This window comes from Pelodiscus sinensis, chromosome 32 (assembly GCF_052426305.1).
Source record: "Pelodiscus sinensis isolate ZL-2025 chromosome 32, ASM5242630v1, whole genome shotgun sequence".
In the NCBI taxonomy this organism is placed as follows: Eukaryota; Metazoa; Chordata; order Testudines; family Trionychidae; genus Pelodiscus; species Pelodiscus sinensis.
Genome location: NC_143083.1, coordinates 3,741,796 through 4,022,425, shown reverse-complemented (window position 1 = coordinate 4,022,425; position 280,630 = coordinate 3,741,796). Strand labels below are relative to the sequence as shown.

Sequence of the window (280,630 nt, the reverse complement as noted above, 5' to 3'; positions counted from 1 at the left end):
AATTAATCAGCCCGGCTCCCTCCAGGCCGCCTTGTGCTCCAGGGCCTGCTCAGGGCTCCCTGTGCGTGGGCTGGAATCGCTGACGTACTGCTTCCCCCGGCTCTGACGTCTGGGGGGTCATGCAGCAAATGCTGCACCCACCAAATTCATCTCAATATCCCACTGCTGGGGGTCACACAGCCCCCCACCTCACCCCACATCCCACTGCTGGGGGGTCACTTTGAGCCCCCCCACCTCACCCCATATCCCACTGCTGGGGGGTCACTCTGAGCCCCCCTCCTCACCCCACATTCCACTGCTGGGGTCACACTGAGAGCCCCCCACCTCACCCCACATCCCCCAAGGTGCTGCAGTCAGGGTGCAGGGCGCTGCTGTTTCCGCCACGTGCGCTGGTCCCTGCCCCGCTCCAGAGACCGGCGTGTCCTGCTGGGCTGTGGGAAGGGGTCGCTGCTCTGGCCTTATGGCCATTAGCTGTTGCTGTGGCTCAGCTGCCCGGCACTGCCTGCTTGCTCCCCATGGCGGCCTGCCCTCCTCTCGCCCCCCGGCTTTCCAGTCAGGCACCTTTCTCACATTCTCAGGTCGGGCTCCTGCACAAGATCTCGGCCTGGGGCCGCCCCTCGGGCCTGGTGGAGACCGTGGGCAGGCGGGACCGTCATGCCTCTTCCCCGGCCAGGCCCGTGCAGCAGGCCAAGAAGCGTCTCAGCAGACTGGCACGGCTCCTGTTCGCCGTCGTCCCCTCTGGGTTCCAGCAGGCCCTCAGCTACGTGCCGGCAGCCCGCATGGCTCAGGGCGGCATCCCCGAGGGTGAGGCTTGTCGCTATGCAGCGGGCTCCGCAGAGCGTCCGGGGTGGCCGTCCAGCAGGCCTGCCTGAGCGTCCGGCAGAACGGCCCCGGGTGTGAGACCTGAGCGGAGCTGGACTCTCAGAGGGGCACTTGCATTGAGCGCCCACGGGAGGCCTGGTTGGCCTTGACCTCCCTGGGGCGGAGGGTGCTTGGCTGCATCTCCCTGGCAAGGGGAAGGTGGGACTTGAACTGGCACAGGTCAGAGGCTAGTTCCTTAAATCTGGGGACCTGGCCCAGTTCACTTCTGTCAGCCCCTCTGGTCTCCTGGGCAAGGGGGGCGGGGCCTCAGGCAGAAGGGGTGGGGCTGGAGCAGCCAGCCCTTAGTGCTGCCAGGAGCGTGCTGCGCAGTGCTCCGGCGGTGATTCAAAAGGGCCTGGGGCAACTGGCACCGCCCCCTGCCCTGTCGGCAGGCCGGCTCCCAAATCCCCACTGCTTCCCGTGGGCCGCCTGTGCTGGAGGAATGGCCAGGCTAAGCGGATGAGGCCAGCGGCTCTCCTCGCCTCTGTCTGTAAGCGCCGAGTGCAGGTAGCCTCCCTGGCTGGAACATACTTGGCATAAGGGTTCTACATCGTCCCGACAAAGGGGGTGAGGTGGGGGGATGTGCACTGTGACTATTTTCCCCCCAGGCACCATAGGACTTCAGGGAAACACAGCATGAGCTAGAGCTGAATCAAGGCTGCTCTGACTCAAACCCGAGTCGGGCAAGACCCGGCTGTCTTTCCAATACGTGCTGTACAAGATGTCTAAAAGACACCTTTCATTCTTCTGTCCCAAATGCAGGAATAAAGCAAGTGGGAATTGGGTCCTAGAAGTGAGGCAGTGGAACTTCAGTCACAAACATGTAGCTTCTTTTGTAAGCAGAAAGCAGCATGTGGTACACTTTCACAAGACGTTTCCTGCTAGTGCTGCTGTTTGGGAGAGGAAGGGGGATTCATGTCAAACTATGCGGTAGGAAGTTTTCTGATAAGGATCTCTCAGACTTCGCAGCTGTGAAGATCTGTCCATAAGCGGAGTGGATTTGATTTAAATTGCTAGTCAGGAAGACTTGATTTAATCATGGTTTTCTACAGTACAAAAATTCTAGTGAGAGAATGGTATGGTAGATCTCGAATCAATGAAGGCTACACTCAGACCTCAAGATTTCTGGAATATGCGCTGCTCAAACAGTTTCACTTTTGTTTCTTCTGCTTGTTTTTCTCTTCTCACACTTACCTCCACACTTCTTTTCCTTGGCCAGATCTATTCCTCCCCCTACAATCTTCTATTGAAACTTTGCGCTTTCCGAGCGAGGTAAGGGATTGACTCTGTGTACGCACATTTGCAGAGGGACAATAGGGATAAGGTCTGTTATTTCTCACTTCTATAGACTTATTTATTTAAAAATATTTTTGCTGTTAACAGGCATGTTATCCCTGAAGACACAAATCCATAGTTTGAGAACTGCAGAACTAAACATCTCTGATGGTATCTTCTACTGAGCACGGAGTCCCATTGGGTAGATAGAAAGGTTAATCTAAATCCATAAAATCAGGACCCTAATCCGTGAACTATTGGAATTCATTTACAAAACTTTTCGTAAACATTACGGCTGTGTTTACACTGGCATGAATTTCCGGAAATGCTTAAAACGGAATACTATTCCGTTTTCAGTTTTTCCGGAAAAGGAGCGTCTACATTGGCAGGCTGCTTTTCCGGAAAAGCCCTTTTCCGGAAAAGCATCTGTGGCCAATGTAGATGCGCTTTTCCGGAAAAGAGCCCCGATCGCCATTTTTGCGATTGGGGCTTTTTTCCGGAAAAGACTACTGGGCTGTCTACACTGGCCCTTTTCCGGAACACTGTTCCGGAATAAGGACTTATGCCCGAGCGGGAGCAGAATAGTTTTTCCGGAATAGCGGCTGATTTTGTACAGTAGAGCATTGTTGCTTTTCCGGAAATTCAAGGGCCAGTGTAGACAGCTCGCAGCTTATTCCGGAAAAGCGGCTGATTTTACGGAATAAGTGGCCCAGTGTAGACACAGCCCCCATGAATATATTGTTCTATAGTATAGAAGTTATAATCCATACTTCATGATGAGAGATCTTTGATTTAAAAAATAATTCATTTTTATGCACCCTGCCCTTAGGACCTGTGGCAGGCAGATAAAAAAGGCTAATGCCGTGGTTTCCAACCTTTTTTCATTTGCAGGCCCCTAAAATGTTCAAAAGGAGGTGTGGATCCCTTTGGAAATCTTGGATATAGACTAGGTCTACACTGGCACTTCACAGCACTATAAATTTCTGTCTCGGGTGTGAAAAAACACCCCCCCAGCACAGCATGTCACAGCGCGGTAAAGCACCAGTGTGAACCAGGCTGCTGTCCCTCATGGAGGTGGCTTACCTAGAGCACTATGGTGAGGTCACATCAGGAGTACTACATCCAGTTTTGGATGTAGTCTGCAGACGAGAAGCGTGAGGGGGGATTTGAGAGCAGCCTTCATCTACCCAAAGGGGGGTTCCAAAGAGGCTGGCGAGAGGCTGATCACAGTGGTGACAGATGGCAAAACGAGGGGCAATGGTCTCAAGTTGCAGTGGGGGAGGTCTAGGTTGGATATTAGGGGTAACTATTTCACTAGAAGGATGGTGAAGCTCTAGAACGGGTTACCTAGGGAGATGGTAACCCGTAGAGGTTGTTAGGTCCCAGATTGACAAAGCCCTGGCTGGGATGCTTTCGTTGGGATTGGTCCTGCTTTGAGCAGGGGGTTGGACTTAATGACCTTCTGAAATCTCTTCAAACTGTAATGTTCTGTGACTCTGATTCTAAGGAAACTCTTGCAAAATTTCCCATAATCCTGTTTCCACTCCACTGCCAATCACACTGTTTGAATTTGTAATAGTCTGGCTCTCAACATAATCTGAAGCATTGTGTTGATTAGACCAGCTTAATATGAGAATTTTACACTGGCAAAGCGTTAGCCAAGTACACTTTATTTTTTGAAGATGTAAAGAAATTAGGTAGATACTCCTTTGCTGTTTCCCTGAAGTACTGTTTTCCACCTATAGCAAGGACAGTGCTGAGTGATTCCCATTGCCAAGAATAAATGGGCTGTTCACAGCGTGGACTTGTCAGAGTTTAAAACCTAGTGTTGCCTCTTCCACCCCTTCAGTCAGGAGCTAGGCCAGGCTGACAGTGAAGGAGAGGCAGCGTTGCTGCACAGACGTTTTTAAAAAGTGGTGTCATCATGTCTTGAAGGGAAGACAATCATTCTTTTTGTACAGGAAGCCACCTGCCTGCTGCAGCTTGCCCTAGACTTGCATGTCTACGCAGTGAACCTCGAATAGCTTCTGGAGTCAGAAACCAGCTTGTCAGTTTTATTCAGTATCTATGAAGCCAGAAGCCAGTCAGCTCTGCCCTCACATGCAGTCGAGCCCCAGTCGTCGCATTACTGCTCCCAGAGTGTTTGTGGCATAAAAGGAGTTATACCCCCAAAGCCTCAGCAAGGGACTTCTGTGTATATGTAAAGGAAGCAAAGGCCACTTTAGACAGCCACTGTCTATTTGGCCCTAAATAAATAACAATGGCAGCGCTGTTACAACGGTGTTAACTTTTTTGATTTTAGGGGGAGACTCTCAAAGGTACAAGTGGAAGTCTAGCATCCAACTCCTTTTGTGCCTTTTTGAAAAAATCTTCTCACGAGGCTCGTTTTGTGGCACCTAGATCATTATGGGTCACCAAATTGAACTAGGGGTGTTAAATTTAGTTTAATCAACTAATCGACTAGTTGATGGATTTTCCATTGACTAGTCAATTGTCGATAAGCAGGGGGCCGCAGCGGGATTAGCTCCCAGCCCCGGGTGCTAAACCCATAGTCTAATGCATAAGGCTTATATCTCCAGAGCCGGGGTGATGGGTTCTAGAGCCTACTGGCTCTTAACACGTTTAAAAGGCTGAAGCACAGTGAGGGGGTGGACCCGGTGTGAGCTGGACCAGCTGATTCCCAGCTTGCACCGGTAGGCTCTTAATACATTTAAAAAGCAGAGGCACAGCATCTGGGGCTAGGCATGAGCCAGGAATCAGCTGATTTCCTGCCTCACGCCTGGTGCCCTCTACCCTCCTGCTTCCCCCACCCCCTGCAGAGACCGTGCTGGGGTGAGCCAGCTTTTAAGCTGGCTACCCTCAGCAATTGCTCCTGCCCCCCCATTGCTGCCTCTGATAGTGGTAGCAAGGGGAGGGGAAGCAACTAGTCGACTATCCAATAAGCTTTTTCTCATTGGGTAGTCGACTAGTCACTTACATCCCTAAATTGAACACCAGGAGGCTGAATTACTTTCTCAACCCACCACTGGATGGGACACAGCCTGAGTGCAGGAAGTGCAAAACTTCCCCAGTCCTGCCTACACACTTTCATGCAGTCCCGTCCTCCGTGGCCTGCTCAGTCTTTAACTGCTCTTCTGAGGGTTTCAGTTAGTGGTCTGAACCTTGTTGTGCTAATACAGAGTCTCAGACTCCCTACCCGTGGGTCATCCCCATCCAGTGCAATTGCACAATTCGGTCTGGGACTCCTGGGCAGCTGGGAGGGGCCTGTCTGCTGCTGGCCCCCATAAACTCCTCTTCCCACAGCTCCTGCTGCCACAGAGAATGTGTGTACGTGGGGGTGCGACTTGCCACTGTGCAGGTCCAGGCTCCCCCTCCGATGATCCCCAAAGCAGCATTATCATGGATGGGGTGTTGGGGAGGAGAAGGCGAGGCAATGACAGGAAAGGGCAGGGCTTGGGGGCTGGTATGGACAGGCCCTCTCCCCCCGTCAGGAGTTCGGGGCCAGATTGCACAATTGCTCTGGCTCAGGGTGGCCAGGAGTTTGAGACCCCTGAACTAATTACTGAGCTGAGACCTCACCCCAGCTTGTTTCACACAGACTACTCAACACACCTCAGGTTGTAATTGCTTTGATTACTGTCAGCCTGGTCTGGAGTCAAGCCTCCTTCTCCGCCCACACTGGGAGCAGCAGGAGCGCTGCCCCAGGGATGGAGCAGCGGAGCCAAGGCAGGTTTATTCCTGCCCTGGTCCTGAACCACCCCTGAAAGCAGCTGGCATGTACAGCAGTGGCTCCATGTGCTGCCCCTCATCTACAGAATTGATTGGCTGTGCTGTTTCATTTCCATTCCATGACCTCTGTCTCTTCTCCCCACGCGTGACAGCTTGCCATTATTATTTGTTGGGATTCCTGTTGTCCATTCACGCTAGGTCTAAATGCTGGCGCAGTGCATTTATTCTGCTGATATGGGTTTGCTGATGCTGTTGCTCTTTGCTACAGTGTGTGGCTATGAAGTCCTGCCTCTGGGCATGTCCGTTCTGAGAAGTTCCCCTAGCTCCTCTGTGGGTTAATTTGCCAGGTCTGACATTTTTCCTTCCCCTTGCTATTACCAAAACTAAGTAGATTAAAAAAACTAGTTTGAACACATTCCTCTTTGGCAGGGATGGGGAACGTCAGGCCCAGGGGACGGATGCAGCCCCCAGCTTGCCTGGATCCAGCCCCCGAGACTCAGTCCTCCCCCCAGAATTGGGGAGCCTGTGCTGGTGGTCCAGCCTCCCTGCCACCCCACTGTCGTACCTTGGTGTTTTCGTACCTCGGTACCTTCGGTGGTCTGGACTGTCAGTGTCAGCGTCGTCTGGTCAGGGTCGTCCTGGCACGCTCCTGACAGGACCTCTACTCCGTCGGTGATGATAAACTCTCGGCTGCATGCGTAACAATCGGTGCTCCCTTTATCTAGAGTGTTAGACCCTGTGCTCTTGGGTCAACACGAGATCTGAGAGGCCCCGGAAACGACAGATGCAGGCAAGGTTTGAAATCAGTCGAGCAGGTTTATTGTCAAATGCGAAGCTCTACCAGTTGGTAACAGAGATCAGTACAATGTTACACCACTGGGCACTATGGCCCGCGTTGACAAGGTACCAACACCGGGCAGGCCTATTGCCATATATCAGATATTAACAGCAGTTAGTCAAAGTTAAGCTACTGTGCATTCTGTAAGTTTAGGCAATGACACCTGCCGTTCAGGCGCCTAGTGCGCCCCCCCAAGGTCGGCCGGAGAGCACCCTCTGCCGTGTCCTTTTATAGACAGGTACAAACAACTTACATCATTTCTTTACGTACCAGGTTACCACCCTCTGTTGCCTAGTTACCACCCCTCATCTTACGGAAGGGGGGCTCACTTGCTATCCTTCATGCTGTCAATCTCGACCTGGTCCTGAACCTAGGTCGGTCTGTGCATTAGTTTTTAGGGAGTTTTTGTACCAAGACATTTCTTATTAAGATGTTTCATTACTCCCCTTTGGCTCACAGTCTGGACCCAGTGCCTCCCTGTGTCCTTCCATGCTCGACCTAACTTACACAATCACACAGTTATCAATAGGGCCTCTTTCTTGGCTCCTGTTACTGAACCAAAGTCTTGCTCACTAGATTGCAGGCCTGTTGCTGTTTTCATGTTACAGGCCTCTATTTAGGCCTGCTGACTCCATGTTACTGACCCTCAACTTACTACACCCACCATGGGGCTGGAGCACACAACATGGGGCTGGAGCCTGGTCTTCCCTAGGTTCTGATGTGCGAGGGGAATGTGGGGAGAGTCTTTCTCCTCATTCGGGGGCCATATCAGGGAGGGTTTTTTTCTTTTTGCTTCTCACTTGTGTTCAGCCCCCCACTGATTTTTTTTCTGTGGGTCAGTGGCCCCTGGCCCAAAAAGGGTTCCCCATCCCTGCTGTGTGGTAACCTGTCATGAGGGAAGAAAAATACAAGTGATCGTTCAGTGTGACTATCTTACACAGTATGGTACTACTTCCTCTTTCTTGTGTCTGGCTGGATCGGTTCTGTTTTCTTGTGGTTTAAAGACCTGAAACTGGACTGCCTCCATCCTGACCAAGGCTCTTCCTTGGAAATCCCAGAGTAAGCATGTGGCTTGCATGAGTTCTTGCTTAGAAATGCCCAAGATAACATTGCTCAGATTTAAATCACTGTATTCACATTGCAAAGAGAGGGAGGGAGACCAATAAGTAGTACATTCCTGAAACTTGTTGTGGACTATTATGAAAGGGCTATTTGTTTACCTCTCAGGACTGGTGATTAGAGATCTGCCAATCAAAATGGCTTCATTATATTTGTCATTAATGCCTCTCAGAAAACAGATTGATGTAAGGAAAACCTAGGAAGCTGTCCTATTGAGCGAAGGCATACATACTCTATTTGCTAGACATATGCATCCTGTCTGGGATCAGAAGGTAGAAATTCTGCTCTTGTATTTACAAGATCATTCTTTCAAGAGCTCTCCAGAACTTTTCTAAAAATGTACCTAGTGCCCTTTTGCCCTCTAGATCAGATATTTTGGATGTGTCTCCAGCAAGATAGAAGAGAAAAATAATGTTTGGGCCAATACAAAGTTGCGGGTGAGACTCTCTGTAGCTCTACAGACACTTTGCTAATACAGTAAAACTCCATTAGTCCGGCATCCAATGCTCCGGCACGCCTGATGGTCCGGCACCATCAGGAACCCGGAAGTGCTGGGGCAGCCGGACAATTGGAGCTGCTCTGCGCCCAGCTTCCCCGATTCAGCCGCTGCTTAAACTGACCAGCAGCTGAATCACGGAAGCTGGGGGCAGAGCAGCTGGGGTGCTGTCGGGTTGGTTCTGTAGTGCTGCCTCTCGGGGCTGCGGGACCAACCTGGCAGCACCCCAGCTGCTCTTGGGGACGCCTGGAGCAGAGCAGCCGGAGTGCTGCCGGGTTGGTCCCATAGCGCCGACCAACCCAGCAGCACCCCAGCTGCTCTGTCCCAGGCGTCCCAGATTCAGCTGCTGCTGAAACTGACCAGCAGCAGCTGAATCGGGGACGCCTGGGGCAGAGCCGGACTATCGGAAGGGGGGGCTATGAAGGGTCTGGGGTGGCATCCACCCCACCCCAGACTCCCTCATAGCCCCCCCTTCTGATAGTCTGGCATATTTGATAATCCAGCACCCCCTGGGTCCTAAAGGTGCCAGATTATCGGAAGTTTACTGTACATGTAAAACTGCTGTTAATATCTTGATGTTGTCTTGGAAAGGAAAGACATGGCTTGTGTTAATGTCATAAAGATTACTGCCAACATAATATTAGGACAGTCTTTTTCAAAAGAATTTGGATATCCCATATGGATGTTTTTACTAAAATAAAAACAAAAGCAGAATGAGCAGTTTTATAGGGAAATGCTGGAGATTTCCAGTTAAAAGTAGATGAATCTTTGCCAGACAGGAAATAAATCCAGCCAAAGATGTCAATAAGAGCTATGCATGGTTAGACTTCACAAATTCTACTCTTCTTCTATCTAGCAATTGTGACACTCCCACTGATCTGGTGTGGACTTCGTTTTGTGAACGTCTAATCTTTGGTTTTTCTTTCAGGGGCATGATTATGGTTATGTAATTTTGACATAACCTCTGGCAGAACTGTGACAAATCTGGTCTTTGCCTGAGTGGCTGGCCATTTGATTTTACCACAATGCTGCAGAAAGATCACAAGCCTATAACCTAGTCTGTGTATGGGTTATAAATGTTAAAATAAATCCTGCAATCTCACTGTAGCTTCTGTAGAAGGAAGCATGTACCGTAAATGTATTACTCACGAGGATTTACTTGCGGGCTGTTCACATGAGTAAGGCAGCAGGATGTGAGCTATCAAGTCATTTGGTAAGGAAGTGGCTGCATATGTTTGTGACCCCTCCCTATCTGCAGCACACAGCCTAGGTCACACAACAGAGACCACATGAAATACTTCTTTTAAAGGAAGAAGCGTTAAACATTGGCCTTTTAGAAACACTGTCTTAAGGCTGCACAGCAGGCATAACAAACGATTCCAGGCAGTGTAATTCGAGGAGCCAGAAAGTGCAGGTAGGAACTTGCTGGTTTTAATCTGTTGATTGTGTTTAAAGCCCTAAAGTGAATTGTGTGTGGGGATGTGTGAGGGTTGGAAGATGGCACTGCATTAGCGCTGGGTGGTGTTTCAGGAACTGCAGGAAATAAAGAATCTCTCAAAGAAATAATCTGTGAGAATGCCTGGGTTTCCTGAAAAAGGATTGTGGGGGAGAAGGAAGAACTTCCTAAGTTTTCTTAATGGTGGAGAGAGGTTGGCTGCAGATACCCCATTCCCTTGTTTAAATGGAAGAGATACTTTCATCTGTGTGTTCAGGAGTGGGATGAATGTTTGCGATTGGCAAGTTATGGTAACAGTCCACGAAGGTTTTTAAATCAACAGAAAATGGTGACGGTTGACTCCACAAATACACTCTGCCCAGCTCGGAGAAGTGGCAGGGAAAAGCGGGAATGGAAAGCTTGTGAAATGTGCTTCGTGTGTGCTCTTTGTTGGCAATATATTTTAGAGTAAAGCAGGACTGCAAGTTTTCCTCTCATACCAATTTTACCCCCATGTGACTCTACTGATTTAAATGAAGTGACTCTGGACTTCCACCCGCACAATTGGGAAGAGAATTGGTCCTACAAGTTTTTAACAAGTGCTTTTCCTCATCTCTGTGCCATTGACCCTTTTAAATCTTTCCCCGCGCCTCCCTTTTCCCCATAGATATCTGGCTCTGGGGAAAACGAAGTAACATCTGACATTGGTTGAAGATCATGTAATGGCAATCGAAGTTTTGGGAGATTTAATTTTCACCATTGCTCACTTGTTTGAGTTTGTTTTATAGCAACCCACCATCTGCATGGAGCTTATCTCATTCTTTTGTGGTATGGAGGCAACACTGTTCCTCCCGAGAGAGAAGTTAGAGCTTTGTTTTGCCTCTGCACTCTATGGTGCAGAAAGTTGCTGTGTTGCTGACATGCTTTTACCATACTAGTGCGGGTTTCCTACTTGATAGCCAATGGTGTGGACTTCTGGGTGAGTGTAACCTTTAATGAAAAAGAAGCTGGGAAGAAAAGCAACAAGGGCTTCAAAGCATACTATCCAATCACAGGTTCAGCTGAATTTTAAGTCCCCTTTGCACAGGGGTGGGCAATAATTTTTGATTGGGGGCCACTTCAGAAATTTTTGAAGTGATCCCGGGCTGCCCCGGAAGGGGCGGGGCCTCGGGCGGAAGGGGCGGGGTCAGCACTCTTCTGTGCTTCCCCACTTCCAGACCCTGATTGGTCTGGGGTGGGGGAGCGCACAAAGTCTTTACCCCCACCAGAGAGAACAGCCAGCTGTTCTGAACAGCTGGCAGTTCCGCCTAGGTGCCCTTGCCCCTGGCGGTGGGAGGAGACTTTGCTTGCTGCCACTGCTGCCTCCAGGTCAATCAAGGCCTGAGGAGGGGGAGCACGTGAAGTCTTTTGCTCCCTGCCCCCGTCCTGCAAGGGAGCGCCTCAGCTGGCGGTTGACTTTAAGTGCTGAGCCCCTTGAAGTGTGAGAGGAGACTTCACACGCTTCCCCCGCCCCCAAGCCATGATTGGCCTGGGGGTGACAGGTGGGGAGCATGTGAGGTCTCCTCCCACCCTGCGCCCGTCTTGCAAGGAGCTTGCGGTGCTTAGACCCTGCCAGGAGCCATGGCGCTTCTAAGCACTGCGCACCCCTCAGGGCAGGAGGAGACTTTCTGTGCTGCCCCCAGGGCCTGATTGGCCTGAAGGTGGGGCTGGGGGGAGAGTTTCCTCCCATTCTGCGAGGGTTGTAGCGCTTGGCTGGCTGGATCTGGCCCACCCCTGCCCTAACGCAAACCCTAACTCCTAGGGATCTTTCTGTTCTTTCTCAGAGGAGTGGCCACGTTAGTCTGTATCTGCAAAAACAACGAGTCCTTAGAGACTAACAATTTTACTAGGGCATGAGTAAAACCCCCTTCATAAGTATTACCCATGAAAGCTTATGCCCTAATACATTGGTTAGTCTGTAAGATGCCACAGGACTCCTTGTTATTTCTGTTCTTTGTATTGTATTGCTCTTTGAGCTAGGACTTGTGCAGGGTTGCTGGAAGGAGAAAGAACTCGTGAGAGAACCATTTTACATCATCTTTCAACACAGGTCAGATGCTGCTTGGGTCAGCCACAGGAGCTGTATGTCTTTTCCCAGAGCCAGATATTGCCTGTAGCTTTATTTTTCTTAACCAAGTTACACATCAAAACCATCCTGTTGTATGTCAGCTGAAGTGTCCATTTTGCTAGTATCTTCATCTCTTAAGGCTGCTGCTTATTTTACTTGGTGTGCAGCTGATCACAGCAACAAGTGTGTCATGTAGTCTTCCGAATCATGCAATCGGAAGAGGAAACTGTTTGTGGAAATAAAACTGCATTCCAACATCCTTGAATGCTGTTCACCCTGTTGTTTTGCAAGCCTTGGGAATTATAGGGCCAAGTCTTTGGCTGGTGTTAGCTGGCAGATAGTCACTGGAGCTGTGCTGATTTACCCCAGCTGAAACGTTGACTGGTAGACAACTTGTTAAGCATGCTAATGCTTCCACAATGCAAGGAGGCTCTTCTTCAAACTCTGGACCCAGGAGAAGAGAGAGTTAAAACTTTGGTTATAAATAAAAATATAAATCAGGCACACAGATGTCTAAAGAGATAGGAGGAAACCAAACTTTACTTTCCAGTCACTTGCTGTCATCCAGCCCAGGTTAGATTGATCTAAAAGTCATTGTCCTCTCTAGGGATGTTAAATATCGGTTAATTGAATAGTCGAGTAACCTCATAAATTCTTGTCGGTTAGTCGACTATTCCTTGAAGGAGGAATAACTAGGTAATTCGAACTACCGGGTCCCTGCCGCGTGTAGACACGGGCCGTTAGTCCGGACTTGTAAATTTCAAAAATGGCGACCGGCTGGGACGATGCAAATCAAGTGTGGGATATTTAAATCCTGGGCTTGGTTTGCAACTTTGAATGCCTACATTAGCCTCCCTAGTTCGAACTAGGGGGCTAGTGTAGACCTACCCTTACAAAGCCTATACCCTGAACCACCACCTGCACCTCAACTCTGTGCCCCAGGCTCAGCTCCGAGCCCCCTTGCACTCCAAATCCCTTAGCCCAAGGCCAGAGCCTTAGCCCAGCCCTCTGCCCTGCCCGGACAGGGAGGGAGAAAGGGGGAGAGAGCCACAGCAGGGGTAGGTCCAGGATCCAGTGCAAGCCAGGACTGAGCTGGGCTGCTGGCCAGCCTGCTAAAAAATTACTGGCAAGGGGTGGGAGGGAAATGTGTGTCGTCTCTAGTATTAACCTAATCGCCTACGCTATTACATCCCTAATGTCTACACTACCATGTTATTTTAGGGATGTAAATAACACGCTTGGCCATGTGGATGTTCACTTTGTTGTTTCGAAATAACTCCCCAGTGTAGACACGCCCTAAGGTTTTGGGAGTCATTTCAATCTTTGCATGCCATTCCCTCTGGTAATGAGCAGATACCTATGACTGTAGCCCTTAACTACTTGCCAGCAAAAACCTTATGGGATGTCAATAAAATGGCCCATTACCCATTCCAGCATAACTGAGTGACTTGACTGGCATGGAGGCATGGTAAATGAGAGCAGAGTCAGAACAGTTAAAGGCCCCTTTCCTGTGTTTGGCAGGAGCCCGGAACCAAAGGACTGTGCAGTCGATACTCACACAGGACTACACCATTCCTTTGAGACTCCAGGGTAGGAAATAGTGCGTGCGATTATTTCTCTGGAGCTGATTTCCTTCTGGAAGTGGCTGCAGAACATGAACCTGCCCTCTGCATTGTTATAGGGTTTTTTGCCTTTTTTGTATGTTACAGGAGAATGATGTGAACGCAATAGTGCATCTAAGTTGACTGGACACAGCCTCTTGTGTTTCCGCTTCATAGAAGTGAAGCATTTTGTTGCAGGATGTGGTGAGGGTATGACTCGGCTCTTGCTAACCTTAGCTACTGTCTCTCAGCATTTTGCTGTCCACGTCCCCTCTTGTTCTGACTTTCGGTATTTTTCTCTGTGTGATCAAATGCATCTGAAGCTCCTTTATTCCCCACGTCCTTAGACCTTCACTGTCTGTCTTAAACTCCTCAAGCAGATATCCGTAGCTTCAGAGGTTCATGCAAACACCTCTCCGTATTGGTTTGTGCAGGAAACACACAGGCAAAAGTGGTCAAAAACGCAGACTTGCACTTGGTTTCATCTCGAAAGTGGGCCAATAAGAGCAAGGGCCACCAAATTTGGTAGACAGCTTCCTCTTCTTACAGCAAGGTCAGGGGTTTGATTGTGCCAAGAGAACTGGAAGCCCTGGGATAAGTTTTTCATAACATGCAAATATGGCTTGAGCAAGTTGATAAGCAGCACACAAATCCTTTTTTAAATTAGCCACATACTGAAGGTAAGACTGGTGAGACGACCCATCCGTGGAGACCCTGAAGCAGAAGTTCACTGGTAATCGGGCTTCATGTCCAAACTTTAGGAAATATGGAGACTACCCAGTGGCCACCTGGTGCATGCTCAGTTGTAAGCGTAGCTTAGCTTGTACTACAGTGATGGAGTAATAATGGTGGTAATAGTAACGGCTACAACAAAGAACAGAAGCCCTCTGCTTCTTTGCCGCAGTAACTTGGCAAACGGGTATAAACCATATCTCACTTAGTGTTTTGAATACCTAGATCTGCAACACTTCATTCAGTGTCTGAGGCCGAATGAGGAGCTTCTGTGAGAACTTGACCCTCGCTCTTCTCCCTTTTACACTTCTCTTAAAGAAACCTAGGCCTAAGAGGAAAGGGTAAGAGAAACTAGGCATATTTGTCCTTCATTTCAGTTCTGTGAGTTAGAGGGGCATGCCCAGTCCTTCCCAGTAAGGAATCGAGATCAATATGCTCCTTCAGAACAAGGCTTCTTGATGAAAAAGCTGCCTATCTAATCACTGTAAATTTTTACTGTTGCAGATCAGAAGGTACTTGGCCAGCCAGAGGAACTCGGAGATACTTCTGTGAAGAGCAGAGGCCATTACAGCCCTGCTGTTGGAATCCGTCTAGCAGCTGCGTGTTGTCACTGAGGACTTGCGAGAGAGAAAGGGGAAAAAGAAGAAAAATGTCCAACCCTTTAATGCAAGTGTTCAATAAGGACAAAACCTTTCGGCCCAAACGCAAGTTTGAGCCTGGGACTCAGCGATTTGAGCTGCACAAGAAGGCTCAGGCCTCTCTCAATGCAGGGCTGGACTTGAAAGTGGCTGTTCAGCTGCCCTCTGGTGAGGAACAGAATGACTGGGTGGCGGTGCACGTGGTGGACTTCTTCAACCGCATCAATCTGATCTACGGCACCATCAGTGACTACTGCACAGAACAGTCCTGCCCCATCATGTCTGGGGGGCCCAAGTACGAGTACAGGTGGCAGGACGAGCACAAGTACCGGAAACCCACTGCCCTCTCTGCGCCCAAGTACATGAACCTCTTGATGGACTGGATTGAAGTGCAGATCAACAATGAGGACATCTTTCCCACCAACATTGGTACGTTCAGTTCTGATCTGTGGGGAAATTAATGGGACTGACACAAGATAGACTGAATTAAATCCAGGCAAAGGTGCATATTCATTGGTTGACGTAATCCATTAAAACAACTAATTAGAGCCCTTACACTGCATTTAGAACATCTTTTTGCTTTGTGGGCGGGTATGCTGTAATTGAGGCTCTACGAAATCCACGGTCCATTTTGGTCAGTTTCACAGTCGTAGGATTTTTAAAATGATAAACGTCATGATTGTAGCTATTAAATCTGAAATGTCGTGGTGGTGTAATTGCAGGGTATTGCTGCCGTTATTTCTGTGCAGCTGCTGGCAGCAGCGTTGCCTTCAAAGCGGGGCAGCGGGAGAGCAGCGGCCGCTGGGCAGGAATGCAGCTCTGAAGGCTGAGCCGCCACCAGCAACAGCAGCACAGAAGGAAGGATGGCCTGGTATGGAATTGCCACCCTTACTTCTGCCTGCAGCGCTCAGCTCTTAGCCAGCTGCTGCAACTCTGATCACCCAGCTCTGAAAGCAGCAGTACAGAAATAAGGGTGACATAAGAATGTCCAGACTGTATCAGACCAAAGGTCTATCTAGCCCAGTTCCCTGTCTTGTAACAGTGTCCAATGCCAGGTACGCCAGAGGGAATCAACAGAACAGGTAGTCATTAAGTGATCCCTCTCCTGTCGCCCGTTCCCAGCTTCTGACAAACAGAGGCTAGGGACACCATCCCTGCCCTAACAGCCATTGATGGATTTATCCTCCACGAATTTATCTAGCTCTTTTTGAACCCTGTTTTAGTGTTGTTCTTCACAACATCTTCTAGCAAGGAGTTCCACAGGTTGGCTGTGCGCTGTGTGAAGAAATACTTCCTTTTGTTTGTTTTAAACCTGCTGCCTATTCATTTCACGTGATGGCTCATGGTTCTTGTGTTATGGGAAAGAGTTAATAACTCTTCTTTCGTCCCTTTTTCCACACCAGTCCTGATTTTATAGACCTCTATTCTATTCCACTTTAGTCATTTATTTTCCAAGCTGAAAAGTCCCAGTCTTATTAATCTCTCCTCATATGGCAGCCATTCCATACCCTGAATCATTTTTGTTGCCCTTTTCTGAACTTTTTCCAATGCCAAGATATTTTTTTTAGATGAGGTGACCACATCTTTACGCGATATTCAAGATATGGGAGTACCATGGATTTATACAGAAGCAATACGATATTATCTATCGTTTTCAATAAGATATACTCTATCCTGATTAAATGCATCCTAGAATACTCAAGGAACTGATAAAGGAGATATCTGAGCCTTTAGCTATCATCTTTGAAAAATCATGGCAGTCGGGAGAGATTCCAGAAGACCGGAAAAGGGCAAATATAGTGCCCATCTATAAAAAGGCAAATAAGAACAACCAGGAAAGATAATGGAGCAAGTAGTTAAGGAATTCATCTGCAAACATCTGGAAGAGAATAAGGTGATTTGTAAAGAACAAATCACACCAAACCAATCCAATAGCTTTCTTTGATAGGATAACAAGTCTTGTGGATAAGGGAGAAGTTTAGGTCTACCTAGACTTTAGTAAGGCATTTGATACAGTCGCGCATGATCTTCTTATCAATAAACTAGGCAAATACAACTTAGATGGGTTTACTATGAGGTGGCTACATAACTGGCTGGATAACCGTTCTCAGAGAGTCGTTATTAACGGTTGACTGTCATGCTGGAAAGGCATAACAAGTAGGGTTCCTCAGGGGTCTGTTTTAGGACCGGTTCTGTTCAATATCTTCATCAGCGATTCAGATGATGGCATAGAGAGGATGCTTATTAAGTTTGCAGGTGATACCAAGCTGGGAGGGGTCGTAGCTGCCTTGGAGGATAGGATCATCATTCAAAATGATCTGGACAAATTGGAGAAATGGTCTGAGGTAAATAGGATGAAGTTTAATAAGGACAAATGCAAAGTGCTCCACTTAGGAAGGAACAATCGGTTTCACACATACAGAATGGGAAGTGACCATCTAGGAAGGAGTCCTGCAGAAAGGAGTCTAGGGGTCAAAGTGGACCACAAGCTGAATATGAGTCAACAGTGTGACACTGTTGCAAAAAAAAAAAAAGCAAACGTGATTCTGGGATGCAGTAACATGAGTCTTGTGAGCAAGACACGAGAAGTCATTCTTCCGCTCTACTCTGCGCTGGTTAGGCCTCAGTTGGAGTATTGTGTCCCGTTCTGGGCATAACATTTCAGGAAAGATGTGGAGAAATTGGAGAAGGTCCAGAGAAGAGCAATAAAAATAATTCAAGGTCTAGAAAACATGAGCTATGAGGCAAGACTGAAGGAATTGGGCATGGTTAGTTTGGAAAAGAGAAGACTGAAAGGGGACATGAGAGCGGTTTTCAGGTATCTAAAAGGGTGTCACAGGGAGGAGGGGGAAAATTGTTCTCCTTGGCCTCTGAGGACAGGACAAGAAGCAATGGGCCTAACCTGCAGCAAGGGAAGTTTAGGTTGGACATTAGGAAAAATTTCCTTCCTGTCAGAGTGGTTAAACACTGGAATAAATTGCCCAGGGAGGTTGTGAAATCTCCATCAATGGAGATTTTTAAGAGCAGGCTGGACAGACATATGTCAGGGATGATCTAGATGGTGCTTGGTCCTGTTGTGAAGGCAGGGGACTGGACTTGATGATCTCTTCCAGTGCTAGTGTTCTATGATTCTATGCTTCTTTTTTAATGATTCCTAACATTCTGTTTGCTTTTTTGACTGCTGCTGCCCACTGAGTGGATTTGTCAGAGAATTATCCAGTGACTCCAAGATCTGTCTCTTGAGTGGTAAAAGCTACTTTAGTCTCCATTTTATATGTATAATTGAGATTGTTTTCCAATATGCATTACTTTGCATTATCAACATTAACATTCATCTGCCATTTTGTTGTTCTGTTACCTAGTTTGTGAGATCCTTTTGAAGCTCTTCACAATCTGCTTTGGATGTAACTATCTTGAGCAGTTTTGTATTATCTGCAGATTTTGCTACCCTACTGTTTATCCCTCTCTCTAGATTATTTATAAATATATTGACTAGAATTGGTCCCAGAATGGATCCCTGTGCGACAATGCTAGTTATTTCGCTCCATTCTGAAAACTGTCCATTTATTCCTACCCTTTGTTTCCTAATAAGAAGCAATGGGCTTAAACTGCAGCGAGGGAGGTTTAGGTTGGACATTAGGAAAAACTTCCTAACTGTCAGGGTGATTAAACACTGGAATAAATTGCCTCAGGAGGTTGTGGAATCTCCATCTCTGGAGATATTTAAGAGCGGGTTAGATAGACATATATAAGGGATGGTCTAGACTGGGGCTACTCAACTTTGGAAGCCCCAGGGGCCACAATGATACTCATAGCACATGCCAAGGGCCGCAACTTGAGTATGATTGCATATATATGAATATGAAAATATATTCAAATAGCTTATTTCACACTGACAGGCATGAATATAAAGATTAAGGCAAGACTACACAACATGCAGGCGCCACATAAGTCAGTTCTGCTGTTATTAATAAAATGCAACATTTTCCTGATTTCCACCCATGTGACAGCACTTTTAATGAGCAATAACAGTCCAGGAATTTAGCTAATAAAATGCATCTCAACAGAAGACCGCTATATTGACTGCTTTTTTGTTTTGGTTTCACAGCAGTCCGGGAACTTTACTAAAACACATATCAATCCAAACTGCACCGTGGGCTGCAAACAAATGGGCCGCATGTGGCCCACAGGCTGCGTGTTGAGTAGCCCTGGTTTAGACGATGCTTAGTCCTGTCGTGAGGGCTGGGGACTTACTGGGTTCGATGACCTCTCAAGGTCTCTTCCAGTTCTAGTACAGGCAGTCCCCGGGTTACGTACAAGATAGGGACTGTAGGTTTGTTCTTGAGTTGAATTTGTATGTAAGTCGGAACTGGTACATATTGTAGGGGAAACTCTAGCCAAACATTTCTCCAGAGCTCAGTTTTATTCTCCCACACCTCACTTCCCTCAGTCCTTTATTCTCAAGCTGAGGTGTCTGCTGAGAGAAGCCGCTCCACGTCTCCCTGGTCTGCTGGGGGGGGAGGGCGCTAGCTTCGCGTCTCCCTGGTCTGCTGGGGGGAAGCAGCTAGTGCGGGGTTACCTCATCCCGTTTGTAAGTAGGGATCCGATGTAAGTCGGATCCATGTAACCCGGGGACTGCCTGTATTCTGTAATTCCATGATCTTTTAACTAGTTATCAGTCCACGACGGATCTTCCCTCTTATCCCCTGACAGCTTACGTTACTTAAGGCTTTTATGGGGGACCTTGTCAAAGGCTTTCTGGAAATCTAAGTGCACTCTGTCCACTGAATCACCCTGTCCACATGCTTGTTGACCCCCCTCAAAGAATAATAGTCGTTTAGTGAGGTATGATTTCCCTTTACAGAAACCATGTTGACTTTCTCCAGCAAATTATAGTCATCTCTGTCTGAAAATTCTCTTCTTTACTACAGTTTCAGCCAATTTACCCGGTACTGAAGTCAGACTTACCACCACCCTTTTTAAAAATTGGCATCACGTTACTTATCTTCCAGTCGTTTGGTACAGAAGCTGATTTAAAGGGTAGGTTACAAACCACAGTTAATAGTTCTGCAGTTTCACATTTGAGTTCTTTCAGAACTCTTGGGTGACCTCTGTCTGGTCCTGGCTACTTGTTACTGTATAGTTTATCAATTTGTTCCAAAACCTCTCTTAATGAGACCTCAGCCTGGGACAGTTCCTCAGATTTCTCACCTAAAAAGAATGGCTCAGGTTTGGGAATGTCCCTCACCTCCTCAACTGTGAAAACTGATGCAAAGATTTCATTTAGTTTCTCTGCAATGACTTTATTGTCCGTGAGAGTCCTTTACCACAGGGGTGGGGAACCTATGGCCCGGGGGCCGATGCAGCTTTCAGCTTGTCTGGATCCAGCCCCTGAGGCTCAGCCCTTCCCTGCTCCCCCCCCCAGGGGCACATTAGTGAGAGTTTGGTTGCTTCTCACTTATGCATGTCCCCCAACTGTTTTTTCTGTGGGTCAGCAGCTCCCCACCAGCATGATCTGTCCTGTCCTGCTGACATATTTTGTACCCTCGTATAACTGTATCCCATCGATTAACCTCATTCCACCAAGTTTCTGTGATGCCTGTTATATCAACATCGTCCTTTAATACGAGGCACTCTAGTTCACCCATGTATTATTTAGACTTAGCATGCGTATGTCAGCACGTTAAACACTTATTTCTAGTTAGCTGTCTGCCATTACATGATGTGACTGAATAGGACTCTTTTTCTTTGGCTGTTTCTCATCAGAGCTTATCTGTATTTTATCATCTTCCATCTTCTCTTTACTAGGACATAGAACAGGGCTGGGCGAAATAGGTCCCTAGGGGTAAATTAGAGCCAAATAACAGCACAGAACACTGAGAGCCAGGCCTGGTGGCTGCAAACAGACTTTATGGACCCCCGGGAAACTTGGCCACACCCATGGCAAATAGACACCCAGCTAATTAAATCCTGCAGGACCAGGGATATTGCTCGACTAGAGAGGTTCAACATGCAACTTATTGCTAAAAGCTTATTCTGCGGCTTGTGTAGTAGGGGCTTGGATGAAGGTTCTTGGTTTGCTCCCTCGAGATCAACGTCCGTGAATGGGACTTATTGCTCTTGGCTAATCTTACTCGTGAGTGCTCTTGGATACCTTACTAGCTTATAGCTTCTCCTCCTCTGTCCTCCACGTCGTGACCTTCCCCTCTCCTGTCCCCCGTGCTGCAGTGATCCAGGCTTGCCTGCCACACTTCAGGGCTGTGTAGAAGCACAGAATGTGGTGTAGCATCGCCCGAGTGGAGCAGACCAGGCTGATGAGCATGCCTTGACCATGGTCTGTGAATGACACTTGCTTCTGGCTGCAGCTCAGGGTGTTGAGTCCAATCCAAGCCAGGCCTGGGGCTTGCTCACCTGCGGGATTCTTCTCTCTTCTCCTGGACAGTGCAGCAGCTGAGATGGTTTTGACACCAGACCCAGAGCTCTGGGATTGGTCATGCAGGGAGTGGTCAGCACAGGGCCTCCAGCCTGGTGGCCAGGGGAGGGCTGGCCTGCACCCGATGTCTCCCCCACCTGGAAGACTCCCACCTGCTGCAATCATGGCAGGCTGGACCCTCACCTGCTGTGGCTGAGGTAGCCCAGACCCTCCCTCGACTCCCTTCCCTCTCCCCCCGCCATGATCTAAGCACCCACCCCACTGCTGCAGCCAGGTCCAGGAGACCCCCCCCCTGCATCCCACCTCAGATGCCACACACCCCCAGACAGGTCCCTTGCACCCCAACCCCCACCCTAGCCCAGAGTCCCTCATCCCCAGCCCCGGTGCTACAGTGGAGACTTGCTCAGCGTGTGATGCGGGGTCAGCCTGCTGCCGCTCTGAGTGACCCCGGTGATCTTTCAGGCAAACCCTTACAGCAGCTCCGTTCGGCGCGGGGACCGTCTGGGCGCTGCGAGGTCTGTGTTGGGGGGAGTGAGCGGCGGAGGTCTGAGAAAGGGGATGTTGCACAAGGAGGGAGAAATCCGAGTTCCATGCTCCTTTGTCTCGGAGCCTGATTTCATAAGGCAGCCTGTGCCCCCTGCCCAGGCACACTGGAGACGGTCACAGCTCTGCCAAATGAAATAGAACCGGGTGACAACTGCTGGGGTGTTTGGGGGAGGGGAGAAGGAGCTGATTGTCCACTTGAGATCCCCCAGGATCCCAGCCACTCCTGCCCCACTGCTTGGCGTGTATCAAGAATGCCAAGATCTTCATGCTCACCCACACCCTGGTGAACAGGCGCATTCTGATTGTGTCCACCATTCCCAGAGCCCGTCTGCACACACACAAAGCACTGCGCTCTGGTGACACGGGGGGAGAGAATAAGGCAGTAAATCGCCCCTTCTATGGGAACCTGCAGCAGGGTATGGATCCGTTGCACAAATCCTCTTTGTGTCTTCATCTGGGTAACCAGAAGACGTTCTGGGGTGTGGCCCCTTTATTCGGGGTTCTCCAGCAAGAGCCTCTGATGTGATTGAGTGATTCATTTGGGGTCAGAGGGAAACTTGTGTAATCAAAGGAGTTTTCTCTCTCGTTTTAAGCTTGTCATACCAGCTTCGCTAACTTAACACTGACCGAAAATTATTTTCATGCAGAGCCTTTGCAGGCAGGGGAGAAAGGGTATTCAACGAATACCCTTCACCTTTTCCCTTCTCCTCGTATGTAGAGAAGCAATTTCTGTAGCCTTTATCTCAAGTCTTCTTGTAATTACTGGAAAGACCAAACTCTGCTGCATTGCAGATTGCAAATGTAGCAGTTCTAATGAAAAACACAAACAAAATGTTGAATGTGAAAAGGAGCCAAGAAATGACTGTGTGGTAGTATCTTTAATTTTAACTCCCTTAACCAAAGGATTCCTCAGATTGAATACAGGATATGTGGAAAGCACTCCTCCCACAAGGCAAGCACTTCGAGAGGAACATGGCAGTGTAGGCTCTTGCATAATTTTTTGTAGAAATGTCTAAACAGGAAGTGAAAGAAACCATCAAATTGAAAGTGGTTCTAGTAATCTCTAGGCACTGCTCCTGTTCGTATTTGGGTCTCTCACACAATAGCACCAGTGCCCAGTAGCTCCAGAAATATTAACTCTGGAAAAACTGGTCCAAAATCTAGAGAGGAGGGAATGCAGTCCGGGAATTGCAGGAGGAACGTTCTTGCATCACTTCAGTGTACACTGGGCTGTGTCTTTGCCCAACCCAGCAGTGACCTGCTGTCTTCCTCATGCAGAGAAAGTGCTTTTCAGCTGATAGCGTCAGTAAATGGTGACGTTTGTGTGTCTCCTTGCAGGTACTCCGTTCCCCAAGAACTTCCTTCAGGTCGTGAAGAAGATTCTGTCCAGGCTCTTCCGAGTCTTTGTTCACGTCTACATCCACCACTTCGACAGGATCACCCATATGGGGTCCGAGGCCCACGTGAACACCTGCTACAAGCACTTCTACTACTTTGTCAAAGAGTTCAACCTAATAGACACCAAGGAGTTGGAACCTCTGGTGAGTGAGCTTGGCTGGATTGTAGCTATGAATGGCCACAGGCTGGTGGGTCTCAGACAGGACTCCGGGATCTGAGAGTCGCAAAATTAAACACTGGCCTCTGAGAGGTTCGAGCACTGACGACGGTGATGTCCCTATTCCATCCCCCTCCCTTTACAGCAGGGGAGGGGAACCTAAGGCCCGGGGGCTGAATGTGGCATCTGACTTGCCTAGATCTGGCCCCCCAACACTCAGGGCTCCCCTCCAGCATTGGGGAGCCTGCGCTGGCGCTCCAGCCCCCCCCCTTCTCCTGCCACTCCACCGCAGGGCTGGAGCACAGAAAAATCTACTAACCCTGCCCCCCCCAAGCTCTGGCATGGGAGGGAAATATGGGGAGGGTCTTTCTGCTTCAGTCAGAGGCCACATCAGTGATGCCCCCGACTGATTTTTCTGTGGGTCAGCAGCCCTGACCCAGATAAGGTTCCCAGCCCTGTTCCACAGCTCAGAAACCTGTTCTGACCCTGCCCTCTTTCATTCTGGCCCTGATCCCATGGAGCCCCTGGCAGCCGAGCAGGGCCATAACATGGGGAGACAAGCTGCTGCATTCATAGACTCTGCCTGGTAGCTTCCTTGTGCTTCAGGCTGCCATCGTATCCCTCCCCCTCTCCCCTCCTGCCCCCACTGCTCCTGCTGTCTGCTCAGTGGCTGAGTGACACGCATCTGCCGTTCCTCCCCTGCGTGCTGCACACCCCTGCTGGCAAAATTTCCATTGAGGTTCCAGGCTCTCTGCTGCTTTATCACCGTACAGCCAGCACATTGCTGCATGTGGCACAGAAAGGCAGTGAGGCAGGACGCGGGTCACGGAGTCAAGGGCCCTTCCCAGTGGTCACTGACTTGAGGTGTGGTCCCTCCTCCTCTGTCACCTCCCTGTCGTGTATTTCCCCTTCTGTAAACATGAGCCCAGCATGGCTCACCCACCTCCTAGAGAGCACGGAGATACAAAGTGCCACAGAAGTGCTAGTCTTTGCATTAGTATGGCATGGGGATGTTAAGTTTTGATTAATCAGCAATCGATGGAATTTCCATCAACTACTCGATTCGTCGATAAGGGGGGCGCTCGCTATCCCGCTGTACCCCGGCCTTTGGCGGCTCTTGTACATTTCAAAGGGAGAGGCGCAGCGAGCGGGGACTGCTTTGGTCCACACTCACGCCGTTTCCTCAGCTGCACCTCTGCCTCCCCTACCCCCCCAGCACCAGCTCCTGCTCCTCCTCCCATGGTGCCCTGATACAGAGGCAGCAAGGGGGGGGAGCAGCTAGTCGAGCAGTGACTCGACTACCCGATAAGCCTAGGCCTATCAGGTACATCAACTAGTTGCCTACATCCCTGGTTGGAATGGTGGGTGCTGGTTATTCCCTAGCTGTCAGCAGCCAAACACCGTTCAGTCTGATGGAGCAGGTGGTGAGGTCTCCTGCCTGTCCGTGAACATGGGGCAGCGGGTAAAGGTGACACAGAATTTCTGCCCGATGTGGGTGTTCAGACTGGAGCCTGTTTTTTTAAATGAATGATGCTCTGGAATCAACGTTCCCAACTTTGAGACTTTCCTACTGAAACGTGTCTTGCCTGGGAATTGTCCTTATCACTCACGTTCCTTTCCTGTGTGTGTCCTTTGACAGAAGGAAATGACCTCCCGGATGTGCCACTGAGTCCCGACCCTGCTGCCCTCTCCCGGACCATGGACTGCTGAACGCCACCCCTGCAGCAGAGATGCCGCTCACGGGACGATCAAAGACATTTCATAGGAAGATATTTTTATGGAGCTTTCCATTGAACATGGAGACTGCCGAAATATTTTTTTACAAGTGCCTTAGATAACTAGTTTTATGGTAATGTCTGTAACTGCTTGCCGGTAGAGGGAAATGTATCGTTCTTAGTCGGGTTCTTTTAGAGGGCAAACGAAATCATTATGACCCAAACCACCTGATGATTCATCTCACTCGCCGCCTTCTCTGGTGGCCCTAACTAAGCCGAGTCAGGCAGTAGACTTTGCTGCTTCGAGTGTTTAAGACGGACTTGCTTTCAGCATAGCTGGGGGGGAGTTGGTCTTGGCTGTGCTGTGCTCTGAGGGCCCAGGACTGCGGGGAAGTAACACCCCCCTGCCAGAAGGTAGGATAGGAAGTGGCTTGTTAGGGCCTCATGGCGGGACATTGCAGATTGTGCAGCTCTTCCACTAGCCGAGAATTAACTCTCACTGAAATGTGCACGTAGCCTCGGCTCCTCGCACATCTCTGGCTCTGGCTCTGGCTCTGGCTCTGGCTCTGGCTCTGGCTCTGGCTCTGGCTCTGGCTCTGGCTCTGGCTCTGGCTCTGGCTCTGGCTGTCTTTCACCCCCGGCTTAGGCCTGTCCTTCTAAAAGTGCCTTCGGTTCCTTTCTCCTTTCGCTGGTGGGGAAATGGGCGCCGAGCTCCCTTTCGTTCCTCTGCTAATCTGAGGGCTTTGCTCACAGCCACTGGCTCCTAGGAGAATACTGCAGGCTCCACCTTTCAGAGCACATCGAGTCGGAGCAGCAGTGCTGAAGCAGGCTGCTTTCTATGGTGGGGCACTAACAGAGCGGGACAGATTTCACCTGCCTTTCCTCTGACCTCCACTTCCAGCTGTAGCTTCTGTTGGGCGAAGGCTGAGGGGGAAGAGGAAGTTGAAATACTTCCGCTTCTCCTGCTGAAAGGAGATGTGAGGAGCAGGGAAGGCAGCTGGGCAGAAGTTTGCTGCGTCTTTTCCAGGGACACCAACATTTGCTGCTTAGGCAACTTTCTTGGAGTCCAAAGTCTAGACTTAATCTGATTGGAGTGGGACAAATGGAGGCCACCTTTTCCTGTAACGAGGCCTTGGGACCCAAAGTGCACTTCTCCATCTTGATCCCAGCAAAGGCGGCCATAGGGTCAGTACTGGAGAGGCCTCGTCTTGGAGGAGTGACTGCAAAACGCCTCTCCCTTGTCTGCTGCAGAGCTGCAGGGCATGTGTTTCCGGCCTGCGCAGGTGGCCTCTGTCCGTTTCAGTTTGAGTATGGGAGAAGAGCTGAATTCAGCCACTCCAGAGATCAGATCACTTGTTTAGCACCCACACACCCTGTCCCCAGACAAACCTTCATGCCAGTGAAGTCGTGCTGCCCTCGCTGGCCTGCTTGGCGCTTGCTTTAATGCCCATGTCCTGTGCCTGCTGCCTTCTCTTCCTGAGCACCAGTTCCCATCCCTTTCCTTCCTACCACCTACCTTCGTAGACAGCCGTCCGCTGGCCTGCGTCCGTCCTGGGGCGTTTCACTTGAGCCTGGACCGTCCCACTGCAGAGGCTGAAGAACATTGACTTCTCTGTGTGATGGGGGAGGGACATGGCTTTGAGGGGAAGGCGGGAGGGGGTGCGAAAATAAATGTTTTTGTGAGCAGTAACCGAGCTGCCCCCACTGGCCACTTTCCTCTCCGGACGCAGTCCTGTGGTCTGAGTCTCTGTACGTCCGGGAGTCTCTGCTCTGCCTGGTTACAGATACCGCTGTCAGTCTTTGAAACGGCCAATAAATGATGGTGTATTTATGTGCTGTGCTGATTGCCAACAGCTTCCCCCCAGTAGCCGTTCTTTGTACAGACCATCCCAAAAGTTTTGTATGAAGAAATAATCTTGAAAGGTCGCCACAGCGAGCGCACTGCAGCTGGGGGCCACTTGCCAACGCCTCAGTCTCTTCTTGGCCCTGTGTCCTCGTTCATGTATTTCCTCTCCCGGCCTCCCCTGTGCTATTATCCCTGTTACATCGATGGGCAAATGAGGTTAAATGACTTGCCCACGGTCACATAAGAAATTCTGTGTTGGAGGTGGGAATCAAGCACAGGTCTTGAAAGTACTGCCTAATGCCCTAACCACTGAGCCATCCTTCCTGTGGTACGAGAGTCCTGCAAAAATGTGTGGCCCAAACTAACACCCAGGGCTGCCTTGTCAACCTGCCAGGAGCCTGAGGGGCCACACCCAACCCGTACTGCTGTCTGTCACACGCTCCTGGCGTACATGGATGCCTAGAGACCACACCGGGTCAGCATTGTGATCCTGCAGCAGTCAAAGAAAAAAGTCAACACAACTCAGGCAGGCCTTTGGATTGTCCCTAGCACCTGCTCCCACCCACTCCCAGCTTCTGGCATTTGGGGCCTGGCTTTTCAGAGGACCCACAAGGCCAGTTAGTCAGTCGGAGCTGTGAAAAATCAGGGATTTGATTCCCATACCGGCCTGAGTGCCTTCGTCAGCGCGCATGGGCGTTGGCCTCCGTGGAGGTGGCCGACCCGAGGCAGCGGGGCTGCAGGAGTCTGGTGGAGGCAGGCACGCTGGGAGTGGGGCGAGCGGGATCCTGGTCCCTGCACAGGCGGCCAGAGACGGCTGCTCGGCAGTTAAGACAGGCGGGCACCTGGGACTCATTAAGAGCCGGCCTGCAGTAGCAGGCTAATGGGACCCCTGCAGCCAGTTCAGGCAGGCTGGGCCACTCTGAAAGGCTTCCCCTCAGACGGGGAGGGGGACGGAGAGGAGGGGAGGAAGTGCGGAGTGGAAGGGCACTGAAGGCTGGAGCCTGGGAGCGGTGGGGGAAGTGGCCCAGGGAGAGGCTGCTGTTCTGTGGGGAAGCCCACTTCCCTAGGCCGGGGGGCACCACTGGGGAAAAGGGGAGTCTAGGACCCCAGAAGGGTTTTTCCCCTAGTGAAGGTGGCTCGTTAGGCGGGGCCCTCACCCCGGGAGAAGCGAGAGGTGGGGGGGGAGGGGAGTCCCTGTGAGCCTCTGAGGGGCACACACACTCCACCAGGAAGCGCAGGCCCTGGGGCATGACCGGAGCCCGGCCACATTCAATATTTAGTCAGCTGGCGGGGTGGTGCTGGAGGAAGAGGCTGGCTCTGTCACCGGGCTCTGACCACATCCTGCGGGCCCCCGCCCAGGCCTGGCTCTTGGAAATTGAAATTGGGCTGTAGAGAGGAGTTGCCCTGCGGGGGGGAGAAGGGGGGCACAGAGATGCTCTTGGGGCTGAACTGGATGTTCCGCTGGAGTCACATGTCGTCTCTACGCGACCTTTCCCCGAAGGTCTCCCAAGCCTAACGCCTGCTTGGATGGCGTGGATTGCGGATGCTTGTGGCTGTGGGTTGCCACTAGAGGGTGCTGCTTTCCCGCAGTGGGACGTGAGCTGTCTAAGCTCAGCAGGCCCACGGACCGGGACATGCCTGGGTCAGTGCGGCTCAAGACACACAGCGATGGCTGTAAAGGCGACCTGGCGCTGCCCCCCGCGTGATCCGTTTTCTGCATACGCTGAATGCCCGTTAGCGGACGTGAGATGCGTTCAGCAGAGGCCAGACTCTGCACTAACGTAGCCGTTCCCGTTCCCTGCATGTTTACACTCCCACAGATGCCGACTGCTCCGATTCCCCCTCGCTCTCCTCCCCAGCTGTCTTCGGTGGATCTTTACTACAGTCGTTGCAAAGCACAGTCAGCAGAACTCCGTCCTATGGGGCCGGCCGGCCAAGCTGTGCCTATGAAAACAGCTTTATAAGCCTCCGAGCCTCCTCGCTCACACATTTAGGAGAATTATAGCTGGCGTCTGTCAGCCAGGTATTTGCGGTCGGTGAGGTTACTTGCTGGGTAGGCCCAGTGCCCTGCCAAGCGTAGCCCGTCGCAGGGTTTGACTGCGTCACAGCCAGGCCTTACGTTCAAAGGGAGACGGTTTTGTAAAGTCACTTGGCTGAGGGTGATGGCACATGGCAGGGCGAGGGCAGGTATTGCAGCTCATCATCTGTAACGTTGGTCCCCATGAGACACGTGGTCCTGCTGCTGAGGACTGAGCCGTGCACGGTGCTAAAAGTGGGGACCGAGGAAACCGGCCACCAGCGCAGCACCAGCGGCTGTAGTATCCGAGCACTGTGGATCTGTTTCGCAACCCCTTCTCCAGACGGGTGCCTTCTAGCCCTGCTGCTGGAGGCTCTCAGAGCTGCTGAGTGTCTGTAGCCCCTGAACTTCAGCTAGACTCGTGTGTCTGAACGCCAAGTCCTGAGTGGCTGACTACAGTAGGCCCAGAGTCAAAGCCCTCCAGCACTCACTGCGCTTGGGGTAATTTGTAATGGTCCCCTCCCTTAGCACGAGGTTTCAAAGCTCCTAGGTGCTAAGCGCCACTGGAAAAGCTATTTGGAATGACAGAGGCTTATCAGCAACTGGCTGGCGCTGGAGAATCTGTAACGTAGTTTTTAGCCCAGCATACAAAGGGGGACCCAGTCTCAGAATGGATCTAGCGGAGCCGGATGGCTGGGCCCTGCTGTGGTTTTTTGCATGACTTGGATCATGAACTTGTAAGGACACGGTCTCTCTTTGGCCTGTGTTTGTACAGCATCTGGCCCGTAGGGTCCTGGTCTGGGATGGAGCAGTGTAAGCGGTATGATAATACAAATCACTAATAATAATGCTTAGGGCCCTGCCAAATTCATGCTCCGTTTTGGTCAATTTCACTGTCCTAGGATTTTAAAAATGATAAACGTCGCGATTGTAGATTTAACTCTGAAGTGGCGTGGTGGCGTAATTGCAGGGTATTGCGGCTGCCTTCAGAGCTGGAGAGCAGCGGCTGCTGGACAGGAATGGAGCTGTGAAGGCGGAGCTGCCGCTGGCCTGGGATGGCCACCCTGACTTCTGCACTGCTCCTGGCGGGCGGGGCGCTGCCTTCCGGGCGGGGCACCCAGCCGGCATAACGGTCGCTGCTCTCCAGTTGCCCAGCTTGGAAGCCAGCACAGAAGTAGAGGTGGCAATACTGTGACCCCCTCCCCAATAACCTTGTGATCCCCCTGCAGCTCCCGTTTGGGTCAGGGCCCCAGTGCGAGAAATGCTGCTCTCTCGTGAAATCTGTAGGGTCCAAGCACACCCACGGCCAGATTTCACGGGAGGATGCACCCTGGTCTGTGGTGCGTTTTGCACGGCTGTGACTATGGTAGGGCCTTACTAATGCTGCTGCGGGGTGAGGCGGAGGCTGCTTCCTGGCAGCGGGGTAAAGCCGAGGAGAAGCGCAGCGGATACAGGAGTGAGAGGCCCTGAGTCCTCCCGGGGGCGGGGGAGGGACTGGCTGTTTCTATCAAGCAAATAAAAATAAGCCAGCTCCCAGGGTTCCTCTGTTGCTGGGGCAGGGGCAGTGGTGGGACTCAGTGAGCATGTAGGTCCATTAACAGTTGTTGGAAGGAAACCTTGACCCCCCCCAGCAAGGTCTCCTGGTGGCGGCGCCCACAGACATGGGACCCCCAGCGCGGAGTCTCGCGTTGCCCTGTTGTGGCCAGGGGCGGAGGGGGGGGGGAACGGATCCACACAGAGCTTCCCTCCAGCCGGGCGTAGAAATCCTCCTCTAGGGCAGCCCGGCCCCACCCTCTGAGCAGCCACCAGCCGCCTCGCTCGCTGTTCTTGCAAGCCCAGCAGCAGCTCGTTTCACATTTACGGCGCGTCCTGTGGGCAGTTCCTAGAGTCCGGCCCAGCTCCTCATCCCACTGACGTGCAAGAGAAAGCAGGTCGCGGCGAGGCCTGTCGTTATTAGTCATTGCGATAGCTCCCGCGAGGCCCAGCCCCCTTCGTGCTAGGCTCGGAACAGACCCAGAACGAACCCTTCTGCCCACAGACCCTGTCTCTCCGTACGAGGCCTTGCAGGCTCGCAGCCTGCTTTACAGCGGAGATGGCAGCTTCCTTGCAGATACAGAAACTGAAGTAGTGGGGAAGCTCAGGTGATTCACCCAAGGCCACAAAGTGAATCAGTGGCAGATACAGGAACAGCCCCTTTCCCTCCCCCCAAGGTCCTGGCTCTGAATTCGGCTTCCTTGCCTACTGGCACCGGGGGTGGCATTGAAGGGCTGTGCGAGGCAGCACTCCAGGGTGGAGAGGGTTTGCGCCACATCCCCTTTCTGGAGCAGCGTCAGCAACCCGCTGGTCACTGCGATGCTGACCTGAAACAGCAAGTAGCCAGCTGGCTTGGGGGTTGATTTATTGAGGGGCTTACCTGTCCCTCTATTTCAGGGGCCTCTGGCAGGCGAGGTGCGGTGGGGGCTGGCCTGGCCACTTGGCATGCTCCCTCCGCTCCCATGTATGGCGAGTCCAGGCTGCCAGCCTGTGACTCCAGCCAATCGGAGCCTTCGTCCCCGGCTCTGGTTCTGAGAAACGGCGAGGGAGCGTAGCGAGTTCTGCGAAAGAAATGGAGCAGGATGGGCTGCGCTTTGGCCAGTTGGGAGAGGTCACACGGGGTGAGCGTTTCACCGGCTGATCGCTGTCAGGCGGGGGCTGTGCTCTGCAAGCGGGAGTGGGGGACGCCTATTCCCAGCACAGCCACTGACTCACTAGCAGCTCTGTGCCTCAGTTTCCCCACCTGTAAAATCGAGCTAACAGCAGCACCAGTGGTCCCCCATATTCTTTCCACCCATGTGCGGAATACATTTTATTTACACCAAGGCATGTGCAGGTGTGCACCACCGGTAGAAACGCAAGCTATGGGGGCCACTGCTTGGCAGAGGTGCTAAGGTTTGAGGAGAAGTGAGCAGCCCCCCACCCTGTGTGCAGCTACTATTTCCCACGTGGCAGCGCTCCGGATGGAAGGGGCAGACGGCTGGAACAAGCGGCTGAGTGTGAACCCGTGTCCCAGAAAGGGTGTTGGCAGCAGAACTTTTGCCAGTGTCACCTGGAGGCAGGTAAAGGGGCAGGCACCCAAAGGAATCTCCAGGCACTTGGGGCTGATTTCCCCCATTACACGTTAACTTCCCCCTGCGCTGCCGCCTCCCGAGCTGAGCAAACGGACCCCAGCCCCTCCGTCCCTGCCGCCTTTTCCCTCCTTCGCCTCCCTCCTCAGCCTGCGCTGCTCCGGGCCGGGGATTTCACCTGTTTCTTCCAAGAGAACATTGCCAAAATGTGACGGGCCCTTCCCCCTCCCACAGCTCTCGCCTGTGCCCTGAGCCAGCCACAGGAGTCCTGGGGAGTCGGCTCCTTTCACCCCTCCTCGCGCCCCACAGATCCCATCTCCTCGCGCCCCGCAGATCCCATCTCCTCGCGCCCCGCAGATCCCATCTCCTCGCGCCCCGCAGATCCCGTCTCCTCACGCCCCGCAGATCCCATCTCCTCGCGCCCCGCAGATCCCGTCTCCTCGCGCCCCGCAGATCCCGTCTCCTCACGCCCCGCAGATCCCGTCTCCTCGCGCCCCACAGATCCCATCTCCTCGCGCCCCGCAGATCCCGTCTCCTCGCGCCCCGCAGATCCCATCTCCTCGCGCCCCACAGATCCCATCTCCTCGCGCCCCACAGATCCCGTCTCCTCGCGTCCCGCAGATCCCATCTCCTCGCGCCCCACAGATCCCATCTCCTCGCGCCCCGCAGATCCCGTCTCCTTGCGCCCCGCAGATCCCATCTCCTTGCGCCCCGCAGATCCCGTCTCCTCGCGTCCCGCAGATCCCGTCTCCTCGCGCCCCACAGATCCCGTCTCCTCGTGCCCCGCAGATCCCGTCTCCTCGCGCCCCGCAGATCCCGTCTCCTCGCGCCCCGCAGATCCCGTCTCCTCACGCCCCGCAGATCCCATCTCCTCGTGCCCCGCAGATCCCATCTCCTCGCGCCCCGCAGATCCCATCTCTTCATGCCCCGCAGATCCCATCTCCTTGTGCCCCGCAGATCCCATCTCCTCGTGCCCCGCAGATCCCGTCTCCTCGCGCCCCACAGATCCCATCTCCTCGCGCCCCGCAGATCCCGTCTCCTCGCGCCCCGCAGATCCCGTCTCCTCGTGCCCCGCAGATCCCATCTCCTCGCGCCCCGCAGATCCCATCTCCTCGCGCCCCGCAGATCCCGTCTCCTCGCGCCCTGCAGATCCCGTCTCCTCGTGCCCCGCAGATCCCATCTCCTCGCGCCCCACAGATCCCGTCTCCTCGTGCCCCGCAGATCCCATCTCCTCTTGCCCCCAGATCCCATCTCCTCTTGCCCCCAGATCCCATCTCCTCGCGCCCTGCAGATCCCGTCTCCTCGCGCCCTGCAGATCCCATCTCCTCGTGCCCCGCAGATCCCGTCTCCTCGCGCCCCGCAGATCCCATCTCCTCGCGCCCCACAGATCCCGTCTCCTTGTGCCCCGCAGATCCCGTCTCCTCGCGCCCCGCAGATCCCATCTCCTCGTGCCCCGCAGATCCCGTCTCCTCATGCCCCGCAGATCCCATCTCTTCATGCCCCGCAGATCCCATCTCCTCGCGCCCCACAGATCCCATCTCCTTGTGCCCCGCCTGCCCAGCCCTCCCCGTCTTGTTCTTCCCCTTTGGCTCTTCTCTCCCCTCTGGCTCTTCCCCCTCACAGCACAACCGGGGGGTCGTCACTCCTGTCTGAAATCCAGCCCCCTCTCCCCACGCGTGTGTGTGTGGAGCCGGGATGGGCAACGCACTCAGTTCCTGCCCCTGGAGTTTCTCTCCTCCCCTCCTGCCCCTGCAACCAGTCGTCTCTTTCCTGGCAGCTCTCAAAAGCCGCCTGCCATCCTGCGCCCCCTGCACCCGGCGGCCACGTGGGCCACGGTCGGCCCTGTGCTTCCCTCCCCTCCCCTCCGTGTCCGCCTCCTCCTGCCTCCCACTGCTTCACTGTCCTTGGAGGCTCCTCTTCCACCGCCTCCCCCTGCCGTGGGGTTTCCCGGGCGGTGTCCCTTCCCCCGGCTCGCCCCCTCTCCGCCTTGTCTTGGGGTAACCGCATCCACAGGCCGTTCCAGGCCCCAACTCACAGACCTACCTCTCACCAGACAGCCCCTCCTCCCTCTTGGTCAGACAGGGCCCCCCTGAAAACCTCCTGCAGGCTTCGGCGGACCCCTTGAAACCTGCTTGCAGGCCTTTGCGGGGGCACCCCTGCCTGAGACCCGCCGGTTCAGACCCCCTCCCAGGTGCACCTCAGCCTCTGGTCGTCTTGCTCGGTGCCCTGTCCATAGGGTGGCCAGGTGTCTGGTTTTGAACCGAACGGTCCAGTATCTGAGCAGACAGAAAGTCTGGGAAACAAATGGAGAAACTAGAATTGTCCGGGATTTTCTAGCTCCGACGGAATGTCGATTGTGATGTCGTGTCAAGGTGTCCGGTATCTTTGCTGAAACCCTCTGGCAGCCCTCCCCATCCACCGCGCTGCCCTGGCCAGACGCTTGCCTGCCCCACGCGGATCCAGCCAACAGTTCTCAGACGGGGGGCAGGACCCCCACGTGGGTCGCGACCCTGTTGGAACGGGCATTTAGACTTGTGGGGACCCAGGCCTAAAGCTGAAGTCTGAGCTTCAGCCACAAGCTCCCCTGTGTGGCTAATCCCCAGCCACCCACCCCCCCGTGCCGGCGACCTACCTGCTCCTGCCTCCGCCAGCCCACCTGGCTGCTTGTTCCACCTGCAACCAGGCCCCTTTGCACGTTCCCCCAGGCGGCTCCTCGGGCGGGGAGGTGCGAGCTCTCCCCATAAGCAGCCACCGAACTGCCCCAGCGCCCCCCCTCACGCTCCCTGGCCACGCTCCCCCCGGGGCCCCTGCCAGCGTCTGCATCCGGGGGGCCCAGACCACTGCCCGCCCTGCTGACTGTCTCGTTATTCCCTTGGCCTCCTCATCCAGCCCTTGCCTCCTGTTTCGACCGGCAGCTGCTGCCTTTGCGTGCTGCGTGTGTGCAGCACCTTGCACGCCGGCCCACGATTGCAAAGTGCTGTTTTTCCTGGCTCTCGGGGCCCAGTTCCAGCCGCTCGCCCAGCTCCTCCCCCCGGAGCTTGACGCAGAAGAAGGGAGTTTTGGCTCTTTTTAAAGCTAAATTTACCTCCCATTGTACGGGGCCCGTCACATGAAGCAAACGCGTCTTTCCCAGCACGTTTCCATTGGCCAAGCTGTAATTATCCCCCCCCCTCCTCCCGCCTTCCTTCCCTCCTGCCCTTTGTTTCCTGTTCATGGAACATGGGGGAGAGATGTCAGCAATTGTTTAAATGCTGCTTAAATCATCGGGGCTGGCAGCCCAGCTCTGAGAACAGAGTTCCCGCGTTCCCGCTGGCCCGGGGTTGGCGGCCTTTCTGCTCCAGCCCCCAGCAAACCACAGGAGCCTCGTGCAGCAGAGGTGAGCAGCAATGGAAGCCAGCAGCCAGCGGCAGGGCCCGGGATGTCTTTTATGCTGCTTTATGATGCAAACAGGGGTGGGGGAAAGCCAAGGTTTGGCCCGTATGCGTCTGTTAGAACTTCAGCTCTCGTCTACGCTCCTTTTCTCAGAGTGACTCTAGAGCTAATGGAGAGCTGGGCTCTAGGCCCAGCTCCGCCAGTGCCTCACCAGATAACCTTGAGCAAGTCACTTCCTTACCCCGGGCCTCAGTTTCCCCACCTGTAAAATGGAGTGAATGATTCTTAATAGAGTTCTGACATCTAGCCCCAGACCTGTGAGAGCTGCTGAATTGCGAAGGGTGAGGATTTTTCCTTCACCACTTATTGGGTTTGGTGGGTGTAGTAAGATAAAGGCCTAAAACATTAGCCCATGAAGCACAGGCCTGCTCTGAGACCTGAGGCCTAGCTAGCAATGGACAAAACATGGCTAACATAAAGCAAAGCTAAGCTGTGAGCAAGAGGAAGGCCCCAGCTCACAGAGCGTGGCATGAACAGGGCTGAGAGTGCAAAACACTAAGTGGTGCTAGGTACTGACTGCAGAACAAGAATTGGTACCGGTCAGGAGTTGAAATTCCATGGTACCACTAGCTCATTAGAAAAGACCTGGGTACCCACGGCTCATAGATACAGACCCAGCTTCAGGACAGGGTCTAAAAGGACAGTGTGATGGATAGAGAGGTGCAGGGTGATGGGTGGTACCTGACAGCGTCAGAGGGTGGTAACCTGACACGTCAGCAGTGAGGTGTGATCTGTTTGTACCTGTATATAAAGTGGTGTGTTGGGGGAAGAGTCTTTGGATGACCTAGGGGGCAGTGGAAATTTCCCACTGACTGAGTCATTCCGTTGTGGCGAATCCATATGCGTAGTGGTTCAGTAGAGTCTACCGACAACTCTGACTGTACTTGGCTTTACAGTAAACCTGGCCTGGCCCCTCCGATCCTTATCTGGTTTGTGGTCTTTGGGTTCGCTGTGCAGACGGCACACATCACTGCGCGCGCACAAGCATCCTTCTGGTTACCGTCATCCATGGAGCTAAAGACCTGCGAGGCCCTTGGCCGTAAATCCCCACCACTCTCCTGAAGAACTACAGTGCAGAGGGTGCTTAGTACGCACATTTAATTCAAGTGGCCAATGAACCCTGGGGAGAAAACAAATTGCTGCGAAGGGTTTGACATGCCTCCCCTTGCCCACGCCCTGTCACTGTGGGCTCCCATGGGCGATGCCCTGACCCCAACAAGAACCAGCACGTGAGCTTCTGGATTGGTCAAGCTGCCCATCCTGGCCAAAAACTCTTTGGGTCGTAAGGTGGCCACAGAGCCACGGCAGTGAGAACCGTTGTCGAAGGCAGCCGAGTGCCACGCCTTTTACGAGAATTGTCTGTAGCCAAGACCCAGCTGTGCACTTTCTGATGGGCCTTCTACAGCGCCCGCGGGGGGCGTGGCTAGCGCCCAGGAGAGACATGGCGCGGCGCAAGGGTGTTTCTAAATGGCATGAGGCTACGACGAAGGGAAACTTTTCTCCCACCCTCGAAGAAACCAAACGCGCTTGGGGCGAGAGAGCAGCGCTCAGCCGATCCACAACTCTGCCAGCAGCCTCGCCTCTGCCACGGGGACGGACGCGCCCTCCAGGGAGACGACGCCAGCCCCCTGCCTCGATTTACATAAGTTAAACCAAAGCATTCAGAGCCCTCCAGCAAATTGTGTAACTAACACACACACACACACACACACACACACACACACACACACACACACACACACACACACACACACACACACACACACACACACCCTGCCTGGCCATGTGGGCTCAGAGTCACCTCATAATTATCCTGCTGGGAAATCAAGTTCCCAGGCTGGGGACTGAGGTCTGGAGCTGTCATGGGGCCGGAGGCGGCAATGAGGGTTGGGGTGGGTGGAGGAAAGGGGATGTTACAGGGTCATTTTAAACCAGAGGAAGGGAACCTCAGGCCCCCAGCTGCCCCCCACCCGCATTGGGGTCCAGCCCTCCCTCCCCCGCCACCCCACTGCAGGGCTGGAGCACACAAATCTCCTAGGCTGGGCCCCCAGGCTCTGTTCGGGAGCGGAATGTGGGGCTCAGTCGGGGCCCACGTCCGGGAGGGTTTGAGGGTTTTTTTACGTCTCACTTGTGCGTGTCCCCCAACTGATTTTTCTGGGGGGCAGCAGCCTCCGACCCAAAAAAGGTTCTGCACCCCCCCCCGTTTTACACCATTTGTGCAATTGGGGGGGCATCAAACCTGCCCCAGGCCCCCTCCCTCCACTCTCTTGGGGGGGAGACGCAGACCCTGGGCTGGGGTTGCTTTTCGCCGCCGTGGCCGCAAGGAGCATCGGACGAGATACCAGCTGGCCGGTCCCGCAGCCCCCGGTTTCCCCAGCCAGGCCTGTCTCTGTCCCCGCCGCCGAAGGCTCTGGCAGAATCGGCGCTTCCACAAGGGACTCTGCCGTCTGCTGTTATTCGTACAAGGCTCTAGGGCAGCCGTGGGAGGGTGGGGTGGCGGGGGAGGCTCTTTCTCAGTCGGGCGCTGGGGGCGGGGGGGGGGGTTGTTGCTTTCTTTGCTTGTTTTTTACTGTTTTTTGCTTCTCGCTTGTGTGTGGCCCTCAGCTGTTGGGTCAGCGCCCCCCCCCCCCCCCAAAACCCACGTTCCCTGACCCTGCTTTCCAGACGTGCTCGACTATCCCCGCGCCCGGGGCTGGCGCCTGTCGGAAGCGCCTGTGCCCAGTTGCACAGAGGAGGCGGTCGCCGGCCCAAAGGGGTGAAAATCCAGGCGCCGTCTGCCCGCCAGCTGAGTCCAGCACACGGCGGCGCTGGGGACGGTGCTTTTCTGGGCATTTCTGGCCCTAGTCCCACCCCTCCACCGAAAGTTCCTTCTGCAGCGAGTTTCCGTTTCGCTTCCCCAGCTGCAGGGAGGCCCCCTCCCGTTGAAACTTCCCCGTTTCCTCGCTTACCCGCCCCCCGCCAAGGAGCTAACCTGCTCTGGGGGGGGCGTCTGCCGCCAGCCTGTGGGTGGTGCCCAGGGCCGAGCGGCGGGCGAAAGCGCCAACGTCCCTCGACGGGCGGCTGCCCAGCTGGCGCTCACCAAGGCGGCTGCTCCGTCCGCAGGCAGGGCTGGAGGAGAGACCCCTTTGGCAGAGCGGCAGGGCCGAGAGGCCAGCGTCTGGCCGGCGCCCACCCGTCTTTCTCCAGCACCCTTGGGCAGCTCTGGCCTGGGAGCAGATGCTGAGCAAGGGGAAGGAGGATCAATACCCCCCCCAATATCCCCCCCGCGCCTGGCGTCCACTGAGATTAGAAGGTCGGGGGGCGGGACAGCCTTTGAGTCCTGCGTTGTCCCAGCTGGCACGGGGGGGGGGGCTGCTCCCTGTGGGGGCTCTAGCTCCGTTCGGACACTTGCTGGCCGCTCCGGAGGGATGCGCCCGCGCTGGGGAGGGGCCGGAAGGTTTCAGGGCCCAGTGGCTGAGGCAGGAAGCCCGGGGGAGCAGAGTTGCCTTGGGAGTCCGCTCCTGAGTGGGGAAAGCAGCAGCCGGGAGAGAGGCGGGCCCCTGTGGTAGAGGGATCCGGGGGAAGCCCCGAGCGCTGCTCCCTGCCAGAGCTGGGAAGGCCTGAGCAGAGCCGGGCAAGGGCCCAGGCAGGCCAGGGTAGGAAGACGTCCAGGCAAGCAGCCAGTCCGAGGCAGCAGCCCGTCTGCCCACAGCATGGGCCCTAGGGTGTCTGCAAGCCCCAGGAAAGGGAGGGCCAGGCTGCCCTCCTCTCCCCAGCAAGGGGGTGGAGACCAGGGTGCCCCAGCATCCAGGCCTGAGGATCCGACTCCAGCGCCTCAGCAGATTGGTTGGTGGATTTTCGGAACAAGGGGACGTCCCCGTGGCAAAGCAAACCCCACCGGGGGGGGGCTGCCTCTCCGAGCCTGGCCCACCGCACGGAACGGAGCAGGGTCGCCATTCGGGCTCCGAAACCCGGCGAGAGGGCTGGGGCTTGGAGTCCAGGCTGCGGCCCGAGCAGGATCCAGCTCCGCCGGGGGGTTGCCATGTAGACGTACCCGGCGGAGTCATGAGAAGGCTCCTGCAGGGGTGGAGGGGCCAGCCCCAGAGCGGGGGCCTGTTAATGCTAAACCCCCCCACCCGGGCCTGCAGAGACGCACCAGCCGGTGGCTCGCTCGGCTCCCCGCAGGCCGCAGGGCTGGGCGGTGGGGGGCTGCTTAGCCCTGGCCTACCCGCCCACCTCCCAGCAGAGACAGCGCCCTGCTGAGGGCAGAGCCCCCGGGCGTCCGCGGGGGCAGCGGGTTCCCGATGCTCCAGCCCTGCGCCTTGGCGGGGAGCCGCTACTTCCTTCTGCGCCTGCACAAAGCTCTCAGCGTTGGGCGGGAGGGAACGGCCCCGGCTGCCCCAGCTCAGGCGCCCCGAGCCACAGGGGCCGGGGAAGTACCTGCCCTGGGCCACAGGAGGAAGCTGGGTTTGCCAAGTTTCTGATCTGAGGGACTCAGCCTCCTGGAGAGTCCCAGGCAGGGAGCTTCTCGGAGCAGAAAAGCCAAGTCCCGCTTGGCTTCCTAGTGCCCGGGCGGCTCTGGGCAGCATGTTGCTGGGGACCCTCTAATCCCGCGGCGTCCAGCCCGCCGGCCCCGAGCCACAGGTGGCGATTTGGCTGGTTGCGTGTGGCTAGCTCGCGATAGCGGCTACTGCTTCAGAACTCGGACGCCACGGCTCTCATCGCTGGCCAGGGGGCGTGCATATAATGCCCAGACGCTCTGCCTGGCTGCAGCCCATCAACTGAGGCCTGGAGCCTGCAGTCTTAGGAGCAGCCCCAGGGGTGTGGAGCACTGTTCCCCCACTGTCAGAGCAGAGCTCCCTGGCAGCTGAGCACTTGGGCGTCCTCCTACGAGAGATTCAAATGCCGCCCAGCTGATTAGCAGAGTGCCCACAGCCGCCAGCAGGTGTTTCTCCCGGTGGTGCACCCCTGCACATGTCTTGGTGCACACAACAAAATTTATTCCACGCACGGGTGGTAAAAATTAGAGAGAACATTGACCCAGCAATTCTGGAGCAGGCTGACCCCGACCCCACTCTGGGTGTATGTTGCACAAGCGCAGGCTCCAAAAAGCTCTCACTCCGGGCGCACCGGACAGCTCCTGCTCGCAGCCAATGTGTGGAAACCATCCCCTGGCTCCCGGAGGTTGCCCACACAAGTGGACGGGGGGTTACGTGCTCTGGAAAGGAGCCCTGGTCTCCCTTAGCTGCACCTCCCGGCCAAGGGGAACGCCAGATTTCCTGGCTTCCCCGGGCTTTGGAGAGACTGTTCCCCGGGGCTCCGGTCCCGCCCGGCCGTGGGTGTCAGGTTTCCAGGAGGTAAGTGAGTGTCTGGGGGAAGTTGGGCCCTCGCTGTCCAGGGATAACGCCCAGGCCCCGTTTTTTACAGCCGTTGGGGGCAGAGGGTGGTGAGGAGATGGGGGGGTTGTTGCTTCCAGAGCAGATGGGCCCGGCAGGGCAGGAGGGGGGATTCCAGGGTGGGAGGGGGGACCCCAGGGCAGGTGTCGTCCAGAGGCAAAACCAAACAAGCCCAGAAGCTGATGTAACCCAAGTGCAAACCTTCCTCCTCCCGGTCTGACTCAGCGGCGTCACCGCAGGCCAGAATTCCCCAGCGCGCCAGGGGACAGAATGGGCCCTGTGCTGGAATCCCTGCTCAGCTGCTGCACCCTGGCCCTGGGGCCGGGTTGTACTGGGGCAGGTCCACGGGCACATCAGAGACCCACAGGCCGGCCGGGGGAATGTTCCAAAGAGACTAAGGAAGTCGGGAACGTCTGTGCCACTTCCTTTCAAAGGGAGCTGTGCTCCCAATCAGTGGTCCCGCCATTTTCCCCCCCCCTGACCACGTGTGGAATAAATTTTGTTGTACGCACCAAATGATGTGCGGATGTGCACCACCCATAGCAACATGCTGCTGGCTGTGGGTGCTCTGCTAAGCCACTGGGCAGTGTTTGACTCTTTCCTGGGCACCCATGCAAGTGCTCATCTTAGAGGGAACATTGCTCCCGACTCCCTTAGGCACGTTGGAAAATCCCACCCACAATAGTGGGGTGAATCTGACTTGTATCCCATCTTGCCCTGGGGGGCTGCCCAGCGGAAGAATCCCCCAACGGCTCACGGGAGGGAGGAGGCCTTTAACTGCTGGCGCAGCGTTATCTACAGGGGAGTGGGATGGTGAGGGGAGCCCAGGGGTGGGATGCGGGAACATGGGGGAGACACGGCCTGCTTCGATGGTGGGTCTAAGCTGCTTTCGGAGTCTCTGAGAAGGGCTGTAATGAATTCCCCAGGCCGAGTGCAGAGGCCAAGGCCGAGGGCTGAGCCAACTGCTGCACACCCCGTGGCTGGTGAGTCACGGCCCTTGGGCCCCCCAGGCTCCTCCAGGTAGCAGCTCTGCAGAGAACCCCTCCGCCCAGCAGTGGGGCGGGGAGGTGGCTCAGCCCCAGATGCTGCTCTTGTCCCTTGGCTCCACATCTTACAGCCGTTGGTTAACCCCCGTGGTACCCCATGGGGGCAGGCAATGCCGTCACCGTGTCCCAGCTGGAGAAACTGAGGCACAAATAAGTTTTCAGTCTGTGACTTACAGCAGGGCCTCAGTGTCCTGGGCACCCCACAGACAGTGTGGGAGACAATCCCTGCCCCACGGTTCTCACAATCCTAATGGGCCCTGGATGGGAGGGGGAAACTGAGGCACAGTGGAGCAGGGTGACTTGCCCAAGGACAGGCAGCAGGTCGGGGGCACAGACAGGAGGTTTGGTCTCTGAGCTCCCTGGGAGGAGGGCACGATCCATTCATCTAGCTGACACCGGGGTTCAGCGTGGGGTGGTCCCTAGTTCAAGTCTTGGTGAACACACAGGAGCTGCAGGGTCACTCCCCCTCCCCCGAGGCTGGGGGTGTCATTCCCAGTGTGGGGGCGTTCCCAGATGAACAGGGAAGGGGAGCCTGGCTGCCCCCCCTGCGTTTCCGCCGGCCCCACAAGGCACGGGCATGGGGCTGTCCCAGCCACACCTCTGCAGGGCACGCTCGCTGGGTCAGGGCTCCGTGCCTGTGTGCCCCTCTCCTGCACACTCCGTTCCAGGCCCACAGAGGGGCTCCCACCCGGGGATTCAAAGCCCCTGGTCACCAGGCCGACCCAGCTGGGGCTGGTGCCCTACGCAGCCCAGCAGCAGCACCCGGGAGGGGCAACTCCCCCGTCCCAGACATCGCTGCAGCAAACGGCGTCCGGCCCATCGGCTCGGGGAGAGTCGGCCGGTTCCCGGAGCAGAGCCGGGCCAGCGGACGCCGCCCACCCCCCTTGGGTTCAGACAGTGCCTGCCGCGCGGCCGTCGGAGCCCTCAGCCCCAGGCGGGGCGCTGAGCCCTGGGGGGCAGCCGGGAGATGGAGCAGGGGCAGCCGGCCTGGCGCTGAATCGGGGGGTGACCGGGGAATGTGGCAGGGGGCAGCGGGACCAGCACTGAGCCAGGGTGGGCGGCTGGGGGGGGGCCAGCGCTCCTACGTAGCTACCTAGGAAATGTGAGGCCCCAACTCGCGGTGGCGGGTTTTGAGGGGTGGTAGGGGCGGCCCCGTGTTTACCACCCCGGAGCAGGGCGGGAGGGAGGCGCGGCCCTCGTTCCCTGGGGCTGGGCACCCAAAAACTTCCCCCCGCAGCGCTGTCCACGTTTCTCCCCGGCCCGCCGGGTGCTGCCTCATCAGCCCCGGGACCTGCCGGCGGATGCACCAGGTTTGCCGCCTGCTGCAGGCGGGAGAAGCAGGATGGAAAATTCCGGGCCCTGCCCACACATTTGCTCCGCAGGGCTTGGCTTTCGTGCTAGCCCCGCCGGGCTTGTGACAGCGCAGTAGGAGGCGGGTTCTCTGGGCCCCCTCGATGCCTGGGAGAGCCACCCATCTCCTGGGGACCCCGAGGCCCCGCTGCTGCCCGGGCCCCCCGTGCGAGAAAGCAAGGAGTGGGCCAAAGGGGCGGATTTGATGGGGGAGGAAGCACGAAGGCCGCTAACCTCGTTCTGTCCCTGCGTCCCCTACTCAAGCGGAGCTGGGGGGCTCCGGAGAAGGGAGCCGAGGATAACGGAGCCTCCTGCTAGAACTGAGCCCCAGTCCCACCCCGAGCCGGGTGAGGCCCATGGGCCCCTCTCGCCAGCCCCAGCCCTTTGGTCGGGTGGCACTGACAGACGGGGGGCAGGGCCGGGCCAGAGCCGGCTGCTGTGGGGTTAAAGCAGGGCCAGGCCGGGCCAAAGGGCAATAACTGCTTTCGGTGAGAAGTGGGGGAGGGAAATGACCTTGGGGGGGGGTAATGAGACCCTTAACGCCCTGGGGGGGGTGGCTGCTTGGCTCATCAGATGCTTCCCCCTCGGCGTGGGCGGAGGGGAACGAGGCGCGACAGGCGTGTGCCCTGGCAGGGCCTTTTCTTTTTCAGGGACGGCCGTCATCTGAGCCTCTCCGAGCACCGAGCCAGCCTTTGGGACGCAGCTCCTCAGAGCCGGAAGCTCAGTATCCCTGAGACAGTGAGGTCATACACAGGAATGGGACCAAGGAGTCCTGACTGTGTGTCATATGCCCTGTAGTGCTAATGGGGATTTTCCTTTAGCACAAGGGATCAGGGACTGGGCTATTGGACAAGGAGGGTGTCAGTGAGAGGATGACTGAGCTGGTGCTGAACCCAGAAAGGTCCTGCCTCCTGGCCCCTCTTGCTCTAACCATTAGGCAACATGCCCTCCCAGAACCCAGGAGACCTGCCACCCAGCTCCATCAGTTCTGACCTCGCTCCTACAGCAAAGGCGTGAGAAGATGGTGAAGGCTGTGGGGTATATTGACAGCGCTGTCTAGCAGAGACAGATGCTCTAGCTGGGGAGGAGGGGCCGCTGCACAGGCACATGGTTCTGCTGCGTGGGCAGAAACCGCCCGTTTCCTCCTTCTCGTTCGGTCAGTTGGGGGGTGGGTCTGAGTGAAGCACAGCAGAGACTTGGGGCCCCCTCAGGGCTCCCCAGGATCTTTCACACCCCCTGCACTCAGCACCCCTCCCCCATGCGGAGCGGGGGGGGCATTTGCAGCTGGGGATGGTGCGGGGCGGCGGTCTTGGCTAGAATAACGGCAAAGCTCTGCAGGGTGCTGCTGTGCGGCTTCCGCGCTCTGCCCCAGAGGTGGCTGCATTTCCGTGCTGGGAGCTGCACGGCGCTCGGGGACCCTACGATGCTGCAGGACTCTGACCAGCCGCAGTAATCCGTCCGGGAGCCAGGGTGTCCTGCAGCCCTCCTCCTCCTAAATCCCTTCTCCTGAGGCTCCAGCCAGCTGGGCTTCTCCAGGCCCTTCCCCTCCCCTGGGCAGGGCCGTTTGTGTATCGCAGCTTCCCCTCCCCCTCTGCCCTCTCCCCTAACCTCCCCCGCCCAGGGAGACAAGGATCTGCGGCGTGCGGGACGTGCCTGAGCGGCCCTCTGTGCCAGCCGGGGCTTCTGCACCCTCCACGGCCCCTCCCTCCTCTAGGAACAGCCCCCCGCCCTGGCTCAGAGCCACACAACCCTGCAGGGCCGGGGGGGGTACCCCCTCTGCACCCCAGGCCTCCTCCTCCATGCGCCTTCCTTGCCTCCTCTGCCCCCACCAGGTTTAATGCCAAGAAGGGGTGTCCGCCCTCCATGCCCCGGCCTTTGGACTCGTCCCTTGGGGAACCCACTGGGGGTGGGAGGCTCTGCTTTGGCCCCAGTGCGACTTGGTGACTTCAGCCGAGCCAGCAAGCCCTGGGCGTGAGACCGGCCCCGTGCAGATCCCCGAGCGAGGGCGCGGCTTGGGGTGGGGCCACGCCAGGTGGGGGAGCAGCTGCATAGTGAGCCCCCCCCTGCACAAGGCCCAGTGTCCCCCAGGCTGCAGCATGAGCCCCCCCCCGCCCTCCCACACTTGCACATGGCCCTGTGTTCACCCCCTCCTCCGGGAATTAGCACTGGGGTGTGCAGGGCTGCCCTGCGGGAGACTCTGGGGTTTTTTTCTCACGGATCAGACTAACGGGAAAAGCGGTTCCCTTTGGAGCGTTCTATTGTCCTACTGGCAGCTGGGGGGGAGCTGAAGTAATTAATTACCCCCTTTCCTGATTGGTAATAACATTGGTAATCCCCAATATTACCCCCCCCCCCCGTGCCTCTTTCATCCCCCCTCCCACGTACAGGGGCTGGGGGTGCCCGGCTTGCAGAGTGCACCTTGGACATTCGGGATTCTAAATGCTTCGGTGCAGCGTAGGGGCTGGATAGACCCAGAGAGCCATGCAGGGATGGGGCGGGTGGGGGCGGGTGGATAAAGGGTGTGTGAGGAGGAGATCGATTAGATAGAGGGGGTGTTTGGGGTGTGATGAGGCCAGGTCAAGAGGCAGCCCCCAATGGGTAAGAGGCCTGCTCATTAGAGGTGGGTGGTTCCAGGCCCAGGTGGATTGGGGCCAGCTGACTCCACTTCAGGCCTGGGGAGGGGAGGAAGCCTTTAAAAGCCTCCCCAGTGAGTAGCTGGAAAGCCAGCCGGAGAGCAAGGGGTTGGGGCTAGGAGGAGGGGGTGCCTGGGGAAAGACAGAGATGGGCCCTTGGGGGCTGCTCTCTTGGAGGATACAGTGGCGCCCATCTGAGGTTGTCCCCCACTGCGCAAGGTGCTGTACGTGCCACTCCACATCTGCACCAGGGCCCCCACTCTTGGCTGTATCAAATCAGCCGCATCTCGGTGCAAGTGGCGTCCCTGGTGTGTTTTCCTCTCCCTGGACCCGGCGAGAGCCTGCTGGAAACAGACCCCCAGCCTGGGGCACTCAGGGTCCCTCCTGCACCGTGAGGGTAAGCGAGAGAGTTGGCTGGTTCCCCCACCCTGCTGTGGGGTCTGAGAACCTCCCCTGGGTGGGGGGGAGCACAGCTGGGGACGGAGGGAGCCGAGTGCCAGACACACCGATACCCTCCCCCCAGCCCAGCTGATATTGGGGCATTTGCTACCTGACTCCGGGGAGCTGGGAGAACGCCAGGGCGGGTGTGGCTGGGGCACAGCAGAGACCAGGCTAGGCCGGATCCTGGTGGTGTCAGCCAGGCAGGAGGCAAACAGGGCTCTGACTTACACTGTTTGGCCTGGGGTGGGGTGATCTTCCTGAGAGCAGGTTGGAGGATGAGGGGTGTGCAGCAGACGTGGGGGTGGGGAGGTGCAGCAGGCCGGGGGGTGGGAGTGGAGGTTGTGCAGTGGGCTGGGGAGCAGGGGTGAGGTTGTGCAGCCGGCGGGTGCGTGGGGGTGGGGTTGCGCAGTGGGCCGGGACGGGGGTGCCGGCCAGGACGGGGGTGCCAGCCATGGCCAGATCATGAGCCGTGAATGTTTGTTTCCTGCCTGTGACTTTTACTAGAAATACCCAGGGCTAACGCCTGGCCTTAGTTATGGGAAGGCTGGGCGGTGAGAACACAGTGGTGCAAGCCGGTGTGTGATTGTAGGGTGGGGTCGTGTTGCTGGTGTGTTGTTGCAGGGTTGCATGGTGGGAATAGGGTGGAGCATGGTGGCTGGTTTGTTATTGCAGGGTGGGAATAGGGCAGGGCTGTGCATGGTGACTGGTATGTTGTTGTAGGGTTGCATGGTGGGAATAGGGCAGAGCATGGTAGCTGGTATGTTGTTGCAGGGTAGGAATGGGGCAGGGCCGTGCATGGCGGGGCATGGAGGCTGGTGTGTTATTATAGGGTTGCAGGGTGGGAATAGAGCAGGGCCGTTCATGGTGGCTAGTGTGTTATTGTAGGGTTGCAGGGTGGGAATAGGGCGGGGCATGGCAGCTGGTGTGTTGTTGTAGGGTTACATAGTGGGAATAGAGCAGGGCCGTTCATGGTGGCTGGTGTGTTATTATAGGGTTACATGGTGGGAATAGAGCAGGGCCGTTCATGGTGGCTGGTGTGTTATTATAGGGTTACATGGTGGGAATAGAGCAGGGCCGTTCATGGCGGCTGGTGTGTTATTGTAGGGTTGCAGGGTGGGAATAGGGCGGGGCATGGCAGCTGGTGTGTTGTTGTAGGGTTACATAGTGGGAATAGGGCAGGGCCGTTCATGGCGGCTGGTGTGTTGTTGTAGGGTTGCAGGGTGGTGAGTGGGGGGGGGGGTGTATTGGGGGGAGCGTCACAAGTTGCGGAAAAGCGAGCGCAATCTCAGCCCGGTCTCGAGAGTTGGTTTTTTCCCCTCTGTAAATCCTTCGGGTCACTCTGTGTATTTTATAGGCGTCTCTTACAGCCTTGCACCAGAGCTGTTGAAGAACCCCCCTTCTCCCCGCGCAGCGGCCGTAGTTACCCTGCCCGCTTGCTGCTCGTCACAACGGACTCGGCTTTCGCTATGTGCTCGTTAGCGCTAACTTGCGGGGGTGGGGGGGTTGCAACCCAGGTGGCTTATTTAAAGCGTGGCAGCTGGCAACTCCCTGTCCCCTGTTCCCGGCGCACCGGGGAGCCTGTTCTCTGCCCCCGTGTCTTGTGACTCGCCCGCTCCTGGCCCAGGCCTGCTTTGCGAGGCAAACACTCGGGCGTTGGCACCGGGCCCAGCTGCGCCCAGCGCCCGTGACGCAACGGCTCCCTTCGCGGCAGAAACAGAACGTCCAGCCGGGGACGGCGGAGCCGCTCGGAACCACGTCCCCTTCCGGCAGCAGGAAAGGGGCTGGCGGCCTCGGCGACCCACGGCGTGCGGCTTCCCTCACCTGCACCCGGTGGGGGGAGGGCTGCCGGGCTCTGCGACGTGCAAACTGTCCGGCTTCAGCCACTTACAGAAGCCAGAGTAGGCCTGCGATGGACAGAGCCTCCTCTGGCCCCTAAAAGGGGCGTCTCCGGTGCGCGCGGTTCAGGGAGGCTGCAGCCCCGCGGTCAGGAAAAGTGCGACCGGAACAAAGCGGGGTGCAGCAAGGTACCTGGAAGAGCCACGCTGGCCCCTGTGGGTGACAGCTAAGTGAGGGGTCACCGGTGCACAACCCCCGTTCTCCCACCAAGCAACCCCCCAGTAACACACCCGCCTGCTCTGCCCGTTCCCAGCCAAGCGACCCTCCCAGTCCCGGACCACAGCTGTCCGGAGACAAAGGAGCTCCTTAGACTAGCAGGCAGGTGCAGTTTGGGGGAGACCCAGCGGGGGAAGGGCACTGGAGCCGGTCGCCGAGGCCCTAGCATGCCCCTGGGATAAAGCAAGATCCCTGGTGTGTGTGTGGGGGGGGGGGGAGGCGGGGATCTCTGGCCACACTGGTATGCTGTAGGTGATCTGTGGGGCCAGGGCGAGCAATTTTGGCTCCTTGAGCTCCGGGCTGTGTCCCTGGGACTGCGGTTGGGTCTCCGTGGGGTGTGACACGCGCTGGTTTGTTATTTGTAGGGCTGCTCCTGAGCACTGTGCCCCCCCACCCCAGCCCCCATGCAATACGGACCCTGAGTCACTTCACATCTGAGGCAAATGCAGTTTCAGGTCCAGCTGCGGGAACCCAACCCCGCAACGGGATCAGAACCCCGTAAATCATTCAGGCACGCCCCCCGTGTACACCCTGATGGCTCCCCCAGGTAGGGTCGCTTGGGGTCTGGTTTTGAACTGGACAATCCAGTATCGGAGCTTTCTGTTCGGGAAACAAATTGAGAAAATAGAAATGTCCGGAATTTTCTAAATAAGACGGAATGTCGGTTGTGACGTCATGTCAAGTGTGTCCGGTATTTTTGTTGAAACCATCTGGCAACCCTACCCCCAGGTAACAACTATTTACGCAGAAAATACCAGTGATTTTATTAAGTACAAACAGTAGGATTTGAGTGAAAACAGGCCGAGCAAAGCGGATTACAAATTTAAAATAACAGAAAATGCAGAACTAAAACTTATTACAAACTTACCCTAAAACTGTTCTTATTTCAGCTAAACATCCTAGCAGGGAAGATCTTTTCTCTATGGGCTCCCTGGCTGTATCCTTGGGTATCTCTCGCCACACAAAGAGCCGGAAAACTTTGAATCTTCAGTAGATTTCCTTTTGGGCTGGAATTTGATTTCTACATTCCCCCCTTGGTGGGAAATTCCCTGGTCACTCTATTAGCTGGGGGGGGACGTGTCACATGTCTTCCTAAGACTAACCGCTGCTTAGACTCCAAGGAGGCTGTTTACAGGTGATCACCCAGATTCTGAGTTGGCAGAGAACTGGCAACCTCCTTGCATGCTTCAAACCATAAATCCCCTGCCCCACCCACAGCTCTAACTTCAGATCCGAGAGTGATACATGCACCAAAATCGGACACACCAAGCTGGCAGGTTGTGACGTTTCAGGGGCTAGGTGACATGAGGGGTTCTGTCCACAGCGTCTTGGAAATATGCAGATTTGTGTCCATACGTCAATTTCAAAGAAGAATGTGTGTGCTGGCGCGCTGCCGTGAAATCCCTGGAGAGAGATGTTGGGAGCAAAAGTTCAGACCCTTTCTGGGCCTCCCGAGTTTCCCAGAATTCCACGCTGCTTGTGTAAAACCAGAAAGAAAACATGTTGTGCTGTGGGCAGGGACGGGACGGGGCAAGGCCGTGGCACACGGTGAATGCAGCCCTTGCCTTTCTGCCCTTCCCGTCTCCCCCTCCCCCCAGCTCTGAGCTGAGCCTGCCGGGCGGCAGCCGCCGAGGGAGGAAGGCAAATGTTGCTACCAAATGGCCCGGCCTCACCACGAGACAGCAGGGGCAGACTCTACAGCCTCCTGCTTTCAAAGGATGGGGTCCCATGGGCCAAGTGCTTCCTGAGCTGCAGAGGCCCTGACACGTCCAGGTGAGACCAGCCCTGGTTCCTTCCAGTAGGGGGCAGTCGTGCTGATACCGACTCGCCAGTTCGTGCCATTGTTACCCCTGCTGACGGGTGGGGGAAACTGAGGCACGGCACGTGAGTGGTTTGCTGAGGTCTGGCGCTGAGCCAGCCAGTACCAGAACACAGCGCTCACCCCTCCTTCCTTATGATAAAGCTCTGCCTGTGCTGTATAAATGGGTAAACAAATGCCTCTGTTGAAACAAAGCTCGTCTCCGGCTCGGCTGTTCCCTAATGGTTGGCAGCTGGCTTGGGTGCGACACCACGTGGGCAGGGAGGTGCTCCACCCTCCCCACCCATGGCCTGACTTATTTTTGCTGTGGCTGCTGGATCAGCAGCAGGGGTGGAGACATCCCCTTGGCCGGGCGCTGCTGGGGGGGAGATGCACCTGGTGTCCCCACTAAAGTACTTTGGGCTCTTTGGTGGAAGATGCAGGCATGGGGGGGGGGGGGGGAGTGCTGCATATGCAAAGCAGCGGGGCTGAGATGGATCCGGGCTCTGCCATGACCCCCCCCCCCCGGGGGCTCCCCCTGCGCTCTGAAGGAGCGTTACCGGGCTGGGCCCCTGGCAGTGCGCTGGGACTCCACCAGGCCTGCCTTCTGGGGGAGGAGGTAGTGGGAAGGGGCTGCGGAGCTCGTGGGGCTGGGGGAGACCCCTGGCTGAGCTGGGCGCTGTCTGATGGCAGAGGGGCTGGGACGCTGCAGGGAGCCGGGAAGGGGGGTAAGATTTCGCGGGGTGCCCCACGCAGGGGCTGTTGGTTCTTTGGGGGGAGGAGAATGGCTAACTGGTGGGCATGAGGAGTTGCCGGCTGGCGCTCTGTGAAGGGGCGGGGTGGGAAGTGACGGGGGTTTCCCTGAGCCCGCTGCCGGGCGCGGAGGCGCTGCAGAGACGTGTGGCCGACCCCTGGGGTGACTGATTTGCACCGGCCCTGGGCCTAGCGCAGCCATAACCGGGCCCAGTGGCTGGCCAATGGTCCCAGATCACAAGGGCAGCCCAGAGGCCGTGCAGACTGGCAGACGTGGGCCCTGGGACATTTTAGGCCCTTGCCCTAAATAAACCAGCTGCTTCTGTCGGCCCCAGGCCAGAGCTGCTACGACTCCGTGACCTGCCTTCCCTACAGCCCGGAGCTCTCCCAGCTGTGCCCAAAGCAGGTTTCCTGGCTGGCCGGACAGAGGTCTTGGTTTCCTGTTTTGCCCCAAGCGTTTATCGCGGTGCGTGGAGCAGACCGCCAACGCCGACGGCATCTCTGCTGGGTCCAGCCCGGCCTTTGGCCAGGGCAGCTGGGCAGAGCTCAGAGCGGCTGAAGCCTCGGAAACGCCTTCTGCAACCAGTAAAGGGCTCGTGGGGGGTGGACCAGGGCAGCCCTGGACGGGCGGGGGGAGCGCGCAGAGGCGACCCCAGGCAGCTCTTTCACCTGCCTTGATTCTGTCTCTTTTCTGTTTGGTTTTCTGAGCCGCAATCCCATTCCAGGCACGTCCCCTTGTCCCGGCCCATCCAACCCCGCCCTGGCTTTGTCACAAGAAATGGAAGCTGTGTGCCGAACGTGGCGGTCCTCGCGCTTACGGATTAGGAGGCGTTCTGCAACGGACAGACAGACAGACTCTCTAAAATGTACGCGAGCCCCGTCCTGCTTCGTCTCCGCCAGCCTTTGTCTGCTTTGCTTGGACTGTGCACGCCTTGGAGCAGGGACTGTCTCGGTCTGTACAGCGCCTAGCACAGCGTGGCCCGGCGAAGGAGACACTGGGTCAGGACTCAGGAAACTCGGCTTCTGTTCCTTGCTCTGTCATGGGCCTTCTGGGTATTCTTGGCCTAGTCTCTTGGGCCCAGATCGGTGGGCGTTATCTGGGGAGCCTACAGCTTGGGTTGGCCCCAACGGGGGGAGGGGAACAGCACCACGCTCCCAGAAGGGGAGGGACCTCTGGCAGAAGAGGCCGGGCTAAATGCAGCCAGCCCCCTGTGCTATCTGGAGCCCCCCTGTAGCCCTCAGACTCGTACAAGGCACGATGCTCCAGCGGCGATTTAAAGGGCCCGGGGCCTCTTTGACTCCCCAGGAACTCCCGTTGGCAGACCTGGGCATTGGGGGCTCACAAAGGGTGTGTCTACACTACAGGGTTTTTTTGAAAAAACTTCCCCTGCGTCTAGACTGCTGCGGCGTTCTTTTGAAAGTTAAATCGAAAGAACGTGGCAGTTTTTTCGATGGCGGAAAACCTCGTTTTACGAGGAAGAACGCCTTTTCCCGAAAGTGCTGTTCTGAAAAAAGGCGTTGTGTAACGCAAACTGGGCTTTTGGCAAGAGAGAGCATCCGGACTGCCCGGCTGCTCTCTTTCGAGAAAGCGGCTTGCTTCTTTGAAAGTACTGGTTGCAGTCTGGACGCTCTTTTTCGAAAGAGGCTTGTGGTCTAGACATAGCCAGAGTGCCTTGCCAAAGGGGGCAGTGACTGGCCGGGTGGTGAGAAGAGCTAGGGACTAGCGTGATTTCAGGGGAGATGTCAATCGAACCAACAGGGACCCCTGCCCGCGCCTGCTACGTGCCTTCCAACCAGGTCTTGGCAGAAGAGGTTCGATGCACTCGCTGGGCTGGGGGGGGGGTGTTTTCCTTTCCTCGAGGTCACACTGTGTTCCAGGCAGGAGCTCAGCTCTGCTTCTTCTTCCAAGCTCCCCCGCCCTGGCCCGTCCGGCTGAGGAAGGGTGGTGAGGGGGGCTCTTTTGGAGCACAGGACGTTACGGTGCGCTCTGCTCTCCACCCCCCGGCTGCGTCAGCAGCGGGTCAGAGCCCCTGGAGTAAACAGGCAGCTGGAGCGCGGGCGGGCGGCTGGGGAAACCCGACTGCCCCGCGCTGCCTGCCAAGATCCAGGCGTTGTGCGAGTTTCCAGCCCTCACATGGATCGCTGGCAGCCAGGGAGGGGGGCGGATTCGCTCGAGTCATGGACCTGCCCTGTGCACTGACACATGCTTGGATGCCATCGCCTGGCCCGGGGCGGGGGGGGTGACCGTGAGGTTGTCTCTGGGGTGAATGTTTTTCTGCTGCCCTCTCCTCCCCATCTGTCACGGCGGCAACAAAGTCCTCGTGCCCAGCGGGGTTCGCCCTGGCTGCCGGCCCCTGGGCCACGGGCGCGCGGCTCCTGACGAACGGGGTTCCTGAGCCCCTGTTGCACCAGCTGTTCCTCTGGGATCAGATGGCCCAGCCGCTATCTTTCCCGGCTCCTTGGCTGGGGGGCCCTGCATGTTGGAGGCTGACGGGCCCAGGTTCAGTCGGTCTGTAGCTGGGGTCAGTTACATGCCCAATGGGGCGTCTGTGCTGAGGCAGAAATTTAGACCAAACCTGACCCGTGTTTGTCCAACATTAAACCTCCCGGACGGAGGTTCCTGGGCTGCCTGTTACCTCTCCTTGTAGTTCACGTTGTTCCCACCCTCTAAGCTAAGTCTCTCTTGCTGCAGCCCGGCCCTGCTTGTCCTGTGGTCAGTGGACACGGGCAGCCACCCTCTCTAGCAGCCCCGAACTGATCTGCACCCGGCTGGCACAGCACGCCCGTTTGTGGGGTCTGAACCGTCCCGCGAGGGCCAGGCTTTCGAAATCTTTCCTTGCTCTTCTCCGGACTCTCCACATTGGCCGCCTCTTTCCCAGGGTGCCCAGAGCTGGCCCCAGGGCCCCGCCCGAGGGGTCAGCTCTGAGACGGGCGGAGGTTTTCTCAGCACAAGGGGCTGTGGCTGTTTCCAGGGGGAAGGCGGCAGCTGGAGCGGGGGCGGGTGGCTACTGGTGGCTGGAGGCAGGGCAGGTGGGGCAGAAGAAGGCTGGGAGAGTTGCAGGGTAACTTTGTGGGAGGGGGCCCTGTGGCTCCGCACTGCAGCTCCCTGGGAGGAACCCGGCTCGCCAGCGGCTCCAGGCTCACTCCCCGAGGACACCGCGTTATTTTAGGACCAGCAGCAATGGGCGTAAATTGCAGCGAGGGAGGTTTAGGTTGGACATTAGGAAAAACTTCCCACCCATCAGGGTGGTGAAACACTGGAATCAATTGCCCAGGGAGGTTGTGGAAGCTCCATCGCTGGAGACATTGAAGAGCAGGTTGGACAGATCCTTGTCGGGAATGATCTAGACGGTGCTTGGTCCTGCCGTGAGGGCAGGGGCTGGACTTGATGCCTCTCGCGGTCCCTTCCAGCTCTGCTGTTCTCGAATTCTATGAAATATCGCCCCGGTGCCTGGCATACAAATATGACTGTCCCTTCGCCCCAGAACGATACTTTCTCACAATGGCGTCGCATTGTTGGCCTGGACTCAGTGCCTGATCCGCTGTCGCCTGCAGATCGTTGTCAGCCGTGGGCCCCCCCCGTCCTTGTGCATTCGATGCATGTTGCCCATTTCCTGAGCATAGGACTTTGCACCCGTCTCTACTGAATTTCATCTTGCTGCTTTCAAGCCAGTTCCCCACTTTGTCCCGGGCCGGTGCCATCCACCGATTTCCTCAGCGCCCCCCCCCCCCACTCCATTGTCCAAATTATTAATGAAAATGCGGGATGGTGCCGAATGCGGGGCCACCCCCGCTAGCTGCATCCCGCCAGTGTGACAGCAAACCATCCATCGCAGCGCTCTGAGTCCACCGCTGGGCACCTGCCCCTCAGCCAGCCCGCATCTCCCTGCTGCACGACTCCAGAGCATTCGCACGGCCGCCGCCATCACCAGGAACGCGAGGGGAGGTAGCCAGAGGTCCCGCTAACTTTTTCCGTCCATGAGCGGAATAAATTTTGTTCTGTGTGCCGAGGCATGTGCGGATGTGCACCACGGAGAGAGCCAGGTGCTGCCAGTGCTCTGCTGATCAGCTGGGTGGCATCTGAATCTCTCCTGGGTGGCCAGCCGAGTGCTCAGCTTACAGGGAACGCTGGCAGTAGCCAAGAGCAGCCAGGCAATTTTGTGTGTCCCCCCCGCCCATCAGAGAGCTGTGCGCATGCCTAGCATGGCCTGGGAGACACCAGCTAGGCCTCTGGCTCTGCGTGAGCTTTGCCCCTCACCTTAGCTGGCCCTGGCACTGGTCCTAGACAGGTTATCCAAAGAGGAACCCACCTCCCAGCTGAACCAATGGGAGCCCAGCGGGAGTGGCCTCTGTCCCAGGTGCCTCTGCCGCCTTGCCCGCCCACCTGCCCTCTGAACTGTGCCCTGCCGCTGTGGTTACCCCAGGTCACGAAGACGCCGGCTCCCTCGTGGAGGTTGAGTTGCACTTGAGTCAAGGAGCAGAGGAGGGGGGGTGTACAGGACTCAGGCCCCCGGGGAGCTGGGCCCTGGGGGGCCCCTCGGTGCTACGGGGATACAACCGATGAGTAAATACGAATTCGTTCGTAACGTGCGGCCCTGCAGCACCTTCTGGCTGAGGCTCACAAAGCGCTTCCCAGCACACGAAGGGATTTCGTCGCACCCTAGCGCAGGGGTTCTCAAAGTGTGAGCTGTGGCCATGGCCTTGGCCGTGGGCTCAGCTCCCCTCCCCTGCAGCAAGGAGCCTGGGCTGGTGCTCCAGCCTTGTGGCTCCCCATGAGGTTGGAGCGCCAGCGCCGGCTTCCTGCTGCGGGGCTGGGGAGAGCCTCAGGGGCTGGATCCGGCTTGCGGGGGAAGGAAGAGGCTCCGTGCTGGGGGAACGGCGGTGAAGTAAATTGCTCGGCTGGAGGCTTTCCCTGCTGCTCCCATTGGCTGGATTCATGGCCAATGGGAGCAGCAGGGGGCGGTGCCTGGGAGCAGCAGGGGGCATGGAGCCAGGTGAGTGCCCCCAGCCGCTCATGGTTCAAGAGCCCTGTTGTGTTTTGCTCTGTGTTCCTGGTGACTTCTGTGCTGTCAAAAGGCCCCAGCTTTTGTCGTAGTATTTGTATCCCAGCATTGCCTGGCCCCATTGGGCTGTACATACGATGGTCCAGTCCACCCAGGAAGGTCAAGGGTGGGAGGCATCCCTGTTTCATAGGTGGGAAACTGAGGCCCGGCTATGTCTCCACTGCCGCTGTAAGGCAGTGGTGGGCAACCTCTGGCCGAATGTGGCCAGTCAGCATTCTGTGTGTGGCACACGAGACATTTTCTTTGCTGTTCGCAGGGTTCCCAGGTTTCACTGGTTTTCATCTGCATCGGTTTTCTCCTGCTGATGTTATTAACAGCTGCCCCAAGGAGCTTTGTCAGCCGAAGCGCGTCCCCCACCCACGAGGCCTTGTCCACGCCAAAACTTTCGTGGGTCAGGGCTCCGCCCCACACTGCAGGCATTGCCCCAGCCCACCCCTGCCCCAAGCCCCTCCCACCCCTTCTCCAAGCCCCTCCCACCGCTTCTCCAAGCCCCTCCCACGGCTTCCCCAAGCCCCGCTTCTGCTCCACCCCTTTGCTCCCTGCCCCGAGCAGTGTGGCGTGAGGAATTATGAGGCTTGGCTAGGGCCAGAGGGTTCACCCCCCCGCCCTGGCACTTACTAGACGGGAGCTGGGGGGGGGGCCCAGGAGCTTGCTCCGCTTCATCGTGCCCCCCTCCCAGCCCGCTGGGCCCCGTTTTCCTGGAGATGCCGAGAAGCCGAGCGCAGCCGGCAGGGAGAGGGTGACGCAGTGGGGCAGAGCGGAGCCAGCCGCCCAGCCCCTCCGAATCCCATCACCCAGGTGCTGTGTGTGGGGGGAGGAAAGGGGGAGCAACCCCGGCTGCCATCCCACGCCAGGCCCCCGTAATCCTTTGGGTCCCACCCATCCATAGGGCGGTTGGGGCGGCTGCCGCAGGGCCCCCAAAAGTGCAGGGCTGGGGCAGCTGCCCCGAACCATCCCATGGACAGAACCGCGCTGTCTGAGCAGCAGACGTTTTGCAGACTGAAGCGTTTTGTGCAGACGTGTCCAAGCCCCTAAGGGACCTTCCCCCCCAACTCCTTCCCAGGCATCACCCCCCCGCCCGTGCTGTCCAAGCCCCTAAGGGACCTCCCCCCCCCAACTCCTTCCCAGGCATCACCCCCCCCGCCCGTGCTGTCCAAGCCCCTAAGGGACCTCCCCCCCCCAACTCCTTCCCAGGCATCACCCCCCCCGCCCGTGCTGTCCAAGCCCCTAAGGGACCTTCCCCCCCAACTCCTTCCCAGGCATCACCCCCCCCGCCCGTGCTGTCCAAGCCCCTAAGGGACCTTCCCCCCCAACTCCTTCCCAGGCATCACCCCCCCCGCCCGTGCTGTCCAAGCCCCTAAGGGACCTTCCCCCCCAACTCCTTCCCAGGCATCACCCCCCCCCCCCGCCGCTCGTGCCCTCTGTCGGCAGGCGATGGACGGGAGAGCGTTCCTTAGTTCCTTCACAAGCGTTGGATGCTTAACTGTCTCTGCAACTCCCACTTGGTAAAACAAGCGAAAGCCCCCTAACCCTAACCCCCCCCCCCCCGCCGAGGAGTGAACGAGGCCTGAATGAGCCGCCCCTCCCCCTGGGCAGCACCCATTAGCCTGATGCTGCATCGTTAACGGAGCACCCCTCTGTGGCCAACCCCCTGCAGGCAAAGCTCATGCATCACCCCATAACTGTGCTGGCTGGCTTAGCACTCAGGCGTGCGGGTATCTTTTAGTTGCCTTTAGGCTGACACAGTCAAGCGGTTTTCTGCCGCCCGGCAGCCTAGAGTCCAGCGCATGGGGTGTGAACCGAGTGTCTCGTCTGGGGCCAGGATTCCAGGGGCCGGGGCAACTAGCCGGAGCCTCGGTGGTACCAACGCGAGAGCTGACAGCACGGCCGCTCCGTGGACCCTGCAGCTGTCACCACACCGAAAGCCACGGCTGCTCCACTGCCCAGCCACGGCGGGGGCGCAAAAGCACAGGCCCGCTGCTGCTTGGCCTCCAGGAGAATCTCCATTAGCAGTGCAGGGGCTTTGATGTGCAGCTGAGCAACGCTTTTCACCTGCAGGGAGTGCGCAGCGGTTTATTTCTGTGCAGACAAAAGCACCCGAGGAAGACTGACTGCTTCTCAGCACGGCCCTATTCCTCAGCCGCCTGCTGCACCCGCAGACGGGGAGCCCCGCCGTGCCGTGGGAGCCCCACACGGGCGCTCCCCCGCCCTTCCTTGTAAACAAGAGCAGAGAGGAAAACTACAGGAATGCTGTGCTGTTTTGGATGCCTGCCCGGTTGCTTGGCGGCCGGCCAAGGCAGCAACGCGCTGCAGAGGGCGGTGCGGAGGCGGCGGCGTGGGACAGCCGGCTCCGTGGTTCCATTGTTCCACGCGTGTGCCTCCGCCTGTGCTACCTCCCATCCCCCGCTTGTGTCTCTCCATGTGCCCACAATTGTCGGGTACTTGGGCCCTGCACCCCAACCCCTGCCTGGGCGATTATTACACATGTCGAGTGCGTACCTGCGTTAGATGCAGGGTGCACACCCCTCCTCCATACGCACAGCGACAAACGCACTCGTGGGAACCTCTGGGCATTCATACCTGCATGTGCACACGTCAGACAGACTGATGGGGAAGTGCAGCTGTGTGGGTATACCTGTACGTGCATGGACACAGAGCACACCCGGGCGTCTGCATGCACACACATGCCCCTCATGCACTACCATCGCACACACCCTTCGCCACTGAGACACCCTCTCTGCAACCTTCCCCTGTGCCTCGAGGTGTGTGCAGATGTGTCAGGCATGTGCACGCACATTGATGCATTAATGTTACATACACACACACACACACACACACCCTGGTGCCTGAATACATGTGTACAGCCCGATGGCCATGTGGACATAAGAGCAGCCAGACTGGGTCAGACCAAAGGTCCATCTAGCCCGGTGTCCTGTCTGCCCACCGTGGCCAATGCCAGATGCCCCAGAGGCAGGGAACACAACAGATAATCATCACGTGATCCCTCCAATGTCATCCATTTCCAGACAAACAGAGGCTAGGGACACCTTTCCTACCCATCCTGGCTAATAGCCATTGATGGACCTAACCTCCATGAATCTATCTCTTTTCTGAACCCAATTAAAGTCCTGGTCTTCACAGCCTCCTCTGGCAAGGAGTTCCACAGGTTGACTGTGAGCTGTGTGAAGAAAAACTTCTTGTTGTTTGTTTTAAATCTGCTGCTTGTTAAGTTCATTTGCTGACCCCTAATTCTTACGGGTCGGTGACGCACATGCTGACACAGACTCACACCACTGCACGCCTGGACAGGTCTCACATACACAGCTGCAGCCGACTGCACGCTGCTTGCACCCACACCCCTGCGGCTCACATCGATATTGTTGCCCATGACGGGGTTGGGTCTGCCCTTGGAATAGAAGTGCGGAGAAGCCTGGCTCCTTGGGCATGCTGCTGCAGGTCAGAGCAACCTGGCGCATTCACGGCCTTGGAAGCAAGGCCAGGCAGCCCCCGCTCGGCGCTGGCGGAAGAGGGAAACTCTGAAGGAAATGCGCCCGCAGCCCAGAAACAGCCAGGAGCCAATGGCTGGCAGCTGTGAAGCAGAAAGTGAAAGAGAAGTGAAACTGCTGTGCATGATTCCTCAGGGGTGCCGGGCCTCAGCCTCCGTCGCCGCGGGGAAAGCACACTCGGGGTACGAAGAACAGGTGCAGCAGCAGCAGCGCGACCTCCCCCACTGCTGCCACCAACGCGTCTGAGGCTCCTCCTGGAGGCCACTTCTAGGGGCGTTGGGAGTTGTCCCCATCGCCCCGCTGCTGAGGCGCCCCCTGGTGGTGCTGCCTTTTTGCCACGTCCCAGGCCCTGGCTACTGCTTGATGTTTCCAGAGGTGGCCGCACTAAAGGGGGTATTCAGCCGGTGAGTGCAGGGGCTGCCTGTGGGGCCGAGTCCGCAGCCAGCGCCCCGCTGGTGCCACAGTAGCGTTAGGGAACGAGATGTGGAGCCACCAGCCCCAGGGCCTGCTGCGGAAACGCACGCCCAGAACCCCGAGTCCTTCCTCAGGGAGGCGGCTAACCAGCTGAGGGGCTCGGCGCTCCTGACGCAGGCTGCTGTTGGCGTCTGGGAGTCGATGGGCGAGGGCGCCGAAATGCTGGTGGGGCCTTGGTGCCGTCACTTTAAGAAGCTGGGGCACAAGAAAAAAATCCCTTTGGCGTTTCTTTTCTCTTGGCGAAAGAAGCAAAAGCTGCTCAGCCCTGCCCGCTGCTTTTCCTGGGCCGGCGGCTTTAGGGCCCCGTGTGCCCTGTTGAATGTGGCCGGGGCTCGGCTGCAGGGAAACCTCTGTGTAAGTGGAGAAAAGCTGAAGACGTCTGGAATGCCAGTGCCTGTCCCAGCTCATGCATGCAAGTAACTGAGGGCCATGTCCTCATCCCACTGTTCGGGGGTGGGCTGGGGGGCTGCACCCCTGCATGGTAAGAGACAGCCGCTGCCCTGTAAATCTGGGATTTAAATAGGCAAGTCTGCCAAAGGGCGGGAGGGGGACAGAGGTGGGCCATGAATAACCCACGCTGGGATAGAGCCGGTGCTCTGTGTCCCCGCACAGGGCCCTGGCCGCTTGGCCAGGCTTCCATGGAATTCAGCGCAACTCGGATCTGACCCTCATGCTGGCTTTTCAGTTTGGGCCAGCCCGCCTGGCCATCCCATTCGGGGAGACCGCTGCTCCATGCAGCAGATCCTGGCCAGCAGCAGCCCGCTTGTGGCTGGGGCCGGCCCGGCAGCAAGGGACCTGGTCAGTCTCATCATACGGCGACGCCCATTCCTGCCGGAGTCCCTTTGCCCCGCCCGTGTTCCTCCCCCTTTTAAAAACCACCGGGAAGCTTCTGGCTCGCGAGGGTCTTAGGCGGCACCGGATGGGCCGGGCCTGCCCCGTGGCCGGGAGTAACCGAGGCAGCCTGTGCTCCGGCGCCCGGATAGTCAGTCGACCCGTCGATTCCCCTCCCCCCTTGCTGCCTTTACCTTGCCGCACCGCTGGGCTCTGGCCTATCTCCTGGGCTCCAGGCTTTGTGCTCAACCCCAGACGCAGGCGGCCTGGTACAAGCCAGGCCCAGCCCTGCCTGGTCTGGGGGCAGCCGCAGTGGAGCTAAGGCAGGCGTGAGGAACCTTTGCCGGGGCGGGGGCTGCTGACCCACAGAAAAATCAGTCGGGGGCCACATACGAACGGGGAGGGAAAGAAAGACCCTCCCCACATTCCCCTCGCACACCAGAGCCTGGGGGGCCAGGCTAGTAGATTTTGTGTGCTCCAGCCCCATAGCGGGATAGTGGGGGGGATGAAGCACCAGCACGGGCTCCCCACTGCTGGGGGAGGCCCTGAGCCTCGGAGGTTGGTTCCAGACAAGCCGGGGGCTGCATCTGGCCTGAGGTCCCTCCCCCCCACTGTGCTCCCTGTAACGTCTGCTGCTCCCTGATGTGTAATTGCCATCTCGGGTGCTCTGCTAAAGGCTTGCTCAGTTCATTTCCCATGCCTGGTTGCGCTCTGCACTGCGGACGCCCGAAGGGGTGGAGTGGAATGGGCAAGCCCCATATTGCTTACATAGTTCCTGGGTGTCTCCATGCCACAACAATAATGAGGCCAGAACTGAGACTCCTCTGCTTAAGAATCCCAGGCCACTACCACGTAACTGAAGGAAAATCTTCATTTGCAATACAGGGCTCATGGCTCACAGTTGAGCAGTTCTGAGTCTATCCAATAGAAGGCAGACATGCCTAGGCACCGCTAGTCCTCTACTGCAAGATGGGTGGGTGTAAAGAAAACACAACAGCTATGTAATTTTCAGGAACCGCTTCATAAACTCATCTCAGCCCAGTGAGGGGCAGCAACGTGACGAGGGCAATTAGGGCAATCAGAATAGCTTTGTTTATTTCGATGGTGAGCTTTTGGGGCAGGTGTCCTGGTTCAGCGGCTGGGGCAGTAGCGGGTCTCTCGATGTGTTGCCGAAATACAAATCCTAATAATGGTGCTTCGTCTAAGAAAACCTGGGGACTTTTTTTGTGTTCACGCATTTTATTACCCAAAAGATTCATGGATTCCCCAGCCAGAAGGGACCATAGTGATCATCTCCTCCCGTCTCCTGTCTCACCCTGGCCAAAGAACGTCCCCAACGGAATTCCTAGAGCAGATCCTTTAGAAAAACATCCAGGGTTGATTTAAAAATGATCAGTGATGGACAAGCCACTGTGCCCCCTGGTAGATTGTTCCAATGGTGAATTACGCTCACTGGCAACAATTCACACCTTATTTCCAGTTAGCATGTGTCCAGCGTCAGCTTCCAGCCACGGGATGGCGTTTCTCTGCTCCCTCGAAGAGCCTGCTGTCAAATGTGTGTTCCCCTGTGGATACTCACCGGCTGTGTATAGCTGCTTTTGCGGAAAAACTTGCCAGCTGTCTACACTGGCCGCTTTAATTTCCACAAGAACACTGACTTCCTACTGTCTGAAATCAGTGCTTCTTGCGGAAATACTATGCTGCTCCCGTTTGGGCAAAAGTCCTTTTGCACAAAAAAGCCCCGATCGCGAAAATGGCAATCGGGGCTTTTTTGCGCAAAAGAGCGTCTAGATTGGCACAGACGCTTTTCCGCAAAAAGTGCTTTTCATAGAATCATAGAATAATAGGACTGGAAGGGACCTCGAGAGGTCATCGAGTCCAGCCCCCCGCCCTCAAGGCAGGACCAAGCTCCGTCTACACCATCCCTGACTTTTTGCGGAAAAGTGTCTGTGCCAATCTAGACGCTCTTTTCCGCAAATGCTTTTAACGGAAAACTTTTCCGTTAAAAGCATTTGCGGAAAATCATGCCAGTCTAGACGTAGCCACAGACTTTAATCCGGTCACTCCTTAACTTTCTCTCGAAGCTCGGAGCTTCTTGGGTCTGTCACTGTAAGGCATGGATGAATTATTTTCTTGGCTCTGCTCTGAGCCCTCCCTACTATATCAACTACACCCAGGGGCTCAGTCAAGATAGGTGTTAGGACAAGAGTCTAGCCTCACAGAAGTCACAGTTCGAATAATAAAAGATCAATACACTTTAGCCAAGGTTGGTAGAGGACAGAGCCTCCGATCTCATCCTTTACAACTCCCCAAGCTCTCAAGCAAATACACAAATAAAGATCCTAGCTGTAGCCCTTTGCTATTGGTCTGAACAGCTGGTTACACCGGGCTGGCCTTTTCTCATTGTTTCCAGCTGCTGGCCTGCATTAAAGAGAGCTTAGTACGCACTAAATGCGGTCCATCATATTTCTTTTCCATCTATGCAGTAGCTGCCAGCAGTGTTCCCGCTAATCTTTTCTGTCCACGGGTGGATTTTTCCAGCCAGGTGCGGGATAAAATGTTACATGCGCTGAGGCATGTGGGAATGTGCACCACCAATAGGAACACCAACCCAGCTGTGGGTGCTGTGCTACGCAGCCGGGCGGCACTGGAGTCTCGGCTGCACGAGCGTCCGGCTTACAGGAAACATACAGGCTGCCAGGGGGCTCTTTCACGTTTTATTTCACGCCAATTGTTCTTCGGCTGGGAATTTTGAAAGATTTTCAGGGTTGGTTGGTTTGGTTTTTTCTGTCAAACTCTTGTGAACATTTTTCAGGTGAAAAAATGAAAAACAAACACTTGTGGTAAGGCATGGGGCTGTGTCCAGACCTGGTCTCTCCCTTGCACCCTTATTTCCGGGGGGGAGAAAGGGGGGTGGCAAGAGAGAGAGGGGGGGGGTCACCAAAGCCCAGGTTTTGGACAGGTAACATTTCCATGTGAAAAATTTCCAACCAAGCCATAGGGTCAGGGGAGCCGACAGCATCTGGGGTGGGCCCCTGGGAGGGAGGTTGTGTGGAGGGCTGGTTCCATGTTCCCAGAAGGGGCGGGGCCTTAAGTGGAAGGGGCGGGGCTGGGCCAGCCAGCTCCCAGTGCTGCCTGGACTGCGGTTGCCCCCTCCCCCCCCCAGAGCCAAGTGGCCCTCTAGTAGCAATCAGCCAGGAATCTCAAGCCACTTTGAATCTCCAAGCCCTGGAGCATCCCTCCCCCCCCAATTGGCAGGCCTGCCTGGGGTCGTTGCCAGTGGGACGTTTTTTGGCCAGCTGTTCGCGTGGTCCGAACGAGAAGAAGCGCCCGGTTCAGAGCCGGCCCGCACTATGGAAATATGGGAGGGCCCGGACTAAGAATACCCTCCACTTCACACCACCCACTTCATACCCCCACGCACCTTCCCCCGATCGGTACTAACAACACGTGTGGTTTCCCCCTTCTCACCCGGCCTGGCCCCTGCGACATCCTCCCTCCGCCTCTCGCTTCCTCCTGAGCGCCCCCAGCCCCACCTCGCTGCCTTCTGCGGGGGCGCTCGGAACCCGAAATCCGTATTTGGCACGGAACCGAGATCGCTGGCCCAGGGGGGAGATGCAAAAGTGAGGCCCAGATGGGTTCTGGGCGTTCCCCACCCCATCCGCAAGTGGCATCCCAACGGCAAAGGGAGAGGGGTGCAAACCAGACCCACCCCAGGAAGAAAGACTCAAAGGCTGCCTTTTCAGTGAGAGGGAGGGGCCTCTCCTAGGAGCACAGGGCATCTCCAGCTGCCAGCAGCAATAGGACTCTTACACTGCCTATGAGCTTAGCTATGTGGGCAATCATTTTTGATGGGGGCCACTCCAAGATGTTGGTAAGGGTTCAAGGGCTGCACTTTTCTGTGGAGAGGCTGCGGGGTCTGGGAGGGAGGCTGGGTGCAGAATGGAGGTTGGGGTAGGAGACTGGGGTGCAGGAGGGGCTGTGGGTCTGGGAGGGAGGTTGGGTGCAGAATGGAGGTTGGGGTAGGAGACTGGGGTGCAGGAGGGGCTGTGGGTCTGGGAGGGAGGTTGGGTGCAGAAGGGAGGTTGGGGTAGGGGACTGGGGTGCAGGAGGGGCTGTGGGTCTCGGAGGGAGGCTGGGTGCAGAGGTCGGGGTAGGGGACTGGGGTGCAGGAGGGGCTGTGGGTCTGGGAGGGAGGTTGGGTGCAGAAGGGAGGTTGGAGTAGGGGACTGGGGTGCAGGAGGGGCTGTGGGTCTGGGAGGGAGGTTGGGTGCAGAAGGGAGGTTGGAGTAGGGGACTGGGGTGCAGGAGGGGGCGTGGGGTCTGGGAGGGAGATTGGGTGAAGGAGGGGTGGTGACCTGGGGTAGGAGATTGGGGTGCAGGGTCCAGGCATGGATTGGTTTCACTGCTGTGGGCACCTAGTTTAGCGCTAGCTTGAGTCTGTCTATGCATGCTGCAACCACACCTCCCGATTGCATCACAGACACACCTGAGCAGTAGCATGTGCAGGAACTTACCATGGGAATGCCCGAAAAATGAATTTAGGCCCCATGATGCTGAGTTAGCCACGCAGCAAATGTAAGTGTCCTCTAAGGGATGTTACCTTTGTCTTAGTTCTGATTGGCTGAAACGGCCTGCGCCCGGAAACAAGTTTTGAAGACTATTCGATAGGGGCATTTGATCAATTTTAAATCTTGGGGTCCCATCATTAATGGAGTCATAAATAGGTGTCAGGGGGTCAGGTCCTCTCATAGTGGCTACACGAGAGGGGTATCCCAGTGTGGAACAGACTGAGAACGGTTTATTTAAATGCCTTGAGAGCGAGAGATTAAAACAGCTGTTGTACAAATGCCATAAAGTCACAAAACTATCCCAGGGCAAAAGGGATCTTTTTTGGGGAGAAAAGCTCACATTTTTGTAATTCCATCAAATTGGTTCTTTACCTGTGAAACTTTTCAGCCAGGCCTGTTCTTAGCGGCAGTTGCCTTTGCATTAGTAATGCAGCACTCCAGAGAAGCAGCCAAACCATAGGAGAGAATGGGAGGTTTTATCATAGTTATATCTTGGGCGAGTGGCAAGGAGAGCAGGAGCGGTTTAAATTGCTCTGTGAGCGTCTCTGGCATGCTTTCCGGTCGGATCGGAGTGGAGGGAAAGCTGTAAACTGACGTCTTGAAATATTGTCATGCAGAAAAATACGGGAGAGAAATCACTGGAGTACCCAGAGTTGGGGGAAAGTGTTGAACTGGGTCATTGAGAAGGTGTTTATCAACGCGTGTTGTGCCTGCTGCACCTTTAGGGTACGTCTACACTGCGGAGCTATTTCGAGATAGCGGAAGTATCCTGAAATAGCTATTCCGCACGTATTGAACCAGATTTCGAAATAACGGGCGGCTTAGTCCGACATCCATGAGGGTGAAGAGGAATTTCGGAATAGTGTTTTATTTCAAAGTTTGGCGCCAAATTACAAAATGAGCTATTTTGAAATACACTCGAAATAAGTGACGCAATTTGGGTTGGTTATTTTGAGCTAAGGGAGCTGTATAGACGCACCCGGAAAGATTTAAGAGCCCCATGAAGTGTTCATTTTGGCCTCAGAGCTGTGTTCTCACGGCAGATTCTCACACGCTACTCTCCCCTGGGGACTTGTCTTTTGAGACTCTGTGAACTATACAAACACGCAGACACCACGGGGCTAGTTTCCCTTTTCCTCCGTGCTACTGACACTAGTGCAAAGTGCGTGTGAAACGCTGCCATTCTGTTTTGCTAGCACTTTGCACACACCTTGCACTGGTGCTCTTTTTGGGGGGGGGGAAACTGAACTTACAATCACAAAGCAAAACAGGAGAGCAACACAAATAGGTTTGCCAATCAGCCAATGAGGATTGGTGCTGATGATGTAATGTTCCCCTCTCGTGGTTAATTGGCTGAGTGTGTTGTCACTCTTTATCCTGCAGCATGAGCAATGTGTTGGAACAAGCCCGAATCTGGTTCTAGCCTGCTTCTGTAGTTGAAGTCATAGGAAAGCAGTTATGTGCTTTGCAGGCCTCCAACCAGCCCAGCGTTCCTTTAGGAACAGGCAGGCGAGACCTTGGCTAACTTGAGCACCTGAAGGAATACAGGAAGAGATTTTAGGAAGGCAGGAGATGGCTGGACATTGACACTAGCCAAATTCAGATGGGAAATAAGGGTATATTTTTAACAGTGAAAGTAATTAACCCTCGGAGCAGTTTACCAAGGGTCACGGTGGATTCCTCACCATGGGCAATTTCTTTACAAGAGCTGCCCTAGGAATGATTTTGGGACAGTTCTGTAGCCTCTCTTGTGAAGAAGGTCATCATCACAATTGTCCCTTCTGGTGGTGGAATCTATTAAATGCCACCCCAGTTCAGTTAGTATCCTGTTCTCCCCCACGTTGCACCTAAGGAGAAAAAATTCTTCCTGACCCCAACTGGCGACACATGTGCCTTGAAGCATGAAGATTGCAACTTTTATCCTACCTAGTTTGACAGCCAACATCTTTTTTCTTCTTCCCCTTCATTTTTCCCCTTCTCCCCGCCTCCCTCCCTCCCTCCGTCCCTTATTTATTCTTGGATCTGGACTTCCTACACTCCAGTCATCTGAAGAAGTGGGTCGTGCCCATGAAAGCTCCATGTTTTGTTAGTCTTTAAGATGCTGCTAGATTTGCTGTTTTTTAAATATTATTCTTATTGCTCTACAGTCAAGATCCAATCTGAGTAAATTAGTTGTCTCAGTCAGTATCTAGTGGTGCTGAGTTCCACAGGCTGGTTGCATGTTGTGAAAAAGAAAAGGCAGTCCCCTTTATCAGTTCTAAAGGGGCCTCTTCCCTTCTCTGCGCACTAGATAGCCTCCCCCCCCCCCCGACTCCTCTATGTGAGCATCACAATCAGCAGTTCAGCCGTAAACCCTAAACACTCCTCCCCCCACCTCACACCCCCCCAGCGCTGTCCTGGGACTTTTCATGTCTTATTCCTGCTAAGATAATGGGCAAACAAATCCCACGTTTCAAAGCGAGAGTCAATCACCCCAGAGCTGAAGAAAAAATTTGCTCTGCAGCTGCAATCTAGAGCCCTGAGCAATTAGCCGCATCTAGAGTGTCAGTGGGGCAAATGAGACACTAGCTAGCTCCGCACAGGGATCTGATACGGTGTAAACCCTCTGCCCCCCGAAACTCTGCGCCTTGCAAAGTAAAAGCGGAGCCGACGTCCTGATGAAGGGATAAAAGGAAAACGATAATAAGGAGCAAATGCATGTTATGCAACCACGGTTGCTATCGAAGTGGGTGGTGCCCGCAGGCATAAAAAGGACGCTAAGACATAGGTTAGTTGGGGGGAGGGGGAAGAATTCATGGTGCAAAGTCTTCTAGCTTTCTGAAAGGGCCTAGGAAAGTGGTTGTACTGGCTTCAAAACAACCACCAGGCAGCAAAGCGCCCAGAACAGGAAAGGCCTGTGCAGAAGGGACCCTGTGTGTTCGCTGCGCCGGAGGGGGTGTGAACATTTGGCGTCTTGTGCTGTAGAACAATAAATCTCCACATTGCAGGGGGAGGAGGCAGGGAGAGGGAACGGGGCTCTTTGCAGTGGGGGGGGGGTGTTTCTGGAGTAGCCTGTGTGCTAGGAAGGGGGTGGGGGTTAGATGGAATGAGGGGGGCTGGCCCTGCTCATGGGTTGGGAAGCAGCGGGGAGAGGGGGGGCGGTGCACTGCTGGGGAGAGGTGATGGGAAAAGGAAGGCAGGAAGAAACCCCGGCTGTCAAGCTGCAGGGGGGGCTCCTGGGAGGGGTTTGCATCCTGAGGAAGGGGGAGGAAATGGGGGTGTCTCTGCAGCTGTGAGTAGTGGGGGAGGGGCTGGCAAGAGGGCTGAGCATTGACTGGGCATGTCCGGCCTATAGTCCCGTGGAACCCCGGGCAGGGGGAACGGACGGGCGCTGTCCCTGTAGCTGGGGGGTTGGTGTGATACTGGGGGAACAGACAGGGTCTACCTACCCTTTGGCTGGGGGGGGGTGCAATGCCAGGGGCGCTGGCCAGGGGAAGGCCCCTGCGACTGGGGGAGGTGCAAGGGGAAGGGAGTGTGTGTGGGAGGCTCAGTCCCTGTGTCTGGGGGGGAACAAAGCGATGTCAGAGGAGCAGGGGAGACAGTGCAATGCCAGGGGAGGGTGTGTCCCTGTGGCTGGGGGGAAGCGGTGCAATGTCAAGGGGGGGTCAGTCCCTAGAGCTGGGGAGCAGTGCAGCGCCGGGGGATGTGTCAGTCTCTGGAGTTGGGGGAGGCAGTGCAATGCCGGGGAGGGTCAGTCCCTGGAGCTGGGTGGGGAGCGGTGCAATGCTGGGGGGGGGGGTGTTGATCCCAGGACCTGGGGGGCAGTGCAATGCCAGGGGGCAGTCTCTGGAGGTGGGGGTGCAGTGCAGCTTCAGGGGGTGTCAGTCCCTGGAGCTTGGGGAGGGGGCAGTGCAGCACCGGGGCAGTGTCAGTCCCTGGAGTTGGGGGGGAGGTGCAGCACCAAGGGGGTGTCAGTCCCTGGAGCTGGGGAGGGCAGTGCAATGCCGGGGGGGGGTCAGTCCCTGGAGCTGGGGAGGGCAGTGCAATGCCGGGGGGGTCAGTCCCTGGAGCTGGGGAGGGTAGTGCAATGCTGGGGGGGGGTCAGTCCCTGGAGCTGGGGAGGGCAGTGCAATGCCGGGGGGTCAGTCCCTGGAGCTGGGGAGGGTAGTGCAATGCCGGGGGGGGGTCAGTCCCTGGAGCTGGGGAGGGTAGTGCAATGCCGGGGGGGGGTCAGTCCCTGGAGCTGGGGAGGGCAGTGCAATGCCGGGGGGTCAGTCCCTGGAGCTGGGGAGGGCAGTGCAATGCCGGGGGGTCAGTCCCTGGAGCTGGGGAGGGCAGTGCAATGCTGGGGAGGGGATCAATCCCTGGAACTGGGGGGCAGTGCAATGCCAGGGAGGGGATCAATCCCTGGAACTGGGGGGCAGTACAATGCGGGGGGTGTTGGTCCCTGAAGCTGGGGGGGTTGGTCCCTGGAGCTGCGGGGGGGGCGGCAGTGCAAAGCTGGGGCGGGTGTCAGTCCTGGAGCTGGGGAGGCAGTGCAGTGCCGGGGGGGGGGTCAGTCCCTGGAGCAGGGGGGGGCAGTGCAGTGCCGGGGGATGGTGCAGCGCCGGGGAGGACGGTCCCTCGAGCTGGGGGCCGATGAAGTGCTGGGGGGGACGGTGCAGTGCCAGGGGGGTTCATCCCTGGAGCAGGGGGCGGTGCAGTGCCGGGGGGGGGTCAGTCCCTAGAGCGGGGGGGTGGTGCAGCGCCAGGGGGTGGTCCCTGGTGCCGGGGGTGGTGCGTAGCCGGGGGGTGGAGCGGGGGGGTCCCTGGAGCTGGGGGGGGGGTCTGGAGCCGGGGGGGGGTGCGGAGCTGGGGGGGGCGGAGCGGGGGGGGGGTGCGGCGTGGGGGGGGTGCAGCGCCGGGGGGGTGTCGGTGCCTGGAGCCGGGGGGGGACGCGGAGCTGGGGGGGGTCCCTGGAGCGGGGGGGGCGGTGCCTGGAGCCGGGGGGGGGGGGCACGGAGCTGGGGGGGTCCCTGGAGCGGGGGGGGATGCAGCGCCGGGGGGGTCGGTCCCTGGAGCAGGGGGGGGGGGGGTCGGTACCTAGAGCGGGGGCGGTGCAGCGCCAGGGGGTGGTCCCTGGAGCCGGGGGGGGGGGGAGTGCGGAGCCGGGGGGGGGGGCAGTCCCTGGAGCTGGGGGGCGGTGCCTGGAGCCGGGGGGGGGCAGTCCCTGGAGCTGGGGGGGGCGGTGCCTGGAGCCGGGGGGGGGGTGCGGAGCTGGGGGGGCGGTGCAGCGCGGGGGGGGGGGGGGGGGGGGGGGGGGGGGGGGGGGGGGGGGGGGGGGGGGGGGGGGGGGGGGGGGGGGGGGGGGGGGGGGGGGGGGGGGGGGGGGGGGGGGGGGGGGGGGGGGGGGGGGGGGGGGGGGGGGGGGGGGGGGGGGGGGGGGGGGGGGGGGGGGGGGGGGGGGGGGGGGGGGGGGGGGGGGGGGGGGGGGGGGGGGGGGGGGGGGGGGGGGGGGGGGGGGGAGGGGGGGGGGGGGTCGGAGCCGGGGGGGTGGGGGGGGGGGTGCAGCGCCGGGGGGTCGGTCCCTGGACAGGGGTGGTGCAGCGCCGGGGGGGGGGGTGGTGGTGCCTGGAGCCGGGGGGGGGGGGCGCAGAGCCTGGGGGGGGGGAGGGGGGCTCCCTGGAGCGGGGGGGGGCGCGGAGCTGGGGGGGTCCCTGGAGCGGGGGGGGGCGGTGCAGCGCCGGGGGGGGGTCAGTCCCTGGAGCGGGGGGGCTCTCCCCCCGCAGTCGCTGCAGGGGCTGACCCGGCCGCAGTGGCGGGGCCGCACGTAGGGCTCGTATCAGCTGATGAGCGGGGCGGCCCCGGAGCGCGGCGGGGCGGGGAGCGCTATAAAGGGCGGCGCGTCCCGCAGCCGGGCCCGTAACTCCCCCAGCAGCCGGCGGCCCGGGCCGTGCGTACCATCAGCAGGGCGGCCCGCGGAGCCCGCTCGGTAAGGGGCGCCGGGCTGCGGGGGGGGGCGCCGGGCTGCGGGGGGGCCCATGACCCGGCGGTGGCTGCCGAGGCCAACCCAGCGTGGGGGGGGCCGGGCACCCCCGAGCAAGACGCCTGCGAGGAGGGACATTGCGGGGGGCGCTGTCGGGGGGGGGGGGTCTCAGCTGGTCTGGGGGCGAAGCGCAGGGCCGTGTCCGCCGTGGGGGGGGGGGTGACAAGGCAGCTACCGTGGCAGAGCTCTTTGTGGCGGGGGGGCTGTTGCTTGGAGGGGGGGCGCTCTGGAAGGGGGTGTGGTGTCCGTGTTGGGCAGTGCGGTGACCCCTAAAGGTAGGTCTGAGCTGCGGCTGTCTCTGTGTGTTGCATCCCCCCCCCCCCAGTAACGAGCGAGTGGGGTGGGGGTCTTGGAGTTGTTTGCAGCCTGGGGGTGTCCCCCGCTGCGCGCGGGGAGCCTGAGGATGCAGGCGTCTTGCTGGGGGTGTTTGCCCCCCAGTGCTGGGGTGGTCGACGTAGCCCCCCTGGGTCTCATGGGACCCCCTTGCCCTGTCCCCAAATGCTTGTTGAATCAGTCTCTTTGTTGTCACTGCCAGACGCTTCCCCTCTGGCTCTCCCATTTAACACCCCAACGGGGGGGGGGGTTCTGATCTGGCTATGGGGGGGGGGTCTGATGAGGTGGGCGTGGGAGGTTGGGGGGGGAGGCTCTTCGCATTGCAGCCTGTTTTGCTGTTCAGCTGGACTGCCACTGGGGTTTGTTTTGCCTGGATCAGCTGGAGAGCTGGGGGTTGTTTCCCTTTGGTTTTGTGTGCTGGGGCAGCGGAGGGAAGAGGCCCAGGTTGCAGCTGTTGCTTTGAAAATAATCATTTTAATATGCAAGCTCCAAGTGCTGGGGAATTCATGGCTTTATCCGAGGGCCCGTCCCTGCTCCAGCAGTCAAGTGGATCTGGGCAGTCGGGTTGATTTAAAAATGTCTCAGGATGTTCCTTGTCTCTGCTGCTCCACAGGGGCAGGCTAACAGCTCCTATTTCTTTTTCCTTTTCCTCTAGGGTCTCCATCCAGCCAATCAGAACTAATTTCCCCAATTTGTTTCCCCCATTTTTGAGTCAGATTTTTTTTCCTTACTCCCCCTTTTTTTGGGTCAGAAATCTCAACAAAATGGTGCAGAAGAAAACCGAACTCAAAGGGTTCCATCGCTCTTTCAAGGTAAACCTTCCCGCTTCATTCTTCGGCTTTGCATTTGAGCCTCTTTGTTTCTTTTTTTAAAATTGGCTGGCCGATTGATTTTTTTTTTTCAGTGTGTGTCCATCAGAGGAATTATTTTAGTTCTTCTATTTCGTGGTGTGCATGTATATGTATAGAATTTCTAGTCTGGTTGCAGATCCTGGAAATCAGGAGGAAATTTGTCTTGTACAAAAAATACATGGGAGGCTTTGGGAACTTTGGAATCGATAGTAAATGGGACCCCTTGGAGAATTAGAAACGTCCAGGGCAAGCCTATATCTGCCGGCTCCTGTATCTTGTTGAGACTGGCTCTTTGGGTAATAAGAGCGCACATGTGGTGCTTTTACAGCTTCAGAGGACTGCAAGAGACCTTAATACACAAATAGCCAATGAGGTCGCAGACTGCTTGCATATTCACTGTTCGTTCACAGACTTTTTAATCTGCGATTCTTGCTGATTTAAGGAATAAGCCAGCGACCTGGAATGTTTCTCTACCTGGAGAGGTGCGTGTTAGACAGAAAACAGTGGGTGATTGCAGGAGGTGCAGAGAGTGGATTTTGGTTGGTGTTGCCCTGTCAATCATGCCTCCGTGGTTATGTCTACATAGCAGTTAAGCCCAGGCCAACTGCGGGTGTTTGATAGGCTGGGACTGAGGAGGTGTAAGTTTGGGAGCTCTGGGACTGTGCCAAGTCACTAAGTGCTGTCTGATCAGGGCCTGGAAGAGCTACTGGTTCCAACAGCTCAGTGGGTTGAAATCCGTGTATGTTGCTTCATCTTGCGCTGGGGAGCTTCCTTGTTTGTGTTGCAACAGTCACGTGGCTTCTCTTACCCCCAAACCCACTCAGGAAATAGTCCTTAGTCCTTCTCATTATCCACAAAGGCGAGTGAGAGGTTTTGAAAGTGCCCGAGGCATTTAAGCGCCCAAGTCCCCTGGAGAGTCACAATAGGCTTTTCCTCCGTCCGTTCAGCATTTCGGCACATTTCTGCCTTAAGTTCCTGGCCATATTGATATGTAAAAAAATCCCCGGCTACATACCTGGGGTGAAGGGGATGGCAAGAAAGAAAAAACGTCTGGGGGAAGGTTTCCATTGCCGAATTGAGGAGCATGGCAGAAATCCGTGGCTGCGTGGAGGTGGATTATTGAGCCCATCGGATACACGACCGCCTTGGGCCGGACGCTCAGTGACGGGTTGAGTGTTTGGAAAAGTGGTGCACGTGGAATAAATCTGGTGCACTGTGGTTTCGGGTCTCCAAAGTTTTTGCTGGGGATGGCTCAGCCCTCGGGTAGAGGCAACAGGAGCATTGGTTCTGCTGGTAGCCTGGCAAGCTGCTTCGGTAGGTCTTGGTGTGGGGCCTCGGCAGAGTTAGAGGGATGGACCGAATCTTGCACTTAACCCCCCCACCTCTGCTGATCTCTGTGTTGCCTGGGGTGGCTGGACATGGAATAAACAGGCTTTGGCGCTGGAGGTGGAGCCAGGGAATGTGAAATGTCTCCTTGGACGCTGCCACCCAACTTCCTGAAGTCCCCGAGGACTGTCCCTGGGAGCCTGTTGGCTGCAGCTTCCCCGGGTGGTCCGGGGGCCTTGTGCTGCGCTGCCTTGGTGAAATGGATTCCTCTCCCCAGGCTTAGCTTTGCCCTGCCACTGTCCTCCCCCCCCCCCCCCTCGCTTCAGCCCTCTCTCGGCTCAGGGCCTGTAAAGAGGGTTCCGGGTTGGTGCAGGGTTAGTCAACGGCCTGTTCGTGTCTCCTCCTGTTTCTGGAGGTCGCTGTGCTGATGGTGCAACTCACAGACTCCCGGGTCAGAAGGGTCCGTGGTGATCTCCCAGGCCAGAGAACACCCCCAAACTAAACAGATAACTGACTCCAGCTGTCCCCTGATCTTGGTTGAAGGTTTTTCGGCCGGCGGTGGCTTTTATCTTGGGACTAAATCTCTCCAAATAGCGCTGACTAAAACCGAATTAGTCCGTGGCGCTGCCCAGTTCTCTTGCGTGTTGTGGATTCGGGAGATGGCAGCTGGCACAGGGAGCTGAAGGATGCCAGATGCCGCATGACCCTGGGAATCCTGCTTGCAGGCACTCGGGGCGTGGGGTGGGCTTTGTCGGTTTGTTCCCCCCCCTCCCCGCCGTGTGATTGGCTCCTGGCATGGTGCCCGGTGACGTCACTTCTCTTTTGTCTGGCGGCGAGGGTGCTGTTATGTAACCACCTCGCTCCAAAATAAACCTGTTGCTGGGTAAAAGAACCCGGAGAGGTTGTAGAGTTAGTGGGTTGGTCACAAAACATGGACGTGTCAGAGAATCTAGCGGGGGCGGGGGAGCCTTGCGAAAGGAGAGGAACCCAGCGTGCATGCCTAGAGCAGAGGCCTTGCAGAGGCCCTGCGTTCCTGGTGGGGGGCTGCCTTTGCTGCAGACGCTCTCCTGACGATTAAAAAGCTGCTGGCCCCAGGGCTGTTGGGTAGGAAGGGGGTCTGGTCTGTCTTTGGACTCTGAACCCGCCGGGGGCTCCCAGGTCCGTTCGGACACCGACAAACCCGGGGCTGCTCTTGTAGCTAAGACACACGATCTCCTCCGGACGCTTGCCCACCAAGCCTGCGGGATCCCAGGGCCCCCGAGTCGCCCGCTCTGCCGAATGCCACGGCTGGGCCTCCCGCCAGCAGGCCAAGTAAACAAGCGCTTTCTAGCTGCTTCTAGCCGTTGGGGGAGCTGGTGCCAAGCCCTGCTGATTGGCTGCGGGGGCAGCTGTTCACCTGATAGGGCCTTCTTCCTGGCTGGCGTCCCAGCGAGCATGGCAGTGAGGGGGTGTGGTTTGTTTTTACTTGGTGGAGAATTTCACCTCCCCCTCCCACCCTCCCACCCTGTTTCATAACAGGGGGAAGGCTTGTACTTGGGTTAAAAAGCTCTCTTGTGGGGAGGATTACTGCGTTCCAGGCCGGGACCTTCGTGTTCTCGCTGTGTTACAAATAGGGAAACTGAGGCAGGGAACGGCGATGTGCTTTCCCTCGGAAGTCAGACACCGAAGGACCCCAGTAGCCTAATGTGGAGTCTGAATAGGACCTCCCCTAGTGCAGGACCAAAGGGTGGCAATGGAGCTGGCTGCTAGCTCATTTCTTCTCTAGGGCAGTGTCATTATCCACATTCGGCAGAGGGGGAAGTTGAGGCCTGGAAGAGGTGAAGGGACTTGCCCAAGGTGGGATTAGAACCCAGGTCTCCTAGGGCCCAGCCTGTGACCCACCCAGCAGGCCCTGGTGCTGGTCTCTTGCTCCCTGCTTGCACCTAGACTAAGCTGCTCCGGGACCTCAAAGGAGAGCGGCTCTCATGTCTGAAAGCACAAGGCCCGTCCAGTCAAGCATTCGATTCCCCCGGGCCGTCCTGCTGCTCTGGAACATCCCCGGGAGCCCCCAGAGCTCTACTGCTGTCTCGGGGAGCCTACGGAGGCATCAACAACCTCCCCCCGCCCCCCTCCACATGCACAGCTGGCCTGTGTCAACAGGGCTGTGAAATAGTGTTGGGGCCTGCCCCTGTGGTGGGGGGTGGGGGGGGCGGGGCGGGTGCTTAGCCTCTGGGCTTTGCTTGTGGGCCCGGCTGGGTTGGCTGGACCGAGCTCTCCGGCACCAGTTTCAAACATGGCTGCCGCAGCTTTTGCTGGGCCTCTGAGTGCCGAATGGGCCCCTCGCTCGGAGGCGGTGCAGGGCAGGAAGCCGGCAGGGGGAAGGGGGCGTCTGGTCTCAGGCGCCCAGCCTGCCACTTGGGCTCCCCGGGGGCTCCTTGAAGCTGCTGGTGGTGCAGCTGCCTCTCCCGGAGCTCCCTGAGGAATGTCGCTTCCTGCTCCTCTGGGAAAGTTGCTGCGCCAGCCCCTGCTCAGCTGGGGCCGCTGGCCGGCCGGGGTCATGCGCCCTTCCAGTCACGCTCTATTTTTGTGCCCTCGCTGGCACTGAGGCTGCTGCTCGAGCTGGGGTTTGCGAAGTGCTGGGCAGGAGGGGTCAGCTGGGGTCTTGGCCAGGCCTGGAGGTTAGGTCCTGGGCCCGAGCCCTAGCTCTGCTGCTCGCTGCTGGAGAGTGGGCGGTGGAAGCTGTGCTTCAGTTTACCCCTCTGTAAAATGGGTAGAATTCAGCCCCACCTGGAGGTGTTGAGGCTGCACTTGGAGCACGTTAAGATCCTGGGTGATGAGTATGGAGTTGGCAGTGGGGTTAGCTGCCTCTGCCCATCCGGCCTGAGAATAGCTGGCTTTGTTCTTGTGGGAGAGCTGGGGATTTCCTCTCTGGTTTGGCCCAAACAGCCCCTCTTTGCCTGTCGCCAAGCTCTGGAGCAGTAGGCCTAACTGCCACTCCAAAGCCCCGCATTAAACAGTGACCCGCTGGGGGTGCCAGCCGGCGCCTTCTCCAGCTTCCAACAATCCTGAGTCCCTCTCCTCGGGGGCTGCGGGTGCCCCACTGCCCTGGGCCGGGAAGAGCGCCACCTCTCTGCTCGGGTTCATCCTGGTAGCTGTGTGGGCAGAGGGGCCGGGACGCTCTCCCATGAAGCTGACCCAGGCAGCAGAGCGGGGTGCCGAGACCTAGGCTAAGTGACGCGGAGACGCTCGGCGGCGCCCGCGTGCGCAACTCACCCTGTTCTCTTCCCTTCGGACCCGCCAGGGCCAGAACCCCTTCGACCTGGAATTCTCTCAGCCTCGTCACCTGGATTCCGTCTTCAGCTTCGAGTGCCCGGCCCGCCCCGGTGAGCTCTGCCGGGGATGGAGGGGGGATGCGAGTGGGTTGAATGTGGGTCCCTTGGAACCTGTTCCTTCCTTGGGGGAAATGGCCATGCAGATTCCCCTCCTGCCCGGCGGGGGGTGGCTGCTGGGGGCTGTCTCCAGGACCATACATCCAGCATGTGATGGATGTTAAGGGGGCTGCCCAAAGCTGTCGCAAGCTTAGGTCTCCTCTCCTGCTCTTGGTCTGCTAGGAGCTCACTCTCCTTCCAGTAATCCCATGTCCTCCAGGGAGCCTCTCTGCTCCGTTCTGCTGCCATTGCCTGGGCCACGTTGCAGTGAAGGCATCATGGAAGTCAGTCGTGTCTGACGCAATATAGCGCGCACTTGGTTCGTGCTTCCTCCGCTCCCGCGTGGCTCAGCCGGGCATGACTCTAGAGGGGCCCTTGGGAGAGGAGGGCTGCACCGTACGGAGGCGGGCGCGGAGTTAATGCTCTCTGCTTGGCTTTGCTTTGGGACAGACATGCCTTCAAGCCAGCCCATCGACATCCCGGATCCCAAGAAAAGGAACAAGAAGAAGAAACGCTGCAGAGCCACGGACAGCTTCTCGGGGCGGTTTGAAGGTGACGCGCAGGGCCCCCGGGTTGGGGTGGGTCCCGCGAGTGCAATTCGGGGAGGGAGGCGTTGGCCCTCGAGATCCTGGGAACGTTTGGCTCAGGTGGGATCTGGTTTAGTGAGCGTCCCACCTGCTCTGGGTCACAGCTGGTCTCACCCACGAGATCCAGAGGAGCAGCTGCACGTCTGGGGCTCTGTGCCCAGGCTGGAGCCGATGTCTGCAAACCTCCCCAGAAACCGGCCCCTAAACTGTCCATTCTGCTCCCTGCAGATGTCTACCAGCTTCAGGAGGAGGTGCTCGGGGAAGGTGCCCACGCGAGAGTCCAGTCCTGCATCAGCCTCATCACCAACAAGGAGTATGCGGTGAAGGTACAGGCTCTGCGGGCCCCAGCCGCCAAGGGTGGGACGTCGGGCTGGCCCTGAGGAGAGCAGGATCCTGTTCCTGGCTCCGTCGGCCATTTCCCGCCTTTGACTTGTTTCCTGTTCCCGCCCAGGGTCTCTTGGCTCTTTGGACGTCGTGCTCTCGCAGTCCGGGCAGTGCTCTGCTCCCGGGAGGGCCTGTGGGCGCTTGCGCCGCACAGAACAGCGACAGGGACTCGCCCCTGCTCCCTTCCATTACGCGGGCAGGGCCAAGCGAAGTGGCTGAGGCTCTGTGGGGCTGCAAGCCACCAACTGCCCACCCGCCCCAAACTCGCCTGGGGCTGTGGGCGGGAGCAGGAGCCAGTCGGGAGTTGGGTGCCGGCTCTGCTAGGCCTGTGTCAATGGGCTTCTGCCGTTAGCCGTCCGAGAGCCGGAGGGATCTGAGCGAGCCGGGCCCCCTAATTCAACCAGCGTTGGGGACGGGAACAGGCGGTGTGGGCGGAGCCAGCTTTGTAGTAACCGCTTTATGGGCCAATTGGAATTGCTGCTCCAGACTTGGCAAAAGTGGGGGGGAGCTCTGGGTCCCCCATAGGGGGCGAGGCCTCGGGCAGAAGGGGTGGGGCCAGGGCCTAGCCAGCCTTTCACCACTGGCACGTGCTGCCCTGGGCTCCGGCTGTTGAGTATTTGACCCCAGGGCTGCTGACCGCTGTGCCCACTCCCGCCGGCAGGCCTGGCCGTGGGGTCGTCCGCAGATGGCAAGGGAAGGGCAGCGCTCAGACTGGCTCACGTACGGTCGGCCGGTTGCGGCTTCCCCGGACAAATGACGGGTCCCTGTAAATGACGGCGGGTCCCTCGCTCATCGCTTGCCATGCCCGGGGCCAGCCTGCGTCCGGGAGGGCCGAGCGGTCAGCTGTTTGCAGAGCTCAGCAAGGACCCGACGTGGCGGAAGATCTCATGCGTGGTTGGGCTTAGCAGGGGCTTTAGGGCTAGATCCCACCCCGCAGTGCAGGACTAAGCGACAGGAGACCTGGCTTCTCTCTTGGCTCTGCCATGAGCTGGGGGACTTCTGGGCCCTCTGAGGGGTGGCTCTGGAGCGTGGGAGGCTTAATTCCTGCTCCCGAAGCACGTGGGGCGGCCGGCTGGGCTCCTGTGCACGCTGGGGGTCTCGAGGCCTCCTGCCGAGAAGCGGAACCGGGCCCGGTGGGGCTCTGATTACGCTGCCGTACGGGCCCCTGCAGGCTTAGGGAGCAAGGGCTCTGAGCACTTTGGGGGGCGGCAGAGCCCGGAAATGGGAGCCCTGTGGCGCGGTAAGGGCAGCGGGGCTGCAGCAGAGAGGGGCCGGCCGGAGGCCCCCTGCACGGATTGCAACGTCCTCCCTGGCCTCGGGCCGTGGGATGGCGGCGGGCTGCCATCTGCGTGGAAGCGATAGGCGCAGCTGGGGCGCAGGGTCATGGCCTGAGAACGGGAAGTGGGTTGGGTTGAGCGCAGCTGTTTCAAGAGCACCAGTCTCTGGGGAGCCGGCTGGCCAGGCTGCCCCGGGAGGGGAACAGTGCAGCCCTTCTCTAGAGGCTTGGCACACCTCGGGCCTCCGCAGGCAAACGAGGGCTGAGCCGGCCAGGCCAGAAATCCAGCCCTCCCGCTCGGGCGCTGACTCCCTGTTGCAATAAAGCGAAGGGGGCGAAGCTCTTCGGGGCCTGCCCATGAGCCAGAGGGGGCCTCCCTAGCAGATCCCCGACGAATACAGTGCGTGTCCGCCGGCGGCTCTCGAAACAGGTGGGAACACCTGAGCCTCAAGCCTGGTGCTGGGCTCAGGGAGGTGCAATTCCCTGTCCTCCAGGGGGGAAACTGAGGCACCGAGCGGGAAGTGGTTTGCTTGGTGCAGCTGAAGGAGGCTTAGAACCCAGGAGTCCTGGCTGCCAGCCCTGCCCTCGCTCTCCCCTCCCCCACGCTGTCTTGGTCTCTTCTTAGCACTCCCGTCTCTGTGCTCTCCGCTCTCCTGGTGTAGATCCAGAGTGACTCCGGAGTTACTCTGCTGGGGCTTATCCCAGCTTATCTCGTATTTGGCTGTGCAAGGCCTCCCCCCCTCCCTCCCCGTCCTAGGGGGAGGGGTGCTTATCTCTGCAGGGAAGCTCAGGGCCCCTGTGCCAAAGCCTCTTGTCTTTCCTTGGTGCATGCAGCCGGGTGACCCTTTGTTTGGCTGCCCTGGAATGGGCGGCTCCTCCCCGGGAGGGGAAGGGAAGGGAAGGGTGTGGCTGCGTGTGATGCTGGCAGGGCTAATGCTGTCACCTCCCTGGGGGAGGGGAGACAAGCAGCCTGTTCTGCAGCTGGTTAACCCCTTCCGGGCTCTCTGCCTGGCATGGCCCGGGCGGCTCGGAGAGCAGGGCTCTGGGAGGCAGACGGCGCCCTTGGCTTGGTAACTGACCGGCTCCTGTGCTAGGCCTGAACTCTGGGGAGGGGGGGGCTTAGGCCTAGGTCTTGAGGACCCCAGAGCAATCCAGTTTGGGAACTGAGATCCAGCCTCGTTCCTTCGAGCCCCCCTCCCTGTGGGCTGGGGGGGTCCGAAGCCCCCCCCCTTGAACAGGGTGAGGGCCTGTCTGAGCCCCTCTCCCTGTTTCTGCTTCAGATCATCGAGAAGAGCCTGGGACACATCCGGAGCCGGGTATTCCGGGAGGTGGAGATGCTCTACCAATGCCAGGGGCACAGGTACGGGGGACAGGGGGCTGGAGCCAGGCGCGATCTGTCCCTGTGCGCCCGGGCAGCACGTTGGCTTACGGCCCTCCCCTTTCTCTTTGCAGCCCAAGGCCTGGGTGGGTCTCGTGGCTCCCACTTCCCTGGGGCGGGCTGTGTGAGCATCTGCCTTGCTCCCCCCTCGGCTGCGTTCACTCCCTCTTTCCCCCCAGAGCTGCAGATGACTCCCAAGGGTGTCTACACCCTGTAGGCTGGGGGCAGGCCTTGGGAGGAGGGGGTGTCTCATCGGGACAGAATGGCAAGACCAGGTGGACCGAAGGGCTGAGCCACGCTCGTTCTCCCCAGCAGCGCCTGTTAACGATCAGGGCTGAGGTCGAGCGAAGTTGTTAAGTGGAGCAGGGAGAGAACCACCCCTGGAATGCAGGGAAACCAGCTGTGGGCCCAGGCGCCTTCTGGTTCCAATCGCCGAAACCCACTTCTCCTTGGCGCCCGTCCCGCGGGCTCCTCATGCGGAGAAGCCGTCTCGGGGAGGGCCCTGCGGCTGGCTGGAGGGGGAGCCTTGGGGAGGGCTGAGCCCGTCTCCCCCCTTGCTCTCCTTCCAGGAACGTCCTGGAGCTGATCGAGTTCTTCGAAGAGGAGGATCGGTTCTACCTGGTGTTTGAGAAGATGCGAGGAGGTAAAGGGGGGTGGCATAGCTGAGTGGTTGGAGCATTGGCCTGCTAAACCCAGGGTTGTGAGTTCAAGCCCTGAGGGGCCATTTAGGGATCTGGGGTGAGTGTCAGGGATGGTGCTTGGTCCTGCCGTGAGGGCAGGGGACAGGACTCGACCTCTCCAGGTCCCCTCCAGTCCTGTGGGGATAAACCGATCTCCTAGACTTATTTATTAAAAGCTCCAGCAGGGCCCCGGCTGCTTTCTCCCCCTTCGCTGCCCCTGCCCTGGCTGGCAGGGCTGGGCTGGGGTGTTCATGGAGACCCCTCCCCTCTGCTTGGCATGGAGGGGCTCTGCCCTGGCTCAGCATGGGCTGCCCAGCAGGCCTGCTCCCCAGCTCCCCAAATGCTCTGGCAGGGAGGGGCTTGGGAAGGAGGGCAGCAGCCGGCTGTGGGGGCGGGAGTGGGAAATGGCCGGGGCGCCAGGGCCCCGCTAACAGCTGCCATCTCCCCCTCCCCTCCCCTCCCCCGCGCCCCAGGCTCCATCCTGACTCACATCCACCGGAGACGCCACTTCAACGAACTGGAGGCCAGCGTGGTGGTGCAAGACATAGCCAGCGCCCTTAACTTCCTGCACAACAAAGGTGGGCGCGAAGGCCGGCGTTTGCCTGGGGGTGGGGTGGGATTTTTATTCCCGCGGGGGCTGGAGAGCCACAATCCTATGGGATCACGTCCAGGGCCGCGTTGGGAGCCCGTGGGGTGGCGCTAAGGGGGTGGGGCTCAGGGTAGCCCGGCCCCCAGGTTCCTGGGTGCTCCATGCCCCGGGCAGACATGGTGGCGGGCTGTGCTGGCCTGCCAGAGCATGCTGGAGGCCCAAGCACCTCTGTTGCCTTGGTGCTTCCCAGGCTGCCCCGTGGCAGGGTGCCTTGGGCCGGCCGCTGCGGGAGCCAGCTCCCCTCGGCCCCGGGTCTCCCCAGCCGGCGAGCCCCTGGCTGCCGAAGACTCCAGCAGGCTCGGTGCCGTCTCAGGCAGACGACAGCCCCGTTGACTCTGGGTTTCTTGTTAACCAGGGATTGCACACAGGGATTTAAAGCCAGAAAACATTCTCTGCGAGAGTCCCGCCCAGGTGAGTACGTCAGGGTCTCGTTCCCTGGCTTAGCAGGAGCAGGCACGGCCTTGGGGAAGGGATCTCCTCCCAGCAGGTGGGGTCGGCCTTTTGCTGGAGGGGGTCCAGGCTTTGCTAGCGGGGTGGGCGCTGGCAGGAAGGGGGTGGCGAGGGGGCAGCGGGCGTGGCGGCAGTGATAGTCATAGTCACCCTTTGCACGCAGGGTGTTGAAAGGCCACCCCCCTCCCCCCCGCCCTCGGGAGGGCATGTCAGCTAAGAGCAGCATTTTGCTAATGGGAACCTCTTGTGTGTTGCGCCAGGGCGGAGGGCCAGGGCCAGATTTCAGTTGGCTGGCGATACCCGGGGTTGATGCATGTGGGCCCCGGACACTTCTCGCGGGTGGGGATTTCCAGGCCCCCTCTGGCCTCGAATCGTGAACTTCCTGGGCGTGTGGAAGTTCGACTACGGGGTCGACTCCTGGCTCTTCTGCCCTGCCCTAGGTTTCCCCTGTGAAGATCTGTGACTTCGACCTGGGAAGTGGAATCAAACTCAATGGCGATTGTTCCCCGATCTCCACCCCCGAGCTGCTCACCCCCGTGAGTATTTCTGCCCCTGGTTCCGGGGGGAGGGGGCTTCGTTGGCAGATGGGGCTGTCTGGGGAGATGACCCGTACGGACGCGGGGCCGGATTTCTGTCCAGAGGCAGCCCCTTGGGCTCTCGGCTCGCCTTGACGCACCCACTGGACGCCGGCCCGGGTCAGCCCTGAGCTCTTGGCGGGGCTTTGTGACAAGGCTCTGTTGGGCTTTGTGACAAGGCTCGTTGGAAGCCCTGGCCCACTCGATTGGCTGGTCCCGGCCTGGCACCAGCCCAGGTGGGCTTCCTGTCACTGCTTTCCACCTGGAGTATCTGGGGGGTGTAGACAGGGAGCCCGGGGGGTGCAGTTGGAGGAAGCCTTGCAGGGACGGCTGAGGGGGGAGGAGAACGGCTGGACCCTGAGGGAAGGGGGGGGGCGCATTGGCGGGGGGGGGCAGATGATCGGAGGGAGCAAAAGCCGCAAGGGCTCGTTAAGTGAGCCCTTCCCGGCGGCAGGGGAGCGTGTGTTGCCTGCGCTGGGCTCGGCCCTCGGTGGGGATGTGGGCCGGGCCGGGGGCGATGGGAAAACGGGCTGTGTGCAGCCTGGTGCGGCGCTCCGGTGTGGTTCACGCCGCGCGGTGCGGGGGGGCCGGCGAGGGAGGGTTGTGTAACGCTGCTGGAGCTGGCCTGGCTCGCGTCCATGTGGGGGGGGAGGCTGGCGCGCCGCCACGCCGGCCCGGGAGGCAGTGAAAATCCGGCCCTAGCAACAGCTGGCCCTATTGGCTGCCAGGAAGGAGCCGGAGCCGGGGCTGGGGCGCGATCCCTGGCAGAGGCGGGCCGAAGTGGGTCAGGCGAGCGGTGGATGGAAGGGGGGGCTGGGAGTTGACAGTGTTTGTTGCATGGGGGGAGGGGTTGGGCCCAGGGCTTTACTTTCCAGGCTGGGGGGGGTGGGCGTGAGATCTCCCGGCCCTGCGCTGTCGGGGAAGTAGGGGCTTTGCCGTTCCTCCCAGCTTCCTGGATGGAGAATCCACCCCGAGCCCTCCCCTCTGCTCACTGGTCTGCAGAGAGCTCCTGGCCCTGGCGGCCGCAGAGCCCCCGTGGGGAGTCGCTGCTGAAGCCAGGCGGGGGTGGCCCGGCACCGGGGGTCAGGCCCAGCAGTGACTGGCCCGGCTGGGGCCCGGCTGACGCAAGGCTGGCTGGGGAGTGCTGGGTGGGGGTGGGAATCTGGCGAGACGTGGCGCACGCCCTCCCCCCCCCAGGGAACGCCCGGCCTGTCTGCCCAGCCCCACCCTGGGGTGGGCGTCTCCTGGGCCGCTCCACTCCGCCCCTGGCTGCCCCCGCGCTGGGGCAGGTCTCCGCTGTCTGGGGGCGGGAAGGAGCGAAGCAGCTTGGGCGGGTGCCAGCCCTGCCCCCTTCTCAGCTTTGCAGAAAGTGAGTGGTGGGTTTTGTTTGTGGCATCAGCTGCTCTGCTGCTCCCCTCCCATTAGCAGACTTAGCCGCTGGCAGGGCCTGTCCCTCCCCCACCCAGCCTGTGTGGGCTGATCCTCGTGTGAGCTGGGGCTGGAAAGCCCCAGGCAGGGCGGGCGGGAGAAGGGCGGGCCAAGGAGGCCTTGGAGACATCTGTGGCTCTGGTTACATCAGCTGTTTAACCCTTCCCCTCCCCTGCCCTGGCTCGCTGGCTCGGGGGACTGGCAGGCGCCCCTACAAGGAGAACCCCAGAATATCCGGCTTGTCCCGAGGAGAGACGCCTGGTCACCCTTATTCCGATGCCCGTTTTCCTCCGGGGGCAGCCCCTGGGATTCGTCCCATTCCTTTGTCTGGCTAGACTTGCGCCTCTCGGGATCTGTGTGTGTGTGTGTGTGTGTGGGTGTGGGGGGGAGGGGGGGGGTCTGGCTGCTGTTCACATCTGGGGGGGGCTGCTGGTGTTAGCAGGTGGAGCAGGATTTGGGGGACAGGAAGTGGGTGAGGGCTGCCAAACAGCAGCCTCTCTCCAGAGAGGGAAGGGTCGGGTCCCTGCTTTCAGGGGCGCCAGGCTCTTGGTTCCGTTCCGGCTGCTCCCGTTTCCTGGAAGAACCCTCCACCCCGCTTCCCTCTTGACTACAATGAAGGGAAGGAGCCTCTAGAATAGGAACTTGCTGCCAAAGTGGAGCCCGGCAGCGGAGGGGGCTGACGTCGACCTCTCCTGGTCTGGCCCCAATCTGGAGAGAAGCCATCGACAGATCTGGCCTGGGTCTCTGGGGCGCGGCGCTTCCCCTCGGGTGCTGCAACATGAGGGCGGGCACTTGCCTTCCTGGTGAAATTGCTAGCAGAGGCGAGGCTTTTGGGCACTGTTGTGACGGGGCGGGAGCCTGCGTGCAGAGGGGCTGTGTCGTCCAATGGGCGGAGCACTAGACTGTGATTCTGGAACCCTGGGGTTCTATTCCTGATGCTGTTAACCCCACCTGTGCCTCAGTTTCCCTATTAATAAAATGGGGATAATTTTGTTCAAGTGCTTTGATCCACTCATGAATGGTGCTAGATGAGGGCCAGGTATTCATTACTCCCCTAGATATTGACTATTCTAGGATCTGCTGCCTTACAATACACACAGGGCGGGGGGTGGGGCTTAGAAGCTGCTCGTCTGAGTACAGCCGGGGATGTAACTGACCCGTCTCTGCAGGGCACCTGGGTCTCTTCGCTGCGGGAGTCATTCCCTTTGGCTCCGAGTCCTGTCGAGTTCCTTGCTGCTCTTCAGTGGCATGTCATGACCTCGGGGAGGAGGGGGGGGGTGCTAGTAAGGGGCTGTGTGCAGCCCTTCCAGGAAAAATGGGTCTGCTTATAGCTCGTGGTCATCCGCTCCTGCCAAAGCCACGCTCCCGGAGGGGCTGTTGGGCACCGCTCGCTTGGCTTGAAGTGCTGGCTTCACGCCCCCGGTCAGTTATTTAAATAACTTCTCCTCTCCCTCCCCCTCCCTGGCTGGACGTGGCCTGGCCCTGGGAGCTGGTGAATGGCCCCTCGTGGTTCTCGTCGTGGTTCTCCTCTCAGCTGGACCCACACAAGGCGCCCGCCCTCCTGGGGCGTGGCCGGCAGCAGGCTGTGCCGGTGGTGCTCCCGGTGCATGAGCGTGGCTGGGTTTGCAGCGCTCCCTGCTGGCGGAGCATGGGTGGGCAGGTGCGCCTCCCAGGCCGTCGCCCCCTGCAGGTTTTCTTCAGGAGCAGCGGAGTGGGAGGGCTTCCCTTCAGAGGAGGGAGATGGAAGAGGGCAGCTGGCAAGAGGGGGTGGCCGCCGTACCTGCTGTACGCGAGGCCTGGGAGCAGGGGCGAGGTACAAGCCTTGCCACTTGACTCCAGTTGCGAGAAGTGGAGTCGAGGCCCGTTGGGTGGCAGAGCCGTTGGCTCTTCAGCCTGGCTCCAGGGAGCGGGAGCTGCCCGCCCTTTCCGGGCCGTCTGCCTGCCAGGAGCAACCCTCTGAGCTGCGTCTGCTCTTAGCCTCTGGCAGGGCTTCCCTGTGGCTTAGCCAGGTCCCTTGTGGCTGGAACAACCCTGCCCACTTGGGCCTGCCAGCTCCGACCTGAGCGTTTAACCTGGGTGTCGGTGGGTGGACTTGCCCCTGGGTAGCTTGTCCGCGGGTCGCAGGCTTTGGTGCCCACTGTAACCAGAGGAGTTGCTGCCCCGTTGTCCCTCGAGCCCTGCCAGCCCTGTGCTGCGCTGTTGGCTCGCGCCTGCAAGCGCTGCTGATCACTCCGGAGCTGTTCTGGGGCGGGGCGCCAGCCTTGGGGGTGAGGGCTGGATCTGGGGTCTTGGTTTCCCTGTGTCCCATGGTAAGAGGTGCCGGAGCGCGGGGAGCATCTGGGGGCGTCGCGCGGGGTCCGTGCCGGACTCTGGAGCCCTGACGACGTGGGCCCGGCTCGGAGTGACCCTGCTGTGCTCTCCCTCTCTGCAGTGCGGCTCTGCCGAGTACATGGCCCCTGAAGTGGTGGAGGCCTTCAACGAGGAGGCTTCTATCTACGACAAACGCTGCGACCTGTGGAGCCTGGGTGTCATCCTTTACATCATGCTGAGCGGCTACCCGCCCTTCGTGGGCCACTGCGGCACGGACTGTGGCTGGGACCGCGGCGAGGCCTGCCACGCCTGCCAGGTGAGCATTCCCCCGCCTGGGCCGTGTGTGAAGGGAGAGCGCTTTGCCGCCAGCAGTAGTAGGTCTGTTGTCCCCTCTGGCCCGGCCCAGCCCCACCCGCTCCTGCATGCTAACCCCTGCCTGAAGCGGGTAGGCTGAGGCAGGCCCCCGTGGCGGCCGTTAAAGAACCTCTCTGGCACCCAGTTCTTGCTGGCTAGGCAGCGCTGCTTTGCTGGGCAGCTGACCTGAGCTTTCCTGGCACCCAGCGAACACGAGGGTTGGGGGTTCTCCGCTTCAGGCCACTCGCCTGCCGTGGGAAGAGCAGCCTAGTCTGGGGGCCACTGACCCACTGAAAAATCTGGGGGGGGGGGGCTGCACTGAAGTGAGAAGCAAACGACAAGAGCAAACCACCTCCCGGAGGTGGCCCCTGGCTGAGGAGAGACCCTCCCCACATTCCACTCCTGAACCAGAGCTTGGGGGGACCCAGGCTAGTAGGTTTTTGTGCCCTCCAGCCCCACGGTGGGGCAGCAGGGAGATTGGCGGGGCAGCACGGGCTCCCCAATGCTGGGGGCAACCCTGAGCCTCAGGGGTTGGGTCCAGGCAATGTGGGGGCCACACTTGGCCCCCAGGCCTGAGGTTCCCCACCCCGATCTGATCCGACTGGGCAGCGGATCACTTGTGCGTCTCTAAGCATTGCTCCCCTCTCCCAGAACATGCTCTTTGAGAGCATCCAGGAGGGGAAGTACGAGTTCCCCGAGAAGGACTGGGCCCACATCTCTTTTGGAGCCAAAGACCTAATTTCCAAGCTGCTGGTTAGAGATGCCAAGAAACGGCTCAGCGCGGCCCAGGTCCTCGAGCACCCGTGGGTGCAGGGGGTGAGTACCGCTCTGCGGAGGTGGGTGCAGGGGGTGAGGGCCGCTCTGCGGAGGTGGGCGCGGGGGGCCGAGGGCCGCTCTGCGGGGGCGGGCGCGGGGGGCCGAGGGCCACTCTGCGGGCGCGGGGGGCCGAGGGCCGCTCTGCGGGGGCGGGCGCGGGGGGCCGAGGGCCGCTCTGCGGGGGCGGGTGCGGGGGGCCGAGGGCCGCTCGGCTGCAGGTCACGGCAGTCACTTGGCCGACTCCCCAAAGGTTAGAAACAGCTCGTGTGGGCGCTGGGCGCTGCACTTATCTCGCCATGTAACGTGGCTCGGCTGCTGCAAGTAAGGCCCTTGACAGGGGTGATGGGGTGAGGGGGGTGTTTCACATGCACCCCCGAGGTGGGGGGGGAAACTAGTGAGGCCGGAGGGCCAGCGCCTGCCTGTCCCCCCCAACATGGCAGCACCTTGGTGAGAAACGCATAGCAAGGCTGCAGGGACAGGCGGGGTTTGGGGCGGAGGGGGTGGGGTATGTGGCTGATTTCCCCCCTTGGAAGCCCCTCACCAGTGGCCTCTGATCCTTGGGTTGGGCCCACGCTGAGCGACCTGAGCTTTTTGCACCATTTTCTAATGTGATCTGGCAGCTCAGTTTCCGAGAGATGTTGCCTTAAAGCGCCGTTCTGATGCTGCTTAGCACGTCTGTTGAGCCTCCAACAGCCTTCGCCATCCCCCCCTTCCGCGGGAACAGGGCAGCGTGATCCCCATTTCACAGCAGAGTAAAGTGAGGCCTAGGTCCCGTAATCAGCAGCTGAGGGGAGCGTTGCTACCTGCCTCTAAACCTTGCTCCCGTTCTGTTCCAGTGCGCGCCGGACAACACTCTCCCAACCCCCATCATCTTACAGAGGTGAGCGAGCTTCTCCCCTCTTCGCTGGCTGGGGACGCAGGGGGTGGGGTGGCTGCGGAGGGAGGAGGTGGGCCCTCCCCCCGGTAATTGGTGCCCCTTTTCCCCCCCCCTTCCCTCGGTAGTTGGTGCCCCTTCCTCCCCCTTCCCCCCCAGTGGTTGGTGCAGCCGCCGGGCACTTCAGCCCCACGAGGTGCAAGCACTGGAAGTTCTCTGCCCCCTCCCAGCCGAGCGAGACGCGAGGGGCCTGGATGGGCCGGGGGACCCCGCCTGCCCCATTGTCACCTCCCCGGCACTCCTGGGGAGATGGGGCATCTTGACCACGGAGCGTGACGCAGGCTCGGCCGTGGTTCTGGAAGGGCGGGAGCAGCCGCTGCTCGCTGACCGTGGCCCGTCTCTTCCAGGAACAGCAGTGCCAAAGAACTCACCTCCTTCGCCGCGGAGGCCATCGCCGTCAACCGCCAGCTGACGCAGCACGACGCCGACGAGGAGGAGGAGGCCACGCGACCAATCATCATCAAAGCTACCTCATGCTCCATGCAGCTGTCCCCCCCTGCGGAGTCCCGGCTGGCGCAGCGCAGGCAGAAGAACAGCCTGACGAAGGCGGGGGCTGCGAGCCAGCACCTCGTCGCGCCCCTGGTCCTGGTGGGCGACCACGCGTGAAGGCCTGCCCGCCACGCCCCCCCCACTCCCTGTACATACGTGTGCGCTGCGTCCGGGCAGCGTCCTTTTTTAAAAATGCTGTTGCTAGCTAGCCGCAAGATCAGGACTCTCTCCTATTGGCTGGTTTCCAAGGTGTTGCTGATCTTGTAAGTCCTTGTTTTTGGGGGTTTTGTTTCTGTTTAAAGCCATTTTTTAAAGGTATTAAATCAAGTGTGAGGTGGCTTCACCCAGGGCACATGTCAGGATGTTTAACAGATGACCTATGAACTTTCTTGACTTTTCTTTTTTTTTTTTTTCCCCCCCTACACCAAAGGACTATTTGTATAAGCGGCTGCTTTTACAACTTCAGCTCATTTCATACTGTGAAGAAAAAAAAGACCCTCGGTCGTATTTTTAACAACAAAAAGTAGCATTTGGACATTTATTTTCCTACCGAGCTGCAGGGTTTTTCTTTGAAATTGGGGCTGCGACGGGCCGACCGTGGGGAGCGCTTGTTTTTAGAAAACAAAACTGAAAAAAAAAAAGTTCATTCCTTTGCTGGAGTTGGCGGATGGGGCGACGGTTTAATGGCTCCCAGGGAAGGGTGAGGAGAGCTCTGAGCTGGGAGTTTGTTGCCCTGCCCGACGCTTCCCTGGCCCTACGGACTCCAAAACACAAGGGGACGCTGCAGGACTGGGCAGGGGAGTTGGCTGACGCGCCGTTGGGGAATTGGATCTCTGTGGAAGGCCAGGCCAGTGCTGGGACATGGGGATTCGTGGCATTGGAAGGGGATGTCCTAGCCAATGTGCCCCTGATCCTGGAAGCTTAGCACTGTCCGCTCCCGCTGAAGTGTGAGTGTGAGTGTGTGTGGGGGGGGGGGGGGGAAGGAGTTCTGCACCTCGCTGGACCCGGCCTGTGCCGGGAGGGAAAGACCCTGGTGCTGGCAGATGACTTCTCCCTCCTGGGGCGTGTGATTGCCCTGGTTTGGATTGGAACGCCGCTCCTCGCTCCAAGACAAGCTCTGGAGCCGCTGTAGAGTTTGGGGTTTGGTTTTCTTTAGTTGCCTGCCGAGAGCTTTGAGACGCGTCTTCCTTTGCTCCCCTAGGTCCTGGCCTTTGGGCTCCGACGGGAACAGAGCTGTACCAGCGCCATGCTTCCTAGAGTTAGAGGGGGTGCCTGCTACAGCCTGGCTGTTAGGGAGTGGAGCGGGAGCAGGGGTGTGAAATTTTCCACCAGCCTTGCCAGGTTTTTGGAACGTTCGTGGTCCGAGTTAACTTCCTAACTCTGTGTTAGAGCCGCTCCTGGCCTAGGAGAGTCGGTCGGGGCTTTGCCATGGCACAGATCCAAGACTCGCAAGGGGGCGTGCGTGCGGGGAAGGCGGTAGTAACCCCAGTTACTAGCGGCCAGTTGTCTGATCTCCCGTGAACAGCTGGGTTCCCTGGGACAGCAGGATCCTTGCAACCATGGCTGGCAACCCCCCTGCCTTGGAAATCAGCTGGTGCTTTTTAGAAAGGAAAAGTTCGTTCTTGCTTTCGGTGAGCCCTGTGTCCCAGGGCGACGGGCCCATCTTTTCGGGCGAGGACCCCAAGTGGCTTTTTGCCTTGCTGGCTCGGTGACTCCTGGAAAGCAGCGTCTGTTGCAGGAAGGCAGAAGCAAGGGGGGAGGAGGGTTTCCACAGGCTCTGGGTGGGGCAAGGGATTCATGTCCTGATGGAATTGACTTATTCGTCAAAGACACGCTCCACACTTGTTTCCGTGGGCATAGAAATCCGTCCAGGGCTGGCCTGTGACGGTTGCATGTGGCCTGTTTGCTATGGGAGGGGCGGCAAGCTGGCCCAGTGTGGCTCGCCAGAGGCGGGGTTCTGGCTTTTCGTGCCAGGGCAGAGGTGGACTAGACTAGAGTGCTCTGTCGGAGAGGGGAAGCCGCTTGCATGCCCCTCTCGGAAGGGGCGTGATCCGGTGTCAGCTGGCTCTCGGGCAGGGCAGCGGGCGTGTGCCGGGCTGATGCGCTTTTGGGATGTTCCGTAGATTTTTCTGCGTCTACGAGGCACAGGCTGGCTTTTCAGGGCGAGGCTGCCGCGATGCCCGGGGAGCCGCAGCCGCTCCTATTTCAGGGCATGTAGTGCATCTTGCACTTCCAGTCGCTCTTGAAGGCTCGTTTCCTGATCAGTCCTGCTTGTAGCAACTTCCCTGCCACTTGATTTCCTTTCAGCCCTTGGCACGACGGGCTTGCTCTTTGCGAGGGGCAGGCTTTTCGCTGGGGGAGGGCAGGCTGGGGCTCCGGCATGCTCAGCGCTTCTGCACAACCCCCCTTCCGCCTGTCACCCCGTGAAATACCGGTTCTGACTGGCCTGCCCTCCACTGTGTAGCTCCACCGAACTGCGCCAGGGAATCGCCAGGAGGGAGCGAACTCAGCTTTGTTCTGCCGCTTCTGAAACCCCTCTCTTGGGCAAACACGCTGGCCTCTCCAGTTGTCACGACCGAGGGAACGTGTCCCCCGCAAATGACTGGTCCCCCTTCCTCATTCTCTGTAACTGGATGCCTCAAACTTTGTTTGCAAGGCCACCTTAGACGTCCCAGCGGGAGGTTTTTGGAACCTTTCTTTGGCGCTTGGCTGTCCAGGCCACCTGCCCTGAATTTTGGTGCACCTCTCTGGAGGGTTTGGTTTCCACTGACGGCAATACTATGCAATAAATGTTTTGTTGATTTCAGGGAGGCAGTTGTGAATAGCGCCAGGGGTTTGGCGATCAATGGATGTTTGGAGCCCCATGAAGCTTTGGGAAGGGAGGGAAAAGTAAACTCCTGCCCTGCCCTGTCCTTCAGAAGCAATTTCACTTCATCTGTAAGTGATGGGCCTCGTTTCCAAAATCCAGGCATCTTGTTGCTTACCATTATCAGCCCTCGCTTTCCTTGACGGCAGAACCCCAGGCTGGCCAAGAGAAAGGGGGGGCTGTATTGGAAGCAAGAGGGGTACTGTCCCTCGAAAAACAGGCTGCAATACTCCTAGAGACCTCCTCTAAAAACATCCATTATCTTGATTGTACATTATTACTTTTTTTTATAGCTTACTTTGTTTTTATCCGTTGTAGAGAATTCCTTGTTGTCTTATATTAAGAACTACTTGAATGATACAGTAAGCGATGCCTCGAGCTGGTATTGTGAAAGCTATTGGAAAGCTGCAGTTTGCAGCCTTTTTTTTTTTTTTTAAGTGGGAAGTGGGTGCTTTGGTTTTCCACTGTGTTGTTGGCAAACTTCCCTGCTTCCCGCCCACAGAAACCTTCACCCCCGCCCCCACACTGAAAGGCAGCCTAAGAAGGCCAGTGAACTGGGTTGACCTTTCTTTGCTGCTTTGATGGTTAAAGGTCTGGGGTTGTCTTCAGTCCTTACAAACATCAAGGCTGCGGCCCTGGGCTTGCTGGGGTGTTGCTGGAGGACATGTTGAAGAGCTCGGAACGGATCCTCAGCTGGGGTCAAATCTGGCCATATAAACGCTTGCTGAAGATTTGCCTCTCATACATTTGGTGAGCTTGTTCTCTCGGGGAGAGGTTCAAAGTAATTGAGCTCCTGTCTCCCGTCAGTGCCTCTGAAAGCTCCCCCTTTAAAGAGAGGGCCGAGAGCTGTTGCACTTGGTTGATTTTCAGGAGCGCTTTTCTGGCGGCTTGCCCAGCTGTTTGGTTTAAACCAACGCTGGTTTGACTGGGCACTAAAAGTCAATCCTGATAGTTTGACTTGCCTGGTGCGTCTGTCGGTTCGCCCATCAGCCAGAGCCTTCCAGGAAAATCTGTAGCAAACTCCCCGGCTTGCTAATGCCAGGGGAAGGCTGAGACTTTCATGCCATTTAAGAATCAAGTAGGCAGCCCAGTTCCTCTTTGCTTTCTAGGTGGCCTTTCAGAAGCACGCTCGCTCGGAGGCAGCGCACCGGGCAGCGTGTCGGGATGGTGAAATGCCTTGCACACGTGGGCTGAGAGGTCCACTTTGTGTAGGCACCTGCAAGATCCGACTTCAGTAGTATTTGTGCGCCCCCCCCAGTGGCTGCCATTACCCACTGGGAGCAGAGGGCATCTAAGTGGGAGACGTTGGATGCTCAGGTCTTTGGCAGGATCTGTCCCTTGGTGTGTCGGTGTTAAGACACGCGATGCTAATGCATGTGTCCAGGATTGGGCCCGCATCCCAGCTCCCCACAGGTTACTTCCCCTTGGTTTTGTTTCCAAAGACAATGCTTGCCCAGAATCTCTAGCACTTAAATGGTTCTGTGCCCACTTTTAACCCTGTCTTGCCAAAGTCCTTCTTGTAAACCCAGGTTTTCCTCAGTCACTTGTATTTTTTTTAAAGCCTTTTTTCTTTTTTCTTGTAAAGCATCTGTCTTGGAGACTTTTTGAAAAGTTTCTTGCAAGTTCTAGCAGGAAATTAATTTTTCCCCCCCTCTCCCCTTGGTCCTTCTTCAGTCAATTAACTTGATTTAGAACTGGTTAGAAACTTTACTGTGAATCTTAAACCTTTTTTTTTATCGATACAGGAGAAAATGCTTTCTCCGCTTCGCAATTGAAGAAGACTGCCAAAGCGGGGTTTGACTTAAAATCACATGAACGCACTGTTGGTTTGCCTCGAGCTAGGGGCTGGTTTAAAAATAAAACAAGTAAAAACAAAAGAAAATAAAAAATAAAAAAAACAAGCACTTTATTGTATGTACCAGGTGAACTGATACAGCTCAATCGAAGTTTTCCTTTGTAACAACGGTCGATGCCAGAATTTTGTATTCTGTTTTGTAAGAATTTAATAAATGCATTGAAGCTGATCTGAGACTACTCGGCTAGTTTTTTCTTAGAGAAAATCATGGATCACGACTGTCTGTGTGTTGTGAAGCAACAGGATCACTTTCGGTGCATTAAAACCCAAGCTTCTTGGGTGATGCGGACGAGGAATGGACTCCTTCGTGAGATCTGCAGATGCTGCCGAATTGGGGTGGGGCGGGGGGTGGGAAACTGAGGGCAGCCAGCAAGGGGGTGTGGTCAGAGAGCTTTGTCCTACTCTGTCCGGAGGGAAGCGCCACTGCAGGTGCTGGAGAGCATGAGACGGAGGGGCAGGACGAGCTGAACGAAACGTGGGGCTGCTAGAGTCTGCGAGCCCCAGGCTGGCAATGTGCGAGCCGAGGGAGGCAGTCTGGGGTTGCCCAGGCCGAAGCAGCCTGCCTGGCCATGGCAAGGCAATAAGGGGCTGGTGTAAAGCGGTGAATCAGGCACAGGGAACCTCGGGCCTGGGGGCTGCATCTGACCCCCCCCCCCCCCCCCCAGCTTGCCTGAATCTGGCCCCTGAGTCTACAGGCTCCCCTGTCCAGCATCCGGGAGTTGGCACTGATGCTCCAGGGCTCCCTGTGTCCCTCCACGGTGGGGCCATGAACACTCCTGGCTGGAGCTGGGCAAGTAGGGCCAAATCCGACCCCTGGCTCTGCCTGGAGGAGGAAGGAAGCTGCTCCTGGCTGGGGAAACAGCAGGGTAGCAAAGCAAGGCTTGGAGGCTTTCCCTGCTGATCTTGACTGGTGGTAATCACAGCCAATCGGAGCAGTGGGGTGGTGCCAGGAGCGGTGGAGCCAGGTGTGTCCCTGGGGAGCTGCACCAGGTAAGTGCCCTCCCAAGCCTGCTTTCTGCCAGTCTAACCCCACACACTGGACCCCTCATTTTTTGGCCCCACCCCAGAGCCTAAGGGGGCCCACAAAAGCTACTAGCTCAGGCCCTGCGGGCTCTAGTGAGGGGACTGAAGTGTTTGTGTGCAGCCCCTAACTGATTCTGTGGGTTGGGGTCCCCTGACTCCAAAAAGGTTCCCCATCCTGACTAAATTCTCTGCTCTTTACAGCAGGGGTGGGGAACCCAGGGCCAGATGTGGCCCCCAGCTTGCCTGGATCTGGCCCCTGAGGCTCAGGGTTCCCCATAGCATTGGGGAGCCCGTGCTAGCGATCCAGTCCCCCCACCTCACTGCAGGGTAGGAGCGCACACAGTCTACTAGCGGGGTGCCCCCCCAGGCTCTGGTGTGGCAGGGGAATATGGGGAGGGTTTCTCCTCAGTCAGGGGCCAGGGCAGTGAGGGGGGTTTTGTTTCACTTGTGGGTGGCCCTGGCTGATGTTTGTGGGTCAGTAACCCCCAGCCCTGCTTTCCAGCAATGGTCTAGCCAAGGCAGGCGCGAGAGCCCCCGCTCCGGACAGTGGCCAGCGTTGTGGCTGGTAGCGCCTCTTCTCCCTGCCCTGACCATCTGAACCCTGAGTGAGGGGACACTGACCCAGCCTGCAGCTGGTGGCTTTGGGCTGCAGCGGGGGGGGGGGGGGGGGCTGCTCCCCCTCTGACGAAGGGAGTGGGCACCTGCGCTGCCCTCCGGGAACAGAGTCCATCCCCCAGCCAGGCAGCTCGGTTCTGGGGTGGCGGTGCCTGAGCGTGGGGCTTAACTCCAGGTAGGAGAGGGCCTGGCTCCTGGGGAGGCGGGGAAGGTTAAGAGCTTGGGGGGGGGGGGGAAGAGATCAGAGGAATGGAAGAAAATTAGGCACAACTCTTTTCTGGGGTGTGCCGCTGACCCTCGGGGAAAAAAATCAGTCAGGGGCTGCACAAAACCTCGCTGATGTGGCCCCCAGCTGAGTAGCAGAAAGACACTCCCCGTATTCCTCTCCCTCAGCAGAACCTAGGGGGCCCAGGCTAGTAGACTTTGTGCACTCCAGACCCACAGGGAAAGGGCAGGGGGCTGGAGCACCAGGTGGGCTCCCCAATGGTGGGTGGGGAGCCCTGATCCAGCCCCTTCCCCCCCCCCCCCCGAGCCTTAGGTTCTCCCACCCTGCCCAGCTCTGGTAGGTCTTCTCCGTCTCTAACAGGCAGGAGTCCGTGGGCCAAGTTTACATGGCCCATTTTGCCAGGCCCCGAGCTGCAAAGGTGGGACAGGGCTACGGAGGGGGATACACGTTCATGTGGGAAGACTTTGGCGCTGGGGCATTCTTCCCTGGGTGCAAACGCTGCCTTCGGCAGCTGTTGTTCAGCCGGGCTCTGTTTCCAAGGGCAGCTCCCAGCAGTAGAAGTGAGAGGGGCCCCCAATTTCTGCCAAACGGCTGTGCCATTGGGACAGAGACGGGTGCATCCCTTGCAATGAGGGATGTTTGGGGTTGGAGGAATGCCCCTGGGGTCAAACAGTGCCCCCTACTGGCTGCTTTTTGCAGCACAGTCCAGCATCCCTGACTGGAACCCTAGGGAGGAAACAAAATTGGTGGATTTGTAGGGCTCTATCCCAGATCGCCAGAAAGAGGGTGCCAGTTCCGCCATGTAGCTAGTGCTGTATGTTGCCATCGTGCTCTGTGAGTGTTTAGTAACCCCCACGACCTCCCTCCCCGGTATCTCTGATCGGGTCACAGATGGGGACACTGAGGCACACCGAGTGGGGCAGCAACTTGCTCTGGGGGAGTCAGTGGTGGAGCTGAGATCAGAATTCCAGCCTTTCTGGTTCCTGCTCCTCAGCTGACTTTGCTAATCGGTGCTGCTGGGCGCTGAGGCTCTACTGAGGCTGCTGGGGGGAGGAGGGGGTGGGTGGAAGCTGCAGGGACGTTCTGGCTACTGCTTCCTACAGCTCCCATTGGTCAGGAATTGTCTCCAGGAGGGAAGCCCAGGCGACACCACCCTCGTCCGGAGTGGGGCAGCAGACGGAGACACTCTCCAGCGGGCACCCCTGTTGGAGGTGCACCCCAGAAGGGGTGGTCATGGGCGGTGTGACTCGCCGCAGGCCTGAGTTGCCAGAGAGGGTTTCCGCTAACAGACTGAGCCCGTGCAGGAACCTGCCTGTGGCCAGAGGGGGGCACTTGCGTGTGGTGAGAGCCACCCCCTTTCGAGTAGTCTCAAGCAGTTTGGAGGGGGTGTGCTCCAGAAACGGGGCCAGTGCCGGTCGTGTTTGCTCTCTGGACGCTAAGTTGAACAGAACTTCCGTTTTAAAGCAGATTTACTACAACTTTTACCCCCTGGGGCCCTGGCCTTTCAGGAGCTATTGCTCCTGGAGCAAGCACAGTTTTCACTGCCCTGTACAATAGAACATCAGCTTCCAATGAGGCACTTAATCAAAACACGCCTCGCGACCTGCTGGCAGAAAAGTGCACGCCAGCCTTGATGCAGCAAAGACAAAACTAAACCTGTAAGGGGGACTCTTCTCCGCCCTCTGTCCCCTGGCTCCCTGCTGCTCCCCCACCTCATCTTCCCTCTCCCTTGCCCCTTCCTCCTGCTTCCCCAGCACAGCACCACCCCTTCTTCCCCTCTTGCTTTCCTCTGAATACCTCCCTCTCTGGGCAAACTCCCAAGAGAAAATGATTTCTCTCCATACACCCCCCCCTCTCCAATTTTCTTGCACCCTCTGCTGGCTTGTCTATGAGAACTGTAAGCTCTTCAGGGTAGGAACACTTACATCTTTAGAGTTACATACCGAGTGTTTATATTTTCTGTAACCGACCCGCTCTGGCCCACCGTAAGAGCAAGACTGAGCGCTGTGACCCTGGCAGCTGGAAGTTTGGGGACGCCTGCCTTTGAGAGAGGGACTCATGTATTATCTGCGCTTCCATCCACCATTGCTTGTATCCGACAATACTCCCCTCTGTGGACCACACAGACCACTGCTGGCCTCCGGACCGTACCAATCGGCCATAAGACAGATCCAAGTCAGTATCCTCGTATAATCCTAGTAGATCAGCCCCAGCTGTTCTGAGGGTCTGGCTGATCCCGAGGTGCATGCTCTCACCTGTCTGAGAAGGAGGCTGTGCCCTGTGTTTTGCACTGCTCCCGCTATCCCGGGCTCCTCTGCACTTGTATATCCCATGGGAAGGGGCTGGCGTCACGACCACAAGGGCCTCAGTCCAGGAATTAGCAGGGAACTGAGCAAATGCCAGGCTGGCCTGGGGAACAGGGGAAGCACTCGGAAAGCTTCTTAGGGAGGTTGCCAGATGTCTCCGGTCACAAGCATCAGGCTAGGCTAAAACCCGGGGGTGCAACCAACCTTCCTCCTGGAGTGCAGGCTTGGGGAAAGCACCAGGCTGACCGCTCTGCCAGGGCAACACCAGGAAAAGGTTCCCTACAGCGTCCCATCCATGGTCAACCCTGACTCAGAGGTGCCAGCTCAAGAGGTAAGGACCATAAGAATGACCAGACGGGGTCAGACCAAAGCTCCATCCAGCCCCGTGTCCTGTCTGCCCACAGTGGCCAATGCCCCAGAGGGAGTGAACAGAGCTGGGAATCATCACGCGATCCCTCCCCTGTCGCCCATTCCCAGCCCCTGACAAGCAGGCTAGGGACACGGTTCCTACCCATCCCGGCTGATAGCCATTGAGGGACCTAATCTAAAAGGGGAGGTTCATCTCCATGGCTCGTTGCCTCCCTGGCTTTTCACAGGAACGATATCGGAGCAGAAGTCTAGACCACTCTCCTGTCTCTGCTAGTGACCTGAATGAGATGCTCTGGGGGAAGGTGACACATCCTAGACCAGGCAGATCTAGAACTTCCTGGCCACCTGGGAAGTCCATTCACCGGCCTGTGGCATACGGAAGAAATCTTGCTAGAGTAATTCCTGCAGCCTCTGCTGCCTGTTTTAGAGGGGACAGAAGGAGTTAGTGGCTTGCAAAAGGAAAGCGCATGTTAGTGACTTGCCCAAGGCCATGGATGAGTCAGTGTCAGAGGAACGACTCCATACTGTCGGGTGTTGAAAGCTGGCAGTGCCGCTCCTTGTTTCCGTTCCCGGCAAACACCCGTCGAAGATTTCGGTGGCCTCCTCCTCTTCCTTTCCCTTTCAAACTGTAACTCTTTGTATGACCCCAGCAAGGGTAGTGTGGGCTTGGCCCCAAGAGGCCCAATCAACTCTCCTTGCCTCCTGGAAAGGTTGAGTCCGGCAGCGGAGTCAAGCCAGCCCACTCCGGAGCCTAGTGAGTTCCCTTTCAGAGGGCAGTCGTCTCGTGAACATGCGCGTCCCAGTTCACCATTCAGTGGTGCCACGGATCATGGCGATGGGCCATTACAACGCTCTCGATGGGTCCGACTGGCTTTCTCCCCACCTCCCCCGTCTGCCGCAGCTGCTGCTCTCCTCCAGTGACGCTGGTTGCACCCAAGGCTCGTGTCCTAACCCCGCTCTCTCTGTGGATCCAGACGTCCTGTGTTTCGGCGTCACGCCTTCCAGCCTGGGTCCGCTGCTGGGGTGTCCTTCCAATTCTTCCCCACTGGGTCCTTTCAGTCACCTTAACAGCCTCGCCTCCTAAATCCTTCCTCCGTGGTCTCCGCCCCACCACCGCTTCAAGCTCTCCACTCCACGCATTCTTGCCTTTAACATGGCCGACCCCTGGCTGATGTTACATGTCGATGAATCAGCTAATCGAGTGGTCGATGGAATTTCAGTCGACTACTGGATTAGTCGTTAAGGGGCGGGGTGTCACATTACTGAGTTGGAGGGAAGCAGCCAGATCACTGCTGCACCCATAGGTGGGGGTGTTGGCCCCAGAAATTGGTATGAAAGGGAGCCATGTGGGGTATTGAATGGGAGATTATTGTTTGTTAATCTTATGTACGCTATTTATGTGAGTGTATAATGTCTGTGTGTGTAGGTAGGAATCTGTAATCTGTGTGGAAGCTGAATATTTCTCTGAATGTGGTTAAGCATGGCTATGGACAGGGTGAGTAGCAAAGCCCTGTGGAACAATGGCTCTCAATAGGCTATGGACACACCCAAAGAATGGGGTTTTGTCACCTGAGGGCAGCCAGCAGGGAACATAGAGATTGGCCTCTGACCAGGTGACTTGCTGCATACAAGAAGAGGCCAGGAAGGAGGTATAAAGAGGCCATGTGGTCGATGCCATCTTTGTTCTCAGCTCAGCACTTCATCCCAGAGGCAGCATTGCAGGGATCGAAGAGCCTGGAAGACCTGTGAACCCATCCTGATCGTAGGATGTGCAATAAGAACTTTTAAACCAGCAGCTGCAACACCTCTGCTAGAGCCTGCATCGAGGACTGGGAGATTCGGTGCCTGTAACGTACTGTACTTTAATAACCTTACTCTCAGGCTTTTCTTTCTTGTAATAATAAACCTTTAGATATAGATTCTAAAGGATTGGCCCAGCGTGATTTGTGGGCAAGGTCCAGAGGGTAAATTGACCAGGGATCTGTGGCTGGTTTCTTGGAACCGGACAGAACTTGTTCGGGGTAGGTGGGATTGGGTGCTAGGACCCCCCACCTGTGTATAGGCCCGGGGCCATCTGAGGCACGGATATTGCTGGGGTGTCGGAGGGGTTTTGCTCGGGAGGCTTCAGGCAGGCAGCTGAAGCGCTCTGTGGGACTGGTTTGTGGCCTGTGTGGAAAGGTCACCAGTCGGGGGCTGTAAGAAGCCCCGGATTCGAGCAATTCGCCCTGAGCGGACGCCCTCAGCTGTGCCCAGACACGGCCCGGTCCGTCACACGGGGCGGGGCGCTCGCTCTCCTGGCTGCACCTCTGTCATTTAAATGTCATAAGAGCTGCCTGTTTACTGCTTCCATCCCCGCTCGTGCTGTTCCCGCTTACCTCCGCCTCCCCTGCGGAGACAGTGCTGGGGGGGAACTGTTTTTTAAGCTGGTTCCCCCCAGCACTGGCTCCTGTTGCCCCCTCTTGCTGCTTCTGATACAGAGGCAGCAAGCACGGGGAAGCAACTAGTGAACTAGTGATGCGACTAGCTGATAAGCCTAAGCTTATCGGGTAGTCTGCTAGTCGCTTACACCCCTAATGGGAAGTTTGCTGTTGACGCCAGTGGCAGCAGGGTGCCAGAGCTAAAATTTCCCTCCTGTCTCTTCTCCAAGCTCCCCTCCTCCCCCAGGAATGCCTGGAGCATGGAAGCCAGTTCAAAGCATGAGCGGACGAGGCAAGATCTGAAAATAGCACCATGCAACATTAAAATAGCCTGAGCCATTCGGCTGCTTCAGCGTCACCTCAAAATACGCTCCTTGGACAGGAGGCGAGCTATAAATAAGTGAGCAGTAATTTGCAAAATACACTGCTCCCCAGCAGGAATCAGGCAGAGGACAGCCTCGTGTAGAATCTGATCCCCCCCAACTGGGTAGACCTTAGTGCAGTGCCTCACACTGGCACTGGCAGGGCTATTTATAGTGGGAGCAGTGGGGAATGTAATGCAGCACGGGTCAGTCACAGGGCAGGGGGTGTACAGTTACTCGCTAGATCAGGTGAGCGTTGAGTGACACAACAACACATCCCAGCTCCCCACACTTCCGTCTTAATCAGGTTCGTGATATCTGAGCAGACTCAGAGCGCAAACAGAGAAGCGGTCAAGCTCAATGCTCCCTTGAATGTTTTTTTCCACCTGCGTGTGGAATAAATGTTATGCGTACTGAAACATGTGCAGATGTGCACCACCTGCAGAGACAATGCTGCCGGCTGTGGGCGCTTTGCTAATCAGCTGGGCGGCGTTTGACTCTCTCGTGGGTGGCTACCCAAGCGCTCAGCGTACCGTGAACACGGCTCTGGCTGAAAAAATGACCCCACTGCAGAGAGGCGAGCAGTGGCCCTGTGGAACTGCTGCTCATCGCCCCTCTCGGGCTGCGTGTGGCCGTTGCAGTGAGTGTGGGAGGTGGCCCCAAACAGCGAGGTTGCTGAGTCAGCGAGAGGAGGCCTGCAGGAGCTCTTAGCACTGAAGAGGCTGCGGTTCGGCTGAGCTGGAGCACGGAGGATTCCTGCCCACTCGTGGTTAGCAGAGACCCCACGGCACTTTCCCTCCCAGGGAAACAGCTTTTCCTAATCTCCAACCTAGACCTCCCCCACTGCAATGTGAGCCCATCGCTGCTTCTTCAAGTGCTTGCTCATATTCGACAGAAGAGTGTGTGCCTGGCACATGCACCGGTGCCGGAAGCTTTCCCCTAAGCAGTGCCCAGAGGGGCGGGGGTCCCAGTGTCCCCCGGAGTGGCAGGCATATGCCACACTATGTAGGACAGTCCCCGGCCCCTCCCTCCTCTGTCCCTTCTTGTGGCCAGTGACTGTGCTTGGAACAGTAGCTAGCGTTTCCCTTCATCCTACTGAGGCTAGTTAGTCTCTCCTTAGTTCAGTGCCTGTAAATAGTTCTGTGGACTGCTGGGTTCTTCTTAGAGACTTTGCCTGGGGGGTGGATGGGGCCAGTGGGGAGGCCAAGCTGCTTCAAGAGGTTGTTCCCCCCATGGAGGCCTTTAAGGCTGCTCCTTCGCCTATGGAAAGAACTCGGGTCTCCAGAGGTCTGTCGTGCACTTTCATTAGCATGAGCGCGCCACGCTAAGGGGAGGAGCCACCGTCCCGAGCTTGCGACTGACCCCGGTTCTGCGGTGCTGGAGGAGCAGCGCTGGTAATGCTCTTCTCCCCCAGCGACTTCGGAGGAGCCTACCTGGGGCATCGGGCTGCTCTCCCACACACGTGCCGAAAAGCGAAGCGTGGGGGCGAACCCCGGGGCAGGCTGGTGTCCTCACCCATGTTAGCAGATCGTGGCTCTGTGTGTACAGATCTGCCACTCGAGCACAGATTCTCTGCCTCGGGCAGTAGACGTTCCCGCTTTTGGATCCAAAGGGGCTGGGTTCAATAGTCACAAACAGCTTGGGCTGCTGGTGTTTCATGTGTCTTAATAACACGATTCAGCACCTAGGTGCTGTGCTGATGGCATCATACTTTAGGGCAGTGGTCACCAACCAGGAGGTCGGGATCTACCGGTCGATCGTGGAGCCTCTGACAGGTGATCCTGACTGGTTGGGCCAAGAGGCTGTCAAGCGCTGGCACATCAGCTGCCTCTCCTCGCCCTGCCTTGGTGCTTCTGCCCAGAGCTGCCCCTGGGAGCCTCCTGGGGGAGACAGAGGCAGGAGTTGTTGATCTCACTCTGCCCCCCTTGCCTGTACCCCAGCGTCACAGAATGAGGAGGGCGGGACGCCAGTGAAGGGGTGGAGCAGGTGCAGGGCCTTAGTGAAGGGGTGGGGCAGGGTGTGACGGCGTGTCAGGGACCCCCTGATCCTGCACCCCCGTAGCAGCATGAACAGACTCCGCCAGCCAGTGGAATAGAGGGGTTTATTGCTTCTCCAGAATACAGCCCAGCACAGACGTGATGTGGCTACAGGAGTCAGGGCCAGGCAGTCTTAGATCCCTTGGGTTAAAGGGTCCATTGCCCCCCTCAACCCTAATATCCTAATAACAGCTTAGTCTGTTCCCTTCATGTTTCCCTGCCAGAAACTGTCTCGCTCCCAGACCCTGCCGTCTCCGCCTCCCTTCCTCTGTCCCTCTGGGAAGAAACATGTTCTCTGCTCAAGCTGGGAGTAGGTGTCTGGGCCAATAGACATGTGGGTGAGTCAGTTGGAATCACACCTCACGAGGCAGGGGAACCCCAGGTTACAGAGCAGACAGCCCCCCACTATGTCACACCGGGATATTTGGGTTTGCGGTAGATCCTGGACTGACTTGAATTCAAAAAGTGATCTTGTGCTTAAAAAGGTTGGAGACCCCTGCTTTAGGGAGTTTCTGAGCCCCCACTCCTCCCAGCCCTGGAAAGAGACTCCATCTACTGCATTTAGAACCCCTGCTGTGCAACACGATCCTGGTGACTCACTGTGCATGACCTGATCCCGCCGGTGGCAGCTTGCACGCTCATCCCTTCTCCTTCCCTGGCATGCGTGTAACTGACGCTCCAGGCTCTGCGACTGGCATGGCTGACACACCGTGAGGCATTCTGAACACGCCTGGATCCAGAAGGCCTCATGTGGCAGATGATGCGTTTCACCTGGTGTCAAGCGCCATGCAGAATTTTCAAGCGGCAGCGCCACATGGAGTCTGGGGGTTCCAAGCGACCCTGAGTTCCATGTGGCACTGCCACTTTGAAACACCCCCTTCTATTTCCCTCCCCCTTGCTGCCTCATTCTGATAGGGGAAGCAAGGGGGGGGGAAGCGACTAGTTGACTAGTGTATCAACTATCTGATAAGCGTTTGCTTATCGGATAGTCAACTAATTGTTCACATCCCTACAACAAACCTTACAGAAAAGAGATAAAACGGAGAAATTTGGAGTAGTGCTAATGTGGAACAGCTAAATCAATGTTTTAAGGTTCGAAAACTAGAAGAAAATGTTATTGGAAACCAAACCGACTATAGCCCTGGTTTTGTTAAAACATAGCAAATGTTAAGCGTTTATAAGGTTGAAGAAAAAAATACACTTGATGGAATTCCCATTTTAAAAATGTATTAAAATTAAATGGAAAACTCTTACCCATCCCTTTTTAAAGAAATACAAAATAAAAATTAACTTAATAAAATAACACTCATAATATCAGCATAATCAAACCAATGCCAATGAACGATGGTCGTTATGTTGGCAGGAGACTGTCTCCTGCCAACTTAAAGCTGTTCACATTGGCGCTTTTGTGGGTATAATTGATGTCAGTCAGGAGGGTGTTTTTTTCACACCCCTGACTGACAAAAGTTTGACTGACAAAAGTACTAGTGTAGCAATACCCTGAGAAACAGCTGATTTTTCAGACTTCATTAGTGACTGTTCCTCTGTGAGGCAGAGTCATTGGATGAGTCAGAGGCAGAGGAGTAGGCTGTTATAGAATTCTGTTCCCTCTCACAAGAGTCTAACAATAGTTCACGTTTTCTTAGAGACAACGTTCCCGGAGTTCTCTGATGATGTGAGAATCTCAGCTATCCTTTTTTAAAAAACTAGGCACGTTTTTAAACTCCTTTTCAAGGGAACTTGAAAAGATGAAGTCTAAAGTCTCAAAATGAAGAAGGCAAATAAAAAAGAACCCCATATTTACTATTTTCAAAAATCTCATTTTTTTCAGCCCATTTTCTTATTTTGGGGATACTTAACTCACTATGGGTATGTCTACACTGCACGGCTGTTTTGGGATACCGGAAGTATCTCAAAATAGCTACCCCGCGTCCACACGAGCCGTCCATTATTTTGAATTTTTTTTCGAAATAACGGGCGTGCTATTTCACCATCCCGGTAAACCTCGTTGCACGAGGGATAAGGAATGGCTTGAAATAGCGCTTTATTTTGAAATTTTGCGCTGTGTAGACTTACCAAATTTCAAAATACGCTATAAACATGGCACAAATTGTGTATCTTATTTTGAGTTTAAAGTGCTGTGTAGATGCACTCTGTGTGTGAGTGCATGGAACTGGTGATATTGTTCTAAGCATCTGAGTAATGGGCTTTGGGTTGTGCTGTCACACTTTTTACTAATTTAAATTGCAAAGCATTCTCTGGGCCATACCCAACAAGATCAAAGCGGAAAGGACTGGCAAAATCTAAAAAGCTATACAGAATAAATCACATCCTTGAAAGCCAGCCCTAAATAAAACCTAAGACTGAATATGCATAAATCCAATTCAAACAACATTGATCATTCTAAAATTTAATGTTTCTCTTCATTTCCCCCTCCCCTTTGCATTTCATTAGTCCAGAGGTAGGCAATAATTTTTGGTGGGTGTGTGTGGGGGGGGCATTCCAAGATTTTGGTCAGTGGTCAAGGGCCTCACTTTTCTGTGCAGCGGGGTCTAGGATAGAGGCTGGGTACAGAAGGGTGCATGGGGTAAGGAACTGGGATGCAGGGGATGGAGTGGGGTCTGACAGGGTGTTTGGCTGAAGGAGGGGGTTCTGACCTGGGTCAGGGGGGTACAGAGGGCTTGGATAGTGACCTGCAGGAGGGGCAGGGGTTCCAGAGGCAGGCTCTGGCTGGGAGGCCCGGACCTAAGCATCTCCCGGCCTGCAGCACCCCCAAGGCAGGCTGCAGCCCCCTTGAAAACAGAGCACAGGCTGTCCCCTCCATGTGCTTCTCAGCTCAGGGTGGGGGAAGAGGCTTGCCCCGCCCCAGGCCAATCTCTCATCTCCAACTGGCTGGCTGTTTCCAGCCAACAGGAGCCAAGAGACTGGCTGAGGTCAGTTGTTATTGGCCAGTTGTTTCTAGCCAATAGGAGCTGAGCATTCCCCCCTCCCTGCAGAGTAGAGAAACATAGGGGCTAGGCTAGACTGGCATGATTTTCTGCAAATGCTTTTAACAGAAAAGTTTTTCGTTAAAAGCATTTGCAGAAAAGAGCATCTAGATTGGCACAGACGAACTTTTTGCGGAAAAGCGTCCGTGCCAATCTAGACGCACTTTTCCGCAAAAAAGCTCTGATTGCCATTTTCGCCATCGGGGCTTTCTTGCGCAAAACAAATCTGAGCTGTCTACACTGGCCCTTTTGCGCAAAAGTTTTGCGTAAAAGGGACTTTTGCCCGAACGGGAGCAGCATCGTATTTCCGCAAGAAGCACTGATTTCAGACAGTAGGAAGTCAGTGTTCTTGTGGAAATTCAAGCGGCCAGTGTAGACAGTTGGCAAGTTTTTCTGCAAAAGCGGCTGCTTTTGCGGAAAAACTTGCCAGTCTAGACACAGCCAGGGACTGCACTTTAAACTGCAGCAGCTGCACTCCTGAGGGTCCCGGCAGGGTGGTCCATGGGCTGGATCTGGTGGCTTAGTGGGCTGTATTTTGCCCCGGTCCTATTTTGCCCAGCCCTGCTTTAGTTCCTCCTTCCCTTCTTTTCTTCTTATTTACAATGGTGCCATATGTGTCCACAGCAATTTGCCAACATGTATGAGAACACAGGAACATAGGACCCCTCTTCCTCCCCACTGGATCTGACCAATCGTCCATCTAGTCCAGTGCTCTTTCTCCAACTCTGCTTAGTACCAGATGTCTCAGAGCAAGAAACCCCCAGATGAACAATTATGGAATAACCTTCCCCTATGAGCTTAAGGGGTAGCCGAGTTAATCTGTTATAGAAAAAAACAGCAAGCAAATGGTCTGGTAGCAGTGGGCTGTGCCCACGAAAGCTCATGATACCATCTACATGTTTTGTTAGTCTATACAGTGCTACCAGACCATTTGCTTGCTGTTTTCTTCTCCTATGAGGAATTTCTTCATAATCACTTGGCATTTAGTTACTGGCCACCAACTGACCAGATCCTGCTTTTGGTTATTTTGATATAAATCCCAAGTAACTCTTTTGACATGTACAATGCATTGACTTGAAGGGTAAATAATATTTAATACCAGGGATGGGGCTCTGGTCATTAATTGACTTGATCTTCCAACTGAAGTCAATGGGAATATTGGCCAAGTAAGGACTATAGGATGGACAGCAAAGTAGGGGATCAATCTTCAGATTTGACATGTGGCAAATACCCCTACCTACAAAGTGCTAAAAACCACCGCCTTTTTATCTTCTTGTAACTTGACTGTTTTTTTATGCAAATCTAGGTTGTTGGCCTATCACTCAACCCCCAACCCTGGAGGGCCAATGGCCTGCTTTCCACATCGTCCCTACTCTTTTATTTTGGGGGCATGTATTAAGAATGAATCCAGAACATTTGCCTTGGCAGGCGTACCATTGGGTACGTGGAAGGATGCCTGAAAGGGGACAACCAAAAGAATTGCTCTGTAGAACATTACTCAAACGGAGATCTTTTGAATGTAACAACAGAGAAGACATGCAAAGCACAGGAATGGTGGTGCTGTGTTTGTGTCCTAAGCAATAATTAGACTGCTTGGGAAGGATTCCAATTTGAATTCATGCACCAGTCTTCAGCTCCCCCTAATGTTTATCTTCTGCATGAAACATTCAAAGCCATCATGTGGCTGCAGTTGGAACACTTCTTGTATTGCTAGTTGCATTCTGCAGTGTGGGAGTCTAGTTTTGTGACAGTAAATAGAACTATGCAAAGATGCACAAAAACAACACATCCAGCAAAATGTCCCATCTTGCAAAGTGTTGAACAAAGAGCGTAAAAGCCAGAAATATATATGAGGTTTTAAAACTTATTTCAGCCTTCATTGCTGTTGTTATTAGAATGAAAAATATATTTTAAAAATAAAAACAGTGTTCCTTAAAAGTAATGCTTGTATTCATTGAACTTCTTGGACAATCAAATCTCAGTAGTCGTTAACCAAGTACAAAAAAAGCAACATATTTATTAAAGGTAACAAACTCAATAAATATAAGCCATACAGAGATTATCTATATTAAAGCCAATTCTGCTCTATGCCGTGAGTATCTCAGCGCAGAATATAGGGTCTGATCCTGCAATTAACAACTGTTATCATATGAGCAGTCACCCTTAAATCAGTGGGGCCTATGCATGTCAATAATGTGTAAGTTGTTCACAGTGGTGTTGCAGCCATGTTGGTCTCAGGATATTAGAACAATGTGGGTGAGGGAATGTCTTTTATCATCTACCATACAACAGTAGTTGTCACCTGGCACCCCACACTGGAACCCATATAGGGTATCATTAAACAATTGCAATCCATACTTGATGGGAAACATACTGGCTACGTCTACACTGGCATGAATTTCCGAAAATGCTTTTAACGGAAAAGTTTTCCGTTGAAAGCATTTTCGGAGAAGCGCGTCTAGATTGGCAGGATGCTTTTCCGCAAAAGCACTTTTTGCGGAAAAGCGTCCGTGGCCAATCTAGATGCGGTTTTCCGCAAAAAAGCCCCAATCGCCTTTTTCACGATCGGGGCTTTTTTTGCGGAAAACAGTACTATGCTGTCTACACTGGCCCTTTTGCGCAAAAGTCTTTCAGAAAAAGACTTTTGCCCGAACAGGAGCAGCATAGTTTTTCCGGAAAAGCACTGATGATTTTACATGAGATTGTCAGTGCTTTTCCGGAAATTCAAGCGGCCAGTGTAGACAGCTGGCAAGTTTTTCCACAAAAGCAGATGATTTTGCGGAAAAACTTGCCAGTCTAGACACGGCCACTATGAAAGAAATCTTTCCAGAGATCCCTCTTCTCGCCTTCAAACAATCCCCAACCTCAGCATCAGAAGCAAGCTTCCCACGGGCCAACATGACATAATAATAAATGTCCACTGCTAAAATGAGTAACACCCTCACCTGCAATAACACATTTCTTAAGCTGCACGGGCCCTACACATGCCTATCATGTGGTGTACCTCATGCTAAATGCTCCAGTACATGGTGAAACCGGACAATTGCTACTCGCCAATGAACTCGCACAGAATAATGATAAAAGACAATACCACCCTGTCCCCCCTCCTATTGATGAACGCTTTTCACGGAACAGTCCCTCCATATCTGACTTTTCGATCCTTGTTGTCAATGGAAACATCCACAACCTCTTCAAAAGCCAAGCCTGGGATCCTAAATTCATCACTCTGCTAGACATCAAAAATCATGGACTAAATAAAGATAAGTGTCAGAGGGGTCACCATGTTAGTCTGTATCTGCAAAAACAACGAGGAGTCCCGTGGCACCTTAAAGACTAGCAGATTTGTTTGGGCATAAGATTTGGTGGACAAAGACCAAGACAAAGTTGGTCTTTGTCTACCAAATCTTATGCCCAAATAAATCTCAGACAGGTAGCCAGGTTAGTTTATAATTTAAAAAAAACCGCAAGTGGTTCTGTAGCACCTCAGAGACTAACAAAAATATATAGAATATATAGAATTGGGGTTTTTCTCCTTTTTGCTCTGCTCCTCTGAAGAAGCAGATTGTGCTCACTAAAGCTCATGATTCTATCTATATATTTTTGTTAGTCTCTAAGGTGCTACAGGGCCACTCGGTTTTTCCCAAATAAATGTTAGTCTTTACGGTGCCACAGGACTCCTTGATTTTAAATAAAGATACTAGACGAGTGGCTCATTACAACAATCTGTAACCCACTAATCCTTTGTCCTGTGATGATAGATACATTAACTGCCCACTTCTCCATGGTCTCTTGCCAGATGTGCTAAAGCCTTATCTCTTGTACCCTTGTATTTAGCTGTGACACTTTAGTACCCTTCCCAGACCTGGGGTACGTCTGCACTGCAAACTTCTTTCGGAATAAGCTTTCCTGGTAGATATCTTCCAGAAAAGCTTATTTCAAAATAGAGCATGCACACTACAGAGAAGCCTCCAAATTAGTCTGAGGCAGGCTCCCCTAATGTGGACGCGCTGTCTTGACTTAGAGCCCCAGGAGGCACTGCGGAGGAATGGCCCTGGTGAGGAGCTACTTCAACATAGCAGCAGTGGAGTGTCTATACACACCCTCTTCCGAAAACGTTTTTTCAGAAAAGGGCTTATTCCTCATAGAATGAAGTTTACCGCCATCTGTTATTTCGACTTTCTGTCAAAATAACGCAAGTGCAGTGTGAACGCTAGTAGTTTTTCCCAAATAATGGCTGTTATTCCAGAAAACCGGTGCAGTGTAGATGCACCCCTAAAGAGCACCATGTAAGCTTGAAAACTTGTCTGTTTTGCCATCAGAAGTTGATCCAATATGTGACATCACCCACTTTGTCTTTTTACATATATATTGTATTTGCAAAACTGGGCTCTTAATTTTTAGCCACACATCTGCAGAATTTGTCCATAAAGATTAGGGATGTTAAAATGCATTTAATTAAGTAAATGTAAAACCTATGAAAATTTCAGCAGTTACACATTTACTCCCTGGGAGCTGGTGCGCACGGGTTCTGTGCATACCAGGAGCCTGTGTGTTAACCATCAAGGTTAACTGAGGAACCCAGGCTCACTGGTTAACCATGTACACTGTTACACTTTCACCTCCCCGCTATATACTCCATTCTTCTTTGTTCAGTGTCGGCGTCGCCACAGCAGACTCCATATATTTGTTACCCAACGAGTTGGGAAAGCTTTTGATACTAGATCAATGCCCTAATGATGTATTCCTTAGCTGATGCAGTGATTTATCTGTGAAACTGCTGGGACGCACAGAGGGGTTGGAGCTTTGGACCCATATAAACAGTGTGTCATTGTGGATTAAGCAAACAAGAATCAAAACCACAGAAAAACAAGGGGAAGAAAATATGCCTCCTGGCTGAGCAGTTATTCAACCGGTGGAACCAAGGACAAAGAGTCTGCTGTGAAATGTGTATGTATGTACATCCACAGGCAGAATGTCACCAATGGAACAGAGAACAGGGAGGAGCAGGGAGTTTTATTCCCTTCTTTGTGGCAAATAAAATCGCCGGCTGTGTCTACACTGGGCCACTTATTCCGGAAAAGCAGCTGCTTTTCCGGAATAAGTTGCGAGCTGTCTACAGTGGCCGCTTGCTTTTCCGGAAAAGCAATGACGATCTACTGTAAAATTGTCAGTGTTTTTCTGGAAAAACTATGCTGCTCCCGTTCGGGCAAAAGTCCTTTTCCGGAAAAACTGTTCCGGAAAAGGGCCAGTGTAGACAGCACAGCAGTCTTTTCCGCAAAAAAGCCCCGATCGCGAAAATGACAATCGGGGCTTTTTTGCGGAAAAGTGCATCTACATTGGCCACAGACGCTTTTCCGGAAAAAGTGCTTTTCCAGAAAAGCATCCTGCCAATGTAGACGTGCTTTTTCCGGAAATACTTATAACGGAAAACTGTTCCGTTTTAAGCATTTCCGGAAAAGGGTGCCAGTGTAGACGTAGCCGCCTTGTTTTAATGGCTATCAAGTTTGGGCCAATATGGGCTCTTGTGATTGTCTGCACCTGCCCATCTGCTGCCTTTCAGGTTCCTTCTGACATCCCTGCCATTTCCTATGTAAGGAATATTGGCTGGCTGTGAAATAATTTATCTCATCTGCCAGGCAGCATGCACATCCTGCTGTGTTATCTTGCAAGGCATTCACGTTTCCACAGTATCTCCATGGCCGCAGCAGCGTACAATGAGGTGAGGTGCAAGGTTGGTGTGAAATACATGCCTACACAGCAGATGTTACACATGAGGTATCAGCTTATTGGCGAGCAGTATCTCTGAAGATAAGGAACACAGAGAAAAGAGCAGGTACATCAGCCACAGAGCATCAGTTCCTTGGCCTAAGGATTGTAAGGGATTGCAGAGCAGTAATCAACATAGCCTTGAGGTGCTGCTGAAGTTTTGGTATCTGGCTTTTGGAAAAGGTTGGTTTGCATCAGTGCAAAGGGATGACAGAATGGTGCTTCAGGCTTATTCTTCAGGGGATAAACTGAAGCAGCAATGGGCAACGTAGACTAGTGAGTGGGCCACAGGAGTAGCCCTCCTTCATCTCAGTGGACCGCAAGACTGTTGTAACCAAGACTGTCTTGTGGGATAGGGTAGTTTTCCTAACAGTGCTTGCATACCTAGAATTTGCAGGGTATGCCAATTAAACCATAGCAGCTCCTTGATTGGATGCAGGGAGAGTGCCTAGTTCTCACAGTCACCATTGTGTGCAATCAGCACGCACCTCCTTGCATGCACCCTTGCTCTATTTTAGTAATACTGGCAGTAAAAAAACAATGCTGACAGAAACCAGGGGAATCTGACAACTCTGTGCATGGGCAATGGTAAACAAAACGTCCTGCAGGCCATCGGTCGAACCCTTTGGGCTGCAGGTCACCCGCCACTGAAGTGTTGCTGTTTCCCCAACAGGCTACCTAACCTTCATGAGAAGCTGCCTCTTCCTCATAAGCCCTCCACTCACCAAGGTGAGATGTAAGGGTGTTAAATTAGGGTTATCTGGCTAATCATGCAGTCAAGACAATTTGTAACTGACATGGAAATACCAAGAAGTTCCTCAGGTTCCCATTGCTGGGCTTCCTCCATCCCCTCATTCCTTCTCTCCCCTAAGACTCCCCCCTCCTGCATGTCTCTCCTCCCTCCCACCTCTCCCTCTCCTTACTGCGCCCCCCACAGGCCTCACACCTAACATACCCCTCTCCTTGCATTCCTCATTGCCCCCACACTCAGGTCTCCCTAACCCTTACCCTCGATCTCCCAATCTCCTCGTGGCCTCCCCGCCCCCTCCTCCATTCCCCACTCTCCTGTCCCTCACACCTCTCCCTCCTGCCCTGCCTCTCCCTTCCCACTCCCCAATGCAGGCCTCAAGCCTGACCTCTCCCCTCCTGCGTTTCTCCTGCCCCCATACCCCACCCTCCTCATGCCCTGCACCCCCACATACCCCACCCTCCTCATGCCCTGCACCCCCACGCACCCCACCCTCCATGTCCCACCCTCCTCATGCCCTGCACCCCCACACACCCCACCCTCCATCTCCCACCCTCCTCATGCCCTGCACCCCCACGCACCTCACCCTCCATGTCCCACCCTCCTCATGCCCTGCACCCCCACATACCCCACCCTCCTCATGCCCTGCACCCCCACGCACCCCACCCTCCATCTCCCACCCTCCTCATGCCCTGCACCCCCACGCACCCCACCCTCCATCTCCCCACCCTCCTCATGCCCTGCACCCCCACGCACCCCACCCTCCATCTCCCACCCTCCTCATGCCCTGCACCCCCACGCACCTCACCCTCCATCTCCCCACCCTCCTCATGCCCTGCACCCCCACATACCCCACCCTCCTCATGCCCTGCACCCCCACGCACCCCACCCTCCATCTCCCACCCTCCTCATGCCCTGCACCCCCACGCACCCCACCCTCCATCTCCCCACCCTCCTCATGCCCTGCACCCCCACGCACCTCACCCTCCATCTCCCCACCCTCCTCATGCCCTGCACCCCCACACACCCCACCCTCCATCTCCCCACCCTCCTCATGCCCTGCACCCCCACGCACCCCACCCTCCATCTCCCACCCTCCTCATGCCCTGCACCCCCACGCACCCCACCCTCCATCTCCCACCCTCCTCATGCCCTGCACCACCACGCACCCCACCCTCCATCTCCCACCCTCCTCATGCCCTGCACCCCCACGCACCCCACCCTCCATCTCCCACCCTCCTCATGCCCTGCACCCCCACGCACCCCACCCTCCATGTCCCACCCTCCTCATGCCCTGCACCCCCACGCACCCCACCCTCCATCTCCCCACCCTCCTCATGCCCTGCACCCCCACGCACCCCACCCTCCTCATGCCCTGCACCCCCACGCACCCCACCCTCCATCTCCCACCCTCCTCATGCCCTGCACCCCCACGCACCCCACCCTCCATCTCCCCCCTCCTCATGCCCTGCACCCCCACGCACCCCACCCTCCATCTCCCACCCTCCTCATGCCCTGCACCCCCACGCACCCCACCCTCCATCTCCCACCCTCCTCATGCCCTGCACCCCCACGCACCCCACCCTCCATCTCCCACCCTCCTCATGCCCTGCACCCCCACGCACCCCACCCTCCATCTCCCCACCCTCCTCATGCCCTGCACCCCCACGCACCCCACCCTCCATGTCCCCACCCTCCTCATGCCCTGCACCCCCACGCACCCCACCCTCCATCTCCCCACCCTCCTCATGCCCTGCACCCCCACACACCCCACCCTCCATCTCCCCACCCTCCTCATGCCCTGCACCCCCACGCACCCCACCCTCCATCTCCCCACCCTCCTCATGCCCTGCACCCCCACGCACCCCACCCTCCATCTCCCACCCTCCTCATGCCCTGCACCCCCACATACCCCACCCTCCTCATGCCCTGCACCCCCACGCACCCCACCCTCCATCTCCCCACCCTCCTCATGCCCTGCACCCCCACGCACCCCACCCTCCATCTCCCACCCTCCTCATGCCCTGCACCCCCACACACCCCACCCTCCATCTCCCCACCCTCCTCATGCCCTGCACCCCCACGCACCCCACCCTCCATCTCCCCACCCTCCTCATGCCCTGCACCCCCACGCACCCCACCCTCCATCTCCCCACCCTCCTCATGCCCTGCACCCCCACGCACCCCACCCTCCATCTCCCCCCTCCTCATGCCCTGCACCCCCACGCACCCCACCCTCCATCTCCCCACCCTCCTCATGCCCTGCACCCCCACGCACCCCACCCTCCATCTCCCCACCCTCCTCATGCCCTGCACCCCCACGCACCCCACCCTCCATCTCCCACCCTCCTCATGCCCTGCACCCCCACATACCCCACCCTCCTCATGCCCTGCACCCCCACGCACCCCACCCTCCATCTCCCCACCCTCCTCATGCCCTGCACCCCCACGCACCCCACACTCCATCTCCCACCCTCCTCATGCCCTGCACCCCCACGCACCCCACCCTCCATCTCCCCACCCTCCTCATGCCCTGCACCCCCACGCACCCCACCCTCCATCTCCCACCCTCCTCATGCCCTGCACCCCCACGCACCCCACCCTCCATCTCCCCACCCTCCTCATGGCCACCACTGCCCCCCCCGGCCTCAACCCTGCCATACCCCCCCACCCCTACCTGCCCCCCAACGCCCCCACGCCCCGCCCCGCCCCCTGCGCGCGCCGCCGCGCCCGAGCCCCATGCGCCGCTGCTGCCCGGCCTTGTGCCTCAGCCGCCGCAGCGCCCCCGCCCCGCGCCCGCCGCCGCGCCGCCCTGCCCCGCCCGCGCCTCCTGCGCACAAGATGGCGGCCGGCGGGAGCGGCGGGGGCCCCGGGGGCCTCTCCTCCTCCGGCCCGCAGCCGCCGCCCCCCCGGGCAACGGCGCCGCCTGCGCCGCCCCCGCGCCCGCCCCCGCCGCGCCGCCGGGCCTCACCTACAACCAGTGCGGGGCCGGCAACCCCGCGGCGGCGGCCGGGGCGGCGGGGCCCGGGGGCGGGGCGCTGCCGCGCGAGCCCGTGTACAACTGGCAGGCCACCAAGCCCACGGTGCAGGAGCGATTCGCCTTCCTCTTCAACAACGAGGTGCTCAGCGACGTGCACTTCCTGGTGGGCAAGGGCCGCGGCTCGCAGCGCATCCCGGCCCACAGGTGGGCGAGGGCCGGGGGGGCGGGGACCATCCCCCTCGGGGGGCGCGGGGGGGGACCATCCCCCTCAGGGGCGCGGGGGGCATCCCCCTCGGGGGGCAGGGGGGGGGCGAGGGGCCGGGGGGGCATCCCCCTCAGGGGGCGGGGGGGGGGCAGTCCCCTCAGGGGGCCGGGGACGCGGGGGGGCATCCCCCTCAGGAGCGTGGGGGGCAGCATCCCCCTCAGGTGGGCGAGGGCCGGGGGGGGGCGGGGGGATCCCCTCAGGGGGCGGGGGGGGGGAGGGATCCCCCCCTCAGGTGGGCGGGGGGGGCGGGGAGGGAAGCATCCCCCCTCAGGTGAGCAACGGGAGGGTGTAGGGACTAGGGGGGCGTGGGGCCCCAAGGGGGGAGGGGAGCATCCCCCCTCAGGTGAGCAATGGGGGGGTAGCGACTAGGGGGGTGCCAGGGTGCGGGCTCTTGGGCTGCCTGGGGGAGCGGATGTAGGGCCCAGGGAATGCAGTGGAGCGAACAAGGAGGGGGTGTAGGGCCCGGGAGGGGGGCTATCAGGAGGCCCACGGGAGGGGGGGTAGGGGAGCATCCCAGCCCTCAGGTGAGCAGTGGGACTGGGGTGTGTGTGTGTATGTGGGAGGGGACCAAGGGACGGTGCCAAGGAGGGGGTGTAGGGGAGCATCCCAGCCCACTTGTGGGTAGCCTGAGAGGAAGGAGGCAAAAAGCATACAAGGGGGGGTTGCAGTGGGCCACCCCAGTGTACAAGTAGGGACCACTGAGGTGGGGTGGAGCAGGCATCCCATGCTGGCCCCCACATGGGGCTTGCTGCTCCTCTCGCTGTCCGGGACACCGGTTGAGGTGAGCCATAGGCTGAGCCTCAACCTCCGCCCCTCCGTGGGCTCTGCATAGCAGGGGGCTGCGCTGGTGCTCCCTGCAGCTAGATACCTGGCCCCAGCCTGGACGCAGGTATGGTGAGGCAGGAGAGGGCCGCCCTTCCTTCTGCCATGCCTCTGGGCGGTGTGGTCACCTGCCTGCCCCCCTAGGTCTTCCACACGCCAGGCCTCACCAACACATCCCAGGGTTTGGGCCTCCTGCCTTGAGAGGGCCCAGAGCTGCTTTCCAGGCCTGTGATGGCTGGAGTGGAGGGAGCAGGATGCACTAAGGTGTCAGATCAGCCTGGGAATGCAGGCCCCCAAGTTGTCTCTGTGTGGGGTCTGTGTGGCATGGTGTTAGTGGGGCTCTGCCCTTTAAAGGGGTGCTTGGAATGGCTGCAAAGCAGTTGTGGGTTGGAGAAGCCATAGCCCACTGAGCACACAATCTTGTGTCTCCCTATTGGCACTTCAGGAGCAGAAAGCTGAGTGTAGTGACTCAGGCTTTAGCTGAGGAATCAAGATCTGTAGCTGGGGCTGTTACCCTTTGTTGACTGGGCATTGAACAGGAGTCTGTTCAGTGAGTTACAGACTCATGATGGAACAGCGGTGACAGAAAAGGTAACAATGTTTTTAAGTACATCAGAAGCAGGAAGCCTGCTAAACAACCAGTGGGGCTCCTGGACGATCGAGATACAAAAGGAGCACTTAAAGATGTCCTTGAGGAGAAACTAAATGAATTCTTTGCTTCAGTCTTCACTGGTGAGGATGTTAGGGAGATTCCCAAACCTGACCTGTCGGTGACAAGGACTTGTCACAGATTGAAGTGTCTTAGAGGAGATTTTGGAATTAATTGATAAACTTAATAGTAACAAGTCACCAGGACCAGATGGCATTCACCCAGGAGTTCTGAAAGAACTCACCTGTGAAATTGTGGAACTATTAACTATGGTTTGTAACCTATCCTTTAAATCATCGTCCGTACCCAATGACTGGAAGATAGCCAATGTAATGCTAATATTTAAAAAGGGCTCTAGAGGCGATCCCGGCAATTACAGACCGGTAAGTGTAACATCAGTACCGGGCAAATTAGTTGAAACAATAGTAAAGAATAAAATTGTCAGACACATAGAAGAACATAATTTGTTGGGCAAAAGTCAACACAGTTTCTGTAAAGGGAGATCATGTCTTCCTAATCTATTAATGTACATGGGAGGCTTTAAAAAAAATGCTCATCTCTATTACACAAATCCAGGGGTGGCATGTACAACTTCTTAAAGGTATCCACTTGCTTTTACAACTTGCCTAAAGGTTGAAACACTGGGGTCATGGTGCAGGTCCCCTCTTGAAATATAGGTAGGCTGAACTGCTACAAGCGTGGCAGAAGAGGGCTGTGGCAAGACAGTTAGCTCTTGTGCATGGGCTAGAGTCATCTTTTAATGATGTGTCCAGTTCTTCCAGCATGATGGTGGTTATGGTTAGAGACCTACCAAACTCATGGCCGTGAAAAACAAGTCATGGACCATGAAATTTGGTCTCCCCCCTGTGAAATCTGGTCCTTTGTGTGCTTTTATCCTACAGTTTACATCAGTATTTCTGAATTTGGAGGGCTTGACCCGAAAGTGATTGGCAAGGGGATCACAAGTTTATTTTAGGAGAGTTGCCGTCTTGCCATCCTTCTGCACTTCCTTCAGTGCTAGGTGGCCAGGAGCTATGCTATCATGCCACTCTTACTTACCTCTGTGCTACTTCCTTCAGAGCGGGGCAGCTAGACAGTGGTGGCTGCTGACTGAGGGCCCATCACTGCAGGCAGCCGTGCAGGAGTAAGGGTTGCAGTACCACAGCATGCCACCCTTATGTCGATGCTGCTGCTGGCTGTGGCTCTGCCTTCCGACCTGGGTTCCTGGCCAACAGCTGCCTCTCTCAGGCTACCCAGCTTTGAAGGTAGTCCTGCCTCCAGCAGCAGTACCCCCAACTTCTCTGACAATAACCATGCAACTCCTACAATCACAACACCATGCAATTTCAGATTTAAATAGCTGAAATAATGAAATTTACAAATTTTAAATTCCTATGATTGTGAAATTTATCAAAATGAACCATGAATTTAGTAATGCTTAGGTATAGTATAGACATGTTCCAGAGTTAATATAACTTTTGAGGTTGGCTGTTTAAAAAGAAGCATCTCAAAGGATTTTAATGGAGGTTTTACTGGGGAGGCTTGATGTAAAACTTCAGTTAAATAAAATTCCATTTATGGAGTAGTGTTTAGTTGTTGCCACATTTCTTCAGCTGTCTGGGGAAGGAGGGTCTGAGCACCTGGACCTGGCACAAGCCGGAGCTGGGCTGCCTGCCCGCCTGGCTCCTAATACAGTTTAAATGCAGAGCCGCAGCAGCAGCAGTAGGTCCTGGACCCGCTGCAAGCCAGGACTGAGCCAGGATGCTGGCCTGCCTGCTAAAAATTCACTGGGGTGGGGGAGTGGGAGGGAAATGCGTGTAGTCTGTTGCGCTAACCTATAAGCTTTTGCTTATCGGTTAATTGACTACAGGCAGTCCCCGGGTTACATGGATCCGACTTACATCGGATCCCTACTTACAAACGGGGTGAGGCAACCCCGCAATAGCTGCTTCCCCCCTGCAGACCAGGGAGACGCAAAGCTAGCGCCCCCCCAGCAGACCAGGGAGACGCGGAGCGGCTTTTCTCAGCAGACACCCCAGCTTGAGATTAAAGGACTGAGGGAAGTGAGGTGTGGGAGAATAAAACTGAGCTCTGGAGAAATGTTTGGCTAGAGTTTCCCCTACAATTTGTACCAGTTCCGACTTGCATACAGATTCAACTTAAGAACGAACCTACAGTCCCTATCTTGTACGTAACCCGGGGACTGCCTGTATACTGTTACATCCCTAATTGGGTTAAATATTTTCCTGGACACAGAATATCTGTATGAAAGTTTACAGAAAGTTCACAGATGGATGCGCATGTTAATTTAGCCTTTCATGAAGTTTCTGTGACTTTCTTTACATAATCTCTTAGCTTTTGGTATGTTATATTCCCCAAAATCAGATTCTTGCATCACACATTTTCAGCCTCCCTTAATGTTTACTATGGGGGAAAAAAATCAGGCTTTACTGTTCACTTTCTAAAGCATTTTCATGCTGCTTTTGTCACTTCCAGTAAACTCCTAGGCTAGTTTACACTTATGGCTTCTTGCATGAGAAATATGCAAATGAGGCTGTGTGGAATATCGCCGAACCTCATTTGAATACCTAATAAGCTGCTGTTTTTGCATAAGAGGCTCTTGCGCCCGAAGCAGCTGTCTACACTGCCCCTTCTTGCACAAGAAAAACCCTCTTGTGCAATGCCGTTATTCCTGAAAATAATTGGCATAACGGCATTGCGCAGTAGGGTTTTTCTTGCGCAAGAAGGGGCAGTGTAGACAGCTGTATGTAGATTAGGCTCTGCAATATTCCACGCTTAGCCTCATTTGCATATTTCTTGTGCAAGAAGTCGAGAGTGTAGACATAGCCTATAGTCCCTCACTTTGTTCTTGCTACCAACTCTGTATGCATTGTCGCTTGTGGTGTGAACTCAAATTGTGCCAAATGGTTATTAGTAATGATAGATTAGGACAGTTGGGATCTTTTGTCCCTTTTGACAACAGCCACATATGACACATTTATGTACAAAAATGAATCGGGTCTCTTACAATTTGTGCTTGTGATCTGGCTCCAAAATTATTCCGTGAAATACATTGTACACATTATTGCTTTTAGAGTGCTACAAGACTTACCCAGCATTCCTTGGTCTGGGTGTGGAGAGAGTTGCAGGCCTCCAGCTGGCATTGCCCATCTGGCAAGCGGGGCAGGGGAAAGAGGGGACACACAGGCTGGCCCAGGTGGCACTCTCTGGGCCCATCCCTGGTGTGAATGGGAGGCAGGCTGTGTGGCTTCTCCGGAAGGGGAGGGAGGAGAGGGGAGTGGCAGTGGAGCCAGTAGGGCTTTCCCCCACCAGTCTAGCGCTGAAGCAGAGGGGCGGGGGGAGGGGGGAAAATGTTTTGAGGCAGGAGGGCCTACTGATTGGCATGGTTACAACAAGTTTGCCTGTAAGGATTTTATTAACCTAGGAAGTACTCTGCACAAAAGCATTGTTTAATTTGCTGAAAGGTGCATTTGTATTTTTATTTATTTATTTTATTTATTTTTACAAAAGGGGAAATCTTATCAAGGTTGCTGGGCAGGAAAAGGGTGTCTTTAAAGATACTGCACACACAGAATTCCCACCCTTGTGTCTCCTGCCTTCCGTCTTAGGCTGTGTCCAGACTCCATGCCTCCGTCGACGGAGGCATGTAGATTAGCCAGATCGGAAGAGGGAAATGAAGCCGCGATTAAAATAATCGCGGCTTCATTTAAATTTAAATGGCTGCCCCGATCTGCCGATCAGCTGTTTGTCGGCAGATCGGGAGAGTCTGGACGCGATGCCCCGACAAAGAAGCCTTTCTTCATCGACACAGGTAAGCCTCGTGAAACCAGGTTTACCTGTGTCGATGAAGAAAGGCTTCTTTGTCGGGGCATCGCGTCCAGACTCTCCCGATCTGCCGACAAACAGCTGATCGGCAGATCGGGGCAGCCATTTAAATTTAAATGAAGCCGCGATTATTTTAATCGCGGCTTCATTTCCCTCTTCCGATCTGGCTAATCTACATGCCTCCGTCGACGGAGGCATGGAGTCTGGACACAGCCTTACAGAGAAGCCCCGCCAGGTAGGTGGAGGGGGTTGCTGTAGTGAGCATGCATCAGCCTCAGAGGCTCCAGAACTTTGCAGCTAGTTCCGTTTATGACAATAGTTGGAAAGTGGTTCCAGTCCTGTCAGAGCAGCTGGCTCACCGGCTTCTTCTGTGGAAAGAAAACCTTGATGCAATATGTGCGCTTCAGTGGTCTTCACTTTATTTGAGATGCAGGGCCATTAGATTGCAACCCCTGAGGAAAAGAATGGATGAACTCATCTCTAAATTTTGGAGTACATTTTTCACAACTTCGCTTCTCTAATGCGTATGGCAGGCACCATCACTTCCTATGTGCATGTTTCCTAATCAACCAGAATCACTTATTTTTAAATGTCTGGTTAGCTAGAGTGGCCTGTCAGCAGATGAGCTTGACTTGCATTTACATGAGGAAATTGTAAGGAACAGATTCTCTAGTGGCTCAGTTGTTTTGAGAGAGTACTCCAAATTGATATTCTCCAGGGCAGGGAATGTAGCTTTTTATGTTAATTTCAGTGCAAACTTATGGAACTATGTAAATCAGTGGTTCCCAAATTTTTCAGCATAATGACCCCTTTTTGATTTTTGAGAAACCCTCACGCCTGCCTCCTTCCTCAAGGAAAAACTTGTTGAGCAAAAAAAAGGGGGGGGGGAACTGACTGGGGCCAAAAAACACAAATTGCAGCAAAACTTGGGGGGGGGGATTGACTGGGGGAGGGGGAGACTGCTGGGTCGCCTTGCACCCCCCCTGGAATTTCTTCACGCCCTCTCCCCTCCCAGTTTGGGAACCCATGGTGTAAATGATTTGTGTGTACCCACCAATACTTCTTAATGCTTGCATGGAAATTTTGCCTATTTTCTAGGCTTATGATATAACATCTTTACTGAGGTTTATGTGACCAGAAGTAAACATCCCTACAGAAATGAGACAACAACACTCTTCACCCCCCCCCCCCCTTCAAAATAAGGAAAGGCCTTTCTTCTCAGGATACAGTGCTAGCCAGTGGCTGATGATTTTTGTGGGATAGTTGTGTGGAGATGAATATATTTCAGGAAGCTTGGAAGAGGGTCTTTGTCTGACGTGGAAGGAAATTGCACATTTCTTTTTAAATTTGCTTTAATCAAAAAATTTTTGATGTCTCATTGCTAATGTGGAGATCAAAAGATGGAAAACAGTCTTGTTAAGACTTCTTTTGGTGTGTCTGGTATTTTAGAATAGAGCAGTTAGTCGGGACTTTTAAGGTATGTCTGCCCTGGAATTAGACCTCTCTGGCTGGCCAGTGCCACCTGACTTGGGCTCAAGGTCTGTTTGGTTGTGGAACCCAAACATTACATGCAAGTTAAACAGCCCCATAGCCCCTGCCCTGTAAACCTCATTAGTTGGCATTGGCTGGTGGCTAATTTTTAGTTTTGACATACTTCTATGTGTGGATTCCAGCTCTTGTGATTTGGTGAAGCAGCTCGAGTCACTTAACCTTTTTTGTACCTCCAGTTCTCAATCTGTACGATGGGCCTACCTCACGGGGGGCTATAAAACTGTAAAGTGGTACGTAAGGGCAAACAGTTCTATTAGCACATGTACTGTCTGTTATAAAATGCATAAACTCTGGATTTATAGAAGCCCTTGTGTTTTTTCATTGCATACTGGGCTTAGAGGAGATTTCCAAAGATCACCAAAGTTTGCAACTTTGCCTGGTGGTGTTGGTAATACAGAGTAGTGATAAGGCCTAGAAGAGAAGTGGATTGCTTCTGAGAATTTTACATTAGTACTGTCAACTGTCCCCTTGGGATGGGCCGGGGGAGCAAAACTCAAATGGGATTCTCCCCCCCTCCCCCCCCAGAAATAGTGCTTTACAGTTTAATGTAGGATTTGTTATTTTTATTTTTAAATGTTAGGTTTGTGTTGGCTGTGGGCAGTGCGGTCTTCGATGCAATGTTTAATGGTGGAATGGCCACAACTTCTACAGAGATTGAACTGCCTGATGTGGAGCCTGCGGCCTTCCTAGCTTTGCTAAAGTAAGCCTCTTTTATTGTACAGTGTAATTCACTTTTAACTGGGCACAGGTTATTGTGAACATGAATATTTCAGATGCCAATAATCATTGTATCTTTTGGTTAAAATGGAGATTAAGTAGTTTATTCTCACTACTATTCCCACCATTGATTATTATTGTACCAGATAATTTTATCTTAATTATCTGGTGCAGTGTGTTCTTGAGGTACTATTTTTTGTAAAGACTTTGGGCTGACTATCAGTTTGAAAAAAACAAACATCCTAAGCCAGGACACTGTCACTCCACCAGCCATCACAGTAGATGACTACCAGCTTGACGTCGTCCACCAGTTCACGTACTTGGGCTCCACCATCACCGATAATCTCTCCCTTGACGCTGAGCTCGACAAGAGGATTGGGAAGGCAGCCTCTACTTTAGCCCGCCTGACAACCCGAGTGTGGACCAACCCCAGGCTGACAATCGCAACAAAGATGGCAGTGTACAACGCCTGCGTCATCAGCACCCTGCTGTACGGGAGCGAGACATGGACCACATACGCGAGACAAGAGCAGAGACTGAACGCCTTCCATCTATGAGGTCTGCGCCGCATCCTGGGCATTACCTGGCAAGACAAAGTCTCCAACCTCGAAGTTCTGACTCGAGCCGGCCTCCCCAGCATGTACACCATGCTCTGACAACGTCGCCTGCGTTGGCTTGGCCATGTACGCCGCATGGAGGACGGGAGGATCCCAAAGGACATCCTCTACGGGGAACTGGCATCTGGGAAGAGAACCACAGGGCGCCCGAACCTGCGATTTAAAGATGTCGTGAAGAGGGACATGAAAGCCATCGACATAAACACGCAGTCCTGGGAAGACCTCGCAGCAGACCGCCCGAAGTGGAGGGGCACCCTGACCACACAGCTCAAGTCAGGCGAAACGAACATGATGCGTGCATCAGAAGAAAAGCGAGCCCGCAGGAAGTTACGCAACAACAACAGCCAGGGAACCACCTATAGCTGCGACTTCTGCGGCAGAGAATGCCTGTCCCGGATTGGCCTTTTCAGCCACCAACGACGCTGTCCCCGACGCTGTCCCAGACAATCCGACACGAACCAAGACGAGAACTAGGATACGTCATCCATGGTCAACTGACCGACGGAGGCCTACAATTTTTTGTAAATCCTTTATTTCCTATTTGATAAACCTTTTTAAAACTGCCATTGTTTATGTAAGACACATACAAGTGGCTTTGCACGTCTGCTGGTTCTGTTGCACTGAAGGCATGTCTAACTAGTGTTTACAACTCTTTAGCTGTATTGGTCTAGAAGCTGATACAACTGAAACAGTATGTTCCTTGGTATAGACACAGTTATACTATGATGATAGGAACAAGCTATACTGATAAATGCCTTTATATTGGTGTAAGAGGACAGTTTCTCAGCAGTGAAAGATTCTATCTGTCAAAACTCATACCTTTACTTGAAATCATTAAATGGATACTGAATTGTTTTTTAGAGCAGGCCAAGTAAATCCTGTTCGTAGAGCTGGCTTGCTCTGGATGCTAGGGGCTCTTTAGAAAAGGAGAACAGCACAGCATGCTCTTTGCATTGCTTGACTTACAAACAAACCCAGCTGGAAACCCCTTTCCAAATGAAAGGGCAGGGTCAGTGCCTCCAAGATGGGCTGTGGTCCTGGTAAGGGAGACAGACCTCCAGCCAGGACTGGGAGGAAGGGGAAGAGGCCGTAGTTAGGAGGGAGGCTCCTCCCATTGCCTATGGGGGTGCAGAAGGCTCCCTGCATTTCTGAGTGCGGGAGAGGCTGATGTTAATTGCTGCTTATATTTTGTTTTCTGTGTCAAGTGAAATTAATGTTTACCAGAGACTAACAATTGAAATCAAATTCTTCCAAGCCTGTGTACAATCTGTTGCTTGAGTGGCATTTTTAAAGCTGCCAGAAAACTTGGAAGCGCCTGTGGTTTTTGGATGCATGATAACAGCTCTCAGTAAAGGCGGCGGAGTCCTTTTGTGCTCCTTAAAGGGCCACATTTTGTGTGCAAAACTGACCTCCCTAGAGCAGTGGTCACCAACCAGTAGATCGGGATCTGCCAGTAGATCTTAGAGCCTCTGACAGGGGATCCTAACTGGTTTGGCCAAGTGTCCACACTTCTGCTGCCCCTCCCCCTACTGCTGTGCATCTCCTGCCCTTTGCCTTGGAGATGTCTCTCCTCACCCCCAGGAGCCTCCGGCTTGCTGTACAGGGCAGGGGAGGAAGAGGGGCACTGACGTCAAGGCACCCCCTCTCCCACCCTGTATCCTATGTCCACAAAGCAGAGAGGGGGCACAACAGGACTTGGGAGGGAGTTTACTGGCTGCTTTTGAGAGTGGTGCAGGGCCAGGGCAGGGGTGATCCTGCCTTAGCCCCACTGCACCACCCCCCAGGAGCCACTTGAGTTAAACAGTGCCCAGTCAGAGTCCACATGTCAAAACCCTAGCCCAGCCATGAACCCCTCCTGCACCCCAAACCCCTGCCCTAGCCCCGAGCACTCCTGCATCCAAACACCCTCCCAGAGCCTGCCCCTAGAACCCCCTCTGCCACCCCAACTGCCTGCCCCAAGCTCAGCTCAGAGCCTCTCTCCCACTCCAGATCCCTTCATCCAAGACCAGAGCCTGCCCCCAACCCTCTTCCCTAGCCTGGTGAAAGTGAAGGAAGATGGAGGAGAGAGGGAGAGTGGAGTGAGCAGGGGTGGAGCGTCGGGAGAAGTGGTACAGAGGAGGCGGGGCTAGGGTATTTGGGTTTGATCTTGGATTGCACTTAAATTCAAAAAGTGATCTCATGCTAGAAAAGGTTGGAGATCACTGCCCTAGAGCTTGTGCGAGTACTGGCATCTAAGCACAATGCTGTCAGATGTCCTAATGAAGATTTTTCCATAGCTGGGTAAACATTAAATACAGAACATCAAGTTTACACAGGCAATAAACTGTAAGTGTCTTGTTTCGGCAATCTGTGTTCTGTAGCTGACTTAATTGCTGCCATCTCTCACTTTGACACACGGTTTCCACCTCTCCGGTTGTCAGGAACACTGTCTATATATAGCTTTGGAACATAGATTTTTTTTGTTTCCCTTTTCAGAAAAAGTGCTTTTGCTATAGCTAAGACATCAGAGAGGAAGCAGAGCCTTAAAGGCTAAAAATGATTTCCCCATCCCCAGAATGAAGGGTTAGAAATCCTCAGGACTCCCTTTCAACTGATGCATCAGATTTAAAATGAAAGCACCAGGAAACCTCTCCCCACCCACATACAGTGCTTCCTGCCTGTGGAACTAAGAGCCTTTAATTGGTTTCAGTTTAATCCATACCCAGCCAAACAAAGCTGGCGGTTAGTTTTAATACTTGATTTAAAAAAAATGCAAACTAAAGTAGGGCTTGAGTTTAAGAAAAGTCAAACTGTGAAGTTATTCACTGATCTCTTCTGAAAGCCTGCGGTTTTTAGTGTGGTTCGTGAAAGGCCCAGTGAAATGGTCTCTGAAGGAAAGACGATCTGGAATTAACATTCACCCTCTTCCTTGGTATCTGTCCAATAACAGAAAGGAAAACACCATTTTTCCCTATAGAAAAAGAAGAGTAAAGCTCGGATAAGGTGATGACTCTGTGTGAAGAGTCACACTGCATGTGGCGCCACAGCGTTCTACGTGACTTGGCATTACGCTAGGGTTCTTGCCTCAATGGGCTGATTTACCAGGGAAAGATGGAAGGTCTGATCTCACAATGAACAGGCCCAGCAGTGACGCTTCAGTGCTTTGTTTAACAATTTACTTGGAATTTAGCACTTGTCTTCATGCTGATTTTGAACTGGGAAGAAGTGCTGACACGGGCCTCCTGGATGCCATGAGGTCAGGAAGATTTTTTTCACCAATGTCCACAATTGCACTTTCTGCCCCCCTTAAAGTTCAGTTCCACTGCCAGAAGCTAGATTCCAGTTGTGACTGGGTGCATCCTGGGGCTAGGAACCACTGTGCCCCCTTGGCTTTCTCCAGCCTGAGCTGCCTCTCAGTGCTTTGCTAGTGACCAGTGGCAACCCTCCAGGGGCTGTTATCACACAGCACAACTGCACCCAGCTAGGTTGCATGAATGCCCCCATGGCCGCTCATGAATCAAAGAGAGAAAGGCACCAGAGCCAAATCCCCCCAGCACTGTACCCCAGGAATCAGGCCTGTATGCAGGAATTTCTGGGATGTGTGCTTTTGTTGTAAGTGTGGACTGCAAGTGTGTGAATGCAACCCCATGGTCCCCCACGTAAGCGGGGAAATCAGCCCCAGCCTTCCCCTCTCCTCCCTCCCCCCCGGCCAGAACACGGGGGAGGGAGTCTCAGGCAGCTCACTGCTTCTGCCCTGCCCTGGCCAGCTGGAGCATGCTTGCTTGGGAGATCATGAGGGGGGTGCTTTCGCACCCTGCACTCTCTCCCCCACATACGGGCCTGGGAATATACTATTTAATTTATTAATTGGTTCACCACTTCAGCAGTGGAAAGTGGGTATATACCAGCCTTTGCAAATTTCAGAGTAAATCTACCAAACGTGTCAGGCAAACTCGCTAGTAAAGACGAACAGTAAAACAAGTGTATTCGCTATAAAAGGTACCTATTAAGTGATAGGCAAAAAGAGTAGTTACCAAAATAAAATAAACAGTCTAAATTCTCAATTCTATTAGAGTGGGAAGCAACTAGATCAACCCGTTTTCCTCACCACACTGGATGCTGCAGTTGGCAATACACAGATTTCACCCTTGAAATGTAGGCCAGTCCCTCCGTTGGAACCTTCAGTCTCCTCAGTGCCCTAGTTGCTGGCAGTGTAGGTGGGTGAAGAAGAGAGGCCGAGCATGGGCCTCTGGGTGTTATACCTTCGTTCAGAAGCAGGGAATGTTTTTTGGGCCGGGGGCTGCTGACCCACAGAAAGATCAGTCGGGCGCCTCTCACAAGTGAGAAGCCAAGAGGGGGGAAAAAAACAACCACCCCATATCCTCCTCCATGACATGGCCCCCGACTGAGGAGGAGAAAGATGCTCCCCACATTCCCCTCACACCAGAGCCTAGGAAGACCAGGGAAGCGGCAGGGGGCTGGAGCACCAGCATGGGCTCCCCAATGCTGGGTGGGGAGCTCTGAGCCTCGGGGGCCGGATCCAGGCAAGCTGGGGACCACATCTGGGCCTTAGGTTCCCCACCCTTGCCTTAGTTCAGGTGCTCGAAGAAGACTGCAGAGCCTGCAGCAAAGTCTCCCTGGGAGCAGGGCCAGCAGCTACCAAGAAGGTGACAGCAAAGCGTTGTCCCCGGGAGTGCAGGGGGTGGGGAGGCTCCTGGGGAGGCTTTGCAGCGGGCTCTGCAGGATAAAGTTCACTTAAGCTTTATCCTGCAGAGCCCGCAGCTCATGCCACCCGGCGGTCGCTCGGCGTTCTAGCAGTCGCATGGTTCCGTTTTTAAACGGAGTACGGCAGTGTCTGCTGTGTCCGCATCGTAGTTGTCCTCTCTAGCTAGTGTTTTTGTTATCGCGCAGTGGGCTCTTGCTTGTTTAGATTTGTGTGGCCTCAGTCTGCTTTTCATTTGGATATTGGCTGTTCTGAATGTTTCTTGTTTTTTTGCAGTGTAGATATATGAAGTCAGCCAGACTCCTGAACTTTTCTCAAAGCCCTTTAAGTATCCCAGTGATTATCCTTGGCTTCAGGCCTGGTTTGGGGCTTGAGCATTTTTTAATACTAGCATGCAAGAAAAGGATGATAGTCCCATAATAATAAAGGGTAGCTGTTTGGGAGAGGAACCAAATACATAAGCCAGTGGCTTGATAGTGTTAACTACAAATACTTGGTAGCTACATCACCTTTTAGTAGATTCTCAATGTGCTTTGCCAAGAGTCTCAACCTACGTTAAGTGGCTCTCTGGGACCTTGTGTCACGCAATACTTTAAATGTATATTCTTAGAGGAGTCTAGCAAGTAAAATGTCAGGTTAGTGATGTATTCTGGGTTTGAGTGAGGGTTTAGTTGTAGACATCTGCTCTCTGGCTTTCCTCATGATGGGAAGGCGGAAGACGTCCCAAGTCAGGCTAGTGGTTGGAGCTGGGATAGAAGTTAGACTTTTTATGGCTGTCATCAAGGACCTTTTTTATAAGTGGCCCTTTTACCCAAGCAGCCTGAACTTGGTGGCTCTCTTGTGACTAGTGCTGCTTGCAGAGAGAAGTATCTTCAGGAGGGCTGGCATGTACAATCCAGTGGCAGCACTGCACACTGTGATCATGGTTTGAGTCCTCTGCCTCTGAGGACAGCTAGGCTGTGAGCATGGAACTGTCTTACTTCAGTCTAGCCGCCTGCTGTGATGATGGGCTTTTTATCACTGTGGCAGAGTGGGGAGAGGTATCAGCTGCTACTAAAAAGTAAGAAATGGCTCCAGCGTGATGAACGAATACATCCTGGTCTTTGTGCATTGGAGATTTCTGTCCTGGCTCTGACTGCTGTCTTCCAGTGGGTGAAAGCAGGCTTACAGAGTGATATTTGTTTGCGTACTTCCAGGTTTCTTTATTCGGACGAGGTTCAGATTGGTCCAGAGACTGTTATGACAACACTTTACACAGCTAAAAAATACGCTGTCCCTGCTCTCGAAGCCCACTGCGTGGAGTTCCTAAAGAAAAACCTTCGTGCAGACAACGCGTTCATGCTCTTAACTCAGGTATGTTCGGATGCTGTGTGCATTTCAAGTCATTTTTAACAGGTGCAGCAGCTTTAGCTTATCGAGGATTTTAAAGATGTTTTGGTGGCGTGGCTTGAAATGGAACAGCTGACTGCTCTGGTAAACATTTTGGCGTGTTGTTTTAGTCCAGAATTCTCGCACGACTAGCTGGAGGTCTCCTATTGATGAAGACTGATGTAGTCCTAAAGCATGAATTGTAAGTGCTTATATTATTTGCTGTCACTATTCCAGAAAGAACCTTTCAGGTGTGCAAAGTGCCTTAATGCCACGATCATGAGAAAACAGTAAATGGCTCTGTAACAAGAGAACTTTACTGGGCTTCATCTACCTGACAAGTGTTATGGTCTAAAACTATAAAGTATTGGTTGTTCAAATTTAGGGCAACTCCAAGAATAAATATTCACTGTATGGAGCCCACTGGCAGTCATCTGAAGGCCCCCTTGAAGGATTTCTTTAATACCAGGATTCCCCCACTTCTGAAGAATACACAAAGAGCTCAGCCTTTCATACCACAGGATGTTTTTTCTCCTTGGGGAAAGAAATGAGATAAGAGGAACAGTTATTTGTTGTTGCAAGTAACTGGATGGTGGCCTTTGTCCTCAGCAAGCACCAGCTCCGCTCTCCACTACAGGAGATGTACACACACGTGGAATTTCTGGATAAGGTGCTGGCTGAGGCTGCAAGACCCTGCCAGTGTCCTCTTGTGAGGCTGAGCTGGGACCCCAGCTATCAGGTTTTTATTTCTGACTGCTTTAGACAGCAAATCAGCACTTAGTGGATTCCGTCTGCTGATTTATTTGGGAAGGTTAAGTCTCTGCACAGAGAGCTTTTTGTTGTAATAACTGAAAAATTAATATTCATAAAATTTTCAGACTAATTTTTAGTCCCATCAGGAACTTTGTTCTTGTTTAGGGATCTGAGCCTTTCCTGGGCCACTACAACTCTTTCTAGGCACAGCTGAGGACAAATGCAGGAGTTTCAAAACATCTCTCTCCTTCAGTAGCACCCTGCACGTTCTAGATAAACACACTTGGCTTGTTCTGCTTCAGGGCAGGGCATGCCTGACTGCTGTTCTGTGCAGGTCCCTCAGTGGTTACACACACACAGTGGGAAAAACTGCCTTAGGCTATGGATGGCACCAGCCTTCTAGGGGAATTGGCATTCGTTTCCCTCTGCTGAGTTGGGAGCAGTGGTCAAAGCAACTGGGGAACAGTTTGGCCCTGGGGGACTTGACCAGATTGTCCTGTGCAGGGGGCCTTGATGCCAGGAATTGTTAACTTGCTCTGTGATCCTGTTCCCTGACTCTAGCACTTTGTGGGAAGTCCACTTTCCAACTGTGTGTCGTGCTGGCCCACTGCATGCTTGAGGAGCTCTGCCTCCCAGCATTGCTCTTCTTCACCCTGGTCATCTTGGTTACAACTTCAGTGTCTGGCTCTTCAGTGGTTTCAGAATCTCTGGCGTCAACCATGCGAGTTGCTTTGCCTGGAGTGCTTCAAGTTTTGGTCCCCTCTTGAGTCAGATGCTCTGGATCCAGGATCTCTGGCACTTAATGCTTTGTCCTCTGGCGTCTCGGGAATACGTTCTTAGGTGTATGTTGTCTCAGTGCTTGGTTGCTGTGTCAGGCTCTTGCAGCACTCGCTGTTCTCTTCTTGCTGCTGGTCATGAATAAGGCCTGTCTGTCTTCATGTCCTTCTAGGCTGGCTGTATTTTCTTCTTTGAGTCCGAGCTTCCTGTCGTAACATTTTCCCCTTACCCGACTCGGGCCAGGTTATTACTGGGACTTAGGGACTCCTAGCTTCTACCTTGCTGTCTGGGGTATGGCCTCATGTCTACTCTGAAATGCTTTGCTCCTGATGATCTCAGCTCATTTTGTACCCGTGTTTGTCTCTTGTCTGATGTAGGGATGAAATACTCATATTCCCTTAAGATTTTTAGCATTCTGGTCCTTTTGGCCATTTGGGCTAAGTAGCCCAAGGTCTCAAGCCCAGGAGCTGGGAAGAGATGTCTTTTAGTTAGATATCAGTTGCTAAAGACACTCAGCTTGGTCAGCAGCTGTCCTCTCATCTCCCATTTTTTCAGTGAATGGGAAAAGGAAAATTCTTCTTTTGGACTTCATCATGCAGTGATTTTGTGTAGTGAGCTTTTGGCTCTCCAGTGGATGACTTCCGAAATTTTGGAGAATGATAAAACTTTGTCCCCCAGTAATTTCTTCAGTTGGAGTCATAGCTGTCCCCCTACAGCACAGGAAGAAGAGGTTTTACTTGTATTAAAGTCTCAAAAGATTTTGGATTGCATCCATTGTCTCAGCAATACTTGGGTTAGCGGAGTTCGATGGACACAGCTTTTGATATTCCTTTTTCCATTTCTTTAAGATTGGTTCCTGGCTCCTGACTTAAAGCACCCATCCTATCTTGTGATTCATGTCAGTTTTCCATTCTTTGTGGGGGACAGTAATCGCTAGTACCTGTACTTTCCATTCATTCTCCATACCCCAGGAGTCTTAGAATGGCTGGCTGGCACTGGCAGCCTTTCTGGGAAACAGGCATGTGGAGCTGCATCTCCTGGCCTCAAGGTCCAGTCCTGTCCTTGAGCCTAGGACCCAACCTCAAAGTCTCTTTTTACCACAATACAACTAGATTGAAATGGAAACTCCAGACTTATGCCTTTGCAAATCTAGTCTCCATTGGGGCACTCCTGTGCTGGGAGCTGTGTACATTCCGTAAGATGATCCGTGCATCAGAGAGCTTAGTCTAAATAGGAAAGACAAAGCATGGAGGATGGAAGAATTCGTCAGGGCGACCTCTGCATGTTCCTGTGTGTTCTGAATGGCTCCCAGGACCTCAATGGTACCTAAGCTAGGCATAGAAGAGATAGTGCCAGAGAGACCCAGGACTCTGGTGCTCGGTCCTTGGCACTCATTCTGGAGATCTTGGTGCCACTTATGCTGGACATAGAGCCACTTTCAGTGTATATCCAGACTCCTAAGGAGGACTCTCATGTGGCCCGATTTAGTCCATGTAATGTAAGGAAATTCACAATGGTGTAAGTACATCGATCTATTCAATCTCTCTCCTCTACCCTCCCCCCATAGACACTGGCACAAAGCAAAATTTACACGAGTGCTACTTGCTTCAGTGTGTTACTGTTTTGACTTGTATCAGTTTGAGTTTCACTTTGCATCAATGCTCTGTGTCTACGTTGTGGCATTTTCACCTGTTGTAATGTCAATGCAGTTGTACAGTGCAAACTTCAGTAATGTAGATTGGCCTATTGTACTCAGGTGCTATTTTCCCCTGATCTGAAATAGCATTCCCAATTACACATGCTTTCAGGCAAAGGAAGCCCTTTTGTGAAGGGCTTTCTTAACTTGATTTTAAAAAAAGAATGAATCAAACTAAATGTAATCCAGTAGTGATCAATGGCTCAGTGTCTGGTTGGCGGTTGGTTTCAAGCGGAGTGCCCCAAGGATTGGATCTAGGGCTGGTTTTGTTCAATATCTTTGCTAATGACTTGGATGAGGGGATGGATTGCACCCTCAGCAAGTTCGCAGATGACACTAAGCTAGGGGGGAGAAGTAGATACACTGGAGGGCAGGGTTAGGGTCCATAGTGACCTAGACAAATCCTAGAAGGATTGGGCCAAAAAAAATGAGGTTCAACAAGGACAAGTGTAGAGTCCTGCACTTGGGACAGAAAAATCCCAAGCATTGTTACAGGCTGGGGACCAACTGGCTAAGCAGCAGTTCTGCAGAAAGGGACCTGGGGATTACATTGGATGAAAAGCTGGATATGCGTCAACAGTGTGCCCTGTAGCCAAGAAGGCTAATGGCATATTAGGTTGCATTAGGAGGAGCATTGCCAGCAGATCCAGAGAAGTGATTATTCCCCTTTATTTGGCTCTGGTGAGGTCACATCTGGAGTAGTGTGTCCAGTTCTGGGCCCCCCACTATAGAAAGGAAGAGGACACATTGGAGATGGTCCAGTGGAGGGCAAGCAAAATGATTACAGTGGTCTGCAACCTATGGCTCTCGAGCTAAATATGGCTCCGTATAGAATCAAATAGGACTCTTTTGTCATTCCCAAAATAGATGCAACTCTTTCAATTAAAGCGAAAAACTAATTCAAAATTTTAAAACACACAAATAATCATGTAGCTTGAATGTGGCATGAACCTGAATTTGACCAGTTATGATGTAAGCTTTAAAGAAATGTGCGAAAAGATGCAGCAGCAGAAATCCCATTAAATAAAGTCTGTAAGTCCAATGTTTCATTTGTGCTGTTGTTAATCCTCATGTCCTTTATCAAGGATATTAAGTTGTATATTTTCAGTCATGCCAATGGACATTCTTATACAGCTCTTTGTTGACCATTTATTCTGCATTTTGATGTACAGGCAGTCCCCGAGTTACGCGGACGTCGGATCCGCAGTTACGAATGGGGCTTTTCTCACCCCGGACGACGGGAGCGGCGGGACGCCCAGATGAGCCGCGGTCCCACCGCCCGCGTTCTCTGGGGCGAGAAAAGCTGCTCCCCGTCTCCCTGGTCTGCTGGTCAGACCAGGGAGACGGGGAGCAAAGCCTCGGAGGACGCCCGCAGCGGGACAGCCGCGGCACGCCTGGGCTGTCCCGCTGCGGGCGTCCTCCACGGCTTTGCTCAGCGTCTCCCTGGTCTGACCAGCAGACCAAGGAGACGGGGAGCAAAGCCTCGGAGGACGCCAGCAGCGGGACAGCCGTGGTGCATCTGGGCTGCCCCGCTGCGGGCGTCCTCCGCAGCTTTGCTCCGGGTCTCCTTGGTCTGCTGGGGGACGGGGGGGCGCAGCTAGTGCCCCCTCCCCCCCAGCAGACCAGGCTTTTCTGCCCATGACACCTGGGGTAGAGCAGCTGGGGCACTGCTGGGTTGGTCCCGCAGCGCTGCTCCTCGGCGCTACTGGACCAACCCGGCAGCACCCCAGCTGCTCTGCCCCAGGCGTCCCCAAGTCAGCCGCTGCTGAAACTGACCAGCGGCTGACTACAGTAAGCCCAAGGCAGAGTTGCTCTGCCCCCGGCTTCCTGGAATCAGCCGCCGATCAGTTTCAGCAGCGGCTGAATCTGGATGCCAGTTCCGACTTACATACAGATTCAACTTAAGAACAAACCTACAGTCCCTATCTTGTACGTAACCCAGGGACTGCCTGTAGTTTGGCTTTTTGGTTTGAAAAGGTTGCCGACCCCTGGAGTAGGGAGCTGGAGCACATAACTTATGAGGAGAGGCTGAGGGATTTGGGCTTGTTTAGTCTGTGGAAGAGAATAGTGAGGGGGGATTTGAGAGCAGTCTTTAACAACCTGGAGGGGGATTCCATAGAGGACGGAGAGAGGCTGTTCTCAGTAGTGAGGGATGGCAGAACGAGGAGCAATGGTCTCAAGTTACAGTGCGGGAGGTCTAGGTTGGATATTAGGACAAACTATTTCCCTAGGAGGGTGGGGAAGCACTGGGATGGGTTCCCTGGCAGGGCGGGGGGAATCTCCATCCCTAGAGGTGTTTGTCTTGGCTTGACACAGCCTTCGCTGGAGTGATTTAGTTGGAGTTGATCCTGCTTTGGGCAGGGGGTTGGACTTGATGACTCCTGAGGTCTCTGCCAGCCCTAAGATTCTAGGGTTTGTCCCACTGTCAGCTGACATGTTGAACCTAACTTGTCCTTGTCTACACTGACAGCAAAGTTCTAGTTAACAGGACTCTTCTTCGAGTGCTTGCTCATGTCCATTCCATGGAGGTGCGTGCGCACAGCGTGCACGTGTCGTTGGAAATTTTCCCCTTAGCAGTACCTGTTGGGCCAGCAGGGAGCCCCCTGGAGTGGTGCCGGTATACCGGCCGATATATACCCCTGCTGGCCTCCACCCCCTCGGTTCCTTGTAACCCCCCTCACTGTTGATGGAACATGCTCTTGCTCTCGTAGGCAGGAGGGCCTGCGCGTCAGGAGGCCTACAATTTCACATAGCGAACCATCAGGTTCTGCTGTCTCGCTATGCCTATAACACCTGGGCCTCAATGGATAAGTTCATTGAGCTACTCCCCAGGGACTCTCGGCCTGAGTTTAGAGCCCTCTCAGAGGAAGGCAGGGCAGTCTCTAGGGCCGTGCTCCAGGCTGCCCTCTGAGGCTGACGCAGCTGCACGTGCCATGGCTACGGGGCTGGTCATGCACCGCAGTTTCCCCCTGAACTACAGAACTCCATAGGGGACCTCCCCTTTGAGGTCCTTCGCCATCTGGACCTGTGGTCCCTGCACCTGATGGCGTGGAAGCTCTGTGGCTGACAGCGGCGGAGCCCCTGTGTTGCTGGGAAGCGGGAAACCTTCCATTAGGGCTATTTATCTGGCTAAGTGGAAGCGGTTTTATCTCTGGTCCACCTAGGGGGGTGCCGCCTGTAGACTCCCTGGTCCCTCTGGTCCTGAGCTACCTTCTGGATCTTAGGCTTCGGGGTTCTCCTCCTCCTCGATTAAGGGCCACCTAGTGGCTATTTCTGCTTTTCACCCGGTGCCAGGGATAAAACCCTCTTTGCAGACCCGATGATAAAAAGGTTTTTGAAGGGCTGAGACAGGCTTTATCTGCATGTTCGGCAGCCCATTCCCCAGTAGGGTCTTAACTTGGTCCTGTCCAAACTCATGTGACCCCATTTGAACCCTGGATGACATGTTCATTAGTACACCTGTCCAACAAGGTATTCTTTTGGTGGCCATCACATCAGCCAGGCGCGTGTCCGAGCTGAGGGCTCTCACTTCGGACCCCTCTTATACTGTCAAGTTACGCCCCCACCCCACCTTCCTGCCTAAGGTGGTGTCAAACTTCCATGTGTCTCAGGACATTTTCCTGTGTCTTTTACCCCAAGCCCCATGCGTCGGGTAAAGAGCAGGCGCTACACACTTCGGATGTTAGGGTGCCTTAGCCTTTTATTTAGAAAGAACAAAGCCCCTTCCGCAAGTCGCCCCAGGTCTTCAGTGCCATTGCGGAGCGGCTGAAGCGTCAGCTGGTCTCTGCGCAAAGAATCTCCTCTTGGCTCACAGCATGTATTAGGGAATGCTACAGGCTTTTAGGGGTCCCAGCGCCTCCCCTCATGGCCCACTCCATGAGAGCACGGGCCTCCTCTGCAGCGTTCATGGCTCAGGTCCTGATCCTGGACATCTGCAGGGCCGCCACGTGGTCCTCTGTCCACTTCGCTAACCATTAGGCACTGACACATCAGGCAAGGGAGGATGCTGCCCTGGGTAGGGCCGTCCTCCACTCAGTGGAAGTTAGAACTGATGCGCCTCCTGGGGTTTCTGCTTTGGAGTCACCTACATGGAATGGATGTGAGCAATCACTTGAAGGAAGGACGGTTACCGGCCTCGTAACTGTTCTTCGAGATGTGTTGCTCGTGTCCATTCCAAATCCCACCCTCCTCCCTTTCCTCACAGTAGTCCGGTAAGAAGGAACCGAGGGGTGGAAGGCCAGCAGGGGTATATGTTGTCCTGTATACTGGCGCCACTCCCAGGGACTTCCCTGCTGGCCCAACAGGTACTGCTAAGGGAGGAATTTCCGATGCAAGCACGCTGCGTGCACACCTACATGGAATGGACATGAGCAGCACATCTTGAAGAACAACAGTTACGAGGTAGGTAACGGTTCTTTCAAAGTCCCTTTCTAACATGATGTAAGTTTTGAGTGAAGATATGTTCAGCTAACTTGGGCCAAGTTTTCTTCAAGAATTTGTGGTGTTACTGTTCCTTAACTGAGAGGCTCGGCTCTGTTGTCTGTCTTGGCTTGCAAACTAGTGGCAAATTCAGTAATTGGAGTAAAGATGCTTTAAAATATCGCTGCACATCCCGTTGGCTGCAGATAAGGAACTGAAGACAGGTTTTTCTTTGCATTAATGATGGATGCTTCGTTGTCAGGCAAGACTCTTTGATGAACCCCAGCTGGCTAGCCTCTGCCTAGAGAACATAGACAAGAACACATCAGATGCCATCAATGCTGAGGGATTCACCGACATTGACTTAGGTAAGCTTTTTCCTTTCCACACACTCTTGTTGCAAGCTTGATTTTTAGGCTGCACCAGTTTCTTGGCAATTTCTCCTGGTGGTTTGGCCCTAGCGGTCTAGGAGCAACTTCTCAAGTGCTGGAACTGACCGTCCCTGGGCATAAGCATCTAGGAAAGGAGGATTCTCAGCAGAAGTCTTAGAAGTAGGCTCTGGCATTCACTCCCCTTAGCGCTGTGACACTTCGGGCAGGTTACAGTCCTATCCCTTCTCTTGCTGTTGGCCGGTGGAGGATGGGAGGAGTCGGCAGTGTCTTGACTTGAGGCAAGTGTTAGATGTTAAATATTAAGTCCAGGGACATTATTGTGGGCACGTATCGTAAATTAAACTGAAGTCAAAATATTCACTTTCCCTTCAAACTTTTTGGCTCTTGCTTGCATTCAAGTTTGAGTTGTAGGTAACCAGAAACTCCTTTGACTGCACACCTGTCAGTGTACCTGCTCTGTGGGCGCTGTGTGCTGCCCACTTGTGAATGCAGGTTTGCTCATCAGTTGTAGGCATACAGTTTTCAGGAGCAGCCCCCTAGTTCTGAATTCCTCCTCCTTTCCTCACCTGGGGATTCTGCGTTGGGAACTTTGGCCGCTTAAAATCAGGACTTGTTGGTTAGTGCCTAAAGTTGTTGCTGTCCTGCCTTACAGACACCCTGGTTGCGGTGCTGGAGCGGGACACCTTGGGGATTCGGGAGGTGCGTTTGTTTAATGCAGTGGTTCGCTGGTCGGAGGCAGAGTGTCAGCGGCAGCAGCTTCAGGTGATTCCAGAGAACAAGCGGAAAGCACTGGGCAAGGCACTTTCTCTTATTCGCTTCCCATTGATGACTATTGAGGAGTTTGCAGCAGGTAACTGAACCATGGTGCTTCTGGCAGACACAGTCTGAATAGAGGGTCGAGGATGTTTTTTCAGAGACTATCCTGTACTGTTCCTAATACTGGTCAGATGCTTTTTGTTGGACACTAAAATATATCCCACCATTTTTCAGTAATTCAGTTATAAATGTCCCATGGGGAAGCTATGAACAGTAGTTTTCTAAAAGTTAAAACCTGTTACTCTGCATATTTATCAAGATGCTTTATTCCTAGTGTATGAAAAATGCCATAACGTGGTATCTCGATAGGATTTTCGTGTTCCTTCAAAGAGTGGACAAAGTGCTAGCATTTAACATGTAATGTGGTAGAAATGGCATTGTATCCTACTCCTGAAGGTGACCTACAAATGGAGAGGGCATTGTAAGCTGTTCACGCTTTCATTGCAAAGAAACACGATCCCTTTTCTGCTTCCTCTGAGCTATAGAAGGACCAGGAATATCTAGTGGCGTTGTCCCCGTTTTGCTAATGGGCGCTCCTGAGTAGACACCTGGAATGGAAGCTTTCTCAGCCTTCGCTTGAAGGGAGCGAGGTGTTCGATATTTCACAAATAACACTGTCCCCAAGCCTCCATCAAGCACGCGAGTTATAAGAGGTTCTCTTGGTTTAAACTGACTAAAAATCGTCCTTTCTTACCTGCCCAGGTGTCTCTTGCGATTTCTTCTCTGTTTCTCTCGTCCTCCAGGCAGGGCTGTCCTTGGGAGGGACGGGGGGCCTGGGGCAATCCTCCCCTCTCGTGGCCCCCCTCTCCCAGCTCACTGCCACCCTGTACCAGGCCACTCCTCCCTGGCAATCCCCCATTTTGCCCTGGGACTTGTTCACAGAAGGGTTGAGGGGGTCACTTTTAAGGAAGGAGCGGCTTCCATTCCTCAAGAGTGAATTTTGACTCCTGTGAAATAAGAGAAATGTAGTTGGTAAGCACAATATCCAAGCAAGTGTGTAACGTACATTTAAAGAGATGGGTAAACTCAGTCAGCAGTAACTGCCATGCTGTCTGTCAAAGTGACGTGGACGTTGTCTGATGTGCCAAACCTCTCTTGGTCAGAGCCAGTCCGTTCTCACTGAGTGACGTAGTCCTGCATGCGTACTGGGTGTAGTTAATGGCTTTCCTCCACGTGAACATCCAAGATCCCAATGCCTTGGTGCAGGATTATTGCATAAGTTCCAAATCTGATGTAGCATCTCCTGTGATTAAAGAAAGCATGTTTCCTCCTGACCGTGTCAAGATTCTCATCAGACAAATCCACCAATTTCTGCCTGTTATGTCTTTTCTTTCTGGAAGATGCTGGGTTTTTCCTCCCCTGCAGAGTTTGACAAGCTTTGCAGGTTTTAGTGTTCCAGGGTGAGAAGTTTAACTCTAGGAAAAGCCAGGATCTCTGTTCTGGGACTGCTTGTTTGACTGTTGACTATCTTGCATCAGATGTTCTTTTAGTGTCCTTTTCAGTCTTTTTAAATATTTTAACAATTTCTACCTTTGTCCTCTAAATTAACATTGTTAAAGCAAGGCCTCTTCTGTCAGTCACGGTGGAGGAGGGAAAATGGAACTGGTAGTCTACATGTTGGGAGGGTTTTGGAAGCTGTTGCTTTCTACAAAACCAGCTTATCATTTAGTACAGAAAATGGAGCTGTACATAAATGCCTTTGGCTGGCTAGCAGACCAGGCATGTCCACATCCCCTTAGGAACATTCCAGAACTAGGAATCGCAGCAACACATGATCTGTTTAGACATGATCTGTGGACTAATTTTTTTGCTGATCTAGGTGTCTGTAAATGCTCACAATATGTCTCTTGTCAAGTGTCATCTTAGAGTTGATTTTCAAGGCTAGTTAAAGGGGCACGGTTAATTTGAAAATCACTGAATGTGAATAATCATCGTTACAAATAACACTTAAGATTAACTGTAAAAGAGATGAAGATTTTTTGTTTATGCATTTGACAGCAACTCTGTGTGTGATCAACTTGATTATCGTTTCTCCCTCAGACAGAAGTCTCTTTTAAACATGAGATCAGAAAACCTATTTCTGCAAGGAATTAGTCTCTAGATTAAGAGGGGGGTTTAAAAACTGGAACTTATCAGTTAATTAATGGGGAAAAAAAGCTGCAGTTGAGTGTCTATTTAGAAGGAATACCTAAGATGACTCTTACAAGATAGGAGGGTTATTTTAGCTTATGTAGCACTCTGTTTAATGCTCATCCCTTCTGTTTCTCTCTCAAAAAGATGCAACAGGCAGAGAGATGGTTTTTTTTTTTAAATGTGGGGATGGAATCTCACCATTGGCAGGGAGGGCTCGGGTGTAGGTGACATTGCCTGAAACCGTGTCCATCCCAACACTTAAAGTTCCGGCACTAATCTGGCTTTCACACTGCCAGCATATTTTTAACATCTGCGTCTTCCTGCTGTACTTATCCCACTACCTTGTTCCTTCTCGGGTTTTACACAGCAGTGGTACTACACTACATGGGTGTAGAATTTGTGATTGTCACATACAATATAGACACAAATATTTCAAAAGGGAAGCTAGCTGCATGCAGCTGATATTCTCTTAAATGAATGGTAGAATTCAGGCAAACTGAATAAATGAACAGCCTTGTGGCTCGGTGGACCTCTGCACAGATTATACAAGGCAGGCGAGATGCTGATGGTAGAGTCCGTGAGTTGATGTGCAAGTTGAAAGTGGCTCTGTGTGCTGTGAAAAGGAGGTGTCCTGTGGCACCTGAAAGATGGACAGATTCATTTGAGCATCTGCTTTCGTGGGTCTAACCTGCTTGGTCAGATGCATCAGCTGGCTCACTTGCCTGGGGGAATTGAAATGTGTGTGGGATTCCTTGTATACGTGGTGTGGGGAGCGTCGGCCTGAGTTCTCAGCAGAAATTGGCTTTCCATTGCAGCAGTTTGTGCATATTTGTATTAAGCGCTGATGGTATCTGTGACCTGTCTGCTCCTTTGCAGGGCCTGCCCAGTCAGGGATTCTGACTGACCGGGAAGTGGTTAGCCTGTTCCTCCACTTCACTGTCAATCCAAAGCCCCGAGTGGAATTCATCGACAGACCGCGCTGCTGCCTGAGGGGGAAGGAGTGCAGCATCAATCGTTTCCAGCAGGTGGAGAGCCGCTGGGGGTACAGCGGGACTAGCGACAGGATCAGGTGAGTTCTGCTGCCTGACTCTTAATGTTTTGTGAGCTTGAGCTTGGGGTGGGCCTAGGCCTGGCCCACGTGCAAATGTTACACCAGTAACGTGTAAGGTGAGGATGTGGCTTTGTACTGGTAGGCGCCCTCGCACGCGTAAGCTCATTGATGCTTGTATAACTATGCCCATGCTGCGGGGGGGGGGGGGGGAGTGTTTGCTGCTTTAATCTCACCTGTGTAGCTTAAAATGCTGCCTTGGAATCCCAGGGCAGGCAGAGACCTCAGGAGTCATCGAGTCCAGTCCCCTGCTCTAGGCAGGACCAACCCAACTCAATTATCCCAGCCAGGGCTGTGTCAAGCTGAGACTTAAAACCTCTAGGGATGGAGATTCCACCCACTCCCTAGGGAACCCAGCCCAGTGCTTCACCACTCTCCTAGAGAAAGAATTTGTCCTAATACCCAACCTAGACCTCCCACTGCAACTTCCCCTACTAGTTCCTCCCTGTTTGTGAGCAGCAGGTCAAGCTGTGCATGGCCCCGGTCGGTTCCTTCAGCACTTGTACCAGCAAGTTATCCCCAACATTCTCCAAAAACTCCCTGGATTGTCTGTGTGCTGCTGTATTGGTCTCCCAGCAGATGTGGGGGTGATTCATGTCCTCCATGAGATCTGGAAGCTTCTTTCAGTTGGCTAAAGAAAACCTCGTCTACCTTATCCACCTGACCCGGTGGTCTATAGCTGACACCAGCCACAACATCACCCGTTGCTCCTGCCTCTAAACTTAACCCAAAGACTCTCTCAACAGGTTTTTCTCCTGCTATATGCTGTAGCTCTGAGCAATCCTACCGCTTTCTTACATACAATGCAACTCCTCCTCCTTTCCTCCCCTGGCTGTTCTTCCTGAACAGCTTATACCAGTGGTCCCCAATGCGGTGCCCACGGGCACCATGGCGCCTGCCGGGGCATTTGTGTGCGCCCGCCGACAACCTGGGCCGGCCCCGCCCCCGGTGCGCGGTGCATGGTGCCTGGTGCATGGCGCTCGGGCGGCCCTGGCCCTGGGGCACATGCTGGCGCCAGGTGCAAGGGCATCCCCACCCCTGGCGTGCCCCCGGGCGCATGAGTGGCCCCGCCCCCAGGTGCCCGGGAGCCTCTAAAGGTTGGGGACCACTGGCTTATACCCTTCCATGACAGCGAGTCATCTCACCAAGTCTCTGTTGTTCCAATCCCCTTGTAGCTCTTTGACTGTGCCAGGGCTTCTAATTCTTCCTGCTTGTTCCCCAGGCTTCTTGCATTTGTGTACAGACTCCTTTGTTAATGAGCTGATTGCCCCACATTCTTCTCCATACCAATCGGGGTATCCTCTGTTGCACCTTCCTCCCCGTGATCTTTCCTGGTATCCCACTTCCCCCCTTGCCTCAGGGCTTTGGTCACTGTCCCCCAACGAACCTAGATCAAAGCCTCCTTACTAGGTTTGCATGCCCGCACACATGCTTCTCCCTCTCTTAGGTGGATCCCATCTCTTCCTAGCAATCCTTGAACAGCATCCCATGGTCGAAGATACCAAAGCTCTGTCTCCGACACCAACTGTGCATTTACTCCACGATTTGACGATCCCTGTCTGGACCTTTTCCTTCAACAGGGGGGATGGACAAGAATACCACTTGCTCCTCAAACTCCTTGATCCTCCTTCCCAGCGCTGTATAATCTGCAGTGACCCGCTTAAGGTCATTCTTGGCCATATCGTTAGTTTCTACATCGAGAAATAGAAAGAGGTAGAGGTCCAAAGGTTTGATCAGTCTCTGAAGACACTCGGTCACATCCTGAATTCTAGCTCCTGGTAAGCAGCACACTTTGAGATTCCCGGTATGGACGGCAGATGGATGACTCCGTCCCTCTTAGGATCCAGTCATCTTTTTGATAGAATAAGCATCAGACCCGTGTCTAAATGTTGTCTGCAGCCTCACGCAGCTGTAGCCGAATTATGGCTTTGTTTTGGGTCACTAGACAACATGTTGGCTCACCGGGGCTCTGAATTTGTACTAGTTTTTGCTGCACTCCAGGCATGAGCAGTAAGATCATACACCAGCTTTTCTACTAGCATCAAGCCGGTTTCTGTAGATTGAATGTTCTGTGATGTGGATTCACAGATGCCAGGGACAAAAGGGGCCATTGTGGTCTAGTCTGATCTCCGGTAGAGCACGGGCCTGGGAGCTGCCCCAGAATGAGAGCATGTCTTTTGGAACAAGATGCACTCTTGACTTAAAACTTGTCTGATGGAGAATCCATCACAACCCTGGGTTAATTGTTCCAGTGGTTTATTGCTCACGGTTATCAATGTATGCGTTACTTCCAGTCTGAATTTGGCTGGCTTGAACTTCCAGTTATTGCTGTTCGACAGGATAACATAAGAATGGCCAGACTGGGTCAGACCAAAGGTCCATCTCGCCCAGTGTCCTGTCTGCCCACAGTGGCCAATGCCAGGGGCCCCAGAAGGAGGAAACACAACAGGTAATCCTCACATGATCCCTCTCCTGTCATCCATTTCCAGACAAACAGAGTCCAGGGACACCATTTCTGCCCATCCTGGCTAATAGCCACTGATGGACCTAACCGCCATGAATGTATCTAGCTCTTTTTTGAGCCCTGTTAAAAGTCCTGACCTTCACAACATCCTCTGGCAAGGAGTTCCACAGGTTGACTATGTGCTGTATGAAGAAAAACTTCCTTTTGTTTGTTTTAAACCTGTTGCCTATTCATTACATTTGGTGACCCCCTACTTCTTATATTAGGGGAACAAGTAAATAACTTTTTCTTATTTACTTTCTCCACACCAGTCATAATTTTATAGATCTCTATCATATCCCCCCTTAATCTCCTCTTTTCTAAGATGAAAAGTCCAAATCTCAGACCTGTTCCAAACCCCTAATCATTTTTGTTGCCCTTTTCTGAACCTTTCTCTGCCAGATTGAAGAGCCTATTATTAAATCTTTGTCCCCCCCTGTAGATACGTGGCAGACTATCAAGTCACTCCTTAATCTGCTCTTTAAGTTAAATACACAGAGCCCCTTGCAGGTTTTCTAAGCCTTTAATCATTCAGTAGATTCATGCAAGGTCATTTTAACAGGCACCGTGAAGACAGTCTCAATTAAAGGTTCAGTTTACTGGTTGCAAGCATAGTGATGTAGGGTTAGAGCAAGCCACTGTGGGAGTCTACGAGAGCTGGTGACTTGCAGTGACTATCGGAAGGTTGTTTAATCTGTTTGGTTTAGTTTCCATATCATTAACTCAGGGTAAAACCTTGTGTTGGAGAGGCTGTTCTAATGAGAAGTGTTTAGAGCAGAGGTCTAACATGCAGAGACCTCTTGAGACGTAGTCTCACTTGTTTTAAATGAAATCGACAGTGTCAGATACACTGTGTTTACTGCTTGCGGATCAGCGTTGGACGTGCCATGGGAGTGCTTGGCGCACACACTGCAGTTGCAGCTGTCGCCCGAGTGGCTGTTGGATTTTAGGGATCCAGTGTTGGGATCGGGGAGGAGAGAAAAGCAGCCTAGCTTCTTGGCACTGGGAAGGCAGTTGGGGAAGGAAAGGTGTTTCCTTTCTCCCCCTGCTTTGGGGCAAGAGGGGTGAGGCTGGGTTTCCATTGGGTGGGGTGTGGGAGCAGTCCTTATTCTCTACCTCTGCCACCTTGACGTAGTGATCTCCACTGCAGACCACCCAGCACTAGGCGCACATATGTTAGCTTAACGACTCTGCTTCAGCTATCAGGTGACGTTTAAAGCATCAGCCTCCGTGTTAATCACGTTGAGGTGCGTAGGAGCAGTTCATTCATCTGGGCTTTATTTTCAACCTTGCTGCAGACCCCTGCGTCAGCTTGGACTCTCTTTGCATCTTGGAGGCTGTCTTTGTGACCGTGAACATAGCCACCGAATCCCATGCCGTGTGGGGTCAGTCCGGGTCCCCATGGTGCAACATGAATTGTGTGTGGTGGTACTGGGGAAGCAGAATGCAAGTCTGTTCTCCTTCAGTGCAAATCATTAACTGTCAAGGAGCTAAGGGCTTGAAGCAGCAGCACTGAAAATACAGAGCAATTTACCATGTCCGAGATGCGCAGACAAACTTTGACTTAAGGTCGCTATGCATCCTGCTTAACTTGAACAGACCAGCCTGCTGGTTTTGTGCTGACTCTCTCCTGTTCACTTCTCTTTAAATCTTACAGGTTCTCAGTAAACAAAAGGATATTTATAGTTGGGTTTGGACTGTACGGATCAATACATGGGCCGACAGACTACCAAGTCAATATACAGGTATTAAACCACTTCTCTCCTCTGCCAAATGTGCCCGATATTTGCTGCCGTACAAACCTTGCCGGCAGTGCTCAGTGAAACACACCACCCTCTTCAGCTGCCGTTAATGCCTTTCTATACAAAGGCACGTTTGTGTTTTATGGGAATACGGGTCAAGCTGAGCAGGGTGACTACTGGGGAACTCCAGTACTTGGAGGGATATTTTGTTTGTTCTGTTAAGGCGTTTAAAATGCTTCCATCCTTGGGTTCTCAGTGCTGCTGTGTTGGGCGTTTAGTACTCACGAAACCATCCAATCTGACAGCACTGGGGCAGACGTTTGCACTCAGCCTTGGTGTTCGCTGCTTCCGCCTGTGGTAGCGGCCTCAGGGCCCATGTGGCCTGGTCCCGGAGCGCGTAGCTGCCGTCCAAGTACGGTCAGACAGGAGTCCCTGCCCCAAAGCTAAGATTCAGGGAGCGGGTGTCACTGCCCAAGGGATGGAAGGTAGCAAACGTTCACACAGGCTGGTCCTGCCAGTGATCGCAGGCGTCATCCTGCTCCTGATGGGCATGCACCCTGTGTGCGGTGGTTGCCAAGCAGCACCTGTCCCGGTCGCGATGCAGGCTGAGGGCCCCCGGCTCCAGAGCGCCTCGATTCCTGCTTGTCATGTGGGGTGCCCCGGGGGTGGCTTGGCTTGCCTGAGTGAGGCTCCGCGTCCACACAGGTGAATTCCAGGCCGCAGCGTGTGGACGTTGTCGCGCTCAGTCCCCAGTTGAGTTTTCTCTCGTTATTCTGGATCACTGGGCGTCCAGCTCGCTTGCACCACTGACTCCTGCTCCGAGGCAGCTGCTGTCGAGTCCGGGGTCTGGGGGAGCAACTTCTCTGCCTGGGGCATATCCCGAGAGCGTCCCAGCCCTGGCTGCGGGCTGCGTTTGGACACTGAGAGAGCAGCTGAGGCTTTTGGTGTCCCTTGGTATGGGGAGCTGCGGGGCCCTTGCTGAGAGCCGTCAATGTCGGTGCAGCTGTGTCCACGCCTGCTTCCTTGGACCTGTCACTGTCGTCTGTGGGGAAGCCTGCAGCGTTGGCCCCGTGTCCATCTTGGGCTCGGTGCTGGGCTTCATGAGTCGCCTCCGAGTAGAGATCGGCTCCTCGGTGTTGGGGCCAGCTGCGCTGCTCTCCTATCTAGGGAACTGTCCACGGGCATGCTGCCAGTGTGCGGCCGGAGAGTCCTTAGCTGCCCACCCAACCCCTGTCCAGCGGCCCCTTGAAAGCTCGGAGATACTCCCAACACCCAGGCCAGAACCAGCCCGTGTGACACAGGCAGAGACTCAGCACCAGCGAAGGAAGCGTTTGCCTTGTGGAGAGCACAGTCCGCAGTAGGGCCCGAAGCAGGAATACCCCCACCCAAATCTGCTGTCAAGTTGCAGTGTAAAGGGAGAGGCCTCAGATTGCTGGGATCCAAACCTTGAGACTGCGTAGACCCGAATCAGTGTCTGAATTGGACCTAGCAGTCCAGTGCGGTCTAGGTAGCGCCTCCATAGATTCAGCTGCCTCCCCGAGTCTCTGAGCCCAGTGACTGATTGGTTCTTTTCTCACTGCGAGGCCTGGCAAAGCTTGTCAGTGCCCTTGGCCCTGCCCACGAGTTCACGCTCATTCGATAACCACGAGCTTGGCCCCTGAGATTGTGGCATGGGAAGGGCATTCGGGGTGCTCCTGCCTGCCAGGCAGCGGTGCAGGGAAACTCCCCTTCGGAATCTTTGCCCTGTGTCTCCCTGGACTGACTCTGCTGACGTGCTTAGCAAAGCGCAACTGAAGTGCAAAGAGTCCGAGTGGTGGCGCTGGCAGACTTAACGCAGCCGAGAGGAAGCTGCCCGATCCCTGTTCCCCAGGCCAGCAAGGTGTTTAGCCACTAGCAGGCCCAACGTGCAGTCTAGAGAGGAGTCACAAAATGAACCCACCCTTTTCACTAGGCCAATTACAGGGCTGTTTACTTTCTCACCCTTCTTCCAGATCATCCACACGGACAGCAACACAGTACTGGGTCAAAACGACACCGGGTTCAGCTGCGATGGGTCCTCCAGCACTTTCCGGGTCATGTTTAAAGAGCCCGTCGAGATTCTACCCAACGTCAGCTACACGGCGTGTGCGACACTAAAGGTACCATCGTGGGGCTCGGCCGTCGGGATGCCCGGGGAGGGAGAAGGAACGGGATTGCTGGTCTCGGGGAGGTAGTGCTGCTCTTGCTTGGAGACCGCCAGGGGATCTGAAATTGCACATGTATTTGTTCCCCAATAAGCATGTGGCCCTTCGGGGGTTAACGTTCAGGGAGCTGGTTTTGGTTGGTAAATGTTTACTAGACAAGCTGATGGGGCTGCCGGCGTAGGTAGCCTGGGCTTTGCGAATCTGTTGCTAGTTGGTCACTTGCTCACCAGAGCAAGCAGTGTGGGTGCGCAGCTGCTCCGGACGGATAATGGCGTTAGATGGGTTAAATGATGCACCGATGGCCCCATGCTGGAGTTCAAACACGCAGCAGGTTTTGGAGTGGGAATGGGACCTTCATTCTGCCCTAGAGCTCATGAAGGACTTGTTAAAACTCTTCAGTTACCTGCTTGTAGCCGTAAAGTCCTAAGAAGGAAGCTCTTGCTGTGTGTGTCCAGCACCAAGCGTGGGGGGTTGGAAAATGGTTGCATGCAAAGTCTTTATTGCCTGAGTGCTAGGAATACTTGGATGCAACTAGCGCTCAATCCGAGATCCCTCTTTTTGTGTGGGGCTGTCTTTGTGTGCGTCCATATTGCAGACCCCGGGGGTGTCGCTGGGCTTACGCTAGAGCAGTGGGGATGCAGCAATGTAAATCTAGCCATGCAGCCATGGCCCAATGGACTTCAGACAAGACACGTTCAGTGTGGTTATAATGGGCCAGTAGCCGGGTGGGTGGTGAAAAATCGGGTATTGCCCGACATGATTTGACAGGGGGACGTTGACCAGTGACTGACTTCTAGTACGGGCAGCGCGGCTCTCGGAGGAGATCTCGTCCACACGAGAATACCGGGGTCATGCACATTTCTTACGCCACTTGGAATTTCTTGCAAGACTTGACCTGTGACCCCGGTTCTGAGCAACATTCCACAGAATGGTCTTGCTCTGTGTCTGCTTCCGAGTTCTCTTCAGCCGAGCCGCGGTTTCCTCGCCCTGTCTGGGAAGCCCATGGGGAGGCAGAGGAGGGAGTGACGAGACTTCCCATAGAGGAGCGGGGAGACAATCAAGGCTGTCGGGAGAGCTGCATGCGATGAACGGGAAGGAAGGCGGAGAGAGAGGGGTGGGGTTGGGAGCAGAGTGCTAGTGACTAAAATGAGCACCAGGAGCTCTCCAGTGTGTGGAGGTCTGTGCCTGGCTGCTTTGAGCCGTCCCCTTTGAAAACGATCCCAGCAAGGGAGTGTGAAACCCTTGGGCTGCAGAAAACAGCCGCTTGCGGGGGGGAGGGTTAAAATCCTTGAGATTTAGTAGCTGGGAGCTGCCGAATGTCCTGAGATGCTGAAGATCCAGAGTTGTCGGGATGCTCGTTGCTGGGTTTGTCACTCAGCACTGCGACCGCGCCGCTTTAAAACCCTGGTTGCGCTTGGACTGGCTCGTTCCCGACCTTCCTAACTGGCTCCCCCGTTTTCTGTTACGAACGCAGGGTCCAGATTCTCACTATGGAACCAAAGGGCTGCGCAAAGTGATCCATGAGTCGCCAACAACGGGAGCCAAAACTTGCTTCACTTTCTGCTACGCGGCCGGCAATAACAACGGCACGTCGGTGGAGGACGGACAGATCCCAGAGATTATCTTCTACACATAGTGCAGCTGTTGGAGTCAGCTGAGCCGATGAACTTTTGTCCCCCGCTCCCTCCCGTGCCCTTCCCAAGGAAGTTTCTGGCTGAGTTGAGCCAGGCCAGGGGAGCCGCTCTAGCCAAAGGTCTCAGTAAAGTCGTTTGAAAGCCCATGTTTTGCCGTGTGCTAGTGATGCTGCTGCTGCTGCTACCACCACCTCATACAGACTAGCTGGGTTTCCGGTATCATTGTAGGTTGCCTGTGGCTAGTAACTCTCCACTCTCCCGATAGTCCCATCCGCTGTCCTGGGTTTTATTGTAACATATGTCGATGCTTTTCCATCAGTTAGAAGCCTGGAACCAAGTGGCTCCACTAGGTGACAATCCTGGAGGGAAAGAAAACAAAAGAATCCCAGGGTCGTGTTGACTTTTTTCTTCGTCCTCTGCCCTTCGTGGTGCTGGGATGAGGCTTTGCCGGGCTGATTCTGCAGTACGGCCAAAGCGGCGGGGTTTCCCTGCGAGGTTTAACCAGAGCCTGCCTGCCTGCCTGCCGTGCTGGACGTACCTTTGCAGGTTCCAGAAGATCAAGGGAAGGGCGTGTTCCTGATCCAGCGCTACAGCCCTCCAGCCGGCCTCTCAGCTGAAGGGAGCAGCTCTGCAGAGACCCACCCGCGCTTGCGGTCTGCTTTTGGCTAATTTGAGACAATCCTTTAGAGGGACAGTGAGTGCGAAGCAGCAGAACTCCCCTGGGGCCGGGCCCTGTCTGGAGCCGAGCGCCTTGGCCCCCACAGGCAAGCTCCCTGCTCGGTCCTGGGGGGCTTTTGCAACGTTTTCCGTGTCACACTTACACAGACGGGGGCTGGTCCAGCCAGGCTGCGCTGGGCTTAGCCGCAGGGACTCTGCGCTGGGAGCCGCCAGGCTCCTTGAATTCCTGCTGCTCGGAGGTAGCAGCGCTTGAGCTCGGTTGCTTCTACCTCACAACGTGCCTCAGCTGGCGCCCGTGTTCTGAAGCGTGTTGCTCCTGCTCTTCTGCGTTCTGGTTTCCTTTGCCTCTCCAGCCGTCGGAGCCCCCTGCAAAAGGGGAAGGGGTTTGGTGTCCATGTGCCGCCACTTAAGGATCAGCAGAAGGGGAGGGGTGGATGAAGCAATCTAGAAAACCACTGACACTTTCCTGCTTGTCCATGTCCATTCACCTGTCCCGCCCAGCTGGAGCCCTGGCGCTGGCTGTCTGGACGGACATTCTGGTGGTGCAGCGCTTCCTGGACTCCGAGCTGCCGACTTTGATGGGGCGGTTTCATGGCAACCCCCTCCCCCTCGGTTCACAGCAGGTTGCCTTTCACCATAATCACGTGATTTCAGCTCAGCATGACGTGTTGCCGTGATGGGAAGTAGCCGTGTGACTCTGTAACTGCCTGAATGGTCCCACCCTTGCCTTGACTAGCAGAGACTGGGGGGGGGGGGGGAGAGTTTACTTCCTGCACTCTGCAGAGGAGGGTGATTGAAATCAAGGCGGCCCTGTCAGCGGAGGTGGCCAGGCCATTCAGCAGTGCGTGGGAATTGCTTAGTGCATGGTGGTGTCGTCTCTGATAAGTTGAGGTTCATTAAAAAGCCATTTGTGTGTCGCTCCAGTGCCGGGGCTTCCCTCACTACATTTGTGATAGCAGCCTCCCTCTTCACAGCTCTGCTGGGGCGGGTGACTTGGTGCCTGTTACCTGCTGGGAATGGTATCCCAGCCTTACCCCACCTCCTGCCCTGGGCTGCCAGTGACCGGATCTGTGGCTGGCTGGATAACTCCACCAGCCAGACGGCAACACACGTCACCTAGAAATAATCCGCGTAGCTGTTGGATACTGGTGCCCGTGCGCTGCCTGCCTGAGGAGGAGGGTGAGATGTTGTTAGCCTGCTTCTGGGTAGGAAGTTTTTCAGATATGGCCAGTACTACAAGTTATGGGTCCATTACTCTAGTCATTGAACCTGGTTCTGTGCAATGCAAAGCCACATTCTGAAACATGAACAGTGGATGGAGAGGGTCCTTCCTGAGAGGAAATTGCCTTCTCTTGGAATGTACGTAGCTGCGTCTGCGTCTGCGCTCCCGCTTTTCACCTCTCCTTGTCAAAGGGGGTGGGGATGCTCGCATCGGGTTGGGGCTTTGCCTACTGCCCACCTTAGGTGTAAACTCTCTGCTGTGGATATGACGCTCCCTTCTGCATATAAATGGCAATAGCAGAAATTATTGGACTCTGAAAGAAGCAAATCTGCACCCAGGTCTCATTTAGTCTCTCGATCTTTTAACCGAAGAGGCCGAGGTGTAGATCTCCCTGGTGGCTTTTTCCTTTAAGGCTTCTGTTTGAATATTGCTAGTGTCAGAACCTCCTCCCATCTTGCTTTCGACCACAGGGCAGGTTGCTTTAAAAGACTTTCGCTGACAAATGTTTAAAAAAAGCAAAACCCTGCCCAACATTTGAGCAATTTTTGTTCTTCTGGCTTTATGCAGTTTGATGCAATTCTGGCTTTTGTAGATAGTATGAATGTAACTCATCGTGGAACATGCCTGTCTCCAGAAGTAGGAGACGTTTCTATTGTATCATGTCTCCTCAAACAGGGCTGGGAATATCTAGACTATCTCGATGAATGTATCAAAAGCTCATTGTGTTCACATTCTGCTTTTTGCCAGCTTTGTGATTTGTAAATAGGAAATCAATAAAGACAGTGAGGTGGTCTTTAATCCAAAGTTTCTTCATGCTTGGAAGAGAGCAGATGGCAAAACAGCCCGTGACAACTTACAGGATTCTTGAATCGCTGTGGGAAGAGGCTGGAGCTATTTGGTACTGGCAGGGTCCTTAATTTGTCTTCCCTGGATGCTTTCAACTGCTGTGTAAATTAGTGTATTTTCCTTTGTTTCCCTTGAGATTAGTCGTGTGAGATTCTACCTCGAAGAGGAAAGTGCCTAGTGAAAGATGGCGGATGCTGCAGGGAGGTGATGTTCTTAGAAATAAATATACGAGCAAAGCCACATGCTGAGAGGGCCTAGTGGGATGCACCAGTCCTGGAGGGGGCCTGGCTGTAGGCCTTACCTACTCAGCACCTGGCAGCAGTCAAAGGCAGCCTGATTTCCCCATCTCCTGAAGCCTCTTTGGTGTAGCAGTTGGCTTAGAATGCAGCAGGGCCTGTCTCCCTGCATGATTCCTCCAGCCTGCGGCACTCTCAGAATTCAGTCAAACACCCTCCCAGCAGGGCCCTCTCAGAGCTGCCCCCGTGTTCTATGCCCGTCTCCAGCCGTCACTCACTCTGGGCTGGTTCAGAGTCAGGTGCCAACCTTCCCTGCCAGCTGCATAAGCAACTCAAGTGGGCCTGGGCTACACCTGTTGTTGGGATGTGGGTCCTGCAGGGTCGGGACCGAATTGGCAATCAGCATCCACAAGAGCCGCACTGTGAGCACATTGTGGCTACGTCTAGACTACGTCCCTGTCTTGTAAAAGGGATGCAAATTAGACGTATCGCAACTGCTAATGAAGCAGGGATTTAAATTTCCCCCGCTTCATTAGCATAAAAATGCTGCTGCTTTTTTTCGGCACGGAACTTTGCTGGAAAAAAGCTCCAGTCTAGACGCGGATCTTTTGGAAAATAAAGCCTTTGCCGAAAGATCCCTTATTTTCTGAAAGATCCGCGTCTAGACTGGTGCTTTTTCTGGCAAAGCTCCGTGCTGAAAAAAAGCAGCAGCATTTTTATGCTAATGAAGTGGGGGAAATCCCTGCTTCATAACAATTGCCATGTCTAATTTGCATCCCTTTTTCATAAAAGGGATGCAACTGTGACGTAGCCAGAGTGGGCGTGTACCCCCCAGTTAACAAGTTGCTAAGTGGTTAAATCATGAGTCATTAGCGTCACCCTCACAGCAGGGACCAGCCTGGGCTTCATTACAGGCCGGCAATTGCTCTGTTGAAAGCTGGCACGTAGCAGCATCTCTGACAACTGACCTTTGCTCTAGCAAGGTGAGACCACAGCCTGCCCCGTCTCGCATACCTGCTGCCTGGAGCACCTCCTGGGGCTGTTCTTTAACTGGCTTCCCCCTGTTTGGGTGTGGGCCACTGCCCAGCCTACGCTATACTAAGGCTTTCCTTGAGCAGCAGCATCCTCATCACCCTGCAACCAGCCCTTGGGTCTGTAGCGAGGAGAATGTGAAGCAGGTGCCATAGGGGTAGCAGCTCCCCTGTGATCCAGGTGGAAGCCGCATTCCAGCCAGCCAATGTCTGAGCCAGGCAAGCGCCCACCCCCTCGTTGCACCTGGAGGAGGAAGTTTGTGTGAAAGCTTCTGAGTTTGTGACAAGTCAGCACCTCGAGTGCCCCCCAGTCCCTCTAGCTCCCGCCCAGGGGAGCCAGGCTCCGAGCAGCATGAGCTCTGAACTACTTAGCACCTCTTGGTCCACCTGGGACCGGGTTCCAGCTGAGGCCATGAGCCCAAAACCCCCAGGCTGGAGGGTTACACAGTGTTGTGAGCAGTTAACAGCCCCCCTCAAGCTGCCCCTTCTCCCCTCCCCCCCCCCACACAATAAATCCTGATGGAAACTGGGGGGGAAGTTGGATTTTTTTAATTTTTATTTTTTTTAAAAAAGCCCCTAAGTTCTATGGCTTCAAGGAAGCATCAGAGAAATGTCAATCCCAGTTCTGTACACTTGTTTTTAAAGCCATAACTAAACTCGCAAGGGAACAACCCCCCTTCTGCTTTGGAACTACACAGGTACGGACTCGGTTCTGTAACGGGACCAGTGTCGCGCTGCCGGACCCGGGCCTGAGCCCTGCACCTGACAGGAACCGAGATTCTCAAGACAGACTTGGGCAAACTCCCTTGGCTTTCCCTTTTTATTTCCCCTTGAGCCTGCGGTAGGCGCGTCGGGCAGCTGTGGCGAAGGGCAGGCCAATCACGCACATGCACCCGCTCCCAGACGTGTTTATTTTACACCCTCGGGGCTGGACACACAGTTCCAGTGAAGATTTAAGGCGGTTTCATTTGCATTGTTTGGGAAACAAGGTCGAACATTGCACAGAACTACGGACCGTCCAGCCAGCCGGATCTGGTGGGATTCATGGAGTTGGCAAGACCCCAGCGCTCCCTAGCAGCTGGCCAGGCCCTCCCGCCTAGCGCCCTGCCCCTTGCTCCTCAGCAGAGCACAGGCGCTGCCCTGCAGTCAAACTGCAGCCCAGGAGACCAGGCGGCCCCTAAGGGCTCTGAATGGGCCGGACATTCCAGCTTGGGGGGGAAGGAGGCCACCACGGGAACTGGCTTAAGCCTGTTGAATGAGTCGGGGGTGATGGGAAGGAATTTGGCTTGATGAGTGGCAGCTGCTCCGCTGCAGCAGGAATGCGAAGAGTCGGGGCCAGTGCTGGCCCCCCAGATCCCCATGCCCGTGGGCCCTTGCCTAAGGCTCCTGAGGGGGGCTAGTTGCCACCCAGCCCTGGCCCAACATGTGCGGCAGCAACAGACGCAGGGCTCCTGCTACGGCTCCGAGCGGCAGGCCAGAGTCAGCGCAGCCCGTTCCGTGGGCAGGACGTGCCTAGCACCTGGAGCCGCTGGAGGGCCCCCCCCAGCCACGACCGCCTCCTGCAGCACCTCAGAGCAGCTTCCAGCTCCAACATTACAAGTGTCAATTACACAGCGAATCCCCCCCCCCCATGCGCCGGCCCCGCCCCACCTGGTAAGAAGCAACCCCGCAGGCCAACGGTGCCGTCAGTGCGCACAGGCGGCCAACAGGCACCGGCGTCCCGCACTGAGCGCAGGTCGGCCACTGGGCCGCGTGTGGCTGTAGAGGGGTGAGGGGGTGGGCAGGGAGAGCTTGAAAACCACCCACGGTTAGAACGGCCCGAGCTCAGCTCCGGCGTAAGCACACGGGCCTGATGGTTGGAGGCGCCGACTGGGCCAACCTCCAGCTGCAGCCGGGGGTCAGATCAGCAAGCAGGGAGGCGGGTTCAGGGTTTCCTCCAGCCCGTCATCAGGAGCGGGACTGAAGGGCGGAGCCAGGGCCATCCCAGTGGGGGCTGCTACAGCGCAGGCCCCTCTCCACGCGGCCCCTTCCCCCAGTGGAAGCCCAAGGAGCTGAACACACCTGGCTGCCTCCCACCCGCTTTGAGGTTGGGGCTCTTTGGCCCCAGGGGCCCCTGCTGCTCAGCCTATCGGTTCACTGGCTGGGGGGGGGGGCGCCCCCCGGGAAAGGCCAGGTAAGTAACTTCCCCTAAAGTGAGCTGAGTGAACTCGGCCAGGGGCAGCCGCAGGAGGCGGCTCCGTGCTTAGTAACCGCGGCCTGGGGCCAGGAATCCCTGCCCAGCCCATGGCTCCATGCAGGGACCATTACGACGTCCGTTTTCTACCTTGCCCATCCCCAGCCCCTTGCGTTTCCCTTTGGTCTTGGCCAGGTGCCCCATGTCAATGGCCGAGGGCCGGCCGCTGGGGCCCTGGTAAAGCTTCCAGCCCTTCCTGAGACCCTACATGGCTCCCCTCCCCTCCCCCGCCCCAGTTAATTACTAAACTGTTAATTTCAAGACCAAACATCACTTGTATTGCTAGCAAAAGTGCATCGTAAAAGGAAAGTGTAAACGAGGCCCCAGCCACTCCTCCCTGTACCAGAGACTCGGCTAACGCAGCGGGCGAAGGGGGCGAACCAGACGAGGGGGAGCTCACAGGGACAACACAATCTTTAAAAGAAAAGCAGAATTTTTAACACTAAAAAGATGAAGGTCAAAGACTGACTCCGCCCTCCGCCCCGAGACTTAAATTAACTTCAGAGACAAAGAAGCGACGGGGGAAAGTCTCCAGCGCCCACCGCTCCTGGAATTGTCTTCGGCGGCTCCCAGGGCAGCGGTTTGAGTCTGTAGAGTTGATCCCCGTTTTCCAACTATTTCATAGAATCAAAAGAAATTCACGTGGTGGGTGGGTTGGGTGGTTTCCTTTTGTAACTAGCTTAATGCTCTGTGGCCTGCGCGCCAGGCGGGCATAGGAACGCCAGCAACGTCGACTCGGTTTCCGTAAACGACCACGGGGTGGATGTGGTGGTGGAGGAGGAAAAGCAAAGCAGTTTGAGAACCTCCCTCCCCCGCGCCCCATCCACACACGTGGCACCAGGTGGTGAAGTCACGAGGCTCTTCCCTCCGCCATCCAAATCAGAGGAAGGGAAGGTCTTGCAGACCCGCTAGCGAGCCCAGCCCCGTCCGTGGCCAGCGGGGCATCCCCCGCTACCTGCTCCGGGCTGGCTCTGCCCGCTCACTTGTGGCGCTGGATGGTTTTCCTCTTCCTCCTCTTGAAGAAACAGCAGCACCTGGGGAGAAAGGCAGCCAGGCGGTCAGGCCCCCGGGGCCCCCAGCAGGCTCCTCCCCACCCCGGAAGGGACCGGCCGTGGCGAGGGCCTGGCTGGAAGGGGTGCAGTTCGCGCCACGTGTTCTGGGGGAACCCTGAAGCGGCTCTTAGCGAGCTGTGCGGGCAGGATTCCCCCACCCGCTGCCGGGGGTCATTGTGGGAGGAGGCAGGCCCGAGTCACCGGTGGCTGGGAGTGGGAACGGCCCGCGGGCGAGACCACGGCCCCCGACGCCGCTGCAATGCCGGGCAGTGGGAGCCTGCAGCGTCCGGGCCAGGATTTCGTCCGGCTCGGGCCAGTAGCCTCAGTCCAGCGGCTGGCAGATTCCCAACCCCCCAATCCTGGCTCTGGGGCGGCATGGGGCAGAGCAGGCCGGGAGCCGGAACAGAATCACCAGCTCTGTCCCCTCTGGACTTTGCTGGGGAGAAGGGTGTGAGGGCAGCAGCCCCTCCCCCGCCGGGCCAGGGCAGCCCCCGAAAACGCAGCCAGGTCCTTACTTTGTATCATCTGCTACCTCCACCTCGGCGGGCGCCGTGATGGGGGCGTTCGAGTGGCCCGCCGTGGGGTCGTCCGTGTTCAGTTCTCCGTTGGTGGAGCTCATCACCTGGCGGGAGAGGGGCAGTCAGCCGGGGTGCTGGCCAGGCGGGCAGAGGGGCTTTAACCCTTCCCCGTCCCCCACACATCCCTGCAGGTCCGCACCCACATGCCTGGGCTGCCTTCCCCCTGCAGGGGCGGGTCCAAGCAGCAGCACCTGGAGCGAATCTGCCAGGCTTCCTCGGCGCTGGAGGGCGGGGCTCTGCCGGCCCCGGGCAAGCCGGCCGTGCCGCAGGGGCCTCACGTGGCCTGCGCAGAACCGCCCTGCCCTGCCCCCGGCTGCACAGGAAGGTTTCCGGGGCTGCTGGGCAGCGCCTGCCACACACGCTGCCTGGGAAGGGCCCAGGTTTCATTTCTGTAGCAATTTCAATCCCTGGGCCTTGACAAATTCCCCCCAAACGTCAGTGCGACCCGAGCAGACGCCAGCCAGGCTCAGGCCCCGCCTGCCGAGGGCCCCGGCCAATCGCAGCCCAGACGGGAGCAGCGGGGCGCAGGGAGGGGTCCGAGGTGCCTCTCTGGGCCCAGCACCCCGGTTGTTACTCAGCCGTAAAGCGGGGGCAGGCGCCGGGCCGCCCTCGTCACACGCTCTGGATCCGCACCAGCTTGCCCGGCCCCTGGCCCCACGCTGCCTGCCTGTGTCCTTCGCCCACGAGCCCTTCACTGCCAGCTTCCGGCCAGCCCCATGCCCGGCGGGAAAGGAAACCGGCAGTGGCTGCCCAGGGGGTTCTTGCTACAGCTGTGGGATAGCACCCAAGTGGCAACAGCACAGCCCAGCTGCGCGACTCGGTTTCTCCGCCCCCCAGGCCGGGCTGGGCCCCGGCAGCCCCTCCAGAGGCCGGATCGGCCCTGCGCAGCAACACGGGCCAGGCCTTCCCGGCAGCGCTGCCCGGGCGGGTCAGTGGCGCTGGGGACGCGTGGCCAGGCCACCTGGGAACGGCAGCGTGACGTCACCCGCTCAAGTGGCAGCGACAGCGCTGAGCCACGCCCCTCTGGCGTTACACGCGCCCCCGGTGGAGCTCTCCGGTTTGCTGCAGGGCAGACAAGCCCCGCCCCGGGGCACCCTGGGTGGGGGAAGCAGGGTGGGGTGCCAGGACAGCGGGGGATGGGCACAGCGGCCCGTGGGTGCTGTGTGTGGGCTCGGGCGGGGGAGGGAAGGAGACACTCAAAGCAGCGTCAGCCCGTTTGTGGCACAGGGACTCGACAGCAGCGGAGAGCCAGGCGGCCCCCTCGCCGGGCGGGGCAGAGGGCGGGAGGGGGGGCTGCAGGTCAGCGGCGCGGACGCGGCAGAGGAGCAGGGGAGCCCGAGTACGTCAAGGAGAACGGGGGGAAGGCGACAAACCGGGGACTCCCCGAGCCTGGGCCTAGCACCGATCCCGCCCGGGGGAGGCTGCTGCAATCTCCCCCGTCCCGTGGGCCTGTCCCTTCCACGCCCACTCGCCCCTGCGTGTACCTGCACAGAACCCCCAAGCCTGCTGGTCGCTAGGCGCGTTCCTAGAGCTTCCTCGGCAGGCTGCTGACTAGCCTGCGGATCCCACAGCTCGGTCCCCTCGGGCGACTGCGAGCCAGCGGCAGGACAGGAAACAAAAAGAGGGAGGATGGAGACCGGGGGCGGGGGTGGGGAGAGGAGGCAAGGTAAGACATGCAAACGCCACGCGCAGCAGCGCCAGTGTGGCAAGGCCAAGAAACCAGCGCGGGCCCCGGCCAGGGCTCATGCCGGCTGCTGGGCTGGTGCGGGCCTCACGCGCGAGCCCAGACCCTCTCCCCTCCCTGCCGTGGACGGTCTGGCAGGTCTCCGGCGCACTGGTCCAGGCAGATCAGGCACCCGGGTGGTGCCAAGGCAGAGGGGGCAGGGGCTCTTGGTGGAGACACGCCACGTGGCAAAGGGGGGAGCCGAGGCCGCCTGGTGTTTGATTTTGCGGAGCGAAGAGAGAGCGACATTAAAGCTGCGGGTGGATCTTCCCAGCCCCGTGTGCGCGGCCGGAGGGGTGAGGAAGGAACCGGACTTCGAGCGGGGGGTGGGCAATAATTTTTGCAGGGGGGGCCCACTATGTGGTCATGACCCAGTTCCCCTCCCTGCTAGGGCGGAAGGGGCGGGGCGGGGCGGGGCGGGGCGGGGCGGGGGACTAGCCTCCCCCTAGAGTTGTCTGGGATCGGAGGCTTTGAATTCACAACCGAGCGAAGGGTCCCGGCTCCGCCACGACCACGTTGCCTGGCCACGGCTGGGGGCTGCTGACACTCCAAGGCTCCCGGCGCCAGGGTAGCGCTGCGGCCGGGCGTCACTGAACTCGATCCTGCTGCCTGAGCCCCGGCCTGGACCTGGGTGGCCCGGGCAGCTGGATATAGATAGAAAGTGGCCGGATCCGGTGCCCAGCCCTGGCGTGACCCGGGAGATCACCAGAAATCTAGACACCCCCGGGGGCTTGCCCTGGGCCTCCGTTCCAGACAGAACCTGCCTTCCCAGGGGATGTTCCCAGGGCCTCCCCTTCTCTCGCCTTGACTGGCCGCCACGGGGCTGGAAGGGCCCCGGGGAACAGCCTGGGGCCAGTCCACACAGAAGGGAGGGGCTGCCGGGTTGAACGCCTGCCCCGGGTCCACAAGCCCCGTTTGGCCACGGTGACCCTGGCACCCGAGCCCCAGGCGCCCGGAGGGTTTCCTTGTAAGTGGCGGCGAAGGGAGCCCAGGGCTCTGCAGCTGCCGGCCGAGGAGGCTGAGGCTGGGTGTGCAACCCGCCGGAGCCAGCCATGTGGTCGCCCACCAACCCCCTCGCCAGGGCACCGCTGAGCCCAGCTGCTCTGACGTCCTCCCCGCTCCACAGGCTTCCTTGCCCAGCCCACCTGGTTCCCCGGGGCTTCCCCCTGCTTTGCTCAAAGTGCCCCCCCCACAGAGCCCGACCAGCACCCACTCCACCCGGCCATGCCCACTGGCCCCTGCAGAGCCGCCCCAGCCAAGTGGGACAGAGCCAGGCTCCACCGAACACCCAGCTCAGTCCAGTGGCCTCTCCCGGACCTGAGCTGCCTTCACCCGGGTCTCCCCCTGCAGGGGGCGAGATGTAGAAGGCGGGTCCCCCCCCAGGGGTGAGATTGCAGAGGGTGGGTCCCCCCCCAGGGGTGAGATTGCAGAGGGAGGGTCCCCCCCCCAGGGGGTAGGATGCAGAGGGAGGGTCCCCCCCAGGGGGTGAGATTGCAGAGGGAGGGTCCCCCCCAGGGGTGAGATGCAGAGGGAGGGTCCCCCCCCAGGGGGTGAAATGCAGAGGGAGGGTCCCCCCCAGGGGTGAGATTGCAGAGGGAGGGTCCCCCCCCAGGGGGTAGGATGCAGAGGGAGGGTCCCCCCCAGGGGGTGAGATGCAGAGGGCGGGTCTTCCCCTGGGAGGCGGGACGCTGAGGGCGGGTCTTCCCCTGGGAGGCGGGACGCTGAGGGCGGGTCTCCCCCACGCGTGGTGCGGGCTATGATCCGCTCTCCCCCCGGGCAGGACGGAGTCTGAAATCGCGGGTCCCAGAGCTCCTGTCACAGGGGCCGGCTTAGCCCAGCGGCGCCTCCCACGGTCCCCTCCTGGGTGTCGGGGTGGGGCAGCAGCGTCAGGCTGCCCAGCCGATCCCAGAGCGATCCCCACGCCCCCGCAAGGGGCCTAGGACCCGGTGCCAGCTCAGGGCCTCTGGACTCCCCAGCAGGCCTGTGCGTGGGCTGGGGCAGACGTGTCACATGGCAGCTCGTCCTGGGAGCCGCAGCTCTCCGGATGTTGCTCCAGGAACCGGGTCAGGACCAGGGGACACGGGTCCTGGGACAGACCCCAACGGGCCTGCAGGCTCGTCCCCAGTGCCGAGCCCCAGCTAGGGACCCCCCCCACAGCCGCTCCCTGCCCTCCAAGCCCCATGGCGCCTGGACAGCAGCTGCCCCCTGGCCTCCAGTCTCATGAGCCAACCCTCCCAGCCCCGCAATGGCCTCTGGGACGAGACCCCACAGCCCTGCCCTTCCCTCTGGGAACCCTCCACATCCCACCTACCGGCATCCATGCCCCCGCACCTCCACCCCAGCCCCCGCGAAGGGGACGGGCCAGCCAGGATCTCTCCTGGACCGGCCAGAGCTGCCTCCCAGGCCCCAGGAGAGCGGCTAACAATCCCTGGACCCCTTCCGCTCCCCCTATGAACTGGCTGGTGCTTGGACCGGTTCGCTCTGCTCCACCATGGCCGAGCCGCCGGGAATGGCCTGGCCAGCGGGGGCTCACCTGGTGTTTGGTGTGTGGCTGTGCTTTGTCTCGGTTCGGAGGCTGCACCTGGACGTCGCTGTGGATTGTGCCGATCGGAGTTGGCTGCAGATCAAGACACCAGGAGGACAATCAAAGAAGGGCCAGGCATCCCCGGGCAGGGCCTGTGCCCCCTGGGCTTACCCCTGGGGCTGGCGGACCCAAGAGGGGGATGAATTAGGGAACGAACGAGGCCCAAGCAGCTGAGCCAACGTGCGCCGGGTGCCGGGCCGGAGGCGGGGAAAGGGGCAAACAGGAGGGTGGCGGGGAGCCAAGCAGCTGTAACCGCGCAGCCCCGCTCTGCCGGCTGCTCCCGTGTTCCCGTCGGCAGCCCCCGCGCCGGCCAGCGGCACTTACTAGCGGCTTCCCGGCCCAGTCGTACTCGTAGTCGAAGACGTAGCCGCTGCGGTCGAACAGGTCCGTGAAGAGCTTGCGCAGGTAGTCGTAGTCCGGCTTCTCGAAGAAGTCCAGCCGCCGCACGTAGCGCAGGTAGGTCGCCATCTCCTCTGCGGAGGCCCAGCAGACTCAGTGCGGCCCTGAACCGCGGCCCAGGGAGCAATGGGGCAGCCAGGGCGTAGCGAAGGGGAGGGGGGCACCGCACTGGGGTGAGCGCAAGCAGAAGGGCACAGGCGGGTCTGGGACCACCCGACCCCAACGCAGCCACATCAGACCCGCCCGCACTGTTCTCCCTGCGCTCGCCCTAGAGAGACTGCCCCCCCCCCCCCCCCCCGGGCAGCAGGGAAACACCCACAGGGGCTGCACAACAGGGGCCCGGAGACAGCTGCATGGAGAAGCCTCCTCCCCCCCCCCCCACTGCAGTAAGGCCACCTGCAGGAAGTGGGGAGGCTGTAGTGCATGCTGCTGCAGGGCAGAGCTGCACAGGGGCACGCAGGCAGCAGTGTAGCCTAGCAGGTAGTGCCTGTGTTCCAATCCTAACTCTTCCACTCGCCTGTGGGGTGTGCGCTCTGTGCCTCAGTTTCCCTTCTCAGCGTCTGGCTGACAGGTCGATTTAACGTGGGGGAGGGCGTCCGTCCCTCAGGGCTCTCCCGACTCGGGCCGGGCCCTTACCTGGGAAGTTCTCACACAGGACTTCGACGGGGGTGGCTCTTTTGGTGTCCCCGATCTTCTGATACCGCTCCTTGAGCGTGTCGGCCTGGAACGGGCAGAGGTCAGGGCGCTCAGGCGCCGCGCACGCCCAGCCGGCCGGAGCCCCAAGCCGGCGGTTAGGCCTCCCCACCATGGCAACGCTAGTGCCCTCCCCGGCTCTCCCAGTGAGCGGGGCGACTGGCAGAGATCCCAGCCTGCTCCTGGCTACCCTACGGCACGAGGGGAGACAGCCTGGCCGGGGCCCAGGAAGGACTAGCAGGGCCAGGCCCCCGAGACCCAGCTGCGCAGAGCTCGCTGGGCCCAGGAGCGGGTGTGGGGAGAGGAACGGCAGCGACCGGCCCTTTGGAAACCTAGGGGGAGCCCGACAGGCCACAGGGCAGCTGGCAGGCGGGTTAGCACCCCGGGGCCCACCATGGCCAGAGCGGGAGCCGCAGGAGGAATGCGCGGTGGTACAGCCGCCTCTCCGGGAGGCCTGGGCACAACCAAGCCTCTGCTCCCCACTGCGGTCAGACGACATGCCGGCCCCTGGCCCCGGGGACGCGGGCACAGGGAGCACAAGCAGCTGGTCCCAGGCCACAAAGCAACGGTGACAGTGACGGAAACAACCCAGGGCCCCCCAACCCTCAGCCTCCGTCCCAGCCCGGCGGAGTAACTGCCCTGAGACTTCCAAGCACGTGAGCCACCCCGGGGCGCCCCCCCGAGCTCCCCACGCCTCAGCGGGCCCTTCCGCCCCCGAGACCTTTGAACACCGATGTGTCCAGTGCAGATCTAAGCAGGCGGGCGCCGGGGCCGGGTGAGGACTCAGGAGTGAGCTGCCTGGGGACGGAGGGATCCTGCACCGCTCGTGTGTGAGCGCAGGCAGGACCGGGGCCCCGCTGTGGGTGGGAGCGGCCCCGGGGAGGGGTGGTGGCCCCCGTGGACAGGTCAGGAGCTTTTTTTGTTCTGGGCCCATTTCTGAGGGTAGGAGAAATTGACACTCACGTTTCCCCATTTTGATCCGTCCCACCCTTGCCAGGGCACCTGGACGAACAGGGCAGCACCCCAGGTCACTTCCCTCCCTCGGGGCGGGATCCTGCCCAGCCTGGTCCCCGGGGCCGCTCGGCCGCGTAAGAGACTCCCAGGGCCCGGCTGCCACTCGCACTCACCTTGAGCCCTTGCCACGGGAGGCTGCCCCGCAGGAAGTACATGAACATGTGCCCTAGCGCCTCCAGGTCATCCCTGCGGCTTTGCTCTGCGCAGAAGAGAGAAACGGTAAGTGCCCCGCGCCGACGTGCTGCTCCCAGCACCACACGGCAGCCCCTGCGAGCGAGCCAGGCCCGCCCAGAGCAAGGTGAGCCACGGGGCTTTCGAGAGCCAGGGAGCCCCTGGCATCGCTGCATCTGGGCTGCCCGGGAAACCCAGCTCTGGGGAGCTCCTGGCCAGCGTTCCCAGGTGTCCGGTATTTTCGGTTTTTCTCGGATGGAAGGCTGCTTGGGATATCGTTCCCTGCCGCGTCTGGGGGGGGGGGGGTATTTAAAGGGCTGTGACTTTTCTTTGCTTGTGCCGTTGGTTTTTTTGCTCAACAACTTTGGTCCCCGTTGGGTTTGGGATTTTTTTTGGCTCAATCAATTTTTCTCCCTCCATGTTCGGTATTTTTTGTGAAACTATCTGGCAACCCTACTCACGGCCCCCAGGAGCCTGGCAAGAGGCCCCAGAGGCAGCTGGCTTGCTGAGGCTGGGTGCCTCATGGGCTCTCCTGCCCTGGTCCTGGCGAGGCCACGGTGCCACGTGGAGCTGAAGAGATGCCCCCGGCCTGCCCTGAGCTGCGGCAGGGAGACGGGGAGGCGGTGCTCCCCGGTGCCAGGCTCCAAGCCACGCAGCTGAAGACCTCAGTGGCCCCGGACCCCGGCAGGCTCTGTCAAAAGCCAACACCTCCCCAGCTGCAGGCGTCTTTCCCCGGGCGCCCGAGCGTACAGGGGACGGGGATGTTCCCGGGACAGACGGAGGCCAAGGCAGGAGCCCCGTGGTCCCACAGACGCGCCCCCAGCCCAGAGCTGGGGCGGTGCTGGAGACAGGATGCTCCTGCCATCTCCCCATCGTCCCAAAGGCGGGTCCCCAGGATGGGGCAGGTGCTGCCTCCTGGTGCCCACAGCCTCCCCCACTTCCTGCTTCAAGCCAAGTCAGCCGCTGCCCTCCGGCCTAAGGGTCACGCTCCGCCTAGAGAGCAGCCTGGTCTCCGGGCAGGGCGGGGAAGGGCTGGTGGCCCTGGAAGGAGCAGGGGCCCTGCCTTGCTCAGCAAGGTGCCAGGAGCTGATCCCAGGCAGGGGCTCTCCAGCAGGCGGAGGATGGGGGGTCTGACAGCCACACGCACGCTGGGGAGGAACTCCCGCCCCCGCCTACAGTCAGCTGGCATGTACAGCCTGGCGCCGCCTGGGCACAGGCACTGAGCTGTGCCTCCGGTGCCAGGTTGCCGTGACATGCCCGGCGTCGCAGATGCCCAGCCCGTGTTATCGTCAGCACGCGGGGCCCTTTGGGGTGGCCGGTACCTTTCCCGAGGTGCGTGTTGATGCTCATGTAGCGCGCCGTGCCCGTCAGGCTCTTGTGCTCGCGGTAGGGGATGTGTTTTTTGGTCTCAGGGTCGATGTACTCCTTGGCCAGGCCGAAGTCGATGATGTGGATGGTGTGCTGGCGCTTGCTGCCTGGCCGCCCCACCAGGAAGTTCTCCGGCTTGACGTCTCTGTAGATCAGGCTTTTGGTGTGGACGTACTCCATGCGCGTGATCTGCGGGAGGGCCAGGGTCAGCGCGAGGCCGGGCTCTGCCCTGCTCCCCCACTCAGGCTGAGGGGATGCTGCTCAAGCCAGCCCCCGCCTGACCCTGGCCCGCTGGGTCCCCCCACCCAGCCTGCTCCAGGAGAGGAAGGACAGTCAGGGCACAAGCCGAAACCTGGGGGGCCAGGAGCCAGCTCCCTGCTCTTCCGCAGCCTTCCCGCGTGGCCTCGGACAGGCGCCGGGGCCTCGGTTCTCCCCTGCGGCCCATGCCTGGCGCTTTGGGATCCACAAGGGATTGCTGTGGGGGTGGAGCTTACAGGGCCAGGCTGGCAGACCCCACACCCGGCGTGCCCAAACCAGTCCCAGCTGCGGCCTGCCAGAGTCGGAGGCTGCCCCCAGGGAGCAGTGCAGGCCCCTGCCCACGAAGGGCCGGGCCGGGCTCCGAGCCTGGCTTTGCTGCAGACTCCTGCCACCGCCTGGATTTCAGAGCAACACGAATCTCTCGCCGGTTCCCAGAGAAGTAAAGCCCCACTGCCCCGGTCTGAGACTGGCACAGAGAGAAGCGACTTGCCCATGGTCACCTAACAGGCGGGGCAGGCTGGGCGGGGGATTGGCCCCGGCGGGGCAGGCGGGGCGGGGGATTGGCCACGGCGGGGCGGGGGATTGGCCACGGCGGGGCAGGCTGAGCGGGGGATTGGCCCCGGCGGGGCGGGCTGGGCGGGGGATTGGCCACGGCGGGGCGGGGGATTGGCCACGGCGGGGCAGGCTGAGCGGGGGATTGGCCCCGGCGGGGCGGGGGATTGGCCCCGGCGGGGCAGGCTGGGCGGGGGATTGGCCCCGGCGGGGCAGGCTGGGCGGGGGATTGGCCCCGGCGGGGCGGGCTGAGCGGGGGATTGGCCCCGGCGGGGCGGGCTGAGCGGGGGATTGGCCACGGCGGGGCGGGCTGAGCGGGGGATTGGCCCCGGCGGGGCAGGCTGGGCGGGGGATTGGCCCCGGCGGGGCGGGCTGGGCGGGGGATTGGCCATGGCGGGGCGGGCTGAGCGGGGGATTGGCCCCGGCGGGGCAGGCTGGGCGGGGGATTGGCCCCGGCGGGGCAGGCTGGGCGGGGGATTGGCCCCGGCGGGGCAGGCTGGGCGGGGGATTGGCCCCGGCGGGGCAGGCTGGGCGGGGGATTGGCCCCGGCGGGGCAGGCTGGGCGGGGGATTGGCCCCGGCGGGGCAGGCTGGGCGGGGGATTGGCCCCGGCGGGGCGGGGGATTGGCCCCGGCCGGGCAGGCTGGGCGGGGCCGCGGCGCTTACCAGCTGGATGGCGATCATCAGGACCGTCTTGAGCGTGAAGGTCCGGTCGCACAGGTCAAACAGGTCCTCCAGGCTGGGGCCCAGCAGCTCCAGCACCATGGCGTTGTACTTCCCACAGGGCCCGAAGTAGTAAACCTGAGGGATCCCTTCTGCCAGGGCGAGAGCGGGAGTCAGCCCCAGCTGCAGCGGGGACGGGGATGGGGACGGGGACGGGGACGGGGGGACCCCCCCCCCCCGCAGCGGCCCGGCCAGGTGGCGTCTCAGGCGCATGCAGCGGGCGGGGAGCCCGGGTAACCCCGGCGCCAGGGAGGTGCGGCCGATGCTCCGACGGGGGCTCCCAAGACAAAGGGCCCCCCCTCCCCTCTCCAGGCAGGACACTCATTGGGAATCGCTGGGGGGGGGGGGGGGGGGCTGGCGGAGGCACCCAAGCCCGGCTGGCGTCCCGGGGGCTGAGGCTCAGGCAGGGGTCTGCGCAGCAGCATCTGTGCCGCTCCCTGGAGGCCCTCGGTCGGGGAGGCCCCCAGCCCCCCACAGGAGCCAGGCTGCCTTCCTCCCCCCAACAGGGAGGGGGCAGGTGCAGCCCCAGCGTCCCCAGCCCCGAGCACCAGGGCGAGAGGAGGGTGCCCGGCCCCCTCCCCGTCCAGAGGGTGGCTCTGGAGGCAGCAAGGCTCCGCCCCCAGCACCTAAGAGAGGCGGCGTGTGGGCGGGGCCAGGCTGGTGGCTGGGGAAGGCAAAGCCCCTGCCCCCAGGCTGCCACCCGCCCAGGCCCCAGGACTTGCCCCTCTGCTGCCAGGGGGCAGGAAGAGGGGAAGCTGGTCTCCGAACAACAGCCTGGCCGAGAGGAACCAGGCCCCGAGCAATCCGCCGCGTGGAACGACAGCGCCCCCACTGCCGGCCCTGGGCCCTCCCCCGCCCCCCAGCCCGGCCCTGGGCCCTCCCCCACCCTGCCACTGCCACTGCCCCTCACTGCCGGCCCTGGGCCCTCCCCCGCCCCCCAGCCCGGCCCTGGGCCCTCCCCCACCCTGCCACTGCCACTGCCCCTCACTGCCGGCCCTGGGCCCTCCCCCGCCCCCCAGCCCGGCCCTGGGCCCTCCCCCACCCTGCCACTGCCACTGCCCCCACTGCCGCCCCTGGGCCCTCCCCCGCCCCCCAGCCCGGCCCTGGGCCCTCCCCCACCCTGCCACTGCCACTGCCCCTCACTGCCGGCCCTGGGCCCTCCCCCGCCCTGCCACTGCCCCTCACTGCCGGCCCTGGGCCCTCCCCTGCCCCCCAGCCCGGCCCTGGGCCCTCCTCCACCCTGCCACTGCCCCTCACTGCCGGCCCTGGGCCCTCCCCTGCCCCCCAGCCCGGCCCTGGGCCCTCCCCCACCCTGCCACTGCCCCTCACTGCCGGTCCTGGGCCCTCCCCTACCCGCCAGCCCGGCCCTGGGCCCTCCCCCGCCCTGCCACTGCCCCTCACTGCTGGCCCTGGGCCCTCCCCTGCCCCCCAGCCCGGCCCTGGGCCCTCCCCCACCCTGCCACTGCCCCTCACTGCCGGTCCTGGGCCCTCCCCTACCCGCCAGCCCGGCCCTGGGCCCTCCCCCGCCCCCCAGCCTGGCCCTAGGCCCTCCCCCGCCCTGCCACTGCCCCTCACTGCTGGCCCTGGGCCCTCCCCTGCCCCCCAGCCTGGCCCTGGGCCCGCCCCCGCCCTGCCAGTGCCCCTCACTGCCGAGCCGCAGCCCCCCAGCCCGGCCCTGGGCCCTCCCCCTCCCTGCCAGTGCCCCTCACTGCCGAGCCGCAGCCCCCTGCTACTCCAGCTCTGAGCCCCCCTCCTCCAGGCGGGAGGACTAGGGGGCAGCAGGGGGAGAAGAAGCCCGTTCTGGACCCTGCGTGGCAGGGGATGCCCAGCCGATCCGGAGGGCTGTTTGGGGGGAGGGGTCACCCTTTCCAGTGACCCAGCCGACAATCCAGACTCCATCCGGCCCCCGGCGCGGACAGGAAGGGCTGGGACGTGGCGAGCGGGCGTGAAGCCCCCAGCACCAGAGGCGGCTGGCACGCAACGGAAACCATTCACCTCCTGGCAGCCCTAGCGTGGGGGGCGATACCCCCTCAGCCCGTCCCCTGGCGAGCAGGACACCCTGCTCTTTGGGAAAGGGGAGTCCCAGATGGCCCGAGGCAGCTCACACGCGGGGTCAGAGGAGACGCCCCCCCAGCTGGGCCTCGGCAGTGACGGTTACGCTCCCCCATTGGCGCCGCCGGCCGGCAGGGCCGCTCCTTACCCGCATTGCCGAGCTGCTTGTAGAACCGGTACTCCAGATGCAGCTGCGGGGCCCGGGATTTGATCGGCTCCTTGGGGAAGCGAGCGAGAGAGCACGTGAGCGGAGGAGGGGCCGGGCAGGCTCTCAGGAAGGGCTGCTCGCGTCGCACGGCAGGTCTTGGCCCGTGGTGCCAGCAGTGGGATTGACACGAGGCCAGCAAGTGGCTGGGCAGGCCACCGCCCACCCAAATGTTCCGTGCAGAGCAGAGAAGGGCTCCGGCCATGGGAAGCTGGCGGGGGGGCAGCTGGTCTACTGGGCAAATTGCTGAATTTACAGGAAAGGAAACGAAACCAAAGAAGGACCCAGGGGAGAGACCCCAGGCCCCCGGGTGGGAGAACAGGCCCCACGAGGGAAGCACAAGGCCTGTCACCCGAAGGCCAGGCTGGTGCAAAGGGGCCGGGGGCGATGGAGGGTGATTTCTCTCCCAGCCAGTTACTTTGGGGCAGGGAGGCAGCAGAAAGGCCGAGGAATCAGCATCGTGTCAATCCCACTGCTGGCACCACGGGCCAAGACCTGCCGCTGGCCCCCTCCCTCGCGCAGAACCGGGGTGCTGCCCTCTGCCCTTTCCTTGGAGGACGCTGACAAACGGAGCAGGGGGCTCACTCGCCACTGGGCCCAGGGCTTTGGGGGGGAGTCCCTGGGCTGCTCCGTGGCAGCGTGTTCAGTGTTTGCTGCCGAGCGCTCCCCGAAGCGGGGCCAGGCACATGGGGTTTAACCAGACAGTTGGGGCACACGGGGCGGGAGTTCCTTGGGGCTCTGGGGAGTTTCACCAGCAGGTCCCTCCATGCCCTGGGCTTTGGCACGCCCAGAAGTGCAACGCGGAGAGCGCAGAGCCAGTCGCAATGGCCGGGGAGAGGCTCCGATTAGGGCCTGCGTCTCCGCTGCCAGGCAGGACCGGCCCAGAGGCTGCAGCGCCTCACACAAGAGCAGTCCCCTAGCTCCACACACGGAGGGTCTCCCCCTCCCAAATGCGAGCCACAGCTCTGGGGTGCATGGACTTGGGGGACATGCAGGGGAGTGACGGGAGGGGGCCAGCGACAGGCTGGCCGCTCTCTCCGCTGCTAGGCCACTGCAAGGGCAGGCCGAGCGGGAGGCAGCGGTTTCCCAGGCGGCACAGCAAGAAACAGTGCAGGGGAGAGGTACCCATCGGGGATGTGAAACCCCAGTTAAAACGTCACCCATGAACCGTGATCCCGTGGCAGGGGGCTGCTCCAATCTGGCAGGGGCCCCCCAGGCTGCTCTGGCCAGGTCTCTGCACTGACCGGAACAGCTCCCCGCTGGTGAACCAGTTACCCCAGTAAGCGTGCCCGTAAGGCGCATGCTTGCCAAGTATCCAGTTAACCCTTTCCATCCCTAGTACCAGTGGGACCCCAGGAGCCCGGGCAGGGATACTAAAGCTCCATGGGTGCATCTCATGCTGACCTGGTGGACACGGGGTCCACGGTTCTTTCACTCTTGGTCTCTTGCTGAGACTGCGCATTGGTGCCAATCGAGATGGCTAGCGTGTGGCAGACAGGAGGACACTCTGGAGTTGCCATGAGCCAGCTGATCATCTTGGCAGCTTCATGAACTGCTTTGCATGCAGTAAGTTCTCAACCACCACCCCTCGTTATAACTGCCTCAGCTGGCCCTGTTTTAAGCACCTCTGGCAAGGCCAGGCTCTGAAACACGAGCCAATGTGGACCACACGCTGAGAGGGAAGGAAAAGAAACTCACCAATTTTATAGCTACGTATTCGTTCGTATAGAGATTCTTTCCTGCAGAAAGAGATGAAAGAAACATTGAGCGTGAATGGAACTTACAAACAATGCTCCCTCTGGGTTTTTCCATCCATGTGCAGAATAAATTGTATGTGCACCGAGGCATTTGCGAATGTGCACCACCACCAGACATGAAAACCCTGGCTGTGGGCACTCTGCTAATCAGCTGGGTGGCACGTGAGTCCCTCCTGAGCGCTGCACCGGGGCCCTGGGCGCAGACTATCCACGCGTCGAATGCAGCAGGGAGGAACAAGCCAAATGCTCGGCTGTTAAAAGCCTCCCCAGGGGGCAGGCAGTTTGCAGAGCAAGGGGTGGGGGGCGAGGGGGGAGTGGCTGCTCCACAGCCCAAGGAGGCACCAGTCTGAGCACGTTGTGCAGGTGACCACGGAGGGGCTGGGATCCCAGAGGTTCCCATAGACAATGATCTCTCGGCATGAAAGCAGTGCATCCTGGGACCTGTAGTCCTGCGAGGCCACATCTCTGCAACATGCAGGCGAAGGCACCTGCAATCTATGGCATTGTATGGAAGTTGGCGCAGCCCTTGGCAAGTTACCAAGGAGCAGGGACCATGCTCCTCGGGGGGACGGCCCGCCCATACCTACGCTCACGTGCGCCAGCGCACGAGCTGGGAGCCCCAAGGGGCTGCCTCTGGCTTCATTTCTACGCCAGGATGCTCAGAGGCAACGCCGCCGCCATGGGACCAGAGGAACCGCGAGGCCCTGGCGCACTCCAGCTCGCGGCCTGTGGCAGTCAGCAGAGAACAAGCAGCAGCTGCATGTTGGCCCTTCTGCAGCCCCAGGCAAGGGCCCCAAGGGACAGCACCAGTCACAGTGCAACGCCTGGGTCGTGGCCAGCCCTCCAGAAGGGAACGCAGGAGGCTCTGCAGCTGGCGCCAAGCAGCCCGATTCCATAGCCAGGCGTGTACCAGACCCTCTGTGTACTGGGGGCCACGCGGGGATCTCCCCGGAGCGCAGGAGGCAGTCCCTTGAATACCGCAGCCCCTCTGCTCAGCGCCAGGCCCCAGTGACGGCAGAGCCCTGGGTTTGCTAGTTGTTACGCTGGGGATGGCCAGCGCCACCCCCAGAGGTTTGCCTGGGCCTGCTGCGCTGGGTCCTTTCCTGGTTTGTAACAGCGGACAGCAAACAACTTGCACTGAGCCAAGCCCCGCCCAGACCTCCGGGGAACAGCACCCTAGGGAGGCCGCAGCAGGGGACACAGCAGCACAAAGCCAGGGCAAACCCGGGGCCACTGCCGCTGGGACTGATCTGGATTGGAGTGTAAATCTCAGGAACCAGCAAGGGGCCCTTGTCTCCCCACATCGGCACAGGGCTTTGCAGAGCCCAGAGACGGAGCCCAGTGGTCGGACGTGCACAAAACGGATTGTTTCAGCTACGTGGCTCCAATGCGAGGGGCCAGGCAGCTAGAGCACAGGATTCCTGGGCTCCGTCCAGCAGCCCACTGTGTCGCCCCAGGCAAGTCACTGCTCTGTGCCTCAGTTTCCCCACCCATACAATGGGGATCACGAGTCCTAGCTCTTTCCATCAGCAGATCTCAAGTACCCGGGGGGGAAGAAAGGGTGAACCAGCATTGGTCTGTGATGGCCTTGGAGATGGAAGACACAGCAACGGACACTTGCCCGCTGGTCTACGGCTGGGGAAGAGCAGAGGGCTACAGGGCTCGGAAATTCATTTCTCGGAAGGTTGGCTCGGTCCCAGTGCTAGGCCTGCTACTGTTCTAATGGCAACACTTACTGAACGCGGGTCAGGATGTCCACACGGCTCACTCCAAGCCACGGCACCGATCTGGTTTATAGCAACTGTAGGGCAGCCTGGTGCTCCTGTGGGCAGCCTAGCAGGCTCCAAGGCTGTGTCTACACTGGCCACTTATTCTGGAAAATCGAGTGCGGAGGCAGGCTCTGGCCAGCAACAAACTCGCCTGCCTGCCTGCAGAGCTAAGGCTTGCAGAGCTTAAAATGTTTCCCAGCCAGCCAGCCTGCCCTCCCAGCTGGGGATGTGGTTCTTCTTGGCTGCCTGTTATTCAAACAGGCAGCTCCCATTGGCCAGTTTTTGGCCAAAACTGGCCAATGAAATCATGCTGGGGGCGGGGCAGCTCCTGAAGTTTTCCCCCCTCCCCTCCAGTTTTGAAACAGAAACGGGGCTGAGAGGTGTGTGGGGCTGCAGAGCAAGGAGGGGAGCCTGCCTGGGGCTCCCTACTACCTCCAGTGGCTTGGTGGGCTGGATCCGGCCTGGGGGTTGTATTTTGCTCAGGCCTGGGTCAGAGTCACACTGGCCTTGAAGGAGTTTTGGCTCCAGGAGGTAGAACAGACTCCTCCGCCCCCCCCCCCCCAGCTTTCTGTGGTCCCAGGCTGCCCCCAGGATCGAGGTGGCTCCTGTATGTGGAAGGCGGGATAAGGGATGCCCTGAAGGTAAGGGGGTGGGGTCATCCATGGACTAGGGGATGGGGTGCTCACCTGGGGAAGGTAGGGTGGTGGGTTCGAGTTCCACCCACGCTGGGGCAGGGGGGACAGCCCACACACAAGCTGCCCCCAGGATCAAGGAGGCTCCCACAAGCGGAAGGCAGGATAAGGGACACTCCAAAGGTAAGGGGGTGGGGTCATCCATGGACTAGGGGATGGGGTGCTCAAGTCCCCTCCCCCCAGAGCACAGTGCCCTTGACCTCAGCCCAGCCCACACCCATGAGCCCCATCTGTGGGGCGCAACAGACCCGAGAGGTGACCTTGGCCTCTCCAGGCTGGGAGACCAACCTCCTCTACTGAGGACCTCACCCCTTCGGGGCAGGCGCCAAGTAACCGTCAGCCCTGGAGGGAGCTGTCACTCAACCACGTATTCATTGGCAGATGGTAATACAGAAAGTGCCGCCCCCCCCCACAATGGCCTAGGGCAGGGAGCAATATTCTCACGTGACCAGCCGCAGCCCTGGTTTTCCCAGGCGACTAGGCCTGAAAGGAGCCTCATGCCCAGAGCACAGAGCACTTTTGGGACGCGCCCTCGAGGCATCCCCAGGAACCCTGGACACTTGGGAGAAATCTCAGCCAGAGCCCCCAGCGTGTGAGTTGACACTAGTAGCTACCGCCTCTGGCACTGGACTGGGAGTCCCACAAAACTGAGCTCAGCGCCTGCAGGTGGCAGCTCCAGCCTCCTCCCCGCTGGGGATGTCAGTTTTTTAAACTCCACTTAACTGATTGCTAATTAACATGTCACCCACCACCCTCAGCAAGAGCCACCCTGGCCCCTTCACAGCTGCCTATCCCACCAGCTAACCGCTCGCTAATGAACACGCCAGCATGCCACGTCACAAGACATGCTCTGGGCTCTACTTGCCAGCTGAGGAGGTACCAAGGGGAGAGGGAACTCACGCTACCAGGCAGACTAGTTAATGCCAGTGAAAACGCCACTAGCGAGGGGCCCAGGCGCCTTTCAGATTCCAAGGCCCCAGGGGACCATCGCGACCATCTCGTCCAGTAATACATGTGCCACGTGTGCACCCATTAGCCACAAGAGCCGCATGATCACTCCACCAAACCCATTAATTAAATCTACTATGTATCTGACAGCCTCTGTCTGCGTGTCCGTCCACGAGACTGTTGGCTTAAGAACTCCTGAATGGTAATAGCTACGAACACCAAATTCGGCAGCCAGCTTCCTCTTATCATAGCTTGAAGCAGGGTCAGGGTTTGCTTGCGCCGCACAATGGGATGTGCCTGGATTTCGATTGCTTCTCGTATAATGGAATGGGAGGGGCTAGGGACATAAAAATGTGTTTAAGGAGGTAACCATGGAACTGCGTAAATAAGCTTTATACTGCAGAGCCCACAGCAAAGCCGTCCCAGGAGAGGAGCTCCAGCCCCTGCTGGTTAACCAGAACCAGCAAGAATTACCGGTTCATGGTGATGCTTGCTGGTTAACCTTCCACATCCCTGGGAGGGCTCTGGGCGGAGGGACAGTTATACTGCAGAATTACCACAAGGGGCAGCAAGGGGGACTGGGACAGCTGTGGGAACTCCATGGGCCAGCAGAGGGCAGGGGTGGAGAAAACACAGCTATCTACTGTATATTTTAGAGCATTTGCCTGTCCGTCCGTCCATCCCCTGGCTGTGCCACTGCAGCGGCCACAGACAGGCGCTTCTCACCTGGTCCCAAGCTGCTGCCTCTCTCCCCGGGGCAGCCTGACCCTCTCCTCCCCATCCCCAGGCAACAATTTCAACAAAGAAAAATGACACCGATTTAAGACAAGGGCCTGAGCTCCGCCAGGTACATCTTCACGTAGAAAACTGTAAATATAACCAAATACTCGACAATTTTCAATACAAGGAAAAGGCAACGTAGCCAATGTATTTATTGCGCGCATTTAACTGCCTGCTGGTCAGTGTGGTGCACGGCTCTCCCGCAGACACACAAGTGTTAGCAGTTTCCAAAGGCAGCTCAGACTCCAGCGGCTGGCTGAACACACTGTGGTGTGCGTTTCCGTCCCTCCACCCGCCCATGCTGCAGTGGTATTTACAACAGCCCTTGGCCCCTCAGTAGGATGTGAAGATGTAACCAGGGGTACTGCTCACTGGTTAAGGTTAACCAGTGGGGCTGGCGGGGCCCCGCCCCACACAGGGGTTGGTCCAGTGCAGACGCTGCCTGCAGGGCCCCCTTGCCTGCCGCAGGCAGGAGCTGTTCTGGCATCCTGGCTGGTGCAGCCCCTGCCCATGGTTGGTGTGGGGGCGGGGGTTGCAGGCAGGAGCTGTTCTGGCATCCTGGCTGGTGCAGCCCCTGCCCATGGTTGGTGTGGGGGCGGGGGTTGCAGGCAGGGGCTGCTCTGATGGACTGGAGCAGCCCCTGCCTGCAGCAGGGAGTGGGGGGGGGGGCAGGCGGCAGCATCCCAGCCCCATGGGGGTGCCTCGGCGGCATCCCGGCCCCGGCTGCACAGGAGCAGCCTGATGGGTCTCTGGCCCCAGATCCAGCCACACGGTGTCCCAGCCCCAGCTATGCAGGGGTGGTCCGGGGCGACTTCATAGAACCATAGAGCTGGAAGAGACCTCAGAAGGTCAAGTCCAGCCCCCTGCCCAAGACAGGACCAATCCCAACTAAATCAGCCCGGCCAGGGCTTTGTCAAGCCGAGACTGAAACACCTCTAGGGATGGAGACTCCACTACTTCCCTAGGTAACCCATCCCAGCGCTTCACCACCCTCCTAGGGAAACAGTTTTTCCAAATATCCAACCTGGACCTCTCCCTGCACACCTTGAGACCATTGCTCCTCGTTCTGCCATCTGTCACCACTGAGAACAGCCTCTCGCCAGCCTCTTTGGAACCCCCTTCAGGAAGTTGCAGGCTGCTGTCAAATCCCCCCTCACTCTTCTGCAGACTAACAGACCCAACCCCTCAGCCTCTCCTCAAGGGTCATATGCTCCAGCCCCCTAATTATTTACTTCAGCTGCACGAGGCAGGCAGGTGGCTTGTGCTTAAGCCCTGCTGGTCCAATGTGGCCGGGCAGGCACTGAACTGGTTAAACGATACTATTTTAGACGTTTCATTGGTTAACTATTTAAATGCTTTTTAACATTCCTAATCCTCAGCCCTTGTGCCAGAGCAACACACGGGGCAGGGCACGAGGGGCAAGTGGCCAGCCAGCAGCCAGTGGGGGTCCAGTGGGGGCCCTGACACCCGAGGCACAGGCCTGCCCCACCCCCCCCAGTATTCACAAGCAGCAGCAAGGCAAAGCAGAGCCATGAGGTCCCAGCTCACGCTGCTTCTCCCCCGCCGGCTGCTGGTCAGCCTCTGCCCCCCGCCCACGCCGAGTTCCTCTGTTTCCCCCCTTGCTGCTGGTTAGCGGGGGTGGGGATCCCCATTGCCAGCACCAATCTTGCTAGTTTCCCGGGCTGCATGGCTTGGGGGAAGGGGCAGGAACAGGCAGGCCTAAGGCTGGGGGGTAGGGCTGGGGGTAACATAGGAAGGGGCCCAGTTGCCTCTGGCCAAGGCCAATAAGGAGACGAGTTCTTCCTCCTGGAGCTTGCTCAGTCTCTGAGCTCACCTAGCCCTATTCGTCCAATCAGCCTTGAGGAGTCGCTGGCTACACCTGCAAGGGCCACGGGCCAGGGCCAGACCGCCTCCTGCACGTTGCCAGCCAAAGATCTGCCCCCACCCCCATCTCTGCACCAAGCCCGTCACTTCTGGCTGAACTGAAGCATCTTTTCCACAAGGTGTGAGTAACTCCAGACTGCAAGCAATGGAGATTGCCCCGCAGCCCGCGGCACGTTGGTCTAACGGTTAATTATGCTCACCGTTAACAAAAACTGCGCCTTATTTTAGGCAAGTCACAACGATTCTACTGAGGGTCAGAAGATTCTATCAACCCAACTCCAGAACAGGAACCTCTCCCCTTCGAAAGCCAGCGACTCCAGCAATGCTGGTACCTTTTATTTTTGTAGTGTCCTTTAACTTCCATACTTATGTGTAGAGCAGTGTGCCCGTACCCTCCTCGAGCGCCCGTGTGCTGCTGGGGAGATGGTCCAAGGCAGCAAACATAAGCCACAAAATTCACTAACAGCATTTTTTGTGTAATTCTGTCCCCCTACTCCAGCCCCCAAGGTTTAAGCCCCCCCAAAGCATTGGGGGAGCCCCTGCGGACACTCCAGCTGAGCCCCACCGTGGGGCAGGAGCACACAATCTACTAGGCGGGGCCCCCCTAGGCTCTGGTTCAGGAGGAGAATGTGGGAAGTGTCTCAGTTGGGGACCACGTCAGGGAGGGCTGGGCCTTTTTTTGCTTCTCACTTGTGTGCAGCCCCCGACATTTTCCTGTGGGTCAGTGGCCCCGACCCAGAGAGGGCTCCGCACCCCTGCCCTCATGCCATTGGGGCTCGGGAGCTGGAACTTGTGAAGAAGCTTCCCTTTGCCACAAACCATTGGAACTGCAGAAGCACTTCCAAGCTGAGTGCACAGCACCTCCTAATGCTTGGCTGGCAGGTGAGCAGGCAGGAAAAATGCCTCGTCCATCTGTGTGTGAAGGAGGACGGGCCACCGCGGAGATTAACAGAGAATCTGGGTGGTGGCAGAAGCAGAGCTATGTTAATACTGTGCGTATCTTCTGCCGGAGGAGGAAACGCGAGCCATTAACATTCCGCGCAGCAGGACGGCCGGAGCGTGCATGTCACACACCTGCAGTTTAGGGCAAAGGAAAGCTCAGGGATTATTACAATCCACAGCATCTCGGTCTTTAAAAGCCAAACCAGACTCTCTGCCCTAGCTTATCGCCCTTCCCTCTGCCCCGTCCTGCTTTGGACAGCCTCTCCGGCAGGAGGAGTGAATCAGAGCCAGGCTGAGAAGGTTCCCCTCAGCCTGGCGCTTGGTGTGCGCAGCTGAGCGGAGGAGGAAAAGGAGGCGGTGGCTGCGGTTCAGACAGAGCCACAAACCAGAGCTGGGCTGAGGAACCATCCTTCGGAATATAAATGACAGGAGGGTTCTTTAAAGCGTCCTGGGGACCCAAGAAGCTGTCAGCTTTCCCACCTCAATCAGAATATTAAAGACGCAGGCCCTGGGGAATGCCCGGGGCTGGCAAAAGATGCTGCACCATAATACAGGGCTTGTTACCTCAGCCAGAGCCAAGCAGGCCCGCACCTCAGCAACGGGGTCCGGCAACACCCCGTAGGGACAGAACCAAACGGGGTCTGTTTCCAAAACCAAACTCCCACTTCATCCATCTCCTTCCTGACGGAATCTTTAGCTCCCGGCCTGTGTTGGCCTAGCTCTGCAGTTTCCCTTGAAGAGGTGGAGCGCTGAACAGAAAGCAGCGAGCCCCGGGACCCAGGCACGGCCACACAGCAGGAATCGGGTGTTATGAGCACAGGTCGAATTCCTCTTTGTGACAATTACTCAGAGCCAGCGGACAGGAGTCCATGAGCTCCTGCGGCCCACAGGAGCAGCAGTAACGGTCTGCTTGAGACAGCAGCTGGGAGATGGTGGCCCCGGCAGAACGAGGAGAGGAAGGCCTGGGAGATGTGAGCTCCTAGCGGGGAGGCGGGGCTGGCTGGCCTGTCCAGGAGCAGAGCCCCGCCCAAGGACTGCAAGGCTGCATTTCAAACTGCTCCACCTCCACCACAGCAACGGGGGACGAGGGGGCTGGGGGGGGGGGGGGGACAGTCAGAAGCTGCAGATTCAAATCCCAGCTCAGCTGCATACTCCCTTGTGGGCTTCTGAGCAGGCTGCGCCATCAACCTGCTGCCTCAGTTGTCTACCTGTGAAGTGGGCGTGACAAGACAGCAAGGAGGGAGCTTGCACCCAGCTCCAGAGTGGGAGCCAGGACCCCCCTTCACCAGCACAGTCCGTGTGCCCATTTTACAGTGGGGGAAAGCCCTGTCCAGGCCGCAGGCTGGGGCCACATGGGTGAAAGGCAGGAAAGCCAGGCTCAGGGTTAGGGGGGTGGCATTTGGAAGGGCACCTGGATTCTCCCAGGAGTTAGCACTTGACTCATCTCTGAGAAACTCGGGGTGCGGTGTGAGGGGAGAGCCCCCGGCCCAGTGAAACTGACTGGCTGGCTGGGAGGAACCTTTGTGCAGCCCTGACCCGCCTGGTCTCTCCCACCTCCAAGCTCCAGTGCATGGAAACAGCCAGTAAACAGGAGCACAGGGAGGATTCACATCCCGGGAGCTTCCTTCAGTCAGCAGAGCCCCAGCGATTTGCAAATGCCACAAGAGAGGCCTGGGGTGAGCACAGAACGTAAACAGGCAGCCACCGGCAGAAACTTCTGCCCCCGCTGTGCTCAGCACCCCCATTGCACACACTGCTCTGAACTCACTACGCACTGGCAGGGGCAAGGCAGGGGCTGGCATCACACCCCCTCCTGGGATCCTGTCTGGCTGAGCCAACCCGGAGGCCACAACAGCTTCTGAAAGGGAACAGCTTTCCTGGAGCCCGCCCTGGTATTAGCCTGCCCAGCAGAGAGGAGGCCGCAACTGCTGGACACGTAAAGGGGGAGGGGGAGAAATCACCTGGGCACCGCAGGGTGAGTTCAGTGGTAGTGGCTAGAAGCGCCCCAGTTCTCAAGGTCCCCTGCCATTTCAGGAGGCACGGGGGACGTCTCCAGTCCCATTCACAGGACAAGTTCTCACTGGTTGCCATGAGACACGCCCACAGAAACACAGCAGCCCTGGGATCAGCGAATCCGGACACCTCCACCAGGATTCGGCCTCTCGCCTCACTCCGCTTTACTGCCCCCAGATGTGCCTCTGTAGCTTAACCTGCTTCCAACCCTGGTCTGCTGCACGCTGGAGCACATCTCCTACCCCTGAACGCAGCCTCCTCTGGGGACAACACAGCAGCTTTTTAGCAGGCATGTGATGGCGGAGGGTAGAAAGTGAAGGGTCCACTGGACACTAGGGCTGTAAGAGGATAACGGTTACCAGGCATCGTCACCGTAGGCTGCCACCCTGTGCTGCTGGCTTTGTATCACACCCATGGGGGGGAGCCAGGATACAGATACAGAAGCACGGGGGGGGGGGGGCGGCAGCCGGTGCGTGTGGCAGTTCTACAGTTACCCAATTACCCCCTTTTTAACACCGCGACTGGACACTGCAAGGAGAACAGAGACAAGGCCCAAATCCCCCCCCCCCCCCCCCACTGGACTTTGCTGGAGGACAGGGACTTCGGCCTAGCTCTGCACAGGCCTGGAAATCAATGAGAATTTGAAACACCTCTAAAGACCTGAGCCTAACCGTCTCCCTCTCCCCCAAAGGCTGCTGGTGCGCAGGCCCCGTGCTAAGCTCTCCTCTGCTGGACTGAGGCCTTTGGGCAGCGCCGGCTCCGCCCAAACACCCCTGCCTCAGCCTGGCTTTCCCCGGCACCCTTCCTTCCCATTCCTGCCCAAGCCCAGCGCTGAGATCTCAGCGCCAGCCTCCACTGCACACGCGGGCTTCGGGCTGCACCTTGCAATTCAGCTGCCGCCCTCGCTGCAACCTGCTGAGGGGCCCAAGGAGCCCGTTCTGCCCTGCTGGGGAGGGGGAGAGCCGAGGCGGGCAACACGGGGGAGGGGGATTTCGACATCTTGTGGGACAGCTGAGGGGGAGGGCAGGGCCAGCCGCGTGGCCGAGGTAGTGCAGCTTCCAGCGCATGCAGCGGAGTGGGAGGGAACGGAGCTGTTCCAGGAACATGCTCGGCAGGATGGCTGGGGCTGCCCCGTATCATCACTGCCCCCTGCTGGCTGAGTCTGCCAGCTGCCCAGAATGTAGCAGCCCCTGCACAATACACAGACAGCCCCACTCTCAACCAGGTGCTACATGGCAGCTCACTTGCGCTTCTGATCCTGGGACCGAATCACGTCATCTGCACGCAGGTCCATGGTACTGTACCCGGCCACCCGGGCCTGGTTCTGTGCCTCCAAAAAAACAACTGGAGAGGGGTGGGAGCATGAGGAAGGGCTGGATCATTACTAACTGTTGATCTGGTACCTCCCCTCTTCTCCCACCCCGCCCCTTCAGTGCTTAAGGACTGCCCTGCCCTAGGAAGCCTGCAGTGTAAGGGAAGAGTGGGAGGGCTGGGCATCCAGTGTGGGACCCCTCCTGGCAGGGAGCTAGGATCACCCTGGGAAATGGTTCTGGCGGCTTGCTCTCCCCCCTCCCCTCCCCTGCACACTGCACAGAGAGAACTTTAATACTGTAACAGCCTGTGGGCAACTGGAACCGCACAGCTGCTACCGACACAGGTGCTGTCAGGAAGTACCACAGAATCTGCAGGAGTCAATGTGGTTTTTAGAAAAAAAGAAAAAAAAAGTGAAGATGAGAGCTGCTGAAAAACAAAGCTAGGTTGGGTTGTGGCGCCGGCTGATGCAAGATGCTGCTTGACTAAAGGTCTACAGCCGGAGGAAGGTGACACCGGGGCAGGACTAGCCCGCAGAGCCATAACTCGGCACGGGGCCCTAACCCTCCTTAGGAACAATGTCTCTGGTAAAAGTGAAGGTGTGTAGGTCTCTGCCCTCCTTACATAATTGTCACCTGCCCCCTCCCTTCCAAAGTGAGCTTGGAAAGGGCCATTTTGACACCTGCTTCTGCATGTCACACCACCCAGCCGGACCTTTTATCGCTCATTCCCCAAGCACGAGGAGGGGAACGGGAGTCTTGAGGCTACGTCAGTGGACTGGGGAAAGGGCATGAATCCCAGCTCTGCCTCCGACCCCCATGGGACCCTAGCAGGCTGCCTGTCCCCTATCGGTACCCAGTGTCTCTCACCGTGGGTCCCCAACTGCTGCAGCTCTGCCTTTTAAATGGACTCAGAGCCTGGTGGCTCTTACTACATTTAAAAGGCAGAGGAGCAGCGGGGTTAGCCCCCGGGGCCGGCGGGAGCCAAGACTGCTTAATCCTGGCTCACCTCGCCTCCGGGGGCTAACCCTGCACCCAGCTCCTACCACATTTAAACTGCAGAGCCACGGCGGAGGCAGTGAGCCCCCCCCCCCCCCCCCCCCCACGCATCGACTAATTGCTGATTAATCGCAATTTAACATCCCTCCGCTGAACAGGTTCGTGGGGCATTTCAGTCCCAGCTGGGACCAACTACTTTACTCTCTGCTCTCTACCCCCGGATTTCCTTTGTCAGCCTGTTGAGCGGTGGGGCCATCCTCGGCAGGGCAGCAGGCTCATGCCACAGAAGAGCATCAGAGGACACCTTAAGAGAGACGAGAGTCTGGGCCAGTCTGAGGGGACACACGTCGCCTCCCCTTCCTTACAGGTCTCCTCACTAGACCCTACAAGCATCTGAGCTGTTCCAAGCAAGATCACCACGAGACTGAGCCCAGAACGCCACCACATGTGGGGCCCGGCACCTCTTAAAGGCTGGATCCAGGGTACAGAAGGGCCCAGGTCCCAGTGGGAACCCCCCCCCCCGAGACCGAGCAGCGCTAGGTCAAGCCCATCGAGCCTCTAGCAAGGGGTCATTATTGTCTACAAAAGGCGGGAGGGGTGCAACGGCTGGGACGGCACAGGGCAGAGTTAAGGTTCTTGGGAAACCTTAACGAGTTTACTCTTTACTTTGGACTTTCCAGACTAACTTGTTTGGGACACCTGCAACACCTCAGTAAAGTGCCAATCCCTCCACCACAGACCCAGAGAGCAGCCACGAGTCTCTCAGGTGACAACAAAGAATTTTAAAATTAGCCACATGCCAGGCCGGCATCCCAAACTGAACGACCCCTGGCACTGCAAGGCCACCCAGGAAATGCCTGGACAGAAGTCCCATGCAAGTGCTGCCCAGAACCCTTAAGGGGACACCCAGCTGCTTAACGGCTCAGTTAGGAATCACAGAATACTAGGACTGGAAGGGACCTCGAGAGTCATCGAGTCCAGTCCCTGCCCCCATGGCAGGACCAAATACTGTCTAGACCATCCCTGACAGACATTTATCCAACCTACTTTTAAATATCTCCAGAGATGGAGATTCCGCAACCTCCCTGGGCAATTTATTCCAGTGTTTGACCACCCTGACAGTTAGGAACTTTTTCCAAATGTCCAACCTAAACCTCCCTTGCTGCAGTTTAAGCCCATTGCTTCTTGTCCTGTCCTCAGAGGCCAAGATGAACAAGTTTTCTCCCTCTTCCTTATGACACCCTTTTAGATACCTGAAAACTGCTATCATGTCCCCCCTCAATCTTCTCTTTTCTAAACTAAACAAACCCAGTTCTTTCTGCCTTCCTTCATAGCTCATGTTCTCTAGACCTTTAACCATTCTTGTTGCTCTTCTCTGGACCCTCGCCAATTTCTCCACATCTTTCTTGAAATGCGGTGCCCAGAACGGGACACAATACTCCAACTGAGGCCTAACCAGCGCAGAGTAGAGCGGAAGAATGACTTCTCGTGTCTTGCTCACAACACACCTGTTGATACATCCCAGAATCGTGTTTGCTTTTCTTGCAACAACATCACACGGCTGACTCATTCAGCTTGTGGTCCACTAGAACCCCTAGATCCCTTTCTGTCATACTCCTTCCCAGACAGTCGCTTCCCATTCTGTATGTGTGAAACCGATTGTTCCTTCCTAAGTGGAGACTTTGCATTTGTCTTTATTAAACTTCACCGTGTTTAGCTCAGGAAAGAGGCTAAACACCAGGCACAGGACAGTACTTTGAGGCTCCAGCCCAGGTTAGTGGTCCAACATGAAGAGGACTCCTGTGGACCTTCACAGCCTGGTATTCTGGGGTTTACTTGATTGCCAATCCACGGGTCCTTATGCCTGCTGCCTGGCCAGGATGAGGCAGCCCCTGGAGGCTGGAGAGCCTCGCACAGCAGCTCTAGATTCAAATACTCTATGTGGGTTGTCCCCTTTTACTCTAATGGAGCAGGGGAACCATCCTCCTGTGAAGGCCGAAGCCTCATCCCAAGAACTCAGGCCTCCACTCAGAGCAGGGATGCAAATGGTTGACCGGTAGGGACAACTCAGGCAGGCTGCTGTTCCAGGCTGTAGCCCATGCGTGTGGCAGGCCCGTCCTGTCCCCTCCCACCCACTACGTCTGCAGGTTACATGTGAACCCCGCCCCCAGGAGCACGGCCGGCGCTCCTGGGGAGCTGCTGAGCCCGCCGTCAAGGCTCCCTGGGAATGGGGCTGGCAGCCCTTGCTGGCCCTGCTCCCGGGTAGGCAGCTCCGCCGCAGGCTCTGCAGTATGAAGCCTGCAGCGTGGTAACCGCTGGGAATTCTGGCACGTCCACGGTTACATCCCTAGTTCGGAGGCATGTGGGATGCTCCCCTCTATCCCAAGAGAGGGAACAAGGCCTTGATGCGTAGGCCCTAACGCAGCCAGTGCACGCAGCTGCCCATCTGCTGCTCCTAGGCCAGCACTGAGTGCTGTTCCTCTGCTCCCTTTGAGCACAAGCCACCCTGGTAACCAGCCAGTGACCCGCTCTCATCCTTAGCTCGTGGCAGCCAGCAGAAGCAGATGGCTGCACACTTCCCAACCTCTCTGCAGAAGCTGCTGGGTCACAGCCCAGTGCCGGGGCTGCTTTGGGAGAGGTGGCACATGGCCCTCTGGCCACCCCTGCTGTAAACAGCTTCCTGCCGTTTCGGATCTCAGAAGGCAGCAGCAGCTGCCTCTACCATGGAAGCAGCCTGGCCAAAGCACCAGGCAGATCACAGCACTGGCCCTTGGTAAGCACCTGGCAAGGGGTAAGTGGTGGTGAACGCAGGGCGTTCCTGCAGCTCCCTCCTGCAGCTTGTGAAGTGGCTGCAAGCTTCCACTAAAGCAATTACGCTGGTGGGCTGGATGGGGGAATGGGGGTGCTACATGGGGAGGCTCTGCTGCTGGATGGCCTGGAGGGGGTCACCCCCAGTATCTGCACCCACGAGGAAAGGGCACAGTCTCCGAGCCAGCCAAACCATGCCTGTGCTGGACACCCGGGCGCAACAAGGCCCAGAGGCTGTTCAAATGCCCTCCGCAGCCAAGGGAACTGTGGCTCCTGTTGGCTCCTCACGGGATCTTTGCCTCCCTACGAGACTTGCTCACCTGCAGCCGGAGGCAGTTGCTTCCCACCCGCGCCCTGGATTCCCTCCAGCACGAGGCCAGCAGGTGGCATCGCCGTGGGCAGGCTGAGAGAGGTGCGTGGCAGCACATCGGTGACACCGCAGCACTCAGCAGCTTCCTGGCCACTCACAAACCCGGCTCCCCTGGACGGCTCGTTGCCCTGCTGCCCTGGTTCCCACTGGGGGTGTGAAGGGTTAACCAATTCTGGGTGAGGCTTGCTGGTTTCTGTTAACTGGTGGGGAGTGGAGCAGCACCCTGCCCGCTGCTGGGAGCGCTAGCCCTGCAGGGCCTGCTCCAGGGGGTGCTCCAGCCTCGCCAGCGGAGCCTGTTCCCCCTTTAATCAGTTAACTGGTTAAGCATCACGGTTAACCGGTTAACCAATTAAACGGGATTTTACATCCCTACTTTCCACGGTTCGAAGCCAGTGAGGTAGTTCCGTCTGTCTGGATTGTAAGCTCTTTGGGGCAGAACCTGCCCAACTATGCGTCTGTGTAACATGCAACACAAAAGGGACCTGATCTCAGCTGAGGCCTTGAAGCGTTGCTGTAACACAGCGCTGTGATCGCCAGCCTCAGGTTCCACAGACTAGGTCAAATATTTCCAAAGGGGTTCACGCCGCCATTCAAAATGGTTAGGGGTCTACAAACGAAACCCGATTGAAAACCCCTGCCCTGGACAACGAGAGACTTGGGAGCCACCTGCACTCTGCCTTTCAGCATCTCAAACCAACATTTTCAGCAGTGGCTTTTGAGTTTTAGCACCTTGGACACGGTCTCCCCCAAATGGGGTAATCGAGATCTACGGTGCCTCCCGCCTCCAAGCAGAAAGCAGCACCAGCTTTCAAGTCAGCCGGCCAACGTTACAGCCAAGGAGTTGTGTGTTGAAAACTTTCCTTTTTGAAATATGCCATTTTTCTCAGGTTTTTCCTTCCCCAAACTGCATCTGTTCTCGACACACACTTGGGTCATGCAAAGTTTCAATGCTGTTTGCAAAAGAAGCAAGTTCCCCTTCACACTGGAAACACATCCAAAGACGTCTGGTTTTTAAAACCCAAAACTGAATTTTGGATTTTGCAATCAGTTCTGCTTTGGGTGCTTCCTCTCCCCCAGGACAGTCCGGATTGGGCCTGCTGCCCAGCAGTGCAGTGTTATCTGATTTCTCTCTCAGCAGACAGTGTTTTTGTCCCATCATTTGGGGTCACTTTGGTCCTTTCACACATGCTCTGGCATGGGCATGGATCAAGGTTTGTATTTTTAGGAGTAATTATCATCAAATTATCATCTGAAAAAGTGGGTTGTGCCCACAAAAGCTCTCGATACGATCTATTAGCTTTGTTGGCTTCAAGGGTGCTCTAGGACCACTGCTTTTTTTCTTCCTATTTTTTTTTTAAGTTACAGACTAACACAGCTATCCCTCTAAGACTTTTCATTTGACTCCTGAAAGCACTCTGGAGCCTTGAAAGAAGTTAATGGTGTATCGGAGGAGGAAGTAAATTGGATTTTATGATCAAACAGACCAATTTGCTCTGGCCTACATCTCTGTACCGGGACACTCCCCATTCGAGCCCAATGGCCCGTTTTATCATGCCATTTTACAGATAAGCATCAGAATACTACAGGGTGCACAGGCCTCCTACAACAACTACATGCAGAGACTTGAACATCTACGGCAAGCAGAAATTCATCCCAAGAAGCGCTACAAGCTCTGCAGAATCCCAACTGCCAGTGGAAGTAGTAGTTCCTCTTCTAGCCCTCATGGTTTGGAGAATAAACATGCACATGTTCCCTTAAGCTGGATGCTTGTGCAGCAGCTGGGGAGAAATTCAAATGCCGCCCAGCTGATCAGCAGAGCTCCTGCTGCTAGGTGGTGTTTCTCTATCGGTGGTGCACATAAAAGTCATTCTGCACATGGATGGGAAAGCTCAGAGGGAGCTTCGCCGTGCACATAGGAATCAGTGCAGTGCCATCTGCCTGAGTCTGGGAGCAGACTGCCCCGGGGCCTCTTGCGCTCAGACCTGTAGCAGAGTGAACCCAGACCAGGGCGTTACCCATTTGTATTGTGCTATTCAAAGCTTGTAAGCAGCTGGTAAAGTGTCACGGCTGGTCAATTTATTCTGAGGCAGCTTGAGAAGTCTCTGATGGGCAGCGGAGGCAGGAACTGAAGCTCTTTGCTGGGGAGGTGATGTAATGCTATTTACTGGTGATGGAGCAGAACAGCAAAGCCAACTGCACGGGAGCAACCAGGGGGTTGAGAGAAAGCCGAGCGGAGACCCCTTCCCCATTGAAACAGGCTGCAGGAGGGGAACAGCCCCAGAGCCAGGCCCCAACAAACCAGCCCCAGCAATGAATCATTGGGCTGGGCAGTGGGTAGCGGGGAAATCCAAGAGAGACAATTCTCCTCCCTCCCAGCAGGCAGGGGGGTTGTGGTTGGAGTGGGAGGTTTCCCGTTTATCATGCACATCCTGGTTGAAGGCTGACACACCAGCAAGTCCAGGAACCGCCACCCGGCAGGGCAGTACTTGGTACTGCAGGACTCTGCCAGCCAAGCGGTGTTCCAGGGGAAGCGGGCACAGCAGTCAGATTTCTCACTCTCTCTCAGCCACCAATTGCATTCAAGACAACAGCTGCAGGGCTGGGGTCGCGCCCTACATGGGAGTGGGAGTGGCAGGTGAGGGAAGGCCTGGCTGGGCTTGGCTATGTTCGCACATGGCGCTGCGTGCAGACTGCCACGGCTAGTCTGGTTTGGGGAGGGAACCCAGCTGCTCCCTGAGGTTCAGGGAGACAGGTTTCCCTCCTTCCTCCAAGGCAGGAGCCAGGTGGCTGGGTTTCAAACGCAGCATCTTCCCAAGCTTTGCGATTAAGCGGCAATCGCACCGAGGAATTTGGGAGCAGCTTGGTGTCAGGCATCACCAAGTTGGTCGCACTAGGCAGAGCTGGCATGAAGTCAGCGCAGCCAGTCAGCTTGCTGAACGCAGGAAGGTGGGCGTGCCCCGTCCCTCCGTCCAGCCATGCTGCCTCAGGCTACCCTACTCCAGACACCATCCCACTTGCTGGCGCGTCTCACAGGCCAAGGGTGTGAAGCTCAGTCCGAAGAGATGCAGAGGGGGCAAGAGAAGGCACTGGAGTTGCTGAGGCTGTCAGCTCGCTCTTGGGAGTGAGCTACAGCCAGTCTCCCTCCAGCACAGCGAATGTCCCAAATAGTCGGTCTGGCGAATACTCGTTCAGCTCGCTGAAGCCCCATTCCCATTAGGGGGGCCCGGTGGGGCCTTTCAGGGCTGCCGCACGCCAGTGCTGCACTCCCAGCCGAGAGCCGCAGTTTGGAGAAACCCTGTCACTGAGCTTTGTTTGGATGAGCAATGACCCTCGCCGCCTCCCCCCACCTCAAACACGGTCACTTTGGTCCAAAGTCCCTGACTTCCCCCCCCCTATAAAAAAAGGGGGAGGTTTGGGGGGGCGGGAGGAGTGCCCCCAGATATTAAATAAATAAATTTCCAACCACCTCCGCTGAAGCAAACGTTCATTCCCACCCTCTTCCCCATGGGCTGCAGGCAGCAGATGCTCCCACACCCTCCGCCCCATCTCTTATCTGCCACTGAGCTCCTCCCTTTGGGGGTCTGCCATTACAGGAAGCCGCCATGTGGAGGAGAGACTCCTGTCCACACTGTTCTTCACAGGCCAACCTGTGTGCACTCGCGAGCTGCTCAGCTGAGGAAGGGGGTTTGCCCACGGTACGAGCCACATATTTGTTTAGTCTCGAAGGTGCCACAGGACTACTCATTTTTCCAGGAGTAACAGACACTGGCTGGAGTTTAGTGGAACATCTGGCGCAGAGTCAGATTCCGAAGGCCAAAGGAGACCCCTGTGATCATCCAGTCTGACTTCCCATAAGAATGTCCCCAAAACAAAATACCTCTTTGTAGACACCTTGTGAAATGGATTCAAACGGACCTGGCCTGGAACATTGCCACCGTGACTGAAAATGCTGGGAGTAAAAGGCAGCAATTTGATTACCAGGTCTGATCTCACAGAGGGGGATCAAACTCCCCTCTGACCCTTAGCTCTCTTGCTCTAGGATGGTCTGAAGGAGGATTGGGGAACAGCAGGCCCAGGGGCCGGATGCAGCCCCCAGCTCGCTTGGATCCGGCCTCCAAGGCTCGGGGCTCCCTCACCCCGTGTGGGGCAGCCCACGATGATGCTCCAATCCCCCATCGGAGCTGGAACACACAAAATCTACTAGCCTGGGCCCCCACAGCGCTGGTGTGTAGGGGGAATGTGGGGAGGGTCTTTCTCCTGCTCAGTCGGGGGACCACGCCACTGAGGGTTTGGGGTTTTTTTGTCACTTGTGTGCAGCCCCTGACTGATTTTTCTGTGGGTCATCGGCCCCTGACCCAAAAAGGTTCCCCAGCCCTGGTCTATCTTACACCTTCCAGGCAGGCTTTTGCAATGAGAGCGCAGTGAAAGGATGCTGGGGATAAAGGGGAGTATTTCAGGAAGAAAGGTCTTATGCAAATGCAACAATGCATTTTTATGAAATGTAAAGCAGGGCATTGCCTAATTTGCATGAAGAACCTCCCCCCCCCCCCCCCTCCGTGGCCTTCACTCTGCCAAACATGGTTCCTGGTATAGATCTAGGGCAGGAGGGTGCAGGAGGGTTTCTCCTTTTACTTGCATAAAGCAACACTGCTAGGGAAGTCGGAGACCGGAATGGATTTCACAGCAGAAGCGCAATGCAGAGTCACAGTGAGGATGTAAATCAAAACAGGCCCATCTCACCTAGGCGGAGCTCCCCGAAGTTGCCACATCCGATCTTCTTCCCGACACGGAAGTTGGGGCCCACCATTAAGACTCCAGAGTTTGTCCCTGCACTCCGGCTCCCATGGCTGCTCCTTCCTCCACCTGCCTTGGACATTCTTTTGCCTTCCTCTGTCTCCCCTTTCCCTCCTCTCTTATCAAAATCCATAAGTTTGTGATACCCCGGCCTCTCCACGGTTACGCCGCTGCCATACAAACCCCACAGCCACCGAAACGTGAGGGGGGAGGGAGGGGAAGGAAAAATAAAAAAAAGCAGGGCTCTTCTCGGTCAATACACCATCACGGTCTGCGATGGAGGAGGTCGCTGCCAGCCACAGGTGCCGGGCTACTACAACATTAGTGCTTTTGTAGGTCCCGCAGGGATTCTCATCTTCGCCTGCTTTGGCCCGCTCTTTGGTGAAGAGCACATTCTGCGGAGAGCGTCCTGCCAGCTTAGCTCCTTCGGCTCCCACCTAGAAGAGACAGGAGGACAAAATGAGCACAAGGAATGAGCGCGCATGCGTCCATAAGCAGGGGCGTTGGGAACTGCAGCGAGCAGAAAACGGGAAAGGCACTGATGTGGGACAGACAGAGCAAAGCGTTCGGCTGCCAGGACTATTCCCAGCCCAACAGAACGACCTTGGCCAACGCATCAGACCCCTCTCCCTGTCTCAGCTTCTCCTCCTCGTTTCACAGGTGGCCGTGTGCCTGGCTGAGGGGGCGTGAGGGGGAACTCCTTCACCATTAGGAAGTGTATTAAGACCCTGATACAGCAGATGCTAGTGAAGCAGGGTTACACAGCATCAAAAGAAACCAGCTGGGGTGGATACGCGCCCTCCGCTGCAGCCTCCGGTTGCTCTTTGCAAGATGCGGGTGTGTGCAGATGCGCGTGAGCGTCGCTCTGTGTAGAAGTCCTTCGGAAGCCATTTTTTATTTTGTAGTGGGGGCAAAGGATAGGGAAAGAGACAACCAAAGCGCCACTGGCTCCCACAGCAGTAGCACTGCTTGCTGAAGACAGCCCCACGCTGTTGAGCCTGGGGTCTCCAGCAGATGTGAACCAGCAAAGACACACGATGGGACGGACATAGCCCCCAAGTGGCAGTGAAAGAGGACGCGAGTCACTAGACTACTTGGAACAAGGGGGGAAGAAAGGACCCTGGGATTTACTATGCAGTCAACAGAGGATCCTCCCTCCTACGCTGTGTCTCAAGACGTCCTCACTCCCCAGAACGGACGCACACAAGTGGAGTTGGAACATTTCGCTGAGGGGGAGCTAGAGTCCTGCCGCCTGTGTGCTGCCTAGCGCTGCGACTGTCAGTCAGTAGCCAGATTAGTGTCTATACAGGTAGTTACAGTGGTACTGCCACCCCCCCTTCCTCAGGGTGGATGTAAACCAGGGCTAGGACTAGGATGTGAAGGGTTAACTGGTAACCATTGCTCCCAATGAGTGACGCTTACCTGTTCCGATTAACCAGGGGGGCTGGAGCAGCCTCTGTCTGCAGCGGAGCTGCATGTGCTGCACGCAGGTTCTGCTCCAGCCATCCGGAGGGGGGCTCTCCAGCCCGAGTGCGGCAGGAGGGGAGGCCGCTCCAGTCCCCCTGCCTGCTCCCCCTTTAATTGGTTAACCAGTTAAACATTACGGGTAACTGGTTAACCAATTCAATGGGATTTTATATCCCTTGCTTGGATGGATTTAAACTAGAAGTAACTCACATCAATGAGGCACATCTGAGGATCCGCGCTGGCTGAGCTCCATCGGCACAGACAGGGCCTGGTGCTCTCTACTTCCCACCTGGTGTAACAAGCTTTGCAGCGAGGCAGGGTAACTGCCAGGCCTTTGCTCAGAGCGGGGCATGCCGAGCTGGGCCCAGGGGAGACTCCACTGCTCCCAGTGCAAGCTCCGGAGGGCGGAGTTATCAGTTTGTTGTGGGTGTGTACAGCGCCGAGCTCAGCGAAGTCCCAGGTTCTGACTGGGGCTCAAGATACTGCTGCAGTATGAATAAATAGCACTAGGGCAGGGCCAGGCAAAATCCAGCCCACCATGCTGCTGGATCCGGCCCATGGGCGGGTGAGCCCCCGCCTGCCACTTAGAGCGGCTGACTGCAAGGGCCTGTGTGTGTGAGGACTGCGGGGATGGGTGTGTGGGGGGATAACATCATGCACTGCCAATCTGCGAGGGCCACGTTGGCAGGATAGGCAGCGCACACCCCCATTTACTACGCTCAGGGCAGTACATGGCCCCTGTAGCAGGCTGCTCTGAGGGCATGCGGGGGCTGTAGCAGGCAGAGAGCCTGCTTGAACAGTCTGCTGGGCTCCTGGCCAGGAGCTGCCTAGGTAAGTGCCTCCTGGCCAGAGCCTCCCTCAGGCATCCTAGCCCCCATCCCCCACCCCCCAGCCCACCCCTGCTCACATAACCCAAGCCCTCTGAACTCCTGCTCCTGCACCCACACCCTGCACCCCAGGTCACAACCCCTCCTCCTCCCAAACTCCCTAGAATCAGAATCATAGAGCTGGCCGAGACCTCAGGAGGCATCGAGTCCAGCCCCCTGCCAAGGCAGGACCAATCCAACTCAATCTTCCCGGCCAGGGCTGTGTTAAGCCGAGACTGAAAAACCTCTAGGGATGGAGATTCCACCCCCTCCCTAGGGAACCCAGCCCAGGGCTTCCCGCCCGCCTCGGGAAATCGATTTTCCTAATATCCAACCTAGACCTCCCCCGTTGTAACTTGAGCCCATCGCTCCTTGTTCTGCCATCCGAGAACAGCCTCTTTGGAATCTCCCTCCAGGTAGCTGCAGGCTGCTCTCAAATCCCCCCTCCCTCTTCTCTTCTGCAGACTGAACAAGCCCAAGTCCCTCAGCCTCTCCTCCTAGATCACGTGCTCCAGCCCCCTCATCGTTTTGGTCGCCTCCGCTGGACCCTCTCCAGACCACTTCTATGAAAAGCCGCCCTGGACCAATTACCAAATTCTTGGAGTGCCTCCCTCCCCCTCAAAAACTACTACCCAGCCCGGCATTAGGAACCTCTTGGTAGCCCCCCCCCATGTAGCCTTCAGAGGGACGTGACCAGGACAGCCAGGGACAGCCATGCTCCATACCCCCATCCAGGGGAGAAGAGGCGGGAAAGCAGAGAACGGGCAGTTGGAGTGGCATGGACACTGCTACTGGATGGCGACATGATCCATCTCAGAGGGGCTGAGAGGGGCCCAGAGGTGGCTCTCAGACCCTCCTACCTCACAGGGTCCTATCCTCTGGGCTCCGGCCCACGCCTGGAAATCTACCCAGCAATGACACAGCCGTGCAGCCTGAGACCCAGTGGGCTGGCACAGGCCCGCCAGGGGTTTCCTTCACCGCGTATACATTTGCACAGAAACAAGGGACCCCATCCCGGGGGCAGCAAGCAGCCTTTAGCTACCCTGGGCACAAAGGAGGCAAGAGAGGCCCAGGAAGACCCCAGCAGCGAGGTAACTGGATGCAAACGTTAATTGGCAAGCACTGGGATGTGGAGGAGGGGATCCCGGGGCTCCACAGAAAGACAGCCGCTCCCTGGGGCCAGCTGAGCAGTAGGTGTACAACCAGCTCCATTGTTCTGGGATGGAAGCAGCTGCCGCAGAGCAATAAACTCAGCGTGGGGTGCGGATACCATGTGGGGCAGGCTGCCAAGGCAAGGGGGAGACAAATGAGTGTCACAAAAGGCTTCCGGCTGCAGCACTGGACTGGGACGCAGGGCTAGGTGTGGTGGCAGAGCAGGGAACTGACCCCCTCCGTGCCTCAGTTTCCCATCCTATGCAACAGGGATAATACCCATCTACCTCATAGTTCTGCTGTAAGGCTCAATTTAAGATGCTCTTCGAGCCATCCTCCAGGAGACACACTTTAGAGAGCCAAGAGACCAACACTAAAATAGTCTTCTTAAGAGCACTTGTAAAAAATAAAAACAGGTAGGCAGTAAAGCCCAATGGAAAGAGCAACAAACTGCAAGGACACCTGGGGTCTGCCACTGACTCAGTGTGTGGCCTTAGGCAAGTCACTACGCCACTCTCTTCCTCAGTTTCCCCTTTTGTGAAATGGGGATTGAGATACTTACTGTTGGAGAATTACGGGTAAGTGACCTATGGACAGGCAGAGAGCTACATGGGGCGAAAGAGCTAGACCGAAGCAACCGGTCACTCTGTTCTAATGACAGTTACTCCATTGTTGAGGAACGTTTGCAGGAGGGATGTAAGAGGTTAACCAATTACCTGGTAAGAATTAAACTTATTAGTTAACCAGTTAACCTGATGGGCCAGGTGGCAGGAACCAGGACAGGTCAGCAGCACACCCACAGCGGCCCCAGCCTCGCCAGCTGCACAGGGGCAGGTGGGACCCCAGTTCCAGCTGCACAGCCCCAAATGGGGACAGGCGAGACTGCGCTCTGGGCGGGGGAAGAGGAACCCTAGCCACACTCACAACGGCAGCCCCAGCTGCTCCATCCCTGGCTTTGCCTGCAGCCCCAGCCCTGCTGCATCTCAGGCACAGGCAGACAGGACCCCAGCCACGCCACCGACCGTGCTGGCAGCTCCAGCCCCGCTGGGTAGGGACAGGTGGGACCCCGGGTCTGGCCAAGTAGCAGGGATAGGCGGGACCCTAGCTGGGCCATGCCCGCCCACAGTCCCATGAGATCCCCACACCGGCTGTCCCGTCTCAAGGCACCAACAGCTAACGACCTAAATGACACAATTTTAATAGTTTACCAGTTAACTGCTTTGAACACAATTTACTTCTGCAGTTTGCAGGGAGCAACCTCAGGATCATACCAAGAAAAGCACCTATCAGACCTGCAGGAGCAGGCGACTAGCATCTCAGAAAGTTCCCCTCAGACAGGCATCCTCCCTGCCTTTCGGCCTGGGTTTAAGTCTGCAAACCTGGCTGCACCCATGTAGGTTGCCCACAGGATCCTACCTTTTGGCTAAGGGTCTTGTCTGTAGGATAAATGTGTGGCCCAAATCCCTGTGTCACTTTTAGACTCTAGAAGCAGACAAGCCGCCAGGGTCACCTCAGGGTCCTGCCACCAATAATGGCCAGCACCTGCCAGGAAGGTGCAGTGATGTGGTAGCCTGCCCTCCGGACCCTAAGTGTCAAGGCTTGCTCATTCCCTGGAGCAAGGTGTCGTCTCTAGATGCAGAGACAGTCCAACCCAGGGGCCCCCCAAACTGACAGCAGCACAATTCAAGCCCAAATCCTCGCCCGCCTCCCCTCCCAGGAAAAACAAGCAATCCCATGATCAGTTCACATGCACTGGGAGCTGGGCTCTGGCCCAGGTGCTGGCTCTACTCAGCCCAGACATACTTCTCCCCACAGCGCAGACACCCTGCACATGGGACTGGGCTCGCTCCGTGATTAACAAAGTGCCACTGGGCCCCGGGCTAGGGCCATGCCTCGGAAGGTTAAATACAGTCACATGAGCAGAGGGTCAGCAGAAGCCAAACGCTCTGCTTTTCCGCCAGAGTTAATCACCCTGTGCTTTGTCCCAGCTCAGCTCTCCAGATTTCAAGCCAACAGATCTGGAAAGGCAACTCCTTCACCATCACCCGCGCCCCCCTTTGGGTTCCTTTCCCCGCTCCGCAGGCTCCAGGCACACCCACCTAAGTCCTGGCTCGATTCATAAACTAAGCGGCTGCATTACCTGCGGGTTAAACAAGCAAACCCAAGCCCCTCCAGCGCACAGCCGCCAGGAAATGAACAGACTGCAAGCCCTGAGGTTTGTCCAAGGCTCGTAAAAACTTTTTATAGCCTCTCAATAGCTATTAGTGACAAAAAGGCTTCTTGTGCAAAAGAATGAGTGTGTGGGGAGCCGGGGGGTGGAGACCGAGAACTACAGTGGAGGGGAAGAGCCATACAGGCCCTAGCGAGGCAGGGGGGAGGTTGCTTAGCACCCAACACTCACTATGGAGTGCATGGTAGCTTTGCAGAGGGAGGGGCATGATTTGATGGCTCCCCCCACCTCCGCTCTGCTTCCCAATCGGACCACAGGCAAGTCACTCAGCTGGTCTTTGCCCCGTAAAGATTCATGGCCTCTCTGGTCAACCGCAGGGGTGGAACCCAGAGGGGCCTGTCCCAAAGGCTCATGGTCCTGCCTTCTGCACCAATGAAGGCTCTCCAGGAGCTGGTGTATAGAACTGAAGGCCAGACGGGACAATCATCCAGGCCACTGAACTCCCACCCCTCCCGCCTCCATGAAGGGTGCCCGTGCCAGTGCTCGGGAGACTAAGCTGTGTGCGACAAGCAGGAGGCAGCCGAAACTGCGGGGCCACCAATGCCTGATGTGCTGCGGGAAGGGAGGAGGCTCAAATGACCCTGCAGGTGACTTGTGTGCCATGTGCAGGGGAAGATGGAAACACACCAAGGTCCGGGCCAAACTGACGGAGAAAATTCCCTCCTGACCCCAACTCAGGCCAGTGTTTAGATTCTCACCATGTGAGTTAGGCATCAGCCAAGCACCTGAGAGGGGACTTCTAACCCTGCCCCCCATCACCACCTATGGCCCATCCCACCCCCCTCTAGCTGATCTCATGCTTCATGGGAAGAAGAAAAAACCAGATTACAGCTAGGTAGTGGGGGGTGGGGACTCCCTCCCGACCCCTTCAGGCAGGCAGCTGAAGCACTGAAGCAGAAGATGAAAATCCTCAAAAACGGAGCGACAAGCATTCACCGTACAGGGCCTATGACACACAGCGGAGCAGTTCCCAATAGAGGGTGGTGGTGCATACGCAAGTCAGTTCTACTGCCCTTTGCTACCTGCCTCCGTCAGCCCCCTCCCCACTTCCACAACAAAGGCCCCTCCTCTGCCTCTTCCCTGCTCCCCCTTGCACTTGGTACACCCTTCCCCAGTCCCTCCGCCTTCCTCCCTTTCTCTCACCCACGGGGAGCAGAGAACCAGGAGTCAGAGCCATCCAGAAGGGCCCAAGGCTTATCAAGTTTAGAAAAGAGGAGACTGAGGGGGGGGATACACTAGAGGTCTATAAATCGTGAGTGGTGTGGAGAGGGCCAATAAAGAAAAGTTATTTATTAGTTCCCTAAATAGAAGAACTAGAGGACACCAAATGAAATTAATGGGTAGCAGGTTTAAAACTAATAAAAGAAAGTTCTTCTTCACACAGCGTGTAGTCAACCTGTGGAACTCCTTGCCAGAGGAGGCTGTGAAGGCTAGGACTATAATAGAGTTTAAAGAGAAGCTAGATAATTTCATGGAGGTTAGGTCCATAAAAGGCTATTAGCCAGGGGATAAAATGGTGTCCTTGGCCTCTGTCTGTCAGAGGCTGGAGAGGGATGACAGGAGACAAATCGCTTGATCTTTGTCTTCGGTCCACCCTCTCTGGGGCACCTGGTGCTGGCCACTGTCGGCAGACAGGACACTGGGCTAGATGGACCTTTGGTCTGACACAGTACAGCCGTTCTTATGTTCTTAAGTAACCACGTGATCCTATTAGCACTACCTACTCCTGCCTAGCCCCATCCGCCTCTGTCCCCCACTCTTGTTTTGCAAGAGATTCCAACTGCAGCCTCCTCAGGGCTGAAGGCCAAGCTGCTTCGCCCGTGCACAGACACTAGTGCTACCTGCCCCGGCCCAGCGCTGGGAGGGTTAACGCTGGAAGATGAAAAATGCCACATTAGCACGGGGCGGTACTAGCATTTGTGGCTGTCCCTCTGGACGTCTGCTCTGCCCCAGAGGGGCCTGGAGTCACCTTTGCAGCTTCGGTCCCTGGGAAGTGGCTGCTCTGGAAGGATCCAGCAGAAGGGGCTGATCTGTGCCCCTCGGTATTGACACCTGCCCTGGCACTGTGACGACAAGGCCCGACTGATGACTGCAAGGTACAAGCCAGGCCTGTCAGAGACTAGGGCTGACCCGGGAATAAGCAGCAGCAGCAGTAGTAGTCCAGCTTTGGAGGACACAGTAGGCCGTGGCTCCACTGATGTATCTGGGCTCCTCTGTGCAAGCCACACATGCCATGGCATGTAAATACAGAAACGCCCCCATCCTGACTCCTGTCCACATGCAAGGAACATGAACTAGCGCCCTACACCCATGGTGGTTGGAGACGTTCTCATGTCCATGTCACAGAGGGGGAAACTGAGGCAGAGAGACCTGCGTTGCCCAAGGACATCCAAGGAGTTGGCAGCAGAGCTGAGAATAGAGCCCATTGCTCCTGCCTCCCCTGCTCTGCCCAGGCAGCACCCTCGCATCTTAACAGAGCGGGAAGTGGGGTGGGAAAGGTGGACCAGAGCCGGCCTTCCCTGAGCTCTGTTCTCTCCTAAGCCTCGAGGGTGCACGCAGCAAGCATGGGATATCCTGCTCATTCCTCTCTTGCTTGATATTTCCCTCTTCAGATTCACTGCCAGGAGCTGCCCCCTCTGCTCACCTCTCAGACTATTTCTACTCCTCTCCCTTGCTTGCCTCTGCGTTGTGTTTGCACAAGGACCAGGAGAACCCTTTCTTCCGCACTTCCTGACACCAGGAACAGTGTCCCTGCTCCTCTCCGCTGGCGCCTCCTCTCCTGCAAGGGAGCGGCGCATTTAGGCTGGGGGAAGTGAGCAGGCGATGTGTGAACCAGGCTGCTTCATACCCAGTTTGGGTTTTGAATCAGACCTTTATGCTCAGCCCGGTGGAATTCCAGGGCCAGACTGTTTGCACAGAGCCAGGCAGACGACAGCCAGAGAGCGTGGAGGGAATTCCAGCCCCTGGGTTTGTTTCGCTTTTAAAAAAAAAATATGCCAGGCTGCATAAGGGAATTTCAGACAATGAAACCAGACAGCATGTCCTACCAGAAGGGAAAAAATAAGTTTTTAGTCTTAATAAATAGCACTTCCTGTGAAGCGCTTGGGGACTGCCGGGCTGCGGGAGGGTGGAGGTGGGGGAAGAGCTGCATACATGCAAAGCAGCAGTGATTCTACAGCGCTAGCTCCCCAGAACCCTGATGTGGGCCCACGCAAGTCAGTGCAGCAGAGCTGGTAAATAACACTTCCACCACTATCCTCCTGGACTGACGCTCCTGAATACAGCTCAGGGATGTCTGCCCAGGCAGAACTGCAGAGGTGTAATTCTATCTGAGCATACCATCCTGGAGTAAACTGCCATCCTTCCAAAGCAGAATTATAATGGAATAATCCAGTATAATCACTTCTTCTGGAACAGAGCGTCTCCATGAGAAGTTACACCAGCATAACTATGGTGGGATCATTATCCCAGTGTAGTTCTGCTGATCAGTTTACCCAGGAAGACCTAACTCTCAGATGGTGTGAAGGAACCATGGGTCTACGGCTGAACAGCACCAAAGAGTCCGTGCTCTTTAGGCCTTTGATGCCCCGGGGCACTAGATGAACAAGGCTGGTATCCAGGTCTGGTTTTTCCTTACGCTGTGCGTCAGGGAGACCTAGAGTAAGTTTTATCCGGTGCAGCACACAGAGAAGAGTGGAGTTCAGTTTGCACAGCTGTGAAGAGGGACCTGGCCAGAAGCAGAGAGGTACGGGATCCCTGGGGGGTTGTGACGGATTCGACGAAAACTCTTGTTGGGCACTTTGGGGTTGAACATAAGGACATACTGGGCCAGACCAACAGCCCATTGACCCTGGGGGTCAGAGCCAGATGCCTCAGAGGGAACAAAGAGCAGGACAATTATCGAACGATCCAGCCTTGTTGCTGAATCCCAGCTTCTGGCAGTCCAAGACTGAGACACACCCAGAGCATGGGGTTGCAAGTAGGGATGTGAATGGTTAACCGGCCTCACTGTTAAGGGCAGGCTTACCAATTCTGGTTAACCGGTGGGGACTGAAGCAGCTCCCCGCCCATGACATACAGGGGACTGCTCCAGCCAGGCTGACGCAGCCCGTGTCAGTAGCAGGCCTGCCCTGGGCATGCTGCAGGTAGGGGCTGCTCCAGCCTGTTCAGAATGCCCTTAAACATTATGTTTAACCGGTTAACTAATGAATCAGGATTTTAAACCCCTAGCTGCAACCCGGACCATCCTGGCTAATTCTGTGTGGAAGCCAGTTATACTTTTGGCCTTCACAACATCCTCGGACAACGAGGTCCTCAGTCTGACCAGGCACTGAGTGATCTAGTACCTCAGACACTCCCCCTTCGATATGCACCTTCCTCTTGCTGAGCAGTAAAGGCTTACACTGACCACCAATGTCTCCATGATGTAGCCATTCCCCACCTCTCCTGCCCCCCCTCGCAGCTGTCCATAGTGACCTCTACACCGAATTCTTGCAACAGATCAACCTCCTCATAACCACCCTAAAAGCAGCTAGAAAAAAAGTGGGTTTGGGTTAAAAAAATAAAATGTTGAATTTGTGCGTGCATGCGTCAACTGGGCTTCAAGCTTTCTTAGATCAGGAAAAGGACTAGACACAAGGTTTTGGGGGTGGGGGTGGTTTTTTGTTTGTTTTTTTAAAGGAAAACAGCGATTCTCACATGATCACACGCCTTCATGAACAGGGGCTTTAAGTTTGACATCAAACAGGAAGAGAGACTAATGATAACATTTAGAAACAGCTTAACTATTGAAGAGTAAACTGAATTATTAACATTCTTTCCACTGCAGTAAAGCACCAATGTTAGAGAGATTATTTCCTATTATTTTTACTACAGTAACTCCAAAGCTGTGGCTGAGATCAGGGCTGCATTGTGCTAGGTGCTGTAAATACTCAGCCCCGCCTCCAGGAACTTACAAGTAAAAGTGGCAAAACAAAGGGGGGGAAGGGAGAAAGGAAACAGACAAGGCCCAGAGAGGAGAAATGACTTGCCCAGGATCACACCACAAATAAGTGGCAGAACTGGGAATATACTCAAGAGTCCTGACTCCTAGCCAAGTGCCCTACCCACTGCCTCACGTGAAGGGTGTTTGTTTACAGTACGATTAACATTAAGTATTAAAAAAATCATCTCTACTAGCCACATGCAAGGACAGTTACTAACTGCCAGTTTCACTGTCTACATTACACTTTGCAAGAAAAGGAACAGCTGCATCCAGAGGAAAAAAAAAAATCTCTTAACCAGACTTAGAAAAAAACAAAGCAAAATCTCTTGGCATTAGATAACCCATAGGACAGACCACTGCAAATTAAAAGGCTAAAAATATTCACAACCACCCCCTCCTTGCCCCAAATAAACCAAACTGAAAACTTCTTTTCAAATACACAGCACAAACCAAACCAACTGGTACACTTACTGACTGGACAAGAATAAGTTGCTCAGAACGGGGGGGAATCAAGTGCAGTTCAAATTCACGCATAAGGAGAGGTTTCAAAAAGGCAGGAGTGTTTTTGGTGTACAACAGATAAATGTCTGCTGGTCTGAAAACGGACGATCCAGCATGTTTTAAAATAACCTACGGACAATCCTGGATGACATCTAGGGAGGTTCATAGTTAAAATCTGTTCCAGGCTGAGGGCCAACAGGCAACCCTTGTCATTATGGCTGGCGTTTGGTAGAGGCTTCCCAAAATGACTGTTCACGGAGGTTGGGTATGGGATTTTCTGAGTGTTGGCTCTTCCCCAGAGACAGTTTTAAATGGTCAGAACTAAGCACTAGGATTAGGACGGGAGCCTCGAGTCAGCGGACACTGAGTGGCCCAAGATGAGATTGCCTCTCGGAGTCATCTCAGCTGTGTTGTGCAAGAGAAAGATGGAGCACAACATCAACAGCCAATGCTGCATCAGAGTCTGCAAGCAAACAGGTTAGTTCATATGTTTCAAGGCCTCCTGGCTGTGACTGGTCAGCCAACACTCCAGTCCAAGCAGGCCACGAGACAAACTCAAGTTTGCTGTTGCGATCCTAGTGCCGACAGACAACCCGCCCAGCTTGGCGCTCTCTTGCCTGTGCCTCACTGCAATTATGAAGTTTTGTGGCGAGTGAAATTGCACCTTCCTAAAATACACCCAACACGACTGGCAGGGAACGGGAAAAGGCTTAAGGCCACCAATGCCTGAAATCATAGGAAATAAAATCACCAGGGTAACACCTACCCCATTCTGCAGAGCATAGCCCTCCCCATAGCCTCGATGGGTCTCCATCAACACCAACCATCCTCCTGTGGAGCCATCTAGAGCAATGTTCAGTTACGAGTGCCTGGAACCACAGCTAGAGGAAGGGGGGAGGGCGGGACACCAGCAATTCCTGTTCACATCTGAGACAGACTTTGTGACATGACACTTACAGTCTCATAAAAATGAATTAATGGACTGTGCAGCCTAACAACCAGCTCTCACTTCTTAAAAGTTCTGGGCTTTCCCATTTCTGTTTCTTAGTAGACTAAGAAGTAACATGTGCACAGACAACAAAGGCTGGATAGGATTGTTTTTATTCTGTGCTTATTTGGGGCGGACCTGGACCAAGCATGGCAGAGGAGTTAGTTAAGACATTGTCTTAAAGACAGAGACAATATCTAGGAAAGGTCAGAGGCTGCACTGAAAAGAACAGTGGAGCGGACTGGAAAGATGGGAAGACATTTTTCAGCACACACACAGTTTCCTATAATCCCCCACACTTTTGCCACAGAAAAACTATCATAACTTCTGAGCTTAAAGAGACCCTATTGGGAATCTTTTTGAAGAAATTTGTTCCCTGGATAAAAAAGGAAAATGTGTCAAGTGTAGAATAGTGATAGAAATGTAGCAGTGTTAGTCTGGGGTAGTTGAAGCAAAATGCAGGACAATGTAGCACTTTAAAGACTAACAAGATGGTTTATTAGATGATGAGCTTTCGTGGTCTGGCCCACGAAAGCTCATCACCTAATAAACCATCTTGTTAGTCTTTAAAGTGCTACATTGTCCTGCATTTTGTGTCAAGTGTAGGCAGAGCAAGGAGATGATGCAGAGCCTCTCTGCAAGAATGAAACATCATAAGGAAAACCGCGCGGTGGAAAAAAATGATGTGGAAGAAGATGTGAATATGGCTGAGTGGACCCGGTGGTTAGGAACTTAAATAATTCACAATGCAATACTTCATTCTTCAAGACTCTCTCTCTGCCTTTTAATACAAGTGTAATTTAACAAGTAAATTCCCGAGCTGTTTGCTGTGTTGGATGTTGCTAGAAAAAAAAAGTATAGCTTAGCTAATCCTTATGGCTTATTTAATTAGTTAACTAGGTTAGAATCAGAATCCATCATTCAAGTGTGCAGTACAGAAAGCTGCAGTGAGAGACATCTAGAGTTGCCAGTCACACTTAGTACCATTTTCTTATTTTATAGGACATAACGCATGCCCCTTATTTTGGAACATCATGGCCACAGACCACAATTGTGATGCCAGAAACCCATTTCCTATTTTACTTCAGCATAACTCAGCTTTTCCAAGGAACCCCATCCAATACTTGTTCTCAAAAAACAGAAGTGCCAGTGAATTCAATGGGGCTTATTCTAAAATTAAGTGCACTCTAAGCAGAGTCAGTAGTCTTTTTGATAACTTGATTTAAATTAAGTGGGGTTTTTTTTTTTGGTGGGATTTAAGCCACCTTGATTTAAATCAATCCATCCTGCTCACAACAATTTGGTAATATTGCTTCTTGTTCTGTCATCTGCCACAAGCTGGCTCCATCCTCTTTGGAACTCCCTTCAGGTAGCTGAAGGCTGCTCTCAAATCCTCCCTCACTCTTCTCTTCCGCAAACTAAATAAGCCCAAATCCCTCAGCCTCTTCTTATAAGTCATGTGCTCCAGCCCCCGAATCATTTTTGTTGCCCTCTACCAGACTGTGACGGAGCGGGTCCGCCCCCCCCTTGGGGGGCGAGCCCGCCCCGCACTAAACCCGCGGCCGCCCTGGCCGGCCTCGGCGGGACACCTGCCCCAAGGGTGACGTGCGCTGTATGTTCAGCCGCCGCCGCTCAGCTGGGCGACGGCGCCAGGGATTCCCCGTCGGCTGCGGGCTGGGGGGAGAGGGGCCAGGAGGCGGAGCCCTGGTGCACGGCATGGGGCGTAACCACATCAGCGTGCCAGGGGCGGGGATTTCAAAATGCCGGTGGCCGCCGGCGGAAGGGGAGCAGAGGGAGAGAACGGCGCGGAGGAGGAAGGGGGAGAGCGGAGACGGGCGAGGTGGAACGGGGCGGAGGAGCACGGGGGTAGCGGCAGGCGCTACGGGAGCGTGGCAGTAAGTGGCGCCGCGAGGCGGGTAAGGAGGCCCGCGAAAGGAGGGAGTAGGAAGTAGCCCAGGGCAGGGCAAGGAGCCGGCGTGCTGGTGAGTTGCGGGCCAGCCCCCCCCCCCCAGCAGGGCAGGGTTAACCGACCCTGATCCTAGGGCCCTGGGCTGGGGTCCGGGAGTGAGGGAGGGCCCGGACCCCCCTATTCCCCCTCTCCTGCCCGCCGCTAAAGACATTTGGATCCGCCGTTTCCCCGGAGTCACCGCGACAGAACGGGGACTTTGGGAGTTGGACCGGGGCAGACGGGGGCCACCCTGTCACACAGACTCACTCCAATTTGTCCACATCTTTTCTGCAGTGTTGGCCCAAAACTGGACAATACTCCAGGGCTATGTCTCCACCGGCGCCTTCCTGCGCAAGAACAGCTTGTGCAACAGTTCTTGTGCAAGAAAACGTCCACACTGCCATGTGCAAGCTGTGCTTTTGCACAAGAGTGCCCAAGGAAGTGTGGACGATCTCTTGCCCAAATAAACTCTGATGGCCATTTTAGCCATAGGGCTTTCTTGCGCAAAAAATCCCTGCCGAGCATCCACACTGCCCTCTTGCGCAAGAGGGCTTACACCTGTTAAAAAAGAGCGCAGCTCTTGTACAAGAAGCCCTCTCTTACCACGCCGCATTGTAAATCTTCTTGTGCAAGAGCGGGCAGGCAGTATGGACGTGCTGCGGATTCTTGTGCAAGAACGGCCATACTTGTGCAAGAAGCCGCGAGTGTAGACATAGCCCAGATGTGGTCAAAGAGGGGAATAAAAGCACGTTTTTTAAAAGCATACATTTCACCTCCTCATGCTCAGTCACTTGCAATTTTGTGCTAGTTAAAGACCAGTATGTGAAAACCTCATTCAAAACTTGATCCAGTTTTATTTCCATCCACCACTGATTTCTACACAGGTATTTTTGTGCATGGCTTACTCTGTCACTAGTGAAGCTGGCATTGCAGATGTTAAGGTGGGACTGGCAGAGAGAAAAGAGCCACCTTATTTAGTGAATGAGACGGAACACAATGGACAATTGGGAACACCCAGAGAGACTGCTGGGGGGGAAGAGGGGAGAGAGTCTTGGTCTCTAGAAATGTAACCCCCCCCCCCAAATTTAAAATTGCACACTGCGAGGCGTGTTAATAGCAAGTCTGTCACATCAATGCCAGGCTTTTATATAGCTGGGCTTCAAAATGCTGTACAAGCTACACTAATCAGGCTTCCTAACAGCCCAGGTGAGATGGATGGATTCTTGGGCTCTGAAGACATCACTCTTAGGTGCAGAAGATACAGCAACAACAGAACGTTTTTCAAGCACACGGGGCTATGGAATCTTAACAATAGGCTTCACAGAGTGCAAACAGATCTGCCAGTCTAACACCATGAACCCTTCTGTGGCAAAGGCTCCCCACACACAGCCGTGCTCCAAGATGATGAAGGTTGGAATTTCCATCCCAAATTCCCAGCAACTTTAGGCAGCTCTGACGGTCTCAGCCAGAGAGTCCCTCGCTGTTCCTCCATGCACCACAGTACAGTGACTGCAGTTTTGGCTGAAGTGACTCTTCATGCCCAGCCCAGCCCTGGATTGCTTGCCTGCCCCAAAACTCCCATGGGATTACAGTAGCTGGTTTGGGTGTGCGGCTTTTGCTGAGATCCTCAGGGCAGGTGAGGCAGCGCCAGCTGTCTGCATGTGAGCTGTGGCTAGTGCTCTTCATAACCTCAGACCCAGGATGGGGATGCAACCAGGTGACACTTCCAGGGACAGACAGCTGGAAGTGGGTCAGTCTGCTGGCCCCCAATTCCCCTATACCCACCTTGCCTCAGTGGCCCGTGGCTACCCCTTACCTCAGGAGTGCAGTTTGATATGGCCACTCCTCACTGGCAAGGGAGTGGGGACTTGCTGCCTTTGCCTACCCTGGCTGTTCTCTGGCAGCCTTAGTACACCCAGGCCTTGTCTCAGGCCCTGCCTGCCTTTTGCCAGCCCTGCTCTCTCTCAGGAAACCCCCAGTGTCCCTGGCAGCCAGGTCCCTCCTGCTCCCCAGCTAGAGCAAGAGTGTCTCCAATCCTCCCTCCTGGAGCCCTCACTGGGCCCTAATTGGCAATATCAGCCTCAGCTGGGGGCTTTGCTCTCAGCCCTCTCCCAGGGCTGAGTTTTAGCCTTCAAGGGCCTGCGCAGGGCAGACGCCCTGTTACACACCCCACCACTTGAGGTTTCGAAGAACAGATTAGACACGCCTTTGTCAAGGATGGACTAAGTGTACTTGGCTGGCTCAGAGCAGGTGGCTGGACTCTGTCACAGTCACTTCCAGACCTACAATATCGTATTGTATTTTTTCAAGTAAGCCACTTACACGGAAATAAGAGTATTTACACAGTCTTTTGCACTAGTTTGCCCACATGGGTTTCAAAATTGGTTCTCTTGCACAGGCAAGCCCAAGTCCTCAATACAGACTGCAGCTTTTGGGTGAATAAACCAGCTGACAAATGTTAGACGTAAGAAAAACAGCTCACGGCTCATTTTCTTTCCTACTACTCCTGCACATACGCGGCAAATCTCAAATAAAGACACGCAACTGAGCTTGTCACAGTGGCCACAGCTCGTCTCACTGCAGTGAGTTAGCGCACACGCACACCCGACCAGTGAAATAAACAATCTTGCTTTCCCCATCTCTCTTGCCGAGGTGGCACTGAGCTCCGCAACGTGCTGCCAAGTCTCCTGTGACTCAAGACGTAGCATTTACAGGAACGGTGGGCTGGATGCGTTGAGGAAACAAGACACTCGGTGGAAGAGCTTTTACGCAAAGAGTCTTTCCAAGAACTGTGTTGAAATGGCCTTTTCTCTGGGCCACGGGAGAGGTTTACACTGAGAAGCGCCTCTCACTCCTTTCCAAGCATATGGCTGTGACACGCACGATCAGTACATGCGGCTTCCGTCTGAGTTCCCACTCCCTCCCCACACACCACCCCAGTACAAGGCAGCACGGTCCTTTGGCTTCATCCTACCTGTCTGTCCCCCCCACAGTCCAGGGCCCCAGAATGCAGGGGTACAGTCCAGTCTACCCACGGCAGATTTAGGAGACACCAGAAAGAATCACACCAGCCACCCACTTAGTGTCCCAGATCCAACAGCAGCGAGCCCAGCTGCTTCAGAGGAAGAGGCCAGAAATGCTGCAGTGACCTGTGCCCAAGGGTGCTTCTCCCAAGACCCAACAATTTAGAGGCTGGTTTAAGCCTATAAAGCTTTAGGTTTGCTCAGTGGCCGCTGGGCACTCAGATCTCTAACAGCACCCACTGTGGTCAGATTAGAGAATGGCCAGACGAATTCCCATTCAAACACACCAGCCGCTACGCTGCTCACAGACTGGAAGGCCAGAGTGTAACGGCACTATCCCCACTGGGTGAACCAAGACCCCACGGTCACCCAGGAGTCTGGCAGAGTAAGGAACCAAACAGCATAGGTGAGCCACTGGAATTCCCAGTCACTAACCTGCCCAGCAACTTAAATGAGGGCAGGAGACTCACAGACAGAACAGCCTGCCTCTCCCCCGCCCCGAGCACACAGCAATATTAGTGCTAAATACAGCCATGCCCATTAGTTTGTAATCTGCTGACATTTCCCGCGGTGTTTACAATGCAGCGGGTGCCAACCTGATCCTGTTTAGTCTATTTCCTCCTTTGTGTGCTAGTGTCAACGGCAGCGCCAGCAGAACAGGAAGCTCTTGTTAAACAGTTTGTTACTTAACTGCTGGTGCAAGGCCGCCGGGAGCCTGGCCACAGAACACAATGCTTCTAGAACACAGGGCTCGGCTCAGGGCTAAGGCACAGGGCCGTCCCAACTCTGCCAGAGTCCCTGTAAGACATTCATCAAAATACTTCGTCTCTGAGCCTCCAACTGCCCACGTTCCCTGTAGGCTGCATGGCCACACAGCCGTCTATTTGGGGCAGTAGCTGGGGGAGTGCCACCCCACTCCCAGCTCCAAACTAGCCCACCCTCCAATCCAAAGGTGGGCAAAAGGGCCTCCGCAGGCTGGATCTGGCCCGCCAAGCAGGTTGATCCGGCCCGCGGAGGCCCTGCTGCTCCCCCACCCCCAGGCCAATTAGGGCCTGGGGGCGGGAAAGCACGTGAAGCTTTCTCCCGGCCTTCTAGAAGCACACAGCACTTTGAAGCACACGCACTCCTTGCAGGGCAGGAAGAGGCTTCACGTGCTCCATCTCGCCAGGCCCTGATTGGCCCAGGGGTGGGGGAGCGTGCAAAGCCTTGTGGGAAGGGGGGGCAAAGGGGGTCCCCCACCCCCAGACCAATCATGGTCTGTGGCTGGGGAAGCCCAGAAGCATCCTGGCCCCGCCCCTTCCAGTTTAGGCCACACCCATTTCAGGGCAGCCCGGGGCCATTCCAAATTTTTTTGAAGTGGTCCCCCAGCCAAAAATTATTGCCCACCCCACGCTCTAATCTGCTGTGGCCAAGGCAGCGTTCCCCCGACCTGGCCCCTGCTGCAGCCTTGGTGGCCTGGCACCTGCTGCGGCCCCTGAGCCACCAGGTTGGGATGAGGGGCCGTTCCCCCCAAGCCCAGGTGCTGCTACAAGGAAAGAACTAAGGAGAGGCCTCTTGCCTTGCAGTAACCAGAAAGCAACCTCCTTCACGCCAAACCTCTCCAAACCCCAGCCCCAGTCCATAGCCAGAATCCTCACACCCCTGTACCCCAACCCTCTGCCCCAGCCCTGAGCTCCTCATCCCTGACCCCATCCCAGAACCTGCACCCCAGCTGGCGCCCTCAAACTCTTGGCACCCCAACCCTCTGCCTCCTACTACACGATGAACCCCTGGGCCCCACTCCCGCCACATAACATCCATTCCGCTCAGGGCTGGGTAGTCAGAAGGAATGCTGCCAACATGTAAAACTGGGATCGTTCTCTCACTTGGTCTCTACACTCTCTGGGGCAGGGACGATCATCTCTTCCTGTTTTTGTACAGACTGTACCAAGCAGAATGGGGCTGAGATCTCAGCAACCCAGCAAAAATGGGTTCTCAGGAAAAACAGACAATTCAGTCACAAGGCTGATTGAGGAAACAAATGACACCTGATCTGCCGGTATTACTCTCATAAGCACGTTTCCTCAATCAAGGTTGTGAACTTATTGGCAAACTGCTGCCAATGTATTTCTATGCAGTCTCACAGCTTGCCAGACTGCAGGCTCCAAGGTGAGGTGGGCCGTCTCCCCATGCTTTCTTGGGAGCCTCACATTCCCACTATCCACTCCTGATACTGCAAAATAATTACTTGTAGCGGAGTCAGAGCTGGGGCCTTCAGACCAGGCAGTCTACAGCCACGCTGCCTGTCCTACTACAGCCTCTAAAATGAAGGGAGTTTTAGAAATGCAATTTCCCTTTCGTTGTTTAGGTGGTTTCCTTTTGTGCACAGCTCTGCTTGGAGAGCTAAGTCAGTTTCACTTTTGTTTGCAGGGCATGTGGGTTCTCAGGGCTGCAGGATGGGGACAAAAATCAGCAGATGAGTTTGTCCAGAACAGCAAGGTTTCAAACATTTTTTCTCATGACCCAGTAGAAGAAAATTGCTGATGCCTGTGACCCAACATAATTTGACTAGAGTGTGAGCTCCAAGGTGGGGCTGAGGATGAGAGTTTTGGGCTGTAGGAGGGGTCTCTGGCTTTGGGGGGGGGGGAGGGGGACAGGGCTGGGGCAGGAGGGGCTTACCTTGAGCAGCTCCCTATCAGTGGGGGGTGGGGGAGGAGGACTAAGGCAGCTTCCTGCTCTCCAGGCACCGCAGACCCTGCTGCCCCCAGAAGCAGCCAGCAGCAGGTTCCCAGCCAATGGGAGAGCAGAGCTAGTGCTCAGCACATACAGTCCTTGCCCTGAGCACTAGTTCTGCACTCCCATTAGCTGGGAACCTGCTGCGGGCTGCTTCTGGGGCACAGCATGGTCTGCGGTGCCAGGAGAGGCAGGAAGCTGCCTTAGCCCCCTCACTGGTCACCTGATCACTCTGCAGCAATGAGACCCAGTACCCAAAGTTCCACGACCCAGAACTGGGTAGTGACCCATAGCTTGAGAACCACAGGCGTAGAACAATGACACTCAGACTTCTGAGGTTCAGGAGCCAAATTAGTGATCCACATTACCCAAAAGAGCCACAGTACCACAAATTCATTGTTTTGTTTACTACAGTTATATTCATATTTAAAAACAGTATGATGGGAAATATTTCATGTATGTATGTACACATGCACACGCACACAGAGTTGCTTGGGTCTGCAACTCAGTTAAGTGGGTTTTAAAATAAAAGTAAAATAAATGCCTGTATTTTTCAAAAAAAGTGTTATTTTTAGTTTTCTTTAAAAAGGATTGTTTAAAAAAAAATCAACAGAAAATCTTTAAGTAAATTTTTTAATGGGGATTCCATCAAGTGTATTTTTCCCCTTCATCTCTATACAATTTACTATGTTTTTTAACAAAACAGGGCTACAGTCAATTTGGTTTCCAATAACACTTTATTCTTCAAACCTTAAGCAGTGATTTAGCTGTGCCAAAACAGAACACTACTCCAAATTTCTCTCTTTTCTCTCTTTTCTGTAAGGTTTATTGAGAAGCAAGGCTAGTGAAAGTTCATCCTATTTTTCTGGTTCATCTTGGTTCAGTCTCTTTCAACATTTGCTCAGTTATGTCACTTTTGAGGACACTATCTGGTGACTTTTTCATAAAACTAAATAGAGAACAGGCAATCCAACTCCAGGCACATCCCGTTTTCTTGGCACAAACTTTTATCTTGCTTTAAGTTATGTTAACAGGCAGCTCTATACTGAATTTGGTGGTCCTAGCTCTTACCATTTAGAAGGATGATGATAGAAATGTGGCCGCGTTAGTCTGGTGTAGCTGACACAAAAGACAGGACTATGTAGCACTTTAAAGACTAACAAGATGGTTTATTAGGTGATGATTTGTCCTTTTCATATGTGTTCATTTTTTTTAATTGTATCCTTTGGTATATATGGTTGTGACAATTTTCTTCCACTACTTGATCTGAGGAAGTGGGTCTGGCTCATCATCTAATAAACCGTCTTGTTAGTCTTTAAAGAGCTACATAGTCCTGTTTTTTATTTAGAATGAGTTCTTGAACAAACAAACTCTCTAAAATACTTGGGGGGATACAAAATGACTGATCAAGTATTATTTTATCAATTACTAAATCGTTATCCAAGAGCAGAACGATCCTGATTGGTTAATAATTAAATCACATTGCTCTGATAACCCATGTTGCAAAGAGCTGCAGGAGACCCACTGAAGAGCCACTTGTGGCTCCTGAACTTCTCTCTGAGCATCTCTGGGCCAGAAGTTATTTTCATCTTTTGGCCCGGGGGTGGTGTTTTTTAAAACAGTCACACCACCAAAAAAGAAAGCTAATTTTCACCCCCCAAATTAGTCCTGGGCCAGGAGTATGTTCAGAGTTGAACAGAACACAGAAAGGCCCTACCTGGGGGGGGGGGGGGGGGGGGGGATGTTCAACTCCCACCAACTTCAACTGGGAGTGGGAGGTTTCAGCATCTCAGAATGCATTGGATTATCACACCACAGTCACAGTGCTCAGATTCTAGTCCTGGCACTGCCACTGCCCTAAAAATCATTCCCCTTTCTATGACTCAGTTTCCCAACCTGCAAAGCTGGAATAATGGTGCTTTATAACATGTTCTGAGAGGATACATACCGCAAAAAATGGTTACACTATTTTGCCAAGCACTAGAATTTAAGAATACTGCCAGAGCAAGAGGCAAGATAGTTGGCAAACCCACACACTAGCCATGCGGTTAACAGGAAATTAATACTTCTGACCAATAAGCCACCTTCCAAGAAACTGTCAAGCCTTTTACTAGGAGTTAACCACCAACTACCTGCTGCAAGTAGATAGGTAAAGGGACTTTAAGGCCAGATGGGATCACTAGATCTAATCTGACCTTGAATATATCACAGGCCTTTAAATGTCACCCTGTTACCCCTGTATTGTGCCCAATCACTAATGCTGACTATAGCACATCTCCAGAAAGGAAGCCAGCCTTGACCTGAAGACATCAGGAAACAAAGAATTCACCATCTTCCTTGGTAGAGTGCTCCAATGGTTAATCACCCTCACTGTTAAAAATGTGTGGCTAATTTGTCTAACTACAGTAACAGTAGAAGCTGCCCTATCATACCTGATATTTTCTCCCCATGATGGTACTTAGACACTGTAGCAAGTCCTCTACAACCGCCTTTTGATAAACTGTATTGTGCTTGTTACATTTCTCACTGTAAGGCATTTTCTCCAGCCGTCAAATCATTTTTTGGGCTCTTTGCTGTCGCTTCTCCAATTTTTCATCCCTTTAAGAGAGGAAAACCAGAACCTCAGTCTACAGTATGTTTAGTCTGAGGGTAAGAAAGAAGAATTTAAAATACCTGAATGGAGGGTTCTTGTTGCTTGGGATATTTAAAGGGAGGCTAAACTCAGCCTTTAATTATTTTTTTTTGGGGGGGGGGGGGATAACCCAAACCTGCTACAAAACCAAAAGACCAACAGAAATGTTTGCAGAAGTTCAGAGGGTGAGACTAAAGACACTTCTGCCATTAATAGACAATGTCTTTAAATCCTTCTAGACAGCTTTGAAAAAAAATTCTCTTCCTAAATTCCAATAGAAGCAGCTGTTTTAAAAAGATTTGTTTTGTTGTAGCACTTAGGAGTCTGTGTCACAGTCCATGACTCCATTGTGTGAGATTCTGTGCAAACTGAACAAGAGACAGTCCTTGTACCAAACAACTTACACTATGTTTTCAGCTCCCATTCTGCAGCAATGACAACTTGAAAAAACTGACCATAAACACGAGGGAAAGCGACAAACTTGCCTCTCTCTCTGCTTGGAGATGGAACAGCAACAAGTAAACAGCTACAACAGTGAAAAGCAGCACATACTTTCATATTTTCACTTGTACTAGTGGAGCAACTATTAACTAGTACTAGTGGAGCATTCACGCAAGAGAGAGTGCCTAACGCAAATGGTATCAACAAAAAGAAATAGATTTGTTTACACTATTATGATTTTATGTTGATCTTTTGAAAATGAGCAGGACAGAGCACTAAAAGGAATAACCCTGGTCTGGCAGGACACAGACTTCCTGGCTTAACACTGTCAGTATTAGTCACCTCTAACGTCTATGGTTCTGTGCTGAGAAAGCCAATTTCCTGCCTACTGGTGGGTGGATATTTACCTATGTATAATATATACAGTCAGCTTTACTGAAAGTCAGCATTTTGGCAGCAGTTCAGCAGTAATTATTTTGCCCCCAAAAATACCTAACAAGGAATCAGATCCATCGCTAAGTGATAGAACTGGGACAATTCAGATTCACGGTTGCTCTTTGCTCGTATGAGCAGAAATGGAAATCAATGTGCTTGAGACACAACCACAACCTAGCACTCCAAGACGGCAAAGTCTTATTTTTAAACACAAAAGAGCTCGCATAGTTAACAGAACTTAAAGGGCAACACCTAAGTGCTCTCTTATTAAAAGCAACCACGTTCATGAAGTGATTCTCTGTGCTGCTAATGCTAGTAATCTGCCAGCCTTCCCTGCCAGGGGTAGCATCTGACTCCCTTCCCTTGATCCCTTCTCAAGTCAGTCACACCTGGGTGGAAAATATTAACCATGCAATACCAAAGGGGCCGGAAATGCCATGATGGAAATTTCAGCAGCAGCACAGGGACTGAGCAGCAGGCACTAAAAATACTTCAGTTATAAAATAAAATAAAATAAAATAAAATAAAATAAAATAAAATAAAATAAAATAAAATAAAATAAAATGCAGGAGCTAAAATAAGAGCAGCTCTGAAAACCAGACTAGAAAGATCAAAGGCAGTACAAGTCAGACAAATATCTAAGCCACATGATAAGAGATTCTACTGATCTATTTCTGTTCAAGGGCCATTGGCAGGTATAAACACCCAATCAAACTGATACAGACAGCTTTATAAAACGGAACCAAACAGAATGCACTAAAGTTCTATTTTAAAAAGTTTAATGAAAACAACTTTTTTTGGTTAACTTCTAGGGCTCTCCTGCAGTGTCACAAAGCCAAATATGGCTTCACTAGCACAGTCCTCAGTTTCCCCCATTTGTAAGAGCTGTATCGTTCTTAGTTACATATGTATTAGGCCAGGGGTCTCAAACTCCTGGCCTGCGGGCCATCTGAGGCCTGAGCACTTCCCCAATTTGGTTTGTGAAATAGTTTGAAAAAGCTATTTAATCAGGCCCACCTGCCTGCCAGACTGGGGGAGGGGGGCAGGTGACACTCAGGGACTCACCTGTGCACGTTGCTCCCAGCAGCACCCACATAATTCTGGCTGCAAGAGGGGGGTGCTCAGTCCAGGAAGCCGCGCTGGCTGCCTCTGTCATGATGTGAACTGTGCTGGCCAGAAAGCCGCCAGAGTGGACGCACTTCTGCAGCCAACAGGGCGGGGTTTCACTTTAGGTTATCCCGGGCAGGGACAGGGGATCCTAGCAGAAGCATGTGGATGTTAGGAGGGGCAGGTAGGATCCCAGTGCGAGGGTGCGATGTTAGTGGAGTGGGGGAGGCAGTGTTGGGAGTGGTCCTGCCTTGGGCAGGGGGCTGGACCTGATGACCCTGAGGTCTCTGCCAGCTCTAGGATTCTATGTCGGTGCAAAGACATGAGGATGTCAGGGTGAAGACTAGAGATGTAAAAGTTGCTTACAATAGTTAACTGGTTAAACAGTTTGTAATGCTCATCGGGTAACTGGTTAATCGTTTAACCTTTCATATTGCTAGTGAGGGCTCAGTTTCAGATCTTCTGTAGGATCCTGGTCTCTGTCTGGGCTCCTGGACATAGGGGGAGACACTCAACTCGCATGTACTGTATTGCCAATCCCAAGTTTTCAAAACTCATGAATCAGATCTCGCCATGCCCCCAAACGAATGGCTTCTTGAAATCACAGAAAAATATACTTGGGGATCTTTTTTATTTGGCAGCTGATGTTTGAAGTCTCTGGCTGACCTCGGGGCAAGTTTTCTAGCTTTTCTTCACAAAAAAAGAGAGACCTAAAGTCTCCCTTAAAAAAAGAAAACAAACGCTGAGATTCTGATACCAGGCACCAACAAACAAGCATAAACTACTAAGTCTGAGCAATCACAGTTGACAGCAGGGCAAGAGGCATGAGGTAGTGAAGTTTCCAGATCTGGCTTAATTCTGATAATGTGAAAATAAAAAAAAAGTCCCAATGTCAGGAAGTTTGTGATCAACTCAGGAGAGTTCACACCACCGATACCTAATCAGTTTCACAAAATGAGCTAATAGTTTCACAGCTTACACAGGAGGTGCTGGCAACATGTGGAGCTAGCAGCCAGATGCCACTCTAGTCCTGCTGCGCTGCGGGTGCTGGGATCAACCAGCAGATTTTAAATCACCCAGAGGTAGCAGGTGGAGCCAGGGGATGTGCCGGGGGGGAAGAGGGGGCAGGGGGAGAGCACACGGACCAGCAGGTGGAGCCGGGAAATGTGGGGGGGGGGAGGGGAGAATGCACAAAGACCCCTGTTCCCCAGAGTCCTGCTAGAAGGGGGTGCCCACCGGCCAGATTTGAGGACTGGCACTGGCCTGAAGACAGACTGAGTTTGAGACCCCTGTACCAGGCAGTAACACTAGTGCCTGAAAAAACAGGCAGGAAGAATCACGCAATGGCCAGGACTGGCTGAGCCAAAGCCTGGGTCTACATAAGGAAATTAGTTTGTTGTAACTACGCCGCTCAGAAGTGTGAAAAATCCACACTCCTAAGTGCCACAGCTAAGACAGTCGAATTTCTGGCGTAGACAGCGTAGGTCAACTAGAAACTTCTCCTGTCAACTCAGCAACCGCCATGCAAGGAGATGGATAATCATGCCAATGGGAGAACCCCACCTGTTGCTATAGGTCAGTGATTCTCAAATCTTTTGACCCATGGCTCATCTGGCTCAATGAAAACCTTTCCATGGACCACCAGTTGCTAATGGAAACTTACCATTAATTACACAATTATGCCCAAGCCATTTTGCTAGGGTCGCAGCTAGGGAGAACAGTTGAATTTAAGCAGTAAGAAAGGAAATATTAATTTAAATTATTAAACAGATTAAGCGCCTTAACTCTCATGTTAGTTTATCAAACTTCATTTTAAATAAAGTACAGGATGGACCACTCTGGTCCAGCATCATCGGGACCAGCAAGAGAATTTGCCGGACCAGGGGAGGTCTCCTGCCACTGGCCCCCAAGTCTATCACCTGCTGCTGGCAGACTGCCCCAGCAGGCAACCCTGCCTCCCCTTCCCACGTGGCTGGGCTGCTTGCCCAGCTACTGCTGGCTACCTGGGTGGCACAGGCTCCAGCTCCAGCCATGGGACTCCATTGCTGTGTAGCCGGGGGAAACCATGGGGCTCTGACCCCATTCCTGCACAGCCAGGTGAAGCTGTGGGGCTCTGGCCCTGTGCTTCTGGGGGCTCCGGCTCTGGCCCCGTGCTGCCCCCAGCTAGGTTGTCGACTGATGGCCCTCCTGCCCTCAGGCCCCTGGGCTCTCTGCTCCAGGAGCATCTGCGATCCTACCAGACCACAGACATTGCCGGACCAGAGAGCCCCAGATTCTGGAGGTACAACCTGTAAAGGTCCCATGTTTTCTTTATTTGTAGCAGTGGTGGGGAACCTTTTTTGGGTCAGGGCCACTATAACCCACAGAAAACAAATCATTTGGGGATGACAGTGAAAAACTAAAAGAAAAACAACCCTCACCCCCCAACAACCTCCAAAAACCCCCACTCCTCACGGATGTGGCCCCAGCTGAGACGCTTCACTCCTCTGGTGAGGGAGGACTGAGGCTCAGGGCTTCCCATAGGCCAGACTGACTCTTCTGGAATTCCAGGATGGTGGATTTTGTGGACCCCTCTAGGCTCTGGGGCTGGAACAAAAATGAGGGGTTCAGTGTAAGGATTTAAGCAACTAGTCAGGTAGTCGACTAGGCTTATCGGGTAGTCGAATCACTACTCAACTACTCGCTTTCACCCCCTATTCTGTATCAGAGGCAGCAATGGGGAAAACAGGAGCTGGTGCTGGGGAAAGCCAGCTTAAAAGCCAGTTCCCCCCAGCACTGTTTTCGCAGAGCGGGGCAGAGTGTGGGGAGGAGGCAGAGGTGCAGCTGTCCGGGACCTGGTGGGGGCTGGGACTGCTCAATCCTGGCTCGCACTGGGTCCCTAACCACTGCCACTCTGCATTTGAAATGTAGTAGGAGCCACCTGGGTCCTGGACCTATCCCCGCTGTGGCTCTGCAGTTTAAATGTAGTAAGAGCCTGGCGGCAGAAGCACAGTGGTCTGCAGTTTAAATGTAGTAGGAGCCTGGTGGCAGAGGCACAGTGGTCTGCAGTTTAAATGTAGTAGGAGCCTGGTGGCAGAGGCACAGTGGTCTGCAGTTTAAATGTAGTAAGAGCCTGGCTGCAAATTGTACCAACTACACAATTAGTCAGTCATTCGCTTCTTAACATCCTTAGTTGAGTGTGCGGAACAGGGCTGCCAGCAAGAGGGATGGGAGTGCAGGATCTGGGCAGGAGGTAGGGGTGAAGGTACAAGGTCTGGGTGGGAGGTAGTGTACAGGAGCAGGCTGTGAGTAGGGGGAGCTGGCCAGGGGGAAGGGGCAAGAGCAGGGGAAGGTGCAGTGTGTGGCTAGGAGAGAGGGTGCAGGAGCAAGAGTGGGTGCAGGGCTGGGGGCAGGGTGTGTGGCCAGGGGGAGGATTCAGGAGCAGGCTGAGGGTGCGGGGTCTTGGCAGGGGGGGACTACGTCAGGGGCCTGGGGGTGCGGGGTCTGGGCTTGGCTAGATTCTGGCCAACGGGAGCAGTGAGGAAAGCCTCCAAGCAGTGCGCCCGTGTGCTGCTGTTCCCCTAGCTGGGGGAGAGGGGGACCATTTCTTCCCCATGAGTCAGCTCGCACAGCAGGACTCAGGGCTTTCTCTGCGCCCCCCCCCCCCTTCCCAGTGGGAAGCCGGCGCTGGTGATCCAACCATGCTGGGGAGGGAAGGCGAGGCTGGAGTGCCAGCAGTCTCCCTGTTGTGGGGGGAAGGAGGGAGCTTAGCTCGAGCCACAGACCACCTGGGAGACGGCCATGGACCACTAGTGGCCTGCGGACCACAGTTTGAGAACTGCTGCTATAGGCAGAGAAACCTAAAGTTTCTCTGAACATCAGCTCCTCACCTGCAAAATGGGGATAACATTTCCCTACATCAGAGACTGCAAGATGGGGGCCGAGTAAATATACGCAAGGGAGAAAACCACTAAAAGTGACTAGACAAAGGAGAAACTGACTGCTCTCCTTCCGCTGTGCGAACTGCAATGATCATTGCACTGATTCAGCAAAGCACTCAATTCTAGCCCCACTAATCAGACCACCTGAGTATGGCTTTGCTGAATCAGGACTCAACCAGCATACAAAGAGAGTGAAAACTAAGCTGGAATGTTAAAGTAGTTTCAGTTTTAATAATCTAAAGTCTAGTAACAGGAAGTTTACTTGTCCCTTTGATGGATGCCAGACAGCTACCGTTCATACGAAGGTGACAATTACAGTGACTACCTAACTCAAACCGTGTATCCAGCTGCAATTATGCTCCCAGTTAGCCCCTTCTGAGTTGTATTTAGCAAGGCATTTCATACATGCTAACTGGGTCACGTAAGCAAGCCGTCTCAGCCATCAAACCTCTTGTGAACTGCAGATTGCACGGCCTCGCCTGTGGATTTTGACTGAAACCAGGCAATGAGTCCAAAGCAAAGCAAGTTCCCAGAGCTAGCTTCAGCGGTACCAACCACATACTAAGGAAAGAGACTCACAAACCAATGCTACAGTTACTGAGGGGGAGGGAAAGGACAGCCATTAAGGAGTCTGACATTCTAGAAGAGCTAGCCAGCAAGAGTCCATTTGCCAGTCATGTTCTTTTCAGCGTCTCCTTCCCTGAAATGCCTTTTCCTGAGAGACTCATGTAAAAGCAGAACTCGCCTCTTTCTCGGTCAGCCTCCTCCTACCGAGCTCATGCAGTGATTTCATGCCACTTAGCAAGGGATCTCACAGAGGCATTGGTTTTATTGCTATATGTTGAGCATTGTCCCTAGCCTGAACCGTCTACAATAGGGGCGTAAGCGACTAGTTGACTACCTGATAAGTAAATGCTTATTGGGTAGTTGAGTAGGAACTTGATTAGTCGCTTCCCCCTCCCCCTTGCTGCCTCTATTAGAAACAGGAAGGGGGGGGGGGAGCATGAGCGGTGCTGGAGGGAGCCGGCTTCAAGCCAGTTGTCCATCCGTCCGTCCCCCAGCACCGTCTCCATGGGGGGGCAGCAGGGAAATGGTCCCTTGAAACAGTCCCACTCATGCCGGTCCCATTGTTGCCCTTTGGAATATACAAGCGCCGTGGCGGAAATTCCATCAGCTACTCGAAATGTAACGTCCTCGGCCTTCACCAAGTGCTTTTAGGTCAAGTTGGCCGGTCCAAGAAGGGGTATGGATGGAAACTCAATGATGCAGCTCAGCTGCTAACGTAAGCACTCTAATGTGGACACAGACTAGTACCAATGCCTCCCACCATTCCCCCCAGCTCTTTCTTTCCTTGCTATCTTCCTAGGCTCTGCTTCCAGACCAAGTATCAGCTACTAATTCATATGGGATGGTTCAGTGTCTGAAACCCCCCTTGGCTCTCTCCACTTCCAGTACAAGCCTCCCTCTAACTGCAATGGCAACCAGCTGGCCAGAGATGATGCCACAGTCCTGGTGGACCCCTACTGCTAGACCAGCAAAGGCCACAATTTTGGCACCAAGACCCAGAATTCAAAGCAAGCAGAGCAGGAATCCACTAGGTGGGATCATAAGGCTGGGAGAGAGTCCATAAGAGCCACCTACCGCAAGACAATGACCATAGCTCCAGTGCAGTACATGCCTGCGCCTGTTCTACAGTAACACGAGATAGGAGACTAGTCTCTAGGGATGTGAATGTTTAACTGGTGGGGGCTCCAGCAGCTCCCCACCCGCTGTGGGCAGAGGGCCGCTCCAGTTTGCCATGGACAGAGGCTGCTCTGGACGACCCCTTGTGGCATCTGGAGCAGCCCCTGCATGTGGCGGAGGGAGTGTAGGAGCTGGAGCAGCCCCTGCCTGCAGCAGGGAGGGCTGCTCCAGCCCAGCAGAGAAAGTTTCCATTCCCTTGTACCACTGCGACCTGAACCAGTGATCAGACCATCGCAAGGAACCTGCTGTGTCCCGGGGGTAGCCCTGTACACACTCATGGCCTCAAAAGCCAGATTAGAAGAAAAGCATACAGCACTTGCTGTTTGCTGGACCTTGGTACTCAGTAGGCCATGGTCGAGATGGTCCTCTTGACACTGCTGAGAGCAAGCCAGAGGCTGCTCAACTGCGCAGCAAAAGGAAGAGACCCTGGAACGACCTGCAGGAAATGCAGAAGGACTTCACCAGCAGCTCAGGCCACCTGCACAAGCCAGACTGGCCAAACCAGGCAGTAGTCCAGAAGATGAAAGAAGGAGGGAAAAAATGGCGCGGGTGCCCCCAGCACGAGCAGGGATGAAGAAGCCGCCAGCTGCAGAATGACATGTGGGAGCAACTTCTTGTCATCCTGGCCAGCAAGACCCAAAAGGCACCTACACCAGGGGGTCCCAACCTTCTTCGGTCCCCATACCTCCTTGGCTTTTAGTAAACCTTCCCGTACCCCCTAGTCAACAGGAAAGGAAATACATTCTAGACTCTAGAATCCACAACTTTTTTCACTAACACTGCTACTTTTGGAACATTTCAATTAGGATAATTTAGTTATTTACCAAATATTCCCCGTGCCCCCTTGACAAGCTTCTCGTACCCCAGGTTGGGAACCCTAACCCTACCCCAGTCGTGGTCCTGCCTGCTCCAGTCATCACATTCTGAAAGCAGCAGAGAACGCCAGGCTGGGAAGAGCCAGTCACAGCAGTAGCCATGCATGGGCGTGCACATGGTCAACAGTAGCCGATACACTCCAAAGCATGCGGGAGGATTCTCTTTATCTTGGGGTCTTTAAACCATCGTTTGAGGACTTCAATATCTGAGATATAGGTGAGTAGTGGGTGGGGGAGACTCTGTGGCCTGCATTGTGCAGGGGGTCAGACTAGATGATCATAATGGTCCCTTCTGATCTTAAAGTCGATGAGTCTATAAAACATGTTTGCATGGGGGCAGGAAAACAAGCACCGTATCCGATACACACCTGATGGATGCAGACTGCACTGATGAAGCGCTCACACTGATTCTCTTCCCCTTCCAAAGCAAGACAGTTAACCCATTAAACAGATTAAACGAGGCAGGGCCAGCAGCCAGTGTGCTCCAGCTCCACTCCCGAGGAGCACCCTATCACTCTACGCTACTGCCTCTGTATCAGAGGCAGCAGCATGAGGTGCCAGGCGGGAGCTGGTTCACAAGAGGGGCCAGTTTAAAAACCAGCTCCCCGTGCAAACCAGCTACCTGTCACCCTGTGCTATTGCCTCTGATAGAGGCAGCAGCCCGTCTGGCGGGGGAGGGGAAACTCCTAGACCCGGTGCAATCCAGAACGAAGATGGGCTGCCTGTCCACCAGGCTCCTAATACACTTTAAATGCAGAACCACAGCAGGGGCAGGTCCCAGACCCATGGCAAGCCAGAACTGAGCTGGGCTGTTGGCCAGCCTGCTAAAACATTTACTGGCAAGAGTGGAGGGAGGGAAAATGCCGGTAGTCTATAGGAGCAGTGCACAACCTATGGGGGTCGCAGCTGTCTTGCAGAAGTGGTCGCAGCACTGGGCTGGCCGCCATTTTGTTTTCCCGACTTGGCGCCCAACGTACCCGCAGTGGGGGGAGTGGCAGAGGAGTAGAACAGTGCTTTAAATTAAAGGGGCTGCAACAAAATTTTCCCAGCACCTTTTTGTTTGTTTTTGTGCAACCAAAATTTTCCCAGCCCTGGGGGTTCGCAAATTAAAAAAGGTTGACCACCACTGGTTTATAGCATTAGCCTATAAGCTTTTGCTCATCAGTTAGTCAACTACACTATTACATCCCTAGTCCATGCTGCTTTATGGCTAGCGTGTTTCCAGCACCATGGTGCGCCCATTCAGTGTGCAGCTCAACCTGCTTCTGTCACATGCTCTCGCACCAGGGTACTGCTTCATAAGCCAGGGAACAAAGGATAGACTGCGTTTCCCTAAGCAGTGGGCCCAGACAGTGTGGGCCATACAGGATCATTTAGCCCATTATCCTGTCTGCCGACAGTGCCCAATGCCAGGTGCCCCAGAAGGAATGAACAGAACAGGTAATCATCTAGTGATTCCACCCCTGTCACCCATGCCCAGCCCCTGACAAACAGGTTAGGGACCCCATCCCTGTCCACCCTGGTTAACAGCCATTGACGGACCTATCCTCCATGAATTTGTCTAGCTCTTTTTTTAACTCTATTAAAGTCTTGGTCTTCACAACATCCTCTGGCAAGAAATTCCACAGGTTGGCTGTGTGCTGTGTGAAGAAATACTTCCTTTTGTTTGTTTTAAACCTGCCACCTATTAATTTATTTGGTGACTCCTAGTCCTTGTGTTATGGGAACAAGTACATAACTTTTCCTTGTTCACTTTCTCTTCACCAGCCATGATTTTATAGACCTCTATCCTATCCCCCTTTAGTCTGCTCTTTTCTAAACTGAAAAGTCCCAGTCTTATTAATCTCTCATCATATGGCAGCCATTCCAAACCTCTAAACATTTTGTTTCCCTTTTCTGATCTTTTTCCAATACCAAGATATCTTTTTTGAGATGAGAAGACCACATCTGTACACAGTATTCAAGATGTGGGTGTACCATGGATTTTTATAGAGGCAATAAGATATTTTCTCTCTCATTCGCTATCCCTTTTTAAATGATTCCTAACATAGTTTGCTTTTTTGACTGCTGCTGCACACTGAGGGTACGTAGAGACTGTAGAGTTTTTCTGGGATACTGGAGGTCTCCTGGAAAAACTCTGCTGCATCCAAGGAACACGTCTGCTATTCCAAACATTTTTTTCGAAAGAGCAGACACTTTTTTTGGCATCCCTAATAAACCTCATTTTATGAAGAAGGGATGTTGTGAAAAAAGAGGTTTTTTTCCACATTTGATCCAATGCAGACGGATCAAATGTCAGAAAAGCCTCTTCCGAAAAAAGAAGCGGAAAAAAGAGACACAAATTTCGAACTGCGAATTGTGTATCTTTTTCCAGAAGAACTGTGTACTCTAGACAGAGCCTGAGTGGATGTTTTCAGGGAATTATCCACAACGAATCCAAGATTGCTCTCTTGAGTGTAACAGCTAAATTAGTCCCCATCATTGCAGATGATACCAAACTGGGTGGGGTTGCGACTTCTTTGGAGGATAGGGACATAATTCAAAATGACCTTAGCAAGTTAGAGAAATGGTCAGAGGTAAACAGGATGAGGTTTAATAAAGAGAAATGCAAAGTGCTCCACTTAGGAAGGAACAATCAGTTCCATACATACAAGATGGGAAGCGACTGTCTAGGAAGGAGCATGGCGGAAAGGGATCTAGGGGTCATAGTGGACCACAAGTTGAATATGAGTCAACAGTGTGATGCTGTTGCAAAAAAAGCAAATATGATTCTAGGTTGTATCAACAGGTGTGTTGTAAGCAAAACTCGTGAAGTCATTCTGCCGCTCTATTCTGCACTAGTTAGGCCTCAGCTGGAGTACTGTGTCCAGTTCTGGGCGCCACATTTCAAGAAAGATGTGGAGAAATTGGAAAGGGTACAGAGAAGAGCGACAAGAATGATTAAAGGTCTAGAGAACATGACCTATGAAGCCAGGCTTCATGAACTGGGCTTGTTTAGTTTGGAAAAAAGAAGATTAAGGGGGGACATGATAGCGGTTTTCAAATATCTAAAAGGGTGTCACAAGGAGGAAGGCGAAAATTTGTTCCTCTTGGTTTCTGAGGACAGGACAAGGAGTAATGGGCTTAAAGTGCAGCAGGGGAGGTTTAGATTGAACATTAGGAAAAAATTCCTAACTGTCAGGGTGGTCAAATATTGGAATAAATTGCCAAGGGAGGTGGTGGAATCTCCCTCTCTGGAGATATTTAAGAACAGGTTAGATAGACATCTGTCAGGGATGGTGTAGACGGAGCTTGATCCTGCCTTGAGGGCGGGGGCCTGGACTCGATGACCTCTCGAGGTCCCTTCCAGTCCTATTATTCTATGATTCTATGATTGTATACATATAGTTAGGATTATGTTTTCCAATTTGCTTTATTTTGCATTTATTAATATTAAAATTCATCTGCCATTTTGTTGCCCAGTCCTTTTGAAGCTCTTCACAGTCTGCTTTGGAATTACTATTTTGAGTACAGGGTGTTCCCATTATAAGTCGCCCCAGTACACATCCATTTCGCACTAAAGTTGCTGACATTTGAACGAACTGATGCATTAAGTCCTCCCATTCCCCACTCTTAAGTCACGCAAAAAACCCCACCAATTTGCACAAATGAAAGTCAGCCACGGGAAAAATATTCCCTGATTTAAGTTGTTTCACTGTAAGTCCAAGTTTCTTCAAATGAATCTTGGACCTCTAGTGAGGATGGCCTGTAGTTTATCATCATCTACGAATTTTGCCGCCTCGCTGTTTACCAATGATTTTAAAATCTTTTTTTATAAAATGCTTTTTGAAGAAAAATGAATCTGTCTCCATCTCCCCCTTCTCCCCACCCAGCTGCAGAGGCAGCAGCACGGGGAAGAAAGGCTGGCATAAAGCAGCCTCTGTCCGCAGCACCCTGGGCTCCATGGGAGCAGCCCATCCACGGGGGGTCCGAGCTCCCAACGACAGAGGCTGCTGCTTCTGCTTTGTGGCAGCCTCCCCTACCCCCTTCCCTATGCTGCCGCCTCAGAGGCAGCAGCACGGGGGAGGGGTGGCCCAGGTGGCACTGCAGAGTTGGTGCTGGGGGAACTAGCTTTTAAGTACTGTCTCCTGCCCATCCCCCCACCTCCTTAATGGTATCTTAGACTGAGCACTGAGTCCCACTGGGTAGACAGATTAGCCTAAGTAATCTATACAGAAGCTAGGGATGTCAATGTGGAGACTACTACAATCGCTCAATCCTGTTGACTACATGCATTCCCCACCCCCTTGCTGCCTCTGTATCAGAGGCAGCAAGGGGGGGGGGGGGAAGAGTGGGAGCTGGCACACAAAGGAAACCTGCTTGAAAGCTGGCTCCCTGCACATACCGGCTCCTGCCTGCCCCCCTCATCCTCTGCGCTGCTATCAGAGGCAGCAGCGTGGGGATTAGAGGAGGCGGATCTAGTGCTTGCGGGTAGCTGGCTTTTAAGACAGATCCTCACAGGCACCAGCTCCCACTCCCCCCTTTTGATACAGAGGTAGCAAGGAAGGGAATGCATGTGACTGACAGAACTAACCGATAAACCTGGGTTTATTAGTTAATCGTGTAGTTGTCTCCACATTGACATCCCCAGCTTCTGTACAGATTATTTAGGTTAATCTGTCTATCCAATGGGACTCAGTGCTCAGTCTAAGATACCATCAGAGATGTTTAGTTCTGCAGTTCTCCAACTGTGGATGTGTGTCTCCAGGGATAACGTGCTGCTTAAAATATTTTTGCTGTTAATAAATAAGTCTATAGAGGTGAGAAATAACAGACCTCAACCCTATTGTCCCTCTGCAAATGTGTGTACACAGAGTCAATCCCTTCTCTCTCTCTCTCAAAAAGTGCAAAGTTTCAAAAAGTTCAATGAAAAGAAGCCAATATTTTAAGTTTATCATATTGGCCTACTATTTACCCTTCTCCAGATCATTTATGAATATGTATGGGATTGGACACCACTAGCTACCTGTCCCCATTCTGAAAACGGACCATTTATTCTTACCCTTTGTTTCCTGTCTTTGAACCAGTCATCAGCTCATGAGAGGACCTTTTCCCTCTTATCCCATGACAACTTACTTTATTTAAGAGCCTTTGAGGGACTGTGTCAAAGGCTTTCTGGAAATCTAAGTACACTCTATCCACTGGATCCGCCTTGTTCACATGCTTGTTGAACCCCCACCCGCAAAGAGTTCTAACAGATTAGGGAGGCAAGATTTCCCTTTCCTGAAACCCTGTGGACTTTTCCCCCAACAAATTATGTTAATCTATAGCTGACAATTCTGTTCTTTACTACAATTCCAACCAATTTTTCGGGTACTGAAGTTAGACTTACTGGTCTGCAATTGCCAGGATCGCCTCTAGAGCTCTTTAAAAAATTCGCATTAACTATCCTCCAGTCATTTGGTACAGAAGCTGATTTAAAGGCTGGGTTACAAACCACAGTTAATATGTCTGCAATTCCACATCTGAGTTTTCAGAACTCTTGGGTGAATGCCATCTGGTCCTGGTAACGTGTTACTGTTTAGATTATCAGTTTGTTCCAAAATCTCCTCTAATGAGGCCTCAATCTGGGACATTTCCTCAGATTTGTCATCTAAACAGAATGGCTCAGGTTTGGGAATCTGCCTAACATTCCCAGCCATGAAGACCAATAGCCACATGACTAGGCAGGGACAAAGCCCAGCACGCTGTCAATGCCACTCACACAGGTGTTCATGGAAACTCTTCTGTGGGTGCACCTGCACTACAAGCCAGGCATTAGGTGCGTTTGTAATTGGCATGCTACTGCTGCCTAGACTGCAATTTCTACTTGCACGAGCTCAACTGAATAGGTCAGTGCAAGTATGCATATGAGCAGAGTAATCACCCCACCAGCAGCTCACAGAGCAGATGTAGCCTCTGGCCCTCCAAGGCCTGTGTACTAAGGGCGTACACCCCTTACGCATTTAGGTAACCATGTGCAACAGTGAGGGAAGAGACACAGCAATGGGCACACATGTACCAGTGGTCCCACCAGTGTGAGTAGCCCAATTCACTCAATTTCAGGGAGACCTGCCACCTTCACCACCTACAAGTGAACCAAAGCAATAAATGCGTGGCAAACCTCTCTCAACTCAGCCAACGGTTAGGCTGCCAACAGATGGCCACAGATCTAACACTCCAGAGTAACCAGCTTCCAGATGACAACAGCAACCCACTTCAGCCTCTCACACGTCTCCTGGCACTGAACAGCTGGGGCAAGTTCCTCCCAGCTCCAACACTCCCCTCATGTGGAGGTTCTGGGTCCACTTGCAGCCATCCCAGGTGGACATGGCCACTCTGCCTGCGGGCCTGACCCACAACTACCTGCCAACACAGAAGCATCATCAGTCATTAAAGTCTAGCAACCATCCCCACCCCTCCATCTCAGCATGGACCTCCTTGCTGAGGTCTCAAGGAGTCACGCTGCTGAAAACGCCCTCCCCACCACACTGCCTGCCATGTTCCAGCCTCCTTTTTCACAACAGCCATCAGTTGCCACTAACTAGAATGAAGATTGGGGCCAGAATTCTGGAATACATCCAGCCAGAAGGGTGTGGGCTGGCAGGCTATGAGCACTTCTGCCGCATGCCCAGAGGACTGACAGGACCGATGGGACCTCCCATAGTTCACTGAACAAGAACGGAGAGCAGCTCAGCTTACCCGCAGTGTGAAGGACCAGGAGATGTGCCCCCCAGAAGCGCTGGCATCACACATGGATGAGTACACAGCCCTTTGCCTGGTGCTTTCAGGGAAGCTGCTGCCACGCTAGACGAGTTAAGCTGGCAGCCAAGGCATAGTCAGAAGCGGTACGTCAATCAAGGGCACCTCCATGCCTTTCGAGGACACCGAACTGCAGCAGCCATTCATGGGGCGCTCAGACTGGATTCACAAATACACCCGGAGAACGTTTTCACAACGAGCCACAGAACCTACAGCAACAGCAACTCCTCCAGGTATCACAACTCAACAACGGGTCAGCCCTGGAGCCTTCCCATTCCAGCTGCAGGAGATTTCCTGAACCACAGGGCGAATTCCACTGGACAGCTACAAGTCGTCCTGTAGGAAGAGCTGACAACTCCCGTCCTGGGGGGCAGGTGGGTCCCCAGTCCCTTATTCTGTGTGTGATGCTCTTGGAAGAAACAGACTCCGAAGCTGCTCCAAGTGCCAAGATTCACAGGACACTACAATGCAGATCCCTGATTTTTATTCACTGCCCAAATCCCTCTGAAATAAAAAGGGGTAGAAACATACTGGGAAGGGGCTGGGTCCATGGTCTAGCAGGCCAGGTGAATGGATGGTGTATAACACCCTGCCTGCCCAGACTCCAACTGCCAAGAGCATAGAGGGAAGGGAGCTACTCAGAGGTAGCCAGAAACCATTCCTGTCCACACTGGCAGCCAAGTACAGTGGCACTAGGTAGGCAGAATCCCCCAGAGCTCAACAGTAACCATGCTGCCCCCACATGCACTTGCTGCAGAAAATGGACAAGCCTATTAGCCCAAGTGCCGCAGTGGCACTGTGCCCTGGCCTAGAATGGGGAGAAGAGCAGTCAGATGGAGGGATGAGCAGCCCTAAGAACAAGCTGCCTCCTGGTTGCATTCTTACAATGGCACGAATCTGCTCAGAGCATGAGACATCCAAGTCTTCTCATAGCAGCACGTCACTGACTCAGAATGACTCCTCTCTAGGGATGGAAGCGACTAGTCGACTATCCGATAAGCAAAAGTTTATTGAATAGTCAACACACTAGTGTCAAAGCGGAAGCGCCTGCCTAGAGCCAGAGTGCCACCTTTGAAACATACAAGAGCCCCAGCAGGGGCTCTTGTGCATTTCACAGAGGAAGTGCTGCATGGAGCCGAGTCTCCCGCTGACCCCAGCCTCCATGTGGCGTTTCCGCTTTGAAATCACAAGAGCCCCCACTGGGGCTCTTGTGCATTTCAAAGGCAGAAGTTCTTATTGACTAATTGATGGAAATTGCATTGACTATTCGATTAGTAACATGCCTACTCCTCTCTGGACCATAAGCCCTCTGAAAGGACTCCTGAGAGAGGTTGTTTGCATGACTCAGGCCTGCTCTGAGATTCGGGGCACTCACGCCAAGGACTGTCTTGCTACATAGGCTCCTGACCTCAAAATGGATAACCTCTACCATGCCACAGATAACAGACAGCCTAACCGATCCAGACAATCCAGGACAATCACAGGTGGAAGTGCTGGTTCACTTGAACTCCTGGGAAGGCCAGAAGGTGGCTCCATGGGGACTCCGCACTATGCCTATTAACCCACCATCTCAACCTGTGTTTCAGCCCAGGCATCTGAGTCAATAATTGTCCCACTGTCCCCAAACTCTTCCCCTGCTGACCCATGTGAGAGAATTTCTAGAAGCTACTACTGTGCTATAATGCCACCTCACGCATCTAACATTGCTAATGGGTTTCAGGGCATCTCCGCCAGAGGGCTGACACCGCTAAGGAACGCATTTCCCAAGGCTCCCAGGTTTGCACAAGTCCTTCCGACAACACAGCCCTGACCCATCGCGGTTCTCTCATTGTCCGGGGAAAAGAATATTTCCTCCCATCTGTGTTGTAATTTTACAGCAGGGCGAGATGCCTGGGCAAGGAGGAGAGAGTTATTTTTACACGTTTCCAGACAGCAGGCAGATAGCATTCGTGCACAGGCACCCCTCTTCCCATGTCAATGTCACATCATACAGACACCATATCCTAACAGCCATCGACGCTCTGTCAAGGGAACACAGAGAAAGGCAGTCGGCCATTTCTCTCCCCCTCGCTCCTTGGCTCTCCACGGCTAAAGTGCTCAATCCGGTTCGATCCCAGCTCACTGCCTGGATCTGCCCTACAAATGGGCCAAAGCGAAGAACGGGTTTTGCAGCCTAACATGAAATCAATAGAGCCAACTAGGAGACAGGATACACGGGGCAACCCGAAACCATGGACAGGGCTTGGCAGAGTAGGGACGTCTGAGTGTAAATGACTAACCGTTTAATGGATAAGCAGATGCTTATCAGTTAACAGTGTCTGTTACACTCAGCAAAAACCCCTTCTCATCAGCTGGGCTGACAATGCCTGGTGCCGCCCATTCCCAGGGAGGTTTCGCTAGGCAGAGCCTGCCGCATGGGTGTCTGAGAGATTTCCAGCAGTGAGCAGTGACGCGGTTACCCTAATACATGATTTTTATCATCCCGACTGCGGAGCAGGCCAAGCAGCTCCAAAGAATGAAACCCTGTGGTCTGGCTACAGCCACAGCAAAGCCAGGAACATCAAGATGATCATACTTGCCCCAGCAATCTTCTCTGCTACCAGGGAAACCTGCGTGCCAGGAAGTGGGTGGGAGATAGCTTCTTCAAGAACCATCACGGCATACCCACACTGGTACGCAAACATACCCATTACCAGCTCTTCTAGACAACGATGGGCCTATGTTTGCATAGCCCATGCACAAAAGGGCCCTGGCCTCCAGGTATGCCACAGAACAAACAGCAAGTCATAACGTAAAAAATTGCAAGGCTCAAGTTCCACCTCCCTCCCAGAAGAGCAATTTTGATTTAATCCTTTTCTCCGAGTGCCCCGAAGGTGCCACAGCAGTGCTAGCTAACAAGGGGCACAGCAGAGGGTTGCAGACTAATCTCAGTTTTGACACCGACTCCCGCTCTCTCTCTCTCTGCCTCTATTTCCATCCACCAGTACAATGGGGTGGGATTTATCCACTGCTCAGAGAACCTCAGAGGGAAGGTATTTATGCTGCAGTATAGTAGGCCTGAGACAGAGGCCCCATTGTGCTCAGCGCTGCACACACAGCTGCAGAGCCCCTTCTCCAAAGGATCTGTATAACCTCCCTTTAGGGATGGGCAAAGGAGGCCCAAAGAGACCATGGCTCCACCACAGTCAGGTACTTTAAAAACGAGGAGTCCTGTGGCACCTTAAAGACTAAAGACTGATCTGGGCATCAGCTTTTGTGGGTTAAAAACCATTTAATCAGATGCGCACTTGGATCTGACAAAGTGGTTTTTACCCATAAAAGCCTATGCCCTGATCGATCGGTTAGTTTTTAAGGTGTCACAGGACTCATTTTTGTTGGCTTGTTTGTTTTTTAAACACAGATACAGACAGATACCCCTCTGAAAGGAGCCTTAAAGTTATGCGAATGCTCAGCACCGGCTTTACTCAGGGCTTAAGTGATGTGACCATGGTCATGCAGGGAAGCTGCAGCAAAGCCAGACTTGCTGTGTCCTAGCATTGCTTTATAGAAAAAGAGATGGGATGCAACTTGAGATGCCTTTGCTGGCAAGGGGGCACACTTGATGTTTCCACCAGATGACCAAGTCTGGTTTTATACCGTGGCTGCAGAAGGTTGGGGCAACTTCACTTTGCTGAGACACAAGGTTTGTTCTGAAAATATGATTTCCTCCCTACCTTTTTAACAGTGAGCAGCTTGGAGCTACCTATTTCCCCACCTCCCCTTCAACTGCCTTGAGATCTACCAGCAAGGGAAGGCTTGGGGCTGGGTAAATGGAGAGAAACACTCTCTCATCTGCCTTCCCGAAAATTGTTTGCATGACGCATTCCTGCTCCTTCTCCTACTCAGAAGGTGTCATCTCTGCCCCCCCAGCTCTTCTCAAAGCAGCCAAGGCTCAGATCTAAAGCAGGGGCTAGCAAGGGTAAATAAGCAGAAAGCAACCACACCATCACACTTTGGAATAAAGAAAAGGGGAGGGGGTGCTCTGTGGCACTGAAGGACAGTCTTCAGAGTTTACATTTGGCGGTCAATGCATCTTCGGAGGGGCCATGAACGACATGCCCTCCCCCCACTACCAGAGCACCCCTGTGCCTCATAACACCTCTATGGTAGGACCATACTCTCATCTTTATCTTATAGTTGGGGAACAAGAAGCACAGGAAGGTTGCACAGGAAGTCTGCATTGGACATGAACTTGAACCCAGACTAGTGCTCTAGCCAGGGCACAATCATTCCCCATTATGAAGGAAAGAAAATAGGGATGTTAAAATTAGATTAATCAACTAACCAAATAGTTGATAGAATGTCCATCGACTATCTGCTGGGCTGTTGCTACAATTCAAAGGCAGAAGTGCCCCATGGCTGCCTTTGAAATGTACAAAAGCCCCAGCAGGGACTCTTACACATTTCAAAGATAGAATACCGCCACTGCATCTGTCCTCTCCCACAGAGCTTTTAACAGCTCCCCCCAGAACCCGCTCCTCTTCCTCCCCTTAGAAAGAGGCAGCAAGGGAAGAGGGAGAAGCGACTAGTTGACTAGTGTGTCAACTATCCGATAAGCTTTTGCTAGTCGACTAGTCGCTTACATCCCTAAAAGAAAGCTAATCTACTGTTAAGCAACAGGGCAGGGCGTCTGGAAGTCTTGGTTCCAACTCTGGTTTTGCCACAAATGCTAAGCAGTGCCGTCATTTCACTACTCTCAGTTTCTGTATCTAGTGGAGCCGGTATCCCAGTGAGGAGGGGACAAATGAATCTACAGACAGCCTCTAACAGAAGCATTTGGAGTGCAGCACACTCTGTACCACTTTTAAAAAACAAAAAGCAATGCTTTACATTATTTGCAGTTAGCTCTTCCAAGATTTGCCCAGAGTGTGCTGTAGCTGTGTTAGTCTGAGGATCTCTTACTGGACCAATCTTTGAGCTTACACAGAACTCTTCTTCAGGTTTAGGAAACGTACTCAGGCTTTGCCTACACTTAACAGTTTAAAGCACAACCGCGGCAGCGCTTTACAGCGAAAGCGTGGCTACGGCGTGAGCGCCGGGAGAGCGCTCCTGCGGCGAGCTACGTAAACCACCTCTGAGAGGGGAGCCGCTAACAGCGCTGGGAGCTATGGCCTGATTCACACTGGCGCTTTACAGCATTGCAACTTACTGCTGGGAGGTGGGGGGGGCGTTCCACCCCTGTACCAGAAAGTTACAGCGTGGCGTAGTGCCAGTGTAGACCTGGTCTCGGACTCTCTCAGATACATACAAGGTGGAAAAGATGATTCTGCATAAGTAATTAACCCACAGACCAGGACACCGATTCAAAGCAGCAATAGATCCTGCTAGAACAGACATAGAAACTGAAGCGAGAGATCCATTACTATGATGATCCAGAGCCCCTGCAACATGCCTTTCAAGAGGCATGTGTAGGCCCTGTGGATATCACAACATGTGGTGAACCTCATTCCGTGCACCGAATGCTCAACAACTGTGTGGGTGAAATGAGAACCACCACATTCTTGAATTCACTCACACCAAAACGCCAGCTTGCCCTTTTCATGAAGCGATCATTCCACATGGAACCTCTCAATCCTCACCCACAATGCAAACTGCACGATACCTCCCAAAGGCAACCGTGAGAGCTTAAGGTTATAACTTTGCTAGAGAGCAAAAATCATGGACTAAACAGAGACACTGTATCTATGGCTTATTACAATAATCTACAACCCACAGTCCCAACTCCACCACTGGAGAGATGTGAATGGGCCTCTTCACCTTGAATGGTCCCTTGAAATAGTGCAAACTACTTATGCTAAACTATCTGTTCCACCTTATAATACCTGTGGCATTCTGACTACATTTCCCAGACCTGAAGAAGAGCTCCGTGTAAGCTCAAAAGCTTCTCTCAGCAACAGAAGTTGTTCCAGTAAAAGATGTTCTTGTCCCACTTGGCCTCTAATATTGGCCCGGACATGAAGAGGGTATTTTTCATTCAATACATGTTTAGCCGGAAAGTCCAGTTTTCCAGCTTTTTTTTTTTCTGTCCTTTATCCTTTTTCTGTATTGGGTTACATGCTACTTTGAGAGAGAAACTGAGTCACAGCAGCACAAAGCCAGTCAACAGATACACACCAATGAGGAAAGCAAGTGCGTTTACTGAGTGTCCAGCTTATGACTAATGCTTCCACAAGGCTTGGCGACCAATCTAGGGTAACCCCATTTTCTCTCCATATACCTCCAATTAGTTGGAGCCCAATCCTGATGACATTACATACAAGGAATCCCTTTGAAACCAGCGAGACTACTTGTGTACAGATCAGTTCTTATTTTGCTAATCACTTACCTACTAATCATAATAGGCAAATTTACAACCTATACAGCTCTATTTCCTAGGTTCTTACTCTTCCAATCTTGTCATACAGTGACTTCAGTCAGTACATACCAACCTTTCACTAGTGTTCAGAGGTAAGTCTGAAACTGGGGTTTTACTTTTTGGCTCGGTTATTCATGTTTTCAGTTCAGAGTCTATTTCTTCTGCCCCTGTGAACAGGATGCAACTCCCTTGGCTTCCTCTTTCATTACACATCCGATTTAAGGGCTTGAACTTGCCAACACTCATTACAGATACAGACCAAGATTACACAAAGTGACTCATGATTTTGGGTGCCCAAGAGGAGACACCTTAAAGGGGCCTCAGTTTTTAACCAAGTGCTGAGCTATCTGCCTTTGGGAAATCAAGGTCTTTCAGGCTGGGAATAGGGATGTAAAGGGAAACCAGTTAACTGCCATGTCACAGGCGGGAAGGGGCAGGGAGGGAGGCTGCTCCATGGTCAACCAGTTAAACATAGTGTTTAACTGCTTCACTGTTTAAACAACAGCTTACATCTCTAGCTGGGAACCCTCCAAGGAACAAAATTCTTAATCTGGGCTGCAGCACTTAACATGACAAATCCCTTTGATTTAATGGACATTATGTGTGGTCCTGATCACCACCCTAGTTTTAGGAGACCCAGATTTTCTTCTCTGCAGTTTACCATTTTATCTACAGCTGTGCCCCTCAATCACAATTTTGTTCCTGGTTTCAGTACCTGCATTCAGTCCTCTACCAATTCTAAGCAACTCTGAAGTTCTTTAGTACAGAAGGGGAATCCCAGAGCAGTCAAGGAGAACGAGAGAGTCATACTTGCATATCTTCCTGAATCACAATTTCAGAAAGAGACTTAGGCCTAGCTATGAGCCCTCTGTAAAACTGGAAAAAGTTCTAGAGCTTTCAACGCTGTGCTTAACACACAGCAGGCTCAGCTCAAAAAAGTCTGACACGTTTTCTGTGGTTTGGTTCACATACATTTGCATGTTCTCAACTTTGCTTTAAAGAACTTCAAAAAATACAGGCCTAGCAAAACTCAGCAGAAATGGCCAAGAATTACCAAGTAAAGACAGATTAGAAGCCAAATCAGCCCACATCCAGAGGCTGGCAATAAAGATGTGAGTGAGTAGTCAACTCCCCGATAAGCCTTAGCTTATCGTGTAGTCAAGTTGACTACTCACTTCCCCCCCTCCCTACATCAGAAGCAGCAAGGGTGGGGACAGGAGCCAGTGCTGGGGGAGAACCAGCTAAAAAGCTGGTTCCCCCCAGCACATCTGTGAAGTGCCACCTCCTCTGCCCCCCGCAGGGGGGGATGGGAAAGATACTCTAGCAGCAGACCCTGTTCATGTGGGGGGGTCCCAGCTCCCTGCTGGGACCCTCACAGACAGGGCCTAGGCTGCTGGACCTGGTACAAGCTTGTACTGAGGAAGCCCGGCTCGTGCGGGTCAGGGACTGCTGTGGCTCTGCAGTAGTTGGAAATTAGCAGAACCAAGCTGAGGATGTTTATTCCCCAGGTTCGGGCAGCACGGCTGGGGTGGGAAAGAGGGGTTGCCAGTGAAATAAGCGCAGGCTCAATATAAATCACACAATGAGAGTGCTTACAGACCCTGTGCTACCCACGTGTGTTTGTGCACCCCAAGTTAGCCATATGCGGCATGAAGGAGCCACACAAGGCACATTTAGACCCTGTACCCGGAGCACTCGCCAGGAGTGCTCCACCCCTGGCATTCGCTAGCCTGTCATCTCCCTCTCTGCTTCCTTTCTTCCTACATTGAAAGTGCAGAGCCGCAGTGGGAGCACTCCCCTCTTCTTGACTAATCGACTGAAATTCCATCAACTACTCAGTTAATGAACCGATACGTAACATCCCTAGTTTGTGAATCTAAACAGGTTCTTCCACGGCCTTGCTCGCTAGCATCTATGCACCTAAACATCACTATAGGGAAGCATTAGCCTATTTTACAGACATAAAACTGAGGCACAGAGCTTATGTGATTTGCCCAGTGGAAGGCTGTAGCCCCCCCGCCACACACACACACACGGTCATACAAAGGATTCTATGATGGAATCTGGGTTCTGATCCCAGCCCTAAGTCCAGTACTAAACCATCCTTCCCCATTAATCACAAATGGCTGTAATCTTTGAATCAGAGAGGCACTAGTAAATCCCATAGTAAATCCCATATATAATGTTGTTATAGCTTTGTTGGTACCAAGCTATTTGAGAAACAAAGTGGGTATTGGCAATGTCTTTTATTGGACCAAGTGATGTTGGTAAGACAGACACTTTCAAGCTTACACGGAACTATTCTTCGTGTCTGGGAAAGGTACTCCGAGTGTTACAGCTAAATATCTGGAACCAATGGTTTTGCACAGGTAGCACACAATTTGCTGTGTTCCTCACTCTAGCTGGGAAGCATAGAAGGCAGATGAACCTGGACCTGCCCCAGCCAAGGGAACATGCACCCCTCCCCCAGCTGGGCTTGCTGGAGCTGCAGTAGCCATGAAGAGGCGCTTCTCACCTGGCCCCAAGATGCTGAGGTGAGAGACTAGGATAGTCAACTCTACCTGAACATAAGAACAGCCGTACTGGGTCAGACCAAAGGTCCATCTAGCCTAGTATCCTGTCTGCAGACAGTGGCCAGCACCAGGTGCCCCAGAGAGGGAGGACCGAAGACAATGATCAAGCAATTTGTCTCCTGCCATCCCTCTCCAGCCTCTGACAAACAGAGGCCAAGGACACCATTTTATCCCCTGGCTAATAGCCTTTTATGGACCTAACCTCCATGAAATTATCTAGCTTCTCTTTAAACTGTTATAGTCCTAGCCTTCACAGCCTCCTCTGGCAAGGAGTTCCACAGGTTGACTACACGCTGTGTGAAGAAGAACTTTCTTGTATTCCTTTTAAACCTGCTCCCCGTTAATTTCATTTGGTGTCCTCTAGTTCTTCTATTTAGGGAACTAATAAATAACTTTTCTTTATTGGCCCTCTCCACACCACTCATGATTTTATAGACCTCTATCATATCCCCCCTCAGTCTCCTCTTTTCTAAACTGAAAAGTCCCAGTCGCTTTAACCTCTCCCTCATATGGGACCCGTTCCAAACCCCTAATCATTTTAGTTGCCCTTTTCTGAACCCTTTCCAAGGCCAAAATATCTTTTTTGAGGTGAGGAGACCACATCTGTACACAGTATTCAAGATGTGGGCGTACCATAGTTTTATACAGGGGCAGTAAGATATTCTGGGTCTTATTTTCTATCCCTTTCCTAATAATTCCTAGCATCCTATTTGCCTTTTTGACCGCCGCTGCACACTGCGTGGAAGTTTTCAGAGAACTGTCCATGATAACGCCAAGATCTCTTTCCTGATTTGTCATAGCCAAATTAGCCCCCATCATACTGTACGTATAGTTGGGGTTATTTTTCCCGATGTGCATTACTTTACACTTATCCACATTAAATTTCATTTGCCATTTTGTTGCCCAATCACTCAGTTTGGTGAGATCTTCTTGGAGTCCCTCACAGTCTGCTTCTGTCTTGACTATCCTAAACAGTTTGGTATCATCTGCAAACTTTACTACCTCACTGCTTACCCCTTTCTCCAGATCATTTATGAATAAGTTGAAAAGGATTGGTCCCAGAACTGACCCTTGGGGGACACCACTAGTTACCCCTCTCCATTCTGAAAATTTACCATTTATTCCTACCCTTTGTTTCCTGTCTTTTAACCAGTTCTCAATCCAAGAAAGGACCTTCCCTCTTATCCCATGGCCGTGTAAATTACACAAGAGCCTTTGGTGAGGGACCTTGTCAAAGGCTTTCTGAAAATCTAAGTATACTATATCTACTGGATCCCCCTTGTCCGCATGTTTGTTAACCCCTTCAAAGAACTCTAACAGATTAGTAAGACAGGATTTCCCTTTACAGAAACCATGTTGACTTTTGTTCAACAAATTATGTTCTTCTACATGCTTCATGTAGGGGGTTACTTCATGTAGGTTACTTCACCTGGAGTAACCTGCTTACTGAACCCCTCCTCCCCAGCCCTACCGCGGGGCAATGATTAAATAAGGCATGTACATTTTCATTTAATTTCCCAAAAAACCCAAAAAGTTAAGGACCTGAGCAATACTGGGTAAACCTTCTACAGTAATAGGACAACAAAGGGAGGTTTAGTCGGTTAGAGATTGCTGCATTAAGCTGTAAATCCAGTGTATCCATCCAGTCCGTGATTTTTACTGTCTAGCAGAGTTAGGAATTTAGGCTCTCGGGCTGATCTTTTGAAAGCATTCTGCAGGTTTCCATTGATAACGAGGACTGATAGGTGAGATGCGGAGTGACTGCTTGTGAAGTATCCAACCACAGGGTGATACAGCTTTCAGTCTTGTTTTCCTGTGAGAGTTCATTTGAGAACATAGTGATTCTCTGGTTTCATCCACCCAGCTGTTACTGGGGGATTCAGTGCACTGGATGAGGTAAAGCACATGTTGCGGCAGGCATGTGTAGGACCAATGAATCTCAAAAGGTGTAGATCTGCAGGTTTTTCATCTGTTGTTCTGGCAGGGTCTGGTGCCATTTTGCAGTGATGATACTTCTGGTTATCAGCTTGGAGAAATCCTGACATGGACCTATTAGCTTAAACAAAAGGGAGCCACACTGCTGACTAAGGACCAAACACAGCTGCCGTCTGCCTATAACTGCAGGACCAGCACAATACTGATCAGCTACAGTGGACACTCTTAAAATCTTGATTTTTGCTGTATATTGGGATTTTACTACATTGTTAGCAATTGAATCATGTACATAGGGCCCCTTTAGAATCACTCTATGTAGTGTCCTAAGCAGGTATATTTGCTGTGGTATTTGCAATATTGCCGCCTCTATCATCTGTAGAGAATGCTATAAATAATCTCCACAATCTATTAACAAGTAGATTACAAGCAAATATGGTGGAACATTTACTGTCTGATAAACTCCCCAGTAAAAGCAGGTGCAATTCAGGGATGGTCTTCCGAATCCTGGCACATTAGCTGCATGGATTTTGGCAGCCTTAATTTAAGAGAAACCCTAAATTTGAATCTTTAAATGCCTCCTTGATAAATAGAAAAAGGGACAACTCATGTTACAAGGCAATGCACTCACACACACATCCCCATACTAGGCTGACTCCTGAAGCCTCTGAAGTTGACATTTTGTTGGCTTCTTTCTAGCTGCACCCCCTTTACAGTGCTGGAATAAGGCCTTGTTAGCTAACTGCTGTATCAGAGCCAGCAGGGGAACCCAAGTTGTTTAATGGACCCTGCAAATACAGTGGCTTCACATTTGTTCTCTCCCCACTCCTCTTCAGAGATGCAAGTTCCTCCCTCAGACTTTCCTCTAAAAACAAACAGCTCGGCTGCGTCTAGACTGCAAGTTTTTCCACAAAAGCAGCTTCTTTTGCGGAAAAACTTGCCAGCTGTCTACACTGGCCGCTTGAATTTGCGCAAGAACACTGACGATCTAATGTAAGATTGTCAGTGTTCTTCTGCAAATACTATGCTGCTCCCAGTCCGGAAAAAGCCCTCTTGAGCAAGTGTATTTGCGCAAGAGGGCCAGTGTAGACAGCTAAAAACTGTGTTGCACAAAAAAGCCCCGATGGTGAAAATGGCAATTGGGGCTTTTTTATGCAAAACCGCGTCTAGATTGGCATGGACACTTTTCCGCAAAAAGTTCTTTTGCACAAAAGCATCCGTGCCAATCTAGATGCTCTTTTCCGCAAATGCTTTTAACGGAAACACTTTTCCATTAAAAGCATCTGTGGAAAATCATGCCAGTCTAGACGTAGCCCTAGAGTCTGGAAAACATTCCCCATCAAGCTACAACCATCTTAGAAACATGTTAAATATTGGCTCTTCACAGGAGAGCAAATGCCTTTATTTTACTCTGTCCTGAGAAGCATTGTTCTGGACTTTGATTTCTGGCACTGAACAAAGAGACTTCTGCTCCTATTTTGTACTGTGCTAGCACTGACTGCTCAGACTAGTACCTTCCACAGATCCAACCCAGCACCTAATAATAAAGAGCAGGAGTGGGTTCTTGCTACCTCCACCACAGATCAGACCCACAACCCTCATTCTAGGAGACATCCAACTCCGTGCTCAGACCAGACAATCTGTTCCAAGTCCTAGATTCCAAGAGTAGTCTGGGGTGCACTTGCTGAAGAGACATTCTGTTTGGGCAGAACGGGCAGCAGAAACAAACATGCTGGATCCCACAAGGAAGCACTCTCAAAGTTAAGAGCAATGGAGAGGTCAACTGGAGTCACAACAAGGCTGAAGAAAAAACACCCACAGAACCTGTAGGTGTATGCACACACCTGAGTACCATACGTCCCTTCCGCACAGGCCCTGTGACGCTGTGATTAGCTTACGAACTCTATCCAGTGGCTCCCAAGTGGCCATCAGAGTCTCTGCAGAGAGACAGAGCCTCACCCTATCTGAGTGTCCTGCACAAGAGTACCTAAAAGCAGGACTATGCATCAGTCAGACACCTCCAGCTGAAGACAGGCCTCCCCATAGGCCCTACAATCAAAGCAACAAGATGCAAGGACAGGAATTACCCTGACATTTTAATGCACTTCCAGAAAAAGGGCTCACTGAAGAGGAGAGAAGTTTGCCCATGAGGTCTCAATGACAAAAACAGCTACATATTTTCCAGTAGGCTTTGGTTTGGGAGGTTACTGCATTGCAATGTGCATCTCCAGCTAAGAGCATCTGTTCTGTATCAGGCTACATTTAGCTGGTATGGGCCTTAATTGCGCTCCCCCTTTACTTCTCTGAACTCACTGCCTGAAAGCTCTCGGAGTGCTTCACGTCCTAGGGTCAGCTTCTCTGCTCCAGTATTGGTGTGGAGGGCGGAGCTCAATATGCCAGGCCTGGGAACGAGAAGCCCTCAGCAACCGAGATTTTGCTTCTCAGTTTCAATGTTCCTTATCATTGTTCCATACACACATACACACACACTCGTGTGTTACACTCTCTCGTTTTAGACTGGGGCTCAACAGGACATTGCCTCCTCCACCACATGGTGGCACAGAACATCAAGGATTGTCCTCACGAGTCACTTCCAATTCCCCTAGCTGCATCATGACATACACCATTACACTGCAGCGCTGTGCCATAGCCTGCCTGGCACAGTGATCTGTTCAAAGCTCCAGCAATCTCTTATTGGGACCTCCCAATCAGACAGAAAACTCTCTGGAGTACGTGCAGCAGGGAAGGCCCCAAAGAGTGCGCACACACTCTGGAGAAACATTACTGCTGGGCCCCAAAAGCACTAGCTACTCAATATGCTCGGCAGCTGGCAAAATGGCTAGGAAGCAACAGACCTGCTTCCATAACCACAGGGCTTATGCACAAACTCCACACCCCTGCAGTTACCCCATTGTAGGTCTGAAGGAGAAGTCTTGGGCCATGTCTACACTACACATTTGGTCAGCATACTTATGTCAGGGGCATGCACATCCCCAGATGACAGTTTTGTAGGCAAAGGCCTCAGAATAGACCTGGCTGTGCCAACAAAAGAGTGCTTCTATCAACACAGATAATGTCATCCAGGGACACGTTGTTACTATGTCAACAGAAAACCTCCTTCTGTCCGTGGATTATATTGGCATAGGTACACTGGCAAAGCATTTGTAACGTAGACAAGGCCTTAGTCTAGATTCTATTTGTCTGCATCAACATCTCTCTGCTGCTCCTTCACACACCAAACAAACAGCAGTCACTGCTCCACAGCACAGAACTAAAGAGGGGAGCCTTAAGTAGTCCATACTGCTACATGTACCATATCATCTTCCAACATCTCCGTTAGCACCCACTCTGTTAGTGAGCATAGAAACTAGAATATGCCCTTCCCCTTTGGCATAAAGGAGCGCAACAGGATTAAGAGAAGACCATAGATTCTAATGATCCTGCAGTGCATAATTCTATATTACACACCAGTGTGCCCTGCAAGGTGCTACAAAGCATTCAGTGTAACTCCTGTGCTAAACTGGAGACATTATGCAAAGAACTACCACCACAAACATCCCTCACCAATGAATTTAGAGACCATGGTCTCTTGTTTTGCTGTTTGCACCTAAGAAGCAAGGTGCTGCTGCATGGATTTACATTTTGACTTCTATGAAGACTGAGATCACTTCATACCACTAGTTACCTCACAACAAGGTCCTAGCCTGCAGTCAAAATGCCACTCTTCTGGCCTTTTGTTTTTCTCCCGAATGAATGTTCAGCTTCCAGCATCTCACAAACCAACATGTTTTGGCACAAGTGGTTGTTAATGACTTTCCAGTGTGGATGTTAGGAATGGGTACAAATCCATCCACAGCTGACTGTGACCATGGTTCCAGGTACTCCAAAGAAATATCTGTCACAGAGCAGAGAAGATCCTTCTTCAGTGTGCCAATAGCAACTGGGTTCTCACTCCAAGAGGGTATGACTCTCCTCGCTCCCATGCTGTCATTAGCTGAAGACTCACACTTGTGACACAGCAAGGCTGTGAAGCTTTTTCAAAGGGCAATTTTATAATACCCACAAGCAACAGAGGAACGCCATGTTCGGAAACTTAGCAAAGTCTTTTCATCAAGCTGATGGAGCCCAAGCATCATCTGCCAGCAGCTTTACCCACAGTGTGAAAAGACGGCCCAGTGCTGAGTTTATTTCCTAACTTGACTGGCTACCAGAATCACTGATTGGTGAATAAACTTAAACAACAAATAGTCTGGTAGCACTTTAAAGACTAACAAAACATGTAGATGGTATCATGAGCTTTCGTGGGCACAGCCCACTTGTGCCCTATCTTTCACGGGCACAGCTCATAGAACCATAGAGCTGGAAGAGACCTCAGAAGGTCATCAAGTCCAGCCCCCTGCTCTAGACAGGACCAATCCTAGACTATTTGTTATTTTTTAAGTTTATCCTGTACAGGCTAACTCGGCTACCCCTCTGAAGTGACTGATGCATGTAAGTCTTCAATCCAAAGGCCTGTGTTGTTCTGTTGGCAGCCATCACTGATGCTAATCCTGCACTTCCTCCGTTTTTTTCTCTGGTCCAAATTCAGCAGAACATGGGATTTCCTACTTCCCCTTTTAAGAGCCATAGTTACCACTAAACTGGATTGCCCAGCCTTCAGTGTCTGATGCTACAAAGAAAGCTGAGAATCTGTCCTGCACACTGGAGGGAATTCCTTTCCAATCTGTTCTGTGCCATATACCGTGAGAGTCCAGGTTCTCTCCAAGATACTATCTTGTCACCACATTTGAGGCAAACTACTAATAAAAGAGATTCTGAGTTTGCTTATTTTACTACTAGGTGAAGTAGCCTCAGGACATCAAAGGACAGCGCTGATGTTGGATCTTAGGTGATCTGAGGTAGTGGCAGGCAACCTGTAGCCCGCACGACATTTTGTTTACCATTGCCCACATACGTTTGCAAGATTTCACTGGCTTCTGCCTGCATAATATTAGTAAAGTGACATGCACGTAAAACAAGGGCACGTGAAGCAAGGTGCATGTTGACTGAGAGCCACGTGCTCCCTCTGTATCCAATCCGCAAACCCACAAATTCTAGGTACACAAGCACAATTAACAAAATTACCCTTCCCAGGAGATCATCTTAGTTACAACAGTCTTGCTGCCCACGGAGATGAAGGAGAGCAATTCATGCAATCCACCCACTAGTATAGACTGCCCATTACCAATCTTAGGTGTAATCAAGCCAATGGCAGGAAAAAACAAACATCCTGGTGTCAGCAGATACTTATGCCCAGAGATTTCTCTGCAAAAGAGGAACTATCACCTTCCTTCACAATTCAAGACTACAAAAATCTTTGGACATTTAAGAATCTTACCAGACATGTACCAACCTGCCTTCCATGATCTTCACAGCGAACAAAATGAATGATTAAGTTTGCCTCAACTGTAAAGCTATGACCTACTCTTTCCTACAAGTCTCTAAGGAAATCTGAACCCATCTTGTTCAGTGTGGCATTCTCAAAGTTTCACATGCATCTTTCAGGTTAATGAAGAGAGCCATTTACCAAACAACATGCAGCAGTTAAGCCTCATCCTGACATCTACTCACATTGCTGTAAAATTACCTTTGCAATAGCAACAGCAGCAAATAGCAAGTACCATTCTTTGTGCCACATGCCCCATTTATAAAGGGTTTGTTCCCTGACACTAGACTTGTATGTACCAAACCAAAGGCAGGGAGCATGATTCTCAGACTCTCAGAAACCAGTGACGTCCTGTCGCTTCTGAAAGAGAGAATGTGGTTTTACCATGTGTGGGGGCAGCCTTCAAAGTGTTGCCCAACAAACATGATGAATAATATTTTAACTAGATACGTGCTCTGCATTAAATAAAGTCCCCCCCCAGCTCTCAGACGGCAGTAAGAAAATGCAAATAACACCTGCAGGAGTGGGTCTGTGATTTAGCTAGCAATCCGTTCCATGGCTACACACTCCAAACAGAAAGTGGGGGGTGGCTCGGTAGCGTCAGTCAGTCTGGGAGCTAGACAGACAAAGAACCACAGTGGCGGTCTATGTCCAGCAGCCTCAAGAGAAAGTCACCTTCATATTTTCACCACAACTGAGCCAGGTCACTTCTCTATGGTGGTGAATTCTATCAGGGAGAGTTACTCGCTCCCAGGGAAAACAACGAAATACAACTTTCAAAACACCATTTATAAATTTGCAGTTTCTCTGAGTGCAGGAGATCTGATGTGCACACAAGACTCCAGAGTTGCAAAGAACTTGCCAACTCCTCACAGCTACCAAGCTAGCCCAACCAGCTCGCCCGTGGCAGAGAAGGAAAGCCAGATTATTAGCAATATTACCAGGATGCCTAAGAGCCACAGCCGTGGAGAAGGGCTCCATCGTGCTAGAAGGGGATGGTTACCATTTGTCAAGACAACTCAATGCTATCTAGTCAGCATTTCATCATACAATGATAAATATCACTGATTTGCAAAAGTGTCCATTGGTTCTGAGCAGGACACTATTTTAGGTACTGATTTTACCCTCATTATCTGAGCACCTCAGAGTCTCTAATGTGTTTATCCTTGACTCTTACTCCATTTACAGAGGAGAACTGAGGAGCAGTGTGTCATTGGGGTATGCCAGACTTACATCGCATGCCCCAGCACCAACTGTGCCGCTGAGTTGATTCCATCCAGCCCCCAAACAAAATGGCATCCTTTCCCAGCATGACCCTGCATGTGTGAAGTCAGGCCACATAGAGGATGCCTGGCTAAAAGTGTCAGAACCTGCCACTGGAATCGAGGCAGGGAGAGATGGTGTGAATTGCCAAAAGTGTCACAAGAATTCTGTGCCAGACTAAGGAATTGATCCCATGAATCCAAGTCCCAAGCCAGCACCCTAATGACAAGACCACTCCACCTTAATAGGGATTATGCAGACAGAAGCATGTACTGCCCCTGCCTAAAGCAACACACAAGTTCTGTTTATCAGACACCTTAGGTAAACCTACCAGGCAAGACTGGGAGACTAGCAAAATAGCCTAGACTAAAACTCACAAGCCCTGGGTTGGTTCCCAGCTCAGACACAGACTGCTTAATGACCTTGGGTACGACAATTAGTTCATCCTGTGCCTCAATTCCCACATCTACAAAATGGGGTAAAACTTCCTCACTTGCCAGGATTTTGCAAGGATAAAACCTTTTGTGATTGTATGGTGTGGATATAACAAGGAACACAAATATCTAGATAGACTGACCAAGGCTAAGAACAACTACACAAATGCTGTAACACAACATTGTGTTTACTGGTCAATCCTAGCCATGGAAAATGGCAAGACCGCTGTTGTAGACAGTACAGGTCATGGGTAGAGAGGCTACAGAATGTGATTAGGCCTAGGTCCAGCAAACAAATTTCTTGGCAGCTGCTATGGGAGGACATTGCCTTTGTTATAGCCTGGTTGGAAAGAGACAGGGAGAGAGAGATACTGATTGTCCATAAATGCAATCCCTTTGTGTTGGTTTCATTGATCTGCTGAGTCACACTCAAATATATTTGACACTTGAGTAGGAGGAACGTGATAGTATAGTTGATTAACCAATAAGCAAAAGCTTATGGGTTATTGCTATAGACTACACACATTTCCCCTCCACCCCAGCATCTTTTTTAGAAGTCTGGCCAGCAGCCCAACCCAGGACCTACCCCTGCTATGGCTCTGCATTTAAAGTGTATTAGGAGCCAGGCGGGCAGGCAGCCTGGCTCAGTTCTGGCTCGTGTCAGGTCCAGGAGCTCAGACCTCCCCAGACAGGAGCTGCTGCCACCCAACACTGCTGCCTCTAATACAGCAGGAGCCCCCTGTCATGCCGCGCTGCTGCCTCTATATCAGAGACAACAGCGTGGGGCAACAAGCAACCGGTCCACGAGGGGAGCTTGTTTTTAAACTGGCTCCCAATGTGGACCTGCTTCCACCTGGCATCCCACGCTGCTGCTTCTGATAGAGAGGCAGCAGCAGCACAGAGTGGCAGGGGGCTCCTCAAGAGTGGAACCGGAGCACACAGGCTACTAGCCCCTCCCCCGGGGACAATAAAATAGTCGAGTAACTGAGAAAAACTCATGAGGTTAATAGACTATTCAATTAACCGACATTTAACATCTCTACTTTTGACAACACTTGATCTGCATGGGAACAGAGGTAGTGAAAGCTTCCCTGTTGTCCTATGCTTTTTGGGCCATAATCAGAAACATGTCAAAATATGACCTATGCTTCCACCTCTCCATTCACACATTAAAAAAAGCAGAATGAATAAAACCCGATGCAAGACACAAAATAAGGGAAGCAACATCACACTCCAGTCACACCTCAAAAGAAACTGATTTATAGTAAATAATTTCCTGTAAAGTTAGCCATGAAAAATGCTAGCTATTATTTCCTAACCCATTTTGATGCAAGGATAAATAAAGTGGAAATATCTATTTTATATAGAAAAAGCTCAGCCTGATTTTTAAAAAAAGTGCTAGGTTTGCAAACTAATTACAGGGCTTATCAAATCCCAAGACTCTTACTATATATTTTTGTTAGTCTGTAAGGTGCCACAGGACTACTCGTGGTTTTTAAAGTTACAGACTAACACAGCTACCCCTCTGAGACCAGTATACAGCAGCAGTTACTATGTCATAACTAGAGTAGATGGAATATCCCCTTTAGACAAAAAGCAGAGGGATGGGGCAAAGAGAATCCAGGTCTAGCTAAGTGGGGAAAACTCCACTGACTCAGGCTGCATCCAGATCTGAATTTGGATCAATCTGTTTGCATTTCTATCTTTCATGCTAATGGACTTCTAAGTCTTCACTGCCAGAAAAGATTGCCTTCCTACATTAACCCAATGGAAGCTTCCTGCCCTCATTTAGAGTGATTCTTTTTCAGACATGTTGGCAAACACTAAACCTTGTTTCAATCTGTTACACCAGGCCTTGTTTTTAAATCTTTCAGTCTGGTGGTCAGTACTTTGGGGGGGGGGGGGGGGGGGGGGGAGCCTGCGTGTGGCACCATGGATGGGCAATGTTGCTGGCAGGCAAACTCAGACACTTCTTACAGTTTGCATCCAGAAATCCATCCACTTGTTGTATGGAGGGAAGACAAATGGGCTAGTTAATGCAATAATTTCCAAATATACCCGTGCAAAAGATTTATTCCTCTACAGTTATTTTGCATGCAGCTTGGCCAGCATCCTACTTACCTCCAATTTCTTTATAATTTATTAATTTCATGACAACCTGAAAGGTTTAATAATTTAACTTTCATTTTAATAACGACATGCAATGTGGCAGACCCCCAATTCGATCACACCACACAGCCCCTGGTAGAAGCAAGCCCCCTTTCTCACAAATCCCCCCCCCCTCGCTATTGAACAGCTTGTCTCTCCCTAGATTCTAGTCTGAGCGCCACCAGGCAGGAGGCAGAGACCTCCGAGGGTCGGCTTTGAAAACCTCTGCCATTCGCTAGTGGGGTTCTTTTTTTTAAAAAAAAGTCCCCCCCCCCCCCAGCTGCTTTAGGAAACGTTTAAAACTTCACCCTCTTTTGGGTGGGGGCTGTATTCTTCCTGTGGCTCCCAACCCTTCGTGCTTTTTCACAAGCTATTGATTTTAACCAAGAGCCTTGCCCCCCCCCCCATCTCCTCCAAGGGAGCCCTTTCTGACCCCCCCTTCCCTCCCCCCGCGCACACTCCACCCAGCATCACCCTGCGCGGACCTGTGGGTGGGGAGGGGCTCACAACAACACAGCACCGCACAACTCGGCCAGGCTCACCCTGCGCCCCGAGGAGCAGCCCCCCCACCCCCCCGAGACACGGCCCCCGGGGGGGCTGCTCCTTCGCATGGAAACGCCACAGAACAGCCACGCCAGTGATGGGAGCAACCCCCCCCCCCCCCCGCTGGCATCTACCCCCACGGCCGGGGGGGCTCCTACTGCCCTGAGGGCACAATCCCCAGCCCCCCCCCGCCGGGAGCCCCGCTGCCCCCCCCGAAAAGGGCCACCTGAGGGGGCGGGGGTGGGCGCGGGGCGCAGCACCAGGGCAGCCCCCCCCCCCGCGCGAGGCGTTTACCTCCTCGGGGCCCTTCAGAGGCGGGGGGCAGCCCCCCGGCCCCCCGCCAGCCGCTCCATTGTGGGCTCCCTCCCGCCGCCGTTGTCTCTTTAAGCCTCTTCTCTCCCTGCCCCCCCCGCCCCGCCACACGCTCCGCGAGCAGCGGGCACCGCGCTACGCCAGCGGCGTACGGCTCCGCGGCCGCCTCTGCGGCGCACGCTACGCCGGCGGCGTAAGCCCCTCCGTGAATAGCGGAGCCTCAGGTTTCCAGCCCGGCCGGGCTCGGCGCAAGCGCGCTGGGAGGGAAGGAGGGAGGCGGCGAAGCGCCGTTGGCGTAAAGCGCCTTCGAGAATAGGTTGCTGAGAAGGGCGGGGGAGGGGGGTTTGCGACAATGGCGCCGCGCTTTGCGGCTTGCCCCGACCCCGCCCCTGCATCCGGCCCTCTTTTTTTAACTCTTCTTCACCCGCGCGCGCAGCCTCTCAGCGGAGGGTTGGCTCGTGGGCGGGGCCTCAGCGGCGGCGCGTGCGGCAGCGCCCCCTCCCCCCGCGGTGCATGGAACCTGCCGGGCATAGCCCCTTGCAGAGCTGCCCCCACCTGCCCCAGACCCCCCCCCGGCACAGCCCCTTGCAGAGCTGCCCCCACCCCCCCCCCGGCACAGCCCCTTGCACAGCAGCCCCCTCCTGCCCCAGACCCCCCCCCGGCACAGCCCCCCTCCCCCACCTGCCCCCCCCGGCACAGCCCCTTGCAGAGCAGCCCCCTCCTGCCCCCCCCCCCACAGCCCCCCCCCCCCCCGGCCCCCACAGCCCCCTCCTGCCCCACCCCCCTCCTGCCCCACCCCCCCCGGCACAGCCCCCTCCTGCCCCAGACTCCCCCGGCACAGCCCCCTCCTGCCCCCCCGGCACAGCACCTTGCAGAGCAGCCCCCTCCTGCCCTACCCCCCTTCCCTGTACAGCCCCCTCCTGCCCTACCCCCCTTCCCTGTACAGCCCCCTCCTGCCCCAGACCCCCCCCCGGAGACCCCTTCCCGGTACAGCCCCCTGCAGAGCAGCCCCCTCCTAACCCATCCCCCCCCCCCCCGGCACATCCCCCCACAGTGCAGGTACCTGTATAGCCCCCTTTGAGGCACATTCAGCCTAGCACCCATCTACAGGGCAGTCACCCTTTCATGGCACCCCCATAAATGTCCACACGGTGCAATTCCTCCAGTAGAATCCCCCCCAACACCTCCTGGGCCTGCTCAGGGTGACACCTAATAGCCCTGGCGTGAGTGGCACCATTGTGTTGGTTCTAGTGGAGCTGCTGCCCAGGCTGAGCTAGAGCCCCCAGCTCATCCTCTTGCCTCCACCCCCATAATCCCAGTCTGTTTATCCACCAGCCATCTATGGCCATACATACCCTGCCTCTGGCCAGACTCTCGTTTTTTGAGATTTTTTGCGCAAAACGGGAGCAGCGTCGACATAAACCAGCGGAATCTGGCAACCCTGAGGCTATGTCAACGCTGCCCCCGTTTTGCGCAAAAAATAGACAAATGAGGCAAAGTCTGGAATATCACTGCCTCATTTTTGCACAAGAGAAGGTTTTTGCGCAAAAGCCTCTTGCACAAAAACAGCTTTGTTAATTATGCAAATGAGGCACAGTGATATTCCACACTTTGCCTCATTTGCATATTTTTTTGCGCAAAACGGGGGCAGCATCGACATAGCTTCAGGGTTGCCAGATCCTGCTGGTTTCTGTCTGTAGGTTTTTTCCTACCAGTATTACTAAAGTAAAGCAAGGGTCCATGCAGAGGTGCGTGCCGATTGCACACAACATTGACTGTGAGAACCATGTGCTCCCTGTGCATCCAATCACAGCACTGCCACCGTTCAACCGGCCCAGTCCACGTTCTCAGTACACCAGCACAGAGAGCAAACCTGTGCTATGCCAGGAGATCATCTTAGTTACCACAACCTTGAGGCTTACTGAGACAAAGGAGGGCCATTCATGCAGCTCACTCGCTAGCCTAGGTTGCCCACTGAGGACCCCAAGTGTTCAAAAATCATCATTTAGGCTCCCAAAAGTCATGATATGAGCGTAAAACTCAGGAGCTATTAACAAACAATAAGGGCGGGGTTCCTGTTTACCGTGGGATGGTTGACTCTTTAGGATTCACATTTTCAAGCTTTTTCAGAAACCACGAGGAGCTGCCAACTTTATGTAAAAATGGAAATGGGGATGCTCCCATCATAACGTGATTCAGGGAGCGAGGGCTTTACGGAAAACACCAGATATCAAATGACTGAGAGCTGGCAAGGTGTAGGACATGCCACTTCTGCAGAATGTGCCGTAAGTGTGCCAGGGATTTCTTAGGAGCAGCACAGCAGACAGATCTTTAAAAATCCAGGCCTGATCCTAACTTTGGTGGGGCCTCATGCAGGCGCATGGCATACCTGTGTGGATCAGTCTGCAGGATGATGGGTTTGGGAGAGGCAGTGCGGCCTAGTGGATACTAGATTAATGGGTAGCAGGTTTAAAACTAATAAAAGAAAGTTCTTCACCCAGTGTGTAGTCAACCTGTGGAACTCCTTGCCAGAGGAGGCTGTGAAGGCTAGGACTATAACAGAGTTTAAAGAGAAGCTAGATAATTTCATGGAGGTTAGGTCCATAAAAGCTATTAGGGGATAAAATGGTGTCCTTGGCCTCTGTTTGTCAGAGGCTGGAGAGAGATGGCAGGAGACAAATCGCTTGATTGTCTTCGGTCCACCCTCTCTGGGGCACCTGGTGCTGGCCACTGTCGGCAGACAGGACACTGGGCTAATGGACCTTTGGTCTGACCTTATGGCCGTTCTTATGTTATGTTAGGTACTGGAGAGGAATTGAAGTGGAGTGAAACCTGAGTTTTGCCACTGGTCTGCTGGTTCACATTCTGTTCTCTGTGCCTGTGTTTTTCTTCCTTCCCTAATCTAGTTTTTTCTATATTATAAACTTCTCAAGGAAAGGCGTGACTCTCACTGGGTATGTCTACACTGCAAAGTTAATTCGAAATAACAGCCGTTATTTCAAATTAACTTTAATAGCGTCTATACATGCAAACCGCTATTTCAAATTTAATTCAAAATAGCGGAATCCTTAATTCGAATTTGGTAAACCTCATTCTACGAGGAGTAACACCAAATTCGAAATAGTGGGATGCTTACATCATAACATGATTCATTTGTGCTGTGGTGTCCCAAGTGTGGGCACTCAGGGCACTCCAAGACAGGACTGCTTTGCTGTCCCTCATCGAGGTAGACAAGCAAGTGGGGAACCCTGAGAACTGTCTGGCCGGGGTGGGGGTAGGGTCCCTTTAAGCATGGAGCTCAGTTAGCCTCAGGCAGCAGCCCCACACACTAAGTCCTAACCTGATGCCCTGCCGGCACTGGTTCCGGCCAGCCTTAACTTCGGTTCAGAGTCCACTCAGTGTGGATGTGCTATTTTGAAATAGTTTTGTATTTTGAATTAAAGCCCCTAAATCTTTTACCTGTTATTCCTCCTGCCGCGTGTAGATGCAAGCAGTTAGTCCGGACTTGTAAATTAAAAAAAAAAAAAAAATGGCGGCCGGCCGGGACGATGCAAATCAAGTGCGGGATATTTAAATCCCAGGCTTGATTTGCAACTTCGAATGCCTACATTAGCCTCCCTAGTTCGAACTAGGGGGCTAATGTAGACCTACCCTAACTGAAAAATCTTCAAAAAACAACAAATAGTCTTGCAGCACCTTAGGGTATGTCTACACTACCCTCCTATTTCGAAATAGGAGGGTAATGTAGGCATACAGCAATTGCAAATGAAGCCCGGGATTTGAATTTCCCGGGCTTCATTTGCATAAGCCGGGCGCCGCCATTTTTAAATCCCGGCTGGTTCGAACCCCGTGCCGCGTGGCTACACGCGGCACGGGGTTCGAACCAGCCGGGATTTAAAAATGGCGGCGCCCGGTTTATGCAAATGAAGCCCGGGAAATTCAAATCCCGGGCTTCATTTGCAATTACAGTATGCCTACACTACCCCGCTATTTCGAACTAGCGGGGTAGCGTAGACATACCCTTAGAGACTAACAAAAAAATGCAGATAGTATCATGAGCATTCGCGGGCACAACCCAGGAAAGCTCATGACACCATCTACATTTTTTGTTAGTCTCTAAGGTGCTGCAGGACTATTCATTTTTTTAAAAGTTTTTCTGTGGTAAAGCCACTGTGCCAAAGAGCTTATAATCTACTGAGACAAAGGAATTGACTTTCATCTGTAAATGTGACAGTTTCCCTGGGTTTGAACTGTCCTCTCCCCCACACACTTCTTTTTCTGTTATAAATTCTGGGTTCCTGTTTTCTCTCTCCAGTTCATCTGAAGAAGTGGGTTTTGCCCATGAAAGCTCATGCTGCTAGCTATGGTTTTGTTAGTCTCCATGGTATCGCAGGACTGCTCCTTGTTTCTAGAGGCAAGGAGAAACCTTCCCCCCATATCGAAGATGGGGCGCTGAGGGACAGGGTGGAGCAGCAACTTGGGGAGTCCATGGCAGAGCTCACAAGCCCTAATTCAGTGTGTCAGTCTCCAACCCAGCCTTTCAGCCTGCCCACAGAGATCCGAGTGACGGTATTCGCTGGCAGACGCATGAGCCCAAATCTGAGCCAGTCACCACAGAAAACGAGGTTTTCACTTACAACCGGAGCCTCGGTTTTGCGCAGAGCAATCAGGTGACAGGCCCCACGGCGTGCCATCAGTGCCCCGGCAGAATGGACCCCCATCCCCGGAGTCTGAATTCCAGATGCCAGGCGTTGGGCACAGCCCGCTGGGCAGTGTTGCCTACATTGTCACTACTCACACCAACGGCCTGGGGAGTAACGGATGGATGAATAAGTTCTGGAAAGTTAGGAGCTGCGAAGAGACCACCTGCGGCCAGGGAGAAACTGTCGGTGGCATGGTTTGTGGGGACTTATTCGCTCAGCTCTAAGGTAGGCCGGGCCCTGCAGACACACAAGTGTGCACACACAGGCCCAGCCGGGAACAGCCCCATCGAAATCAATGGGAGTCATGCGACATACAAGCTCCAGTGTCTACAGCACTGAGGCTTCACAACCTGTTCCAGGTCCCATGGGAAGTCGCCTGGTCACCTCGGCCCTGCCTCCCGTCCTCACGGCTGCTGCCTCGGGCAGAGCTGGGTTAGCTGAGCTCTCCCATGGGCGGGGTGTTGTAAGTGTGGACTTGCCCCGAGTCTTGCAGGTGAGGAGCAGTTCAATGGAGGGCCCGTCTCTCCTGGCCCTTTGTGGCTCTTTGCATCACCTGTCCATCAACATCCTGGGACCAGCGCTAGACGGCAGAATTCCTTTCCCGCCCTCTCTGGCCTTTGAAGTGTGGTGCTCATTCATGGGGCGATGAAAAGAGCTCAGGGATCCATTGATTTCATTCCCTGTTTGAAGGTTCCTTTGCTTTCGCTGAAGCTTTTGTTGGGTTTCATCTGAAGTCTGGTTGCTACCATGAGACCGGCAGGCACCCAGGCTTTGTTAAACAAAAACAACAAAATCATGCGGCTGCCAGTTTGAAAAACCCACGTCCCTATTTTGCTGCAGTCTGCTCAGGCTTTCATTGATTCAGGAGAGCTAAGGCCAGTGGAAGATTGAATAGAACTTGGCCTAGTTATGGCTCAGCTGTGTCACTGGGTGTGTAAATACATGCAAAGGGATTGGTTTTTAACTCCCTTTCAAACTGTCCTTTCCAAATCAACATCAATTGCCTATAAGGTTAATTACTAAACATTGACAAGGGTCTTGCTCTGACTGCCTCCTCCATCCACTTTGACCCATCCACTCAGATAAAACAGCTAAAAGGAAATACAAAAGCAGTTAATCTTTGGAACTTTTATATCGATTGTGAGAACTTGCAAAGCGCCAGTTGCAAGGACTATGAAATAGGAGTCTGGCAGGGAGATAAACCCTTCGGCTGCATCTACACTGGCATGATTTTGCGCAAATACTTTTAACGGAAAAGTTTTTCCGTTAAAAGTATTTGCGCAAGAGAGCGTCTATACTGGCATGTGCCTTGGCGCAAGAGATGTGCTTTTGTGCAAAAGCATCCGTGCCAGTGTAGACGCTCTCTTGCGCAGGAAAACTCTGATGGCCATTTTAGCCATCGGGCTTTCTTGCGCAAGAAATTGATGTTACCTGTCTACACTGGCCTCTTGCACAAGAACACTTGCACAAGAGGGCTTATCCCTGAGCGGGAGCGTCAGAGTATTTGCGCAAGAAGCCCTGATTTCATACAGTAGAACATCAGTGTTCCTGCACAAATACTCGCTGCCAATGTAGACAGGAGGAAAATCTTGCCAATGTAGACACAGCCTTCAGGTTTAAGGAGTAAGATAGGGTCAGGAACATCCCCTCTTGCTGTCATGCCAGGTCTCCTGCCCCAGGGGCCTTTCCTTCTGCTGTCTTCTTCTGAAGCAGCTACTGCTGGCCTCTCAGCGTCTGGGTTGCTGGAATAAATGCACCATTCACCGGATACAGTTTGGTAGTTTCTCCGTGGGACAAAGTGGGGATTGTATCTGCTATGTTGCATGCAATTTCTACTGTCCTGTGGTAACCCTGGGTGCATGCCTCAGTTTCCCTGGACACAGCACCAATACCTAGATGAGGATGAGAATTCCAGGTGTGACTTCCACAGGAGGAAGCTGCTCCAGCCCAAAGTCCTGTCTTGGAGTGCCCGGAGTGCCCGAACTCTGGATACCACAGCACTCGGCCACATGGAGCCAGAGCTGCCCCTGGGCGGGCCGGTGCGTCTCGTGGGGTTGTTGCCATCAGCCCAGCTGCACTTGCTGCAGGCTGCCATCTGGGCGGTCCATCGGGGGGCTGTCAGGATCCAGGAGGCCCTGAGGGAGAGTGTCCACCCCTCAGAGCCTCCCCGGTCCTCCCCACCGGGGGCTCTTGCCGCATTCCTCTCTCACGTCCTTCCACTTACCCCTCCCTAGCCCCCCTTCCTCATGTCAAACAAAAGACACGTATGTTCAAAAATAGAAACTGGGTTTATTGAACAAAACTGGGGGCGGATGAACCTCTGGGGAGACTGGGAAAAGGAGAGGGTGGAAGAGGGGAGGGGGAAGTCTGGCAGGGAGCTGGAAGGGGGAAGCAAGGGGAAGAAGGGGGAGGAGAAGCTCAGGGCTCAGGGTTGGGGGTCTTGCCAGACCAACTTGACTTTCATGCTAATCTGCTCCTGGGTTCGCATGTGGCCTGTGGTGGCCAGGCTGGCAGCTATCCCGCCACAGATGGCTGCATTCGTCCGTCTAGTGCGGAGATCATGGACGTTGGGGGCATCCCCCCCAAACCTGAATAAGGTCCATGATCTCCACCCTAGACCAGGAAGGCGCCCGCCTTCTCCAGCCCCTGGCAGGCTCCTGGGAGCTGGCAGACTGCTCCTGGGGAGCGGTGGAAGGCTGGCTGCCAGTGGCTTGCTGGCTCATGTTTTGGGGCCACTGGGTCAGGGACCCCGGTGGCCATTGCTGGCTCTGGGCTGGCGGGCTTGGAGCTGGCACAGGCACTGTGGCCAGGGTCTGCCCCTTTAATGGCTCTGGGACTGGGGGAGAGGAGAGTAAGTTTTCCTGGTTGTGCCCAGAGTGGCCACCAGTGCTCCCTGGGAAGGGCCGGAGGCCCCCTATTTCGAATTAAGTGTCTACACAGCACTTCATTCGAAACAGCTATTTCGAATTTGACGTTACTCCTCGTAGAATGAGGTTTCCCAAATTCAAATGAAGCGCTCTGCTATTTTGAATTAAATTGGAAATAGCGGTTTCCATGTATAGACGCGATTAAAGTTATTTCGAATTAACTTTGCAGTGTAGACAGACCCTAAGTCTCTAAGGTGCCACAGGCCTGCTTGAGATACAGACGAACTCGGCCACCTCTCTGACATGCTGTCGGGTGCAGGATCCAGGGAAGAGGGGCCACAGCCTGTCCCACCGCACTGAGAATGGCCCTTTGCTGATCAGCCGCTGCTGCTCTCCCTGGAACTGACACCTGCTCGGAGCTAGGATTGGAAGCTTCCAAGAGCCGCTGGAGAGTTCCACTCCCCTCCCTGCTCTGCTTGTTGGGCAGAGAAACCCAGAGGATAAGTTCTGTGCTGCCGGCTCATCCGTCGTTCCCTCCTGAGCATGCTGCAGCCCGGGCGGGCGTGCATGGACCCTGCCTTCCTGGGGACAGCCCCAGCTTTAAGGCAGCTGTTGTGCAATGAAGCGAGGGCGCGGGGTTTCCTTGCAGGCCCAGATCGGGATGTGCAGCTGTCCCACAGACGGGAGCAGCCGCCGCCATGGGCGTTGCCTTGGTCAGCACTGTCTAGATGGCCACAGCACAATTTAAATGCCGGAGGCTAGAGGCACATTTCAGTATTTTAACAGGCTTAGCTGCTATGTGCTGGTTTAAAGGTCCAGCGGCCTTTTCAGAATGCTGACTCCTTCGGGTTGCAATTTTAGGGGTCCCTTCTTCCCCTAACTCACACACATCACTCCCTTTAATATTAGGAGCTGCACAGATAAAGAGCTGCTACGTTCCTCTCCAGAGGTGGCTGCATTCCGTGAGAGCTAAAGTGATTCTTGTGCATGCAGGACCGTGCGGCTTTTTGCCACAGAAGGGTTAACTGGAGTAGCCAACTCATGACCGAAAGGACAAGCTTGTGATTAAGGCACTGGCTGAGGACTCAGGATTGTGTACAGTTTTTCCTGGCTTTGCCACAGACTCCCGGTGTGACCTTGGGCAAGCCCCTTGCTTTTTCTGTGCCTCAGTTTCCCAGCAGTTAAAGGGAATGATGGTCCTGTCCCACACCCTTTGTCTACATAGGCTGCAAGATCTTTGGGGCAGGGACTTTCTCTTACTATGTGTTTGTACAGCACCTAGCACAGTGGGGCCATTCTCAATGCTACTGTGGTTTATTAATAAACAGTCATAAGAGTCCAGAAGGGCAGCTTGATTGTGTTCACCCCCATGGGAAGCCGAGGGCCAGAGAAATGAAGCAATTTGACTAAGATTACATCAGCGGGGCTGAGTGGAGTGGCCAGCAGCTTACGCTCCCTTGCAGGAACCACTAGATCACAGGGTTGGATTGCGGATCCTTCCATAACAGCCTAAGGGCATTAGGCGCCCAATTGCCAGGGGAACGCCTAACTCCCGTTAGCCCCTTGGAAACACCAGGCCTCTGTGGGCCGTGTTTCCCACTTTCACGACTCTCATAATAGGCGGTGTTCTTCTTCAAGCCCCAGTTCCTGGAGTCCCGTGATCGTGTGAGACTCCCACCGTTCATTTCAAATAGTCAGAACGTTTCTGCGCCCGGTGGCTGAGGAGAGAAGTCTGAAAAGGGGACCAGGCAGCAAATAAAAAAGGAGCCAAATATTCATTATTTGTTACAAACATCTTGTGATATTTTAAGCCAATCTCATGGTTTTAGAGGGGCGACTTCCTTATTTTAGCCATAGACGCAGCCATAGACCCCAAGGTCAGAAGGGACCATTATGATCATCTAGTCTGACCCCCTGCACAGTGCAGGCCACAGAATCTCACCCACTGCTCCTAGAATAATCCTCTCACCTATATCTCAGATACTGAAGTCTTCAAATACTTTGAAGACCCCAAGATGCAGAGAATCCTCCAGCTGTGATCTGTACCCCATGCTACAGAGGAAGGCGAAAAACCTCCAGGGCCTCTGCCAATCTACCCTGGAGGAAAATTCCTTCCCAACCCCAAGTATGGCGATCAGCTAAACCTTGAGCATGTGGGCAAGACTCACCAGCCAGACACCCAGAAAGTTCTCTATAGTAACTCCTATCATCCCTCCATTGACATATTTACCTCTGATAATGAATGGTCAATTAGTTACCAAGATCATGTTATCTCATCAAACCATCCCCTTCATAAACCCATCTAGTTTAATCTTGAAACCAGATAGATCTTTTGCCCCCACTACTTCCCTTGGAAGGCCGTTCCAGAACCTCACTCCTCTAATGGTTAGAAACCTTCGTCTAATCTCAAGTCTAAACTTCCTACTAGCCAGCTTATATCCATTTGTTCTTGTGTCCACATTGGTATTAAGATTAAATAATTCCGCTCCCTCCCTGGTATTTATCCCTCTAATATATTTAAAGAGTGCAATCATGTCCCCCCTCGGCCTTCTTTTGGTTAAGGTAAACAAGCCAAGCTCCTTGAGTCTCCTTTCATAAGACAGGTTTTCCATTCCTCGGATCATCCTAGTGGCCCTTCTTTGTACCTGTTCCAGTTTGAATTCATCCTTCTTAAACATGGGAGACCAGAACTGCACACAGTATTCCAAATGGGGTCTCACCAATGCCTTGTATAATGGCACTAACACCTCCTTATCCCTACTGGAAATACCTCGCCTAATACATCCCAAGATCGTATTAGCCTTTTTCACGGCCATGTCACAATGGCGGCTCATAGTCATTCTATAATCAACCAGGACTCCGAGGTCCTTCTCCTCCTCCGTTACTTCCAACTGATGTGTCCCCAGCTTATAACTAAAATTCTTGTTATTAATCCCTAAATGCATAACCTTACACTTCTCACTATTAAATTTCATCCTATTGCTATCACTCCAATTTACAAGATCATCCAGATCTTCCTGTATGATATCCCGATCCTTTTCTGAATTGGCAATAGCTCCCAACTTTGTGTCATCAGCAAATTTTATTAGAACACTTCCACTTTTGGTGCCAAGATCAGCAATAAAAAGATTAAATAAAATTGGCCCCAAAATTGATCCCTGAGGAACTCCGCTAGTAACCTTCCTCCAACCTGACAGTTATATGTAGTCTGTATGACCCGCTGTAGTCTCCCCTTTAACCAGTTGCTTATCCACCTCTCAACTTTCATATTAATCCCTATCTTTTCCAATTTAACCAATAATTCCCCATGTGGTACTGTATCAGATGCTTTACTAAAGTCGAGGTAGATTAGATCCACTGCATTTCCTTTATCTAAAAAATCTGTTACTTTCTCAAAAAAGGAGATCAGGTTGGTTTGGCACGATCTACCTTTTGTAAAACCATGTTGTAATTTGTCCCAATTGCCATTAGCCTCAATGTCTCTAACTGCTTTCTCCTTCACCATTTTTTCCAGGATCTTACATACTACAGATGTCAAACTAACAGGCCTATTGTTACCCGGGTTGCTTTTTTTCCCTTTCTTAAAAATCGGAACATATTAGCAATTCTCCAGTCAAATGGTACAACCCCTGAGTTTAGAGATTTATTAAAAATGTTTGCTAATGGACTTGCAAGTTCGTGTGCCAGTTCCTTTAATATTCTTGGATGAAGACCATCTGGGCCCCCCGATTTACTCCCATTAAGCTGTTAAAGTTTGGCTTTCACCTCGGATATGGTAATATCTACCTCCTTATCCTCAATCCCATTTGTTAACTTACCATTATCCCTAAGATCTTCATTAGCCTCATTAAAGACTGAAGCAAAGTATTTGTTCAAATATTGGGCCATTCCTAGGTTATCCTTAACCTCCACTCCATCCTTAGTAATTAATGGTCCTACTTCTTCTTTTTTTGTTTTTTTCCTGTTTATATTACTATAAAACCTTTTACTATTGGTTTTCATTCCCTTTGCAAGGTCCAACTCTACCTGACTTTTAGCCTTTTTCACTTTATCTCTACATGCTCTAACCTCAATAAGGTAGCTTTCTTTACTGATCCCTCCCATTTTCCACTCCTTATATGCTTTCTGCTTTTTCTTAATCACCTCTCTGAGATGCTTGCTCATCCAGCTTGGTCTAACACACCTGCCTATAAATTTTTTCCCTTTTCTAGGGATACAGGCTTCTGACAGCTTCTGTAACTTTAACTTAAAATAATTCCAGGCCTCCTCCACTTTAAGATCCATAATTTCTTTAGTCCAATCAACTTCCCTAACGAATTTCCTTAATTTACTAAAGTTAGCCCTTTTGAAATCAAAAACCCTAGTCTCAGATTTATTTTTGTTTATCCGTCCATTTAATTTAAACTGAATTAGCTCATGATCACTCGAGCCAAGGTTGTCTCCTACAACCATTTCATCTATGAGGTCCTCGCTACTCACCAAAACCAAATCTAAAATTTTGAACCCCTGGAGTGGGCAATATGGGGGGGGGGTGCATTAGCGTGTAAGATTAAACAGAGGCACGCCTGCTGCAGAGTCGGGGGCCTGTTTCAACACTGGGGAATGGGAAAAGGTAGCTCATTGCTGGCCAGTGCCTTTTTTCCCACCTCAGCAAAAATAACCAGCCATCCCAAACAAACCCATTTGTCGATGCCATCGCCCCCCTGCCCTTTATCTGACGGGAGTGAAGTCAAAGGCGAAATGGATTTGCAGAACAACAGGATCTTCCATCCTATTTAGGAAGCCACAAAAGCCATTGCTCCCGGGACGCGTCAGCTCTCACGGTTCTGCCACAGACCGAGCGACTCGGCTGTCCGCTGGGAGAGGATTTCTGCCGCTGCGGCAAAATCCTTCACTGCTTGGGCACGTGGGGACGTGGGCGTGGGAGGGGGGTTGGTTCGGTTTTGTTTGTGGGTGTGGCTGATCGTGCCCCACACTCCCCAAACTTCAGGCTGCTTCCCGCAGCCAACGCAGCGGCCGTGGCACCAAAGCTGGAGCTTGGACCTCACGAATCTGAGAGCGGCAGGAACCTTTGGCTTTACAAAGGATGCTGGCCTGGCTGGACATTGTGGCCGTGATGCAAAGCACACAAGCCCGTCTGTTTCTAGGCATGAAAGATCCCCATGGGGCAGCCCCCCAGGGTCCTGACTCCCAGCTGCGGGGGGTCCTTCTCCCTCTCCTGCAGTGAGAAGAACACGCTGCCGGGATCCCCTTAAGGCAGGGCTCGGGGGCACTGACCCCCAGAAAGATCAGTCGGGGGCCGCACACAAATGAAAAGTCCCTGACTGAGTTGGAATTGGTCCTGCCTAGAGCAGGGGGCTGGACTTGACCTTCTGAGGTCTCTTCCAGCTCTATGGTTCTATGATTCTATGACCCTCCCCACATTCCCCTTGCATGCCAGAGCCTAGGGGTCCCCGGCTTGTAGATTTTGTGGGCTCCAGCCCTGCGGGCAGGCGGCTGGAGCGCCAGTGCAGGCTCCCCAGTGCTGAGCCTCGGGGGCCAGATCCAGGCAAGCCGGGGGCTGGATGCGGCCCCTGGGCCTGAGGTTCCCCACCCCCCCGTAAGGCTTCATCTTTGGCTACGGGCAACTGTGCTGCTCCCAACCCTCCGGGATCTTCCCCAAAGCCACGAGAGGCCAAAGCCACCCTCTCCCCCCTATGCCTCCATCCCAGCCACGGCACAGTGACCTTGAAGAATCGCCGTGGAGGTGCTGTGGAGGCAGGTGACCCATCCCTCCTAAGACGGGGCTCAGTGCCAAGGGAATAAGTCTGCTGATGCCCAAACATTCCCTCTATTTTTTTTCCTTCCATGTGCTGATTTTACCATCCATGTGTGGAATAATTCTGTGCACCCAGGCAGGTGTAAGTGTGCACCACCAGCATAAACCCCAAATCTAGCCGGGTGCGCTCTGCTAATCAGCAGGGCAGCCCTGGGGAATCTCTCCTGGGCGGCCGTACACGCATGCGGCTTACAGGGAACGCTGATGGCCACCTTGATTTTGTCCAGCCTTTGAACTGAGGATGGGCCTTGTGGAAATGGCCAGAGGCTCTGTCGTGGCTCAGGACCCCACTGCACATGGTGCTGTACACACTGGTCCCGAGAAGAAGCCTGGACGGAGCAGCTCAAAGTACGAAATGAGAGCGAAAGGGTGGAGACGGGCACGCAGGGGAGACCCAGAGATGGCTGGCGGGGAGAGTTCGGCTAAAGAACGGCGCTTCGGTTCTCGGCCGAGGTGCCTGTGAAACGAGGGTACAGCCGGGGCGATTCTTTGCTGAAAGGGGATTGATTGATTGTTGGTTTTTAGCAAATGCCAAATGTGCGGGGCTGGGTCATTTTCAACAAAACTTTCCTGGAGAACGAATTGCAGGTCAGACCCGGGTTCCGGGACCAGCCCTTCCCGGGGAGAAAACCCGGGAGCAAAGTTGCCCAGCACGTGGCGGAGAACGGCAGAGCAGGAACCCGAGGCTGGCTGGGAGCGGGCCCCAGACCCGTCCCTTTGGACATGAGGCCCCAGTGTTTGGCGGTGAGGGGGATTAGCCCGGAGCAAGCTCCCAAGGGCAGTGGTGGATTGGCCGTCACGGGGGCTTAAATCAAGCCGGGCTGCCTTTGTCTTCAGCCAGCTGCATTGCTGGGCTTGCCCCAGGGAGGGGCGGGGAGAAAGGTTGGGGCCTGTGTCTCCAGGCCAGACGAGATGAGCCACTGGGACTTCGGAGCCTCACGCGCCATTAACCTAAGAGCGCCACAGCTGGCCCCACGGGGGGAGCCATTTCCAGCTGCTCTTCCGTCCCAAGCTGGATTGTGTCAGTGATGACCAGGGCGGGGGCTGTTCCGACCCTCCCACCTCGTCACACTCGCAGCACCCAGTGTGACACGCGCACACACTCGCAACAGCCAGTGTGACGCACGCACTCGCAACACCCACTGTGACACACGCACACACTCGCAGCACCCAGTGTGACATGCGCACACACTCGCAACAGCCAGTGTGATGCACACACACTCACAGCACCCAGTGTGACACGCACACACACTCGCAACAGCCAGTGTGATGCGCGCGCACACTCGCAACAGCCAGTGTGACGCACGCACTCGCAACACCCACTGACACACGCACACACTCGCAGCACCCAGTGTGACATGCGCACACACTCGCAACAGCCAGTGTGATGCACACACACTTGCAGCACCCAGTGTGATGCACACACACTCACAGCACCCAGTGTGACACGCACACACACTCGCAACAGCCAGTGTGACGCACGCACTCGCAACACCCACTGTGACACACGCACACACTCGCAGCACCCAGTGTGACATGCGCACACACTTGCAGCACCCAGTGTGATGCACACACACTCGCAGCACCCAGTGTGACGCGCACACACTCGCAGCACCCAGTGTCACACAGTCAAACGCACACGCAGAGAGCACCCAGTCTCACACCCAGAGCACCCAGTCACATGTGCGTGCGCGCACACACACACACACACACACACACACACACACACACACACACACACACATCCCAGCACACCCTCCCACCCGCTCAGCCCATGGGAGCAGAGCCAGCCCCTGGCTTTGCAAACTCTTCCCAGCACTTACAGCCTGTGCACAACCGGTGCTTCCAAGGACCCTCTTGGGTGCCTCGCGTCAGCGGCAGGGGCTCCAGGTTTGCACCGTGGCTGTTCCACGGCCCTGCAGCCCGGCGCTGGCGGGACACGGAGCTGTGCACAGGGCGCCAGGGGACAGAGTGGCTTTGGGACTAGAAATAGCTGGGAGGCTGTGTTGGCCCCCTGCGAATGGCAGGGAATCACTGTCACAGAGAATGGGGTGGGGGGATACTGTTGGGGGGGAAAGGGAAGTGTCACATTTGCTGCCATCAGACCAAGGGTCAGGCTCTCCTGTCCCCTCTCGGCTGGCTTTTATTTATAAAGCTCTTCGCATAGGGAGGCAGTATGACCTAGTGGCTGGAGCTCCGGTCTGTGACTCTTGGCCCTAAGTACCAGCACCTCTGGGTGACCTTGGGGAACTCCCCTCCCCTCACAGCTTCTCTTTCCTCTCCCCTCTTCAGTCAGCCTCGTCTGTTTCAACAGTAAGTTCTGTGCCTCTCTGGGTCTGGACGGTGTCTGCTGTCACACAGGAGTCTGCTTACCCACAATGCATCACTCTTTTAGTAATGAACCACACCCACATATATAGTTTTCACTAGGTTTTCACCTCTAGCATGCAGAGCACTGTATCACGGGCCTCATTTTGCACTTGGGGAAACTGAGGCACAGAGCAGGGACAGCAATTTGCCCCAGGAGACACAGTGAGTCAATAGCAGAAGGGAGAGGCTTCAAATCCCAGTCCCCTGCTTTAATCACTAGACCACACTGCCCCTTTGGGTTGGACACTTACCCCTCAGGTTGGACTCGGCTGCCGTGGCGACGCCAATGTGGGTACGTCTATGCGCGCTGCTCTCGTGCCCCGAGCCGGCAGGGTAGATTCGCCGCAGGACGGAGAGGCGGTAGAAGTCCCCTCGCTGCCAGGGAAGGACTCGCCCGGGAGCAGGCGCGGTGTAGGACCGCCCGAGGCGTTCTGGCACGGTGCCCCTTACAAACAGCAGAGCAGTGGGGGAGCCAGGGGGCAGCTCCCAGGTGAAGCAGAGTCTCCGCCAAAGCTGCGGCCCATGGGCTTTGGAGCAGGCCGGCGGGGGCTTTGGTCGCTGCTGGGGAGGGGGCTGTGGCAGAACCCAACCACCCGCCGCGTCTTGCCAAGGGATTAACGCAGGGTGCAGCTCCCGCTTTGGGGCCTTGCTGATGAGCGGCAGCCGACCTGAGATGGGGCTGGGGACGGAGGCTGAGGTCCCAGCAGGTGTTGCCAGCAGCCAGCTCCATCCCTGTTACAAGCACGGCCACAGATGGGGAGAGCGCAGGGTGCAGAAAGGGCCCCAAGCCCGCCCAGCTGCAGAACAACCTGGGAAGGCAGCGGGGGAGCAGCCGCCCAGCTCGGAGGGGGAACGGCCGCCCAGCTCGGTTGGGGAGGGGCCGCCCAGCTCGGTTGGGGAGGGGCCGCCCAGCTCGGAGGGGGAACGGCCGCCCAGCTCGGTTGGGGAGGGGCCGCCCAGCTCGGTGGGGGAGCAGCCGCCCAGCTCGGAGGGGGAACGGCCGCCCAGCTCGGTGGGGGAGCAGCCGCCCAGCTCGGAGGGGGAGGGGCCGCCCAGCTCGGTGGGGGAGCAGCCGCCCAGCTCGGAGGGGGAGGGGCCGCCCAGCTCGGTGGGGGAGCGGCCGCCCAGCTCGGAGGGGGAAGGGCCGCCCAGCTCGGTGGGGGAGGGGCCGCCCAGCTCGGAGGGGGAGGGGCCGCCCAGCTCGGTGGGGGAGGGGCCGCCCAGCTCGGAGGGGGAGGGGCCGCCCAGCTCGGAGGGGGAGCGGCCGCCCAGCTCGGAGGGGGAGCGGCCGCCCAGCTCGGAGGGGGAACAGCGGCCCAGCTCGGAGGGGGAGGGGCCGCCCAGCTCGGAGGGGGAGGGGCTGCCCAGCTCTGAGGATAGTCTACACTTTCTGGTCCGACCCCCTTGCAATCCCGCAGGGAGATGCCGGGACCTAGCTAACTGGGGGAAGCAGCGAAGAGGCAGCGGCGGGACCCCGGATCCAGCACTGACCCCTCGGGTTGGACTCGGCTGCTGCGGCGTCACTGCCCCGCTACGCCAAGCTGGGTACGTCTGCGCGCTGCTCCCGCGCCCGGAGCCGGCAGGGTAGATTCGCTCTCGGCCACCAGCCCCAGGTCACAAAGCCACTCAGAGACAAGCGCTCGGGCCAGGGGACAGGCCCCACCCGATGGAGCATGAGCAGGGGCATTTGAAACTGTAAATCCAGGCCTGTTGAAAATTGAAGGGCTTGTGCATCTGTTCCCAGTAAGTATCCCAGCACAGCGATCCAGCTAGCCTCCCGGACACCCCTGTCTGTCTGTCCATCCCTGTATCCCCACGCACCCGTCTGCCTATCTAGTGCCACCCACAGGCAGAGCCCGGCATGCTCATGCAACCCCCCCAAACAGCCAGCAAGAACCTCGCGTCTTGTTCTCTTCTTGGATCAGTTGCCTTTGGCTCCCAAGGGCCCGGGCCCCGAGGCCCATCCTGAACCGGCCACGTGTGAGCCAGAGGAAGCGAGTCAGGCGGGATCTATTCCGGGCCATCACCTCCCCATTAGCTCTAGGCCTGGCGCGATGGGATGGCGCGGTGTCACTTTGCATTACGGCTGCTGGTTTCACAGCCTCCCCGGCGTCCCCTTGTCTGGGCTCCTTGAAGGGGAAAGCCCCCCAGATCCAAGCTCTCGGAAGAAGCCTCCTCGTCATGGAGCGAGTTTGTGAGGGCCCCAGGGCGGAGAACAGAGCTGCGATTGGCTGCCGGCCCTGTCACACCAGGGTCAGCGCAGGTAGGGAGGAGGGGGAGCCCGGCTCTCACAGCTGCAGGAAGGCTGGGGGTGGGGACAGAGCCAAGAATCCCCAGCGCCGAGGGCCGAGCAGAATCCAGATGGCCCTGCCCAGAGCTGGGGCTTGCCCCTCCACGCGGGACTTCAAACGCTGCCTTTCCCAGCCACACTCAGCCGGCCAGGGCGCGACCGCCGGGCACTTTGGGAGAGACGCAGAGGAGAGCGAGGAAACGCGACGAAAGGTTAAGCAAATCTGAGCTCAGAGGAACTGTGAAAAACACTGGGGCCCGTTTAGCCTTGAGAAAAGCAGGCCGAGGGGGGAACCTGGTAAACGTCGTCCCTGTGCCAAGGGCTGCTACAGACAGAGGGCCAGGCTTCTCCAGGTCCATGCAACGTAGAACATAAAAACGGCCAGACTGCGTCAGATCAACAGTGCATCCAGCCCCGGGTCCTGTCTGCCCACAGATGTCCCAGAGGGAGGGAACACAACAGGGAATCCTCATGTGATCCCTCCCCTGTCACCCACCTCCAGAGAAACAGAGGCCAGGGGCACCATTCCTACCCAGCCTGGCTAATAGCCATTGATGGACCTAACCTCCATGAATCTATCTAGCTCTTTTTTGAACCCTGTTAAAGTTCTAGCCTTCACCGTATCCTCTGGCAAGGAGTTCCACAGGTTGACTGTGCACAGGTTGACAAGAAGCAATGGGCTTGATCTGCAGCGAGAAGGATTTCAGTTAGATGTTTTTTCCCCTAATAACAGGGGTAGTGAAGCTCTGGACCAGGCTTCCAAGGGGGGTCTTTGCAGGTTTTAAGAACGGGCGGGATCACCCCGTCTGGGATGGTCTAGGGGTTAACGGGCCCTGCCTCAGTGCAGGGGGAAGGACCTGATGAGCTTCCAAGTCCCTTCCAGCTGTCCATTTCTACAGCTCTCTAAGCAGGGCCCTGACCAGGTGGTTGAAACCCTGCAGAGCCAACAGCCTCACGTCTTGTCACAGCCTCATCCCTGCTCTGCTACAGCCTTCCTGTGTGACCTTGGGCCAGTCACTTTGTCCGTGACTCAGTTCCCCAGCTGTACAGTGGGGATAACAGCCCTACCCTGTCCCACAGGGAACTGAGAGAATAAACACATTGAAGACAGCATGGCGCTCAGATAACAGAGTACTGGGAGCCAGCTAAGCACTGCCAATGGATACAAGACTCCCTCAGATCCATGGGCAGATATTGGTTTCCAGGTACAGATCCTGGAGAGGAAATAAGATTGAGGGGCTAGCTGGGCTTCCCTTTCCAGCTTTGCCATAGATTCTCCTGTGTGACCTTGACCAAGTCGTTTCACGTCTCCTGGCCTCTGTTTACCCACCTGTGAACTGGGAACAATAAACCTTTGTCTGTCACCTTTATTTAGCTTGCAGGGGGCGTCTCTCACTGCGTGCAGGCAGTACCAGGCACTGGGCTCTCTCGCTGTTTTGTGAGGCCATTAATAGCAAGAGAAACCGCAGAGAACGCCACAGAGCAATGCCCACGGGCTTGAATCCCTTCGGTGTTGTGGCTGGAGCAGAGAGGGGATCCCTGCACTACCAGGACTCTTGGGCACACGTCCAATACTCCCCTGCCATCGGGTGAAGCAAAACCTCGTCCAATCGCAGCACCGCTCAGAACAGCCCCGCCGCCACGGCCCCGCAAGCCGTGGAAAATGACTGCTGGCGCAGGATCCATGGTAGTGCTCGGAGCGGCTGGCAGGCAGGAAGAGAGAACGCACCCCAGCTGGCCAGGTTTCAAATCCACAGTCCTAGAACTTCCTGCTTAAGCCGCCCACTCTGGGGACAAAATATTGCTGAAAGGCCCACGTGGCTCCCTTCCGATCGATTCGCAATCTCCTACTGCCGGCCCCCACAGGGAAGCTGCTAAGCTGCCTGTCCCATTTGCAGGCTGATGGCTCTGGGGATGTTCATTGATTAGGCAGGTTATCATGGTCAAACGCTGGGCTGATCCCTAAATAGACTAAAGGATCCCTTCCGCACAGGCGCTGCCGGAACCGTAAACCTCTTTAGTGGCAATGCAAAGGATGGGGTTTATCGCTGGTACTTACATTTGCCTCCCGTACGCTTTCCTTTATAGTCTCGCCTGTAAATCTGCACTAGGGAGAGGCCCCTGGGTTCAGCTGTTCCGAGCGGGGGACGGATTTCTTACCAATGTGATGAAAATACAGTTCCTTATGTGTGCAAGGGAGCGGGACAGGCCGTGCGTGGGCGCAAGTGGCAGAGAGCTTAGCAGCATTTCGTGTACGGCACACATCAATATTGCAGCAGCTCGACCTCAGATGAGCAAACCGAGAAGATTTCTCCCCCCCCACCCCAAGACAGAGGTTATTAAAGCCGGTTGGAGAGTGAAAGCAGGGAGAGGGGAGGGGCAGGAGCGTGGATGTAAGAAACTAAATGCAAGTAGCAGAGCTAGGGGAGGGGACCGTGTGAGGCTTTCACGTCTGGCTTCACGCTCAACAGAACTGTAACCCTAGAAGCCTCCATTTGCAGAACTCCCTGCAGCTTTGGGGGAGCTCAGCTGTGCAGGGCGAGTGGTTCAGAAGAATCCACAAACAACAAAGCGTTCACACTCCAGACACAGTTAGAAAAGATCCCTCTAAAGCGGGGGAAGGGAACTTCAGACCCGGGGCCCCCAGCTTGCCTGGGCTGGAGCACACAACATCCACTAGGATGAGCCCTGCTAGGCTCTGGTGTGGGAAGGGAATATGGGGAGTCTCCTTCCTTCTCAGCCAGGGGCCACATTTTTTGGTTTTGGATGTGGGGGGAGGGGAGGTGTTTGCTTCTCACCTGTGTGCGGACCCCGACGGATTGTTCGGTGGGTCAGCGGCCCCCGATCTGAAAAAGGTTCCTCGGCCCCGCTCTAAAACGTGCCTCAGCTTCCCCCGTGTGACCGGACGTACACTGCCAAGATGAAAATCAAGTCCGGTCCCCGTTCTGTGTCCTCTCACAATAGCTGGTGTTTTGCTCCAGATTTCAGATCGTAAAGGAGCGTCAGATTGTCTAATGGGACTCCCTGTATTTCACAAGCCACCACCACGACCCCGGGCGAATGATTACACGAGAATCTTTTTTTTTAAATAAAATATGAAAGTTAAGTCCTTTTCCAGCCTTCATGGCTGCAGAGAAAAGCTTGAAAATGTGGCTCTAAAGACCCAGAAACTAAAAGGCAAAAAAGCAAAATTTTATGATTTTTAAAAATCATGTAAGTTTTTAGGTCTGAATTTTTAACAGTTGGGTTGGCCATAAGAACGGCCAGACTGGGTCAGACCAAAGGTCCGTCCAGCCCAGTGTCCTGTCTGCCCACAGTGGCCAGTGCGAGGTGTCCCAGAGGGAGTGAATCGAACAGGTAACGATCAAGCGATCTCTCTCCTGCCACCCATCTCCACCCTCTGACAAACAGAGGCTGGGGACACCATTCCTTACCCATCCTGGCTAATAGCCATTAATGGACTTAACCTCCATGAATTTATCTAGTTCTCTTTTAAACCCTGTTATAGTCCTAGCCTTTACAGCCTCCTCAGGCAAGGAGTTCCACAGGTTGACTGTGTGCTGTGTGAAGAAGAACTTTCTTTTATTTGTTTTAAACCTGCTGCCTTTTGTGGCCATACCACAAAAGTCTCGACACTTTTAAGAGGGATTTACAGACCACGTGACATGTTCAATTTTCTTCCATGGTGACAAACTAATTTACTTCTTCATTTTGATTAATTTCAAGTTGCACAACTTGAACCATCATTCATTATTATCGGTCTTGTGATTGGGGCTAGAGTTTCCCAACAAGGTCACAGCCCCAAAGAGCTTCGGGTATGTCTACACTACCCCTCTAGTTCGAACTAGCGGGGTAATGTAGGCATACCGCACTTGCAAATGAAGCCCAGGATTTGAATTTCCTGGGCTTCATTTGCATAAGCACGGAGCTGCCATTTTTAAAACCCCGCTGGTTCGAACCCCGTGCAGCGCGGCTACACGGGGCTCGAACTAGGTAGTTCGGACTAGGCTTCCTACTCCGAACTACTGGTACACCTCGTTCCAGCACAGCTCCCTGGGTGTAACAAAGTCCTTCAGAAAATTTTTAGTCATTCTCATGACAATTTCGTGGCTTGTTTTTAGTCAGTTTCAAGAACGGTTTATCATGAGCAAGCCCTCTTATCTGGGTTTTCCACACTGCAGGCATCACCTAACCTCCCACAGTACTGCTGTCTCTGTCTATTTTACTTTTAGTAGAGAAGATTTCTGTTCATATTTGAGTCAGCAAAACATTTTGCTTTTCAAAATCTAAGTTTATAACCTAAACGGCTTGACATTGCACTGCAAGCTTGAATATTGATACCACTGATACTTTGTGTGTGTGGCTCTCAAGGCAGCTTACCCAGATGGGTCTGCATTATCACCTCCTGTGCAGACGGGAAAAAACAAAGGTGCTGAGCTCTTAAACGACCTGCTCATCATTATATATTATTTGTGTTGCACCTAGACGCCTCAGCCAAATGAGATCCCTTGGCTAGGTGCTGTACGGGCACCCAGTGTGAGACAGTCCCTCCCAAAGAAAGAACAATACAAATCGGCAGAGCCACACAAAGGTTAGGAAGGGAAACAGGCAGGAAGTGACTTGCCCAAGGACAAACAATCAATGATGGACTGACAGGAAAGAAAACGTCCCGCCGATCAGATACATCCTGCCACCCTGACTGGGCTTGGCCCCATCATGTGTGCGGAAGTCCAGGAAGCCCTGAAAAATATTCACAACTGGCGACAGAGCAGTAAAAGCCAGAGCAAAGCAGCTCTGGCCCGTCTCTGCAATGGTCCCTTCAGAGAAACACCCACCATGCTCCTTGGAAGATGCAATAGTTCGGCCGACACCCCACCCTGAGGACCTCTTCAATTGCTGTCCCATCCGCAACCGCCTGCTCCCCAGCAAACTAACTGAGAAAGCAGGAACCCAGAAGCCCAGCAAGCTATGTGATGAGCCAGCACCCTGGATGCCTTGTGACCAGGTTTCAGACCAGAGCGGCTCGAGAGATGACTTCCTCCTGGCCATGGGCACTGTGGAGGCCTCCAAGCTCACACTGTTGGCCCTTGAGAGGGCACTAAAACGCTCCTACGTGACACAGGAGCACCACACACCCCATGCGCCCCTCCCCGGCAGAACGGGTGTGAGGCGGGGTGGCCGGACCTCCTCTCCAAAGGGAGCCTGCGGGGATCCAGGTGGTCCTTGCTTCCCTTCAATATCTGCACGAGATCTCTGGGAGACAAGCAGGGAGACCTGGGCCCAGCTGGTAACAGCTTCCTGATCATCGAATCCTAGAACACCAGACCTGGCAAGGACCTTGAGAGGCCATCGAGTCCCATCCCCTGCCCTCATGGCAGGACCAAGCACCAGCTAGACCATGGGTTCCCAAACCGGGGGCGTGAAGAAATTCCAGGAGGGGCATGAAGTTTTGCTGCCCTGGTCAGTTCTCTCTCTCTCTCTCTCTTTTTTTTTTTTGCTAAACAAGTTTTGCTGCTATTTTTTGGGTGTGGTGGTGAGGGTTTTTCAAAAATCAAAAAGGGGGGGCGTGATGCCGAAAAGTTTGGGAACCACTGATCTAGACCATCCCTGATAGATGTCTATCCAACCTGCTCTTAAATATCTCCAGAGATGGAGATTCCACAACCTCCCTGGGCAATTTATTCCAGTGTTTAACAACACTGACAGGTAGGATGGTTTTCCAAATGTCCAACCTAAACCTCCCTTGCTGCAGTTTAAGCCCCTGATGAGGCTCCACTATCCCCTCGTTATTAGGATTGCCAGATGATTTAACCAAAAATACCAAACACCGCCCCCCCCCAAAAAAAAACCCACCGGGGAAAAAATTCTGTTGAGGGGGGAAAAAAAGGGGGGAGACCAAAGTAGTTGAGAAAAAAAAAGGACCCCAAAAGTTATTAGGCAAATAAATAAAGAAAGAAAGAAATAAAAACAGCATTAACACAGCATGGCCCCTTTAAGTGCATGCAGAGTCAGAATAGGGATAGGAAGAGGAGGGGTTGAGCACTAAGACCCCTTGCTCAGGTCTTTATGGTTTTTGCAGGAGGTCATCTTGTTTTCTTGGTCGAGCCAGAAGGGAGTTTCCCTGCGGAACCAGGTAAGCAGGAGGTCCTGGGGTGGGGAGCCGGGGCCCACTTGCTGTGTGTGTCGTAGGGTTGCCAGGTGTCTGGTATTTTCGCCTCCTGGCAGGGAAAAAAACCAGAAAGTACTGGACAATTTAGATGTCCGGTATTTTGTTTTTTTTTACTGGACAGGAGGTGAAAATACCGGACACCTGGCCACCATACCCGTTATCTCACTGCCCCTGCTAAGATGTGGGACAGGCCAGAGGTCAGTTCTTAGATGAAGAGCAGCTGGCTCCAGGCCAAACCAATGCTGATTCGAAAGGGAGAACGGTTCAATCAACTGGCCAGCACGTTGTCTCCACCATCCCAGGGAAGATAATGGAGCAGGTAATTAAGGAAATCATATGCAAACACTTGGAAGGTAATAAAGTGATAGGGAATAGCCAGCGTGGGTTTGTGAAGAACAAGTCATGCCAAACTAATCTGATAGCTTTCTTTGATAGGATAACAAGCCTTGTGGATAAGGGAGAAGCGGTGGATGTCATATACCTAGACTTTAGTAAGGCATTTGATACGGTCTCGCATGATATTCTTATTGATAAACTAGGCAAATATAACTTAGATAGGGCCACGATAAGGTGGGTGCATAATTGGCTGAATAACCGTAGTCAGAGAGTTGTTGTTAACGGTGCTAAATCCTACTGGAAAGGGATAACAAGTGGAGTTCTGCAAGGGTCTGTTTTGGGACCCGTACTGTTCAATATCTTCATCAATGATGTAGATATTGGGATAGAGAGTACGCTTATTAAGTTTGCAGATGATACCAAACTGGGTGGGGTTGCAACTTCTTTGGAGGATAGGGACATAATTCAAAATGACCGTAGCAAGTTAGAGAAATGGTCAGAGGTAAACAGGATGAGGTTTAATAAAGAGAAATGCAAAGTGCTCCACTTAGGAAGGAACAATCAGTTCCATACATACAAGATGGGAAGCGACTGTCTAGGAAGGAGCATGGCGGAAAGGGATCTAGGGGTCATAGTGGACCACAAGTTGAATATGAGTCAACAGTGTGATGCTGTTGCAAAAAAAGCAAATATGATTCTAGGTTGTATCAACAGGTGTGTTGTAAGCAAAACTCGTGAAGTCATTCTGCCGCTCTACTCTGCACTAGTTAGGCCTCAGCTGGAGTACTGTGTCCAGTTCTGGGCGCCACATTTCAAGAAAGATGTGGAGAAATTGGAAAGGGTACAGAGAAGAGCGACAAGAATGATTAAAGGCCTAGAGAACATGACCTATGAAGCCAGGCTTCATGAACTGGGCTTGTTTAGTTTGGAAAAAAGAAGATTAAGGGGGGACATGATAGCGGTTTTCAAATATCTAAAAGGGTGTCACAAGGAGGAAGGAGAAAATTTGTTCCTCTTGGTTTCTGAGGACAGGACAAGGAGTAATGGGCTTAAAGTGCAGCAGGGGAGGTTTAGATTGGACATTAGGAAAAAATTCCTAACTGTCAGGGTGGTCAAATATTGGAATAAATTGCCAAGGGAGGTGGTGGAATCTCCCTCTCTGGAGATATTTAAGAACAGGTTAGATAGACATCTGTCAGGGATGGTGTAGACGGAGCTTGGTCCTGCCTTGAGGGTGGGGGGCTGGACTCGATGACCTCTCGAGGTCCCTTCCAGTCCTATTATTCTATGATTCTATGATCCGTTGAAGGCTGCACTGGCCCCGTTTGCCACCGTGCGACGAAGTCTCCGAGACCTGCAGGGCTCCTCAGCTGAGCCTGGCCAGATCAAATCCTTTCTTTCAATTCCAGCGTGGAACCTCCCCCCTTCCTCCCCGCCGTGGGCCTGCCCGGGCCGGTCTGTGTGTTTGTTACCTCCAGGCACCAGCAGGTACAGAAGGCGCCTACCTGCCTTTTCCATGACTCAGCTGCCACATGCGCATCAGGCCTCTGCTCGGGTCCTGCCAGGGCCTCGCTGTCAGTTTCCGATGCCAATTCTAGGCCGTGGTCCTAATCTTCAAAGCAATTAATGGCTCACGCCCCAACCACATCAGAGAGAACCGAGATACGCTAAGCACCGTGCCAGCAGCGCTCTTCTGGGATAATGCGGCTCCCAGAGTCCAGGGGAAGCATGTGAGAGCCGCGGACAAAGCATGCTCTGTTGAGAAGACCTGACTTCCAAAGTCGGACGGGTTGAGAGAGCCTTGACACAATCAGTGCCGCTCGCAATGTGGACACCCCCTGGATTCCCAAAACCCTCCCAGCTCTTCCCCAGCCAAAAAACCCCCAGCCTCTCCCAAGCAGAGTTTTGGCCTTGAACAGGAGCGAGTGCCTAAGACTCCGTGAAGTCTGCTGGGGAAAAACTTCCGTTACATCCATGCTGCAACCGCGTTGTTCCGATAGCAAATCGAAAGAACCCAGGGGTTTTCCGACGTTGGTAATCCTCATTCTACGAGGAAGAAGCCTTTTTCCGAAAGACGCGGGAGCCAGTGGGAGTGCTTTGAAGCGGGAGTTCTTTCAAAAAAAAAACAAAAAAAACAAAAAAAAAAAGAAGGAAAGAGGAATAGCACAGGTGCCCTGGCGGCTGCCCTGGCCATAGCAATCACAGCTGACATGCGAGAGCGCGTCCATTCAGCGTGGACGCTCTTTCGAAAAAGCAGATCGCTTTTTCATTGCGCTTTTGCAGGATGGGCGCTCTCTTTTGGAAGACTTTTTCCGGAAGATCTCTTCTGGAAAAGCTTCTTCCGAAAGACGCCTGCAGTCTAGACATAGCCCTAGAGATTTCTCCATTGCTAGTGGTTTTAAATGGAGGGTGCTCAGAGACTCCGGAGGAAGGAAAACCCTCAAACAGAGACAGTGAGGAATAATACGGAAGACTCCTAAATCCCAAGCCACTGCTCTGTCCCCTAGGCCAGCAGGTTTCAAACTTGTTTTCTTATGACCCAGTGGAAGAAAATTGTTGATGCCGCAACCTGACATAATGTGACTGGAGTGTGGGTTCCGGGGTGGGGCTGGGGGGGAGATTTGGGCTGTAGGAGGGGCTCCAGCTTGAGGGGCTCAGGGCTGGGGCAGAAGTGGCTTACCTTGAGCGGCTCCCGGGCAGCAGTGCAGTGGGGGGCGCTAAGGCCGCTTCCTGCCTGTCCTGGCACTGCAGATCATGCTGCCCCAGAAGCAGGTTCCCAGCCAATGGGAGTGAGGAGCTAGTGGTCGGGGCGGGGCAGTGCATGGAGCCTTGTGCATCCCGCCTCCACCCCCCCCAGGAGCCGGGCCTGCTGCCGGCTGCTTCTGGGGTGCAGCGCAGTCTGTGGGACCAGGACAGGCAGGAGCTGCCTTAGCCCCCGCACTGCTCACCTGATCCCCTGCACCAACAAGCCCCAGAGCCCGGCATTCCCAGTCCAGTGTTGGATTGTGACCCATCATTTGAAAACCGCTGCCCTCCTTCAGGATCCTACACGGCATCAGGGGCAGAGCCGGGAAACAGAAGGCAGAATTCATGGTGCCAGTCCCGGGTACAGTAAACCCCAAATGCTCCTGTTTTCTTGTGTAATCAAGACGCTTGAGGCTCTTTCATGATGTAACTCACATTCTCTCTCCCACACACGCATCGATCAGTTTCAGAGTTTATTCTTGATTGAGGCCATCAATTATTATGCAAAATGGCCAGTTTATGGAACAAGTATTTTAGGGACATAGACACAGGCTACTGAAAACTCACCCCTAGGCCAGGCCAAACAGTTGCAGAATTCTGTATGCTCCGGGTGCTTCTGTAAACATGTTGCAAGCCGGATCAGTAATTGATTGGTGAAATTCCTACAGCGGGTAGAAGCCACGCAGAGGCCTGAGGTCAGTGGTGTGATATATTTAGCAAATGATCATAATGCAAATGGAAAAACAAAAAAGTGGAGTAAGAAGAAAATCCATTCCCTGGCCAGGAACTTTACGGACGCTTCAGAGCCAGGGAACAACAGCAACATTGGCTGTGGGATCGAAAGGAGCTGTCATTGTTATTTTTTCCATTTGGTGCAATAGTATGCTCAGGGTGCACCCAAGCAGAGACTGTAGTGAGCTCCGCTGGTAGGTGTGAAGGACAGGGCAGTGGGCCTAGAAGACAAAAGGGGTCTGGTGCGTACAGCACTGAAAAGCCAGAGAGTGCTGTCCCTTTGAACACGGATTTCAAAATGCTGATTCCCAATTCCTGAAAGCGAGGCTCTGCTGATTTACGAGAATGAGGCTACGAACAGCTGAGCCCTACAATGAGAATCCAGAACAAACCCTACAGCCGATCATTCAGATTTCGGTTCTGGAACAAGCACCACGTGATCATTAATGTCAGCCTCTCCCTCCCCTGCCCTTCCCTGCTGGGTATTTTGTCTCCTGCTTTGGCCTTTGCCGTCTCTGCACCTTGCTGCTGCTACCTGATAAATGGCTTCGTAACAGACCGGGCACAGATAAGCACTCTGAGAGCCAGGTTCAGAATACCTCGATGGCATGGAGCTGCTGCTGAGTGGTGGCAGGACTCAGCCCTTCATGCGTCTCAGGGAAATAAGCCAGGCAGTTTGCTGGGTCTGCTGCTTTTCAATGACCTGGCGTGGCCCTCAGAGATCCCGTGGGGCTTTTTGCCCCAGAAGCCTGAGTGAAACTCTCCCCTCCCACTGGTACTGGCTGTGGGGAGGCATAGATACAAAGCGATCGCTTTGCGGATGCAGGCTGTAAGGCCCTATACAAAGGAACTTCATATGGGCTTAATCAAAGTCTTGCCGATGTTAATCATCATTGTTAATTTGGATTAATGTAGAACCTAGGAACCTCAGCCACGGATTTAGACCCCACTGCGCTCGGGGCTGTACACACAGGCTGCGTCTAGACTGGCATGATTTTCCGGAAATGCTTTTCATGGAAAAGTTTTCCGTTTAAAGCATTTTTGGAACAGAGCATCTAGATTGGCACGGACGCTTTTCTGCAAAAGCACTTTTTGCGGAAAAGCGTCCATGGCCAATCTAGACGCGCTTTTCCGCAAAAAAGCCCCGATCGCCATTTTAGCCATCGGGGCTTTTTTGCGGAAAACAAATGAGCTGTCTACACTGGCCCTTTTGCACAAAAGCTTTGCACAAAAGGGACTTTTGCCTGAACGGGAGCAGAATAGTATTTCCGCAAGAAGCACTGATTTCAGACAGTAGGAAGTCAGTGCTTTTGCGGAAATTCAAGCGGCCAGTGTAGACAGCTGGCAAGTTTTTCCCAGAAAAGTGGCTGATTTTCCGGAAAAACTGGCCAGTCTAGACACAGCCACAGAGAAAACAGTTCAGGCGGACAGTAAAGGTGGATTTTGCACATATCTCGGTGTTGTCAATTACTGTCAATGGGACGTATGTTCCTAAACCCCTTAGGTGCTTTTTGAAAGTCCCACTCTAAAAGCCCAGCGGTGGGTGAGGTCGTGTCCATTTTGTACACAGCCCCAAAAGGCTGCACAGTGGGGAGAGAGGCCCGGATTAAGCAGGATGGTACTTTCCTGTTTGCGAGGGCTGGCTCAGAAGAGTGAGATGGCTTCGCATCCTTTGTTTCTATAAATAATTCCACCGGTGCCCAGCATCACAGCAGTCTGCTCGCACCGCAGTAGGGCACGGACAGCATGTTCCCGTTACTGCCTCTGCCTTGCCAGGGGAGTAGACCAGGAGGGAAGAAGAGGCTTGTGGGATAATGCCCAGGACAGGCCGTTGGACGAAGAGTCTATCCCTGATTCGGCTGCATGACACGGCACCTGCCCTTTCCCCGCACTGGCGCTCAGAGTCAGAGCAGGCCAGGAAATTATCTTTGTTCCCCTGACAATTACGTGTTTGGTTTAATCGGAAATTTTCACTGCCAAACCTAAAACCTGACAAACGGAAATTTGACTTTCAGCAACTGGGAAAAAGAAAAGTTTGAAATCTGGTATTGCCGTTTGGTCACAAAAGGCGTTGTTTTTTGTAACAAAGTTCCAACCGAACCCTTTTGGCCAGCTCCCTCCTGGCTGGGAGATGGGCCTGGCTCATCCCTGGGAACATCTGAGGCTGAACTCAGGCC

At 54.7% G+C, this 280,630-nt stretch overlaps 4 protein-coding genes and 2 long non-coding RNA genes across 18 annotated transcripts in view; 4 read left to right on the top strand and 2 right to left on the bottom strand.

Annotated features, from left to right (window-relative positions):
• MOB3A (MOB kinase activator 3A) overlaps nt 1-26,911 on the top strand; it is a 33,165-nt gene extending 6,254 nt beyond the window's left edge. For 2 of the 4 annotated variants that reach the window (XM_075903224.2, XM_075903222.2), the window contains exons 2-4: nt 14,698-15,260; nt 23,149-23,351; nt 25,005-26,911. In XM_075903224.2, coding sequence (XP_075759339.1) covers nt 14,843-15,260; nt 23,149-23,351; nt 25,005-25,034 — 651 coding nt within the window. In that variant the 5' untranslated portion in view covers nt 14,698-14,842 and the 3' untranslated portion in view covers nt 25,035-26,911. Of the gene's footprint in view, nt 1-9,604; nt 9,733-14,418; nt 14,535-14,697; nt 15,261-23,148; nt 23,352-25,004 lie in introns of those variants that run through there. The other 2 variants (XM_075903221.2, XM_075903223.2) reach the window with 2 other exon arrangements.
• LOC149520882 (uncharacterized) lies at nt 9,732-35,146 on the bottom strand. 2 transcript variants are annotated; one of them, XR_016348225.1, is made up of 4 exons: nt 34,680-35,146; nt 34,091-34,340; nt 31,357-31,537; nt 9,732-12,304 (listed from the first exon to the last, which is right to left on the bottom strand). It is a non-coding gene; the product is annotated as an uncharacterized LOC149520882 (long non-coding RNA). The 2 variants fall into 2 exon arrangements; XR_016348224.1 differs by lacking the exon at nt 34,680-35,146 and having other exon boundaries at nt 34,091-34,669.
• A 14,922-nt stretch (nt 35,147-50,068) lies between these two features.
• On the top strand, nt 50,069-54,466 carry LOC142819045 (uncharacterized). The gene is made up of 2 exons (XR_012896735.2): nt 50,069-50,209; nt 51,713-54,466. It is a non-coding gene; the product is annotated as an uncharacterized LOC142819045 (long non-coding RNA).
• Nucleotides 54,467-71,226: 16,760 nt separating this feature from the next.
• On the top strand, nt 71,227-94,553 carry MKNK2 (MAPK interacting serine/threonine kinase 2). 4 transcript variants are annotated; one of them, XR_012896734.2, is made up of 15 exons: nt 71,227-71,382; nt 72,425-72,581; nt 77,227-77,308; nt 77,804-77,905; nt 78,169-78,266; nt 80,881-80,960; nt 81,548-81,621; nt 82,132-82,236; nt 82,663-82,718; nt 83,198-83,293; nt 87,192-87,386; nt 88,076-88,240; nt 89,077-89,120; nt 89,522-89,926; nt 94,275-94,553. XR_012896734.2 is itself a non-coding variant. In XM_075903211.2 (14 exons), the coding sequence occupies exons 1-14, from the start codon at nt 71,240-71,242 to the stop codon at nt 89,778-89,780; spliced, it is 1,656 nt and encodes a 551-aa protein (XP_075759326.2). In that variant the 5' UTR covers nt 71,227-71,239; the 3' UTR covers nt 89,781-94,553. The 4 variants fall into 4 exon arrangements, 3 of the variants coding, with proteins under 3 accessions (XP_075759326.2, XP_075759327.2, XP_089631162.1); XM_075903211.2 differs by having other exon boundaries at nt 89,522-94,553; XM_075903212.2 differs by lacking the exons at nt 89,077-89,120; nt 89,522-89,926; nt 94,275-94,553 and adding an exon at nt 88,861-89,051.
• Nucleotides 94,554-115,954: 21,401 nt separating this feature from the next.
• Nucleotides 115,955-153,610, top strand: BTBD2 (BTB domain containing 2). 5 transcript variants are annotated; one of them, XM_075903217.2, is made up of 9 exons: nt 115,955-116,358; nt 123,933-124,052; nt 130,585-130,741; nt 138,664-138,769; nt 139,446-139,643; nt 142,619-142,811; nt 147,011-147,098; nt 149,087-149,233; nt 150,753-153,610. In XM_075903217.2, exons 1-9 carry the CDS (start codon nt 115,979-115,981, stop codon nt 150,912-150,914), a joined length of 1,551 nt encoding a protein of 516 aa, XP_075759332.2. In that variant the 5' UTR covers nt 115,955-115,978; the 3' UTR covers nt 150,915-153,610. The 5 variants fall into 5 exon arrangements, with proteins under 5 accessions (XP_075759332.2, XP_075759331.2, XP_089631105.1 ...); XM_075903216.2 differs by having other exon boundaries at nt 115,955-116,382; XM_075903213.2 differs by having other exon boundaries at nt 116,084-116,423.
• A 1,848-nt stretch (nt 153,611-155,458) lies between these two features.
• Nucleotides 155,459-250,677, bottom strand: CSNK1G2 (casein kinase 1 gamma 2). Of its 2 annotated transcripts, XM_075903219.2 has the most exons (13): nt 250,406-250,677; nt 191,542-192,032; nt 172,228-172,268; nt 170,473-170,542; nt 168,216-168,364; nt 166,695-166,929; nt 165,315-165,400; nt 164,131-164,215; nt 163,420-163,568; nt 163,045-163,128; nt 160,273-160,377; nt 158,726-158,832; nt 155,459-158,192 (listed from the first exon to the last, which is right to left on the bottom strand). In XM_075903219.2, the coding sequence occupies exons 2-13, from the start codon at nt 191,726-191,728 to the stop codon at nt 158,138-158,140; spliced, it is 1,353 nt and encodes a 450-aa protein (XP_075759334.1). In that variant the 5' UTR covers nt 191,729-192,032; nt 250,406-250,677; the 3' UTR covers nt 155,459-158,137. The 2 variants fall into 2 exon arrangements, with proteins under 2 accessions (XP_075759334.1, XP_075759335.1); XM_075903220.2 differs by lacking the exon at nt 160,273-160,377 and having other exon boundaries at nt 250,406-250,665.
• Between the last annotated feature and the right edge of the window lie 29,953 nt (nt 250,678-280,630).

Excerpts from the sequence above, each read along its gene's own strand:
- BTBD2 (XM_075903216.2), top strand. The coding sequence starts at position 115,979 with ATGCGCCGCTGCTGCCCGGCCTTGTGCCTCAGCCGCCGCAGCGCCCCC. Across the intron at positions 116,383-123,932 it reads TCAGCGACGTGCACTTCCTG|GTTTGTGTTGGCTGTGGGCA; the intron begins GTGGGCAAGGGC and ends TTTAAATGTTAG. Across the intron at positions 130,742-138,663 it reads CGTTCATGCTCTTAACTCAG|GCAAGACTCTTTGATGAACC; the intron begins GTATGTTCGGAT and ends CTTCGTTGTCAG.
- MKNK2 (XM_075903211.2), top strand. The coding sequence starts at position 71,240 with ATGAGCGGGGCGGCCCCGGAGCGCGGCGGGGCGGGGAGCGCTATAAAG. Across the intron at positions 82,237-82,662 it reads TAACTTCCTGCACAACAAAG|GGATTGCACACAGGGATTTA; the intron begins GTGGGCGCGAAG and ends CTTGTTAACCAG. Across the intron at positions 87,387-88,075 it reads AGGCCTGCCACGCCTGCCAG|AACATGCTCTTTGAGAGCAT; the intron begins GTGAGCATTCCC and ends CCCCTCTCCCAG.
- CSNK1G2 (XM_075903219.2), bottom strand. The coding sequence starts at position 191,728 with ATGGATTTTGATAAGAGAGGAGGGAAAGGGGAGACAGAGGAAGGCAAA. Across the intron at positions 172,269-191,541 it reads CTTCGGGGAGCTCCGCCTAG|GAAAGAATCTCTATACGAAC; the intron begins GTGAGATGGGCC and ends CTCTTTCTGCAG. Across the intron at positions 170,543-172,227 it reads AATACGTAGCTATAAAATTG|GAGCCGATCAAATCCCGGGC; the intron begins GTGAGTTTCTTT and ends CGCTTCCCCAAG.